The 250,657-nt window shown below is 45.9% G+C and overlaps 2 protein-coding genes across 3 annotated transcripts; one reads left to right on the forward strand and one right to left on the reverse strand.

Moving 5' to 3' along the window:
* The first annotated feature begins 25,770 nt into the window (after positions 1 to 25,770).
* CWC15 (CWC15 spliceosome associated protein) lies at positions 25,771 to 36,414 on the forward strand. Its single transcript, XM_088463990.1, is given in 8 exon segments — positions 25,771 to 25,920; positions 26,216 to 26,394; positions 27,083 to 27,195; positions 27,787 to 27,869; positions 30,048 to 30,099; positions 30,102 to 30,154; positions 35,264 to 35,382; positions 36,062 to 36,414. Coding segments are annotated over 7 exon segments (681 nt in total). The 5' UTR covers positions 25,771 to 25,920; positions 26,216 to 26,263; the 3' UTR covers positions 36,192 to 36,414.
* Positions 36,415 to 86,511: 50,097 nt separating this feature from the next.
* Positions 86,512 to 243,557, reverse strand: AMOTL1 (angiomotin like 1). Of its 2 annotated transcripts, XM_088463994.1 has the most exons (15): positions 243,450 to 243,557; positions 208,130 to 208,180; positions 198,643 to 198,678; positions 145,485 to 145,634; positions 143,023 to 143,917; positions 136,542 to 136,833; positions 116,892 to 117,036; positions 111,270 to 111,359; positions 103,254 to 103,399; positions 100,153 to 100,302; positions 96,595 to 96,785; positions 95,860 to 95,982; positions 94,183 to 94,421; positions 92,348 to 92,620; positions 86,512 to 92,225 (listed from the first exon to the last, which is right to left on the reverse strand). In XM_088463994.1, the coding sequence occupies exons 1-15, from the start codon at positions 243,526 to 243,528 to the stop codon at positions 92,116 to 92,118; spliced, it is 2,970 nt and encodes a 989-aa protein (XP_088320120.1). In that variant the 5' UTR covers positions 243,529 to 243,557; the 3' UTR covers positions 86,512 to 92,115. The 2 variants fall into 2 exon arrangements, with proteins under 2 accessions (XP_088320120.1, XP_088320121.1); XM_088463995.1 differs by lacking the exons at positions 198,643 to 198,678; positions 208,130 to 208,180; positions 243,450 to 243,557 and adding an exon at positions 172,262 to 172,363.
* Positions 243,558 to 250,657: the final 7,100 nt, after the last annotated feature.

Here is a 250,657-nt window from a genome sequence, read left to right on the forward strand (position 1 = left end):
ACCAGAGCATTAGTAGACTCCGGGCACTAGAGTGTGTCTGGAGTCAACTGCGCATGCGCAGAACGCCGGGAAAATGGCCATGGCGTCCATTTTCTGGTGTTCTGAGCAGCACTGACACCCGCCGCGGGACCACGGACAGGTAAGTTTAAAATAATATGGGTGCAGGGTGTGCGGTGCAGGCCCCCCTGGACCCGGGGGCCCGTGTGCCCTGCACGCACTGCACCCATTATAGATATGCCACTGCCCCCAATAGTATTGGGGGCACTTGAGGGTTGTAGTCGAGAACTACTGTGTTACAGTAAAGCGCTAGACACCCCCTTCCCTCCACTGGAGACAGCTGAAGACCCTCCCACATCTTTAGGACAATGTTCTATCAGAATATGGTACAGGTCAAGAAGCTGAGAAAGCAGCGATCTGTGTTACTGTGACCAGACATGTAAACCTGTGGCATAAACATTTGATGTGCTCAAGCACCGATACTTGCCTACTGCCAGATTGCCTGGTGGACTCTATGATGATGCGATTCTTGGAGAATTGCATCAACTTGACCCAACTCTGTCTTCACGGACCAAAGATTTGTGGCATTATGGCACAAATGGGTGGGGCCTGATGATGAGAAGCACCTCACCACACCCCTCACAGCGAGCAGCTGTACCTCCCCTCCCCCTCAGTGAAGTTGAAAATGTTAAAGTTGGCAACAGGGTCAGATTAAAATTTGTGGGGTCCCCGGATCAACTAACTATACAATTTTCAAATGATATACTGGTGATGTTTGTTAATAAGTATAATGCGTAAACGCTCCCGGAACCACAAATGTTTTGAAGACACTGTAGTGCCCCCCCCCAGTCACATTATGCCAAACAGAAACCCCAGTTCACATATGCCATAGTTCCCCCAAACTGGCGATGTAGCTATGTGTGGGGTCCTCTGGTACCTTTCTGTAATGCAAGTTGTCGCTTACAGTGTCTGTTACAGAGGCAGCTCCTTCCTAACATGGCAACTAGAGGGAAATCAGGGCAAAACTGAATGCAAATCAGGTTTTGTGACGGAAGAAGTTCCGGCAGTATAATCTTTGTTTTCTGCTTGTGACTTGTCATTCCACACTTTGGATTCAGAGGTGCACGATAACTGCATGCTACTCCAATATTCACGCAGGCGACCGACGTTGGTAGTACTGTGCTTATGTCCATGTCGAACTGTGTCCTGATGGTTACCGCAGGGAGACGCAGAATTTGTATGCAAGAGACTTGGACTTCAGTGGACACTCCGGGAGTGGTGGTTCAGTAGACACGGGCGCAGACAAAAGCCACCATGGTCAGACGGTGAAATGGTGGCGTCAAGATGCATTTTCTGCTGACCATTGTATATTGCAGAGCTCAAATTCATTTTGAAGTGCAGAGCTCAATTACAGGTGACCAAAGTACAATGCAGAGCCCAAATTCTGATAACCACTGTGCAGTTCAGGGCTTAGATTCTGGTGACCACAGAAATATGTAATGTTCATATTCTGGCGACGGCAGAGCAACAGGTGAGAGGGGACCTCCAAAACCCCACACCCCCATTGCAGGACACGGCGACCTGCGGGTGGGACAGTGCCGGAAAAGCAACAAATCTCAAGAGAAGGTGGCTCTACGGGCAGGTGAAGGCATAAAGAAAAGTAACTATGGTAACTACACTGTCATTCAGTAGTGGGATTCGCTGGAATCAGACAACAGACTGAGGAAAGCTGCTCTAAGGCAGAGCGTTAGAACACCACAATGCTGCCTGTGAGGGGGAGGTTCCACAGCCTGTCTGCACTGGCACCGCAATGGGGATGCTTACTGGATTTGACTGTTGTTCCTTGTAATCTAACACTGGTCAATTCTCTCCCGATAGGCGCCACTTTAAAATTTCTTCAGCAGGGGGAGCGATCCCCGCACCTTCCCCCCTAGCTATGCCACTAGGTGATTACAGTACAATGCATAGCTCATACTCTGATAACTACAGTACAAAGCATAGCCCATACTCTGATAACTAACTACAGTACAAAGCATAGCTCATACTCTGATAACTACAGTACAAAGCATAGCCCATACTCTGATAACTACAGTACAAAGCATAGCTCATACTCTGATAACTACAGTACAAAGCATAGCCCATACTCTGATAACTAACTACAGTACAAAGCATAGCTCATACTCTGATAACTACAGTACAAAGCATAGCCCATACTCTGATAACTACAGTACAAAGCATAGCTCATACTCTGATAACTACAGTACAAAGCATAGCCCATACTCTGATAACTACAGTACAAAGCATAGCTCATACTCTGATAACTACAGTACAAAGCATAGCCCATACTCTGATAACTACAGTACAAAGCATAGCTCATACTCTGTTAACTACAGTACAAAGCATAGCTCATACTCTGATAACTACAGTACAAAGCATAGCTCATACTCTGATAACTACAGTACAAAGCATACTCCATATTATGATAACTACAGTACAAAGCATAGCTCATACTCTGATAACTACAGTACAATGCATAGCTCATATTCTGATAACTACAGTACAATGCATAGCCCATACTCTGATAACTACAGTACAATGCATAGCTCATACTCTGATAACTACAGTACAATGCATAGCTCATACTCTGGAAACTACAGTACAAAGCATAGCCCATACTCTGATAACTACAGGACAATGCAGAGCCCATATTCTGATAACTACAGGACAATGCAATGAATGCGCAGTCCATACTCTGATAACTACAGTACAAAGCATAGCCCATACTCTGATAACTACAGTACAAAGCATAGCCCATACTCTGATAACTACAGTACAAAGCATAGCTCATATTCTGATAACTACAGTACAAAGCATAGCCCATACTCTGATAACTACAGTACAATGCATAGCTCATACTCTGATAACTACAGTACAAAGCATAGTCCATATTATGATAACTACAGTGCAATGCATAGCCCATACTCTGATAACTACAGTACCAAGCATAGCTCATACTCTGATAACTACAGTACAATGCATAGCTCATATTCTGATAACTACAGTACAATGCATAGTCCATATTCTGATAACTACAGTACAATGCATAGCCCATACTCTGATAACAACTGTACAATGCATAGCCCATACTCTGATAACTACAGTACAATGCATAGTCCATACTATGATAACTACAGTACAATGCATAGCCCATACTCTGATAACTACAGTACCAAGCATAGCTCATACTCTGATAACTACAGTACAATGCATAGCTCATATTCTGATAACTACAGTACAATGCATAGCTCATACTCTGATAACTACAGTACAATGCATAGCTCATATTCTGATAACTACAGTACAATGCATAGCCCATTCTCTGATGACTACAGTACAATGCATAGTCCATATTCTGATAACTACAGTACAATGCATAGCCCATACTCTGATAACTACAGTACAATGCATAGCTCATACTCTGATAACTACAGTGCAAAGCATAGTCCATATTATGATAACTACAGTACAATGCATAGCTCATACTCTGATAACTACAGTACAAAGCATAGCCCATATTATGATAACTACAGTACAATGCATAGCTCATACTCTGATAACTACAGTACCAAGCATAGCTCATACTCTGATAACTACAGTACAATGCATAGCTCATATTCTGATAACTACAGTACAATGCATAGTCCATATTCTGATAACTACAGTACAATGCATAGCCCATACTCTGATAACAACTGTACAATGCATAGCCCATACTCTGATAACTACAGTACCAAGCATAGCCCATACTCTGATAACTACAGTACAATGCATAGCCCATATTCTGATAACTACAGTACAATGCATAGCTCATACTCTGATAACTACAGTGCAAAGCATAGTCCATACTATGATAACTACAGTACAATGCATAGCCCATACTCTGATAACTACAGTACCAAGCATAGCTCATACTCTGATAACTACAGTACAATGCATAGCTCATATTCTGATAACTACAGTACAATGCATAGCTCATACTCTGATAACTACAGTACAATGCATAGCTCATATTCTGATAACTACAGTACAATGCATAGCCCATTCTCTGATGACTACAGTACAATGCATAGTCCATATTCTGATAACTACAGTACAATGCATAGCCCATACTCTGATAACTACAGTACAATGCATAGCTCATACTCTGATAACTACAGTGCAAAGCATAGTCCATATTATGATAACTACAGTACAATGCATAGCTCATACTCTGATAACTACAGTACAAAGCATAGCCCATACTCTGATAACTACAGTACAATGCATAGCTCATATTCTGATAACTACAGTACAATGCATAGCTCATACTCTGATAACTACAGTACAATGCATAGCTCATATTCTGATAACTACAGTACAATGCATAGCCCATTCTCTGATAACTACAGTACAAAGCATAGCCCATACTTGATAACTACAGGACAATGCAGAGCACATATTCTGATAACTACAGGACAATGCAATGAATGCACAGTCCATACTCTGATAACTACAGGACAATGCATAGCCCATACTCTGATAACTACAGTACAATGCATAGTCCATATTCTGATAACTACAGTACAATGCATAGCTCATACTCTGATAACTACAGTACAAAGCATAGCCCATACTCTGATAACTACAGTACAAAGCATAGCTCATACTCTGATAACTACAGTACAAAGCATAGCTCATACTCTGATAACTACAGTACAAAGCATACTCCATATTATGATAACTACAGTACAAAGCATAGCTCATACTCTGATAACTACAGTACAATGCATAGCTCATATTCTGATAACTACAGTACAATGCATAGCTCATACTCTGATAACTACAGTACAATGCATAGCTCATACTCTGATAACTACAGTACAAAGCATAGCCCATACTCTGATAACTACAGGACAATGCAGAGCCCATATTCTGATAACTACAGGACAATGCAATGAATGCGCAGTCCATACTCTGATAACTACAGTACAAAGCATAGCCCATACTCTGATAACTACAGTACAAAGCATAGCCCATACTCTGATAACTACAGTACAAAGCATAGCTCATATTCTGATAACTACAGTACAAAGCATAGCCCATACTCTGATAACTACAGTACAATGCATAGCTCATACTCTGATAACTACAGTACAAAGCATAGTCCATATTATGATAACTACAGTGCAATGCATAGCCCATACTCTGATAACTACAGTACCAAGCATAGCTCATACTCTGATAACTACAGTACAATGCATAGCTCATATTCTGATAACTACAGTACAATGCATAGTCCATATTCTGATAACTACAGTACAATGCATAGCCCATACTCTGATAACAACTGTACAATGCATAGCCCATACTCTGATAACTACAGTACAATGCATAGTCCATACTATGATAACTACAGTACAATGCATAGCCCATACTCTGATAACTACAGTACCAAGCATAGCTCATACTCTGATAACTACAGTACAATGCATAGCTCATATTCTGATAACTACAGTACAATGCATAGCTCATACTCTGATAACTACAGTACAATGCATAGCTCATATTCTGATAACTACAGTACAATGCATAGCCCATTCTCTGATGACTACAGTACAATGCATAGTCCATATTCTGATAACTACAGTACAATGCATAGCCCATACTCTGATAACTACAGTACAATGCATAGCTCATACTCTGATAACTACAGTGCAAAGCATAGTCCATATTATGATAACTACAGTACAATGCATAGCTCATACTCTGATAACTACAGTACAAAGCATAGCCCATATTATGATAACTACAGTACAATGCATAGCTCATACTCTGATAACTACAGTACCAAGCATAGCTCATACTCTGATAACTACAGTACAATGCATAGCTCATATTCTGATAACTACAGTACAATGCATAGTCCATATTCTGATAACTACAGTACAATGCATAGCCCATACTCTGATAACAACTGTACAATGCATAGCCCATACTCTGATAACTACAGTACCAAGCATAGCCCATACTCTGATAACTACAGTACAATGCATAGCCCATATTCTGATAACTACAGTACAATGCATAGCTCATACTCTGATAACTACAGTGCAAAGCATAGTCCATACTATGATAACTACAGTACAATGCATAGCCCATACTCTGATAACTACAGTACCAAGCATAGCTCATACTCTGATAACTACAGTACAATGCATAGCTCATATTCTGATAACTACAGTACAATGCATAGCTCATACTCTGATAACTACAGTACAATGCATAGCTCATATTCTGATAACTACAGTACAATGCATAGCCCATTCTCTGATGACTACAGTACAATGCATAGTCCATATTCTGATAACTACAGTACAATGCATAGCCCATACTCTGATAACTACAGTACAATGCATAGCTCATACTCTGATAACTACAGTGCAAAGCATAGTCCATATTATGATAACTACAGTACAATGCATAGCTCATACTCTGATAACTACAGTACAAAGCATAGCCCATACTCTGATAACTACAGTACAATGCATAGCTCATATTCTGATAACTACAGTACAATGCATAGCTCATACTCTGATAACTACAGTACAATGCATAGCTCATATTCTGATAACTACAGTACAATGCATAGCCCATTCTCTGATAACTACAGTACAAAGCATAGCCCATACTTGATAACTACAGGACAATGCAGAGCACATATTCTGATAACTACAGGACAATGCAATGAATGCACAGTCCATACTCTGATAACTACAGGACAATGCATAGCCCATACTCTGATAACTACAGTACAATGCATAGTCCATATTCTGATAACTACAGTACAATGCATAGCTCATACTCTGATAACTACAGTACAAAGCATAGCCCATACTCTGATAACTACAGTACAAAGCATAGCTCATACTCTGATAACTACAGTACAAAGCATAGCTCATACTCTGATAACTACAGTACAAAGCATACTCCATATTATGATAACTACAGTACAAAGCATAGCTCATACTCTGATAACTACAGTACAATGCATAGCTCATATTCTGATAACTACAGTACAATGCATAGCTCATACTCTGATAACTACAGTACAATGCATAGCTCATACTCTGATAACTACAGTACAAAGCATAGCCCATACTCTGATAACTACAGGACAATGCAGAGCCCATATTCTGATAACTACAGGACAATGCAATGAATGCGCAGTCCATACTCTGATAACTACAGTACAAAGCATAGCCCATACTCTGATAACTACAGTACAAAGCATAGCCCATACTCTGATAACTACAGTACAAAGCATAGCTCATATTCTGATAACTACAGTACAAAGCATAGCCCATACTCTGATAACTACAGTACAATGCATAGCTCATACTCTGATAACTACAGTACAAAGCATAGTCCATATTATGATAACTACAGTGCAATGCATAGCCCATACTCTGATAACTACAGTACCAAGCATAGCTCATACTCTGATAACTACAGTACAATGCATAGCTCATATTCTGATAACTACAGTACAATGCATAGTCCATATTCTGATAACTACAGTACAATGCATAGCCCATACTCTGATAACAACTGTACAATGCATAGCCCATACTCTGATAACTACAGTACCAAGCATAGCCCATACTCTGATAACTACAGTACAATGCATAGCCCATATTCTGATAACTACAGTACAATGCATAGCCCATACTCTGATAACTACAGTACAATGCATAGTCTATACTATGATAACTACAGTACAATGCATAGCCCATACTCTGATAACTACAGTACCAAGCATAGCTCATACTCTGATAACTACAGTACAATGCATAGCTCATATTCTGATAACTACAGTACAATGCATAGCCCATTCTCTGATGACTACAGTACAATGCATAGTCCATATTCTGATAACTACAGTACAATGCATAGCCCATACTCTGATAACTACAGTACAATGCATAGCTCATACTCTGATAACTACAGTGCAAAGCATAGTCCATATTATGATAACTACAGTACAATGCATAGCCCATACTCTGATAACTACAGTACCAAGCATAGCTCATACTCTGATAACTACAGTACAAAGCATAGCCCATACTCTGATAACTACAGTACAATGCATAGCTCATATTCTGATAACTACAGTACAATGCATAGCTCATACTCTGATAACTACAGTACAATGCATAGCTCATATTCTGATAACTACAGTACAATGCATAGCCCATTCTCTGATAACTACAGTACAAAGCATAGCCCATACTTGATAACTACAGGACAATGCAGAGCACATATTCTGATAACTACAGGACAATGCAATGAATGCACAGTCCATACTCTGATAACTACAGGACAATGCATAGCCCATACTCTGATAACTACAGTACAATGCATAGTCCATATTCTGATAACTACAGTACAATGCATAGCTCATACTCTGATAACTACAGTACAATGCATAGCTCATACTCTGATAACTACAGTGCAAAGCATAGTCCATATTATGATAACTACAGTACAATGCATAGCCCATACTCTGATAACTACAGTACCAAGCATAGCTCATACTCTGATAACTACAGTACAAAGCATAGCCCATACTCTGATAACTACAGTACAATGCATAGCTCATATTCTGATAACTACAGTACAATGCATAGCTCATACTCTGATAACTACAGTACAATGCATAGCTCATATTCTGATAACTACAGTACAATGCATAGCCCATTCTCTGATAACTACAGTACAAAGCATAGCCCATACTCTGATAACTACAGGACAATGCAGAGCACATATTCTGATAACTACAGGACAATGCAATGAATGCACAGTCCATACTCTGATAACTACAGGACAATGCATAGCCCATACTCTGATAACTACAGTACAATGCATAGTCCATATTCTGATAACTACAGTACAATGCATAGCTCATACTCTGATAACTACAGTACAAAGCATAGCCCATACTCTGATAACTACAGTACAATGCATAGTCCATATTCTGATAACTACAGTACAATGCATGGCTCATACTCTGATAACTACAGTACAAAGCATAGCTCATACTCTGATAACTACAGTACAATGCATGGCTCATACTCTGATAACTACAGTACAAAGTATAGCCCATACTCTGATAACTACAGTACAATGCATAGCTCATACTCTGATAACTACAGTACAAAGCATAGCCCATACTCTGATAACTACAGTACAAAGCATAGTCCATATGCTGATAACTACAGGACAATGCAGAGCACATAGGGGCCTATTCATCATCGGAGGCCATATGGCCCCCGATTATTAAGGAATGATCTCGCTGCAAGAGATACTTAAGTATCCAACTCGCAGCGGGGGGAACTTGACACTGCAGCATTTCGTCATTGCTCCGGTGTGGGGACAGCTGCTCTGAAAAGCAGCTGTCCCCTCGGTTAGTATCGCAGCTTCGGAGGTATTAGGGATCTAATTTAGGGGCATTTATATTCATTATCAGGTTTTAGACCTTATAATTTCTTCACAATGCTTATCACAGCAATACGAAACAGGGGCTCCAATAATAGTACGCTAATGGGATCACTTCACTTCTCCTTCGGGACCCCGCCTCACTACTGCGCATGTGCTGTCTGCAGACAACACATGTGCGAGTGCCCCGTGCAAATTTGCCAATTAAGCAACGTCTGCTTTTGCGTTGATAAGTGGGGACCACAGCAGATGTGCATACTGTATATCCAGGTGGTACTTAATATTTGCGAGTATCCCTAAAAAAATTGGTATTTTGGGGGGATATCCAGCAAATATTTGGTGATAATAAATATGCTCCTTAAAGTTACATTTGCACCCAAAATGTGTAGAAAATGCATCAATGAAGTGTATATTATTTACCTGCTTATGTTCCGCCAAATGCATCTCAGCACAACAGCCGCAGCAGCATATACAGCAGGCGTACGCCTGGCGTACAAAGTGCCCATATGTACCACAACAGCCGCAGCAGCATATACAGCAGGCGTACGCCTGGCATACAATGTGCCCATATGTACCACAACAGCATAAAGACAGCATGGAAATGGGGCTTATCAGAATCAGCTCTAAATGCTAAAGTTAAATGACCCTATGTGCAGAGCCGGATTAAGGTCTGTGGGGGCCCCTGGGCAACAAACTTGTGGGGACCCCTATATACCACCGTTTCTTGTCACCCTAGGAACATTTTTTTTCTTTTTATTCACCTTAATGTCCCCAGTAGTAAGGCCCCTCTTGCAATGCCCACTGTAGTTACGCCCCTTATGCAATGTCCCCAGTAGCAGTGCCCCTTATGCAGTGCCCCCAGTAATGGTCCCCCCTATGCAGTGCCCACTTTAGTAATACGTCTTATGCAGTGCCCCCAGTAGTGGTCCCCCTATACAGTGCCCCCAGTAGTGCCCCCAGACCCAGTAGTGGTCCCCCCCCTATGCAGTGACCCTTATATAGTGCCCCCAGTAGTAGTCCCCCCTATACAGTGCCCCCAGTAATTGTCTCTATGCATTGACCCTAGTAGCGCCCCCCCAGTGTCCGCATGAAGGGCCACCCCCCCCCGATACAGTGACCCCTGTAGCGGCCCACACTATGCAGTGCCCCTTACACACACACACAAAAATAAAACTACCGCCGCTGCCCGCTCCGAGTCCCGGCTCTTCTCCTGCACTATGGGAGAGATGTCAGCATCACGACGTCTCTCCCATCATCACCCGCTGCGGGGGGAGCCGGAAGGCGGAAGCTCATGAGTGAGCTCCAGCCGGCTCCCTCCGTTGACACAGCAGCCAATGAGAGTCTGTACTCTCATCAGCTGCTGTAATAAGCACACAGCTGCCGGCGGCTGTGTGTTTATAACTGTGTAGTGTGGCCGCGCTCACTGCGGTGTACACTACACTAGCGACGGGGACACTAGCGGCGGATGTGTGTTTGTCACTGTGTAGTGTGGCCGCGCTCACTGCGGTCTACACTACACTAGCGACGGGGACACTAGCGGCGGATGCAGATAGCGGACCCCGGTGCAAACCACCGGCTGCACCGCTGCTACTGGGGGCCCCTACGTGTGTGGGGCAGGCTTGCCTACCCTCCCGATTTGGCCGGGAGCCTCCCGATTTTCGGGTGCCGCTCCTGGCCCCCCGGAAAGGCAGGTAAGCCTCCCGGACGTTTGCGACCCTCCCAACCTCCTCCCTGAAAAAAACGGACACCCCCGCAGCGGGGGGCCCAGTGACGCGATTCGCGCAGAATCGCGTCATCGTGGCCCCGCCCCCTGCTTCACAATGCTGAAAATAGCAGCATTGTGAAGAGGGGGCGGAGTCACGATGATGCGATCGTGCATCCCCGCCCCCGTCCACGCCCCCAGTGTACCATCAAATGGCCGCCCCCACCCCCGGCTCCGCCCCCAATGGCCGGCCCCGCCCCCTGCTATTAGCCGACAATCAGCTCCCTCCCGGAAGGCAAGTATGGTGTGGGGGCCCAGGGACAACCACCCCTGTCGTACCCCCCCTTAATCCGGCTCTGCCTATATGTACACAATATAACAGTGTACTAAAATGTCATATACACAAGTGTCATATGCCCCCACCCCCACCCCCTCGGGACCCAGGACCTCATTCAGAGTCGGTCGTTGCGGCCACACGGTCGTACCCCACCGATGTTCGCTAAACTGCGCATGCGTAAAGTTTGCAATGTGCGTGCGCAAACTAGCTGTTACAATCAGAAATTTCTCTCTCCTTGAACACAGCCAGGTCATTAGTTTGAGTGACAGGATGAGGCGTTTGTGGGTGGTAACAGGGGAAGGTGCTTGAAAACGGGGGAGTGGAGATCCGAATGCAGGCGTGCCTAATTATACGAACGGCGTTTTATGAGAGTGCATAAGTAACTAAGTAGTGTCATAGCACACGTGACATGGGAGGTTTGTACACTGACTTGATCGTAGAGCTTAAGAGAGGGTATGGTCAACCTTAAGCTCTACGACCAGCTCCGATGGTTCCCGATGCTCGCGATTAATCGTTTTATCCCAGGAGATGACGTGTGTTGTGATCGAGAAGGGGGCGTGCTTTAGTCTTACGGCCGCTTCTTACACTCGGTCGTTCAGCTAACGATCTCATCTTAGGACCGCAACTTGTGATCGCTTAATTTGCATATCCAGCCCCTTTCCTCTACGACCGCGCGGCCGCAACGACCGACTCTGAATGAGGTCCCCAGTCACACTGTCGACAATTATCAAGTTGACAATCATAATGTCAATATCACACTGTCGACACTAAAATATCGCCGTGATTTGACATGTCAACAGGCACCATCTCGACATCCTCAGAACGTTGACATTCTCAGAATGCTGATGGTCATGGTTAGGCACAACCGTGAGGGTTAGGGTTAGACACTAGGGGGGAAGTTAGGGTTAGGTATTAGGGTTAGGGGTAGGCAGAAAATACTAATCGAAATCGCCCTTCATCAGAGGTCCGCTAGGACCTGGAAGCTGCGCCGGAGCCGCTGCAGACGTCGGGACCTGGTAAGTGACCGCTGGGCCACAAGGGGCATTAGGTCAATATTCTATCATGTCGACGTGTTGTCCGTGTATATATGCTGCATGCCGACATTTCGATCATGTCGACCTAACATACCACACCCACCCACCCCTCCTAAATTTGCGATTTAGCTGATTTTAGCAGCAGATAGAGGCCAATAACTCTCTCCCACTCCCCGGCATCCCAATTGCTGCTGGCCCAAAACTATCATTTTAATCAGTAACATACAAAAAGTATATTTCTGGCCTATTCAGCGATTAATCTCGTCTTTGATTCAGTTTCCTTGTACGTGTATGAGAAGTGGGTGCGCTTATTTACTTGTCCACACTGTACTTGTCACAACACGACAGTATGTACAAAGGAACTATATGAAAGTAGAAATACAAGTACACAGAGATACCTGGGTATGTGATAAAAGGAAAATATATTACAGACAAACAATAATATTTATACACAGTTACTGTACATTCCAACCAATCTGGGTTTGTATTACTTGTATACTGGGAATAACTGGGAATAAGATTGAAACATTACTTATTTTATAAATATGGTTTGAAGACATCTTCTTCCCTTCGGGTGCCGTTTGGACAGCTGTGAGCGGCTGGGGGAATGGCCGCACCATCTTTGGGGCCTCCCTATAAAGAGGTTTGCCCCACTGTCCTCTCAGCAACCCTGATTCTACATTATATATATATATAAAATAAAGACATCCTTTAGTATATAACAGCATGATTTTACCTTTTGAAGTATTTATGTTCAAACCATGGATGTGGCCTAAAGCTGGGTACACATTCGGCGATGTGTACCCAGCACAATATAGAGCTGTATTCATTTAGCAACGAAAACTGACGTCGCTAAATGAATATTTTCGTCAATATTTTCGGCAAAAAACAGGCGAAAACGCAACTGGCGAAAAAAAAACTGGAGAAAAGTTTTCTCCATCCCAGACTAGGTGAAAAAAAAAAGCAAAATCCCTATGTTTGGCTAAAAATGTGGGGATTTCTTTAACAACTACGCATAAGTAATGGTGTTACGCATGAATTACAGCCAGACACAGGTTCTGGTGCCAAGTGGGCCCCAGTATGGGTGTAATTTATTGTAAAAAAAAATAATGCAAAACTACTGCATTCATACATGCCGACTTTCTGTCACGTTGGCGCTGCAGGGGGCGTGGCGGCAGCAATGGTGGATGGTGCTGGGGCGTGGCGGAGCAATTGCCTCATCGCGGACCTGCCCCTATACCATGCTGAGATTCCCGGCATTGTAAAGCAGTGGGCGGGGCTACAATTATGCGATTCAGCACAACTCACGTCATCGCCCCCAACCTCCTACCCAGACCACCCACTTTCACTTGTTAAGTGGGCGGCTGCCGGGAGGAGGTATTTTTTTACTGTGGCGGCCGGACCCCAGAGACTTACCCTCTCTTGCGGGCGACCGGGAGCACCACTCGATTTTCGGGTGCCATCTGGCCATTGTGGGAGAGTCGGCAATTATACTGTATTTCTGCCCAAATGCAGAACTGTACCCAGTGGGTGCAGCGCCCAGTGTCCGCCAAGCATGTGTGTCTCATACAATTACAGATATTTTAACCATTTGTTTGTTTTCAAAGGTAGCGGGTTCGGATTTCTGAAATCCGAATCCCCCCGAGCCCCCCCGATCCGAGGCCGATCCGAGTCAGGCTCGACTTTTCCCGCCTGACTCGGATCTGAAATCGAGGCAAAACGTCATCATCCCGCCTTCCGAGTCTCGCGGGTTTTGGATCCTATATAAGGTACCCGCGTCGACAGTGAAGAGGGAGGGTGGGAGTTAGGGCTGGCTAGGCTGTGTAGTGTAGTGTAGTGTAGTGCAGAGTAGTGTTGTGCTGTGCTGTGCTGCTGTTGTCCACTACTTCAAAGTCCATAGGGGCTGGCTGTGTTGTGCTGTGCTGCTGTTGTTAATAGGGGCTGTGTCCACTACTTCAAAGTCCATAGGGGCTGGCTGGACTGTGTTGTGCAGTCAGTTCTCCATAGGGGCTGTGTCCACTCCAAAGTCCTGTGCAGTGTCCCAGTCCTAAAGGGGTGCTGTAGTGTTGTCCAGGGGGTGCTCTGTCCATCAGGGGTGCTCCCCCCAAGTGCTAAAAAAATAATATTTTTTGTGTGTTTGTGAATTGTGTGCGCAGTAGCCGCACGTGCATCAACAAAGTAGTGCCAAGCGTGCGCCTGTGTCATAAGTAAAGGGCCGGCTGGCTTGACCGTTAAAGGGTGCTGTAACCCCCAAAGTACACTCCAAACCCAAAAAAAAAATATTTTCTGTGTTTGTGAATTGTGTGGGCTGTAGCTGCACTTGCATCCTCAAAGCAGCAGCGACAAGCGTGCATCTGTCTGTTAAAGGGTGGTGACACCCTCAAAGTGTGCTACACAAACAATAAAAATATTCTTCTTCTTTTTTCTGTCTTTGTGAATTGTGTGGGCTGTAGCCGCACTTGCATCCTCAAAGCAGCAGCGACAAGCGTGCGTCTGTCTGTTAAAGGATTACATCGGTCACAGCATCCAAGTAGGCATGTCAGACAGTCCGTACCTGTACTGGCAGGAAAAAGAAGCAAATTGGAGGTCCCTGTACAAACTGGCTCTATTTTACCTGAGTTGCCCCCCCTCCAGTGTGTACCACGAAAGAGTGTTTAGTGCAGCCGGGAACCTTGTCAGCGAAAGGCGTAGGAGGATGTACACAACACTGAAGAGGGTGAGGAATCGGTGGATGAGGAGGATGAGGACGACATCTTGCCTCCGTAGAGCCAGTTTGTGCAGGGACAGATTAATTGCCAGCTTGTTTTGTGGGGGCCCAAACGAACCAATCATTTCAGCCACAGTCATGTGGCAGACCCTGGCGCTGAAATGTTTGGTTTGTTAAAGTGTGCATGTCCTGTTTATACAACATAAGGGTGGGTGGGAGGGCCCAAGGACAATTCCATCTTGCACCTCTTTTTTTTCTTTGCATTATGTATAGTTTGGGGCCTAGTTTTTCAAACTGCCATCCTGTCTGCCACTGCAGTGTCACTCCTAGATGGGCCACGTGTTTGTGCCGCCCACTCGTGTCGCTTAGCATAGTCATCCAGCTACCTCGGTGCAACCTTTTGGACATAAAAACACTATTGTGAGGTGTGAGGTGTTCAGAATAGACTGGAAATGAGTGGAAATTAAGGTTATTGAGGTTAATAATAGCATAGGAGCAGAAAAACCCACAAATTCTGTGATTTTAGCTGTTTTTATGCTTTTTTTCAAAAAAATACAGATCCAAAACAGAAAAACCCAGAACCCAAAACACGGAAGGGTGGTTTTGACAAAACCAATTCAGATCCAAAACACGAAGAAAGATCCAGATCCAAAACCAAAACACGAAAAGTGGCCGGTGCACACCCCTATTTCAAACGCACTTTCTCTATTAGGGCATCAATAAAATGTCCAAAACCTCTGAAATCAGTGAGTGATGGAGCATGGCAATTTTGTGCCCTGTGTGGGCCCCGTTCCCTGAACACGACTTTATGATTTCATGCCGAAGGGTGGGACCACCATCATCAGTAAGTACAGTATGCAGTCATTAGGATGCTCTGGGCATCTGTACAGGCTGCAGGGTGCGTGCCCACAGCAGAGTTAGAAGCTGCAGGGTGCTTTTTCAGCAACTCTACCATCCCCAGGCCCCTGCAACAGCAAACTCCTAGTTATGGACGTGAATTTAGCTCTTCGTCTCGTATAAGATGTTTTTAAAAATACGTGAGGGTTAGGGTAAGTGCCAATCAGTGCGAGCAGTGCATATGCCAAACAATCACAAGTGGAGTAATAGCGCTAGTGGCTGTCGTCCCCATCATTAGAACAGCCGCTGGCTAGCTGCAAATGATACGGCTTTCTCATACCTATATGTACAGTATCTGTGTTCTGTTCTGCGCGTGTTCCCAATTACGTAATCACGCCCTTGTTAGAACGCTCCATGCTAGATACACTACATAGACTGGTGGTCTAGAACCTGAAATGCTTAAACAATAATAATAATTAAAAAAAATCCACTGATTTTTATTCATTGAATATCAAATTACTGAGCACTGTGGATGAATGTTTCCACCACAGCAATCCTATTATATACTCAATTTATAAATCAGTTTAAACAAAAATCATGCTGGGCTTTTTATGAATTCAGTGGGTCTATGTGTCAGAGTAGTGCTTTTTCCGAGTGGCACAGGGAGCGAGTGGAGTGACTGCCAGTGAGGAGCAGCAGAGGTAGACCGACGAGAGCGAGAAAAATGAGGTGGGCAGCTGAGTTGAGGTTAGACTGGAAACAGGAATTAGGAAGGAGAGAGAGGAGCAGATTACAGCAATGGAAGTGGGAAATGATGAGGGCAGGAATAAGAGTATTACTAGCATCTAAGGTAAGGAAGGGCACGAATCTGGAAATATTGTAAATGGACAGCAGGATTGGAAAGGCGACTGTATGTGGAAGAGGTGGAGGGCATAGACACTTCAACGGACTTGGGGAATGGAAGAAAGCAAGACATAGTCCAAAGAGGCCTTGGCTGGGGGAAAGATGAGTTCAGTTCTATAATTATTAAATTTCAGGAAGCGTTGTGCTACCCAGGAGAGGAGCTTCACAAGATGCCACTCTAAAGCCGGGTACACATTAGACGACATGCAAACAATTTGATGTCGCTCTTGATTTCCCTGGAACTCCCGGACCAACGTTATTGTGCGTACACACTGAATGATACATATCATTCGTCGTTCGTAGCGTACACACAGCACAATTTGCTCCTAGTCATTAGCGACATATTCGCAAATTGAGCTGCATGTACAGATAACAGAGGACGTCGCTAGCAAGCCTCGGGAGAGCGCATCGCTAGCGATATAGGCAATGATTCAGAGGCGCTCGCTATATGCGAGCGCTCGCTCTGAATCAGGGCGGGCCGTTTCTTTTTTTCCCAGCCTCCAGGCCGCTCGCTAAGCTGTGGGTGACCACCCACAGCTTTAGCGGGCGGCCTGGCGATGGTCGCGATTATCGCGAAAATCGGGCTTGCGACGAGACTCTTGTGGTAGGGTCTCGTCCACCGCAAGCCCCAGTGAGCTTCCTGCTCTAATAGAGCAGGAAGTTCTCTACTGACATCACTTGTGATGTCAATAGGGCCGCCCACAAACGGCAGGCGTTCCTACAGGAACGCCTCCGTTTGTCCAGCCACCCCCCTTGGACGCCTACAAAACGGGGTGAGCTGTCAATCACAATCGACAGCCGCACCATCTTGTAGGGAGTCCAGTGAGTGAAAATTCACTCGCTACGGGGCTCGTGCGCACTGTCCGGCCATCGATGCGCTCGCAAGCGGGTCTGAATCAGGCCCATAGTGCATACACACTGAACAATTTAAAGATGTGTGTGAAACATAACCGACTAAGCCACGCCCTTTTATGGTTTTGGGGGATTTTTTTATTGTAACATTTCGCCAATTTGTACGTGCGATGATATATTTTGCCATGGACTCTGAAGCAAAATGGACCGTTTCCAGGGGGTATGGCATGCTGGGCCCCTATAGATAAAAGATAATGCTCCACCTCACCGTCTCCCAGCCTCCCGCAAATCAGCTGCTGCCGGCAGCTGTCATGGAAAGCAGAGAAAAGAGGCATTGCTTTCGAGGTGCAAACCCGGTGCTGATTGGCTGGGAGTTGCGAGCCTGGAATCGATGTGTTGGAGAAAGTAGGTGAGAGAATAGCGCCCCCTACGGCAGCAGCCTCACGTGTTGTGCTGCCCGCACACCCTCCCTCATTATGTAATAGCTACGTCACGCAGCCAGGCGGCCAATCAAGAGCCAAACTGGGCAGAAAATAAACAGTGTCCGCACATGGCTAGGGCTCCGGGATCAGGGGAGCCGAATAGGGGGGGGGGGTGAGCGGGTACAGATTACCGGGGCCCGGGCTTCCTGAGGGGCCTGGCGCCGCTCCCCCTCCCTCACAGCAGCCCAGCACACAGCGTGTGCTGAGCTGCAGTGGAGACTGCTCATGGCTGTTGAGCAGCAACCACAGCAGTCTCCTATGCCTGTGGGGGGGAGCGATCACACTGATCGCGCCCCCCCTGGCTTTGAGCAGGGCTGAGGGGGACCAGAGCGCCCCCCTCCCCAGCGCAAATATTTTTATTTTTTTTCGGGAAGGGGGCGTGGCCACGCCTTCCGCAATTAGGCCACGCCTCCTATTACCCGGGCCCACCGTGGTTCTCAGCGGGCTTGTCCAGGATCAGTATGATATCCTGCCGTACGTCAGCCATGTGAGATGAAATCTGTCACAAAAGAATCACATTAATATCTTAGTCTTTGAGATATTCAAATTCAAAAAGTGTTCCAGACAAAGGGACTAAGCAAATCATATATATATAAGATTTTCCTTATACTACCAATAATTATCATTTTTAAATCTGAGCTGCACAGCCCTTTAAGATACAGGACCTGATTCACTACAGATCGCTATTCTGCTTATACGCACGTAACGCAGTTGCTAATATCAGCGGTGACATGTAAATGATTGCATTCACATTGCGATCGCAGCCTGACATAAGGATGCCCACTTCCCCTTACTCACATCCGTATGCTTGACCAACATAGAGAAACAATCAGTAACATCGAGTAACATCGGACCCATACGCATAGTTAATGAAGCCCAGACCTCACTCAGGAATTGCTAACTTCAGCGCACGCTATGAGTCCTCAGGCGGCATCTGGTTTCGCAGTGAATAATTTATGCATGCCTCTGCAACGAAGTTAAAACGCACTTCCTGTCAATCACTCTGCCATGGGTCTGCGTATCCTCTGTGGTCGCAGTCCCAATCGCAGTGGCTAGTTCGCGCACGGGCATTGTGATCCATACGCATGCGCAGTATGCAACAATCGACCGATTGCGTGCGTATAAGCAACTGTGTTCCTTGCTGAATCAGGCCCTCAGTGATTACTGACCTATAAATACTTGATGTGATTAATTATTATGCATTTTCCAGAGTAAGCCCTCTAAGAACATGAATGAGAAGGAACTGTGCTTTTTCTTTCTTTTTTTCAATTACTGATATATTTCTTTAAACAAAGTCTGAGAATTGCCAGTGAATTAATTAATCAATCTTAGAACAAGGTTAACAAAATCTCTGCATTGTACCATATGAACGCCTCTTGGTAATGTCACAACCTTGCAAGCAAGATAAACCGCTGCTTGATTTACATGCGGGCTTCCCAGGAAAGGAGTAAAATCTTTGTCTGGGCATCACGCCAACTGTACAAGCTCATTACCCAGACTCATATTTTTGTCACAATGTAATATTTTCAGAGGAGTTGGTTCCGAGGCATACTAAGGAGGCAATCAGAGGAGTTGGTTCCGAGGCATACTAAGGAGGCAATCAGAGGAGTTGGTTCCGAGACATGCTAAGGAGGCAATCAGAAGAGTTGGTTCCGAGGCATGCTAAGGAGTCAATCAGATGAGTTGGTTCCGAGGCATGCTAAGGAGTCAATCAGAGGAGTTGGTTCCGAGGCATGCTAAGGAGTCAATCAGAGGAGTTGGTTCCGAGGCATGCTAAGGAGGCAATCAGAGGAGTTGGTTCCGAGGCATGCTAAGGAGTCAATCAGAGGAGTTGGTTCCGAGGCATGCTAAGGAGTCAATCAGAGGAGTTGGTTCCGAGGCATGCTAAGGAGGCAATCAGAGGAGTTGGTTCCGAGGCATGCTAAGGAGGCAATGTAAGCGCAATGGACTGTTAACTACCGCAATAACAAAAAATCAACAGGATGATAATACGAAGGCCATTCTGCTGCAATTTTGCCGTTCTGGGCCAGGGCCGGTGATTTTCAAGAATCCAGGCCAATGTATATACATGGCTCCCATTACCCCATGTAAAGGGCATGATTCTGACTGGAGGCATGTGCACTTGCACCCGCCCCATGCTGGGTCCAAAAGGACCGTTTGAAACAGGCACGTCATCCCCATCTGCATGCTGTGATTAAATAAGGAATTCATCTACATGCCCAAAGATGGAACAGTTCAGTGTGATCACAATGTCACCACCCAGAACTGCCCCATTTCACGGAAAGTGTGGTCCGTCGATGGACGAATTAATCCATACGGACTAGCAATCTTCCTTCGTGTGTGTATGCCTGCTCCGCAATATGCAACTGTGGGCCTGATTCAGAGCCGCTCGTAAGCGGCCACTCGTTCGCTCCAAGCGATGTTCGCACATCTGCGCATGCGTATGGGTTGTAATGCGCATGCGCCAACCAGTCAGTGCGGTTGGAAATCGTGTGCTCGCATAATAACGAGTGCCTGCTAATTTGAGTGACAGGATGAGGCGTTTGTGGGTGGTAACAGGGGAAGGTGCTTGAAAACGGGGAGTGGAGATCCGAACGCAGGCATGCCAAACGGTCAAAACGGGCGTTTTAAGGGTGTGCATAATTAACAAAGCAGCGTCATCGACCACGTCACTTGGTTGTCTTTTAGCCTGAACTGCTCGCATGATTGCGGTAGGAAAATGCTACCACAAGAATAGCAAGCAGTTCAGATGCCTTTCGATGTACTCGATTAATCTAATAAATAGCGGAGATGACGTATGATGCGAGCGGCCAGGGGGCGTCTTTACAAAATAGCGAGCGCATGTTTCGATCGCTCGTTCAGACATAGAGGCGTCAACAGACCGCAAAGGGCGAGCGCTCTATTTAAATATCCGGCCCCTTTTTCAGAACGACCGTCCGCAAATAGCGTCCGGCTCTGAATCAGGCCCTGTGTGCGACTGAGAATCGGGCCCTCAATCGGAAAGAAATAAACTTCACGATCACATTTGAAACCCCGCCCACTTCTGTGTAAGCCCCACCATATTAAGGTTTGCTAATCAGGGCAGTCCACCCAATTCAGGACATTGGGAAGTGTGTAGGCAGAGATTGTGCAACGTGCAAATGCTTTGTTTTTCTTAGTGTTAAAATGATTCCGTAGATTAGGGACTGGCAAAATACAGCCTGCCAGCAATTGGGCCTATTGCCTCTAATCCCTCCAAAAACTGTATGGGAGCGAGCCGCTGTCTGGTGGCCGTCTGTCAGTCTTCTTATTTTTGTGTAGTATTTGTTTCCCTGACATGACTGTGCTTCTTCTGTCTGGCTCATCTTTCTTTATATTCTATGTTTGGATGATTGTCAATGCGTTCCTACTACCTCTCTCCACCCTGATTGCCTCATTACCTGTCATAGGGCTGGTGCAAGTTTCGACGGTGTGACCAATGGTTGGACGCACCAATCAGTATTTCAGAAGTTACGGACGCTGACAATGGGTCATACGTGCCTACTCTCCCGGAAGGTGCGGGAGGCTTCCAAAAATTCGGGCAGTCCCCTACACACCTGGTAGAGTGCTAGGATATCCCGCATCCCGGCCCGTTCCTTGTGAAGTGAGCAGGATGTGGAGATAATACCACTGGGAATCCGTATGGAGTTGGTGGAGCTAAAATGGTACTGTCTGCAGTCCCCAGCACCTCATCACTGTCTTCAGCCCCTCAGCACAGCCCTCAACCCCTCATCACCTCAGCCCTTATTAGGACCGGACTGCCCATCTGGCACTTCTGGTAAATGCCAGAAGGGTCAATGGCCAGTCCGGCGTCAAACCCCCGATCGAGCAGCTCCACCTCCTGGCGCTCTGCTCGGCCTGGGATACGGAAAGACGGGGGCGTTCTGCAATGCCAGGCCCCCATGACACGCAACACGCCCTCGAGGGGAGGCCACGCCCCTAATCACCTCAGCACTCATCACTGTATTCAGCCTGTCAGCTCAGTCCTCATTACTGTATTCAGGCCCTTGGCACTGTCCTCAGCCCCTCATTACAGTCTTCAACCCCTAAGCACAGTCCTCAGCATAGCCACCAGCCCCTCATCCCTCATCACACCATCCTCATTCTCAGACCCTCAGCCTGACTCAGTGTTAGTGACTCACTGTGCACGGACAACATGCAGCTACGTAATTTACGATGTCACACCGCCACTTTGCCGTCTGTAGGGTCACGCCCGGCCCGGGCTGTGTCTAAGGTACCTGGAAGAGCCAAGTGCTGCATGGGCCCTCTACAAGGGTCCTGACTGCGCCCATTATGGGGTGGCGCCCCTGTGCGGCTGCTAAATGGTCTTCGAGCTGGCCAAAACATAGCATCTTAAATTTTGATCCAAACTCTGGTTAAACACTCTCTGGGCCTGATTCAAAGCCGGACGCTATTTGCGGACGGTCGTTCTGAAAAAGGGGCCGGATATTTAAATTAAGCGCTCGCTCTTTGCGGTCTGTTGACGCCTTTATGTCTGAACGAGCGAACGAAACATGCGCTCGCTATTTTGTAAAGACGCCCCCTGGCCGCTCGCATCATACGTCATCTCCACTATTTTTTTGATTAATCGAGTACATCGAAAGGCGTATGAACTGCTCGCTATTCTTGTGGTAGCATTTTCCTACCGCAATCATGCGAGCAGTTCAGGCTAAAAGACAACCAAGTGACGTGGTCAATGACGCTGCTTTGTTAATTATGCACTCCCATTAAACGCCTGTTTTCACCTTTTCGCACGCCTGCGTTCGGATCTCCACTCCCCGTTTTCAAGCACCTTCCCCTGTTACCACCCACAAACGCCTCATCCTGTCACTCAAATTACCAGGCATTCGCTATTTTGTGAGCATACGATTTCCGACCGCACTGACTGGTTGGCGCATGCGCATTACAATACCAATCTAGTAAAGCAAGATCAAATATAAGTGTAATATAAATGGAACAAAAACCTTACGAATTTGCCTCTTAAAGTAAAGCAGGGGAGATATTTGCTATTTCAAAGTACTATTGAATTTAAACCACATGCAGACAACAGGGAATGTTTATCAACTTAATGCAATGTTGAATTTAGAACAAGAGAGACAATAGCGTATGTTTGTTAGGACTACATCCTTAGGTATATTATACTTTGTCCTGTTGTATAAACTGTATATGTATAGTGCGTATGATGCAGACAGTAGCTGTAGGAGTGTTTAGGGGCTGCGGTTTTGCTAAATCACAGATTTTCTGTGATTTTTGATGCAAGATGCAAAGTGACAATTTCTGCAACATTGCAGAAAAGCCCACATTAAAAAAAAAAAAAAAAAAAAAAAAGCATCTTAATAATCCTTTTAGTGTTATATTTAGATGGGATAATACTGCCATCTATTGCCTAAAGTTTGTATTGCATCAGTCTGCATTCTGGTTGGAGCAAATATTTATGGCAATGTTCAGACATTTTTCAAACCTGTCTGGAGATTGAAGACACTGACAGCAAAATAACAAACACCATAAATATGGGGGTTTCATCCCAGCATCTCTCTTTTCCATTACCTGAGGCCCGAAGCGCAATTCACTAATATTCGGTCATCCTGTAACGTGAGTCACCAAAGCAGTAAGTCACCCACTGGCTCCTGACTTCGGGTAACGTGCTACCCATTGGCTACATCATGGGGGGTGTCATAATGAGGCTAGGCTTGTCCAAACATTGACATATGATATAATAATAAAATAATGACACTGACAAACTTGATGGAGAGCCTTGTTTTATCCCCAGTGTCCCTGGATGAGTCCCTTTATCTACCTGTGTCATTTCCGTGTGCATTGACATATAAACATACGGGCAGCACAGACGGTGTAATGGTTAGCATTACTGCCTCACAGCACTGAGGTCATAGGTTCGATTCCCACCATGACCCTGCCTGTGTGGAGCTTGTTTATTCTACCTGTGAGATCCGTCCATGCATCTGTTTCTTCATGCATGCTCCTTGTTCCATGCCTAAAAGCACTGGAAGAGAAATGGCGCAGAGTCCCGGTCTCGGCTCCTTATGTAGGTGCCAAACAAACACCCTTCTGAATTAAGGATTGGTATGCTGATCGTTCAGGATCCCGACAGGGCGGTAAGTACCCTAACCCTCCCCCTCTCCCCCCCTAACCCTCCCTTTGTGGTGCCTAACCCTAACCTCCTCACGGTGGTCCCTAACCCACCCTTCCCGGAACCCTGAACCTAACCCTCACCGGGGGGTGCTAACCCTAACCCCCCTCCCCGTAGCCTAACCCTCCAGATGAGGTTAGCAGAAAAGAGCTCCAAGGGCCAGACGAAATGATTCCGGGGGGCCTTATACAGCCACCGGGCCTGAGGTTCCCCATCCCTGGAATATACAATTACAGGGGTTTAATTATGCACGCCCCTGTAATGGCGTTCTTCAAACGCACAGGCACGCCTGCATTTGCCCGGCCACCCCCAAACCATACCTCCCAACTTTTGTACTCTTCGAAGAGGGACACTTCGCGTGCCTCCGTTGCGCGCACTGGAAAAGGGGGTGGGGCTTCACTGGAAGGGGAGTGGCCCCTCAGAAATGGGGCGGAGCCTCGTGGTAACCCCGTTTGTGTCTATATAGGGGGTGTGCCCAGCACTCTCCGAGATGCTGAGCAACCCCCAGCCTCGGCATCTGTTCTCCTTCTGCACACCCGTGGCTCTGCGGCGGTATGTGCTCTCCCCAACTTCCCCCCACCGCGGGACACTGCGGCCAGCGGGTGGGACAGCCCCAGAAAAACGGGACTGTCCCGCTGAATGCGGGACAGTTAGGAGGTATGCCCAAATGGTCACTTCCTGTCAATCAATGTGTAATGGAACTGGGTGCTTACTGCGTTCGTTTCCCTATCGTGGTGATCGGTATGCGCACACACACTGCGATGCATATGCATGCATAGAATGCAAACATCGGTCGGCTGCGTACGAATGCAGCCTTGCGAACCGACCTGAATGAAGCCCTTTGTCCGATAGTTTTAAAACTGCAATATTATTAAATGCTAAAGCAGGTGGGGTGGTTTGGTTGTGAACACCTTTCTCAACTGATCCCAGACACGGCTCCTGCAGTTTGTAGGATTGTAATATTAGGGGAGCAGGTCAATTTGTTGTAATGTCAATTTAGAGGCTAAAATAAAACATGACACTACTGTATTATACCATGCATGTATATATTTCTCATAGTAAATTTAGTCATACCTACCATTTTCACTCTTTAACATATCATGATGGTTATATAAAAAAAAAAAATACACGCCCCTGCTTTCATCACTCTGGGGGCGTGAGTATCTTTTATGTACATCTAGTAGTGGGAAAACCACTGGCAACTGCCCATATCAAAGATGGCGACGTGATATCTCCCTGCTCGTGACGCGTTTTGCCCATCGCCGGAAGTGCCCCGTAGAAAAAGCCGTCTGGCTGTGTAAGACGCAGGCGGTGTGACTCCGGTTCTGAGGACGCGGTTTCCCGGGTTGGAGGGGCAGGAGCCCTCGGGGTATGTACCCATAGGGGCCATTACTGCTGAGGGCCAGTGTGTCAGGGGTCGCTGTGTGTCAGGGTCTCCTCTGGGTGGCGCTGCTGCGCGTTATGTCTGATGCATCACTTTCTATATCCCAGGTAGGGGATCTAGGTGTCTCTGTGGGGCCACCTCCCTGGTATGTTGTGCAGGGACTTGTAGTTCACCAATAGCTGAGGGTCTAGAGGTTAGCCATGTCTGCTGTATTAATATTACTTTTACTGCATGTTTTATTTTATGGTGATCCGTAAACTCAGTCTACCTGTCTGTACAGTGTGTGACGTCTGTACGCCCAGCAGCTGTCGTCGCTGCTGCTTAGAGGATGACCACCGCGGCCAGGCCCACGTTCGAGCCCGCCAGAGGCGGCCGAGGGAAAGGAGAAGGGGACCTCAGCCAGCTGTCCAAGCAGTACTCCAGCAGGGATCTCCCATCACATACAAAGATCAAATACAGGTAACGTGTGAAGTTCTGCCTCTCTCTCTCATACGTGTGGGCTACAGGAGGGTATCGCCCAGGGTCTGCAATGATCTGTTGCACCCAGGCGTAGAGTTACCAGGTCACCCAGAACATGTGGTGGTGCCATTATTTCACATTCCATCTGCACCCCTGCAGTCATTACAAAGGACGGGAACTGATTGCAGTGGAGGCTCTCAGGAGACTTGTATCACAGCTGACTGGCCGACCGTGTAATCCTGGCCAAGGACACATTTGCCTTTTCCTGGTTATAGATGTGGCTCATCTGGATTAAGTGTATTCTTGATCTAAAATTGGCAGCTTTACATGACTCTCCCTGGATTTATGACCTGGGGACCCAGAATTTACCTTTTCGTCCAGTGCGACTGCTGTCCATGTCCTGGGTATTGCGGGGGACATTAGGGTACGTGCGAAATCCACATTGTAGGCTCATGGCCGAGGGACATGAGGCTTGAGGGTGAAAGTGGACTCTGTTCATGGATGTTTTGGGTTCGCTTCAAATCAAGACCTCATAACGTTTAGTTAGAGCTGCAGTGGGTTAGTGATCCTTTAAGAAATGAGGAATTGCAATTTCCTTATATATGGAGGGTGGGGGAAACAATGTCTCAGACCAATCCCAGTCATGGCCTGTTTCATCTGTGCGGCTGGTGATGTTATGTGATTGCAGGCAAACCACCCAGGATGCCCCAGAGGAGGTGAGAAGCCGGGACTTCAGGAGGGAGCTGGAAGAGAGAGAACGTGTCACTGTCAGAGAGAAAACCAGAGACAGACCTCCAAGAGGTAGGAACTTGATTCCCGTGTCACTAGTAACTGACGGTTGCTACAATAAAGTATTTGCAGAGACCGTGCTTTCTTTCTGCTGACACTTGGGATCCAAGGGACATATCTTACTACCTCTGATGATACAATGCAGGCGTGCCTGGGTGCTTCAACGCCGTTTAAGAGGCGTGCATAATTAACAGGCAGCATCATAGTACGCATCAATTACCTTTTTTTAACACGGATTTCCTCGCAATGCTTGCGGTAGGGTAAAGCTACCTTAAGGACTGTGTTCACATCCGATGGTGCTCGATGTACCAATGTTTTAATACACTTCCTGGAGATGACGTGTTGCTGGTGGGCGGCTCTGCCTTTGCGATTGAGCGTACGCATGCACAAAGTGGCCAAGACAATGGTGGGCGTGCTTATGCCTTGGCGAGCGATCGCTTCCCGTGGCGTCACTTTGACAAATTTGCATACGCATCTAGTGAGCGTACGCAGATGGCGAACAGGTCTGAATCAGGCCCTTAGTCTGGCAGGGGAAGCAAGTGCTTTATAAATCAGTATACAGCGCCTCTCATTTTGTCCTGATCATATTTGTTTCCCTATTAGAACACACATCATCCGTGTCCAAGAAGCCTCGACTAGACCAGATTCCAGCAGCAAATCTTGATGCCGATGATCCACTCACCGATGTATGTTATTTATGTTTCTTTCTTTTCATTTACTAACTTTACTCAATGGTGCAACTCTATAACCGTAGCTTAGTAGCCTTTACATACAGGAAGAAAATGTCTGGTCGGTTTGATGGAGGTTTGCACCTGATGAGGCTGATTCTGAGTTGGGAGCAAAGTAAAACCAAAAAAGTAACTTTGCACCTGGACAAATACGTTTATTTTGTCTGTGGGGTAAATACTGGCTGCTTTTGCATGTAGCCCACAAATGCTGGACAGCTTTATTTTTTCACTGCAAATTAGATTGGAGTTTAGACACTCCCATCCCAAAAACCCCTGCGGCACGGGGTAAAGCTATTCAATTAAACCTTTTTCCCGTTGCCGAAAAATTGGCGTAAACTACGGAATCAATGCGGTTTTCCCTGCGCGCGAACTTGGATTGAGTTTTTTTTTTTTCTCTGTGGAATTTGCTTCCCACCTCCATGAGCTGCGAGGTTTAGTTTGATTGCGAGGGCTTGCGCGCAGGGTAATCCCTGCTAATTGAATTGCTCCGGCGTGGCAATTAGCTGCGGGGTAAACCTTGTGGCTAATTGAATACCCTCCTTCTTTTTAGAGGCCCGGATACTGCAGGCTACACAGAATATATTTTTTATACAGCTCTACAGATACTGGCCCCACTTGCAGGCTCTCTTTAATCCGTTCAGGTTGACTGTTCCCGACTGAACTTTTATACAGGAGGAGGGATATGTGCCCTCCAGCCTGACACCGCCCCTGCACTGTGATGGACAACTACCCGCCGCCCCAATGCCACATCCCCTGCTCGGCACTCTCCCCTGCCCCAATGCCGTGTCCCCTGTCCGGCACCTGCCCCAATGCCGCGTCCCCCGCCCCAATGCGCTGTCCCGTCACCTGGAACCTGGAACCTTCGGTAACATGTCCTTATTGCCGGCGGACACGGAGCCTCCAATGTGAAGAACGTGACGTCAGCGCAGCTTGGCGTCGCATCCAGCATTCCTGTCAACAAGGACACATTGAGGGTGACCGGGAATGCGGAGCATTTGGGGCGGGGGGAAGTGCCGGGCGATGCGCCCGCAGAAAACAGCCTGAGGAGAACACTGCAGTCTTTTCTTCAGTCCGCATGTCTCATAATTCAAGTCACAATTCTCCCACGCAAGACACAGCTGAGTTTACAGGACAAAGTGCAACATTTTTGCTTGTTAAAGAAACAACACAAAGATTGTGTGTATAACAATTATAATAATAATATAATCCAATATTTATTGCACAGTTTTGGGCCTCATCACTGAACGTACTGTATCAGATCATTACAGATGTAACTTTTATGTGTTCCCACTTCCTATAAGAAAATGTTGAGTGGCCCTTTAGTTATCTGCTATGGGGATGACCTTATACAAAGCAATGGCAGCTGACTGATATTGTTGCTGCAACAAACTCTTCCATGTGAATTTATTAAAACACACAAACATATAAATCTAGATTTATATGTTTGTGTGTTTTAATAAATTCACCTGATCTTTTCAATATTACACTATTGTGCTTATCTCTCTTTTTACATATTGGGAACTCCCTGGTACATCGTCCCAAGAGAGAACAGGATAGGAAAGTAGCCTATTCATTTTTCATTTTTCGTATTGATTGGCTTAGTTTAGTGCCACATGGTGGTCACACATGTTATTACTATTGTCACTTATTTTTGTTTAGGGATTTAAGGTACCCTAGTGTCTCCACTGTTGGCAGCTTTACTTTTGATGCGCTGAGGTGTTGTATTAAACAAATTTTGATCACCTATCCAAACTCTTCCATGTGCCCAGGTGTCCTATACGACAGCCAGACCTACGTCACATAGATATGAGTAAAGGAGAATGTTTTTAGCATATAATAATGCTGTATATTTAATCCTATTTTAACGTCTTGCTGAAGATGAGGCTCTTGGTTAGTCAGTACGCCGTTATGGCTAGTGGTTAGAGGACACTTGTGAAATGACAGTACTCCAGGGAGGGTCATGTGATAGTGAGGTGTGTGACCTCTATGTAGGGAGGCCCTTGGCTAGTCCGCAGGCCTCTATGGCTAGAGGTTAGAGGACACACGTGTCACATGACGGCACCCCAGGGATGGTCATGTGACAGGGAATCGTGCTGGAGGGGAAGATAATGTGGTTTCTTTGGTTTTCCCCCTTAGGAAGATGAAGAGGTCAACTCAGATGATGACAGCGATGATGACACTGCCGCCCTGCTGCAGAGCTGGAGAAAATCAAGAAAGAGCGGGCAGAGGAGCAGGCCCGGAAGGTGAGGAATAGAATCCCCCTTCTGTGTTCCTACAGAACTAGATGCTCCTCGCCCCACCGAACAAAAAGTTTATTCCATAATAAGTCCTTATCAGAATAACATGTACACTATATGACAAAAGTATTTGGCCACACCTGTTAATTATTGAATTGAGGTGTTTCAATCAGACCCATTGCCACAGGTGTATAAAATCAATTACCCACCTAGCCATGCAGTCTCCATTTGCAAACTTGCAAACATTTGTGATACAATTTGGGTTGTTCTGAAGAGCTCAGTGACTTCGAGCGTGGTGCTGTGATAGGGGGGGGAGCGTGGTGCTGTGATAGGGGGGGGAGCGTGGTGCTGTGATAGGGGGGGGAGCGTGGTGCTGTGATAGGGGGGGGAGCGTGGTGCTGTGATAGGGGGGGGGAGCGTGGTGCTGTGATAGGGGGGGGGGGAGTGTGGTGCTGTGATAGGGGGGGGGGAGCGTGGTGCTGTGATGGGGGGGGGAGCGTGGTGCTGTGATAGGGGGGGGGGGGAGCGTGGTGCTGTGATAGGGGGGGGGGGAGCGTGGTGCTGTGATGGGGGGGAGCGTGGTGCTGTGATGGGGGGAGCGTGGTGCTGTGATGGGGGGAGCGTGGTGCTGTGATGGGGGGGCAGCGTGGTGCTGTGATGGGGGGGAGCGTGGTGCTGTGATGGGGGGGGAGCGTGGTGCTGTGATGGGGGGGGAGCGTGGTGCTGTGATAGGGGGGGGAGCGTGGTGCTGTGATAGGGGGAGGGAGCGTGGTGCTGTGATAGGGGGGGGAGCGTGGTGCTGGGATGGGGGGGAGCGTGGTGCTGGGATGGGGGGGAGCGTGGTGCTGGGATAGGATGCCACCTTTGCAATAAGACGGTTCGTGAAATTTCATCCTTGCTTTGGATATTCCACGGTCAACTGTACAGTAAGTGATATTAGCAAGTGTAAGCATTTAGGATCAACATCAACTCAGCCAGGAAGCGGAAGACCACGTAAAATCACAGAGCGGGGTCAACGACTGCTAAGGTGCATGGTGCGTAAATGTCGCCAATGTTCTGCTGATTCCATAGCTGAAGAGTTCAAAACTTCCACTGGCATTAATGTAAGCACAAAAACTGTGCGGCGGGAGCTTAATGGAATGGGTTTCCATGGCCGAGCAGCTACATGCAGCCTCACATCACCAAGTCCAACGCCAAGCGTCGGATGGAGTGGTGTAAAGCACACTGGCACTGGACTGTGGAGCAGTGGCAATGTGTTCTGTGGAGTGATGAATCATGCTTCTCTGTTTGGCAGTCAGATGGGCGAGTCTGGTTTTGGCGGATGCCGGGAGAACGTTACCTGCCTGACTGCCTTGTGCCAACTGTGAAGTTTGGTGGAGGAGGGATAATGGTATGGGGCTGTTTGTCAGGGTTTGGGCTAGGCTCCTTATCTCCAGTGAAGGGCAATCTTAATGCTTCAGCATACCAAGACATTTTGGACAATGCTATGCTTCCAACTTAGTGGCAACAGTTTGGGGGGAAGGCCCTTTTCTTTTCCAACATGACTCTGCCCCAGTGTACAAAGCAAGGACTATAAAGACCTGGTTTGAGCAGTTCGGTGTGGAAGAACTTGAATGGCCCTCACAGAGTCCTGACCTCAACCCCATTCAGCACCTTTGGGATGAACTGGAATGGAGATTGTGAGCCAGGACTTATCGTCCAATATCGGTGCCTCACCTCATAAAGGCTCTACTGAAAGAATGGGAGCAAATTCCCACAGAAACGCTCCCAAAATATTGTGGAAAACTTTCCAAGAAGAGTGGAAGCTGTTATAGCTGCAAAAGGGGGACCAACTCCATATTAAAGTATATGTACTCTGAATACAATATCATTACAGTCCCTATTGGTGTAATGGTCAGTCGTCCGAATACTTTTGTCCACATAGTGCATCTGTTTATTACCATAAGTCTAATATACAGGATTATATTATGTCCCTGAATGCAGCTTGTTGGGTTTCCTCCCAGTGTATGACATTAGCATAGAGTTTCCTGTATACGGTTTTGGCAAATGGTATTTAGTAGGAACTAGTGACATCACTGCGGCACAGACGGCTGCGTCCTCCATGTGCAGGTGACCGGTGCATTTTATATGGAAAATACTACCTACATATGTAACATTACTGTATTTGTATTGTCAGTAACACTGCAGGGGGGGGGGGGGGCTCGGAGAGATAGCCGTGTTTCAGGGGGATGAATCTTCCCTGTGCAGGATATGCCTCATGAACTACCTCTTGTATTACAAATGTAGGTACAATTTAAATGATCTAAAAACCTGTCGTATTATGTATTCTGTCCCGTGAGTGTGTATGTGTGTGTATGTATATATAGCGTTCCCGCTAGGCTGTTTTAGCGGGGCGCGGCGCCCTGCCCTCCTTCTGGAGGGCAAAAAGCACCCTGCCCTCCAGGAGGAGGGCAAAAAGCGCCCTGCCCTCACAGCCTGCAGGAGCCGTTCTCACCCGCGGGACGCAGTGTCCCGCGGGTGGACAAACATGCGGTGACCCGGTCACCGCCGGAGAATAGACGCCGGGCGCATGCGCCCGGCATCTATTCTCCCTTTCTGCAGCGCTTGGGGGCTGCCCGGCATGTCCGTAAGCGCCGGGCACGCCCCCAAGTATGACGAAAAGGGGATGCTTCTTATAGACACGCCCCCTTTTCATAACCACGTCCCCTATTCGGGCACGCGCGACTAAGGGAACACATATATATATATATATATACACTCACTCACTCACTCACTCTCTGGATTGGTGTGGTTTGGTTAATAGCTTTGTGTGAGTGTGTAAGAGCGTGTAGTGCATTTGTGTCAGACTGGAACATGGCGTTTATGGATGTTAGAGGACGCATAGTTAACAAAGCTCCTCGGGCTCTCGCTGCATTATGTATTGGGCGACTGCAGAGACCGTGTAACTGATCATTTCCTTCCCTTTTGACTAATCTTGGTGTTTGGGTTTCGTTGCTGCACCAAGTGACAAATATATATTTTATCTCCTGCTCACACTTGTTAGGAATGAATGGCGAGATGAAGGCAAACGCTGCTTGGATAGACAATGACTGTCTGTAACGTCCTGCGTCTTTTTGTTTCCTTGTTCCTGCCCAGCTCTGATAACTGCGCTTCGGACATATCCTTATATGTGGGAATAGTTGGCTGTATTCTTACAATAAATATATCGGAGTGCAGGGAGAGAGGTGCTCCTGACGTTTGTGAAACTCATCCATCACATCCTGTAACCTCGCAGTAAATTCATGTTCATATAAAGCCGGTGCAATTATAGTCTTTCTCTAAGAATTTCCTTTCCTGCAACATATGGAAGGTAGAGAAAAGGTTCTGTGTTATTGACTACAGAGGAAAGCACAGTCTCCCCTGAGGGGACCCCATCTAACCGTCCCACGATGGTGGGGTGGTGGGTGGTGTGTACTGAACACTTTTTGTTTAATAAGAGTATTCCTATGTCTTGAAAGAACTCTGGTTTAAAATAATTAATCATCCGGCTGGTGAAAACCATGAAATATTCTACACTGTGTAGCCACTGGGGGGTGCTGTGTCACTGGAATATTCGGTCACTGCATCTCCCCATTTGATATAATATAATATATATATATATATATATATATATATATATATTACACACACATAATCAAAAGGAAAAAAGCACTCACCACTTGTTGTACAAAAAGTATAAATCCACTGGTTTAATCCATAATACGCAGTCTGTCGATGTTTCGGTCCCTAAGGACATTTATCAAGACTCACCACCCAAGACAGTACAGCAACCAAGAAACAATAGCACCCATATACCTGAGCCTGCTTATATAGTCCCGACACCTGGGAATGTACAACACCTGTGCCTCGTAAGCGTAAAACCAGAAGTAGCCTTAAAAAATAGCAAAAAATACTGCAGTATGCCCATACAGGCTAGGAGACATGGTTTCTTTAATCCCTCACTCACCTCAACAGGTGCACATCGCATGTGTATAAACGAATGTGACAACATCAAAAAAACTGCAGTGTTCATGGACAAACAGGAAATAGCATGCGTTCCAAGCCGTGGAACGCATGTAGACCGGAAGTGCATAGTCACATGGTCAGCAGCGCGTCAGTGAGAGCAAGTGAATCTATAATGAACCCAGCTATAACAAACACTGTGCGTTCCACACGATGGAACGCACAGGGACAGAGGCAGCACACTAATGACATGACAGAATACCTTGCTAGATAACCCTGGTAGCTAATCGGGGCTTGCGCTCCAAAATACAAAGAAAAAATGTCACCATGGCAACAGAGGTAAATAGCCAGATATCACTGCATATCAGCAAGAACTTGTAACGTTTAAACGGAAAAAGTTAGCTACGGTCAATAATCATTATGCGAACCACCAAGTTTATAGGTGGTTACGCAGTGATTCTAATCCTCGTAGATCATTTGTACAAGCAAGATAGACCCCCAACACGTTTTGATACTTCTTCCTCACAATCTAATTCCGAAAACGAATCGAGTTTATATAAACCACCAAGCGGGGTTACTTTTTTAGGGAGAGGCCACAGAGATTCCGACACGCCTCTGCTCGATCTAGATCGAGGTACCCCACGAGGCGAGGGGGTGTGCACAAGAAAGCGAGGAAGGGGGCGCAGGAGGAACCTAGTACCGATATATAATCTTTCAAGTAGACCGCTGACTGTGGCTGAAAATTAATTTTTGTCTTTGGGATTGTCATTTGTGCCCACGGTGAGACATAATCATTTTGATTGGCCCATAGATCATTATAAATTTGGACGTAAACTCCGGTTACGTGAGTTTTTTGCTAATAAGGGTGTGACTGCACAGTCTGTCTTTAAAGCACCTAGTGTCTTTGATCCCCAAACCTCTAACCCGAGTATTAAAACATTTTTTTGCGATTGGTTGAACAAGATATGGGATCTCTCATATAATATATTTATTATACTCTCTCTCGAGACAGAGAGACGCAGAGAGAGAGAGAGAGAGAGTCAGACACACACGCTAGACGGGCTGTAATCTGTGCACGTGTTTGTCAGATACAAGATAGGCTCTAATATAGTATATATATGTGTTTGATAAAAGGAACTTGAGCAGAAAGCTGAAGAGGAGAGAATTCGAATGGAGAATATTTTAAGTGGTAATCCCCTGCTGAACCTGACCGGTCCTGTACAGCCTCTAGCAAGTTTTAAAGTGAAACGAAGGTATGTTTATATGTGCGTGTGTATTTTTAAAATAGTGTGTGGTTATATAGAGAGATCTATAGATCTAGGGGCATATTTATGTATTTATGATAACCTGCGGCAAGCCCCCAAATATTAAGGTTTTTTTTGTTTTTGTTTTTTTTTATTGCCGCATGTTGCGGCAATAAGGATTAGTCTTCCACTCAGATGTATCAATTTTAATCGCCGGCACAAAGGTTTGCGTAAGAGCCGTCCCGGCGACCAGGAAGAAGTAAGGAGATCGCATGTGCAATTACTTTATTTCTACCAATGGACACTGGGCACAGGTGCGGTGCAGAACCTGCCCCGATGCTCTGTTATATGTCATTGACCACAGACGGACGTTTAGTATGTTATCTGTTAAATGGTAGTTTTACTTCAAATACATTTAAAATGGATAATATTTTGGCTTACAGATGTGAAGGGACGTACCCTTTCATTTCTTTCATCTCCAATATTCTAGTCAGCACGTGGCTACACTTAGGTGGCCTCCGCAGAGGATAGATTGTGACCAGTAAGGTTCCTCTTTACAGAAAGGCGCAAAACTACCACTTGTCCGCTGACTATACGGCTCAGTGTAATTAGATGTGTGCGCGCAGGATGACTGGATCTCTTACACTGCTGCCGATGCACCTGCCGACTTCTCTCTCTCTGCTTTCAGGTGGGATGACGACGTGGTGTTTAAGAACTGCGCCAAAGGGGTCGATGAGATGAAGAAGGACAAGAGGTTTGTGAACGACACGCTGCGGTCCGAGTTCCACAAGAAGTTTATGGAGAAATACATCAAGTAGTACAGTTTTATGTGCTCCGCTGGGAAGACTGGGATTTTTTTTTTAACTCCCCAATCGTGGACATTATTTCGCTCTAGAACTGCATTTGAAGTGCGATGAGCTCTCCGGCAGCCAATGAAATGCTCACAATTTTGTGTAAACCCCGCCCCCCCCTTCCTTCCATCCCACCCCCAGGCCCTGCATGTTATAAGGATCTATGTGAATAAACATTCATTGTTTTCTAGTTCTTGCTTGTTCTTACTTTATAGATCTATAAACACTATACCTTCTACTTGCGTTGTAATAATCTACCACTGCCTCCGGGCTTCCCTTACAGTGCAGGATTTCAGGCAATCAGCGAGTCCTTTATTAGGGATGTGTTCCCATGGCATTCGGTTAAACTCTGTCACTCTTTAGTCCTCGGCAGCGTGGTGAGGGTCGCTTCCATGAGCCACCCACCAATACTGACACGTAGACCACGGAGGGTAGTGACTCCAACGGCACAATTTGCTAAAGGGCAGGTTTTGCCAAATCACCGACTTTCTTCTTCAGGCCATAGGGCTCCACAGGGTGACCTTGGGGTGTAAGTGGTGGTGGAGGACCGGGCACCACGCAGTTAAAGCTTTCGGCTCCCAGGATGCACTGGTCCAACCCCCTATACCCCGCCACCGAACCAGAAGCATCTCCGTTTCGTCGGTGCCCGGACAGAGTCTGGTCACCATTACGCAGGTGGGCTGCTTAGGCAGCCCAAACAGCTTTCTTTTTATGATTTAATTTATAGTTTATAAGCTTGAGCGCGCAGCAGCAGACTGTCCACAGGACGTCTGTGCTGCCGCTCCATCACCCTTCAGTCAGGGATTTTGGCGGCCATCCCGGGGTCTCGCTAGCCAGCCCCGCGGACGGATCCAGACTGCAACCCGGACGCAAGGGGACAGGTAAGGCGGGTCATTGCTAGCGGTGACCCGCGAATTGGCAGTCATACCTCCGGTCTCAGGGTGCCATTCCTCTGAGGTCTCGCTTGCCTGAGCTGCTATCCTCCGACCACACCCCCTCAGAGGTCTCCGGCAGCCATTTTCTCCAGGCTCAGCCACAGCTCTCGGAAATGCAAGGTCCGGTCCATCTTCAGACCTCTCCCTGGAGTCAGTGTATGTAGCACTATAGCCTACCACAAACTTAGTCTGTGTAGTTGATTGTAGTGCCATTCTGCAGTTATGTTATTTCTGCGTTGTATGTGACTTTATGCTAGCACTGCCTGTCTGTTAATCTCTCTATACTGTCAGCATATATCTTTCCCTTTTTTTTTTTTTTTCTGACTTGACCCTAACATACAGGTATATTCAGGGTTTCTACTTCAGGGTCCATAGGGGGTCCACAGGGTTGACCTTGGGGGTATAGCTTGGATCTGGATCCATGGCACCATACAGTTAAAGCTTTAGCTCCCAGCATGCACTTGGGTCCATCCTCCTCTATACCCCGCCCCCGAGCCACAGGCACCTCAGTTTAGTTTGGTGCCCGGCCGAAGTCGGTCACCTGTTGCAGGGGGGCTGCAGGAGCAGCCCCTAAAGCTTTCTTTTAATTTAAAGAAGAAGATTTTATTTTCTTACTTTTTACACTTTTTTTAACTAAGCGGCAGCAGCAGACTGTCTGTCAGACGTCCGCGCTGCCGCATGTTCTTCCCGCTGGCGCCGCGACGCCAGTACAGATCTGGGGATCGCGGCGGGACCCCAGAGTCTGTACTAGCCGGGCTCTTGGGACTCCTTTGACTGCTGCCGGACATATGGGATTCAGGTAAGCCGCGAGTCAACGTTTTTTTGGCGGCCCGCGGATACTTTAAAAATGCAGTCAGATGCCTCCTGGTCTCTGGGGACAGACCGGAGGCTCTAGCGGTGGCGGAGGGCTCCCCCTCCATTGAGGCATACCCCGTGTGAACACTAGACCACCAGGGTAGTAAGCTGGAAGCGGGACCAGTAACCCTGGGGTTAATAGCTAGCCGGGGGAGACGGCTTTCCCTGTATTATGGCTCTTCCCCTCAGCTCAGCGCGCCTTTCTGCTCGGTGTCTGGCATTGCTGAGCTGCTCCTATCTTCGGCCACTCCTCTGAGGTCTCCGGCGGCCATTTTCTCCAGTGGCACAACGCAGATCTCTCAGGCTGTACATGTGGACTGGTCCCCCTGTGTACCTCTCCCCTGTTGTAGGACAGTGTACACAGCGCTATAGCCCTCCCAGACACTGAATCTGGGTGGTTGAGTTTAGCGGAAGGTGCAGTGAGTATATCTTTCTGCATTGTATGTGACTTTTGCTAGTGCTGCCTGTCTGTGATTTATTTCTACTTGCTGTCAGCTTATACCTATCCCTTTCCTCCTACGGCCCTAAGGTGTGTGGGGGAGGGTTTTTCTACGGACCTCACTTGTATAAAACAATTATTGGTGAGGTCAGTCACATACAGTTGTGTGCCACACAGTGCCATATTGTGAACTGTTGTATTGCACACTTGAGAGTGCGCAGGTGTTAATACCATACTTCTTCCTGTGATAAGTAATTCCTGTGTATTTACTGTATCATGTCTGAGGAGGTAGAGCACTCTGGGACCCCTGTGTTGGTTTCCTGCAGACGCTGTTCTGCAGGATTTAATAGGGAGGATCTATCTCAGGATGGTCTGTGCGGGCGGTGCCGGCTGGTACCTGGCCTTACTAAAACCCCTATGTCACAGGACCCTCCATGGGCGGTGTTTTCACAGGTGCTGGTGTTGATTGCTGACCGTTTATCGGTCCTGACAGTCCCTCCTAGGGCGTTGCCCCAGCACACCATCACCCATTCCCCGAATATTCCGCAAATACTGCAGTCTCCACCCGGGTCCCAGACTGTAGGTCCCTATACGGGTATGCCTGTGTACGTACAGCCCACCCAGGTGACGCAACAGTCTGTTGTGCCTTTTCAGAGTTTCCCTCAGGCGACTATTCCTCTCTGGGTGGAGGTACTCTCTAGCTCGGTACAGAGCCTTGCGGCCACATCTTCGGCTTTTCAGTCGATGTTACAAAGTGATATGCCGCAGAAGGCGTCCAAGCGTCATGTCGTTAGTACATTGACGGCGCAATTGTCGGACTCTGAGGTGTCCTCAGACGATGGTGAGATTTTTGAGGACTCTGACTCTGAGGCTACAGGTCAGGAGGTGGAAACTATGTCCTCCATTAATGTGTCGGCATTAGTTAAGGCGGTGCGAGCCATCCTTCATATAGAGGAGGATGCCCCGGCGCCTAAGCCTAAGTATCCTAACTTTAAAAAGGTTAAGGTTACTTCAAGTGTTTTTCCTCTGTCTGATCAATTGGCGGATCATATGGCGGTAGCTTGGCAGCTGCCTAGTAAGAAATTCCAACCACAGAAAAGGTTGGTTTCTAACTACCCTTTTCCTGATGATTATTGCAGGAAATGGGAAACCCCACCTGCGGTGGATTCCCATGTCACCCGCTTAATTAAAAGTGCTACGCTGCCTTTACTGTCTATTTCTTCTTTGAAAGATCCCACAGACAGGAAAGTGGAGACTGCATTGAAATCCATTTACTCTCTCTCAGGGGCAGTGGCTCGCCCGTCCATGGCCATCTCATGGGTGGCTAAGGCCATCGAGAGCTGGGCCAACGCTTTGGAAGATACTTTTCCCGAAGATGCTCTGGAGATGCAGAGAGCGCTGGTAGGACAGATGAGAGATGCTGCTTCCTATATTGGGGAGGCATCGTTTGATACCAGTCTGCTGACCTCTAGGGTTTCGGCTACAGCGGTGTCTGCTCACCGGTCCTTGTGGCTGAGGTCTTGGAGGGCTGATGCTGACTCTAAAAAGGGCCTGGAGGCTTTGCCTTTTAATGGAGAATTGCTATTTGGTCCTGACTTGGACAAGATAGTAGATACTCTGGCTAAATCCAAGTCAGCCTTCCTCCCTTCGGCTTCTACGCCGGCTAAAGTGAGGAGCTCTGCCTTTCGGTCCTTTCGGGTTCAAGGTAAGGCCAAGGGTCAGTCCTTTCTGAGGCAGTCGGCAACCAAGGTCGCTCCTAAGCCTAAAAAGCGAGCATGGAGTGCCAGGCGCCCTTCTTCCAAGCAGGAAGATAAACCTGCTGCCTGATGGGACGGGCCTCCCTCTGGGGGACCCCAGAGTGGGAGGCCTACTTCTTAAATTTGCCCAGTGTTGGCACACTACCACCACGAATGCCTGGGTTCGAGAAGTAGTCTCCAAGGGGTACGCCCTATCCTTTCGGCTCAGGCCGCCCCACCAGTTTTTTTGCACGAGTCCTTCTCTGGACGAGACCAAGGCTTCGCAGATTCAGGAAGCTATAGAGTCCTTGCTGCAAGCAGGGGTCATTGTTCCCGTTCCACAGTTACAACGTGGGACGGGGTACTACTCTGCTCTGTTCCTGGTACAGAAACCCAATGGTTCTCATCGCCCTATCTTCAATTTGAAGTCTCTGAACAAATATCTGAGTTCCCAAGTTCAGGATGGAAACCCTGCATTCCATCATTCTGGCGATGGAACCCGGGGATTACATGGTCTCCCTGGATATCCAAGACTCCTACCTCCATGTGCCTATAGCACCTGTACACCAGCGGTATCTCAGGTTTGCTATACTGCAAAGTCACTACCAGTTTCGGGCGTTGCCCTTTGGCCTGTCTACGGCTCCGAGGGTATTCAACAAGGTGATGGAAATCATGGCCGCCCACCTTCGGAACCAGGGTATACGACTGTTGCCGTATCTGCACGATCTTCTTCTGCTAGCAGGCTCCCCGGAGGTGGTACTTCTCCATCTCCATCTGACCATTGCTTGTCTAAAAGCACACGGGTGGTTAATAAATTGGAAGAAGTCCCCTCTGATCCCATCACAAAGGATGGTCCATTTGGGAGCTCTCCTGGATTCTCGTCAACAGCGGATCTTCTTGACTCCAGAAAAGGTTCCCTCCCTACAACTGCATATACACAGTTGCCTGGGCAGTCGCAGAGTGTCGGTACACTCGGCCATGAGAGTTCTAGGGTCCATGGTGTCGGCATTCGACATGGTGGAATTTGCTCAATTTCATTCGAGGCCCCTGCAGGGGAACGGATTACCTCACCGGTTCCGGACTCAGTGGCTGGTGTTGTCTCCGGTGGTGAGCCTGTCCCTGAATTGGTGGCTTCAGATAGATCATCTCATCGAGGGTCGCCCCTTTTGGATCCCGGACTGGGTTCTGCTCACGACAGATGCCAGTCTCCGGGGTTGGGGAGCAGTGACCGGATCGTTGTCTCTTCAGGGCCGGTGGTCTGCGGAAGAAGCAGCTCTTCCCATAAACGTGTTAGAGCTGCGGGCAGTGTACCGGGCTCTACTGTCGTCAGGCACCGTTCTTCACGGAAGAGCAGTTCAGGTGCAATCAGACAACGCCACCACGGTGGCGTACATAAATCACCAGGGAGGAACTCGCAGTCGGGCTACGATGTTAGAGGTGTCTCAGATCCTGGCTTGGGTGGAGTGCCCCCTTCCAGCAATCTCGGCAGTCTTCATCCCGGGAGTCCTCAATTGGGAGGCAGACTTCCTCAGCTGTCACAACGTGCATTCCGGGGAATGGTCGCTTCACTCAGAGGTGTTTCAACTTCTCGTGGACAAATGGGGACTGCCGGTGTTGGACCTGATGGCCTCCTGTCACAATTACAAGTTACCCGTGTACGGCTCAAGGACAAGGGACGCAGGCGCAAGTCTGGTGGACGCGCTGTCGGTGAAATGGACCTGTTCCCTCCGATCTCCCTGCTACCTCGGGTACTCAGAAAAATCAAACAGGACGGGGGCACGTTTCTGCTGGTGGCTACAGTGTGGCCCAGACGTCCTTGGTACTCCGATCTCAGGAGCTGGTCCGTAGACGCTTTGTTACATCTGCCTCAGTGCCAGGAACCGGCTGTCTCAGGGGCCCTGCCTTTACCAGATCTGGGTCGGCTGTCTTTGACGGCGGGGCTCTTGAGACAGCCGTCTTAAGGTCCCGCGGCTTTCCAAGCTCTGTCATCAGTACCATGCTGAGGGCGCATAAGCCTGCCTCTGCAGGGATTTACCACAGAGTGTGGCACACTTACTTTCAGTGGTGTGAGTCCAGAAACTTTGATCCTCAGGTGTTCAGGGTTTCTAGGATTTTGGCATTTTTGCAGTCAGGTCTTGACCTGGGCTTACGTCTTGCTTCCCTGAAGGTTCATGTATTGGCTCTGTCTGTGTGGTTCCAACGTATAATCGCTACACTGCCTGACGTTCACACCTTTTTCCAAGGTGTTCTTAGAATCCAGCCTCCCTTTGTGCTTCCAGTGGCTCCGTGGGACTTGGCGGTGATTCTTCTTCCTGCAGGGACCTCCCTTTTGAGCCTCTTGAGTCAGTTGACCTCAAGTGGTTAACACTTAAGACTGTGTTTCTCCTGGCAATTGCTTCGGCCAGGAGGGTATCTGAGTTGGGGGCACTTTCCTGTAGTCCACCCTTCTTAATTTTTCACCAGGACAGAGCTGTACTTCGCACTCGTCCTGAGTTTTTGCCTAAAGTAGTCTCTAAGTTCCACATCAATCAGGAACTTGTGGTACCAGCTTTTCGATCTCCTGATCTTACAGCTGGTGAGGCTTCGTTGGACGTGCTCTCAGAGTTTATGTGGATCGGACTGCTTCTGTAAGAAAGTCCGATTCTTTGTTTGTCCTCTTTGGTTTTCATAAGAGGGGTTGGCCTGCCAACAAACAAACGTTAGCCCGTTGGCTTTGTTCTGTGATTAGGGAGGCTTATAAACAGGAACGTTTACCTGTTCCAGCCTCTGTTGAGGCTCATTCCACTCGGTCTGTGGATCCTTCTTGGGCTGCTAGACGTGGTGCCTCCGCTGTTCAGCTGTGCAAGGCAGCCACTTGGTCTTCCATTAAGACGTTTTTGAGGTTTTATGCGTTTGACACCTTTGCCTCTCAGGATGCATCCTTCGGGCGCAGGATTCTCCTTTCTGCACAGGAGCGTCCCCGCCCTTAGTTGAACTGCTTTGGGACATCCCCAGGGTCAACCCTGTGGACCCCCTATGGACCCTGAAGTAGAAAACGAGATATGGTAAGAACTTACCTTTGTTATCTCTGTTTCTACGAAGTCCATAGGGTCCACAGGGCGCCCGGCCTGATGCACCTGGCTTCATATGGGCTGTGTCGCTGGTCACCGGTTTTCCGTCTCCCATTTCTGTGAGTATGGTTTCTTGTCTGTTCCCGTCTTCCTTCTCTCTGTTCAGTCTCCTCCTTCGGCCTGGGCTGCTTACCAACTGAGGTGCCTGTGGCTCGGGGGCGGGGTATAGAGGAGGATGGACCCAAGTGCATCCTGGGAGCTAAAGCTTTAACTGTATGGTGCCCATGGATCCAGATCCAAGCTATACCCCCAAGGTCAACCCTGTGGACCCTATGGACTTCGTAGAAATAGAGATAACAAAGGTAAGTTCTTACCATATGTCTTGTTTTTTCCTGTGCCTCACATCTATAAAACTAAGTATTTGTGAAGCTTTTCACATACAGTTGGTTACTGCACCGTGCCGTATTTATGCTGTGTGCTCCTGCAGCTTGCCCAAGCATAAGACAGGACCAGTATATTGCAGTCCTACTAGTATCCTACAGAACGTGATTGAAATCCCAACAGCGGCTGCCCGACAGGATGAAAATCCTGACAGGCAGGTAAGCATGCTAACCTTCCATGTCCCCCCTCCCCAACCCTCCCTTAGTGGTGCCTAACCCTAAGCCCCCCCCGCCCCACCCCAGTGCCTAACCCTAACCTCCCCCCGGGGGTTGCCTAACCCCCCCATTACCGCTCCCTAACATTCCTGTGGTGGTGCCTGACCCCCCCCCAAAAAAAAAAAAAACTAACATCAACCCCGCTACCTGCCCTAAACCTAACTCCCCCCCCCCCCCCCCCTCCACCCCCTCCCGGCTAACAGGACGGGCGCTCCAGACTTACCTTGTTTGGGCACGTGTTGTCCTGGATTCGGCATTGGTGTTTCTACGCCTATCAGCATTCTGCTGTTGAGATTGTGACCAGCGGCGTTGCAGCCGCCAGTCACATAACTACAACCCGTATCCTACCTACACAGTGGTTGCATTATACCCAGTGCCATATTGTGTGCTATACTACTCTGCAGCTATGTCTAGCAAAGGCAAGAGTAGCAAGCAAGCATCTGCACACATACTGCTATAATGCAAATGATGTGCTGCAGGCTTAAGTGAGGAGGTATTGATTCAAGATGGGTTATGTATAAGTGTTATACTCCACCAGGCCCATCAGACACCCCAGCGCCTGTAAAAGAGCCCCCTGGGCTTCCTTTTCTCAGGTGCTGGCTACTATTGCGGACCGCCTAGGATTCCCCCTATGGGGTTACCACAGCAGGCGATGTAGGTACCTACTGTTTTCCCTCCATGGCTAGACGTACTCTCCAACTCGGTGGCTACAGCTACTGCCTTTCAAACTATGTTGCAAGGTGAGAAGGCCCTACCCAGTAAGCCTTTTAAGCGTCCTGTGTTATCACAGTCCACACAACTCTCAGGTTCTGAAGTATCTGAGGAGGCAGAAGATGCTGATCTCAACACTGACTCCCCTCTGGAGGAGGATGAGAGTCTGTCAAAAATTAATATTCCTTCCTGGGTGTGAGCCGTCAAATCCATCTTACTAATAGAAGATGACGAGCCAGCCCCTAAATCCAAGCACCCTCTGTTTAAATGACAGAAGGTGGCTTCAGCAGAATTCCCTCTATCAGATCAACTAGCTGAAAACATGGATGCAGCCTGGTAAGAATTTTAAGCCACAAAAACATCTGACCTCCTGTTACCCATTTCCTGTGGCTCATTGTTCAAAATGGGAACCACCCCACTCCCCCCCGCGGTGGATTCACATGTTATACATTTAATTAAAAGCGCTACGTTGCCTATACCTACAGTAACCTCTTTGAAGGATCCTACAAATAGAAAGGTGGACTCTAGCCTGATATCGATATATTCTCTTTTAGGGGCTGTTGCCCATCCGACCATGGGTGGCTAAAGCTATAGAGAGCTGGGCTGACGCATTTGAAGACTTTTTCCCTCAGATGGTTTTAGGGATCAGATGTCTTTTGTTGCTTACATTCGAGATGCAGTTTCCTATATTGGAGAAGCGACATTGGATGCCAGTCTCCTAACCTCCAGAGTCTCGGCCGCGGCTGTGTCTGCCCACCGTACCCTGTGGCTACGCTCATGGAAGGCTGATATGGATTCCAAGAAAGGCCTAGAAGGGTTACCCTACAATGGGGAGATCTTGTTTGGCCCAGACCTTGACAAGATTGTAACCACGTTGGCAGCATCAAAAACTGCATTTCTGCCTTCAGCAACTACTACTACAAGGCTTCAGACTACGTCCTTTAACTTCTTTCATCCTCAGGGAAACCCTAAAGGGCAGTCCTTTCCTAGGCAGTCTGCCTCCACTAGAGCCGCCTAACCCAGGACCAAGCAGATCTGGAACACCAGACGCCCTTCTTCAAAACCTGAGGATAAACCCTCAGCCTGATGGACGGGCATCCCCCTGGGGGATCCCAGAGTGGGAGGCCGACTTCTTCAGTTCGCCCGGTGCTGGTGTCAAACCACCACGGATGCTTGGGTAAGAGAAGTGGTCTCTCACGGGTACGCCCTCTCATTTCTCAGACGGCTTCCCAACCAGTTTTTCTACATAGGCCCTCCTTCAGACCCGAACAAGGCCTTACAAATCCAGAAAGCCATACAGTCCTTGCTGCAAGTAGGTGTAATTGCACCAGTCCTGCTACCTCAGCGAGGGATTGGTTATTATTCTACTCTCTTTCTGGTTCAGAAGCCGAATGGGTCTCATCGGCCTAGCCTCAACCTCAAATCCCTGAACAAATTCCTCAGGGTACCCAGGTTCAGGATGGAAACCCTATGCTCCATCCTAGCTATGGAGCCTGGGGGACTTTATTGTATCTCTGGATATTCAGGATGCGTGCCTACATGTTCCTATAGCGCCCTCTCATCAGCGATGATAGGGCGCTCCGGCTTGCTATACTACAGCAACACTTCCAATTTCAGGCTCTGCCCTTTGGACTATACACAGCCCCACGGGTGTTTACCAAAATTATGGCTATCTTGGCCCACTTGTGTGGTCAGGGTGTCCGACTGCTACCATATCTGGACGACCTCCTGCTCTTAGCAAGTTCCCCAGAGGTGCTTCACCGCCATCTGCAGCTAACCATTGCTTTCACGCACAAGCACCGATGGTTAATCAACTGGAAATAGTCCTCCCTAAATCCCTCACAGAGTGATTCATCTGGGAGCCCTGCTGGGTTCTCAGGATCAGAGAATCTTTCTGACATCAGAAAAGATCTCCACACTTCGACTACGAGTGCGCAGATGTCTCCACAGTCGACGAGTGTTGATTCACTCAGCAGTGCAGATTCTGGGATCCATGGTGTCCACCTTCAATATGGTGGAATATGCTCAGTTCCATTCCAGGCCTTTGCAAAGGCTGATCCTCTCCAGGTAGAACGTGTTACCCCATCGGATCAAAACTCAGACAATGGTGCTCTCTCCAGAGGTGCATCTGTCTCTATCTTGGTGGCTACAGACATCTCATCTAACCAAGGGTCGCCCCTTTTGGTTCCTGGACTGGGTAATCCTAACAATGGACGCCAGTCTCCGGGGCTGGGGCGCAATGACCGGTCCGCACTTCTTTCAGGGCCATTGGACATCGGTCGAATCAACCTTGCCAATTAACATATTGGAACTTCGAGCTGTCTATAGGGCCCTCAAACTGGCCTAGCACATACTTCACGGAAAACCTGTACAGGTTCAGTCCAACAAAGCCACAACAGTGGCTTACATCAATCATCAAGGAGGCACACTTTAAGTTGGGCAGCAATGACAGAAGTGTCACACATTCTGACATGGGCTGAGGGTCACCTCCCGTCCATCTCTGCGGTATTCATTCCGGGAGTTCTCAATTTGGGAAGCAGACTTCCTCAGCCGTCATGACGCGCATCCTGGGGAATGGTCTCTTCACCACAAGGTGTTTCAACTCCTAGTGAGCAGATGGGGCCTCCCAGAGGTGGACCTCATGGCCTCCCGACACAATCACAAACTGCCGGTGTACATGTCCAGAACAAGAGATGCCGAAGAAACCTTCGTAGACGCATTGTCAGTGAAGTGGACCTTCCAGTTTGCGTACCTGTTTCCTCCAGTCTCCCTTCTTCCTCGAGTTCTTTGGAAGTTCAAAGAAGACTGAGGTACTGTCCTGCTGGTGGCTCCATCTTGGCCCAGACTTCACTGGTACTCAGATCTCTCCATCGACACTCCGTTCCTGCTGCCTCAACGTCTGGACCTGTTGTCTCAAGGTCCTTGCCTTTACCTGGACCTGGGTCGTCTGTCTTTGATGGCGTGGCTCTTCACTAAAAATGCATGTCTCAGCTCTATCCATTTGGTTCCAGCGTAGACTTGCTTCACTACCGGATGTCCACACATTCCTCCCGGATGTCCTCCGGATTCAACCTTCCTTTGTCCCTCAAGTGGCTCCATGGGATTTGTTAGTAGTTCTTCGTGCCCTCCTGGGTCCTCCATTTGAACCCCTGGATTCTGTGGAATTCGAGTGGCTCACAGCGAAGACTCTTACTCTTCTGGCAGACGCTATAGCAAGAAGAAAGTCAGATTTAGAGGTGCTCTCCTGTTGCTCCCCATTCCTAATATTTTACCAGGACAGGGCTGTGCTTCGAACTCTCCCTGGTTTCCTTCCAAAAGTTGTTACTAGTTTCCACATTAATGAGGAAATTGTAGTCCCGGCCTTTCAATCACCAGACCTCTTGGCAGGTGAGGCCTCCTTGGATCTTGTCCGTGCCCTCAGGATATGTGGATCGTACCAGTTCCTTTCGGAAATCAGACTCCTTATTTGTGATCTATGGATTTCACAAGAAGGGATGGCCAGCCAACAATCAAGCACTGGCTAGATGGCTTCGCATGACTGTCACAGGCTTAAACGCAAGCAGGCCTTACTGTATCGGCAACTGTTACTGCTCATTCTACTCGTTCTGTGGGTCCTTCGTGGGCAGCTTGCCATGGCACCTCAGCTAAACAGCTTTGTAAGGCGGCCACGTAGTCCTCTGTCCATACCTTTCTGAGGTTCTATACCTTTGATACATTTGTCTCTCCAGGATGCGTCATTTGGGCGCCAGATTCTCCTCTCAGCGCAGGAGCGTCCCCACCCTTAAATGACTGCTTTGGGACATCCCCAAGGTCTCCCTGTGGAGCCCTATGGACCCTGAAGAAGAAACTGTTATGGTAAAACTTACCTTTTGTTAACTGTCTTTCTTCAAAATCCATAGGGTCCACAGGGCACTCGCCCTGATGCACCTGGCTTCATATGGGCTATGTTTCTGGTCACTCTCTGTGAGAGTGTGATTCTTGTGTGTACTAGTCTTCCTCCTCTCTTCTCCGGCCTTCGGCTTGTCACGAACTGAGGTGCCTCTGGCTCGGGGGCTGGGTATAGGGGGTTGGACCAGTGCATCCTGGGAGCTCAAAGTTTTAACTGCGTGGTGCCCAGTCCTCAACCACCACCTACACCCCATGGTCTCCCTGTGGACCCTATGGACTTTGAAGAAAAATAGTTAACAATGGTAAGTTTTACCATAACTAATTTTGAGTGTTTTTCTCTTCTACTTAGTAAACCATTGATTTTACTAATGGCAAAACTTCCTCTTTTTCACTCTTGAATATGAATGACTGTGTATATAGAAGTGGTGAGTAATCACTAGGATAGGGAGTTAGCTCTTCACTTATTTATTTCATGCTGTGATATGTCATTAGGCACACCTACTCGCTGGGCGACTGGGCCATACACGTAAAAAAAACCTAATAGTCACAGATTCAGATGTATGGTGGACAAGTCAAACATCTGGGACCGCAATGGGTGCAATGTTTACTGCCCAATGCTGGCTTCATGAACATGTCTACGTAGTCATTGGCCAACAACATTTCTCCTTCATACATTAGGGCACAGGTTCTCAAACTCTGTCCTCAGGACCCCAAACAGTGCATGTTTTATAGGTCTCACAGAATCACAAGTGAAACAATTAGCTCCACCTGTGGATCTTTTAAAATGTCAGTGAGAAATTAATATATGTACCTGTGCACCTGCTGGGTGAACTGGAAAACATGAACTGTGTGGGGTCCTGAGGACCGAGTTTGAGAAGCACTGCACTAGGGGATACTGGAGCTAACACTGGGGTGTAGACGTGGTTGAGTAGAACCTGGCACTTTAATCTGAAAGTGTGACTGGCTCCTCCACCTCTATGCCCCATCAGCCCCAGTTTTAAAAATGTGCACAGTGGGGCTGTTTCCAGCCCTTATTAGTATTTTATTTATTTTAAATTATTAATTTTATTTTCGTCTTTCTTTTTTCACAGGCAGACTGCTTTCTGCGGCAGCCTGCCTGCTAAGTGGTAGCCCTTGGGAAGGGCACCTCCACGGCTACTGCAACCTATGTCCGGTGCCCTGAGAGGGGGACCCTACATAGACACCTGTCTCTGTGAAGCCTACCAAGCTGGAAACTGCTTGTTTCCGGGTTCCTCACAGGCCCCCCCAGCAATCCCGGCCCAGCAGTAAGGCTCAGAAAAGCAGCATGTAAGTATTACCACCACTCCTGATTAGCAGACCAGCAGGCGTTTCCTCTGCAGTTAGAGGAGGACACCAGGGTTCCAGTTGCCGTCATCCAGACCCCAAGCCAGCAGATAAACCTGTGGCATGACTGGCTCCCGTCCCACCTGGGGGATTCCAAGCTGCGTGCCCGTCTTCTAAAGTTTACAGAAGCTTGGATCCACACTTGTTCCGACTCGATTCTGAATCTTGTGTCTTAGGTTTACAAAATAGAATTTGCTTTTCCTCCTCATTTTTTCACCACAGGTCTCCCAGTCGATCCCGTGAAACAAATAGTTCTCCCACAGGCAATCGACAGGTTACTGGACTCAGAAGTCCTGGTTCCAGTTCCGCCTTACCAGAGGACTCAGGAATTCTATTCCAACATTTGTGGTTCCAAAGCTGGATGGGTCGGTCATCCCCATTTTGAACCTAAAATCCTTGAATCTCTACCTTTTGTTTCACAGATTCAAGATGGAATCCCTTCACTCTTCATTGCAGGGTTGGATGTGGCAGAGTACATGGTATCCCTGGACATCAAGGATGCGTATTTAGACATCCCCATCTGGAAACCTCACCAGGCATTCCTTTGGTTTGCGGTCAAGGACTCTCATCAGTTTCAGGCCTTGCCATTTGGCCTATCATCAGCCCCCAGGGTCTTCATCAAAGTGATGGCGGCGATGATTGCCCATCTTCGCTCTCGGGGAGTGAACATTGTCCCGTACTTGGACGATCTACTCATCAAGGCCTGGTTGGAGGAGAGTCTGTTGAACCATGTGTCTCTGTCATCAGATCCCCGTACAACACAGCTGTAATTGTACATTTCCAGAAGTCACATGGCAATGCGAGTGGCCAGCCGTATACTCATGTTGAGGCCATCTCCGCAATCTTCATGCTAGGGGTGGACAACTGGAAAGCGGATAACCTCAGGATCTTTAGGATAGTCAGGATCTTCATCCAGAATGGGCTCTATATCCCAAAGTCTTACTATGTTTGGTCCGCTGATGGGGCAAACCGCAGATAGACTTCATGGCTTCCAGAACAAGGTGATCCCTACTATGCTCAGAGCACGTAAGCTAGTTACGTCCACTCATTACCATAGAATATGGAGGTCCTATGTGTCCTGGTGCGAAGGAAGTGGTTCCTCCACATCCTCTTTCACTTACCGCACCTTCTCTTCCTGCAAAGAGGTTTGGATGGTGGACTTAGTTTGGGCTTGCTGAAAGTACAAGTCTCGGCTTTATCTGTGTTCTTTCACCATCATCTGACCCTCCTCCCAGTAGTTCAGACTTTTCAGCAGGGGGTGCTTCGAGTCCAACCTCCCTTTGTTCCACCTACTTCCCCCTGGGATCTCAACCTTTGTCCTATCCTTTCTTCACTCCACACTTTTTCAACCCTTAGACAAGGTAAAATTGAAGTTTCTCACTTGGAAACTGGTCATTTTGTTGGCGTTGGCTTCAGCCAGACGTGTGTCCGAGCTGGGTGCTCTGTCTTGTCACTCCCTCTATCTTGTTTTTCACACCGACAGGGCAGATCTGGTCTCTGCTTTCCACATAAATCAAAACGATTGTTGTTCCGGCTTTGTTGGACTCTTCTGGAGTTTCACACTCTTTAGATGTGGTACGGGTTCTCTGTGTTTATGTGGCCTGTACGGAGGGAATCCATAAATCGGACGCTCTTTGTCCTTTTATGATGCGGCTAGGGAAAGAGGCTTTGCGACGTCCCCAGTGTTGTAAGCTCCAGTGTCCCCTAGTGGATGAAGCAGAAAACAGGATTTGGTACTTACCAGTAAATCTGTTTCTCAGATTCCACAGGGGACACTGGACGCCCGCACAGCGCTGATTACCTGTTTTTCTGGGGGGGTTTTCCTGACAATTTTCTGTGCCAGTTCTGTTGCAGTTTGTTTGTCGTTGTTGTGTGACTGCCTATGTTGTATGCAGTCTCTTGTTCGGTTCCGCAGGTCTGCTGTTCCTTGCAACTGTTCTCCTTATCTCCTTATCCTTCCTCTTTTGTCTGTCTTCTTCCTTCTCAGGCTCGATTTTCTTAACTGGGGCATGGGGGGGGGGGGGGGGGGCAGTCACACTTTCTGATTAGTTAAAGTGCCAGGCTCTACTCAACCACCTCTATACCCCAGTTTTGTAAGCTCCAATGTCCCCTGTCGAATCTGAGAAACAGATTTACCGGTAAGTACCAAAATCCTGTTTCTTCATCCAGTCCAATCAGATTTAGGTGGAACCTGCAATCTGGGCCTGATTCATTTACGGATCACCATTGCGATCACAGCTGCGATTACACACGCAGACCCGCTGCGAAAACATGCTAATGACTGCAATCACAAAGCTAGCATAGAGACGCCCACTACCGCTTTCGCGAATCCGTAATACCTTGCAAGCCTGCGTATACATCGGGATCATCGAGTAACATCGGCCCCTTACTCACAATTACACCAGGTCTGACCTTATTCAGAAATTTCTAACCTCGTCGCAGGCAGTGAGAGCTCAAGCTGCGTATGCCATTGACTAATTCATGCACGCCCCTGTAACAGCGTTCAAACGCACCGGCTAGCCTGCATTTCGCCGACCCAGAAGCGTAAACACCCCAAACGCTCCCTTCCTGTCAATCACTCTGTGTGGTCTCTGCGATCGCAGCGATGCCTTAGCGCAGGGCGATGCATGCTCAGTACGCATCAATCGGCCGTCTGCATACTTAATCGTAATAGCGATCCATAATGAATCAGTCCCCTCTGTCCTTTCATCTGGTCAGTTCATCTTCTGTCACTTTTTCACAAGCTGTGGTTGAAAACGAGCGACCTGTTTAAAGGGGCAGCGCTAGCTGGTGCATGATTAATGCTATAGAAGCGAGTGTGTACATTGGCATAATTTCTATAAGGATACAACAGTTAATTGTGATGCCGCACTGCAGATTGACACATCTGTCAGTATAAGCCTCCTTCATTCTATTCTGGTTGCAAGGAAAACGCCAAAGGAGAAGGACAGATCAGATTGTGGGTTAATGTGATCTCCGTGTACCTGCATTGCTATGCGCACAGGATGGGATAGAAAAAGTATCGTTTTTCTTTACTACAATAAAAATAAACATTTTGCTATGTTATAAAATGATGATCGGTATACTCTTTTGATCTAATTATTTTTATCTGAGAAATGTTGTCGCAGGGCTGTGTTCCTACCCTATGGGGGTGTAATGTGCAAGGCCTGTAATAATATTTGCCTTGGCCACGCTATCTCCTGGTATGATGGATGAGCGAGGAATGAAGCCGGGAAGCTGTAGGAAATAAAATATATTGTTTTCTTTGTCACTCCATCATGGATACTGTATGTGCTAAAATGGACAATGTAACATCATATATCACCTGTGTCGCTTTTCCCGAAATTGCTATTCACTAAACATAAGAGGCACTGGATCATTGCATAGGTATCAGGAGAGATAGCAGGAGGTTCCTGATGCTGAGAGGGCCCTACTTATAAGTTAGAATACACAATTTTTGTTTTTGTATTTTTTTTTTCAAAAGAAAGTGACAGACAACATTTTATTGTATTACTATTATTATTTTTAAATTCATTTTTTTTTTTTATCTAACACACATGTTACCACTTACTGTGCATTGTCACATGACCCACTGTGTGGGCAGCCATCTTTTCTGAGAGCTCCACTCAAAAGCTTCCTGCATTCCCATATTAGTGAGGCATGTCAGCAACAGGCGCACAATATCTGTATGATCCACGCAATTCAAACATCAAAGCGCTCCGAGTGTACAAATAATATTTACAGAAACGTCAATGGATAGTCCACTGATATGTAGTATAGTGACACAAGGGCAGAGGCTGTGCAGTCACTTTCAGCAATCTAAGGGTCTTAACCAAGTGAAGGAGGGATGCCGGTATCAGATCCTTGGTGGTAACTGCTGTGGGCCTCCAGAGAACCAGGCTTTATACAGCGTCCTAATTGAGAACCTGCTCATAATGTGAGAGCCGCATTGTGTCTGTATGGAACAGCAATAGGGGCTGGTGGTGGTATAGACTGACAACACAAGAGAAATGCTGGTGCTTACATGTCCTGTGGCCTGACTCAGAGATGGCTGGTAATGCAGCCGTGGTCACAGCCACTCTGGCAATAATGGTTACAGGAATGTGCAAATCCTCATCTCAGCCTTCCCTTTGTGTGGGACGGTGAGATGGAATGTGCGAGCAGAGACACGGCCACATTCAGGCTGCGTGGTCTGTGCATTTGTGGTGGAGATTGTAAACACACCAACATTGACGCAACATCGGTCACACCATCGACATTTGCAGTAGCCTAGGATCTACTCTAGCTACTCTCCTCAAATCTGACTAAACATGGCCTCTGAGGCTGTGGATGTGCTGTGGGGAATGCAGCAGCGTTCCCAGACACGCCAGTGACACTCCCCTAATGCCCATGAAACGGCCCCTATTCGCAATAACTTTAGGTCACTTCCTAGTCTCCATCCTGTTACACCAGGGCCAAAACTAGGATTTCTGTCACCCGGGGCTAGACAGTATTTGGGCCCCCCTAAAAAAAAAACAACAACATAAAGGACAAAAAGGATGTGTGGTGTGTGACACAGTAATGCCCCTTACAATGCATTATGCCACACAGTAATTCCCCTTGCAACACATTATGCCACAGTAATGCCCTTACTACACATTATGTCACAGTAATGTCCCTTACTACACACTGTCACAGTAATGTCCTTTACAACACATGCCACAGTAATGCCCCTTACAATGCATTATGGCACAGTAATGCCCTTTACAATGCATTATGCCACACAGTAATTCCCCTTGCAACACAGTATGCCACAGTAATGTCATTTACAACACATTATGCCAAAGTAATGCCCCTTATACATTATGTCACAGTAATGCCCCTTACTACACATTGTCACAGTAATGCCCCTTACACATGTCACAGTAATGCCCCTTACTACACATTATGTCACAGTAATGCCCCTTACACATTGTCACAGTAATGCCCCTTACACATTATGTCACAGTAAAGCCCCTTACACATTATGTCACAGTAATGCCCCTTACACATTGTCACAGTAATGCCCCTTACACATTGTCACAGTAATGTCCCTTACACATTATGTCACAGTAATGTCCCTTACACATTGTCACAGTAATGCCCCTTACTACACATTGTCACAGTAATGCCCCTTACACATTATGTCACAGTAATGCCCCTTACTACACATTGTCACAGTAATGCCCCTTACTACACATTATGTCACAGTAATGCCCCTTACAACACATTATGTTACAGTAAGGCCCCTACTACACATTATGTCACAGTAATGACCCTTACTACACGTTATGTAACAGTAATGTCCCTTACACATTATGTCACAGTAGTGCCCCTTACACATCGTCAAAGTAATGCTCCTTACACATTATGTCACAGTAATGCCCCTTACTACACATTGTCACAGTATGCCCCTTACTACACATTGTCACAGTAATGCCCCTTACTACACATTGTCACAGTAATGCCCCTTACACATGTCACAGTAATGCCCCTTACTACACATTATGTCACAGTAATGCCCTTACTACACATTATGTCACAGTAATGCCCCTTACTACACATTGTCACAGTAATGCCCCTTACTACACATTGTCACAGTAATGCCCCTTACACATTATGTCAGAGTAATGCCCTTTACTACACATTATGTCACAGTAATGCCCTTACTACACATTATGTCACAGTAATGTCCCTTACTACACACTGTCACAGTAATGTCCTTTACAACACATGCCACAGTAATGCCCCTTACAATGCATTATGGCACAGTAATGCCCTTTACAATGCATTATGCCACACAGTAATTCCCCTTGCAACACAGTATGCCACAGTAATGTCATTTACAACACATTATGCCAAAGTAATGCCCCTTATACATTATGTCACAGTAATGCCCCTTACTACACATTGTCACAGTAATGCCCCTTACACATGTCACAGTAATGCCCCTTACTACACATTATGTCACAGTAATGCCCCTTACACATTGTCACAGTAATGCCCCTTACACATTATGTCACAGTAATGCCCCTTACACATTGTCACAGTAATGCCCCTTACACATTGTCACAGTAATGTCCCTTACACATTATGTCACAGTAATGTCCCTTACACATTGTCACAGTAATGCCCCTTACTACACATTGTCACAGTAATGCCCCTTACACATTATGTCACAGTAATGCCCCTTACTACACATTGTCACAGTAATACCCCTTACTACACATTATGTCACAGTAATGCCCCTTACAACACATTATGTTACAGTAAGGCCCCTACTACACATTATGTCACAGTAATGACCCTTACTACACGTTATGTAACAGTAATGTCCCTTACACATTATGTCACAGTAGTGCCCCTTACACATCGTCAAAGTAATGCCCCTTACACATTATGTCACAGTAATGCCCCTTACACATTATGGGCCTGATTCAGAGCCGTTCGCTATTTGCGGTCGTTCGTTCAAAAACAAGGGGTGGCTATTCAAATGATCAGTTCGCAAATTGCAGTCTGTTCACACCTCTAATTCTGAATGAGCGAGCAAAACATACGCTCGTTTATTTGTTAAAAACGCCCCCTGGCCGCACGCACCATACGTCATGTCCGCTATTTATTAGATTAATCGAGTACATCGACCAGCGTATGAACTGCTCGCTATTCTTGTGGTTGGTTTTTGCTACCACAATCTTGCGAGCAGTTCTGGCTATAAAATAACCCAGTGACGTGGTCAATGACGCTGCTGTATTAATTATGCACACCCATAAAACGCCCGTTTTGACCTTTAAGCACGCCTGCGTTCGGATCTCCACTCCCCATTTTCAAGCACCTTCCCCTGTTACCACCCACATACGCCTCATTCTGTCACTCAAAATAGCAGGCATTCGCTATATTGCGAGCACATGAATTTCGGCCGCACTGACTTGTTCGCGCATGCGTATAACGATCCGTACGCATGCGCAGATGTGCGAACATCGCTCGGAACGAGCGTACTGCCGCTAGCGAGTGGCTCTGAATGAGGGCCAATGTCACAATAATGCCCCTTACTACACATTGTCACAGTATGCCCCTTACTACACATTGTCACAGTAATGCCCCTTACTACACATTGTCACAGTAATGCCCCTTACACATGTCACAGTAATGCCACTTACACATTGTCACACTAATGCTCCTTACACATTATGTCACAGTAATGTCCCTTACACATTGTCACAGTAATGTTCCTTACACATTGTCACAGTAATGCCCCTTACACATGTCACAGTAATTCCCCTTACTACACATTGTCACAGTAATGCCCCTTACACCTTATGTCACAGTAATGCCCCTTACTACACATTGTCACAGTAATGCCCCTTACTACACATTATGTCACAGTAATGCCCTTACTACACATTATGTCACAGTAATGCCGCTTACTACACATTGTCACAGTAATGCTCTTACTACACATTATGTCACAGTAATGCCCCTTACTACACATTATGTCACAGTAATGCCCCTTACTACACATTGTCACAGTAATGCCCTATACTACACATTATGTCATTATGTCACAGTAATGCCCTTACTACACATTATGTCACAGTAATGTCCCTTACTACACACTGTCACAGTAATGTCCTTTACAACACATGCCACAGTAATGCCCATTACAATGCATTATGGCACAGTACTGCCCCTTACAATGCATTATGCCACACAGTATTGCCCCTTACACATGGTGTCACAATAATGCCCCTTACTACACATTATGTCACAGTAATGTCCCTTACAATGCATTATGCCATGCAGTAATTCCCCTTGCAAAATATTATGCCACAGTAATGTCATTTACAACACATTATGCCACAGTAATGCCCCTTACTAGACATTGTGTTACAGTAATGCCCCTTACACATTATGTCACAGTAATGCCCCTTACTACACATTGTCACAGAAATGCCCCTTTCTACACATTGTCATTATGTCACAGTAATGCCCTTGCTACACATTATGTCACAGTAATGCCCCTTACTACACATTGTCACAGTAATGCCCTTACTACACATTATGTCACATTAATGCCCCTTACTACACACACTCACAGTATTGCCCCTTACACATTTTGTCACAGTAATGCCCCTTACTACACATTATGTCACAGTAATGCCCCTTACTACACATTATGTCACAGTAATGTCCCTTACACATTATGTCACAGTAATGCCCCTTACACATTTTGTCACCGTAATGCCCCTTACACATTGTCACAGTAATGCCCCTTACTACACATTATGTCACAGTAATGCCCCTTACACATTGTCACAGTAATGTCCCTTACACATTGTCACACTAATGCCCCTTACACATTGTGTCACAGTAATGTCCCTTACACATTGTCACAGTAATGCCCCTTACACATTATGTCACAGTAATGCCCCTTACTACACATTGTCACAATGCCCCTTACACCTTATGTCACAGTAATGCCCCTTACTACACATTATGTCACAGTAATGCCCTTACTACACATTATGTCACAGTAATGCCGCTTACTACATTGTCACAGTAATGCCGCTTACTACATTGTCACAGTAATGCCCTTACTACACATTATGTCACAGTAATGCCCCTTACTGCACATTATGTCACAGTAATGCCCCTTACTACACATTGTCACAGTATTGCCCTTACTACATATTATGTCACAGTAATGCCCTTTACTACACATTATGTCATTATGTCACAGTAATGTCCCTTACTACACACTGTCACAGTAATGTACTTTACAACACATGCCACAGTAATGCCCATTACAATGCATTATGCCACACAGTATTGCCCCTTACACATGATGTCACAGCAATGCCCCTTACTACACATTATGTCACAGTAATGTCCCTTACAATGCATTATGCCAAGCAGTAATTCCCCTTGCAACACATTATGCCACAGTAATGTCATTTACAACACATTATGCCACAGTAATGCCCCTTACTAGACATTATGTCACAGTAATGCCCCTTACTACACATTGTCACAGTAATGCCCCTTACACATGTCACAGTAATGCCCCTTACTACACATTGTCACAGAAATGCTCCTTTCTACACATTGTCATTATGTCACAGTAATGCCCTTGCTACACATTATGTCACAGTAATGCCCCTTACTACACATTGTCACAGTAATGCCCTTACTACACATTATGTCACAGTAATGCCCTTACTACACATTATGTCACAGTAATTCCCCTTACTACACATTAAGTCACATGAATGCCCCTTACTACACATTATGTCACAGTATTGCCCTTTACACATTATGTCACAGTAATGCCCCTTACTACACATTATGTCACAGTAATGTCCCTTACACATGATGTCACAGTAATGCCCCTTACTACACATTGTCACAGTAAGGCCCCTTACTACACATTATGTCACAGTAATGCCCCTTACTACACATTATGTCACAGTAATGTCCCTTACAAATGATGTCACAGTAATGCCCCTTACACATTATGTAACAGTAATGCCCTTACTACACATTGTCAAATGCCCCTTACTACACATTATGTTACAGTAATGCCCCTTACTACACAATATGTCTCAGTAATGCCCCTTACTACACATTATGTCAAATGCCCCTTAATACACATTATGTCACAGTAATGCCCCTTACTACACATTATGTTAAATGCCCCTTACTACACATTATGACACAGTAATGCCCCTTACTACACATTATGTCACAGTAATGCCCCCCAGTGACAGCAGCCCTCTCCCAGAACTGACAGATGGAACACTATTAAAATCAGACTTTCACATTAAAATGGGCTCTCCCTGTAAGCCAGCTCCCTCATTTTTCTTGCTGGGGTCACATGGTGAATTAGCTCAGACGGTGCGGGATGGGACGGAGTTATTATTATTATTATTATTATCCTTTATTTATATGGCGCCACAAGTGTTCCGCAGCGCCTTACATAGTACATAGAACTAATAAGTGAACAAGAAACAAGTAACTTACAGTACATTACAGTGCAGGACAAGGACACAACTTATATACATTGCTGAAATAGTGATTAAAGCACTCACAATAAGCTGCCGGGAGTTGGCGGTCCCGTGATAGGTGCCCTAATGGGGAGTAGAGAGTAGAAGAAAATGTAAAGAGAAGCACATGAGGGAAGAGGTCCCTGCTCATGAGAGCTTACATTCTAAGGGGAGGGGCAGACAGACAGGCGTGACACAGAAGGGGAAGATAGGAAGGAAAGAGCACCAGGGATCGGTCAGCACCCCTGTCATTCTAACGTGGTGCCAGTGTCAAACCAATTAGAGCTCGGTGACCGGCAGCCGATGCTGATTGGCTGCCGGTCCGCAAGCTCTGATTGGCTTGAGACCGATGTTGGTAATACTTAATTATAAATATAATATCAAACAATATTGTATGTAAGAGAGGAATTACCTCCAGTCACAGGCAGATGGCGGTGGTGTTCCTTCATATAGCATGCATTAAGTATAGACTTAGCATGAATGTACAGCACACCTATCAAACAGCAGAGTCATATTGTGCATTAAGATTCACAGTATAAAAATACCAAAATAATCTTATTTAGGCTGTTAAGTGATATACGTCAATGATAGCATCCCAATGCATGAATCATTAGTATATCCTGATTTTTTTCAGTACTCTTGTTTGGTCTATTGCAAGGATAGGGAACCTCCTGCCCGAGGCCGTATAAGGCCCTTGGAATCATTTGGTCTGGCCCTCTGAGCTATTTTCTCCTAGCCTCATCTGGCTAGCGGGGTGCCTAGAATGGCACACTGCAGCCAGAATCTATACAGCAGTGCCGCCTGGGGCATCCGTAGGATGCTTCAGATGGTCACACCACTACCCTTACAGCTCCCCAGAACATCCTCAGGATGCTCCGGGCATTGCTGTAATCACTGGTGATTGTGGCCCTGCCACCGTATGATGTCAAACGGAGGGGGCGTGGCCTGCAACGGTCTGCGAATAATGTTTTATATATCAAAATGGCTCTCGGCCCCTGGTCTATTGCTTAGTAGTTAGCATAGGAAAAAGGAAAAAACAACTTCTAGCAACAAGATTACGATGTTATATCATGCAGTCTAATATCCAATATCTTTCTTGTACTGATAGTTGATATTATCTTAGGTGTGGACATGCATATAATAAAATCTATTCTGTCGAATAATAATAATTTATGACTGCTATTTGATAGGTGTACTGTACATTCATGATAAGTCTATACTTAATACATGGTATAGGAAGGAACACCACCGCCATCTGCCTGTGACTGGAGGTAATTCCTCCCTTACATACAATAAATATTGTTTGATATTATAATTAAGGATTACCAATAAACATATTCTCCCAATTTAACTGTTATTGAAGGTTGACTCTCTAAACAGAATTTTTATTAGAACATTATATTATCTTCTTATTTTTTAATGAGTATATTAATAATAATGATGTTTTAATATGATCATCACTTCAAACATAATTTTCAATTAAGGCGTGCCCCTAAAGGGAGTCTTATTTACTTTCCTGTGAAATAAATCCTATAATCACTGTAATATTACCTGTGCAGCGTTACTCACACTTGGTATATATACAGTCAGGTGCATAAATATTGGGACATTGACAGAATTTTCATATATTCGCCTCTATTCACCACCACAATGGCTTTGAAATGTAACAAACAAGATGTGCTTTAACTGCAGACTTTCAGATTTAATTTGAGGGTAATTACATCCAAATCAGGTGAATGCTGTAGGAATTACAACGGTTTCTATATGTGCCTCCCACTTTTTAAGGAGCCAAAAGTAATGGGACTATCAACTCAAAAGCTATTTCATGGACAGGTGTGGGCTATTCCCTCGTCATTTCATTATCAATTAAGCAGGAAAAAGGTCTGGAGTTGATTCTAGGTGTGACATTTGCATTTGGAATCAGTTGCTGTCGACTATCAATATGAGATCCAAAGAGCTGTCACTATCAGTGAAGCAAGCCATCATTAGGCTGAAAAATCAAAACAAACCCATCAGAGAGATAGCTAAAACATTAGGTGTGGCCAAATCAACTGTTTGGAACATTCTTAAAAAGAAAGAACGCACCAGAGAGCTCAGCAACACCAAAATACCCGGAAGACCACGGAAAACAACTGTGGTGGATGACAGAAGAATTATTTCCCTGGTGAAGAAAAACCCCTTCACAACAGTTGGCCAAATCAAGAACGCTTTCCAGGAGGTAGGTGTTTATGTGTCAAAGTCAACAATCAAGAGAAGACTTCACAAGAGTGAATATAGAGGGTTCACCACAAGATGTAAACCATTGGTGAGCCACAAAAACAGGAAGACCAGATTAGAGTTTGCCAAACAACATCTAAAAAAGCCATTACAGTTCTGGAACAACATCCTATGGACAGATGAGACAAAGATCAACTTGTACCAGAGTGATGGGAAGAGAAGAGTATGGAGAAGGAAAGGAACTGCTCATGATCCAAAACATACCACGTCATCAGTGAAGCTTGGTGGTGGTAGTGTCATGGCGTGGACATGTATGGCTGCCAATGGAACTGGTTCCCTTGTATTTATTGATGATGTGACTACTGACAAAAGCAGCAGAATGAATTCTGAAGTGTTTCGGGCAATTTTATATGCTCATATTCAGTCAAATGCTTCAGAACTCATTGGACGGCTTCACAGTGCAGATGGACAATGACCCGAAGCATACTGCAAAAGCAACCAAAGAGTTTTTTAAGGCTAAAAAGTGGAATGTTATGCAATGGCCAAGTCAATCCCCTGACCTGAATCCGAATGAGCATGCATTTCACTTGATGAAGACAAAACTGAAGGGAAAATGCCCCAAGAACAAGCAGGAACTGAAGACATTTGCAGTAGAGGCCTGGCAGAGCATCACCAGGGATGAAACCCAGCGTCTGGTGATGTCTATGCGTTCCAGACTTCAGGCTGTAATTGCCTGCAAAGGATTTGCAACAAAGTATTAAAAAGTGAAAGTTAGACTTAGGATTGTATAGTTTGTCCCATTGCTTTGGCCCCTTAAAAAGTGGGAGGCACATATAGAAACCGTTGTAATTCCTACACCGTTCACCTGATTTGGATGTAATTACCCTCAAATTAAATCTGAAACTCTGCAGTTAAAGCACATCTTGTTTGTTTCATTTAAAAGCCATTGTGGTGGTGAATAGAGGCCAAAATATGAAAAATCTGTCAATGTCCCAATATTTTTGCACCTGACTAAATATATATATATATATATATATATATAAATAAAAGATAATAACTACCCACCTCCAAAATACACACTCCATTCATTCCTCATTACCTGAGTAGGAGAGTGGTAACTTCACAAGTATCTAACTAACGTGAACTGTAAGTCCTGAGTCACCAAATGTCCGAAGGAACTTAGGGCCTGATTCAGAGCCGGACGCTATTTGCGCTCGCTCGTCCAGAAAAAGGGGCTGGCTATTTAAATTAACCGTTCGCTCTTTGCGGTCTGTTCACGCCTCTATGTCTGAACGAGCGAAAAAAACATGCGAACGTAATTTAAAAAAAAACGCCCCCGGGCCGCTCGCATCATACGTCATGTCCGCTATTTATTAGATTAATTGAGTACATCGGACGGCGTATGAACTGCTCGCTATTCTTGTGGTTGGTTTTTCCTACCACAATCATGCGAGCAGTTCTGACTATAAAACAACCAAGTGACGTGGTCGATGACGCTGCTTTCTTAATTATGCACACCCTTAAAACGCCCGTTTTGACCTTTAGGCACGCCTGCGTTCGGATCTCCACTCCCCGTTTTCAAGCACCTTCCCCTGTTACCACCCACAAACGTCTCACTCTGTCACTCAAAATAGCAGGCATTCGCTATTTAGCGAACACACGATTTTCGGCCGCACTGACTGGTTCGCACATGCATATTACAATCCGTACGCATGCGCAGTTGGGCGAACATCGCTCGGAACGAACGAGCGGCCGCTTACGAGCGGCTCTGAATCAGGCCCTTAGGGCCATATCTTCGCTGGAGAAATGTTTTTGGGCCATTCGCCCAAATTTGCCGCTTTTCGCTTGTTTGCACTCTCCCGTTTATCCGGCAATCCTATGGTAAAAGGAGTGACAACAGAGTCGCCCGATCATTCTTGTGTTGAAGACCGACAAAAAGTGCAGGGGCAAAAGGGGAAATCAGCCTGTACCCCCCAAAAAAAGATAAACTAAGATAGGGGAATACTATAGAAGTCTGTTAGTGAACATAACCAAAGCGTTTCGGATCCTTAAATTGTGTCAAATAGCTGTTATATGCATTTTTCTATAACAGTGAAATTATGATAGAATGCAATATTTTTGGGGCAAAATAAAATGGGTCCAAGTATATTTTTGAGTCATTTTAGAGCACTTTAAAAAAAATTATAAAAATCCACCTGGTGCAGCCACCTGCAATGCTTAAAACACCTGCCCCATCCATACAGACCCCCAAATACCTTACCCACTACTTTAAACCCATTTTCCAACACTTTTGTATTTTTTCACCCGCAAAAAAATTCAATTATTGGACAAATTAAGCTAATTAGAACATTTTTGCCTAATTGGCCATTAAAGGGGTGTCAAAGGGGTCCTGCACCGAGTCCCTACATTTACATCTAAAAATAGGGGTTTTGCACAACTTTTCCTCCTCTGAGATGGTGAAATCTTTTCTATGGAGAATGTAAAAAGCCACAGCTAATAGGTTAGCACTGGTGAAAACTTTTCACACAACTGTGGCTTATCGCAGCTAATTGGATATGGCCCTAAAGGTGCGTATCCAGTATCCACAAGGCGATAGAGGAACGACAGTACAATTACAACATTGTAATCGTACAGTCGTTCCTCATCCTGTATAGTGCCTACACTGAATGATATGTCGTTCAGTGCAGGCATCCTCCCTCATCCCCGAACATGCACAGATTGACCAGCATGTTCAGTCGATGATTGATTTTGAAAACGACCAGTGGAAGCGCGCATCGCTGGTTGTTTCCGACATTATAGTGCACGATTTGTGAACAATTAATGAGCGACTGAACGATAACGATGTCGTTATCGTTCAATCGCTCATTTTAATCCTAGTGGATATGCACCTTTAATGTTATAATAGAGACCACTGTATTTTAGCCAATGTTACTGGAATGTCAATACTATTAGTAGTAATCTAGTATTTTATTATTCATTCACGCCATGTACAAACGAAGCCTTTCTGTGTATATATCCCAGGTCATGCCAGGAGTGATGAGCCCCAGCCTGCTCCTCGCGTGGTGTTCATATTTCTTAGTCCTTCATCTGTCACCCAGGAAGTCCTGGATTCCACAAGGGTCATCAGCTGCCCTGTCTGTATCCTGCTTATCGGCCCTGCAGGCAGGGTGGAAGCTGTGTGTGTGACATTCCTCAGCCGTAAATGGCAGTACCGAAGGAACGGCTGGGCATGGGAGAATGTGGGATTGTTGCAGGAGTGGCTGCCACTACATCACTCCATCAGAATGTTCCTCAAGGCTTCCAATTATTTACTGATGGTTCATTTCAACAGCAAGGAAGGTCACCATGATATAGAAATGATATAGATTAGGGATTCAATCGGGAAACCGGCTGACGTAAGCCCGACAGCCGGCTTCCCGATTGCTTTATCCCGGCGAGGGTTAAATTAAATTTTTCCGACGCCGGGAGACCGGCACCCGGCATCCCGATCAAAGGGATGCCGGGCGCTGCGAGCGGACAGCCGTGGGGGGGGAGGGTTAGGTTTAGGGCACCCGGGGGGGACTTAGGGTTAGGCACCCCCCCGGGAGGGTTAGGCTAGGGGAAGGGGGGGTTATGGTTAGGCACCCCCCGGGGGACTTAGGTTTAGGCAGCATCTGTCGGACTGACGCTGCCGGGAATTGAACTGCCGGCCATGCGTCAGCCGGTATTTCATACCGAATGCATAGATTATTATCTGTCATTTGAGGTTAATAATAATCATCACTATACACTTTGGAGTAAAGATTGTAATCTCATTCGAGCAGGGCCCTCACCCCTTAAAAGTTTTTAGACTCTACTCCTGACTGACAGGAAAGGGAAAGTCACATGTCTCCACGGATGCCAGCTGTTAAGTGCCCTCAGCATAAGTCATGAACCTCACACCTACGCCTGCTATGTGTCCGCCATGCAGGATAGCTGGGGTGTAAGGTAGACAAGATGTGATTCATGATAAGCTTGTATATAAATGTGATTCATAAGGTGAATATCATACAGCTATTGACATGAATTTACCTCAGCTCTGGCAGTAAAGGGGAGTATCCCACCAGTGGACGTAATATACAGGACCCACAGCATGGTCCATTTCATTCTGCAATAAATACATTCAGGGCCTGATTCAGAGCCAGACTGTCTGACCAGAGCGCTCGCTCTGAATCAGGGCCCTCCTACCTAAAGATGAAGCGGCCTCTTGGACGCTCGCATAGCTGTGGGTTACCACCCACAGCTATAGCGAGCGTCCATGATGATGGTCGCGACCATCGGGCTTGCGACGAGACCCTGCGGTAGGGTCTCGCTGCCGCAAGCCCTGGAATGATTTTGGCTCTATCAGAGCCAAAATCACTCCCACTGACATAACTACTGATGTCAGTGGGGCCGGACTCAGATGGTAAGCGTTCCCATGGGAACGCCTCCGACTGGCAGCCAGGCCCCCAGATTCCCCGTCGCTCGCCGGGTCTCGCACATGCGCACGACGGAGCTCCCTCTGTCGTGCGCATGCACACCTAGGCACCATCGACCCGCTTGCGAGCGTCCAGCGCTCGCGAGCGGGTCAGAATCAGGCCCTCAGTGTGTAATACGAGGTGTGGCTATTAAATAACAAGACCGATGCTATAATTTATGTTTATTTATATTAAATACATTTTAACTCCGTTCCCCTTCTATGTACTCCCCTCCTGCATCCACACACATCGCTACATTCTTATTTTCCATTGGTCAAAGCCGGGCTGTAGGTCATTATCTGTCAGCTGTCTCGACAGCTCCATCGTTTTCTAATTTACCTCAGTAACTGAAGCAAAATGGATTCCCTTCAGTACAGATTTGACTTTAGGGAAAAGAAAGAAGTCACACGGTGCTAGGTCTGACGAGTATGGAGGGTATTCTAGCACTGCGATTTGTTTCTCGACCAAAAACGGCTTCACAGAGAGAGCTGTGTGTGCTGGTGCGTTGTCTGATGGAGGATGAAACCATTTTTCCACAACTCTGGCCTCTTTCTGATTCTTTCCTGCAAAGTTGCTAGAACATTTTTGTAGCAAATGTTGATTCGCTGTTGCACCTTCTGATACCCAGTCTTCCAAAATAACACCCTTGATATCAAAGAAAACAATTAACATGGCTTTGAATTTGGATTTGCTTTGACGTGCTTTCTTCATTCTTGGTGATGATGCTGTTTTCCAGTGCATGGACTGGGGTTTTGTCTCAGAATCGTACTGGAAGATCCATGTTTCATCATAGGTAATAACTTTGGGCCTGATTCAGAGTTGGGAGTAGAGAGAGATATCTCTCTCAACTGATCATGCAGATTTAAAATGTGCAGAGAGATTTAGATTTGGGAGGGAGGTGTCCAAACTGACATCTAAATTGTAGAGTAATAATAAAGCTGTGCAGTATTTGTGGGCTACATGTAAAAGCAGCCAGATATTGCCCATAGCAACCAATCAGATTCTAGCTATTATCTTGTAGAAGGTTCTAGTTAAATGTTAAGTACGATCTGATTGGTTGCTATAGGCATCATCTCAGAAGCATGTTTCTTAGAATCAGCCCATAACCAGGCACGCTGAGAGCCGCACCAGGACCGGGTGAAAGGGGGCGTGGCCTAATCGCAGGAGGCGATAAAAAAAGTTTTGCTGCACGCTCGGGAGGGGGCGCTGTGAGACCAGTGTGATCGCTCCCCCCCCACAATCACAGGAGACTGCTGCGGCTGCTGCCCAGCAGCTGCGAGCAATCTTCCACTGCAGCCCAGCACACAGCAGCGTGTGCTGGGCAGCTGTGAGGTAAGTGGGAGGGGTAGTGGTGCAGGACCCGGGCCCCTGTCTGGCCCCTCCAGCAAGCTTGGACCTGGGTAATTAGTACCCGCTCCCCCCCTCTCGGCACCCCTGCCCATAAGTGCCCCAAGACACCGCGTAGCTTGAATTGACTGATGTTGTCCAAGCTCTATTCCTAGATTGTAAATTCAGCAAAATAGCAATTCCCGAATATATGGGCAGATGTATGAAGCTCTGGGAAGTGATAAAGTGGAGAGTGATAAACCAGCAGCCACTCAGCTCCCAACTGTCATGTCACAGGCTGTGTTTGAAAAATGACAGTTGGGAGCTGATTGGCTGGTCGTTTATCACTCTCCACTTTATCACTTCCCAGAGTTCATACATCTGCCCTACAGTGTGATAGGTCATCCTGTGGAATGGAGAAGCATTAGCGGAACTCACAGATGGTATCACCAGAACTTTGCACCTCTGCAAAACCACAAGCATCTGACAAGCGTCTGTTCCTACTTATTTCCCCTATTTATTCTTCCATTGCAATAATCTGAGTGGTTTTAAAGCAGCAATCCCACATAGCCGGTTTCTCATTAAGTAAGTACCTTTCAAGCACGCATCTGTTATTTTACTTAGCCATCCTCCTACAAATCATTTTCCCCTTTTCAAAATCTCTCTGGAGGGGAAAGAAGTGTGGATGCCAGTCACACTCGCAAATTTTCAGCTCAAACACATTTTTGTATTTGAGCTGAAAAGCTTCTGTCATCATGTTTTGGCAGAAGGAAATTACAGTGCACCAGCTAACTGAGCTCAGAGGGTCATTCCAAAGCATCTCTACTGGCTACGTCTTGTTCCATGTGACTGTGGTTGCCACGGTACCCACATGACACTGTGGAGACTGTGCATAACTATAAATCAGTAACAGCAGTCTTATGACACAAGCCAAGGAAAAAAAATGTATTAATATTTTGCTTTATATAAGCTGCCACAGTAATTTATGTTTTTTTTTTAAATAATTGATTAGGAAGGTTGCTATTTTTTTGTTTTGTCATGAATGGCTTTTGTTAGAATTTTGTACCCTACTAATAACTTGTTATTATGTTCATGTGATTTTGAAATGTCTGATTCTAGTAGAGAGTATGGAGGCAGCAGATGTCCCGTCCTAGGCAACTGTTTTGCAAACCATGTTTTGATATTTTGCCTTCCCCACACTATTTTAAGTACTGCTGGAAGTGTCAGATGAAATGCAGCATACCGAAGCCTCCGGACCTTTCTGCCTGTCACCCGATATACATTAATTACATATTTGTGATAGGGAGCAGGTGCTGTCTGCTAACAATCTCCTCCTCATACAATGAAGTTATGCTCATTGTGTTCATAACTCTCCTGTATTACTCCACTTCAAAGCTGATCCAGGAATTAAGTGATGAACTCATCCAGGATAATTGACTCTACAGAAGGTGCAATCCGGCATCACCCTTTGCTGCAGCTGACGGGTGAGATGTGCTAAATTCTTTTGCAGGACGGGGAGTTTAATTCTCTATGTAATCGGCTAATCTCAGTATCTGGGTTTGTTGTAAGCCAGAGTCCAAGGTGGCAGAAGTGCAAGGGTGCCACTGCCAGTATGTCACTTAAGTTACATCTGACAGATTAGAAGTCAATATGGGCAGCATAGTGGCATAGTGGTTAGCATTACTGCCTCACATCACTGAGGTCATGAGTTTAATTCATGAAGGCCCATGTTCTCCTCATGTTTGTGTGGGTTTCCTGGCACACTCCAAGAACACACAGGTCATACTTGCCGACTTCTGGGAGTTCCCTGGAGAGGACTGGCCAGGTGGCGGGCTGGGGTCAGTGCACTGCAAATTGCACTATTGCTGTGCCACGTCCATGACGTCCCCAATTTGTGTAGCTGGGGGCGGGACCGCGATGACATGATTCCTAGCAAATCGCACCAATCATGCCTCGTCCACTGTGGCCAGTAAGCGCTGGGAGCTGCTGGGTTGAGGGAGAATTGCTCACTTTTCCGGGATTTGGGAGACTCTGCCCCTAATTCAGGAATCTCCCGAAAGTATGTAGTAGGTTAATTGGATTCTGACAGAAATAACCCTAGTGTGTGTGTGTGTGTGCGCCTGTATGTTAAAGAATTTACACTGTAAAGTCCAATAGGGCAGGGGCTGATATGAATGACATATATTCCTTCTGTACAGGGCTGTGTAAATCAGTGGCACTATACAAATAAATGATAATAATAATACAGTATATATTGTGGAATTACAACTAATAACATCAGAATAATGTTTAGCATCCTTATAAAAAAAAAGGATAATAATTCAATTTAATAATATAATTAATATATATTATTTTTTTTATAAGGATGCTAAACCTTACTCTGATGTTTGTGTAAATTGACATATTTGTCTTTATTCTTTGCTATATGCACATTTAATAAATAGAAATTGTATTGATTATAATAGGTTTGTGCGATTATTCACCAATATAGCACTGTGCAATTTATTTTCTATATATTGTGGGATATAGCGAATATGTCGACGGACGGGATGCCGGCCGGCAAAATGCAGACGCTACTATACCGAAGGAGATCAGGATACCGGCGTTGGCATCCCGACCACCAGAATCCCGAACAAAGGATCTGGGGCAAGTATGCACATTAGCCTGGGGAAGGGAGGGTAAAGGTGTGTACACACCTACACATATATCTGTTCAATCTTTCTGGTGGGAAGGAAAATCTGGTCTGTTTTCCAGTGTCTGGTAACAAATTTTTATTGTTATTTGCTCCCATACATTACCAGATTTTCCATCCCACCAGACGGATTGGACAGATATATCTATAGGTGTGTACGCAGGTTTAGGGACCCCCGGGGGAAATTAGGGTTAGGCACTCCCCCGGGAGCGTTAGGCAGCGGTGAGGGGGGGTTAGGGTTAGAGGGAGATGGGACAGGGAGAGGGTTAGGTTACTTACCGCCTCTGGGCCGTAATTAATTAGCGGCGAAAACGCCAATATTTTTGCCAAAAACTGGAGCTAACTTTTCTCCATCCCAGACCAGGCGGAAAAAAATGCAAAATCCCTATTTTTGGCTAAAAATTTGAGGATTTCTTTCAGAACCCTTTGGACCCCCTCCCCCCCCCCCTAATAATAAATAATCCCAAAAAAATTTTGTAAGTTGCGCACTTTGGCGAAAAATGGTTTTACTGTATTGGGTCTGATTTTTCACGGGGCGGAATGGATGTGTGAAGTGTTTTAAACATCGCACGTGGTCGCAGCAGGCATCGTTTTTTTAAGTTTTTTAAAAATGCATTTTTACGATACGAAAATATACTTGCACCCATTTTAATGTACCCTCAATTTACGTGGAACAGTAATTTCCTGGAAAAAAAAATTGCCTTGTATCATTTTCAACGTTTTTTGTTTCTTTTTCCCCAAAATTGCGCTGTCGTTTTTCGCCAAAGTACGCAGCTTACAAATTTTTTGGGATAATTTATTATTAGGGGGGGGGGGGTGTCCAAAGGGTTCTGAAAGAAATCCCCACATTTTTAGCCGAAAATAGGGATTTTGCATTTTTCTTTCACCCGGTCTGGGATGGAGAAAACTTATCTCCAGTTTTTGGCAAAGAAAATCGCCGTTTTTTGGCGAAAAACGTCTGTTTTCGCCAATGGTGAAAATACAGGCAGTTTTCGCCGCTAATTAAATACAGCCCTCTGTCGTGATTCTGCACCTTCAGGCTTCCAGCATCGGAACCGGCAGCTAGTCAGCCCGCGATATTTCATACCCAACCCTATATTGTAGCTGGGTTCTCCTCCTGCCAGCACAGAAAAAGTGAAGTGAACAGAAAAAGTGTGTCACTATTGGGTGCACTAGATAAAAACATACTTTTTAATTCAAACATCTAAAATTCAATTAACTCCATATAATGTACCAACAAGGTTTTTTTTTTTTTTTTAAATATAGAAAAAAGTGTGAAAAGAAATATAAAATTCTAAATATTAAAATATAACACAGAACTGTGGGTCTCATTCAGGCCCGTTCGCGATCGCAGGACGCTCGCAAGCGGGTCGATGGTACCCAAATGCGCATGCGCACGACGGAGGCTGCTCCCTCGTGCGCATGCGCGAGATCCGGCGAGCGATGGGGAAGCCGTCGCTCGGGGTCTCGCACCAAAGGGGGCATGCTGTCGATGGTGAGTGACAGCACACCCCCTTTGGTGGGCGTGCTGGGGCGTGGCTGCCCAGATGGAGGCATTCCCATGGGAACGCCTACCGTCTGGGTCCGGCCCCACTGACATCACTAGTCACTAGTGATGTCAGTGGGAGTGATTTGGGCTCTGATAGAGCCAAAATCACTCCAGGGCTTGCGGCAGCGAGACCCTACCGCAGGGTCTCGTCGCAAGCCCGATGGTCGCGATGGTCTTGACCATCGCGACCATCATCATGGACGCTCGCATAAGCTGTGGGTGGTAACCCACAGCTATGCGAGCGTCCAGGAGGATGCACCAGAAAAAAAAAAAAAAACACCCTGATTCAGAGCGTCCGGCTCTGAATCAGGCCCTGTGTGTCTTTAAATTGTCTTCTTCACAATTCAAAAATATAATTTAGTCTGCCCTTCATCCTTTATATATGTGGGGTACGTATTTAGTGTTTGTTCATATGTCCTTTTAAATTAAACACAGATATGAGATTCAAAATATGTTCTCTATTGATCTCTTAAATATTATGGAAATTACTTAAAGATAGGATTTCCCCTCCTCAGTTTAAATGATTCAATATTGTTTTATTAGGGACAGTCGGTTCTCCTATCTTTGGAGATCAATGTGTGAAGTGAACAAACACTGTTAGTCCCTGTGACTATGAGAAATCCATGGTGTGGTTAGAGTGGTCATACTGTACATAGCAAATATATAAAAAGATATTAATTGTCACTGTCCAAGTATATAAATATATCCTCAGTGATTGTTGTTTTAGACAGTAATTCTGCTGTCTACTCTGAAATAGACCCTTACTGTTATTACTCTAGTTTAAACATAAAGAGTTGCATTTTGTTTATGACAATTTGCCCACCAGTGGGGTCATGAGTATGTATATATAGAATGGGATTGAAATACCAGCGGCTATTTAGCGGATGCCCGACAGGATGAAAATCCCGACTGGGGAAGGTAAGTACCCTAATCCTCCCCTGTCCCCCTCCTAACCCTCCCTTAGTGGTGCCTAACCCTAACCTGCCCCCTAATGCCTAACCCTCACCTCCCCCCGGGGGTGCCTAACCCTAACCCCCTCTTACCGCTCCCTAAACCTAACCCTCCCAGAGGGGTGACTAACCCTAGTCTCACCCTGGGGGTGCCTAACCCTCCCCCCTAGGAGTGCCTAACCCTAATCTCCCCCCCCAAACCTGACCCCGCTAGACTCCCTAATTCTAACCCCCCCCCCCCCCACGGCTAACGCTAAGGGTGCACCGGATTAACCTTCGTACGGGCTGGCGTCCTTGGCGTTCCAGCGTCGGGATTAAGATAGGCGTTGGTATTTCGGGATGTCAGGATTGAGACCAGCGGCCTGTTTTGTGAGTACCACAGACTATATCACTGTGTGGTCCACAGGGAGCTGGTACTTGTGCTGCGTCACACATTGTTAAGAAAAGAGCCACTGCGGCACTGAAAGGGTTAAAGGCTGGGAAAGGTGTATTTTCGATACAGGTATTTTTGACACAATGTTGTGTGTCATTGTAATATGGATCCATGAGCCTGATTCAGAGGTATACGCTATAGCATTCGCAGCTGCGATCGTGCTCTGTGCCTGCGACAATATGGCAATGCCCGCTATCAGACTCCCAGCTTGAGATAGCGTTGCGTCAGACTGCACAAATGTTGCTACAACCACTTCCCCTATCTGCGCTGTGTGCAGATCCTCCAGGGTGGAGAACACAACATCGGACGCATGTTGACTCCTCAAGTAAGTCCCGGGCTGCACCGATACCGGGTCTGCTTTCCCTCTAAAAATGGCCTCTGAGACTGGTTGCGCAATTGGGAGCACAGCTGCTATTGGAACTCCCATAACATGCCCACGGACTGGATTCCTTATGCGAACAACCTCCCCCGACTCCATCCAGGAACGCCCATGAATCGCAGTGGTCTGCTCAGGACCTTACGATCAAGGCGACATTACGAATACCGTGTAACTCTACAGCTCACGCTTGCGCTATGAGACTTGTTTTTCTCATGTGCAGTGTCAAAAAAATTGTTCAACTGTGTGACCATGGGCCTAACGCCCAAGCCTGAGTCACGTCCCATGTTAAAGAAGCATTTGGTTTGAGGCTAGGTAGGGGTGACATTAAGAAAACATATATCTGTAGCTTGATGTGCGCCAGGGGGTATCCTGTGTGTCTGTGTGCGGCATTTCCAGTGGAAAGTAAGTTGTTGTCATGAATTGCAGATTACTGTTTACATCCAATGTTGATGTCTGCATTAATCATGCACTAAGCCTTGGAGAGAGAAAAAGTACCAGTCAATCAGCTCCTAACTGCCATTTTACAGGCTGTGTTTGAAAAATTACAGTTAGGAGCTGATTGAATGGTACTTTATTTCCATACACAATGGGGGGTATACAATTTTCCGCAGGGTTTAAAATCCCTGCGGCACTGGAAAAGGCTATTAAATTAAATAGCCTTTTTCCCACGCTGAAAAATCGGGACTCGCGCAGAAACACACTGATTTCGCGTAAACTGCAGAATCAATGTTTTTTTTTTCCCCGCGCGTGAGCCCGATTTGGTGTTGTTTTTCCACGGACTCTACCTCGCACCTCCATGAGCTGCGAGGTTCAGTCCAACGGCGGGGACTCACGCATGGGGTAATCCCCAATGACTGAATAGCTCCGGCTCGGCAATTAGCCATCCCCCTTTATCTCTCTCCAAGACTTAGTACATCTGACCCAATGTAATATGTAATGCCCCAGCACCATCGTCCTGCCTCTTGGCCTGCTGTGACTTACAGATAGGAGCTAAGGGCCTGATTCAGATTTGGGAATAGAGTAAGATAGAGCCAGTAACTGTACATCTTGGTAATACCGTGCTGCACTGCAGGTGGGGGCAGATGTATGTAGCCCACAAATACTGCACAGATTTATTATTACTCTACAATTTAGATGTCAGTTTGGACACCTCCCTCCCAAATCTAAATCTCTCTGCACATTGTAAATCCGCCCCACCTGCAGTGCAGCATGGTCTCACCAAGATGATCGGTTGAGAGAGATATCTCTATTCCCAAGTCTGAATCAGGCCCTAAGTCTTGGAGAGAGATAAAGTGGACGGAGATAAAGCACCAACCAATCAGCTCCTAAATGTAACTTTACAGGCTGTATTTGAATAATGTCAGTTAGGAGCTGATTGGTTGGTACTTTATATCCATCCACTTTGTCTCTTTTCAAGGCTTAGTACATAGACCCCTTAGTGTCGTATTTGAATTCTGCAGGACATGGGGCATCCAATTATTGTTACTGCTATATTCCATTGATTTCTACGGGTGGCATACGGTTGAGTTTCTGGTCATATAGCTTGGCAGCCATGGGGATTTCTATTCATAGACAAACCATTCAATGACACTCTAATGTACAAATAACAGATGGCACGCTTTTGATGGCGGAGCACCCTCTGAACTCAAACTAGATTCACGAAAAATATGTCTGCCACTTTGCTCGTCTCCGGGTCGTCCTTCCGGTGAACAGGCCTAACAACAACATGCTTTTTTTTAACCAAATTATTAACATCCCTCTCATTTTGGGTAAAGGGAGAGTGGTATGGGGGCAGTTGGCTTGTATGGTCATGTGTGTGGCCAGCGTTAGGATGGCAGAGAACAGGGTGAAACTAAACCAGTGTTTACATTAATCCTGGAAACTGTACAAAGTATCAAACAGAAGCAGCCTAAATCCCACCGCGTTCCCAGCATGCCACTGACGGTCCCCCTGTCCCACAATTCTAATCAATAACCCACATGTACTGGCTAAAGTCCATATGTAACAGGAATACATCCTGCATTCTCAGCAGCGGTTACTCTCTTTAATGTTGGGATTACTTCAAGAGGAAATAAAATCGGTTTATGTCTTCAATGAAACATTTTTTTTTCACACTGGTTGCACTTTGCTCTAACTTGTCCATGCTGATGAATGGGACTTTTGTGATTACTTATAATGATACCTGTCTGTGCTTACTTGAAAGGGGAGATTAATTTTCAAGTCTAATTCTCTGCCAACAAAATGTCAGCATTGGCCCAACTTGCAGTGTTTAGAGTTTAATCTCTCCACTAATAGAGAATATATTGTATTATTATACTTTCTTTAGATGTGAGAACATCTCTGGTTGGGCATAAACTTAATCAGGATCTGCTCACTGCATTGAGTCGAGTGTTGCCATATGTCTGCGAACATCCACCCCACAGACACTGACACTAAAGGACCACTCCGGTTAGCCGAGAGTGTTGTTTAATTGACATTTGTATATGGTTTCTGAAAATGGGTGAGAGCTATCTGCTTGCAGCTTTCTATTGGTTTGAGGGATATATTTACATACATCAACCAAATGCTGTGGTAACTAATATTTTATACTGCAGTAGTATAAAACGTAATCCGTATGTAATGCCGGCAGATCAAATACCGCAGCAGCAGCCCGGCGGGTCGATATCTGGAGATAAGTACCCTAACCCTCCCCTCTCCCCCCCTAACCCTCCCTTAAGGGTGCCTAACCCTAACCTCCCCCCAGTGCCTAACCCTAACCTCCCCCCATGGGTGCCTACCCCTAATTTCCCCCCCATGGGTGCCTAAACCTAACCCCCACACCCTAAACCTAACCCTCCCAGGGGGGTGCCTACCCCTAACTTCCCCTAGCCTAACCTTCCCTTGGGGGGGGGGGGGGGTGCCTAACCCTAAGCCCCCCGGGGGTCCCTAAACCCAACCCCCCCATCCCCGGGCTAAGTGTATACTTACCCGGCAGAGATGACGATAGGCCCGGCGTTCCGGCGTCGGGATTAACATAGGCGTTGGTATCATAACTACATCCCGTATAAAACAAGTTAACACTATAATTTAAGATGCCTACACACACAGCGATGTGCTCACGATCCGTCCTGAGGCGCGATTTCCCCTGAACTCTCCCCAGGCAGCTCCCCGGCAGTCGTGGTCACGATTTAAAGTAAAAAATGTCCAATCTGATTTAAGATCTATCGTGCATCCAGTGCATCGTGTCCCAGATTGGCACATCTGCCCTACAGCACGGCAGATCTGAAGATGCGATGTGCGACCAGTGGGGACGCGCATCGGCATCGTGATCGTGAGTAGAAACTCACGATTTGGGCATAATGTACACGATTTGTCATCACGATTCATCGAAATCGGGAAAATTGTGTAAAAAATCGTTGTGTGTGTGTGTAGGCACCTTAACACTAGAATTGTCAGCAGTATGTTTTTATTTATTTATTATTAATTAACAGTTTCTTATATAGCGCAACATATTCCGCACTTTACAATTTGAAACATTAATAGAACAAAACTGGGTAATAACAGACAGATATATAGGTAGGAAGGCCCTGCTCGCAAGCTTACAATCTATAGGGAAATAGGCATTGATACACAAGGATACAGTAGGTGCTTTATATTGAATTTTCGTCCAGCCAGAATGCAGAGTTTCTTGGTGGGCTGCATGACCCAGTCACACAGGAATGTCGGCCAAATATCAGGGGGATGTGAAAGAAAGACAATGAGCCGTATTCAATTTGGGAGCGAAAAGTCCAGCACATCGCTGATTTTCTGGGGGTAAAGTATCGGGCGCGTGCCCACTTATAATATTCTAGGGACCCCCCTAAAGATGTCCAGATATGGGGGTTCAGTCTGGGTACCCCCGTTTAGCCCTGCAGAATGTGTTCTGCATTTTTAAATAGCCGTGGCAGGTGTTTTTTCCCGACATTGCAGAAGTGATGTAGAAGAGCACTTAGGTTTTTTTTTTCGTTTTTAAAATTGGTCCCATCAAATTTGGGGTACATGAAAATGGGTACTAGCATATTTTTAAGTCCCTAAACTAATTTTTTAAAAATTCAGCAAAAATGCATCTGCCGCTACTCTGCGCAATGAAGAAAACACCTGCCGCATATAAGGGAAACCCTGTGGATTTAGGCCCTCATTCAGAGCCGCTCGCTAGCGGCAGTACGCTCGTTCCGAGCGATGTTCGCACATCTGCGCATACGTACGGTTTTTAGTACGCATGCGCGAACCAGTCAGTGCGGCCGAAAATCGTTTGTACGCTATATAGCGAGTGCCTGCTTTTTTGAGTGACAGAATGAGGCGCATGTGGGTGGTAACAGGGGAAGGTGCTTGAAAACGGGGGAGTGGAATTCGAATGCAGGCGTGCTTAAAGGTCAAAACGGGCGTTTTAAGAGAGTGCATAATTAATACAGCAGCGTCATTGACCACGTCACTTGGTTTTTTTTAACTCAGAACTGCTCGCAAAATAGCGGTTGAAAACACCAACCACAAGAATAGCGAGCAGTTCATACGCTGTACGATGTACTCGATTAATCTAATAAATAGCGGACATGACGTATGGTGCGTGCGGCCAGGGGGCGTTTTTATCAAATAAACGAGCGTATGTTTTGCTCGCTCGTTCAGACTTAGAGGTGTGAACAGACTGCAATTTGCGAACGGATCATTTGAATAGCCACCCCTTGTTTTTGAACGAACGACCGCAAATAGCGAACGGCTCTGAATCAGGCCCTTAATTTGTATATTTTAGAAGTGGTTTTTAGTTTTTGCTTTTCTTTTTCACCCCAAAAACAAAGGTTTTTTTAGGCGGTGTCCCGATTTTTTTTTTTTTACTTTTTTTTGCACATTTCGTTTTAAGGGGGCATTCCCAAGGGTGAAGGCTATTTTTTTAAGCCTGCACCCCTAAACTCCAAATATGCACTTTTTTTCACCTGCTAAAGGTAATTGAAATATGATCCCTGTTTTTTTAAAAATACTTTTCGCACGGGAATTTTTGGGAAATATGCCTGGGACCCCCTTAAAGATGTCCAGGCATGGGGAATCACTATGGGTACCCCCATTTTTGCCTGCTGAAAGGAAGTCAGGGTTTGTAATAGCTGCGGCAGGTGCATTTTTGCCGCTATGAAGAAGTGGTGAAGAATAGCACTTAGATTTTTTTTTGGGGGGGAAATAACTATTCCTATCAAATTTGGGGTACATGAAAATGGGGGTAAGCATTTTTTTAAGTCCCTAAAGTAATTTTTTAAATTCTGCAAAAATGCACCTGCCGCTTGTCCCTGCAATGAAGAAAACACCTGCCGCATACATGGGGCCCCGACCTGAATTAATTTAGATAGTTTTGCACTTTGTTCCCCTATTTATTTATTTTTTACCCCCAAAATTAAACATATTTTTTTTTGGGGTGTCCGATTATTTTGAAACTTTTTTTGACGCAGATTTTTTTGTAAATGACACTCCCAGGGGTGCAGACTTTTTTGTAAGCCTGCACCCCTAAACCCCAATTCTGCACTTTTTTTCACCAGCAAAAAGCTGGTGAAAACTTATCCCCGTTTTTTTATCACTGACTTTTCGCACCGGCAAAAAGTCAATGTAATTGAATTCGGGGATAATTCAAATAGGCGAAAATGACGTCATCGGCGATAAATTATCGCCCATTCCGACATTTCGCCTCAAATTGAATACGGCCAAATGTGTGAGGTTATGTGTGGACTGTGAATTAGATATGGAAGCTATGAAGGTTATGTGGGCTGTTCTGGAATCTGATAAGCTTGCCTGAAGAGGTGAGTTTTCAGGGAACGCTTGAAGGTTTGGGGACTGGAGGAAAGTCTTATTGTGCGTGGTAGGGCATTACACAGGGTGGGTGTAGCCCGATAAAAGTCCTGTAACCGCGAAAGGAAGCAAGTAATGCGTGGGGATGAGAGACACAGATCTTGTGCTGAACGGAGTGGTTGGGAGATATTTTGAGATGAGTGAAGAGATGTATGTTGGTGTGGTTTGGTTAATAGCCTTATGTGCAAGCAGTGGCGTAACTAGGGGGGGTCGGGCAGGGTGCGTGCCCTGGGCGCTGTGGGACCGGCGGCGCGGGGGGCGCCGCCGGCCACGGTCCGGCCCACCCTAGTTATCCACCAGTGTAGCGCCGACCACAGTGAGTGCGGTCAGCGCTACACATTTACACAGGACCGGCGCAAGGCTTCCAGCGCCGGTCCTGTGCTGCACACCTGAGCCCGTTCCCTCCCCCTGAGCGCTTGCCCAATAGCGCCAGGAGGCGGGCTCAGGCTGTGCATAACACACGCATCGCCGCCAGCGCTGGCGGCGATGTGTGTGTTAAACAGCAGCCAATGAAAATCAGATAGACTCTCATTGACTGCTGCAGCACCCACTGCAAGAGCCGGACTTCCGTCCGGCTCCTGCAGTGGGTAATGGGACAGACGTCATGACATCATGACGTCTCTCCCATTATGCTGAGCGCGCCAGCCCGGGAGGACTGGCGGGCGGCGGCGGGATCAGTGTCGCGGTCCGGAGCAGCAGCGCGGATTCAGGTAAGTATATTTTTTATATATTTTTTTAAAACCTACCTGCACTAATGGGGGCACAATGGGGGAGGGGGGTGGCTACTACTGGGGGGACCTCTACTGGGGGTGGGGACACAACTGGGGGGGTGGCTGCTACTGGGAGCACCATTATTGGGAAGATCTCTACTGGGGGGGGCTATCACTGGGGGCACCATTATTGGGAAGACCTCTACTGGGGGGGTATTACTGGGGGCACCATTATTGGGAGGACCTCTACTGGGGGGGGGCTATTACTGGGGGCACTTAATCGAGAGGGGGAACCTCAAATGGGGACCACTACTTGGGGGACGGACTACTACTTGGGGCATTATAAAAGGGGCCTACTACTAGGGGCACTGCACTGGGGAGACCACAACTGGGGGCAATAATAGGAAGGACCACTACAAGGGGCACTGGATAGGGGGGATCACTACTGGGGGCCTGCATCAGGGGGACCACTACTGGGGGCACTGCATGGGAGAGGGGGGGACTACTGCTGGGGGCACTATATAAGGGGCTTACTGCTAGGGGCACTGCTCTGGGGGGACCACTACAGGGGGCACTAGATAGGGGGGGAATCACTACTGGGTGCCTGCATAAGGGAGACCACTACTGGGAAAACTGCATGGGTGGGGACTACTGCTGGGGGCACTATATAAAGGGCACTGCATAGGGGGGGACTACTACTGGGGGCACTATATAAAGGGCACTGCATAAGGGGATACCACTACTGGGCGCACTGCATTGTGGGGACTGCTACTGGGGGCACTGCATAAAGGGGAACACTACATGGGGCACTGCATTTGGGGGAACTACTACTGGGGGCACTGAATAAGGGGAACTAATTGGGGGCTGTATAAGGGGGACCACTACTGGGGATACTGTATAAGGGACACTACTATGGGCCTGCATAAGAGGGACCACAACTGCATACTGGGGGTACTGTATAAGGGGTACTACTGGGGTTAAGGTGCATATGGATAGGAATGTTCAGCGTGAAAATAAAGGGGTGTGTCATGTTGACACGCCACATTTTTAAGTGACCACACCCATTTTTTTTCCGCGCACGCCTAAGGCGTGCGCTCATATCGGGGTATTGGGGGGGGGCTCCCTTTTCAAATTTGCGCTGGGCTCCAAATACCCTAGTTACGCCACTGTGTGCAAGTAAAAGTATTTTGTATTAAATATGGTAGAAAACCAGCAGCCAATGGAAGGACTGACAGAGCGGAGCAGCAGACAATGAACGTTTGGCAAGGAAGATAAGCCTCGCAGCTGCATTCATAATGTATTGTAATGGCGAAAGCCTGTTTTTGGGACGACCAGTAAGGAGGCTATTGCAATAGTCAATTCGGGAAATAAGAGTGCATGGATTAGAGTTTTTGCAGTGACTTGTGTGACAGGAGAGGAAATAGAGTAGGAGGATGAGAAGAGTGTAGATACTTCATCTTCGTTTGTTGGGTCAAATGAAGAGAATGTGCCACAGGGTTCAGGTACGGAATTCAGCAGATCACTAGGTGAGGAAGAGCGCACCATTTCATTTTGGGTCTTATCAATCTTGGCCTTGAAATAGGAAGCAAAATCCTGTGCACAGATAGTAGCAGGTGGCTTGGGTGAGGCAGGGGTAAGAAGCAGTTTAAATGTATTAAAAAGTCGCTTGGGGTTAGAGGCTTGATCAGAGATTAGAGATTGGAAATGTTTGTTTGGCAGCGTCCAGAGCATTACGGTAAGAGCTATATATATGTGAGGAAGTCACTTGGAGTACGAGAGTTTTGTAGATGCCTTGTTAATTTAGAATGGCACGGTTGACGTCTGTGGGCCGTTTTCAATTAGATGCGAAAAGCCGAGATCCGCTAAAACATATCGCCGATTGCATCTTTTCGCGTGGCAGAAACTTATCTCCATATTCAATTTCACCCGCTTTTCACGTACGCGGAAAATCAATGCAATGTAATAGGCAAAAAAGATTTGCCTCCGAATAGCAAGAGGAAAGAAGTGCAACATTTTTATTTTGGGGTGCAAAGGTGGGAAAGCACTCAGAACCCTTGGGACAATCCCCCAAAGGACAACTGTTTAAAAAAATTGCAGGAAAAAATTTATGAACACCCCAAAAAATACTTTAATTTTGGGGCAAAAGAGCACAAACTGGGGGGACAACTTCAAAAACTAGCGAAATAAGGTTCTGGGGGTGCACTAAGAAGGGGCCAAGTGTTTTTGGGATTGCAGGTGCTTTTATGACGGAATTTCACTTTTATTAAAACTTCACTTTAGAGACATTAAAAGATGCTTGTACCCCTTTTCAGGTACCCCAAATTTGCCAGGACTACTTATTTTCACAAAAAAAAACAGCTTTATGCCATTCTTCACCACTTGTGCAAAGACGCTAATTAGAGGCTATTGTACCAACTTAAGTGCCCCAAACAGTTTTATTAGGACTATGGACACTTCTGCATTGATCTCCAATGTTAGTGCATCTATTTGGGGGGGGTTCAAGCTGATTTCCCCGATTCCGACACCACTTTCCGCCTGTTTTGATTTCGCGAGTCGCCGTTTTCACGTCTTTTGGACAAGTACGATAAGTTTCCGCATACAAAAGACGCGATGTAGGCGAAAAGTCCGTCAGGCGGAACTTTATCGCGGATGCAAAACTAATTGAATACGGCCCTACGTGGAGTGTGATGGGTAGCTGTGGACGGAAACTAGAAGGGATACATAGGTTTGGTTCTTATTAACGTTGTCAACAGACACTGCTGACACAATAGTAATGCTATTTACAGTATGTTAACCATGTCGGCATTATATCTTGAAGCATGTTCGCAAAGCATCACGTTTAAAGTTTTAATGTCAACATGGTTGACATACTGTAAATATAATTTCTACCACGTAGGCATTGTCCCGCCGACATGATGATGTCAACATTTTGACTCTCGATCACGGATATGTTGACTATTTAACTACCTCCCAACTAGAGCACCTGGCGGAAACCCACTCCCCACAGGGAGGACATATGTATATTCTGGGGAGCATGAACAGACCATTGTGCCAGGGCCGGCCCTGCATTGTGCATATAATTTTTGGGCGATACCTGCGAGTCGTATATGAGGTTGGGGCTACAGAGCTCTGCAACAAAGGGGTAAAGCCAGATGGCAGGTAATAAGAATTACCTAGTGCAGAGAATCCAAAACTCCGCCATTACAGTCCAGGTTTTAAGGATATCCATGCTTGTATGCAGATGGTTAAATCAAATTGACTGAGGTACTAAATAAGTCACCCTTGCTCAAGCATGGATATCCTTAAAAGGTGCACTGTAATGGTGCAGTTCGGGAACCTCTGGCCTAGTGTGCATAGCTTAGCAGCATGTTAATACATACACATAGACCGCTGGCGCTGTCCCACATATTATGTTGTTAACTCAGGCCAGAACGGAGACGATGGTGGTTTTAAACTAACCTCGACTATGCAGGTGATGGCCTTGCGTGTTGCTCACAGACTATCCAAAACTGGTGGCGGATAACAAGCCTCTGCTGAACAGGCGTCTACCAGGGAGGTGATGAGTGTATATATTAATTCACCTAGATCTTGGACACATTGGAGGTTAGGACTAAATGGTACCCAGACGGGAACACTGAGCATTGAGTCCTCAATTTTAGACACCCCAGATGTTTTTCTATGTGCTCCCCATTCCCCTCTCACCCTTTAGGGTTACCATCCTCCCATGTCGTCTGTTCAGTGATGCTTCTTCTTTGATGAAGCTTCTGGCCTCCCGGGTACGGCGGTGCCAGCTGGCTGCAGCTCAGACTCTAAACCTCCCTTGTGTTGTTGTGTACACTTCCTCTTATCTTTCACACTGACAGATGCCCTAATCCCAATGCCCGGACTGGCACTTGAGGCACATTGGTCTGCCAAGCATCTTTCATGAGTATCCAATCTCCAGCATCTCTACCTAACACAAAATAGATAGAAGTATAACAGAACGTGTGATTCTGCTACTTTCCTGAAACTTTATCTCTGGGGGCAGAGAGGCACAGAGCATTAATATGGTGAGGCACTAAGATACCATACTTGCTATTCTCTTTGTAGCAGCTGCCTCCTATCCTATCCCCACTATCCTATGTGCTTCCCTTGAGTATTGAGCGTTCTTCTTACTTAACCAGTTGTTTTACATGCACTATTGAGAAGACTCTGGGGTTCCCCCCATTGGTTCTGTTTAGTAGGGTCTTCTACAGCCAGAACGTCAGCAATCACATTTGAGACTGTTTCATAGCTGGAGAGCTCTGACACAGCACAGGGCAAATAGGGGCCCGCACGGTGATATTATTAACTAGCTGTTGCCCGCGGCTTTGCCCACGATGAAATTGCTTCTGTCAAAAAATTTTTTATTTGAGGTGTTCTAGTTGTATTGCCTTGCATAGGGGCCCTGTGGCGGAAGTGGCCCCTTGTGACCAGCAGCGCCTTCACCCAACACTCACACCAATAGGACTCAAAGTGCTTTACATTTGTCTTTACAGCACAAAATATGAAACAAGCTTAAAAAGGGACATTAGTGAAATGCTGGGTGAACAGGAAAGTCTTAAGTCTATTTTTGAAGGGCTCTAGAGTGGAGGCCTCTTGAACTGTGTGGGGAAGTGAATTCCATAGAGTCAGAGCCACAAAGCTGAAAGATCAACCCCCCAAATGAATTCCGGGAGATACTAGGTACTGTTTATAGTCCTTTGTCAACGGATTGCAGTGAACGAGTGGGACAGTAAGGGATCAGAAGCCCTGGTTATGTAGGGCTTTGAAAGTCAGTAAGCCAATCATGAAAATAATTCGCCATCTGACAGGCAGCCAGGGAAGGGAGTAGAGAATGGGTGTTATGTGGCTGGAACGGGGCTGGTTGGTTAATAGCCTGGCAGCTGCATTTTGTACCATCTGCAAGCGGTGCAATTCTTTTGCTGGGAGACCAAGGTAGAGGGCACTGCAGTAGTCTATGTGTGATGATTTAAATGCGTGTATGACTTTAGTCAGATCTTCTGAGGGAAGTAAGTGCTTGATTCTGGCTATATTCCTCAGATGAAACATTGAGGATTTGATCGTGGCTGATACCTGATGTTTAAGTGTCAGATGCCACTATCCAGAACACCACCAAGATTCCACACATGTTCAGTGTTTTGTAGTTCTGAACCCCCAATCATTAGTCCTGTTGGTTGGCTATGCTGTAGCCTTGTCCTGTAACCTATCATAAGGACCTCTGTTTTATCAGGGTTCAGTCACAGCCAACTGGCACTCATCCTCTCCTGGAGCCCCGTGTGCTCCTGTTTCTCACTTACAAACACATAGCAATCTTGGTGCATAAAACAACTGACGCATTTCACCGCTCTTCTTTGAAGTTTCATCAGAGAGGTATAATACATATCATTAATAAATAACAATACCTTTTTATGCTAGTTACTGTATATGTTATAGTAGTGTTTAGCAACTGAGAATTATTAGCACAGTCTTTTTGCTTACAATCCCCGCCATTGCATCTACACGCCCTGGACAGGCTTCATTATACAGCCTATGTGTAAATGCCCCATTATCACCCCGTTACAACCCTTCAGTCCCAAGTTCTGATGTGACTGACTTGTACGCAACTCTAAATTTCCTATAAATGTATGTACACGGCACCGTGCGCAAAACAGACTTGCGTTCAAATTTGAATCAGCCCCTCTGTGAGGGCGCTAGTTTGGAGTGAATTACTAGGCTGCTTCCTTATAGAGAGTCATTTGCCTCTATCAATGCAACATTCGCTTTGGTGATGTTATGCGCCTACATTTCCGGAAATGCGCATGGGTGTGTAGAGAAAAACCGTGCTCTGGCCAATGGGGGAAGCTCGGCAGTGTAAGCGTGTTCCTTTCTTCAGAAATGGTCTCCAATGTCTGGAGCCATCGGGGGCCTTGTAACTTATCCACTTAAAGTTGATTCTCAAATATATCAAACACAGACATTTTCTTTAAATAAGTATTTATTTTTTACAAAAAGACTTTCATTATAAAAAATATATTTCAAAGAGGTTTAGGGAAGACAAGGGGGGTGTGCAGAATAATACATAAAAGCCCAAAAGCCATCAATGCTATGAAATCTTTAAACAGAAGCAAACACTGGTCACCATAGCACAGCGAGCACTACTTCCCTCTCAGCGACAGGTGGCGGAATATGATTGCAAATCACAATAAGGAATATTTGCACCGACACTTCGCAATAGGCGTGTTGCATATATCTTACATACTTTGATGATGAATGACCATGTTGTCTGCAAGCTCTTTGAAAATTCATATTGAAATAGAGTATGTGACTGCACCAAAGAAACCCCCGCAGGGTCGCTGCTCGGGAGCACTGTGAAACCTTAGGCCCAATAATATTAAATCATTACAACTTGAGCGGAAGGCGGTAGCCTACGTTGATGACTCCCAATAAGGATGGAACAGTCCTTAGGTGCAGATTCAGTTCCAGCACTAGCACGTTCCAGACTATCAAGCGTGTTGGTCACTATTTAAGTTTACTACCATGTAAAATACATTTCCATAGGTCTGTTTTCCTGTACCGATTATGAAAACGTTTACCTTAAGGATTATTAAAGGGCCGTCAAATGAATCAATCTCTCTCTTGCATCGGTGACTCAAATTTCACGTTCCGAGAGCGATACTTTCAAGTGCCAAAAGCTAACTGCTGTAACGACGGGTGGATCTGTAAGAAGCCCTGTAAATACCTAAAGAGTTATGATTATGAAAACTGCAGCCTTCAATATGGTGGCGCTGTTTCACCGATGGAATGCGCAGAAACGCTGCATCCGTACATAAATAACAGGGAAACTGAAGATAGTTTTAAGTGATTCTATACAACAGGCAAATAAGACACAAATGTAATCAGGATGTCCTGGAACCTTATATACATAAGAATGTATGATCACTGACAAATAACACATGTATTCAAGTCTGACTGTATGAGAAACAGATGCTGCATCAGCAGTTTCACTCACAAAGGAACGTTAGTAAATACGACAGGAACAGGGGAAAAAAAAACAAAACATATAAACCAGTCACGTGACTTGGGTGTATTTTCTGTTGCCTAGCAACACAGACATCACACATCTTAGTACCCTCCTGTCTTCTTAATCTTACAACCACGTTATACTGCGCTGGAAAAATAGATGGAAGTAAAAAGAAAATTAAATGCTGCTTCCAAAGCAAAGACAATTGCTGTAACCTAAATAAAAGCTAACGGGCTGATGCAGGGGCGGACGTACTGCTGGTGTCAGACATCGTGGAGCGTTATTTTTTTTGCCACTGCGCACTTTCCGTGCAAGTTCCGATGGTGGCATCTATTGGCGCACCAATCAGAAGTAAAGCATCTATGGATGCTGACGGTGGGCGTCTCAGTCCTCGCACATTCGGACGTACACCAGGGAAGCTTTGTAGTGGCATCTGCATAGTCGCAGACACAGCGACCGCCAATAGATGCAGCTGCGGGCGGTTCTGCGTCCATCCCTGAGTTAGCCCCAATGTGTGTACACGTATTTCTTTATTGCATTAGTTGTTTGTAAATAGTGTCCAAATCTTTTTGGATGCGGGCGAGTAGAGCACCTTCTTTTTCTCTATGTCCCTCTTCTGTCATCTGCTTTTGAATGGGAGTATCCGCCTCTAACTTGTTCACATGCCTAACAATGGACCAGAGGGGAGATGGATTATGTAGCCTCCGGGCCAGTGCCCCCTGGTGGTAGCGTTTGGAGCTCATTGGGCTCGATTCAGTTCCACGCAAATTGAATAGCGCCGGGAAGGAGCTCCCGGAGCTATTCAATTCTGCGTGCGGTTAGTTCGGTGAATGCCCGTTCTCCCGCCCCTTGCGCCTTAAACAGGGTGTTTAGCCGCGAGAATGGACATTTTCTGACAAAACTTCCCGGTGTGATGCTGTTTCCGCCGCGCTAAGGGCAGAAAACAGCATCGTGCCTGTACTTTTGTCGGATTTCTGCTCGTATCCCTTTCACCGGACCTTTCACCGGCAAGTAAAGCTCTGATATCGAGAAGATTGACTGCAACTGAGAAAATACACAGAGCTATACAACTGTCTTTACCAGCCCTTCTGTATGTTCTGTAGAGGAAGGCGCTATCATTGATGTATTTGTGTTTCATACCTATTCATAATAGCAATAGAGATTACCCATCCGCTACTGCATTTAAATGGCACCTCCAAGTAGTCTTCTTGCCCACTAAATGTATTTCATCCTCTCTGTAATTTACTTCATGTAAACTGTTAGTTGGCTCTGACTACTTCCTCTTTCCTTTCCCTGCTGCATGTCAGTATGGTAGGAATCACTGCTGCATGTCAGTATGGCAGGAATCCCTTCTGCATGTCAGTGTGGCAGGAATCCCTGCTGCATGTCAGTATGGCAGGAATACCTGCTGCATGAGAGTATGGCAGGAATCACTGCTGCATGTAAGTGTGGCAGGAATCACTGCTGCATGTCAGTATGGCAGGAATCCCTGCTGCATGTCAGTATGACAGGAATCACTGCTGCATGTAAGCGTGGCAGGAATCCCTGCTGCATGTCAGTGTGGCAGGAATCCCTGCTGCATGTCAGTATGACGGGAATCTCTGCTGCATGTCAGTATGACGGGAATCCCTGCTGCATGTCAGTATGGCAGGAATCCCTGCTGCATGTCAGTATGGCAGGAATCACTGCTGCATGTCAGTATGGCAGGAATACCTGCTGCATGAGAGTATGGCAGGAATCACTGCTGCATGTAAGTGTGGCAGGAATCTCTGCTGCATGTAAGTGTGGCAGGAATCACTGCTGCATCTCAGTGTGGCAGGAATTCCTGCTGCATGTCAGTATGACAGGAATCTCTGCTGAGTGTCAGTATGACGGGAATCTCTGCTGCATGTAAGTGTGGCAGGAATCCCTGCTGCATCTCAGTGTGGCAGGAATCCCTGCTGCATGTCAGTATGGCAGGAATCCCTGCTGCAAATGTCAGTATGGCAGGAATCCCTGCTGCGTGTCAGTATGACGGGAATCACTGCTGCGTGTCAGTATGGCAGGAATCACTGCTGCATGTCAGTATGGCAGGAATCCCTGCTGCATGTCAGTATGGCAGGAATCACTGCTGCATGTCAGTATGGCAGGAATACCTGCTGCATGAGAGTATGGCAGGAATCACTGCTGCATGTAAGTGTGGCAGGAATCACTGCTGCATGTAAGTGTGGCAGGAATCACTGCTGCATGTCAGTATGGCAGGAATCCCTGCTGCATGTCAGTATGACAGGAATCACTGCTGCATGTAAGTGTGGCAGGAATCCCTGCTGCATGTCAGTATGGCAGGAATCCCTGCTGCATGTCAGTATGACAGGAATCACTGCTGCATGTAAGTGTGGCAGGAATCCCTGCTGCATGTCAGTATGACGGGGATCTCTGCTGCATGTAAGTGTGGCAGGAATCACTGCTGCATCTCAGTGTGGCAGGAATTCCTGCTGCATGTCAGTAGGACAGGAATCTCTGCTGAGTGTCAGTATGACGGGAATCTCTGCTGCATGTAAGTGTGGCAGGAATCCCTGCTGCATCTCAGTGTGGCAGGAATCCCTGCTGCATGTCAGTATGGCAGGAATCCCTGCTGCAAATGTCAGTATGGCAGGAATCCCTGCTGCGTGTCAGTATGACGGGAATCACTGCTGCATGTCAGTATGGCAGGAATCACTGCTGCATGTCAGTATGGCAGGAATCCCTGCTGCATGTCAGTATGGCAGGAATCCCTGCTGCATGTCAGTATGGCAGGAATCCCTGCTGCAAATGTCAGTATGTTAGGAAACCCTGCTGCATGTCAGTATGACAGGAATCACTGCTGCATGTCAGTATGACAGGAATCTCTGCTGCAAACGTCAGTATGACAGGAATCTCTGCTGCAGATGTTAATATGGCAGGAATCTCTGCTGCAGATGTTAGTATGGCAGGAACCTCCATGCTTGTCAATATCACAGACATCTGAAGCATTTCCATACTGCCAGAACTTTCCTCTAACCAGACTGCAGCAATATGCGCAACTAATGGAGTAGGTATTAAGATCCAAATAATAACCAAATGCACAAAATTTCCATAGGTGGCACAGGACTCACGCACGGGGCATCAGCATATAACGTTAAGTGGGTGACTGAAAGACAGGGGACTGGCACAATTGTTAATGGGTCTTTTTCTTCCCATGGGCGCAGACAGAGGGCAGACACAAACACTGCAGCATATATAATATTATATTCTAAACCCATTCAGGCTTTTGGATGGTTGGAAGTACTTCTAAATAGAATACTATGGCGGTATCCTGGAACTGCCCGTTATACATGGCAGTCTATTATGTTCATATTCAGATCAGTGATGTCCTGTTAGCCATGCACCGAGCAGGACTCCTTTCAAATGAATGACAGCAGTTTTTATGGACTCCCGTCATTGAATTAATATGAGTACACACTTCTCTCCACTTGGCGAATCCTGTTACATACATACTACATGTATGTAACACGTCTCTATATAAAAATAACTGCAAACTTCCACCTTGTTTCATCGCTGTGGAAAATAGGACTCAGAGACTAGGGGGGATTTACTAGAGTGAGAGTTTTTAAAAGTGGAGCTGTTGCCCATAGCGACCAATCAAATTCTACTTAACATTTAACTAGCACCTTCTAGAAGATAATAGCTAGAATCTGGTTGCTATGGGCAACATCTCCACTTCTAAAAACACAAACCAAACATCCAGTATAATTCTATCTACATCCAGTTCCTGGCAACGCAGCATTCCGCAATAGTAGCGCCAACTCTATCTGCATTCTGAGCCGCCAACCGATAAGCTCATTCACATGTATGTAACTATATATGTATGTAATGCAGTCCTAAGTATCCATGAATCCTGATGATGTTTCACTTTTTCATCCATTTTAAAATGAACTTTGTAACCCAACGCAGACATATTTTCAGCAACCTCACCAACCAGAACGGCAGCTTCACCAAAACCCAGCTAACTTCTGTTTTTACCACGTTAAAACATGTATCTCATTGCAATGTCTTGTAGTCATTATGCAAATCGGATATACCTGTTGCCTTTCCTTTTTTTTTTACTTTTTTTTTATCTTGTTATATAATTTAAATTGGCCAACTTTTTCTATAGAAAAAAAAAAAAGTAAAATATGTGCATATTACGTCATAAATAATGTTATATTGGCCGCAAACGTTAAGACTTACAGATCATGGTCATTCATCACAAATCTGAAATGCTTCTCTCGGTGGTGGGTCGGGAATAAAAATAAAAAATGCCATGCGGATTTGCCTATTCAGCCGAACAATAAAGTAAAAATAATTCTGTGCTTAACTACTGCCCATCAGCAACTTTTCAATACGCATCAACAAAGCAATTCGTACAGTTGTTCAAGGCCATCAGTATTCTGTCCCCTCATCATCAAATGCAAAAATAAAATGAAGGAGACAACCATCTTGGCCTTTTATTTCTCCCTGTTGTAAATGTCTTATCTTCTTTAACAACACTGGTCTTCGAATGCCTAATCCATGTGGTCTACAAGCCATGGGAAAGAGATTATCCAAGTACCCAAGTACGACTTTTTATATAAGTACTTCCATTGTATTATCAGGTTCTGATAGGTCAGTCTTGTGCGTCGTGGTGCTGACTCTACCTTTAGACTCTAGCGTCTTGCCAAGGACAGGGGAATGATCTGCAAGGCAAAATAAACTAGTGAGATATACAGAAACAAGTGGCCGGATGGACTTAAAGTGAAGGTGACATAGCTGAAGCAACCTATCATACTAAGAAAAGAAAGACGTCCAATACATCTACCTGACTTGTCCTTGGTAGTGGTGCTGTGACGTAAAAGTGGACTGCTGGACGGAGTCATATTTATCCGCCCGCGACCAGGTAAGGAAGAGCAGGTTGGCCAGAAGAGATTGGAGCTCTTGTCTGTTTGGGTGCTGTTGTCTTTGCTCCCGGTCTTGGCATGCGATGCCGTCACGGGTTGAGTTGCAGAAGGGGGCGGGGGCAGCAAGAAGGTAGGCGGTGGAAGCAGCAAAGATGCTATGGGGCTTTCACGATTGTCTTTGCCCTGGGGCAGTCCTGCAAGAGTGCAAGCCGGTAAGCATTGGTAAACAAGTTTATTGCACACAGAACAACCTCAAGATGTTGATGACGCAAACCAGAAGCACCTTGCAACCCAAAAACCTGACAGTGTCTATAGCTCATGGGATCAGATTCACAGGGAAAGATTATTTTATTTCTGGCTCTGGCATTCAAAATTTATATTTCATTTCAGGACTTTCCTTTGACTTTATACTGGAAAATTTTACATTTTTGTAATAAGTGCACTTAAATAACAATTCAGATTGAGTCCCTAGGTCCTGGGTATTGTTACACAACTAGAGCGACCACTTTTATGTAAAGCCAAGTTCATCAGCTGCTTCTCTCAAATATAAGGACACCACATTAATGTATTTATACATTCAATATAAGTATAGGATCTATTTGCCATTTTTAGGCATCACCTTCTGGACAGGGGGTCATGTGGTTCCTCTGCTGTTACTGTATTATAGACATTTTGACCCTTCTAAAAAGGAGAAGTTGCCTATAGCAACCAGGTTCTAGCTATTATTTTATAGAATGTAGTGATAAATTATAGCTAAAAGCTGATTGGCCGTCTCTTCCATTGGGCTTTTAGGGCAGCTGCCCAAGGGTCCGAAGCTTCAAAGGGCCCTTCAGTCCCCTGCAGCCGCGACCAATTGGTAAATGTTGTTGTTTTCTTTTTAAAGGACTGTGTCCGATCCGCAGGGCCTCCCCCAGTGAAGAGCGACCCTCCCTTCCCCAGTTACGCATGGTACACAGCCGAGTAGGGCGCCTCGGCTGCGACCATGCGGGCCGCGGGTAGACTGTCGCTGTGACACAGCTGCGCCGCACGTGTAGCGCTGACCGTGTGTGACTACTGGTTGTGGGCCACTACAAGGGGGGGAACTACTACTAGGAACACTGCATTGGGGGACCACTACTGGGGGCACTGCAATGGGAGGGGACCTCCACTGGGGCCACTACAAGGGGGGACTACTACTAGGGGCACTACAAGGGGAGGGGATTAATACTAGGGGCACTACATAGGAGGGGACTACCACTGGCGGCACTGCATCGGGGGACCACTACTGGGGGCTCTATATAAAGGGCAAAGCCTGGGGTTACTGCATAGGGGGAGGGGGACTACCACTAGGGGCACTGCATCGGGGGACCACTACTGGGGGCTCTATATAAAGGACAATACTGGGGGTACTGCATAGGGGGGGACTACAACTGGGGCCACTATTTAAAGGGCACTGCATAAGGGGTACCATTATTGGGGGCACTGCATAGGGGGGATTACTACTGGGGGCACTATATAAGGGGTTACTACTGGGGGCACAATGGGTGGGTAGGGGCCCCAGTGCATTGTTTTGCCCAGAGCCCACACTGCTGTTAAGACAGCCCTGGTAATAGCGTCCCCCTGTGTATAACTAACATAAAAATATTAGTCTATTTGCTTACTAGGCAGGATCTTCCATACATAGCACCTGTCATACATAGCACCTGTCATACATAGCACCTGTCATACATAGCACCTGTCATACATAGCAGCATCTATAAAACATTTGTTATCCCACCTATACTCCCTTTACAGGGTTTTTCCTCCATCTTCTCCTTTGCAGCCTGATTGTTGGTCAGAGATGTCTGCCGTGAATGAGTACCGGAGCCAACAGCAGCCACTGCGGATATGGCGGGCACGGAGCAGGCAGGCCTCAGGCTGGAGCCGTCGTTCTTTCCCTGATCTTTTCGAGAGCGTTGATGAAGAACCTTTATCGTGGCGTCCTGCTCAATGATTTTAGCATGGAGATTTTTTATCCTGTTGGTATAAATTGTTGTTTTTAAAAAGGTATTCCGCCTGAATTTATAGCAAATCATTTCACGGCACTAAAACATACCCAACTCCACCCAATACCAGAAACATCTCCCTGTTCCATCATTGCCCTGATATAGTTACCTGAATACCAACTGCAGCCTAGTCCTACAGGTAGATTCAGAATTCCATTGGGGAAAATATGACTAGGAGGGAGCAGTCTGAAGACTGACATCTAGGAGGGTGGAGTCTGAGGGGATGACATCTAGGAGGGTGGAGTCTGTGGGGATGACATCTAGGAGGGTGGAGTCTGGGGGGGATGACATCTAGGAGGGTGGAGTCTGGGGGATGACATCTAGGAGGGTGGATGACATCTAGGAGGGTGGAGTCTGGGGGGGATGACATCTAGGAGGGTGGAGTCTGAGGGCTGGAACAATAGTGCCTAGAACACATAATGGTGGTTCTGGACTGTGTCCTGAGAAGGTTCTGATATCCTTCCATATAGGGACGTACACATACACACCGTAAACTTGCCTTATTCCACACTATGTATCACTAACAGACTCCTTATTGAATCTGCCAACCACGGAGCAGAATGTTAAAGGAAGTTCATTTTGGGTTGCGAGGATCCAACCTTGCAACCCATTCTGATCTTGGTGACAACCAGCAGAGCACGATGCGGGAATGCCTATTGTGAAAAACTGTCTGAAAGGGGATCTCAGAACACCTATAACATATCCAATCTCTGTTCCCAGGAAGGGAAACAGACGGTCTCCCAATACAGAAGAATCTGGTTTGGCCTGGTGCCCATCATTCGGACTGTTTTTCAGATTTGGATAACTGAAGTGGTGCCCAAGTCTGTCTACCTCTCTGCTGACTTTGGGGGAAGGAGGGCTGTCCTCCAAAGCTCTGACCTCTCACGCTTGCTGAGGGGTGAAACAAACGTTACCTGGAACGTAACCCTGAGAGCTATAGATGGCTTTGCAGTTTTATCACTTTGCCTGCAGTGATTTACAGAAAAACCGACTCCCCGGTCCGACCTATTTGTAGTGCGTTATGTCTAATTACAGACTACTGGTGCACTTACTCTTGAACAATGCTTCCTAGCTAATGTCTTTTGCATTGATTTTAAAAACTGAGGGTTTTCTGAGAATGAAGAGTTAATCTCAAAGGGTATATGGCTTTTTTCCCAACCTAAACATCTATGTAACTCTGCGTTCTTTTCAGCAACCAGACTATACAGTGGGTAGAAGAACATTTCTTCATATTACAGTACACACGGTTCCAGCTTAAATTGCTAGATGGGTTCTCTACAGTAAAAGCGGTGATGATGCAAAACTCTATCCAGGGAAGGTGGTGTTGGTAAATACCATCAATTACATTTGTAGTACCTACTTTAAACCCCAGAGAAAATAGATTTGGCAAGTTTTGTTACATGACTTACGTATACTCCATGTCCTGGAACTTTCGATTAGCCTGTGTGATCTCCTCTTCATCATGCCACAAGCAGCTCTCCAGTGAGTTGTCATTGTGACTTCCATGCCTCGAGTGGTTCATGACTGTGTCCCTATAGTGACAAACACAATATCCATCACCGCTCAGCCCCTTCCCTTCACTTTATACCAGAGTGTATGACAATGATTTTATTATGCAATCCACTGAAAGGACATTCACTTGTAACACTTATGTCACCTATATCACTTGCCAGTAGATCATGCTGCACAGCTAGTGTATTGCGAGAGGATTATCACATGCAATAAGACTGGCAGGAGACCTCTGGGAGAAGGTACGGGGATTATGAGGAAGAGAAGGGAAACAATGGTAACTCTACTGAGTGGTGATCCCTGAAATCAGACTAGCTAACACCATTATAGAAACTAGGCAAAGTCATATCAGAATAATCATTGTAAAACATTAACTTCTCATATTTACTTTAGATTGCCCATGTATGTCTATGAGCATATCCGACAGATATAGTTGGATCAGTCAGTGTGTATCCAGCTTTATTTAAAATACATGGCTCAAACAGCAATGATTTGCTCTAACCCACACCAACCTGATGTCAGCTTTCAGCAGTTTAGTGTAGTCAAACTAATGAATGCCAACATCTGATTGGCTGGCATGGATCACATGATAGGTGTTCCAACTGCACCATTTTTTTATGAAGAAGTGATCTTACGTCTGGGCCACGGCTGTGGTAACAGCGTCCATGGTGAAGTGCCTCATGGCGCTCTCCTCTAAGTACTTCTGTTCCCATTTGGTCGTATCTGCTTCCAGAGCCAGGATGGTCTCCTCCTTTTTCCGCAGCATGTCCATCAGTGCGGGCGCGCTGTACTCCGCATTGTTAGAACCATGACAGTTTGTCTGTCGCTGCATGAGGACAAATTAGATCCATTTAAGGAAGAACGAGTGGAAATTGCATTGTACAATAAATATCTCCTGTGTATATAACATTGAAAAATAACATCTGTCACAGCACAATGAAGAGAAGATATGAATCCATGTCGCTATGGAAACTATATAACAACGCAATGACTTATTTCCGGCTGCTCAGTATAACACGGCTACAGCCTAAGGTACAAAAATGGCTGTAAAACAATGCTCTACAACGTCATTTGGTAAGCCGAACCACGATTCATAAAAAGGCAGCCTATCAGACTGACTACGTGCCTCAAGCCACAATGAAGTCACTGGTTAAGAGGCTGCCTTTCCACACATATTGGCTTAATGCACAAAATGGCTGCCTTCGCTGTGAGGTAACCTCCACCCTAATTCCAGTGCTACTACATGCATAATAAAGGGTGCACACAGGTCCCTCTAATATTCCCAAATAAATATGGTTGCTGCTAGCGACTAGCTTTAGAGAGGAGAAAGATAAAGAATAGATCAGTTCACTGATGCTGCAAAATAAGCTTAAATTACTAAGAAAAAAAAAAATAGCGAGCTTTCGCACATCCGCAAAACTGTACGCATCATGAGATGTGTACGCCTCCATATCGGCATCATATGCGCCTTCGTTTACAACAGGGATGGGGAACCTCAGGCCCGGGGGCCGTATAAGGCCCGCGGAATCATTTGGTCTGGGCCTCGGAGCCTTTTTCTCCTAGCCTCATCTGGCTAGCAGGGTGCCTAGAATGACACCCTGCAGCCAGAATCTATGCACCAGTGCCGCCTGGAGCGTCCTTAGGACGCTTCAGACGGTCACACCGCTGCCCTTACAGCTCCCCAGAGCATCCTGAGGAGGCTCCGGGCATTGCTGTAATCACCGGCGATTGTGGCCCCTTCCCCGTGTGATGTCACACGGAGGGGGCGTGACCTGCACCAGGCCGGCGAATAATGTTCTATATATCAAAATGGCCCTCGACAGAAAAAAGGTTCTCCACCCCTGGTTTACAACAAGTCGCCATAATCAGTGTGTGCTGAGCTTGGACCTGCCCCGTAACAGGTGCAAAAGATCCACCTCCTAACAGGTGAACACGCCCCCTACTTTGCCACGGTGAGAATGCGACTTCCCAGCCCTGTCCCGGCTCTAAGGTTTGATATGTGCAAAGTGTGTGAGGATCTGTATATGCGCATATGTGTGGGTTGGATTTCTGAGCATGCACCGTTAGTAAACACGCCGGATATGCTAGACAAACTGCGTAGTGCTTACTTTGCATCAGCCTCGCAATGATCCTGAGAAATCCCTATTTGATGATTTAAGCACGGTAATATTGTGTTACGTGTTCCCATACACAAAGGGCTTCTTTTCCTCATTTCATTCTACATTATTAAACCTCAAGATGCATGAATCAGCTTAGCCAAAAAGATCTTCAGAGCGAGAGAACAAATTATACGGTCACATTGACACTAATTCGGTTCATTTCTGACAAACCGAGAAGCAACATCTATGTCACAAATGAAATAATGATCCCACATGACATCCATTCACCCCATAAACCTGCCGCCCCTCGTCCTCATGTCTTCATTTAAGTCTGGTGTTGCCTATTCCAATCTGACTGGAGGACCCCACAGGGCTATAGTGGAAAGAGCAGGGGGCTATAGTGGAGAAAGCAGAGGGCTATAGTGGAGAGATCAGGGGGCTATAGTGGAGAGAGCAGGGGGCTATAGTGGAGAGAGCAGGGGGCTATAGTGGAAAGAGCAGGGGGCAATAGTGGGGAGAGCAGGGGCCAATAGTGGTGAGAGCAGGGGGCTATAGAGGAGAGAGCAGGGGGCTATAGTGGAGAGAGCAGGGGGCTATAGAGGATAGAGCAGGGGGCTATAGAGGAGAGAGCAGGGGGCTATAGAGGAGAGAGCAGGGGGCTATAGTGGAGAGAGCAGGGGGCTATACTAGAAAGAGCAGGGGGCAATAGTGGGGAGAGCAGGGGCCAATAGTGGTGAGAGCAGGGGGCTATAGAGGAGAGAGCAGGGGGCTATAGAGGAGAGAGCAGGGGGCTATAGATTAGAGAGCAGGGGCTATAGAGGGAAATAGACTTTCTGCCTCCTGTAGGGAAGAACATAACCCACAACAAAGGGAACAAGTGTTGGGACCAGGCTGCCAACAGCTCCGGAAACCCCTCCTGATAATTCCACTTTCCTAAGTGACAAATCTGATGTCTGGGCAGAATGTTTCAGGTGTCACGGTAAACAAGAGAAAGCACAGAGCAGCCGGAGCCCAATGCCAGTCACCAGTACTTTGTGTCCTGTTGGTCTGGACAGGAAGGAGATCAGAAACAGAAAGCATTGGTGCTGTGGATTACTGCTGCTGTTACAGTAACCATCATGGTACAGTAGCCGTAATCATGGCGCTTCCTCCTACTGGTTACTAAGGCAGCTGCCATGTCCAGGGCTAACAACACCGATCTGTAGGTGGTAAGTTACAAGACACTTGGTCCCAAGGCATGTTACACACTGTTACAGGGGTCATATTGCATATCGGCATTGGATTCATACTGTATAGGGCTTATGGCGTAAGTAAAAGAGATAACATGTAAAAACAATATGGTAACTCTGGGCAGGAAGTTATATCATAGAGTAGTATGAGGTCATATGTCATAGGACGGAACAGGAAGACGGCACTTTCAAGGACAAATAAACTGAATTCCTCTGTCCTCCAGATAATACTCAACAGCTCCATCTACCTGTCAGTCATCCTATCAGTCCTGTGCCACCCATCCAGGGTGATGCTGCCACTAGGCTACACTTGCCACAAGGATAAAGCTGAAGGATGACATGTGAAATCTATCTCATTTGGGCAGATTTAGCGAAATGTACTTTACCCTAACCTCTACTGGCAGCACCATAACAAGAAAACACTATAATAAATACATGCTTCCAGGGGGCCCGTTACCATAGGGACTGACTCAATAGCTAGGTAAGTAGCCCCCCCCCCCTACAAATAGCTTTAATATATTGGTCCGCATGAGACCTCCTGCAGCTTTAAGTTTCTTGTTTCCTTCTGGGCCTTTTTAACCTTGTATTTACTCAGGCAGATTTGTTTAGTTTCCTTGTCCCGGACTACGGCACCGAATAAAGGTGTAGGAAGGCACGTAAAGCCGATAAATCTCAAGGCACACAACCTCTTTAATAAATGATAAGAGTGGGTCACGGAGGGCTATGCTTTTCATTTAAGACCCCGGAGAATGTTTTGATGACTGGTCAGTAATGAGTCATTATGTTACAACAGTTTGATGAACTTGCTTTGTCTTCTGAGAACGTACTGTAAAGTCACATAGCACCACATGCAGCCACCACTTACCTGCTGCATTCTCAGGGCCTCCAGCTCCCTCTCTAGTCTGGTGCGCAGTCGCCGTTCCAGCTGCTCTCTCTTCTCGCCGGCCGCCTGGAGCTGGGTCAGGGCCTGTTGCAGCTTCTCCACCTCCTCCACATAAACCTGCTTCTTACGTAGCTAGGAGAGGAAAGACAAGCAGTCAGCCGAAGCTGTCACACAGCAGAGACAGGAACGAACAGATTACAGAGTGACCTCCGCTACCTGTATATAAGAATAACACTGATGGAAGACATTTAAATACCAACTTTAGCGTACACATACCGAGCATCCTGGGAAGAAAGAATTCTGGTAGAAGGTAAAATGTTGCAAACACATGGTCAAGACCATCGCGACCATCAGGCTTGCGACGAGACCCTGCGGTAGGGTCTCGCTGCCGCAAGCCCTGGAGTGCTTTTGGCTCTATCAGAGCCAAAAGCACTCCAACTGACATCACTAGTGATGTCAGTGGGGCCGGACCCAGACGGTAGGCGTTCCCATGGGAACGCCTCCGTCTGGGCAGCCACGCCCACCAAAGGGGGCGTGCTGTCAATCACCATCGACAGCACGCCCCCTTTGGTGCGAGACCCTTAACGACGGCTTGGCCGTCATTATTCGGGTCTCGTGCATGCGCACGACGGAGCCGCCTCCGTCGTGCGCATGCGCACTTGGGCACCATCGACCCGCTTGCGAGCGCTCAGCGCTCGCGAGCGGGTCAGAATCAGGCCCTCTGTCTCTTAACACTGCTTAGTAAATAGACCCCTTAGTGACACCAGAAAGACCTGGCTGTTCTGCTATGGATATGTGCCCTGGTATCCTGGAAGTCGGCGCTGTAACTTTCTGTGCCCCCTTGCACCCGCTAATATAAGCCAGTGCGACTAGTGTCAGGATGAGTTTGGATTGGCTAGCCCTCCTTATCTCTCATTGGATGAGCCTCTGGCTTTCCTGTGCCAGAACACGGAAGAACCGATCAAGGCTCCAGCGGAGGTAACTTCTCCTAGAATGGATCCAGCGACCTTCTCCAAGTGGACTCCAGCAGAGATGGACCCTTCTCCTCCATGGGCTCCAGCGACAACTGCCAGGTAAGTCTGACTTCTTCCTGGGGGCTATTCAGTGCAGCGCTGGGTACACAGGCGCAAAATTACATCCCAAAGTGCGTATTTTGATTTGCACATATTTTAAAATAAAATCTCAAACTACACTGTAAGTATGTGGCACATCTTTGTAAAGCCTTCGCCAACCTACAGAAAGACACGTTTTTGCTGCTAGTGAGAACAAATTAACTACTACTATTTTTCACGCTCTAGCCAATCAGAAGCAGGATGTTTTAATTGGCTTTTTACTTATTGACCCCCTTCCTTAATTCTTGTTGCTGGTCCAGTAGGAAAAAGTATTTTTGTTCTATCAAGGTTTTTTTTTTAATTTTATTTTTGGCTACTGGATTACTTCAGGGCAGGAGGAAGGAGGAAGGAGGCAGGAGGAAGGAGGCAAGAGGAAGGAGGCAGGAGGAAGAAGATTCCTTAGGGAGTTAGGCGATAATACAGGGGATGTCAAATAAAATAATACAACAATCGCTGTCTGTTTTGCATGTACTTTTTTAGGTACTTTTGTGGAACTTCCTGTGACTACTTCCATCAGCTCCCGTCTCCCAGGGCATGCCTGCACTTGTAGTTCCAAAAGCTGAAGAATTCTATAGCAGATAATGACTGCCATAGCTCACTGGGGCATCCACAAACATAATTAATGATTATCTGATCTTAAACCAATAACCTGACAAACAGCGCTCCAAAAACATTGTTTTGTGTGACCGATTCCCCTAGGGAGTATCGCCCCTGTGCTGACTAGACTAGAGTGCTATCACATAATTAAAGTAGAATAGTGCATCAGAATTGTTTTCACGGCACCCCGAAGCCAAAAATCTGTTATTGAGGAATTCTGAAAAAAATGTAGTGAAGTAATACAGTGAAGTAAATTGTGCTCCCCTGTCATCCTTAGGTCTGGTTATATAATGGTGGACAGGTATGCGCTTCTGTTTGTGCACATATTTACATTACATTGACCATAAAGAATTTGATTTGGTGCTGGACCACCAACCTGAGGCACCCCTGCAAGTGTCCCGAGGCACCCCAGGGTGCTGCGGTGCACAGTTTAGGAACCACTGCCATAGCAACCAATCAGATTCTAGTTATTATCTTCTAGAATGTGCTAGTTAAATGTTAAGTAGACTGTGATTGGTTGCTATGGGCAACATATCCATTTCTAAAAACTCTCACTTTAGTAAATATACCCCCTAATTCTGTGCACATTGCCCTTCTATATAGCAGTGGCATCCCCAGGGGGCAGACAGTAGTCATGCACCTTGCACCGCGGAGACCATCCAGGGACAGCGATGCAAAACCAAGCCGTCTTGTGTCACACAGCGAGCGGGTTTTGCAAATCACAGCAATGCATTTTGGAAAATATTTGCAAACTGTCAAAATAATATATTAGTCACATAAATGTCATGTGAAAACTATCAAGACACATCAGGCGAATGAAGTTGCACTTAAGCTCATGACAAAAAAACATAAATGAAAACAAACAAGGCCAAAACACAAACCAAAAGAAAAACCCCACTACTCTGACTAATGGTATAAAACCGCATCTATGAAAAGTAGCATTCTTGTGTTTAGTTTAAGTAACCCTCTGTGCTCTACACCAAATTTGCAAGGCTAACAAGTCCACATACATCCTCTTAGAGCAGGCGTGGGCAACCCTGACTACTCCAACTTTCGATGAACTACACGTACCAGAATGCTCTACTAGCGGAAGGCCCTTTAAAATGGACAAGGATTCATTTCAACTTGGCTAAAGATATGCCTGCCAATTCCCAAACAATGGAGGCAACAATTTTGTGAACTGAACATTCACCAGCATGCACCCTATCAGCTCCCTAGGAACACGCTGATGTCACTGGTTCTTAGCGCACTCACGGGATGCACTGTCATGAATATTGTCTCAGCACACAAAATGGCCTCCTCCACATGGGCAGAGTGACTTAGAGCCGCTTTACTGAATACTTGTGGGGGAATTAAAGCTTGTCCCAAGCTCACCTCTTCTTCCAGTTTGACTACTTTGGCCTGGGCGTTATTCAAAGCCTGGTCTAAGATTTCAATGTGCCTCCTCTGATCTTCATTGGTTGTACGGAGAGCTGACAGTTCCCGCTCCAGCCCCTCCATCTCCTTCAAGTGCTCTTTGTCTGGAAATTGGGATAAAATAGAGAACAGAACTGTTACTATCAGGATCCTTCCATGGAATCTGGGCCTGAGGCCAGCTCACCTCTGGCGTCAACCTGAGGAAAAATAACAAACAATGAAAGCGGCAGATGTGTAGGTGACTACAGGGCCCCTGTGTTTCCATGACCGTCGTCTGGTGAACATCAGCAGTAACCAGCACTTAGCCGGACTCCTGGGGAGTTCCACGCAGCTTTGTAAAGTGTTATTGAAAAGCGTTATCCAAGTTACACTCCCACTGAGAACCCATCAGGGGTAAAGGAAGTAAGGAATGATTCACAGGCGAAGAGGGACCGACAGGAGTTTAGCGCTGATATTGCCCGGATCTCTCACTCAGAGCAGAGAAAAAGGACTAAACCAACTGGGAAAGAAATGCAGATAAGATGTGGGAATTGATTTGCTGGAAAGGATGTAACAGTGGTGTCAAACTTGCGGCTCTCCAGCTGCAGTGGAACTACACATGCCAGCATGCACTGCCAGTTTTGCTAAAACTGTGGCAGGGCATGCTGGGATATGTAGTCCCACAGCAGCTGGATGGCCACGAGTCTGACAGTCCATTGTACACTAAAGTACAGGTGTATCCTGGGAGAAAAAGTACAAGTGGCAATTGTGGTTACGAAATTCGTGTCATCATGACCCTGCTGCGCAATGCCACGATTCACTACAACACGCGACGGGGGTTTGACAACACGGTTTTCGGCAAATCACTTTATTACAGACCCACCCCCAATGTGTGATGTCATTGTGCAGTGGGGGGATGGGCATAATGATGGGCATGACATCATCACATCCCATGTACTTGCCACTTGGTCCCCCTCCCTCTGGGATCTATTCACTTGTTATTCTCTGTAATTTCTATGAATATATGTATATGTCTATAGGTACAGACGCCTCCGCATACAGCTATCTGTTTTTTACACCATATGGCGCGAATTACATTCTGTGCACTTTTGCATCTTAGGTTGCATATCGGGGCAAATGTAATAACCTGCGACCGGCAGGCATCGGCAGGATCCCGGTGATTCTGCCCGATGATTTAAAGGGGCAATTATTTTAAAAGGCAAAACCAAGTTTAAATGGTTGCCACTTTAAAACATTGGGCAGATGCGCTAGGATCTTGCCAATGCACCGCCGCGTCTTTGTGATAAAATATGCAAAAGCCGCAGAACGAGTCTTGTGTTAAAAGATGCCCACTGCAGGCTTCTGTGATCTTATCCCTGTGTCCAAAGATGCAGCATCAGATCCACTACGGAAATATTGTTGCATCTTTCGGGGCACTGTGACCGATGTTGAAGAACCAGATCAGCGCATGAATCATGCGATTCCGATCTGAAAACACCGGAAACGTATATGCCACAATCAAAGCATTGTACAACTCTGAACCAGGCCGTTAGTTCGCTGATAGGGCCTGATTCTGAGGTGAACGAAATGGCCATTACGTGCGAAGATGGAGCGATTGTTTACCATTGCGCATTAGCCGCACTGCGCAGGTGCAGCAATCGCATTGCGATTACAGACGCACACAGGAATCCATCGCACAGTGAGTGACAGATTGACAGCATTTGGGGGTGGTAACGGGGTGTGGTCAGAAAAACGCAGGCGTGTCTGACCGTTTAAACGCCATTACATGGGCGTGCATAAATGAGAGCCCTCTGCCTGGCAGGAGAGCTGCCGAGTCTGCAGCAAGTCAGACCTGCCGCAAGGGCAAGATGGCCGCTCGATATGCGTTGATGTTACCTATATTTACGCAGGTAAGCGACGTCGTATGCACATGAGAAGGCAGAGGTGTGCGTCCTTATGCTCGGGTGATCTTTGGAACCATTAGCTTATTTTCGCAGCAGCGTTGCTTACGAAATCGCAGCTGCGATCGAATTAGCGCCCATCCCTGAATCAGGCCCTAGGTACATAGGAATAGTGTTTTGGGGCGTTAAACAAGGCTATTTGTACCATTTGAGGATAGGTGAATGTGGACACATCTGTAATTGGAACATGACCATGTTCTGCACATCTCTAGACAGGGTAGTAAGCGACTGGTAGCCTCCCACAGAAGGCAGCCATGACGACACAGCACTAAGCAGCATTCCGGCTATAGAAAAGACTGGCCCCTTGATCCCATATTCAAATGAACCAAAACACAGGGAAAGTATTTTGGCTGAACATTAGAGAACTAGTTATTGCCTGAACTCGGTTTTGTCAACTCTAATTACATCCTGACATTTCATATTGTTCCCCAGTCCCTTCTGTCCGGTCAACACTGTGAAATCTGAAGTAATTAACTGAGCTGGCGACGACTCCATTGTGATCAGACTAAATTTCAATCAAGGCGCTAATGAAAAACCGTTCCTGCTCATTCTGTGGTGTTACAGACTAGAAAGACTCTGTCCGACATGAAGGACGGCCAGCGCTGGCTCATCTGTTGTCAGTCGGCGGGGGAACGTCTGCGGCGAGTGGGTTCTACACAAAAGAAGCAACGCTTGTTTTCAGCATCCAGTAATAACATCCAGGGACAGAAAAGATTGGTATATATTAGATATCTGTGTCGTCTTTAACAGGGAGCAAATGAGAAGGGATGATTGCAATGCCCAATAGTGATCCTATCAATATCAACAGCATTGCAGACACAGGATGTGAGAGGGACATTTGTCCTGAGAGATTAATGTCCAGATATCTCCAAATCTGGCTAGGGGGTCCTCGGGCTGAAAGACAGGATTGTGTGGGCACTTTAGGATTGCGCCCAATTGGATAGTTCGTTCAGTGGGCAGGGAGGGAAGTGTGAAATATTCCAAGAACATCATTTTTCACACTCCTACCAACCACATTTTATTGGCTGTACTTCCGGAAAAAAAGGATCCTTAGTGCGATCAAATAGGATCCTAGCCGTAAGTTAGTGAAAGTGAAAACTTTAGGCTACATTGGTATGTAGCTTAAAGTTTTAACTTTTACTAACTTACTGCTAGTATCCTATCCGACAAACCTCCATCTGCCACTTTTATTAAGAAAATCATTATTGTGATGGATTGTGCATTTAAAGGACGGGATGTAATTAGTATACTGGCAGTCGGAATGCCGGAGGTCACAATCCCGGCGCTGGAATCCCGTCAGCAGTCGGCCTCCCAGCTCCACAATCCCTACCATCGGCATCCCAATGGTAAGTATGGTTAGTGGCAATAGCATTACTGCCTCACAGCACTGAGGTCGTGGGTGTGATTCCCACTATGGCCCTAGAGTTTGTATGTTCTCCCTGTGCTTGCGTGGGTTTCCTCCGGGTGCTCCAGTTTCCACCCACGCTCCAAAAATATACTGGTAGGTTAATTGGCTCCCCTAGTGTGTATGTGTGTGAGCATGTGGTAGGGAATATAGATTGTAAGCTCCGCTCGGGGCAGGGACTGATGGGAATAGCCAAATATTTTCTCGAATGTGCTGCAGAATATGTGTGCGCTATATAAATAACTGGTAATAATAAATAGTAAGTATTAGGGTAGGGGTTAGGCCCTAGGGGGAGGGTCAAGCTGCTGATAGTCAAGATTTCCATTAGCAAAAAACGGACTATGAGCCTGATTCAGAGATGGGCGCAAATCCCGACGCGATCTGCAGCGAACTTGGAAAAATATGCTAACGACTTAGCTGATTGTCTTCTGCGTTTGACCGCATTTCTCCCGTTGCTGCATCCCGCCCCCAGTCAGTTACACTCCCTTCTCCTACCTGTGGGAGTACCCACCTTTATACCTACCTCTTCTTCTGTTGCATTGCTGTCTCCAACACACCTTCATGTGCCAGTGCGAAAGACTGGGATAACCCCATAGAACTATGTTACGTCCTGGGAGTAACAACAACTACTACCTACTGATGGACATATCTTGTTCTAAAGGGGAATGTTATAGGTGTGGATCAGAAATAGGTGGTTCCAGGGATCTTATTCTAATTATCCTGACGTCAGCCCTCGCAGCTGCCTCCTTTTCCCTGAAAATAATCATGACCCTACCACTGATGCATGTGGCACTCGCTCACCATAGTAAATAGGTACCTACCTGTCACATACATTTTCTTTCCCCAGACAGCACACAGTATATAAATATATATATATATATACCTATATGTACAGATTTGACCTTAACAGATGTGAACACACTGAATAATTTGGTATTTTGTGGTACAGTACTAAGCAGAGAGTGAAACTTTCATTGTCATCAGGGGGGTATTTATCAAAGCTTGATGAGAGATAAAATTGTAAGAGAAAAAGTATTAACCAATCAGCTCCTAAATGTCATTTTTCAAAAACAGCTTGTAAAATGTAAGTTAGAAGCTGATTGGTTAGTGCTTTATCTCTCACAAGTTTATCTCTCTCCAGTTTTTGATAAATCCCCCCCTTAGTCTGTGTCCAAATTCCAAGCCTTTATCCACATTTACTATACTCATTGAAAGTCACCAATTATGAGTCACAGTAGTATTCTGACATTACTGGATATTGTGCAGCATTTCAGGAGGCGGTGAAGCAGTCATATGACCTTCATGCCTATATTCTCTCTTTAAGACCATGTGACCTACACTCATTTCATTACAGAGCTCACTAATTCAATCTGTTGCATTCTTCAACCGCTCATGGAATTTCTGAGACATGGACGTCAAATAAAGTGCTTCTCAAACTCGGTCCTCAGGATCCCACCCAGCAGGTGCACAGGTGTATTCATTACTCACTGACACATTTTAGAAGAACCACAGGTGGAGCTAATTATATCACTTGTGAATCTGTGAGGGGACCTGGAAAACATGCACTGTGGGGTCCTGAGGATAGTGGGCCTGATTCAGACCCGCTCGCAAGCACACAGCGCTTGCAAGCTGGTCGATGGTTCCCCACTGTGCATGCACACGCCGGAGCCGGCTCTGGCGTGCGCATGCGCGAGACCCGGCCAGCGGCGGGCGCTCCGCCGCTACGGGTCTCGCACCAAAGCGGGACAGTTGTCGATTGTGATTGACAGTTTGTCCCGTTTTTGAGGCGTGCAGGGGGGGTGGCTGGCCAAACGGAGGCGTTCCCGAAGGAACGACTGCCGTTTGGGAGGCGGCCCCACTGACATCACAAGTGATGTAAGTGGGTGAGCTTCCGGCTCTATTAGAGCCAGAAGCTCACTGGGGCGGGAACAAGACCCTACCACAAGGGTCTCATCGCAAGCCCCGATGGTCGCGATGGTAAAAGCTGTGGGTGGTCACCCACAGCTTAGCGAGTGGCCAGGAGGCCGTCTTTAAAAAAAAACAGGGACGCCCTGATGCAGAGTGAGCGCTCTCAAAAAGCGTCCGTCTCTGAATCAGGCCCAGAGTTTGAGAACCTGTGCTCTAGATGATAGAGATCCCATAAACAGATAGGGACATATTTGTTGGTACCCTTACAGCTCATTGAAACAATGCTTCATTCCTCCTGAAAAGTGATGAAATTAAATGCTATTGTCTTAGTAGGTCATAGAATAAAGCAAATAAATGTCCCTAAAACTCATGTAGCAGTGAAAGTTGGGAGGTATGCTTCATTCCATCTGCAAAGTGATGAGATAAAAGCCAATGTCTCGGGTATACCTGCATGCTTTTGGTATGACATAGACTAAAGCAAAGAAACTTTGAAATGAGATCAATTATTGCTTATTCTCCAAAAGATTAATCTAAAATGGCCTGGACAGATTTGTTGGCGCCCCTTAAAAGATAAAAGATAATTAATCACTGGATTATAGTAATATTTCAATCTAAGTGCTTTCTTAAATTAGCATCACACATGTCTTCAATCTTCTAACCAGTCATTCAGTCTATTTAAATGTAAATTTAAAAGAGTAGTCACTCTGTTGTCTGGTATCATTGTGTGCAACACACTGAGGGCTTTATTCAGAGGCGGCCGTACGGTCTACGACCGCACGGCCGCCTCGATGTTTGTCCAGTGCGCATGAGGGAGCCGGCTCCTTCGTGCGCATGCGTGAGACCCGCTACGACCGACAGCGCCGGTCGTAGCGGGTCACTTTCCAAAGGGGGCGAGCTGTCGATGTTGATTGACAGCTCGCCCCGTTTGGAAGGCGGACCGGGGGGTGGCAGCCCAAACGGAGGCGTTCCCATGGGAACGCCTGCCGTTTGGGGGAGGCCCCACTGACATCACTAGTGATGTCAGTGGAGAGCTTCCGGCTCTGACAGAGCCAGAAGCTCTCCGGGGCTTACGACAAGTGAGACCCTACCCTAGGGTCTCGTCGTAAGCCCCGATGGTCGCGATGGTCTATGACCATCGCGACCATCACCCTAGCGGTCGTTAGAGCTGTGGGTGTAAACCCACAGCCTAACGACCGAAACAGAGGCGGCCGGTCAGGATGCAAGCGGCCGGCCAGTTTCTGAGCGACCGCTTGCATCCTCCGACCGCCTCTGAATGAGGGCCTGAGCGTGGTCCAGAGAAAGCAAAGGAGAGAGCCATCAGAAAAGACAATGATAGACAAGCATGTTAAAGGAGGTTCCGGATGAAAGGTCAACAGTAAAAAATATTGTGTCGTCATGTTAAAGGAGGTTCCGGATGAAAGGTCAACAGTAAAAAAGGTCAACACACAAAAAAGGTTGACGTGGGATTACGTTAACAGGTGCAAAAGGGCGACATGGGAATGGTTGACACAAAAATGGTTGACACGTTGCTTTCTTAGGGTTAGGCACTTACCGGAGGGTTAGGGGGCAGTTAGGGTTAGGAACTTACCCCAACGGTTAGAGTTAGGCATTAGGAGGGATGGTTAGGGTTAGGCACTGGGTACACACTGACAGATATATTGGCCGATCAATTGATCAGCCAATACATCTGGTGCCCGTCGGCCAGTGTGCGCCAGCGAAATGTCTGTGGACGACATTGTTCACAGACATATCGTGTCGGCTGTGCTGCACAGCCGATGGACAGATATATCTGCAGACATATCTGTCCATCGCCCGATCGCCCGTACACATGCAGTGCCAGCCGCTGGAACCCGCGGCTGCCTGGAAGATGATGGTCACCAAGAGGAGGGTTAAGGTGAAGATTGACAAGGCCACAAGAGGAAAATTGACTCCAGATAGTGAGAATGGTAGAAAAAGAGCCAAAGGAAACTAAAATGTTAAAGCGTATTTAGAATATTTATAATTAAAACTCTATAGCGGTATTCAAACATTTTTTTCAGACACTACAAAACATTGTAGTGCAATTTAATTAGGGAATACTGAATGTTTTAAAGTTATCCCTGCTGGGCCCTCGCACTTTTATCAGTCACTCGTCCGAGCCGTTACCGCGCAGCCATCAGCAAAGCGACAGCTCCTAATTGTGAACATGTAAAACTTCGATCCCTAGTGAAACGTCTGCAAGTGGCAATCCTCAGCATTGGGAATAAGTGTTTTGGATTGTAGTGTATTTCATTGTAGAGCTTGAGATAATGTTTCATTTATCGCACCCACCAGGGTACATTTGTGAATATAAACAAGCTCCAGGAAGAAGAAAGAAAATAATGACTTTTATTTTTCCTTTTATCTGACAGCTCCCCGTCTTCAGTAGTCGGCTTCTCCCTTCCACTTAGGTGACCAGATGCACTCCGGTTGCTGTGGCACTACAAGTCGCAGCATGCCCTGCCAGTTTTGGCCAGGGCTTCCTAAGAAATGTAGAACCACAGCTGAGGCTGAGCCACACTCTGCCCAAGCCCGAGTTACACTCCACTTTTAAACGAGCATGAAAGGGCAAAGAGATCCCCTCCCCAGTTTTCAAACAATTGTTATACTTCCTCTGCGTTCACTGCAGATCTACACAACAGCTTTTAAGAGAAAGTCTCCATTGAAAGTCTTATCAGTAAATCTAAAAATAACACGACTCACTTTTCAATGCATAGTGCCCCTCTTCCGATGTGTCCTCGTGGCCATTATACTCCCAGTTGGCCAGCTGCCTGTTGGCTGTTTCGAGCCGATCTGCACAAAGACAGGAAACAAGTCTGTAAGATCAGGGCCTGGAAAGTAGATTCCCCAGTGTAAAAGGGACACATGAGAGAGGGACGCAGCACCGAGCTGTCACTTTGGATGTAACATAAGCTTCACTATCGGCCATTGGTTTATGGGCTGTAATGTGAGGGAGGTTAGTGCTAAGCAAAGATGTAACGGAAGCATCACAGAACATAACATATGTGGCTATAACCACTACAAGGACTACAACACCTAACCGTGTGTTTGTTTGATACGGGGGCTGATCGAAAAGTAATGAGACTGATTTTTTCATTCAGAATCAGAAGACTCCACAGGATCTGAACATTTTTCTTTTTCAAAGCAGCGTCCTCCACATTCAAAACATTTATTGCAGCGTTTCAACAACGATTCAGAGACGTGCAGTAGACGGATTTGTGACATCACTTGTAGTGTTACAGCTGCGGCATTTTTCACTTCATCTTCTGTTGAGAACTTTCCGCGCAGTTGTTTTTTTTCAGGGTTGGGAATTCCCAGAAATCACAGGGCGCTAAGGGCCTGATTCAGAGCCGCTCGTAAGTGGCCTCTCGTTCACTCCGAGCAAAGTTTGCCCAACTGCGCATGCGTACGGATCGTTATACGCATGCGCGAACCAGTCAGTGCAGTCGAAATTCATGTGCTCGCAAAATAGCGAATGCCTGATAATTTGAGTGACAGAAAGAGGCGTATGTGGGTGGTAACAGGGGAAGGTGCTTGAAAACGGGGAGTGGAGATCCGATCGCAGGCGTGCTTAAAGGTCAAAACGGGCGTTTTATGGGTGTGCATAATTAATACAGCAGCGTCATTGACCACGTCACTGGGTTATTTAATAGCCAGAACTGCTCGCAAAATTGTGGTAGCAAAAACCAACCACAAGAATAGCGAGCAGCTCATACCCTGGTCGATGTACTCGATTAATCTAATAAATAGCGGACATGACGTAGGATGCGAGCGGCCAGGGGGCGTAGTTTCCCAAAAAACGACCTAGAGGTGTGAACAGACCGCAAAGAGCGAACGGTTCATTTGAATAGCCACCCCTATTTTCTGGACGAGCGAGCGCTAATTGCGTCCGGCTCTGAATCAGGCCCTAAGTCCGGGCTATATGGAGGCTGTTCCAGTGCTGTCCCATTCATTTCAGTCAGTGTTGCAAATGCAACAGCAGCAACATGTGGTCGGGCATTGTCTTGGAGCAAAAAACCCTTCAGCAAATGTGGCCATTACTTCCTCATGGCTCCACGCTAATGGGTTTTTTTCCAGGACATTTGCATAGTAGTCACCATTAATTGTCTGTCCACGGGGTACCCAGTGCTGTAGGATCATATCAAGCGCATCAAAGAACAGCAGAAGCATGACTTTACACGCCAAAGGAATCACACAGAAATTTTTGGGCAGAGGCGAATTCGCATGTTTTCCTACACTGGGCTGTTGTTTGGATTCCGGATCATAATGACGAATCCAGGAATCGTCACACGTCACAATCGATGTCAGGAAATCGGGTATCCTCTCCGACATTCAAACGGTGTTCTTGAACGATTCAACTCGTCGGCTAATCTGCTCTTCTGTGAGATTTCTGGGTACCCACCTGGCACACACACAATGGATTGTCAGTTCCTTTCTCACAATATGCTGAATCCGTTCGTATAAGATTCCAAGTGAAGCTGAAAGTTCGTGTACAGTTACCTTCTGTCATTGTGTAACATCTCCGCAGCTTTGGCAATGCTGACATCTGTAACCGCGGATTAATGGTCTCCCAGAACGTGCGTCGTCAGTCACTCGCGTATTACCCTCTTTCAAGTGCTTCCACCAATGAAATACTACACCACTGATAAATGTTTCTCCACCGTATGCTTGCCGTAACATCTCATGAGTTTAATTTCCGCTTATACCAAGTTTAATGGAAAAATGAAATCTCTGACGTAATCTCGCAGACACGTCTTCCTCATCTGCCATGAAGACATGTGTGAAGAGCTTCCTACTCGCTGTGACCAAACAAAGAAGACTACGGCAGTCCAACCGCAGGTACAGACACATCGATGTATGAGCTTCACAATAACCAGCATAGCGTTGCCACGTCTACCTATGGGACGGAAAAACAGAGGCAGCCTCATTACTTATCAGTCAGCCCTCGTATATTAATACAATTCACGTTCCTCCTGCTTCAGATCAATATGAGAACTAAAGATGATTGATGTAATGGTTTGATCACAGGGATGTTTTTTATCCTGTGCTTGCCAGGCTTCCTGTCCTGTTGTTAGGCCTGGTTGCTGTTTGATCCGTCAGGAATGAGGCTATACATGTGCTCTGCCTGTTCCGGATTCAGGACAAGAGATTTGATCCCTCCCAGGCCAAGCGATAAATTTACACTCTGGGTGCCGGGGGCCAACAGTTTTCCCTTTCTGACCAATATACTGTGCGTGCCAACATAGTGAATCTCATTTACCAAATGCGCTGATTCCTCGTTGAACGTAGGCCTGTTTGCAGAACATTATCATTGCGTGTTTTCACACCGCGCATGCTCCAAAACGAAACATATGCAATAATCGCTGATCCTAAGAGAACTACGCATTTCACATCTACATAAAGAAGGAAAACTGGGCGCTAACAGGGATTTCTCACCTAAGCAAAGTTCAATGAGGCGTTTTTACGGTATGCAGTCGGGAAGCCGGCAGACCTAATCCCAACAGCCGGCTTCTCGACTGCTTAATCCCGGCGAGGGTTAAATGACAGGCGTCTAAATCTAGATGCCTGTCATTTTACCGACGCCGGGAGACCGGCGCACGGCATCCCGATAGAAGGGATGCCGAGCGCGGATAGCCGCGCGGGGGGAGGGTTAAGTTTACGGTTCCCGAGGGGGGGGGGATCTAGGATTAGGCACCCCCTGGGAGGTTAGGGTTAGGCTATGGGGAGGGAGGGTTAGGGTTAGGCACCCCCGGGGGGATTTAGGATTAGGCGGCGGAGAAGGGGGGTTAGGTTTAGGCACTTAGAGGGGGGATTAGGGTTAGGCACTGGGGGGGGGAGGGCTGGCACCCTTAAGGGAGGGTCAGGGGGTTGAATAGGTTAGTGAATACTTACCTGGGGACGATCAGGATTTTTCATCCTTGTCGGGCTGCCGCAGTCGGGATTTCAACCGCCGGGCATGGGTCCGGCGGTAAATCATACAGATTCCGTTTTTACACGACTGCAAGGCTATGCAGAAAACACACTGGTTTGGTGGCGTAACTTCCACACCTACTATCGGGTATGTGCAAATCCGCACTAATGATAATTAGTAGCAATCCAAGAGTACACATAGTGTCAGTCGCAGCTGAAGATGTGTACAGCTCTCTGCATATAGAAGAATACAGGCATTTTTTCCATGCACAGTTCTTTGGAAATACAGTCAATTTACTTCCAACCCGGCATCAGACACTTTGGGGGCAGAAGCATCTCTTTTGACGGACACAAATAGCGAGCGTTAGCACGCAGGATCTGTGTTGCATCTGTCTTTCCGGCAGGGACTGGGTGGTGAGAATGTGATCTCACGCAACTGTTCTGCCTTGTGAGAGTGTAGCTAGAGCTTAGTGCTACGCTGAGTCATGCCAATAGAGAAGAGAGGTGCGTATCTTCCGGTACTGGGCGGCTCCCGGAAGATGATCTTCTAGCAGCTGCCAGTCTCAGATGGATTTCCCGGCCCCCTCCTGCATCCTCAGCTCATCCCCCAGCGTGTGCAGATCACTGCTGGTCACAGTGATCGGCCAACCCAGCGGCACACCCCACCCATCGGCTGCAGAGGAGCGCCCAAAACATACCAAAGGCTCTGCCCCCCAAATGTACCTTTATACGCGATTTACAATAATCAATATTAATAATTGGACTGCTTTCATGATCTTTTTGATGATGGCGATCTCGCATTGATCAAGTATATCGATACAGGAGTGCCGAGTAGGGATGGCCAAGTTATAGAATGACTAAATAGTTTAAAAGTGTTTAAAGAAGGGATGGTCATCGACCATCGATGTGACTGATGACAAGTGCTTTTGGCATTGATGGTTCACCGATGTTGAGAAAAAAAAACCATTGGGGCTGGTCCAATGGCCGACATCTGCGCATGCACAGTACTCAACCATCAATGGTTTTCTACAGATGATTTTAAACCGGTACAGCCTTCGTTGTCCATCAATGGTTTAAAGTTCAAGTTCATGCACAGTATGCCATAAAAAAAATAATAATAATTTATGGTATACTGCGTTTAAAAAAGGAAAATAAAAAGAGTAAATAGATGTTCTTGACCTTATTTAATCATAAAAAAAACATTCAAGATTTTACACTGCAGTTTGGTTTTGCACTTCGTAAATTAGGCCAAGTGGGTACAAATATCTGTGTGTGTTCAGCAAGCTTAAAGATTAAGGGCCTGAATCACAGATGTATGCTAACCCGATGTTTAGCGCCCATCTCTGATGTTTTGGGATCTGCGCATGCAGAAGGGGTCCTGCAATCTCGCTCGCAGCCCCCCCCCCAAACTCCAGCATGATTGACATGCTGCGTAGTTTGGAGGACAGAGGGGGGGCGCGGCTGACCAACGTTCCTGGAAACTGGGGGCGTGTGGCCTCCTTTTTCTCAGAGGGTCTGCGATGGCGGACGCAGATTTCCCGGCCTCGCAAGTGACCAGGATCTGTTCAGGCTGCGGTAAGCTTCCGTCAAAGGAACAACCATCACGATGGTTGCGAGGGTGATCCCAGGCTGCGACCACGGTTGCAGCGGTTATCGCAGATGCAGCAAGGAAGTGTCTGTTCCCTACAAACACCTCCTGCTGCGATAGCATTTTAGATGGACGCACAGCCACTTGCGTGCCGGTCTGCAATTCCAGCCATCTCTGAATCAGGCCCTATGTACAAAGGACCTGACTCAGACCCGCGTGCAAATGGCGATGTTTATGCAGATTGGTCGACTGTTAGCCATTGAGCATCCGCGAAAGCCAAACTGTACACGTGCAGCGATTTATTAGAGATTACGCTCGCACAGAGGAGTCACTCACAAAGTGAGTGACATGTAGTCAGCGTTTGGGGGAGGTAATGAGGGGTGGTTAGGCAAACGTAGGTGTGTTGGGACCGTTTAAACTCCATTTCACGGGCGTGCATAAATTAGCCTTTGTGATCTTCTCTGCAGCATGAGAGCTCTCAGCGGGTCAGGAGAGACGCGGTGTTTGAGACAGGTCAGACTTACTCGGAAGCTGCGTCGATGTTCCCCCTATTGCACATCGTCGGGCGGATATGAGAAGGCAGCAGTGGGCGTCCCTAGGCTTGGGTAAGCTTTTGGATACATTAGCATATTTTTTCGCTATTGCGATCTGTGAGAGATCGCCGCTGCGATGACATTTGCGTGCAGATCTAAATCAGGTCCACAGAGTGGAGATGAAATAAATAACGGTGACATATTTGTCACGTATGCGCAATTTACAGCAATTCTGCCTGCTGCAATGACACCGGTAACCGTAACAATGCTAAAGGTGGACAGGCTGTTAGTCACCTCTTAAATCCAGGTTGAAGCCATGCAGTCTACGGATTTCTCCCTCCAGCTTATTCTTCATGGCCTTGTCCAACGTTTCCCTCTTTGTAGAGGTCTTCACCAGGCTCTCGTAAGCTTCCGAAATCTTCTGAATTTCAGATTCAAACTAAGAAAGTGAACACAACAACTTTGGTCAATGGAAAGTCCAAATGTCCCAGGAACTGATCTTTAAGAATCATTAATGTACTTGCAAAACTCCAAACACACGTACATAAATACGGTTTCACGCTGAGACAAATTTTTTTTAAATGGAGCAAAAAGATGTGTAATTCACCTAGGTGCTAAGGATTAATGTAGATATCACTTCAAACTGGATAATGTTGAAGTAAATTGGTACATTTATTAAAATGATTGACAAATTAGCTCCCTATGGAGCATAAAAGTACATAAATACAAATATAAACACAGGTATATTGTACATAATTAGCGCTATAAGAGCAACATAAATAACATAAAATAGCTCCAAACGGAGCAACTTCGTCCCGGTCTGAGGGAGCGAATGTCTCTTTGGGTAAATTAGTGGGGAGTCTCTGGATTGAACCCCACCAGACACTCACTTGCATCAATCTCCAGGTTGAATGTACTGCACACAGGTAGGCCAAAGTGTTTTGAGCTTACCATGGCTCTTCTATAAGGCTGTCTGCTATGCTATATATGTTGCTCTTATTGAGCTAATATAAAGAATACACTTCCACAATTGATTATGACTGGTAACATCAGTATGAAGCATCAATAATGTAACTAAAGGGCCTCTGTAATGTCACTAGTTCCTCTGAGCATGTGAGGTCATTAGTTCCTCAGAGACTCATGATGTTACTAGTTCCTCAGCAATTTAGTGATTAACCTAATTCCTACGCAATGTCAGTAGTTCTTCAGTAACTCAGTGATGTCATTAGTTCCTCTGAGTCTCAGTGATGTCAGCAGTTCCTCAGTGCCTCTGTGATATCACTAGTTCCTCCGAGAATCAGTGATGTCACTATTTCCTCCAAGCCTCTGTGATGTCATTAGTTCCTCAGAGACGTATGATATCACTAGTTCCTCTGCGTCTCTGTGATGTCCCTAACTCCTATGTCAATAGTTCCTCAGCACTTCAATGATGTCATTAGTTCCTCAGAGTTTCAGTGATGTCACCAGTTGCTCAGATTACGGGTGATGTCACTGGTTTCTCAGACTCAGTGATGTCAACAAATCCTCACATCATCAGTACTGTCATTTCTTCCCAGCGAATTGATAGGCTACTTTCATTTGAATAATGGTTCAGATTAGGGATGTGCAGGCTCGGATAGGTTCGAGTTTTTGTCCAGGAATGATGATGATTGTCCATGCAAGATGACGTTTAGCCTCTTTCTGAGTTCCGTTTTTTTGGAAGTAAAAATCCGAACTCGGCGTGCAAACTCGAACCTATCCGAGCCTGCACATCCCTAGTTCAGATCACAAAATGGTTGCCTCCACCCTTTGTATGAGACAGGTACACTTTAAAGACAGGGATAATAAATTGGGTAACCTAGTCTATTCACAGCTCCAGTACCACTAAACAGCAGAAGAGAAGATAAACTAAACATCTGTGTGACAACTCTGTTAACACCCCGGCAATGTAGCGTAATTGCGAGATTATATAGGTACTAGGACAGACCTTCAGATAACATCATTCCAGTTTACGATTTCATTAGATTCTCTAGACATAAAGCGTACATTACTGGCACAGATGGGCTCAGTAAAACACACAGCAGAGAGCCCGGTCCCAGGCTCCAGTGACAGGGGTAGTAATCATTTACACACCAGGGGGACAGAAAATCAATAGGAGACTAAGCTTACAGAGGAAGACGTTAACCCTTTATAATATGTACTGAACGCCAAGGAGGGAATCACTTACTAATGAAGGGCAAATCCTACATTTAGGATAGCGTAAGGACGATGTAAGTCATGGAAAGATCGCAATGACAATGACAGAATACCTGCACTGACTCACATTCCAGCTGTACAGATACAACAACAGCAATTCTATAGGAAATGAACAGAGGAAGAGTGTTAGCTCTACAAATAACAGAAACTACGTCATTCCGTACGAGTCAAACCCCTCTCGCCTGGCTCCAAATACACTCTTCTAATTGGTTAGGTCTCCGCCACGTTACCTTGTGTTGTAAAAATGTGCCAGGAAACTCACACCTGATAGAACCGCCCCGATAGTAATGCAGACTTCGGGGATAGAGAATTCAACATTAAGTGGAAATCACTGGCCATAGAGTAGTCAGGACGGAAAGTTCTATTGGCCAACGGCCACAACAGCTAGCTGAGGGGTAGCATTGGGCAGAGTCTCATGATTCGTTCTGCACGCCAAGCAAATGGCCAGACCTATGTTCTGCCTACAATTGGAACTGGCATTTGAGACAAACCTGTGATAGGTCTTAAAAGGCCAAAAACCGCACAATGCTGCCTCTTTTTTTTATGAATGTCCTATGAGGGAAAACAAATCTGTTTTTGGCCTGACTGAGACAATGCATGTATCCACATACAGCTGTAGTGGCTCCAGTTGCATCAATCCCTTGCACTATCCTTTCAAACTCATCTGTCTCCCCCCTCATAAGTCCAGAGGAGTGCGGCAGGCCAGGTGGAGGCCCGGGAATGTTACCCCACCCATCTAAGTGAATGTTTTATCTGGAAAGACGATAAGAAATCATGGTGGTGCTTCAAATAGGCTGTGTTACTGCTGCATGCAGCGGACATGGGGACATTCAGCAAGGAACGCGGTTGCTTATACGCACGCAATCGGTCGATTGTTGCGTACTGCGCATGCATCGCAGTGCGCAAACTAGCCATTGCGACCGGGACTGCGATTGCAGAGGATACGCAGACCCATGGCCGAGTGATCGACAGGAAGTGCCGTTTTTGGGGGTGGTGACGGTGAAGGGGGGTCGCTCAAACGCAGGCGCGCCAGTGCGTTTCAACGCTGTTGCAGGGGTGTGCATAAATTAGCCACTGCGATACCGTACGCAGCCTGAGGCCTCATAGCGTGCGCTGAAGTTAGCAATTCCTGAGTAAGGTCTGGGCTTCATTAACTGTACGATGTTACCGATGTTTCTCTATGTTGGCCAAGTATAAGGATGTGAGTAAGGGGAAAGGGGCGTCCTTATGTCAGGCTGTGATTGCGAACATTTACATATCCCCGCTGATTTCAGCAACTGCGTTGTGTGCGTATAAACAGAATAGCGATCCAGCGAGGCCAAAATATCTGTGTCAACCGACGCAGACTCTGACCTCATTCCTCCCAGAAAATGGAGGCGACGCCCCCCCTCCTCCACCCCGTTTCCGGTAAAACTGGTCAGCCACTCCCCCGCTCCACCCCCCAAATGCCGCAGCATGTCAATCATGGAGAATCTGTGAGCGAGATCCTAGGAGTCGTTTTGCACAATGCGCAGACCCCAAAATATCTGAGATGTTCGCTAACCATCGGGTTTGCGCACATTTCTCAATCAGGTCCATAGTTTATCTTCAACAGAAAGGGGAACGTTTATGGAGTTGAGTCAATGGTTCAAAAGAGAGGTCACAAAGAGTGCGGCGTCATCTCTGTAATATATAACTTTTACGCAGTCATGTGTTTTCAACTTCGTGGAGAAAACTTTTCATAAATCAGACTCAGCAAAAGGAGAATTAGATCGGAGAGGAGGAAACATTTCTATTTCTAGGCAGACTGGGATTTAACCAGTCTAAGAAACTCCTGCGGCACTGCAATGGTTAACGCTTGGTCGCTATAGCAACGGAATGTAATATGACTTTGGGCAGAATTCCTGTGGTTTCCTGAATCCTGCAAGGTAAACGCTGCAGACCAATAACATCATTTCCATCCAGCAAAAAAAGAGTTTCCCTTTCATCTCGGAGACACAAACAGCCTGGCACGTGAGTGCATCCACACGGCTTAGAGGGCAGAATGGCGCTGAGTGCGGCTTTTGTCTGCTGCGGCATGTGAGGGGAGGCTGGGCAAAGCTAGAACGTGTTCATATTTCTCAGCAGCTCGGCAATTTCCTTTCTAAACTCCCTCTGTTCATTGATGGGTCCCAGTGCCAGCCCCGCTCACACCGCCCACTTTGTAAGCCCGGCCAACATGTTCATTATCTTCAAAGAGGATACGGCCGCCAAGCAGACACAAGGAAATATTACATTTCCTTGTTTATAGAACACTACACAAAACTGCACCCTAGCAGTTACAATTCCACCTACATATATAGCATATATACCAAGAGGGCCAATAAGTACCAGTAATAGCTGTCTCTTGGTTGTGCCCTCACCGGCTCTCCTCTCCAACGCATCCACCATCCCTCTATATAGATGTTCATATCTGTAGCATGGAAGGATTAGGCGGATACACAATAGGAGTACGTCTATCTCCTCCAGTCATCTCCTCTTCATTGCCAATAATGGCACCAAACCTTTGGGTTCAGCAAGTGCTGATTATGTGTGTATTAACAATGGTTATATAGCTTCTATCCCAGGTTATGCAATATATGTACTATAGGTATTTTGCATTTTTTTGTTCTTGTTTTGTTTGCACTGTTTCTGTTTATGTACTACGTAAGGCGCTGCAGACCCCTTGGGGCGCCAAGTACATAAAGGCTAATAGTAGCACTGAAGGAGAAGACCTTTGTGGGCTTCTGTTCTACAGCCACCTATGCTATACAGATGACTACTGTGCCTGCCCATAAATCCAGGCAGAAGGTGGCGCTCATCTTCCATACACACGGAGAGGCCTATGTGGTCTGGAAGTCATCTAGAACGTATTTGGCCAGTTTGAGGTTTAGAGACTCTGGCCCTCATTCAGAGCCGTACGCTCTGAGCAGAGCGCACGCTCTGAATGAGGGCCGGCCTCCATGAAAATGGAGCGTCCTTCTGGACGCTCGTATAGCTGTGGGTCACCACCCACAGGCTATACGAGCATGCATTTTGATGGCCGCGATGGTCGAGACCATCGCGACCATCGAAATTGCGAGCCGGAGCCTGCGGTTGAGGTTTTCAACCGCAAGCTCCGGAGTGATTTTGGCTCTACTTTCCTTCGCTCGTCGCGTCTGGCGCATGCGCACGACGGAGCTCCCTCCGTCGTGCGCATGCTCAGTCCAGAACATCGACCCACTTGCGAGCGGACAGCCGCTCGCGAGTGGGTCTGAATCAGGCCCTCTATCTAGTATGGTGTTACTATCGTCACCTGCAGATGTAGGAAGGCTTCATTAGAAGGTTTATATTACGCTGGTGCCTGAAGAGAAGCAAAAGGTGACGCCTATGTCGCCATGGTTAGGCGCATGTAATACAACCTTGTAGATTCCCTATAGATTTAGGGCTTACATCAGAGTTGGGGCCGCCATACCCAACTTAGGTAGATTATGGGCGAGTTGTATGGATCTGAGTAGCAGTGTGACTGAGTGGGTGTTACTGGGCATATACAGGATCAGCATGCTGCGGGCGTGCTGATGGCATTGCAGGCTATTCGGAGGTGAGCGTAGGCAGACTTCAGTCGGATCTCGCGCACCAAGGATGAGGCTGGTGTAAATGTGCGCTGATGGCGATCACAAATGCTTTTATTGGGTGCCGGCGTGGTCGTAAAGATGCTTCAGGCTAACGACAGACGGTAATTCACATTTCTTTCCGAACGCATAAAGCAAACGGAGTTGCAACCGATTTACGTGCGACTCTAAAGTCGAGGACTTTCCCTACAGTCCCATTAGAAGTACAATCAACAGTCTCTAATGCTGTCAAAACAGAATAACAATTTTCAAACATAACTATCTAAAACTAAATCTCAAAATTGGATCCATCCGGCCATTTATGCTCTATTTAGACGTCCCAGCTGGAAGAGACATTCTATGTCCACGTGGTTCTCACCTCAACAGCTGATTCCCGGTGTGAGATTTCTCTCTCCGGCTCCTATACAAAGCTAGGACATGTTTTACAGAAAGGCACGGCCAGATAACCAAGCAAGAGATCGGTGCATGCTACCATTAACCACTTGCCTGGCGTGGTCGCCAGGATGGGCTTTCCCTGACATGGTCTCATCTGATGGGACCAGTCAGAAATATCCATGACTATCGATGTTTCAATGCATTGTAGTCAATGTTTTAAGAAATCGATATAATATTGCATACACACAGGACGATTTTCCTGAACGATATGAACGACAACGTAAACCGTTCATATTGTTCATTTTTAAGCAGTGAACGACCAACGATGTGCGTTCCCGCATGAACGATAACGTTAGACGACCATACATGCAAGCCAACTTGGACGATTTTGTCAAGATTTGCCAAGAGATGACTTCACTGACATATCTATCATTTATTTATTTTTATTACCAGTTATTTATATAGCGCACACATATTCCGCAGCGCTTTACAGAGAATATCTTACCATTCACATCTGCCCCTTCCCCAGTGGAGCTTACAATCTATGGCCCTCATTCAGAGCCGTACGCTCTGAGCAGAGCGCACGCTCTGAATGAGGGCCGGGCTCCATTTTCATGGAGCGTCCTCCTGGACGCTCGTATAGCTGTGGGTCACCACCCACAGGCTATACGAGCGTGCATTGTGATGGTCGCGATGGTCGAGACCATCGCGACCATCGAATTTGCGAGCCGGAGCCTGCGGTTGAGTTTCTCAACCGCAAGCTCCGGAGTGATTTTGGCTCTATCAGAGACAAAATCACTCCCACTGACATCACTAGTGATGTCAGTGGGCCGGCTTCTGACGGGAGGCGTTCCCGTGGGAACGCCCCCGTCAGGGAGGCACGCCCCCGGCACGCCCACCAAAGGGGGCGTGCTGTCAATCAACATTGACAGCACGCCCCCTTTGATCGGACACAACGAGCGAAGGACTTTCCTTCGCTCGTCGCGTCTGGCGCATGCGCACGACGGAGCTCCCTCCGTCGTGCGCATGCTCAGTCCATAACATCGACCCACTTGCGAGCGGACAGCCGCTCGCGAGTGGGTCTGAATCAGGCCCTATATTCCGTACCACTTACTCACAAACATACACACTGGGGTCAATTTTGTTGATATAACCTACCAGTATATTTTTGGAGTGTGGGAGGAAACGGAGTACCCGGAGGAAACCCATGCAAGAACAGGGAGAATATACAAACTCCACACAGTTAGGGGCGTGGTGGGAATTGAACCCATGACCTCCGTGCTGTGAGGCAGTAACGCTAACCATTACACCGTCTGTGCTGCCCATCTAGATATCATAGATATCTATCAGTGTGTACACCCACAATCGCTTGCCCTGCACTACAGAGGGTAGGAGGGAAATCCGATCAGCAATATCTTTGGTTGTGCAGGTTGTACCGTGTGTATGCAGCATTACTGTTAGGTGTTTTAAAAAAAAAATGTTGGATACATTTTAAATAGATGTTCTTGACTTAGGGCCAATTGCGATCTCTGCTGCATAATCGCACACAATGAAACTGCGAAAATATGCTAATGCCTGACACCGCTCAGCCAGCATAGAGACGCCCACTGCTGCTTTCTCACTTCCGTAATACCTCGCAGTTCTGCGCATACATCGGTAACATTGAAGCACATCAGCCCATCACGCACAATTACAGCAGGGCTGACCCGCCTCAGAAATTGCAGGTCTCGTCGCACGCAGGGAGTACTCAGGCTGCGTAGGCAATCGCAACGGCTAATTTATGCACGCCCATGCAAAGGCGTTCAGACGGACAGGCACACCTGCGTTACTCCAACCAATCCCCCGTCACCACCCCCAAACGCGCCTGGCCTGTCACTCCCTTCTGCGATGGATTCCTATCTGCAAGCGTAATCGCAGTGCGATTACAGCGCACATGCGCACTACTGAACAATCGGCCGATCTGCCTACGTAGTCGCAATTGCGTGCGCTGCTGAATCAGGCCCTTAATTCAATCGTACAAAAAATAAATACAATTCTGAGCAGATTATTGGAAAAATATTAGCCGCGTTAAGTGGTTAAACGCAGCCATAAACTCAGTAAGGGCGTGTTCCTGTAACCCAATTAGATATGGATACATCCGCAGATAACGCCATGGAGGAGGTGTGTCTTTTGCCAGTGCTGTCGGGTTGGTGCAAGGCTGCGCAATGATGAGAATGACTAACAGATTCGCCGTCTAGTCGCCCCTATCTGTCTGATTGCGTATCAACCTCTCTGACTGATAGCACCTAATTCATTAGCTTTGTGGATATATTATATCAAGTTCCGGCCGGCTATTCTCATTACTTAGCTGACATTTCGAATTCTGCTAAATGAAGATTCATATTTGGCTATTAAAGGAGAAAACAACAGATGTTTGCGTTTAATTCATTGTTGTTTGTACTTTGTATCTGTATAGAATGACATTTTATTTGGAACATGTGACAAGTGACTATAAAATTTATCAATAAACGTCCACTGTGTACAAGTATGGCAATGTGACGTTAGTATGCTGTGCGATCGCATCATTGCAACCCTGAAACACCCAATTTCAGGCAAAGGCGAATCTGACGCACTGAGAATAGGATGGACAATACGCAGAACTGCACAAAATCCCATCTGTGCATGTGCTGTATGCAGAAACCACCAACGGATATCCGTCCAATTATTATTATTATTATTTATTACCAGTTATTTATATAGCGCACACATATTCCACAGCACTTTTACAGAGACTATTAGGCCATTCACATCAGTCCCTGCCCCAGTGCAGCTTACACTCTATGGACCTTATTCAGAGTTGGTTGCGAGCGCTGAGCGCTCGCAACCGACTCGATGTTGGTCCATAGGGCATGCGCACGACGGAGACTGCACCGTCGTGCGCATGCGCGAGCCCCCGCTGACGACGGATCACCCGTCGTTAGCGGGCTCGAAGGAGACGGAGCGAGCTGTCGATGTTGATTGACAGCTCGCTCCGTTTGCTGGGCGGGCAGGGGGCGTGCCCGACCAAACGGAAGCGTTCCTTTCAGAACGTTTGCCGTTTTGTGGGCGTCCCCACTGACATCATCAGTGATGTCAGTGGGGAGCTTCCTGCTCAAACAGAGCAGGAAGCTCCCTGGGGCTTAAGGTTGACGAAACCCTACCCTAGGGTCTCGTCGTAAGCCCCGATGGTCGCGATGGTCTAAGACCATCGCGACCATCTCCCTTAGCGGTCGTTAGAGCTGTGGGTGTTAACCCACAGCCTAACGACCGACATGGAGGCGGCCGTTCAGGATGCAAGCGGCCACCCTGTTTCCGAGCGACCGCTTGCATCCTACGACCGCCTCTGAATGAGGCCCTATATTCCCTACCACATGTGTCAAAGTCAAATAATTGGAAACGATCGCTTTACAATTATTATCTGACGATATAGTCGTCTATGGTCTGATGACGTGTTACTTGGACACTACTTTGCATCGGTGCAATTCAATGTGCACAAATGCGAATTCACAACACACATACACTGACGCACATAACGCACACACACATATATATATATATATATATACATATATACACACAGACGCTCATATACGTATTCACACATACACAGACGCTCATTCACATACATACAAATAGACGCTCATATGTATATTCACATACATACACAGACGCACATTTGCATTTCAATACACAGACGCACATATGCGAACGCATACATATAAAATGGTTCCCACACATTATAGTTAATAACCAGAGTTATTAAAGGTATTGTTAGCCAATAATGATGATGTAAGATGCACTTAAAAGAGATCTAAGGTTCAGCATATAGTGGACATGTCATGTTTGGTATCATACTAAATCCCTATTTATTTGCAGACATCCGTTTCTATCGGCAAAGAAGTTGCATCATGCGTCCGCTAGTTATGGATGATAGGGAGTTATTATGCAGTATTGTAGCCAGTTTTAACCAGTTCTTCGGCAGAAAGGTACACAATGTGACTGTTGGAAGACTGAGCCATACCCCTCATGACGGAATGGGTATGAAATACCGCCGGCCGCATGGCAGCCCGACAGGAGCAGAGTGCGACGCAGCGGAAACCCGACAGCGCTGGAAATCCCGATCGTGGATAGGTAAGTATCCACTAACCTAACCTCCCTAACCCTAACCCTCCTTAGGGGTGCCTAACCCTAACTTCCCCCCAAGTGCCTAACCCTAATCCCGCCTCTAAGTGCCTAACACTAACCACCCCCTTCCCCGCTGCCTAAACCTAAGTCCCCCGGGGGGTGCCTAACCCTAAGTCCCCCCCGGGAGCCCTAAACCTAACCCTCCCCCCCCGCGGCTGTCCACATCTAGACGCCCGGCATTTCACCCTTGCCGGGATAAGACAGTCGGGAAGCCGGCTGCCGGTATATAGGCAGTCGGCTTCCCGATTGCTTCCCCTCATGACACCGTATGAACTGACCAATGACCAGATTGACCAGAAGCAAGAACCAATGATAACCTGTCAATTTGTCCCTTTGTTAACTCTGAATCCTGTAAGGTATATAGGCTTGTGCCCTGACCTCAGTGTACAGACATCTTCTTTGCGACCACAGACTTCAGGACTGATGACTGTATACTGGGACCAGTGCGCACGCGTATGTATCGGCTGTACTATTTTATTGATTTTTACTCTAATTGTTAAAGTTACATCGTGTTGCCCCTTTTTACATAAATAACTTTTGTGCTTTGGAACCACACGATTAGACTGGAAAGCAATTCTTTCTAAAGCGACTTGCACCGCAAATTAGGGACTAAACGGCATTCATACATGCTTACACACACATACACACAAGGGTTAATTTTTTTGTTGGGAGCCAATTAGCCTACCTGTATATTTTTGGAGTGTGGGAGGAAACCGGAGCACCCGGGGTAAACCCACACAAACACAGGGAGAATATACAAACTCCACACAGTTAGGGGAGTGGTGGGACTCGACCTCACAACCTCAGTGCTGTGAGGCAGTAACACTAGCCATTACGCCGTCTGTGCTGCCCAATTCAGAATCAGCACCCGACCAGCGACGTCACTGAGGCACTTTGTGATAGGCTGGATTCTCAGTGATTTGCCGATTTCACTAAACTGCATTCTGATTGGCTCATAGCCGCAGTCTCTGTATGAGAGCAGACAGACATTTGAGCTCATTTAGAGCCGCTCGCAAGTGGCCGCTCGCTCGTACGCGACCGATGGTTAGCGACCGCGCATGCTTCGCTCTGCGCGTGCGCAAACTACTCTGAGCGATCGCAATCCGCTAGCTCAGCAAAGACAGCCTAGTGTAATGAGTGACAGGAGAGGCCGTTTGTGGGTGGTAACAGGGGCAGGACACTAATAACGGGGGAGTGGAGGTGTGAACGGAGGCGTGCCTGAGTGTAGCAACGCCGTTTCAGAGGCGTGCATAATTATCAGCCAGCGTCATAGAACACTTCACCTGCCTAATTTTTACACAACAATCCTCGCAATGCTTGAGGTAAGGTAAGGCAACCACAAGCGCTGCGACCCTTCCGATGATCCTCGATGTACCAATGTTTTAATACACTTCCTGGAGATGACGTGCGCTAGTGGGCATCTCTACATACGCTAATGGGCATCTAAAAACACAAAGTGATCGCTCGCCAACACAAAGTGGGCGTGCTTATGCCTTTCCGAGTGGGCGCCTGCCATGCTGTCACTTAGGCCAATTTGCATACGCTGGGTACGAGCGATCGAATCTAGCGAATGGCTCTGAATAAGGTCCATTGTGCATTATGTGTCCATCATGGAATTTTCCAATAGAAATGACAGGCGTAATAGCGGTTCAACCAACAAAATGACTGCCCCTAACTGTACAGGTGATCTGGAACCGTAAAATACATAAACATATACAAGAAACAACAAGAACAAAAAAAACTATTAAGGTGCATACACACACAATGATTTTTTTTTTACGATTATCGTTTACGATTATCGTTTATCGTTCAATCGATTAACGATTATCGTTCATGCGCGTTCACATTTGTAGTTCAGTCAGACTGACCAACCGAACGATTTTCATTAAGGGAATATGCAAAAATCGTTTGTATTTAAAAAAAAAATCGTTCATTACACTTGATAAAATGAACGAAAATCGTTTACTAAAACCGTTCATTTACAAAATCGTTGTGTGTGTATGCAGCTTTAAGGACAAGTGGAGGTGTTGGAATAGCAATCAATCTGCTTCTTGCTATTATTTGATAGAATGTACTAGATGTATCATAGCTATAATCTGATTGGTTGCTATGGAAACACCTCAACTTGTCCTTTTTTAGAAGGTTCGATAAAATAATTTGGCAAGTTAGAATTGTCCTAATGCGTAAACTGTGTGATGTTATCTTGAGCTGCGATACATGTACATGACTCAGAGACTATACACATCTCTGTTTTCCGGTTTCTGGTGCAATTATCTTATCATTCTATGTAAGTCACTGACAATTCCAGTGCAATGAGAGCCATACTGGTGGAGTGCCAAACAAAACAGAGGCCCTGCTGCTCTATCTGGGGTTCTGTGCATTACACGTCCCGCTTACACTTCACAGGACAACCGTGATGATTACAGGGAATTTACACGTGTTCATGCCTGCTACACACAGAAAACCAGCCCCTGAAGCAACGAGTAGCAGATGTTGCCTGTCTTCGTGCTGAAAATAAACACTGTATAAAAGCTTATTCCAAGAAAGAAACAAAAACAGTATTTACACACTAGTAGTAATAACAGCCCGTTCACTCTCCTTACTGTCCTCTGTACTTTCAGCCAAGAGACCCAGGGTGGGATGTCACAAGCATTGCATTTTGAATGCGATACAAGCCACCGCTTACTGCAGGGGTCTTCAACCTTTAAGGCAGTGTGGGCCACATTAAAAAAATCAACGAAGCCGAGGGCCACTATGCTATACTATGCAGTGGCCCCAGTAGTGGTCCCCCTATGCAGTGGCCCCAGTAGTGGTCCCCATTATGCAGTGCCCCCAGTAGTAGTCCTCCCCTGCTGTGCCCCTAGTAGTAGTCCCCCCTATGCAGTGCCCCCAGTAGTAGTCCCCCTTATGCAGTGCCCCCAGTAGTAGTCCCCCCTATGCAGTACCCCCAGTAGTGGTCCCCCTTATGCAGGTCCCCAGTAGTGATGCCCCCTATGCAGTGCCCCCAGTAGTGGTCCCCCTTATGCAGGCTCCCCAGTAGTGATGCCCCCTATGCAGTGCCCCTTATACAGTGCCCCCAGTAGAGGTTCCCCTTATGCAGGCCCCCAGTAAAGATGCCCCCTGTAGTGCCCCTTATACAGTGCCCCCTGTAGTGGTCCTCCTTATTCAGTGCCCCCAGTAGTAGTTCCCCCTATGCAGTGCCCCCAGTAGTAGTCCCCCCTATGTAGTGCCCCCAGTAGTAGTCCCCCCTATGCAGTGCCCTTTATATAGTGCCCTCAGTAGTAGTCCCCCCCCCTCTATACAGTGCCCCCAGTAGTGGTCCCACGGTGCAGTGCCCCAGTAGTGGAAATCCCCAGTAGTGGTCCCCCCAGCAGTGCCCCAAGTAGTATCGCCCCCCCCCCCAGTTCAGTGCCCCCAGCAGTAGTCCGTCCCCCTGTCCCCCAGCAGTGCAGCAGACAAACACACACGTAAAGAAAAAAAGACAAAACACTTACCTGAATCCCCGCTCTCGCGCCATCCTCTCCTCCGTCCTCCCGGGTCGACCCGCTCTGAATTATGGGAGAGACGTCATGACATCTCTCCCTTGCGGTAGGGTCTCGTTGCCACAAGCCCCAGAGGACTTCCTGCTCTAAAAGAGCAGGAAGTCCACTTACTGACATCACGAGTGATGTCAGTAGGTCCGCCCACAAATGGCAGGCGTTCCTGCAGGAACGCCTCCGTTTGCCCAGCCACCCCCTCTCTCCGCCTTCCAAACGGGGCGAGCTGTCGATCAACATCGACAGCTCGCCCCTTTCGGATGCGAGCGCCGGAGCGAGTGCTTTTTGCGCTCACTCCGGGGCTCGCACGCCGCGCGTCCGCACTGCCTAACAATCGACCCGCTTGCGAGCCTGCCTGTACAATAAAGGCCTTGGTGAAATACAGAGATGGTTGCCTAAAAGATAAAATAAGGTGTTGAGTGAAAGTTTAATCTAAAATAATAATGAAAAAAAAAAAAGAAAATTCCAAAGGCAAAAACAAACATTTTTTTTTTTTATTAAAATGAAAATGAATTAGTGACATCACCAAACTGACTGTGCTGCCAACATTGTCTATGGGCTTTACACCATAAATGACTGGGAATTTCCAAAAAGCTATTTTATCGTATTTTATCTTTGCAATACTCAATTTCCTAACAGATAAATGAATACACATAATACATGCCACTAGTAGTCAAAAGTTCATAATCGCTCACATTGGAAGCCATACCCTGGCAGAGACTCTGCACCTAGCATGGGGCTGGTGTAAATTTTGGTGGTGCGACCGATGGCAGCGTATAAAGAGGTCGCCAAGCGGTATTACAGCGCCTGAAGACGTTCAAAGTGGGTGACTCAGTCCTTACACACTCAGACGCAGGGCTGTACACCAGGGAAGGGCTTGCAGCGGTATTTGCATAAAGTCACAAAAGCAATACCGGCAAAACACACGGTCGCCGCAGCCCCATTGGACTTCTGGCCCGGAGCCCTTGGGCAAATGCCCCTCGTCCCCTGCTGCAGCGTACTACAGTGCAATCAGCTCGTACAGCAAATGCGCACAATATGCAAATGTCATGCACTCCGCGAGAATGTAAGATATATTTTGATATGAAATGCAAACTGTTACGCGCGGCCAAATTAAAGTTTTTGCCCCCCTGCAGTTCTCATTCCAGGCTCCAAAAGCCTTCTGAAAGGGTCCTACAAGGGGCCCGATGTCCAGTCATAGCAGAACGCCTGATCACATATTTATATTACATGCCTGAAACTTTTAGAAAACATACATACTTTTACTCAAAACACTTTTGTGTTACAAGGACTGGTGTTAGTGTCTACCTAAAGCTCAACATGTCCAACCCCATCCACCCTCCTCAAAGAGCCATCACCGGCCCTAAGATCTCTCTTCGTCAGTCGCCCAATCAGTCTACTGAGCCACGCTTGCTGCTCTTGTCTTCCTATTAGACCGTAAGCTCACTCAGGCGTGGGACCCTATATTTTATGGCTGCATTATTCCCTCAGCCATCGTGCAAGCTTCCCGATATCACTAAGTAACGCCCCCTCTTGGCCACAAATGGAAACGCGTAACACTCTGAATGTAGATGTAGATGCCTTGGTCCTCCCCAAGAAAGTACTAACTCTCTGTTATACAACAGTAACAGAATGTACCAACCTGTACTAATTGCCAGCACCCAGCTTTATGCGGAGCCGATTTATTAGGTGAACAGTTCAGAGACTTCATTACCAATGGCACCAATTTAACAACAATACATAATCCCTTTAGCATTCACTAATGTCAGATTACTGCTGTTCGTCACTACATGGCTCTCGCCATCTTTAGATGGCGACAGCGATGCAGTCCCTATTGCCGGCAATGGCCACCCGGCAGCAGCCTTTCCGTCTTCAGCGACACCTTCCAAGGCACTGCCGGGTCCCCGTTGGGTTAAACAGTCACGCAGATGCGCAGACTGACCGCCGCGCATGCTCATGCAATAGAATCCCGTCGCTGGTAATGTTAGGCTGTCAGCATCTGAGCGGAGGACCCCGGCGGCGAGGGAGGACGTCACCGGAGGGGAGAGTAATGATGAATACCAGTGGCATATTAGTTAGTATCACTGTGATACTAAACAAAATATGCTGCTAGCATTTAGCTTTGTTAATAAATGGGGCCCCAAGTATTTAAACTAGCCGGGGCAGGGGGGGGGGACCGATAAAATACATTCGATAAAACATATAAATAGGTAGACTGAAGGTTACAAGTGCGGAACCCCAGGGATCTGAATTTGGGCCAATCTAATACTAGTCACACTGTGAATGCACAAAATGATCTAAGATGAGCAGATGCTTTGAATGACCAGCCAAGAAACTAAGGGTCTGAATCAGAGATGTACGCTAATGACGCCGACGCCGCACCTTTGTAAGCAACTGCTGTGAGCAAATATGCAAATGTTGCAGCCGCCAAGGCATGTACTGATACGCACACCTGCAAATCCAAGCACCTGCGTACAAAACACGCCACATCGGTCGCAGAACCTTTGATCATCAAACTTCTGAGTAGGCCAATGGTGGTGCAGAATGGCCGCGTGTACGGAGTCGCTGGAGCCATTTTTTTTTGTGTACGGGTTGGCAGGCATAGGATGTGACACTTCTCCGAAATGGTTGCGACACGCCTGCGTTTTTAGCCGACACTCCCCTTCACCTCCCACAAACGGTCCCTGACGGTCAATCACACTGTGAGTAAATAGTCTCTGCAAGCGAATGCGGTAATGTACCTCGAAGCATGCACAGTGCCACTTAGACACATGCGCAGCTTACCGATAATCGCTCGACTCCGTCTATATCAGCATAACGTACAACTTTTATAAACGCCATGCATTCATAGTATCTTAGATGCCACTGGCTCAACTACTCAGCAGAATAGCGACAGGGAACATCCTTGTTGTGTCCCCCATGACAGATTGATATTCGAGCCTTTTTAACCCATGGTCTTTATGTAATGGTGCATACACACGGTCAGATTTTTCTTCAGATCTGAATGATAACGATTTTAAAAATCGTTCAATCGTTCATATCTGAAAGAAAAATATGACATGTGGGCAACGATGAACGATGCGCGTTCCCGTTTGTCAGATAACGATATCTGACATCTGATGTGTTTGTAGTCAGATTTGGACGATTTCATTCATTTTAATACAGGCTGAAATCGTTCAATTGTTTGCAAATCGTTCATCTGACATATCTATCCATGTATGCACCATTAGAATCTGATGTAAAGTGTTCAGATAGTGGGGAAAAAACAATATAAACTCACTGTATGGGGTGCTGGGACACCACGTGCTGCCTCATGTAAATAAAATAGGATAAGGCGCTGTCAGGAGTGGTTTGTCCAAGCAGCTGCTCAGAAGGAGATAGTTAGTCTTCTAGATAATTAAGATAAAAGGTAACTAAAGCAGCGCTAAAGTAAAAAACATGTTAATAATTTAAATCAGATGAAACACATTGAAACAATGATGAACATCAGCATATAAAATATTCAATAATAGACATATATGTCACAGATAAAAGAGCTCTTGGAATAGAGAGACACCGTTTGCAGGCACAGTCTAGTCGGCACCGGACACGTATAAAGTATGTTGGAAATTCAGTGTAGAAATAGATAAATATGTTACCGGTTCTTCTGGTAATCCAGCATATATTTCATTTGGTTAGTCTAGAGTAGGGATGTGCAGGCTAGTATAGGTTCGAATCTGCACGCCGAGTTCGGATTTTTCCCTCCAAAAATCGGGTCTCAGAAAGAGGCAAAACGTCATCTTTCATGGACAAACATCATTTTCCATGGTCTTTTGTCCAGGAATGATGATGTTTGTCAATGAAAGATGACGTTTTGCCTCTTTCTGAGACCCAATTTTTGGAGGGAAAAATCCGAACTCAGCATGCAGATTCGAACCTATCCGAGCCTGCACATCCCTAGTCTAGAGTAAGCCCCAGATCTCTAGGGGTTACCATTGATTGCCAACCACCACAGCTGAAGTATTCTAAAGGTGTACTAGGTATCCCAGGATGTCTCTGCGTCTCAGTGTAGTCCTTGGTGACGTCCTTCTCAGACACTGATACTGGGAGATGGCAATGTTGGACCAAGACTCACTGGGTGAGACCACAGATCCCGATTAGTGAGAGCCCTCTTAGTTTCAGACTGTAACCGGTAGCCACAACAGAAAAATTCCAATATGTCAACGGTGCTGTAGTGGATAAAGTGCTGATGCCTGAATAGGGGTGTCACACCAACGCGTTTCCCTGACGGATTGGCAGCTTTTTCGAGTTTGCTCTCGCTAATCGGGATCTCCGGTCTCACCCAGTGAGTCTTGGTCCAACATTGCCTGGGACTATGCGGGAGGTAGGCAGCACTTTCCACAACAAAGTCCCTAACTGTAATCTGGCTGATGGAGCAGGATAAAGTGGTCCAGAAATCCCATAAAAGCTCAACTGGATTTCAGTCAGGAGATATAGAAGGCCGTGACCTATGGATAACATCAGGGTCGTGCTCATAGAGCCATGAGGACACCACACACCCTCTGTGGATGGGGCGCTGTCATCCTGGAAGACACCCCTCCCATTATTAAAGAAATACTGCAACATGGGGTCACAATGATGTTGAAGTATCATCAAGTAGTGGTTACCGTTGACCTTGGCTTGCAAGGGAATGAATGCACCCAAATCGCACCAGGAAACCGCCCTTAATGGATCGCTTAACTGCACAGTAAACAGAGCGGTTGAGTTCTTTAACCGCATTGTAAAGCACATGGTGAAGGACGATTCATCTGAACATATCGTCTTCCTTCACTGCTTGGATGTCCATTGCGTATGGTCATTGCACTACTGAACTCGTCAACGTGCATTGCCAGGTGTGGCGATGAGTTTATGCACTGCAAACGGACGATGAGATCTTGCGCTGCATTGTTCTCGTCTCACCGTTGTGGTTAAACTCATGTCACAGGCCGAAATTTGCAATCAGCTGATCTGCTATTCCTCGCCTTTTGTATGCAATTCCAATTAATGCTCAGATATCATGATCCAGGAGTATTTGCTTCCACCCACTGTTGTCCTTTAATAATGGTGTCGTATTTTCTCTGAGCTCAAGGCGGACATCACCACAGACAACGTTGCTTGTGAAACATTAACAAGTTGGGTTGTCCACTGGTCACTGAAGCTCCTGCCAAAGGCCGCTAAACTGACACACCTCTTGAAAAGTCACTAAAGTCCTGTAGTCATGCTAGTCATAATTATAGGTAACCAAGACAGTAAAGCATTTTACACATGTAGATGACCATGTCAGACATCCACGTGGAAATTCTTGCATTCAACATGTCAGGTAATGTTAATTTACCTAGATAGTCCCTCTGTTTTTGATCACTACCTGCAGGTTCCTAAGGAAAGTAATAAAATCCTCTCCCAGTCAATATTTTCTTAAAACCTGACATAAGCAAACAGTTTCAGTTGTGCCAAAGGCTTTTCAAACCTATAAAGATAACCACAAGGATCAGAGCCATGTATTCTTCATAAAGATCTTTACTGACTGCAAAAGGCATAACTTCAAAAGAATACAGTATCGCATCATATGCTCCGAAGTATAAACCCGTGTCTGACAGCCATACTTGATTCCCCACCAGAGCAATTTTGAAAAGGAGATAATGATTTGTAGGTGGACAGGTAAGGAAAATGACTACCAGATGCATGCTTAAAAAGGTACTTAGCTTGTTATTAAAGAAAAAAAGAAACCAATATATAGGATTGCTGCTTTCATTTTTTTTGTTCAGATTTATTTGCAATAATCCATGACAGCCGACAAATGTCTGCATTACACAGTTACTAGCACTATTTATTTTATATAATGATGACAGGTTTCTACCCAGCTGTCATCAACGGAAATACCCTTATTGCAGTTCAGTCAGTATCATGTCCTGTAGTTTCCCGCAAAGCTCTGGCACTCTGGCCATATAGATACCGTATGGAGAACGTACCTTTTGGATCCTGTCTGCTTTCTCATAGCAACTCTCCAGGTGCTGCCTCAAGACACTGTTTTCGTGGGTCAGCATTTCCACCATCTGTTGAGCCCGCTCCACGATGGTAAAGGCTTCCGGCGGGAGCTGCTGGCTGGGAGACGGGGACGGAGATGGTGCGGGGTGGGAAGTCATACCCATCGGAAACAGCGGCAGGGAAGCTGAGTGCAAAGAGCCACTGATGGAGGACGCTTGAGAGGACATAGGACTGTGGTGCTGCAACGGTATGGAATGGAAGGGGATCTGCTGCCGGCTGCAAGATAGAAGATGTATACCGAGAATATTACTATGCCGCGGGTTCTCAGAATCCGGCGGGTGTCAGAAAAGTATATTTAGACAATGCTGGAATGAACAGATTTAGTTTGTACTGTGACGCATACACACACGCAGCATGCAATCTGTCCCTGCAATTAATTCTCTGCTCTGAGGATGTTCCTGTTACATATATTGTTCAGATCGCATCTAAAAAGTAAAAATAACTGAATAAAGAACAATAGGCAAACTTACAAATTTGCCCCTATTTACTTAGGGTCAGTTGCTTAAAGTTCCCGCTTTACTGGTCAGGGGGATAGTAAAAATCAACACTAATGACATCAGAATATTATTAATACCTGGGGGTAAATTTACAAAAGTGAGAGTTTTTAGAAGTGGAGATGTTGCCCATAGCAACCAATCAGATTCTAACTATTATCTTCTAGAAGGTGCTAGTTAAATGTTAAGTAGAATCTGATTGGTTGCTATGAGCAACATCTCCATTTCTAAAAACTCTCACTTTAGTAAAGATAACCCCTGGCGTCAGGATATTTGCACTGCCTTTGATCCTGTACGGTTGATTCTCTTCATTTTTTAATCACATTTTAGTTATCCACATCTGCCCAAATAAAAGCTCGCGCTCTGGAGTTTTTTAATTTCTTTTAATCAGTTGTTGCATTACATATCTTTTAATTAGTTATAACATAAATCTAGCTCCTTTATTGCATGCACATGAAAGGCACTGGCTTAATCCATTCAGTAAGACATTAATGTGACAGTAAGGAATTATTCATATAGTTATTTTATTTTAAAAGCATTCCACTGTAAACGCCATGTATTTAATATTGTGCAATACATGGCTGGACAGTCTGTGGCTTTCCGGCTGTTAAAGAACTACAAATACCAGCATAATGTGATTTGTGTTTTCAAGAAAAGCTGGAGCGCCACAAGGTGACTACCCCTGATATAATAATACATTTAAAACAAGATGATAAAAATAAATGATACATCAACAAGTAAAATGTATCTTAATGAAGTCACTGCCGATAGAGGCGGAAACTGTGGGTAGAAACATATTAAGCTTTATAGCACATGCAGAGGACAAGGAAGACTCACCATGTTATTAAAGGAACACCATCTTTTTGTAAAGTTTGGTCCCTGCAGGACTATTTATTTATTTTTTTAATCATAGGATCTGCGGGACTAGATATAATGTGCATATTCATCCGCTTTGAAGGTCCCGGCTCTGCTCTGTTTAGACTGTAAGCCCCATGGAGGCTGGGACTGATGTAAATTATTACATTTTGATGGTATATAAACAAAAATGAATACTAACAATAGCTAATGTTACACAATCAGGAAATACATCTTTTTATTTCTTCTGTTTTTGTAGTATTGCATATAGGATAATAGTGACCTGTAATCAACATTGCATTGGAATGATTACTGTGTGCTGACAGCCACTGTGTCTCTACAAGAGCCCAGGACAGCTGCAAGTCTCCCCTGCTAATGTCTCACGTGCTATTCAGACAAAAGGTTTTTACTACAGAGTCTCTAAACTACAGTCATTTGGTGATTAGTAATAATCCAACCAATTGTTTTGCACCACAGTGACAATGAACAAGCCACTGAACCTGAGGGAAATACAACTACGGAGAAAACAGCTGCAGTTCTAGTTATGCCCATGTACTATGCAATCCAAACATTTGGCCCATTTGCTGGATAACTGGGGACAAATAGAACCTACATGCATGGGACCTAATTGCAAAGGTTACCGGACCAAGAGCACATGCTACAGTCTGAATGTACTAATGGGGTTTAACAGCTGAAGTGATCTAAATACAAGGAACTCGATTTGTGCAGTGTATCGTCAGCAGTTTTCAATTCCAAACCGCGGTGGCGGTTTCAAAACACCAGCATGTTAGGCAAAACCACCAAACAAACCGCCTTTAGTAAATCTTTACCTAGGACAAGCCTGGCCAACCTGTGGTTCTCCACCTGTTGTGAAACTAACAAGTCCAAGCATGTCCTGCCACAGTATAACATTTCCTAATAGCAAAACTGTGGCAGAGAATGCTGGGACTTGTAGTTTCACAACAGCTGGAGAGCAAAAGGTTGGCCAGGCCTGATTAGGTGATCATAGTTTGATTGTATGGAATAAATGCACTTTACAATTTATTTCTTTAGAAAGGAAATTGCATGTTTTGTTAAGGTTCCATTGTTTTCTGGTGTCTTGTGTAGTTTCTTCTTTCAGCAGGTAGGTGTCAGTATATTGAGAGGTGTCTCTGAATATACTTGGTCAATAGCTAAATGCTCTCCAAAGGGCCGTATTCAATCAGAAGCGAAAATCCAAGATCACCAAAAAAAAGGTATCGCCGATTGCGACTTTTCGCCTGTCGGAAACTTCTCTCCGTATTCAATTCCATCCTCTTTTTGTGTACGCAGAAGGTCAATGCAATGTAATAGGCAAAAAAAGATTTGCCTCTGAATAGCAGGAAAAAAGTTCAACATTTTTATTTTGGGGTGCAAAGGTGGGGAAACCACTCAGAACCCTTGGAACAGCCCCCCCAAATGACAACTGTGTCAAAAAATTCCAGGAAAAAACTTAACACCCCAAAAAAGTACTTTGAATTTGGGGGTGAAAAAGTGGGGGGACAACTTCGCAAACTAGTGAAATAAGGTTCTGGGGGTGCACTAAGAAGGGGTCAAGTGTTTATGGGATTGCAGGTGCTTTTATGAGTGAGTAATTTCACTTTTATTAAAACTAAACTTTAGAGACATTAAAAGATTCTTGCACCCATTTTCAGGTACCCCAAATTTGCCAGCACTACTTATTTTCTCCAAAACATACAGCTTTATGCCATTCTTCACCACTTGTGCAAAGACGCTAATTAGAGGCAATTGTGCGAACTTAAGTACCCCAAACAGTTTCATTAGGGCTAATCGGGCACTACTACATTCATCCCCAATGTTTCTGCATCTTTTTGGGGGGGTTCAGGCTGATTTCCATGATTCTGACACCACTTTTCACCTGTTCTGACTTTGCGTGTCACGCCTTTCACGTCTTGTGGAATTGTATAGGGCGAATAGCGGGTACGCACGCGATAAGTTTCCACTGCTAACAGACGATGTAGGTGAAAAGTCCGGCATGCAAAACTTTATCGCGTATGTGAAGCTAATTGAATACGGCCCATAGTCTGCAACACATACAGTGGCCTCAGAAAAAAATTAATAAAGACCAATTAAGTTGATACAGCTGAGCAGCATGGGCGAGGAGCTTATAAACATGGGACAAAAGTCGTTTATGGAAGATATAAATTACATATATAGTGATAGAACAAGTTGCAGAACAGCTTCCAAAGGACCAGATATGGTTTAGTTTCTCTACTTTGTGGAACTCATTAATAGTCAAGTAAATCTAAACAGCAGTGTAATATAGCTACAGCTGGGGAGCATTCTAAGGGGGAAACCTTCTAAAGTGGATGAATGGAGGTATTATCCAATCAGCCTCTAGCTATCATTTATCTAGTACATTTCATAAAATGACAGATAGAAGCTAATTGGTTGCTAGGGGAACCACCACCACTTGTCCTCTATAGAGGGTTTGACACTTCTCCCCATAAGTCAAGATAAACGTCACGGTTATGTAAAGAACCAGCACGGTTCACCAACTGTTAATATTTACATCTGCCCATGAATGGGCTTGTAAATGATCTACATCGGCAGGGGGTGTACATCCGTGAGGGGCAGGTCTATCAAACCTTCTAAAAAGGACCATAGCAACCAGTCAGACACCCTAAAAAAACAAACCGGGCTGGACCGTTTGACAGTCCCCCCGAACAATAAAGCACTACTATCCTATATTTTACATTAGACCTGTTCTTAACATTGGTGGTTCCCACATGTTGACTAACCAACAGAATGGGCCAATGCAAAGTATAGTACTTCTCGGGGGACTGGCAACCCTTCCAGTCTGGGTTTTTTTTCTACAGATCTTTGGTAAATAATGGGATTTTTCCCTCCAGTACACTGCAGCAATATCAACAAAAATACTTGAATCCTACATAATAATAGAAATTCAGAGGTATAGGTTACATACATTTGCAAATATATGAATAAGCGCCGAGCCGACGTCAAGGCTCCTCTATACTGGCGTCCCTAACATTATGGGGCTCACGTCTGAGGTGCAGGGAACCCCAAAAGAATCCCTGCACCTCGGACGTGAACCCCATAGTTCATATATTTGCAAATGTATGTAACCAATACCTCTGAATTTCTATTATGTAGGATTCAAGTATTTTTGTTGATATTGCTGCAGTGTGCTGGAGGGAATATCCCTTTTTTTCTGTAGTTCAGTGTAAACCCCGTCCTTTACAAGCACCTGTGCAATGTCATTAAGCTGATGTGAGCGACCACCATACTTTTTGACTAAGTAAATAATTAAATATATTTTTTAAACTACACTGTGTTTTTATTTATTAGTGTGTTTTTTTTCTTAAACTTTGTGTCTGTGTGTTTATTTACATTTTACTTTGGCGAAATACATGGCAAGCTGGCACTTATGGTTCTCCAAGTACCAGCTGGCCACGGCAGCAATATTTGCTATGCTGGGACTTGTAATTCTCCAAACCAGTGGTTCCCAAACTGTGCGCCTAGGCACCCTGGGGTGCCTCGGGACACTTGCAGGGGTGCCTCAGGTTGTTGGTCCAGCACCATGTAACGTAAATATGTGGACAAGCAGAAGCGCAAACCTGTCCAGCACCACATAACTGAGACTAAGGATGACAGGCCAGCACAATTTACTTCACTTTACTACATTTGTTTCTGAATTTCTCAATGACAAATTTTTGGCTTAGGGGTGCTGTGAAAAGATTACTTATACTCTAGGGCTCCGTGATTTCGAAAAGTTTGGGAACCACTGCTCCAAACACAAATGGTTTTAAATCTATTTTTACCAATTTATTCACTCCATACCCACTATCCTGGGATATGGAGAACAGCCCTGGTTCTAGCTGGTTTTACCTTGGAGGTGGGGGTTCCGCACACATGCCCCTATAGAAATTAACCTTGATGCCAAAAGATCTGGGGCTGGCTTGGAACCATGGTGGGGGGACCCCACCCTGATTATATCCTATAATCAGGGTGGACTCCAAGTCGGTTTTCCACCTAACCTTGGGATAACAAGCACTGGACTGCCCTACAGCCGCACACACACATTGCGTTCTTTGTTTTTGATTTTTTTAACATGCAGAAGTTTACAAACGTTTTTCGGCATCCAATCGAAAAACCATTTGAGCCACAGCATAAAAATAGTCTAGTTGCTGCTTTTCCTATGTATATATTAATGCAATCACAACAGTTTGGTTCATTTATGCAAAGTAAAGACCATTGTTGCAATTTATGTTTATAATGCAATAATTGACATGCCAGAACTAAGTATTATATAATTCACTAACACCCAATAGTAAGAGCCAGGGCATGAACTGAAATTAATGCCCATCAACATACATGAAGCCCAGGAGGAAGCCTAGCTCAGGCATATCTACGATAGCCATTACTTTCTCAGAATAACTCCAATTATATAATCCCAAAGGTAGAACTCCCACGATCTTGGCTGATCTCAGTTGGATGGATGAACAAGTTCCCTGCGATTCTTCTCATATCATTCTCTAAGTGCAGGGCTGCAGTACAGAGCATGAGAAAGGGGCCGCCCCGTTCCTCACTCTTATGGGAAAAGTCACAAAGTTATCTCAGAAAATATGTAACCATGAACGGTGACAGCTAGGGAATGAACAAGGGACATATTCACTTTACGTCAACCCAACCGTCGACAATTACCGCATCATTATCTTGAGCACCCAAGATTTCACCACTGAAGGTCTTACTTTGCCCAAATAAATTTAACCCAAACCTCAGTGTAATGTGGAACTGTAAAATAGAATGAAACATTCATTATACAACTATTCTAGCTCATATGCTCAAGTCCTTCTACCTGTACGTGTTATAACAGGTGGATTAGGGTTTGTCCAAAAGTAGACTATCCCTTTAAGGAGACTACAACACAATATTGCAGTTGAGTACAGCAAACACCTGTCATTTTTGCCCAAAGTATGCTTCATCAGTGCACATGAACACAATACTGGCCCTAAGTCACTACATCTAGCAGCAATACAACGGAAAGCATCATTACCTGGTTACGTTATATTCCGGGGGAGGCTGGTGTCGGAGAACAGATACCTCAGTCCTGGTTGCCTGAGGGGCAGGATAAGGTTTCATCATTTCATGCACCATTAGATGTTGCTGCTCGTTGTAAAAGTGTCCTTGTTCCTGGATTTTATTCACAGGAGTTGGACCCTGTTTGACCTTGTGGGGATAGTCTGGTGGGGGCCCTCTTGGTTCCAGTTCTTTTCCCAAGGATGGAGCTGGAGAGGGGCCCCCGTGTTTTAGTCCTTTAATGCTGCCTGAGGTAGAGGAGTGCTGTTTAACTCCGTTCCTCTCAAGTGATAACATTATCCTCTCACTCATAGAGCGAACGTGACCTTGCTTGAGTTCTTTAAGTGCTTCATCTTGGTGAGCCTGTCCGCTGTTGGCTCGGCTCAAAGTCGGCCGGCCTTCGGTTTTGGATTTGTGATTTGCTACAATACCAGCAACGTAATAACCTGGTCCCGGCTGGGCCCTGAAGAAATGGCACTGGGCCTTGGCTTCCTCGTAGGTTGGTAGCTCCTCATTATTTTGCTGGGGCTGAGGGGTCCTTAGAGTTTTCTCCATCACAATGTTGTCCACCTGATGTTCTTGCCCCTGTGGTTCTTGACGGGCTGACTGGTTGACCATTTGTGGGTCTTCTTGAGTGAGGTTTTCAGTAAATGAAGGAGAATTTGCGGCGATACTGGTGGTTGGTCCCGCGCTCCCTGTGGCCTGCTGCTGAATGGCCAGGAGGTTCATGTTCTCCTTGGGATTGCCATATCTCAGCTGCTCCTGGATCAATCGCTGGAGCACGGTTCCTGTTGCAACATCTTCAGAACCTCGCATTTCCACCTCCGATATCCTGAGATAATCCAGAGGTAGGAAGATGGACCTTTGTTCTTCTGATAAATAAGAAAGTCAACAAACGGATTACTGCCACAGAAGACTGATGACAAATATGTGCAATTTACAGACAATATACAAGTCTAAGAACACGCCTAGCTGGATAATATCAACATTACACAAGTATAATTCAAAAAGTACTCATTCAAGAGCTAACCATGAAGGAAAAATAAGCATCATCAGTTCAATAAATAGAGGGATCTAATGTGTTTTTCCCCTAAAACATGGCACACTTAAAGCATAGGGTCTATTTTTCATGTAGAACTCTTTATGCAGCTTAAACTGTTGGTTAGATGCACCGTTTAGTGGGGTGTATCTAACTTTGCCTAATCTGACATAAACTGATAGAATACTCACTTGAGGGGTCGGGAACTGTATAAAGCTATGCACGCATATTTACCCCCCAAGGGGTCTTCAACCTGAAGTCAGTGATTGAATTCCAAGTAGAAAATAGCTTTTACTACTAAATAATGCAGGAATGGGTTGCCATCACTAATTCTCTACACACAGCGGTGGCAGCCATTTTCTCAGCTGAGCAAATGTTCACGAGTGCAGCCAATCAGCTCATTAAGAGTCAGTGATGTCATTGAGCACGTCAGGTCAAAATATTCATGAGGCAACGATTCCTAGTGAACGTATAGGTTGCACTCTCATGACTACTGGTTCAACCAACAACATGGCTGCTTTTATTACGTACAGGTGAAAGTGCGTATTAAAGTTTGGGTTATTGTGCTGGTGTACAAGATGGCAGGGAATGCAGCATTAACACTGAGAAAGTAAAACTCTGAGGGAATTGCAGATACTGAGAACCTTCCCCCAAAAAACTAGACAGCTTCACGATGGAGGAGTCTGAAGCGGGCAGCTAAACACCAGCATGAGAAGAGCTGCTGTATCATCAAAATGGCATTTATTATTATTATAAATGACATTCAGATTCATAAGGGCTTATGGGCCTGAGCGAGACCCGGCTAGCGACGGGGAAGCAGTCGCTCCGGGTCTCGCACCAAAGGGGGCATGCTGTCGATGTTGATTGACAGCACGCCCCCTTTGGTGGGCGTGCCGGGGGCGTGGCTGCCAGACGGAGGCGTTCCCATGGGAACGCCTACCGTCTGGGTCCGGCCCCACTGACATCACTAGTGGGGCCGGACTAGTGATGTCAGTGGGAGTTGTTTTGGCTCTGATAGAGCCAAAATCACTCCAGGGCTTGCGGTCACCGAGATCCTACCGCAGGGTCTCGTCGCAAGCCCGATGGTCGCAATGGTCTTGACCATCCCGACCATCTTTTTGGCCGCTCGCATATGCTGTGGGTGGTCACCCACAGCTATGCGAGCGGCCAGGAGGCCGCTCCAAGTTTAGGTAGGAGGGCCCTGATTCAGAGCGAGCGCTCTGGTCAGAGCGTCCGGCTCTGAATCATGCCCTATGTCTCTGTGCTAATGAGCCATTTCAATTATCATTTTGGGTGGAAACCCCCTTTCTAGAAGATACAGTACCTGAAAGCGTAGTTCTTCAATGCAATATAGCCAGACATTTGTAATGGAAAGCAGATAAAGTTTATACAGTACATACCGCCGGCGTGTTCTCCGGAAGCACTACCCGGATCTGCTAATGCTGGAGACGGGTCATTGCTGTCAGCGTGCAGAGAGCAGTCCTGGTACAGGTAGCCTGTATCCTCACACTGTACGGGGACACACAGGCTGTAGTAGGCCGACAGGACACCTAAAACAAGGACAACGTATTAGTTATGCCTGAACTACTGTCTATGCAATGACGCTACATGGTTTAGGTCCCCCTCATACTGCTTCTATATTGCACGCTCTCATTTTTGGGGAGGAAATCAGCAAGGTGGAATAGAAATTGGCACAGAAAAAAAAAAAAAGTGGCGAAACAGATTAGGAAAAGAGAAGTCTGCTCAGCAACCCCCTGACCCTGTGTTTCCTGAGCTCACAGAAAATACAGTCCCTGCACTAGAGGGATGATACCTTGGATCTCCAGAATCTTTGCGGTCAGTAAAACAGAAATCCCACACGGAAGGCTATTTATTTATTTTTATTTTTTTTATTAAATAGCAAGTTAAGTACATTTTAAGCATATTTTTTTAACCTTCCTTCCTACAAATCATAATCTTTTTCTCAAAATTTCTCTGGACGGCAGACAACTATGGCTGCCAGACACCAAGACAGGTTCACAGGCAACAGCACATCATGTGATGGTAGATGAAGGAGGAGGGGGAGAATGCCAAAGTGAAGAGCTCAGAGGGGCATTTACGAGGTCACAGAGCTCACTACATTGCGTGCTGTGTGACTGTTCATAACACACTGTAAAATTACAAATCTGTAATAGCAGTCTAGAAAAAAAACACACCACAAACCAGGGATAAATTGCCATCAAGCTGCTTCTAATAGGGTGCCAAATATCATTTGTATATATATATATATATATATATATATATATATATATATATATAAAAGACCTAATTTTGTCATGAGATTATTGTAATAATTGCATTATAACCTAAAAAAATTACTTTTCCTGGTGCATGGTACAGTATATGCTAGATCAGTGGTTCTCCACATGCCCATGGGTACTCAAAACATTTTCTGTGGCTAGGGCGAGACATCCAAGTGATAATTAGCTACTTAGGGATCTCTAGCCCCATACAGCATCACAGTAGGACCCTGATAACAAAATGATAAAGTCTATCCCTGTATTATGCTGTCTACAGACTTAAAAGGCGAAATAGCTGACCAGCTGTCGCACTGACCGAGCGGACGGTTTAGTAAGCTACACACACTCACCAATCGGCTGCTCGATATGACATCACAACTGGGTCTGTACAGTTGTGATGTCTTCGTCCGTGGACCCTGCAGCCAGTGTATGGGCGGTCAGCCGGTCCCCCGAACACATGCAGTTGTACCGATATATATATGCAAGATATATTGGAGTTGGTGTGCTGCAGGTCCGACCTATATTTCTGTAAACAGTTCCGTTCACATACACACCTGCCGATCCGCTACCAGTATATCGTTCATCATTCGAGCGAATAACATTGTATGCTTAAGACAACATGTGTGGGGTATTGTTTTATTGGAGATATGTGAGAAATATATATGTGCAACTTATTCTATTCTTGTCCTATTTTGCTAAAATCTTGTTTATAGCACTAAGATAAATGGATTCTAATAAGTTACATGTCGTGCCAGCAGGGTTGAAGAAGTTATATAAACTCAATGAATTGTACACAGGCTTTTCTTAGTACAAATGAAAGTAGGGCAACTATAAGAGTCCAGAGTATAATAACGCTGAGGGTTTACTGTGACCATTTGTGGCTTTTCTAGTCTCTCCCACCCCTCAGGGCATGCTGAGAATTGTAGTCCAAGTGCCCACATTGGGTGATCGGTTGCCTATTCCCGTGCTACTATCTGGATGTGAGTGAGTTTGGACTCTCAGCCGCGTGAGATTTTTTTTGTTTTCTCATTTAAAACCACTATACGTCCATTTGGAAACGAAGCTTATAAAAGACGCATACAGTTCGGCTGATCAGCGCAGTCTGCAGGAGGCTCCAGCTTTTCATCCTGCAATGGAATCTCTGCGAAGAGAATGCTGGGATGCGAAACTGTGCAAAAAAATGTTAGACACCTACTTCTGTGGGACAAAAGGTACGCCAATGATTTATTAACAGTTACAGTATATACACAGAGGCCGCAGTGTTTTACAGAGACTGCTTAATCTTTCACATCAGTCCCGCTCCAGTGGAGCTTACAATCTATATACCCTACCACACAGACACACACACTAGGGTTAATTTACGCAGAAGCCAATGAGCAGGTTTTTGGGGTGTTGGAAGAAACCATGAAACGCAAATAGGGTCGTAGTTGAAATCACCTCCATGACCCCAGTGTTATGAGCCAGCAATACTAACCACTGTGTCCAAATTCTGCTCCAAATGCATGATTTGGACATTAAACAAATGATAACAGACATTAAACAAGAAATACTACCATTTTACATCATAAAGTTACCACTAGGGTCATTGATCCAGTGGAGTCGCAAAGGTATGTGGAATTAACCAGTTATTAGTGTACTACATGTCCCAGCATTCCCTGAGGTTGTTCAATCCTACTATAATAATATTTTACTTCAGGCAGCTCTCGCCTATATAAAGTATTAAAATGGGCAAAGCACACAGATCTCTGAAATATGATTGGAAATTAAGGATGGGAGGAAGCTCTTCTATACAAAATATACGACTTTTCTTTTTATATAGTTAAGTCTCAAAAATTCAGACTGATCCTCCAGCCAGGGTCCGGGCCGGCATTTAGCTGCTGCTGGTTTTGTCATCACACAAAACGTCATCTGCTGTCGTGTAAAATGAACTCTTTACTGAGTTATGGTGCTGTTTAGATGGAAGATGATGAATCTATTATCGTAGAAGAACATAAGAGCAATCAAACCAACATGCACTTTATCACCCCAATTACATTCAGACAAAGAACATCTCCGCTATATGCCTGAATGATAAATTACAACTCTAACAAATTGAAGTTGGTGTGAGACGCATCTGCAAATTTTGAAAAGCAAATCAAGGTCAGCTTTGAAGTTATTAAAGGTGATAGCTGCCACAAAATAGGTTATGTTAATACTCTTTGCAGGGGCCAGGGATATCCTTAGCTCCTACATTGCTCTGGACACTGCCAAAGAAATATACTTCCAATCTCTCATCTGTTTCCCTGGATCCATCTCCCCTCGGCTTCCTCTCTCGGCTGGAGACCCCCATGGCTTGGTCCTAGGTCGTTCTGCCCTTCTCTATCCATACAACTTCTCTTGGAAAACGAATAAGCCCTTTTGGGTTTCATTATCACCCCTGCACGGGATGCAACCGGGAAACCGACTGACGTGATCCAGACAGCCGGCTTCCCGACTGCTTTATCCCGGCGTGGGTTAAATGACAGGCGTCTATATCTAGTCGCCTGTAATTTTCCCGACGCCGGGAGACAGGCGCCTGGCATCCGATCGAAGGGATGGCGGGCGCCGTGAGCGGACAGCCGCGGGGGAGAGGGTTAGGTTTAGCGCACCCAGGGGGGACAGGGTTAGGCACCCCCCCCCGGGAGGGTTAGACTAGGGGGAGGGAGCGTTAGGCACCCCCGGGGGAGGACTTAGGGTTAGGCACCCCCTAGGGGGGCTTAGGTTTAGGCAGCGGGGAAGGGGTGGGGTTAGGCACTTACAGGGGAGATTAGGGTTAGGCACTTGGGGGGGGATTAGGGTTAGGCACCCCTAAGGAGGGTTAGGGTTAGGGGGGTTAGGTTAGTTATTACTTACCTGAGGACAATCAGGATTTCCAGCGGTGTCGGCCTTTCATACCGATTCCCCTCTGCACGGAGAACAGATCTTCCGCCATATTGTACCAAACTTTTATTGTCCTATATTCTTACCACTTTGTCTGTCTGTTAATACCCGGTCTCCTTATATTAGTGTGCTGGTTCCCATTTATAAAGGTCTGCGGAGAATGCTGGTGCTATATAAATGAATGCTTATAATACGTTCGCAGTGCCACTGAAATATCTGCCCGTCACTGTGTTTGTTTCTATAATTAAGGCCAATTACAGCTAAACCTCCCCATGTACCCGCCACGCTTTTAGTACTCCAGGTTTTTTTTCATTGTCTGTATCCCAAGGTCTTTGTGGTATAAGTCTGCCAGACTGTACGGTGCCAGTTCTGTGATATTAGCTTAAAATTCAAGATAAAGGGTGGCAAACTATTCTTTCGATACATTAGTGAAAGAGAAAAGAAACAAAGGGAGGAATAGAAAGACTGAAGGCTAGCGGGGGGCCATTATGGTCAGTGAGACCCAGAAACTGCACAATGCCTAAATCGCTGGTTTCAATTTATAATTCCTGTTGAAAATTTTGAAGGGGTCAAAGCAATATTCCAGGTGCTTACATAATGGGAAATGTAGTTAAAAAAGAGAAGATTCTGATGATTACACACCTGTTAGCCTCACACCAATAACCTGAACAACAACTAAACCTCTTGACCATGTCTGCCTGCATTTATGCATTGAATTGCAGCTGCATGACTGGCTAATTAGATATTTTCATGATCGATCAGGCGTACAGAATGGCTATATATATATATATATATATATATATATATATATATACGCACACACACGCATACACACACATATGCCCATGGAGCTTTTCGCACTTTGATAAATTGCAGTGTTGTAGTCAGGTGTGTAGACACTAATACCGGGTATACAAGGTAAGGCATGTCTTTTTGTGTGATAGTTTATCCATGGAATAAATCACCTCCTCCGCCAAATTAAGACAAAACCCACACACATGAATGGGCAGATTAGTATTCTAGTATTACTGTACCTGTATATTCTTCACAGCCAACAAATGCTGTGTTTCTATAATAATTTGCACTTGTACTTGGTATCTGAGGCTGTTATTTTAAAAAGTTAAAATTATAACTCATTCATAAGTTTCACTAGTAATCATTATAAGGGCTTCTGCATGAGCACTAGTGTAGGAAACTGTGTAACAGAGATGTTGTAACCCGTAGCAACCAGATGTTTCCCTTCATTCTCTAAACTGCAATGTAGCTATGGATTTGTAGTTTTCATTAATGTCTGCCATGATTTACACAGAAGCTTTAGTATTATTAAGAATAATTTCTAAGATTGTTTGTATCTGGTTATATTGCAGATTTTCAATAAAAATTAAATTTTGAAAAATAAAAAAAAAAGCATGCATATTTGCGGATGACTCTCTCTACAAAAAGCCACAGCACCACCTCAACATGCCCTTTTGGCCGTTAGGCACGCCTGCGTTCAGATCTCCACTCCCCCGTTTTCAAGCACCTTCCCCTGTTACCACCCACAAACGGTACATTCTGTCAATCAAATTAGCAGCCCCTCGTTGTTTTACGAGCGCACGATTTCCGACCGCAATGACTGGTTTGCGCATGCGCATTACGGCCCATACGCATGCGCAGTTGTGCGAACATCGCTCAGAGCGAACGAGCAGCCGCTTACGAGCGGCTCTGAATCAGGCTCACTATACGATGTGTACGATATATCGTTCCGATCCACGTCAGAATTATATTATATCACACGATATATCGTATAGTGTGTACCCAGCTTTAGGGACCTTCAACAGAGCATGTTTTCCAGTCCTCCTCACATAATCACAAGTGAAATAATTAGCTCCACCTGTGGATTTTTTAAAATGTGTCAGGGAAAAGGGCGGTAACTAGGGGGTGTGCGAGTGGTGCCACAGCACAGAGCTCTGTGGGCAGCACCGTCGCTGCGACCCTGCAGCCACTATCGCAGCGACAATGTGGCCCAGAGTGTACATAGGACATTCCAGGCAGTACTGCACTTCCCGGTGATAGCTGCGTCCCTCACCATCTGCGTGATGTCATGACATCTTAGCGTTCCCGCTAGGATGCGGGCAGGGTGCAGACTCTCAGCCAGGGCATCCTATGCGCGTGCCGCAGGCGCACGCGCTCCCAAAAAAGGGGGCGTCATTGTGATATGCCCCCAATTCGTCATACTTGGGGGCGTACCCAGCACTTCCGGAGGTGCTGAGCCTCCCCCAAGCTCTCCCCTCACGGTGAATAGATGTCTACTCACCCGGCGGTGATTGGTCAGCGCAATTTTCCCCACCCGCGGGACAGTTACATGGCAGGCTGTTTTAGCGGGAACACTATCATCATGCGCTAAGGGAGTGGGGCCTGCGCATTGAGTAATGAATACACCTGTGCACCTGCTAGGTGACCTGTTTGGGATCCTGGGGACCAAGGGCCTGATTCAGAGCCGGACACTATTTGCGAACGGTCGTTCAGAAAAAGGGGCCGGCTATTTAAATTGAGCGCTCGCTCTTTGTGGTCTGTTGACGCCTCTATGTCTGAGCGAGTGAACGAAATGTGCGCTCGCTATTTTGTAAAAACGCCCCCTGGCCGCTCGCATCCTACGTCATCTCCGCTATTTATTTGATTAATCGAGTACATCGAAAGGCGTCTGAACTGCTCGCAGTGCTTGTGGTTGGATTTTCCTACCGCAATCATGCGAACAGTTCAGGCTAAGAAACAACCAAGTGACGTGGTCGATGACGCTGCTTTGTTAATTATGCACACCCTTAAAACGCCCGTTTTAACCGTTTGGCACGCCTGCGTTCGGATCTCCACTCCCCGTTTTCAAGCACCTTCCCCTGTTACCACCCACAAACGCCTCATTCTGTCACTCAAATTAGCAGGCATTCGCTATTTTGCGAGCACACAATTTCCGACCGCAATGACTGGTTCGCGCATGCGTATTACAACCCATACGCATGCGCAGTTGTGCGAACATCGCTCGGAGCGAACGAGCGGCCGCTTACGAGCGGCTCTGAATCAGGCCCCAAGTTTGAGAACCAATCCACTAGATAGTAGGAACATCATTGAGGCATGAGGCATGTAGGCACCATGCTTCAGTGAAGCCACCAGTTAATTTTAAGATTCAGCCAATAAAATAATTGCTTCCACTGTTATAAGGGATAAGTCCAATTCAATAGAAAAACAATGCAAATAGTCTGTACAATTATTGTGGGGAAGAGAGTACATTGAAAAGTTTCAGTGAACGGTTATAGAAAAGCAACATGACAATAAACCCTTCCAATACAGGGAAAGCTGAATATGTGCACCTTTTAGTAAATGACCTCAAGGGACACAGATTTAAATTCCATGATGTACCAATCAATTAACACTAACGGACCAGCGGGCCGGCTAGCAGCCTTAAATCATTGCTGTGCTACATTATCACTGTGTATTCTGGTTGGGATAACAATTTCCACTGACACTTCCTGCACTGCAGGACTTCTCAGGCAAAAGTGAAATCTGAGCCATTAACATTTCACCGGGCTAAACATAAACATGTTCCATTCATCTCTCCTTTCCTGCAGGTATCACTTCTGCTGAGCCGTGATAACGCGCATCGCCAAGTATAAAGCTGGGAGCCCAGGACATTACACTGCGCTGGCTCAACGCTTCCAGCAACTCCCAGGATACTAAAAATAAACTTGGATAAATATTTTCTCATGATCCGCAGACATTTCTTAAGGTCAGCGCCAACTGATGTAAAGATATGTTTAAGCAGAGGACTAGGGGCCCGTTCCGGAGCTGCGCACTGTTACGATGTTGGACGTAGTTGTGCTAATTATTTTTTACTGCACATGCGTTTAAGTCGCGCGGCGCATTCTTCACGATTGCGTTTGTACAGAGTCGCAGACGCACGCACGCAGGAGCGTATTAGCCGTTCCTGTGCGGTTGACTGGGAGGTGGCTATTCAGACACAGGGAGATGGTCCGGCTTATAGGTGTGTTTTGGAAGTGTTGCGGGCGCTCATTTACGGAGCTCATTTCCCCGTAGTAATAGGTCCCTAACCCATGGGCGGCGCTAGGCTTCTCTGCGCCCAGCGTCGTCATGTGCTGCACTGTTGCGCCCCTCCTCTCCCCCACTCCCTCCTCCTGAGCATTTACCCAATACCGCCAGCGGGTGGGCGGGCTTTTCCGGGGCCGGCCAATGGTGAGTGTCTCTGTTCAGGCAGGGATGCGCCCTTCATGCTATGGTGTGCCTTGAGTCACTGCCCTAACCTTAAGTACAGATTAGGTTACATGAGTGTGCTTATCCCACCTGCAAAATTTAGATTTCGTATTACAGGATTAGATTGCTTGAATGGTATAAATTTTCGAAATAGCAATCACATTGTTGCCACGCATAGAAGTGCTGGAGACCGGGTTCTTTCCCTGTACGTTCTATGGGATACACTTTGCAGCTTGCAGTTGCACTTCTATGGGAAAGCGCATTCTAGGCAAACTGTGACCGACATGATGAAACTAACAGTTCCCATGTCCCCTTGCTCCTATAATTATAAGACACGAGGTTGGGAAAAAAAGTTTAAATTTGGTAGGAGGGTGGGCTCCTAGTGCCGCAGAAGGTTTAAGCTGACATTGTCACTGCTTCCACCATCAGCTTTTTTTCTGCAAACCTTCAAAAAGTGGACGGAGATTGATTACCATTTGCCGGACCTAGGTGGTTGTCTAGGGTGCCAATGATTAGGGCCAAATAAAGCATTGCATCCGCAATGTGGTACATACCGCCTCTCATCGGGTGCATACCGAGGTTGACTATCGCAGTGCGTACCTAGAAATGCGACTTACATTGCAAAGGACAGCTCTCCCAATAAGAGCTGTCCTTTTAGATGCCCCTGGATAGAGGGACTTCCGTGGTTAACACCCAGGAGTCCATCTGGCGCCCCTCTGCGCATGTGCAGAAGGCCGCGGGGGGAGATGGGATGGATCCGATTGGATCCCTTTCAGGGGGAGCGTCCCGAAAAGAAGCCCATAGGCTTCTATTAGGTAACGCCACCTGAACACCCCCCGCCACCGGGGACGAAGCACAGGCTTGCATCTCATTCCTGGAAAATGCGGTAAAACCCCCGAATACTGCATTTTCAAGGGTTTTACTGCATTTTTCACTTCAGTACATCCCGCCCTAAATGAGAGGACAAAAATGTAGATATTGCCCATAGCAACTGTCCCGATTTCAGCAGGACAGTCCCGTTTCACAAGCACTGTCCCGCTGTACCACAAGTGGGCCCCAGTTGGGGAGGACACTCTCACACCACTGCTCTGCATAGATGACCAGCGATTACTATTTATCTATAATTTGTCGAGTCTGGATGAGGCTGGGGGGCTGTCCAGGAGCTCCCGAAGCGCTGGGTAAGCCCCCAGTATGACGAAAACGGGGAGTGTGGCTGACGTGTGCGGCATTTCCCATGAGGCCACGCCCCCTTGTTGATAGGCCACGCAGACATCCCTATTCACCTTCTTCACAAGTTGGGAGGTACTAAAACATACCTCCCAACTTTTGAAGAAGGCGAATAGGGATGTAATAGACTGTATTAGAAAAATGATAGCCAGAATCTGATTGGCTGATATGGGTAACACCCCCACTTGTCATGCAGGTTAAGCAGCCGACAGCAGCTCCTGCGCCTACAAATCAGTGTTACATTGGAATTGTGGTGGGTTTGTTATGATGTCACAACCACGTGCCACACTCCTAGTTTGAGACAAGGATTTTGCCCCCATCTCTCTCTGGCACCATAACACACTAGTGGCGGATCCAGGAGAGGAGCCATCATGGCGATTGCCCCCCCCCCCCTAATTAATAAATCCTCATTTCGGGTTTTGCAACCTCCCTCCTCTCCTCCCCAGGACCATGGACATTTCAACAAGTAATAAAGCATTTTCGCCCCCATTTATCATCGATATTAAACACCAGCGCAATTTTTCGTTTAGTATCACCGTTATACAAATGACAGGTCCTCCGCTGGGCTGCTGGCAGCCTAACGCTGCCAGTGCCGGGGCTCCAGTGTTATACGCATGCGCGCCGGTCCATCTGCGCAGGTGCATGACGCGGGTACCCGGCAGTACCTGGCAGGCTTCGCTGAAGCTGGAAATGCACCGCCGGGTCTCCACTGTCGTCACGAGCGCTAAAGGGGTTATGCATCGTTGATAAATGGGGACATTTGTGCCCAGATACTTTTGCACTTTTAGGGGGCAATTCAATTGTTAGCATCTGAGGAGGCAAGCAGGAAAGTGCAAAAGGTCTGTGGTTTGGGTGCTCTAACCAGGATTTAGATGGGTTTAGCCACTTTACGTGGCTAAACCTGGTCTAATTTGGTGCAAAAATTAATGGGCATCCAAAAAAACAATTGAATTTTCAACATTGGGCGCCTTAAAAAAACAATTGAATCGCCCCCTGTAAGCGAGCCTTGGTAATTTGGTGTTCTGTGTTGAGTTATCCCTACCATTTCACATGATGGTGATTTCTATGTTTCCACAGAGCTACATATGACATTTTCAGCTACAGATACAGATTGAGAGAGCTGTTCTTTGCGATATTCTTGGTACATGCCGCGGTAATTAACCGCGGTATGTACGCGAAGTCGGGGGGGATGTACCGCATCGGCGATGTCGCCGATGATACATCTCCCCCTAAATCTGAGTACACACTTCTCGATGTATTGTTCATTCAATTTACAAATGATCTATCACAAGTGCATCTGTGCCCACAGACACATCAGCTGTGCCCACAGACACATCAGGTCGGCCCTGCAGCACAGCCAATGCCGATATATCTGAAAGACATATTCGTACATCTGCCTGTGTGTACGGGCAACTCACCGACCGCCCGTACACTGGCTGCAGGGCCTGCCGACACTGACTTAACAACTGGCCGGGCACATTTAAATGCCCGGCCCGGTTGTGATATCAGGCCAGACATACTGAGCGGCCGTTTGGTAAGTGTGTGTAGCTTACAAATCGGATGCTTGGACACCGGATCGGGTCGTTTAAGTGTGTGCCCAGCAAAACGCTGTGAGCCCCATTTCATTAAAAACTATTGTATCTAGTTTTGATGTGGATGTTATTACACGCCATTTAGATATCATTAGTACATTTTCGTTATTGCTGATTACCTAGGGCACGTGCTTAAAAAAAGTAATTATATTAAAGTATCATTTAATCTCATGTTGTGAATATTGTAATTTTCTTATAACGATGCTCCTATATGGCTTAAAGCTCATTAAGTGTACATTATTTTTTACAATAAAAAAAGGTAATGTGAAAACAAAAAAAGCCTTTTTAAAAAAATATATAAATAATAATAAATAAAAAGTTGTAAATGTCACATTAAAAGCCTAATATAATCAACGCAAACACAAAACACCTCATTCATGTGACACACGTGATGAGCGCAGCTCAAACGCCTCAGTTTTGTTCAGTGATGGGCAACTGGCGGCCCTCCATGCCCTCACCTACAGCCTCAGCTAATTACTGCTTTGTAGTCAGGTTTATAGCTTGTAATACTTGATTAAAAGGCCTGCTGATATGTTATTACAGACACGCGTCTTATCACTGACTACATGCATTCATTCATTTATTTAAATTACTATTGAGATTAAGAGTAATTTGTGAACTTCAAAGCTTAGAGGGATCACCCAGGTCTGTCCCCAGAGTGTATCAGGTTGCCTAGCACTATCCTAGGAAGTCTGCCCCTCACAGGTCAAGCTGAGTAATTGCTGCCCGCTCTCAGACTAGGGGGAGGTGTATCAAGCTTAGGCGAGAGATAAAGTGGCCCAAAACGACCAATCAGCTTCTGTCATTTATCTAGCACAGTCTTTGAAATTACAGTTAGAAGCTGATTGGTTGCTTTGGGCAACCACTCTACTTTCTCGCTCTCCAAGGGCAGCACAGGTGGTGTAATGGTTAGCATTACTGCCTCACAGCACTGAGGTCGTGGTTTCAATTCCCACCACGGCCCTAACTGTGTGGAGTTTGTATATTCTCCCTGTGCTTGCGAGGGTTTCCTCCGGGTACTCTGGTTTCCTCCCACACTCCAAAAATATACTGGTAGGTTAATTGGCTCCCAACACAAATTAACCCTAGTGTGTAAGTGCGTGTACATGTGGTAGGGAATATAGATTGTAAGCTCCACTGGGGCAGGGACTGATGTGAATGGTCATATATTCTCTGTAAAGTGCTGAGGAATATATGTGCGCTATATAAATAACTGGTAATTAATAAATAATAAAATACATATGTGTAAAAATGAGATATTTATGTAAAAAAAAGTTTTACTATGTGGAGAAGATGTTTCCATAGCAACCAGAATCTAATTCTGAGGCTTCGAGTCCAGATACAACATGAAGTCAAACATGGCTGATTAGTCAGTATCATACTATCTTTTCTTTACCACAGTTGTCATAAATGTACCCAGTTTATTTAATACAACGATAAAGTGCACAATTGTGCTGCAACCCATAACAACCAATCAAATCCTAGATGTCTTTTTTTTAGTGGTTTAGAAAATGAAAGCAAGCATCTGATTGGTCGAGATAGATTCCTTCGTATATGCATGCCCAAAGACATTTTATTATTGAGAACCTTTCACATTGCCTTTATGATTGTCTATCACGTAGTGCAGGGTGCTTTGGGTCCGATTCAGCTGCGTTAGCACGTACCCGGCCGATGCAAAATATGCTAATGAATACAACCGCAGTACTATACAGTGTTCGCAAATACGCGCTATAGCGCGCATTTTACTCGGAAATGGACACAGGGGACTCACTTTTTCAAAAGGGGTGGGTCCCCAGGGACAAGCTCCACCAGGATTGGCTAGTTGTAAATTGATTGACAGCTCCCTGGCCCAGCAGCAGGGAGTCCCTATTGCTGATGAGCGGGGTTGACGAGCGGAGGCTGGTTACCCCAGGGAGGAGCAGAACGCGGGCAGCAGAAAGTAGTCTGCAGCCGTTGCCGCGTCCGCGCTGCCCCCTGGCTATTCCCCTAGCTGCAAGAAGCCCTCAGAGGTTCTGCGGCTGAGCTGGAGCAAAGCCAAGGTGGTGCTCTTCTCTTCAGGGGATTTCACCAAGCGGGCGGCCGAGGTACGGCCCTTGTCCCCGGGCAGGCAGCAGCAGAGCGTGAACGCGGTGCCGGGGAAGAGGAGAGCGGGGAGTGTGGCGGAGTGGAAGCCGGGGAGCTGGAGCAGGAGAACCTGCTGCAGGCCGCTGAGGTGAGAAAGGGGAGGGAGCTGCCAGTGGTGGGACCAGGGCTCCACGGTCCCCTCCGTATCCCCGGCCGGTCTTTGAATTGAATCACTCGCAAACGGAGCAGTAAATCAGAGGCGGAAGCGTCACGGGCTGTGATCATGGAGTCCGGGACTGCAGGAGGACAGTGCCCGGGAGGAACCAATACCCAGGTGACTGAGACCGTGTGCTGCCTAAATAAACTTGCATCCGCACCAGCTGTGTGGGGGTGCTGCGGAGGCTAACGGCTAACACTCTGCAATTAATCAATGTGGCATGCGCGCAGGGGGATCCGGAGGGTAGTCCCTCAGGACTGATAGTGTTCATAATCAGTTAGCGCCTTATCTCTTTCCTAACCCCCAGCACTTGCCTGCCCCTAAGCCCCTCCTTACCCTAGAACTGCCTGCTCCTAACCCATTTCTTAACTCCCAGTACTGCCCAGCTGCTATATACCCTTATCCCCGTCCTTCCCCAGCACTGCATGCCGCTAATACTCTCCTTGCCCCCTAGTACTGCCCCATCTGCTATCTACCCTTATCCCCTCCCTACTTCCAGTACTGCGTGCCCCTAACCCCTTCCTTACTCCCTAGTACTGCCCCAGCAATCTACCCTTATCCCCATCACTACATGCCCTTAAACCCCTCCTTGCCCCCTAGTACTGCGCCAGCTGCTTATCCTCCCTACTTCCAGTGCTGCATGCCCCTAACCCCCTCTTTGCCCCCTAGTACTGCCCCAGCTATCTACACTTATCCCCACCCTATCCCCAGCACGGCGTGCCCCTAACTCCCTCTTTGCCCCCCAGTACTGATCCAACTGCTATCTACACTTAACCCCCTTCCTACCCCAACTGCAACATGCTCTTACCCGCCTCTACCCCCTCCCTGCACCAACTTCTCCCTGCCCTTACACCCCTTTACTCAAACTGTTACTTGTGCCCAACACTGTTCCAACTGCTGCCTGCCCTCACCCCCCTCCCTACCCACAGCATTGTCTACCCTTAACCCCCTCTACCCCCAGCTCTATCCCAACTGCTTCCTACACTTAACCTCCTCTACCCCAACTGATACCTGCCCCCAGTACTGTTCCAACTGCTGCCTGCCCTCACCCCCTCTCTGCCCACAGCACTGCACCTGTTGACCATGTAAGATCAAGGCAATGTAATTATAAGCTTTATCCGCACTGTAATCTGAGTGACTTCCCATGATCTATGTGCATGGCATGTGGGGTGGTCTGATGCTCAAAAGCATAATAATATGAGATGGGACCCAGAAACTCTGGAGTAGGACCCCAATTGGTTAAAGTGAGGGGTCCCTGGGACCCACAATTTTTTTAGCTGAGCGCGATCACTGACTATACCTAGACGCCCACCACTGTATAAAGCCGTTCACTTCCCATGATGAACTTCCGCAAGCCAACGAAAACATCGGTAACATCGAGTAACATCGGAACCATTCGCACAGTTGTGGTTGACCTGACCCTGCCGCACAAGCTGCTAAACTTCCGGTCACCAACTAGACCTCTGCCAGCGTATGCAATCGCAGGGACTTAATTATGCACGCCCCTGTAACGGCGTTTAAACGCACAAGCACGCCTGCGTTCCGCCGACCACGCACACTCTCCACCCCCGAATGGTCACTTCATGTCACTCAATATGTGATGAGAGTGCGTGCTCTCTGCGGTCGCTTCTCGATCGCGGCGGCCGGTTTGCACACGCTCACTGTGATGCATACGCATGCAAAGAATGCAAACATCGACTGCGCAAACGCAGCCGTGCGGTCCAGCCTGAATAAGGCCCTTTATGCGTTTAGGAAACAAAAACAGAAAAACCTTCAGGGTTCCTGGGTGCCCCCAATCGCCTGGAAGACTCCATGCAATACAGCGCAGTCTCTGTGCGCTATGCTGCGCTGTAGGCCGACATTCCCCCTCACCTCACGTAAGCACATCCACTCTGGCTGTTAGGGAATCAGGAAACATGAATGCCTGGCAGTCAGGAGTTAATTAAACAAAGCCCTGGAATACAGCGGTAATGTGAGCCCCTCATACATAGAAAGTGCCATGTGTTTTACATTCACGGCTCTCCAAAAAGACTTTAGTAGGACACCCATCAAGTCAGATACTCTGAAACATGCAGAAAATGAGCAATAAGGCAGAATCGGATACCCTATGATCAGCAACCTCCCAAACAATCTATGCTGGGAAATGTCGTCTGGCCAATGAAAATCATCATCAATTATACTAAGGCCCTGACTTATCATAAATCACATTTATAGAGACTGCAGGACAGAACTACTACTGTCAGGTTCTATTCAGTGCCAAGAGGAACATTTGTGACATGTACACTATATATATATATATATCTATATCCTTGTGTACTTTACAGACTCATTGCAGAGAGAACCCAATGAAAGTTTTAAATGGCACTTGTGTACTTTACGTACACAAGTACCGAAAGTTGTCCCCACCTAAAGAAGAAAGTTGGCCCCTCGCAAGCTCGCCACAAGGTTATATTCCCCCTCTGTGCCCACTTGGATGGTAGGGAATGACGCTGGAAACTGGGAATGACGCTGGACACTGGCTGATGACATCAGGGTTCTCTCCGTGAAGGGGATTTAAACATTATCATGACTGATAATAATAATACACAAGTACCGAAAGTTGTCCCCACCTAAAGAAGAAATTTGGCCCCTCGCAGGCTCGCCACAAGGCTATATTCCCCCTCTGTGCCCACTTGGATGGTAGGGAATGACGCTGGACACTGGGAATGACACTGGACACTGGCTGATGATGTCAGGGCCCTCTCCGTGAAGGGGATTTAAACATTAAATATATATATATATATATATATATACAGTCAGGTGCATAAATATTGGGACATTGACAGAATTTTCATATTTTGGCCTCTATTCACCACCACAATGGCTTTGAAATGAAACATACAAGATGTGTTTTAACTGCAGACTTTCAGATTTAATTTGAGGGTAATTACATCCAAATCTGGTGAACGGTGTAGGAATTACAACGGTTTCTATATGTGCCTCCCACTTTTTAAGGGGCCAAAAGTAATCCGACTATAAACTCAAAAGCTATTTCATGGACAGGTGTGGGCTATTCCCTCATTATTTCATTATCAATTAAGCAGGTAAAAGGTCTGGAGTTGATTCTAGGTGTGACATTTGCATTTGGAATCAGTTGCTGTCGACTCTCAATATGAGATCCAAAGAGCTGTCGCTATCAATGAAGCAAGCCATCATTAGGCTGAAAAATCAAAACAAACCCATCAGAGAGATAGCAAATACATTAGGTGTGGCCAAATCAACTGTTTGGAACATTCTTAAAAAGAAAGAACGCACCAGAGAGCTCAGCAACACCAAAAGACCCGGAAGACCACGGAAAACAACTGTGGTGGATGACGGAAGAATTATTTCCCTGGTGAAGAAAAAACCCCTTCACAACAGTTGGCCAAATCAAGAACACTCTCCAGGAGGTAGGTGTATATTGTCAAAGTCAACAATCAAGAGAAGACTTCACAAGAGTGAATATAGAGGGTTCACCACAAGATGTAAACCATTGGTAAGCCACAAAAACAGGAAGACCAGATTAGAGTTTGCCAAACAACATCCAAAAAAGCCGTTACAGTTCTGGAACAACATCCTATGGATAGATGAGACAAAGATCAACTTGTACCCGAGTGATGGGAAGAGAAGAGTATGGAGAAGGAAAGGAACTGCTCATGATCCAAAACATACCACCTCATCAGTGAAGCATGTAGTGCCATGGCGTGGGCATGTATGGCTGCCAATGGAACTGGTTCCCTTGTATTTATTGATGATGTGACTGCTGACAAAAGCAGCAGAATGAATTCTGAAGTGTTTCGGGCAATATTATATGCTCATATTCAGTCAAATGCTTCAGAACTCATTGGACGGCGCTTCACAGTGGAGATGGACAATGACCCGAAGCATACTGCAAAAACAACCAAAGAGTTTTTTTAAGGCTAAAAAGTGGAATGTTATGCAATGGCCAAGTCAATCCCCTTACCTGAATCCGATTGAGCATGCATTTCACTTGATGAAGACAAAATTGAAGGGAAGATGCCCCAAGAACAAGCAGGAACTGAAGACATTTGCAGTAGAGGCCTGGCAGAGCATCACCAGGGATGAAACCCAGCGTCTGGTGATGTCTATGCGTTCCAGACTTCAGGCTGTAATTGCCTGCAAAGGATTTGTAACAAAGTATTAAAAAGTGAAAGTTAGATTTAGGATTGTTTAGTTTGTCCCATTACTTTTGGCCCCTTAAAAAGTGGGAGGCACATATAGAAACCGTTGTAATTCCTACACCATTCACCTGATTTGGATGTAATTACCCTCCAATTAAATCTGAAAGTCTGCAGGTAAAACACATCTTGTTTGTTTCATTTCAAAGCCATTGTGGTGGTGAATAGAGGCCGAAATATGAAAGTTCTGTCAATGTCCCAATATTTATGCACCTGACTGTAAATATATATATATATATATATATATATATATATATATATTTATTTACTATGATATAATGTCCTGGGCCATAATGTATTTTCCATAAGATAATAAAGTCCCTCTTGAGTGCCTCCTTTCTACATATGCTGCATATATATATATATATATGTGTGTATATATATATATATATATATATATATATAAATATATTCATTATATTTCTATAGATCCACCCCCAGTTCCTGAACCTACTTTTCTAGAAAAATAGCCCTGTGTATATATATATATATATATAATAATGAAAAAATATAATAATTTGACTCTCCATAATCTTTCTGTGGAACTGATTACACCCCGTGAACCCCCTATGTGCAGTTATAGTATACGTGTCGCACACAGTGAAGGCGGACATTCTGTTGATGGTATACAATCTACATTGTATACAATCTACGTTGATAGGCTGAATTGTCATGAACATTGGTTCGGGCCACACAACATATCTGAATCTACACGCAGGACCTTTGCCATAATATTTGTACTGCCAAATCAATGCATCCAAGGTAACAGGGACACCTAGTGGCCAAATTAATGTGATAATTGCAACGTTAGTGGGCCATTAGCTGGAAACATAGCCCTGACATTCCAATAACATCCCTGTTTACAAATCACACAGGGCTCTGAAGGGATCAGTAACGCCCCTCCTGGGAGTTAGGACGGTACACAGACTGGCATCAGAATACACGTCTTCACTCTCCCTTAGAAAGACTGTTGACTTCATTGTCCTTAAGGAGAATATCTTTGATTGGTATTGTAAAATGTTTCCTAACACTGAAGTCATGTTCCTTCACTAAACCAAAGAACTTCATTATCATTTAAGGAGCTGTGAGCAGACCTGCAAATCACCACTTCCTTATATGTCCCTTCAGCTAACTGTGCATACAGAATCCACGTGTATTAATAGATACAGTCAAATCCACAAACAATATACAAAATATACACAGTTTGCAAACAAAAAACAGCAGCATGGGCAAGAGTCTCCCATCCCACCTCCAGGATGAGGGTCGGAATCACACCACCCTCCTAGATCCTTGAGTTTTACGTGTGACCCGTTTTGGCACAACTCCAAATTTTAACAAATGGTAGAAAAAAAGTAGAATATTATTAAACACGTAAATAAAGATTTCATGATGAGTCGAAGGTTAGGTACACACTGGAGCGATGTCGGGACGATTTGCTGTTTCGTAACGACATATCGCCGCCATCTCTCAGTGTGTACGCATGATTGCGCCCTCCTGTGGTCACTAGCAAAGGTGGCCAGGTTTGATGTCCTGTACATCAAACCAAGCGAGATCGCTAGCAGCCATGAGGTGCATTGTTAATGTATGATGTAACGGTGATCGTTCCGTCGTTCATTAAAGTCGTCCAGAGTGGGCGCACAATCACTTTTCACTGGCATTCGTTCCGTGTGTACTCAGCCTTAGATTCCTGGCTGGTGTTTCATAACAGTTTCTTCCCAATATAGAAAGTCAAAGGAAGAGATGTGCAATGAAGAGACAGTGAGGTGCTGTGATGAAAGACTGGGGTGCAGTGATAAAACAATGAGGTGCAGTGATGAAAGAGTTGGTTGCAGTGATAAAACAATGAGGGGCTGTGATGAAAGAGTTGGGTGCAGTGATGAAAGAGTTGGGTGCAGTGATAAAACAATGAGGTGCTGTGATGAAAGAGTTGGGTGCAGTGATGAAAGAGTTGGGTGCAGTGATAAAACAATGAGGTGCTGTGATGAAAGAGTGAGGTGCAGTGATGAAAGAGTTGGGTGCAGTGATAAAACAATGAGGTGCTGTGATGAAAGAGTTGGGTGCAGTGATAAAACAATGAGGTGCAGTGATGAAAGAGTTGGGTGCAGTGATAAAACAATGAGGTGCAGTGATGAAAGAGTTGGGTGCAGTGATAAAACAATGAGGTGCTGTGATGAAAGAGTTGGGTGCAGTGATGAAAGAGTTGGGTGCAGTGATAAAACAATGAGGTGCTGTGATGAAAGAGTTGGGTGCAGTGATAAAACAATGAGGTGCTGTGATGAAAGAGTTGGGTGCAGTGATGAAAGAGTTGGGTGCAGTGATAAAACAATGAGGTGCTGTGATGAAAGAGTTGGGTGCAGTGATGAAAGAGTTGGGTGCAGTGATAAAACAATGAGGTGCTGTGATGAAAGAGTTGGGTGCAGTGATGAAAGAGTTGGGTGCAGTGATGAAAGAGTTGGGTGCAGTGATGAAAGAGTTGGGTGCAGTGATAAAACAATGAGGTGCTGTGATGAAAGAGTTGGGTGCAGTGATGAAAGAGTTGGGTGCAGTGATAAAACAATGAGGTGCTGTGATGAAAGAGTTGGGTGCAGTGATGAAAGAGTTGGGTGCAGTGATAAAACAATGAGGTGCTGTGATGAAAGAGTTGGGTGCAGTGATGAAAGAGTTGGGTGCAGTGATAAAACAATGAGGTGCTGTGATGAGAGAGTGAGGTGCAGTGATGAAAGAGTTGGGTGCAGTGATGAAAGAGTGAGGTGCAGTGATGAAAGAGTGAGGTGCAGTGATGAAAGAGTGGGGTGCAGTGATGAAAGAGTGAGGTGCAGTGATGAGTGGGGTGCAGTGATGAAAGAATGAGGTGCAGTGATGAAAGAGTGGGGTGCAGTGATGAAAGAGTGAGGTGCAGTGATGAAAGTGAGGTGCTGTGATGAAAGAGTGAGGTGCAGTGATGAAAGTGAGGTGCTGTGATGAAAGAGTGAGGTGCAGTGATGAAAGAATTAGGTGCAGTGATGAAAGAGTGAGGTGCAGTGATGAAGAATGAGGTGCAGTGATGAAAGAGTGAGGTGCAGTGATAAAACAATGAGGTGCAGTGATGAAAGAGTGGGGTGCAGTGATGAAAGAGGTGCAGTAATGAAAGAATGAGGTGCAGTGATGAAAGAGTGAGGTGCAGTGATAAAACAATGAGGTGCAGTGATGAAATAGTGAGGTGCAGTGATGAAAGAATGAGGTGCAGTGATGAAAGAGTGGGGTGTAGTGCTGAAAGAATGAGGTGCAGTGATAAAAGAATGAGGTGCAGTGATAAAGAGTGAGGTGCTGTGATGAAAGAATGAGGTGCAGTGATGAAGCAGTGAGTACAGTGATAAAAGAGTGAGGTGCAGTGATGAAGTAGTGAGTGCAGTGATGAAAGAGTGAGGTAGTGATGAAGCAGTGAGTGCAGTGATAAAACAATGAGGTGCAGTGATGAAAGAGTGGTGCAGTGATAAAAGAATGAGGTGCAGTGATGAAAGAGTGAGGTGCAGTGATGAAAGAGTGAGGTGCAGTGATGAAAGAATGAGGTGCAGTGATGAAAGAATGAGGTGCAGTGATAAAACAATGAGGTGCAGTGATGAAAGAGTGGGGTGCAGTGATGAAAGAATGAGGTGCAGTGATGAAAGAATGAGGTACAGTGATGAAGCAGTGAGTGAAGTGATAAAACAATGAGGTGCAGTGATAAAAGAGTGAGGTGCTGTGATGAAAGAATGAGGTGCAGTGATGAAGCAGTGAGTACAGTGATAAAAGAGTGAGGTGCAGTGATGAAGTAGCGAGTGCAGTGATAAAAGAGTGAGGTGCTGTGATGAAAGAATGAGGTGCAGTGATGAAGCAGTGAGTACAGTGATAAAAGAGTGAGGTGCAGTGATGAAGTAGTGAGTTCAGTGATGAAAGAGTGAGGTAGTGATGAAGCAGTGAGTGCAGTGATAAAACAATGAGGTGCAGTGATGAAGCAGTGAGTGCAGTGATGAAAGAATGAGGTGCAGTGATGAAAGAGTGAGGTGCAGTGATGAAAGAGTGAGGTGTAGTGATGAAAGAATGAGGTGCAGTGATGAAAGAATGAGGTGCAGTGATGAAGCAGTGAGTGCAGTGATAAAACAATGAGGTGCAGTGATGAAAGAGTGAGGTGCAGTGATAAAAGAGTGAGGTGCAGTGATGAAAGAATGAGGTGCAGTGATGAAGCAGTGAGTGCAGTGATAAAAGAGTGAGGTGCAGTGATGAAGTAGTGAGTGCAGTGATGAAGAAGTGAGTGCAGTGATGAAAGAGTGAGGTGCAGTGATGAAAGAATGAGGTGCAGTGATGAAAGATATTAGATGCAGTGATAAAAGAGTGAGGTGCAGTGATGAAAGAATTAGATGCAGTGATAAAAGAGTGAGGTGCTGTGTTCAATGTCAAGTGCAACCAAGGTCACTGGTGCTGTGTGATGAAAGTCACCTCTGTGTCAGCACTCAGCATTTCTGACCTTCTTGCTGCTGATCCCCTGCCTTGAGGAGCACAGTAGACTGTTACCTATAACCAGGTGAATCCCCACTAGACCATTGCACTGTACTACACTACTAGAAACCGTGACTTGCAGCTTCAGTCTTGCTGCACCTCATCAATGCAATATACAGACACTGGCACAAATCAGAATCCATCTGCTGTTCACAGAACAGAACATATAGACATCTCATCTATAACCATAGTATTGCCGCACAAACCACAAATACAAGGGATCTTATTATGAGATTGTGGGTGCAGAAACGCAAATGACCCCTCGCATGTCCCTCATCCTAACCAAACACCCAGAGCTGTCGTCGTATTGCCATAAATACAGCCGGACATGTCGAGCCATACATCCAGCCTGCAGGTAGTTGCTTTAATCTTACTAGAGCTCATCAGTGCAAACCATGGAAAAAGACAGCGTAGGACTCGTTACCCTTCCCACACCGACCATGCTGCCTACTTGCGATTATAAGAAGGAAAAATGTTTTGACTCAAAAAAAATAACTTGAAATGAGAGATAACAATGCACAAAGGATGGGCACACAGGAAGCAGCAATTAGTCATGCTACAATTAATCCAGATGCACTATCCAAGTCATCACAACAAATCCAGAATATACAGCAATCTACAGATCTGTTCTCCCTATGAATATTTGTCTTTTGGACATGTATAGACAAGCGATGCTGTCTATACATGCTTCCCATACATCCTTATACCGAGTATCTTACATCTGAGTCACAAGTAATAATGTCTCAATACATAAGCCCTCAGGGCACCATCTGCAGCCACAAAAATAGTCAGTGGGCGTTTCCATTTATGTACCTTTCTCTTTTTTGAAAATGATAAATGAAAAACACATGGGGTTCATTCTGAACAATCTATAGCACGCAATATCTTGTCATGGTGTGTCAGGTTATCGGGAGGGTGACGTCACCGGCTGGTAAAACTAAACACTATGCAGGGCCATAAGGGCAGGGGGCCTGATTAAAGTTGTACGCTTATGCCGTCGCTGTCTTGTGTCTGTGTACGCAGCTGCATTGCGAAAATATAATGTCGCAGCCGCCGGTAGATGTATTGAGACGCCCACCTGCGGCATTTACAAAGACCCAGCACCAGACGCAGATCATACGATTGTCGCAGTCCTGACTAAGCCTCTTCTCCCGCAGAATGGCCGTGGGAACTGAGATGCCTATGCCATATTTTGTGCATTCGAGATCACAGTTGCGATGCCCCTGAAACGGTTTCAGCACTCCCGCGCTCTTTGCCGCCACTCCGTTACCTCCACAAACGCTTCCTGACTGGCGATAACACTGCAAATATTAGCTGCGAGCAACTACAGTAATGTACATTGACGCGACTTAGACACGCGCATATTGACAATAATCGCTTAACTTTGAAAACATCTACATAGCGCACATCTTCCGATCAGGCCTAGGGTTCCTAAAATATCACACACTGGGCCTGATTCAGAGTCGTACAACTGCGCTTGCGTATGTGTCGTAATGTGCAAACCAGTCATTGCGGTCGGAAATCGTGCGCTCGCAAAACAGCGAGAGGCTGCTAACTGGATTGACAGAATGTACCATTTGTGGGTAGTAACAGGGGAAGGTGCTTGAAAACGGGGGAGTGGAGATCCGAACGCAGGCGTGCCTAACGGTCAAAAGGGCGTTTAATGGGAGTGCATAATTAGTAAAAGAGCGTCATCGACCACGTCACTTGGTTGTCTTTTAGCCTGAACTGCTCGCAGTGATAGCGGGAAGTAAATCCTACCACAAGCACTGCAAGCAGTTCAGATGCTGTTCGATGTTCCCGATTAATCTAATAAATACCGGAGATGACGTGTGTTGCGAACGGCAAAGGGGCGTCTTTACAAAATAGCAAGCGCATTTTTCGTTTGCCTGTTCAGACATAGAGGCGTCAACAAACCGCAAAGAGCGAGCGCTCAATTTAAATAGCCGGCCCCTTTTTTGGAAAGACCGTCCGCAAATAGCGTCCGGCTCTGAATCAGGCCCACTATTCCATACATGCTCATTTGTCCCTATTGCAGGCTACTCAGTGCAGAGTGACAACAACAAGGTGTTAATTTCTCACCCCCCCCTCTTCTCTTTCACATATCCTGTCCCTCCTTTTTCTCACCCCTTCTGTCCCTCTCTTTCTTCCTTCTGTCTATATTTATAACATAGATAATGAGCCCTACCTCACTACCTCTCTAACAATCAACAAGAAAGCACATCCCCTTATCATGGTTTAGTGGAACAGACTTGTGTATGGCGCGAGACACCATACAGCGCGACTGAGCCACTCCAAGCAGAGTAGCGCAACTTTTTTTTTTACATTTTGCATCTTATTCGCATCGCAGACGTAGCGAAACACCGCTGAGAGTGTACCAGAGACGCTGGGCTGATACTTTAGCCGCACAGGAATTTGTTTTAAATAAGTACAATGTTGCACAATAAAACTTGGCGTGATAAAAATCGGCGGCCGCTGCATCGCAGCACTTTGTACACAGATTCAGACCCCTTCGCACATTCCTTCGTACAAATGTCGCACCTGAAACTGGACAGTGCAATCTAGCAAAGTTAGTTTTCTCGCTTCCAGCTGTTTTATTTGCGCAAAAAAGTTGCAGCTTTTGAGAGGAAAAACTGTTTTGTACGGCTGAGTCGCCCAGAACCTCAGAGACGCGTGACTGAAGCCACACTGTATGAGGACACATCTGTGTAAGCAGCACATGGCTCTCCAGCTGTTGTGGAACCACAGATCCCAGAATTCCTCCATGCTGATGCTTGTAGTATTACATTGAATCCCAATAGTTTCCTACTTCTATAGAACAGTGTTTATGTTTAATTTGATGTTTTACTATGTTGAGGCAGAAAAAAAAAGTTTGTCATCATGAATGCTGCCATATTTCTGAGAATGTCTATCCCACGTTCCACGTAAACTGGATGAGTAAAAAAAAAAAAACTATGCTATGCCAGAACTGACAGCTCAGAGTTAATTGTGTGCACTTGTTTATGTATCCTATTCAAACATTACAGCAAGGTAATTTCACTTTTTGTAGTGTCAGTCTCTGTGAGAAATACTCATGGCAGCTCCAAGAAATGCATACCCTAAAAACTAATGCAGATCATTATATTTGGCCTATTTGGAAGGAGGTATTGCCTATAGCCACCAATCAGAGTCAAGCTTCTATTTTCCTAGTAAAACTTGGAAAATGAATGCAGATTTCTGATTGGTAGCTACCTGCAAAACAATCTTTTCTACACATATTATCTTTCCTTAATTGTCCCAACTATAGTCTCAGGGCAGGGCAGAGAGACGCCTTTGTCCCAGCGACAAATCTCATTATAAAGAGCATATGCGTGTCAATTAGTGATGATAATAGCATCTAAGGAGCGAAGGCATTCAGCGAGCAAGAATAAGGGGCTTGTCGCCCTATTCAGATGCAAAATTCTTGTTGTGGTGCATGCTATATGCAGCGTAGCAGTCAGTATAGTGTTTATTATTATTGTATTGTCCTGCTTTTAATTTACCGACTGGCAAATAGGCCTATGTAACTTATTTTTACCACTTGCCGGTACATTTTATGACAGTTGGCAAGCATGCATTTGCCCTTGTCCATAACACATGTACTACAAAGTCCTTCATCTTGCCGTAGCCCGTGAGCGAGATCAGGTTTCTGTGTGTAGAAAGCATTATTGGAACAATAGATTGGGAGACAGCGTTTCAGTGCACACAAAATAACGTTAATCGTCCTTTTCACGTTAAGGACACGGATGCAGCATGTGCTTACTTCTCCAGCCCGAACTAAATAAAGCTTCTGTCCGTCTGCAAATAGCAGGGGCCAGACATAGATTTAAAACGGTTAATTCTCCTTATATGTCCCTCCACATAAGACAGCTCACAACGTAGAATGCTAAATTGTTCCCACTGTTCCATAGTGACCAATTATTATAAATCTTTCCACAACCCATAACGGCAGGCCAGCAATACCGATGCATCTCCGCACTGATCTGCAATTCACATCAGGACCCATAGTCCAAATCTCTGCACCTCTATATAGCCAACTTCATGGATAATGTGAACCAAATATGGTAGCTGTGATAATCATTAATTGCCTAGAGCTCTGGTAAACGTGTTACTGGCTGGTGTGATGGATGGGGTGGGAGAAATCCACTGCACTGGGTCTATAAGAACTCCAAAATATGTAAAGGTAACAAAAAAAAAAAAAAAATTAGGAAGGTCAAAGCGGTTTATGAGAATTGCCACGCAGAACAGATAATAATACATTTACTGCAAAAAGTAAAAAAAATACATCTGAGTTAAATGTCACCATTATTTAAAAATTATTATTAATATGTATTTAACGTGACATGCATATTGCATGTGCATTTTGGGAATATTTTAAAATAAGAATATAAAATAATGATAATAATAATAGCAGTATAAAATAATAATAATAATAGTATAAAATAATAATAATCATAGTATAAAATAATAATAATCAGAGTATAAAATAATAATAGTATAAAATAATAATAATAATAATAATAGAAAATAATTATAATGATGATAATAATAGTAGTATAAAATAATAATAATAATAGTATAAAATAATAATAATATAAAATAATTATAATAATGATAATAATAGTAGTATAAAATAATAATATTATGTATACTGGAAGAATTGCCCCCTGCTCTCAGTGAGACTCTGTGCAGCACATGTGGCACCAGTGAGCAGACTCCAAATGCAAAGTCCAAGTGCCATGTTGGCAATGCATGTCATATATGCCCCAGCCTAGATGCCCCCAGCTACCCCAGCCCGTGCATCCTGGCACAGTGTCACGCTGCTTCTCGCCAGGCAGGATGGGACCAGCCTGCACACGAGTCCTAGCAGTCTGCAGCCTGCTCTTGCACACAAAGGGAGACCTTTACCTCTCAGACGTGTCCCAGGGAGAAAGTTTCCGTGCAGGGGCGGCAGGAGCCGGCCGGGGGGCTGTTCATGGTCCCCTCTTGCAGAGCAGGGAGGGCAGGACGGTCCCGGTCCCTAACAATCAGCCCCATTCACTGGAATGAGAGGAATGTGTGTGCAGCCCCGGGTCCTAGTGCCTGACGCTCAACTTAACGCCTGCCGCCCCAGGTCCTAGTGCCGTAGTGTTGTTTCTCATGCCGTGTGAAGTGCCCTATTATCAACCAATCATATTTCTACTAGCCATTTTATAGACTTTACTAAATAAATGATGGCTAGAAGCTGATTGGCTGTCACGATGAGCAACGGTGTTGTATCATTAAAACTTTTTCTATGGTGATTGAATATCGTTATTTTTATGGTGTGCTGGTCTGGTCCTCTGCGAGCTGGCTGCTTGGGACCTGTTTGATATCGGCTTTATCAGACCTGGCACCTATTTATTATTGAAGTGACTGTGTGCGTTCCTTATTTTTTCTATATATATATATATATATATATGTCAACATGTCCCATTTGTCACTGACGGATAATGTAATGTAAGCTTTTTTTTTCTATCGATCACTTCAATATTTAAAAATAATTATGTCAGAAATTCAGTAGTAAGACTAAAATCATTGAACTCAGGAGCTGATTCAGAGCCGCTTGCTAGATGCGATCGCTCGCACGATGTGTATACAAATTGCGTAGGCAGTGCAATCGCACAGCAATGCATTAGCACGCCCAGTATTTCTTAGAGAGTGATCACATAGTGTATGCAGACACCCACCAGCCTGTTTTAAGATGCCCACTTTTGCACATCATGTCCAGGAAGTATATGCAACCATCGGTACATCGGAATGCAACCATCGGTACATCGGATGCGATCGCAGCGCTTGAGGTTGACCATTCCTTGCTGCAAGCACTGGGAGCACTTCAGTGTAAAAACAAGCCAGGTGACATGTACTATGATGCTGTCTTATAATTATGCACACCTCTAATACGCCGTTGAGATGCTCAGGCACGCCTGCGTTTGCACCGCCACTCCCCCTTTTTAATGGCCAGCCCCTGTTACCACCTACAAATGGCTTCCCCTGTCACTCACTCTGCTGTGCTGTCTATGTGCAGCGAGCGAATGCATTGTGAACTTTCGCTAAGGTATGCTGATGCGCACAATGCATACACATCGGCAGCAGCAAGAGTATGCATCTTAGCGAGCGGGTCTGAATCTGGCCCTCAGTGTACGCCTGCCCATTATTATTCGTGCTGATCAGTATAATCAATGCCTGCTTACTACCGGAGTCCAGGTATCTCACGTTCTACCAATGCCAGCCTCGCAGGGTGCAGTCACCTATCACTGTAATAAATACCTGTCACCATGGGTGCTGGTGCTTAATACTATAACCAGTGTCTGCTCCCTGGCTTCATTATAATGCTCTCTTCTATATACAGTGTGTTCTGTCAGTTGAACAAACATGACTTCATCCTGACCCTATGGAACCAAATGTAAACGGACAGTACTGAGCAGTGGTGACAGAGGGATTCACTACTGTACGCAACTGCGTATGCAATAGTGATTACGCGTGCATTTCAATTGCGATAGTATGCTAATTCTTTGCGATCGCTTTTCCCTCGCAGCACTACACATGGATGCCCACTTTACTTACCACACATCCGTAATGTTTAGCAGGACTGCGAAACCATCGGTACAATCGAGTACCTCACGCACACTTGCACAAGCCCTGACCTGACTCAGAAATTGCTAACTTCCATGCACGCTATCAGGCCTCAGGCTGCGTTGGCCATCTCAGGGATAATTTATGCACGCCCCTGCAACGCCGTTGAAACAAACAGGCACGCCTGCATTCGCCCGACCACCCCCACCCCATTACCACCCACAAACGGCACTTCCTGTCAATCACTCTGCGATGGGTCTGCGTAGTCACTGTGGTCGCGTTCCCCCAATCGTGATGGCTAGTTTGCACACACGGACTGGGATGCATGCACATGCGCGGTATGCAACAATCGCCCGATTGCGTGTGTAATCGCAGTTTCGTATGGTAGTGAATCAGACCCCGGGAGCACAAATCTCTTGTAGCGCAGATAAGGGACAGCCTCTTATCCCCTGATTCCTCTAAGATGAAAACTCTTGAGTTAAAGCCATAACCAAGTAAGAATTCCTCACCGAGGGCCAATTCTGGAGCTGGATGCAAATGCGCTTGTGTAATGCAAAAGGTTTCACGCTGTCCATGAGCAAAACTTGAAGAGATATTTTCAGATCCACCTTTCTCACTGAACTTGTGGCCCCTTGCACTTTGAGAGGTGAATAAGGGGAGATCTTGCGCAGGCGGATAAACGTAAGGACATGGACACATACTTTAGCCAAAGCCTTTGAGATGTGTCAGTAAGGGTTACACGTAACTTTAAATACGTTACGTACAAAGTGGTAAGTCTGCACAAATGAATAATACAACTTGCAATCAGATCGTTGCACGTATATTTGCCCTTTATTTAAGGGTGCATTTATCATATGCTGTGACAGGCAGGCGAGCCAATAGATGCAGCCACAGTTGCATCATGTCCACATTTGAATCTGGTTCTCTATCTGTTAAGTGTATGGGCGGGTGGAGAAATTATTTTATTTGACAACTGTGGCAAGATCACGGTAAGGGTGTAGTCCCCTGGATATAACAGTTCCATTTGTAATGCCTTTTATCAGCCTCTCACAGGTGGTCTGGCAATCAAGGCTGCTAATCAGCTCGGAGTCCTGTCTACCAGATAGAAGCTAAAAACCTTCCCAGTGTTTTTGACACACAACACATGAAAAAGTAATCTTTTCGATGAATATATAAAACCCCATGTCTACTCCTGGTGGCGTCCATGAAATGCAGTCCAAATATTTGTATACATGATTTGTACCACATATCTTATTCCCTGAAACTTCGGGCTATGACCCATCCTGTAGACTTTGCTCAGATGATGATAGAACTTATTTCTCTAAATAATAGACCACAACTCCTCTGCTAGTGCAGGCATTGCCAAGCACAGGGTTACCTCATTTATGACTAACTACAGAGAGGAAGTCTGTCTGCCAGTTCTCCTGTGATTTGCTCTTTTACTTACAACTAAACTATTACCTCGGCTCCTACTGTCACACACTGCTTAAGTTACACAAAGGACATTTTCCTCCGTTCCTTGTTCCTGTGGTCCAGTGTATTTCTCAGGGAAGATCAAAGGACCACAAAACCCCCCAACTCACATTTTCAGATATGAACCGTGAAAGTAAAACACATTGGCCCTCATTCAGAGCCGCTCGCTAGCGGCCGTACGCTCGTTCCGAGCGATGTTTGCACATCTGCGCATGCGTACGGTTTTTAGTACGCATGCGCGAACCAGTCAGTGCGGCCGAAAATCGTTTGTACGCTATATAGCGAGTGCCTGCTATTTTGAGTGACAGAATGAGGCGTATGTGGGTGGTAACAGGGGAAGGTGTTTGAAAACGGGGGAGTGGAATTCGAACGCAGGCGTGCTTAAAGGTCAAAACGGGCGTTTTATGGGAGTGCATAATTAATCCAGCAGCGTCATTGACCACGTCACTTGGTTTTTTTTTTCAACTCAGAACTGCTCGCAAAATAGCGGTTGAAAAAACCAACCACAAGAATAGCGAGCAGTTCATACGCTGTACGATGTACTCGATTAATCTAATAAATAGCGGACATGACGTATGGTGCGAGCGGCCAGGGGGCGTTTTTATCAAATAAACGAGCGTATGTTTTGCTCGCTCGTTCAGACTTAGAGGTGTGAACAGACTGCAATTTGCGAACGGATCATTTGAATAGCCACCCCTTGTTTTTGAACGAACGACTGCAAATAGCGAACGGCTCTGAATCAGGCCCATAGTTCCAGATTTTCCTGACTCTCCGCTGCAGCTTAGATGAAAGTATTACTCTACTACAGACAGATGAAGCTCTTCAACCATTTATAGGACAGTGCCCTGATAGGATCAGACACAGGTCAAGCAGAAGAAAAAGCAGACACTTCAGCTGCTGTGACATCACTGGCCCTGCAAATGTATACATTTTATACAGGAAAGTAGATTTCTAGGCATATTGCAAACAAAGTGTAACAAAAACAAATGTAAGCACCTAAAACATACTTGCCTACTGTCACCAAAAAACAACCCGGTGGTTCCCGAAAATCGTGTGGCACTCTCAGCCGGCCACAAAAGTGGGCAAGACTACCGGCTGGCTGCCACCCTCCCGCAGCAGTCGACTTGAGGGCGGTCCGAGGGGGGTGATGACGTGATTCACTCTGAATCGCATCATCTTGGCCCCGCCCCCTGCTTCACAATGCCGGTAATCTCAGGGGGCATGATGACAAGATTGCGCGCTCACACACCCAATGCCAGGTCTCATCACAGTCACGCCCTGTTCTATGCCGCGCCACGCCCTTGCCACCAGAATGTCGGCAACTATGATCTAAAAGTGATACATGCACCTTCAATTTAAGACATAAATAAGGGTATTATTTACTAATTAACGAGTTTTAGACTCGATAATTCTAATTTCCTATTGCCGCAATACGTGGCTATAAGAAATGATAGATCGCCCAGGTGTACTATTATTTATCATAAGCAGGGACAGGGGCTCCTACCTGCGATTTGTAAGAAGGGAAGTGAGCGCAAAAGCAATCATTTAACTTCTCCGTCGGGAGCCGGCGCAGTTTTGTACATGCACGGTCTGCTGACCACACATGTGCGACGGCCAGTACCACAGACATGCCTACTCTCCCGGGATGGGTGGGAGTCTCCAGAAAATCGGGTGTTGCTCCCGGCCCCTTCCCCCCCGAAAAAGTAGGCAAATCTCCCGGCCGCTGCCACCCCCTTGTATCCCCCTGCATCGCGTCAGACCCCCCACGCATCCTCATACATACACCCCCTGCAGCAGAGGAGGTCAGTGACGTGACTAGCGCTGAATTGCGTCTGCATGGCCCCGTTCCCTGCTTCACAATGCTGTTAATCTTGACATTGTGAAGAGGGGGCGGGGCCACAATGTCAAGATCGTGCGGTCTTGCCCCCTGCTCCGCCCCAATACTGCATCATCACAGCACTCCGCCCCCTTCTGCAGCACCATGCCCCCAACCCCCCCCCATGCCATAGAAGCCTGGCTACGCTCTCCCGGGAAAAAGCAGCTGAATGTCAGTAAGTATGCACTACCAGGGAAAGTAGCCCATAGACTGCAGCGGCGTTAGCTGCCATGGAAACGACGGAATACTTTGGATTACATAGCTTTGTAAATCTGACAGATTCTATGGGGGCTACAGCTACTGTCAGAAATGGAGGGACGGCGGCAGATTTGGACATATCGGCTGTGGGCCCGCCTTCATACATTTGGGGGGGTGATGATTTTGGAGAGTTTTAACATGGGTGTAAGAGTACGTGAGGGGTGCCAGACAGAAACCTGGTGCAAATGCTATTGATGGAGACCCACATGCATCTTTGACACTTTGATTATGTCCACTATTGCAACTTGTTAGTGAATGCATTTTACGCCTGCAAATTCTTGCCCAATTACTTTGAATCCCTGTATCTGCCCCTTTGGTGCTTTTTATTTACTTCTTCATTAAAAACAGTTCTTGTGGCCGGTGAGCTTGCTATGAAATGCTCCGATCTTCACACTGGCTCACATTGGGATTATGCTGATCCTGTACATTTCTACATTATGCAAAGTTTGTCATTCGTAGTAAGTTCTGCCTAGTCAGGAGAAAGGTACCAGTCCAAGAGGCTGTATAGTTCCCATCCAGTTACACAGCTATTTGCCCCTCCTGCCTTCCCTATAACAGCAGGCCTGGGATTCATTTTTCTGTGCCCCCATTGCTGTTTTGTTGCCCCCTGATTATTGCCAAGGACAATTGTCCAACCTTCACCATGTCCCATCCATACAAAATTATATTTTATTTACATACTTCCCCACTGTCACAGGCAGGACAGGCCCACAGTCCCAATTTTAAGGGACTGTTTCTTCATCATCATAGTCAGGACTTTAGTAACAAAAGGGCAGGGGGACAGCCTATTATTGTTATTATTTTTGATTTATGTGGCACCACAAGGGTTCTGTGGCACCAGCCATTGGCAAAGTACATACAGGATTACATGAGATCCAGAAACTCTAGACATGCATGGCATGCCCCAAAGTGTCTCAGCCATAGGGATGGCTATCGAAGGGGTCACCATGGAAGATGCCATTGGTGCTTTGCATTGATGGCATGATAACATCAACGGGAAACCATTAATGGTTTCGACCATCGATGGGCATTCCCACTGTGGGCGGCTGGCCAATCAGGGAAGGGAGTGTAGGATTAAAGGTCATGATGGGGCGGCGCTACGGTGAGCCAATCAGAGAAGGGGACGGTACTGAGCATCTCAACAGGGAGTGGGACCTGAAAAAAAAAATCACTGCATATCCTGAATCAGAATGCAGATATGTCCACATACGCCAAGTAGCCCCGTTTTGAGCGCCATGGCAAAGACAGAGTACCAATATGAGCGGCCATGCCTTGCCTCCCGCCACGCAATGTTCTGCTTGATCTGTGACTTTACACTAGCTTCATGCCAATTCCTGTGCGACAAGTGTCCCTGGTACACTGTGAGCGACTTTCTATGCGGATACAATGCCAAATGTAGGAAAAAGTACGAGCCGCTACCCGTGGAAGAGCATCTAAGTCGTGCCGAGCACATTGCACCATATGGTGCAAAAACGCTAGGTGAATGAGGACACATCTGTAGGGCGGAGATACGCAAAAATGCATACATTTGCATCTGTGCGTGGCCGTATGCTAAAACTCGCTATTTGTGTCCATGGAAAGAGATCGTTGGACTTAGAATCAGACCCTACATTTTCATAAATGAAGCATGAAGCATTATTCAGTCATCTTCTATTGAGTGGTCAATATCATCAGGTTATGCAGCTTGGTTGTGGTAGTGGTTAGCATTACTGCCTCACAGCCCTGAGGTCATGAGTTCAACTCCTGAGCAAGGCAATATCTGTGTGGAGTTTGTATAATCTCCACATGTTTGCATGTGTTTTCTATGGGTGCTGGTTCCTCCGATACTCCAAAAGCATACTGGTAGGATAATTGGCTTCTGACAATAAAAAATAAATAAATGAACCCCAGTGTGTATGTGTGTGCCCATGTGATAGGGAAGACAGAGTGTAAGCTCCACTGGGGCAGGGACTGATGTGAATGACTAAATATTCTCTGTAAAGTGCTGTATTTTATGTGTGCACTATATAACTAACTATAAGGGGTATATTTACTAAAGTAAGAGTTTTTCGAAGTGGAGGTGTTGCCCATAGCAGCCAATCAGTTTCTACGTAGCATTTAACTAGAACCTACTAGAATATAATAGCTAGAATCTGATTGGTTGCTATGGGCAACATCATCCACGTCTAAAAACTCTCACTTTAGTAAATATACCCCTAAATGTCACAGAGCTGTCCAGGAAATATTTTCTTGATAAATTGCATTGATAAGTTATTTTTTATCCCAGTGAATAAAAGAAAAAATCATATGGATAAATAGTGTTCTTGGTGGGTTACTCGGCCATTCTGCTGACTGTCGCCTTTCTCCATTTCATGCAGACTACACTGTATGTGCACTTTAAAATACAAATATGGGGCCTGATTCAGACCCACTCGCGAGCGGCTGTCCGCTCGCAAGTGGGTCGATGTTCTGGACTGAGCATGCGCACGACGGAGGGAGCTCCGTCGTGCGCATGCGCCAGACGCGACGAGCGAAGGAAAGTTCTTCGCTCGTTGTGTCCGATCAAAGGGGGCGTGCTGTCAATGTTGATTGACAGCACGCCCCCTTTGGTAGGCGTGCCGGGGGCGTGCCTCCCTGACGGGGGCGTTCCCACGGGAACGCCTCCCGTCAAAAGCCGGCCCACTGACATCACTAGTGATGTCAGTGGGAGTGATTTTGGCTCTGATAGAGCCAAAATCACTCCGGAGCTTGCGGTTGAAAACCTCAACCGCAGGCTCCGGCTCGCAATTTCGATGGTCGCGATCGTCTCGACCATCGCGGCCATCAAAATGCACGCTCGTATAGCCTGTGGGTGGTGACCCACAGCTATACGAGCGTCCAGAAGGACGCTCCATTTTCATGGAGGCCGGCCCTCATTCAGAGCGTGCGCTCTGCTCAGAGCGTACGGCTCTGAATGAGGGCCATGGTCATTTTCAAGCATTATTAGAACTAAGAACAAGGTAAAAATGTTGGTAATGTACCAATAAAATACACAGATATTAAGCAAAGGTTAATGCGTTTCCTGAGGTAGCTGTCTCATGTGGTCTCTTTATATGCCCTACCGCTGATCGCAGTTCAGATCTGCAGGCAAGTCCGCTCTGTATGCAGATACGGCGCATTTTATGAACTGTGCATGCGTCCGAGACGAGCACACACAATTCTGAGCAAATTCAGAGTTGTAGGCACCTCAGTTACATCTCTATTTGCAGCTTAGTGGGTGTACAGGACGGCAACTGGGCAGGCGGCGACTGCCCGCAGTATTAGTGCGCTGTGGGCGCGTAGACCGAACTGTGGACTATTCAGAGTGATTTCAGATGGATCTCTTGCACCATATATAATATTGGAAGGAGTGCGCTCTTGTGCTTTCTCCCTCCAGCATTCTGTAGGTGGAACAGAGCCGGTGGTCACTGGGACCCAGGGCACTCCAGTCAGGAGGAGTCTGACCTCTAACATGCACTAGTGCGCATGTGCAGCATCTCCACGTGTCTTTACTCCCCAGCGTCCATGAGGACAGTTTGGACTTCAGAGGCTCCCACCAGGATACATGCCAGTGTGGAAAGCCGTGCTCGGATCAAGTGTCTGATCCCAACATCGGCACAGCTGCAGGGACACATCCCTGGCCGGCGCTGTGATGCTGTTTCTGCTCCCAGCGCCTGGTAAAGTGTCCGTCAGGACTTGGCTCCGGGTGCCGGCTTACTATAGCCCGTCGCCTGGTAGCCTTGAGACAGCGTCGGGCGCTTTGGGAGATTGGCTCTGGCCGCGAACCGCAAGCAGTTAATAGGAGGCAGACGTGACGAGCCAATCACGGCTCGCCGCGTCATAGCCCCGCTCTCTCGCAGCATCTTGTATTAGATGACGCTCAGCGGGAAAGAGCAGTTTGACGGCGGAGGGGGAGGAGTGAAGACTTCCCGAAGAGAACATACGCGGCAACAGTTCCTGCGGCCGCGGAAGAGGCCAGAAGACGCCGTGAACAAGAGAGAAGACAGGAGGAGCCAGCTGGATGTGGAGAAGAGGCGGCGTCGCTTACCAGGACAGGTCAGCGGCAGAAGAAGGAAGTTGAGGACCGGAGAACTGCTGCAGTAGTGGGAATCAAAAGAGCTAACGAAGCTCCCCACTGCAGCCTCTCCCAACGTACTGGTAGGTGGCCTTGGGCCACCGGTATTAACCCCTCCTCTAGGCCCATGGGGCACATTCAGGCATTAGACCTGTGGGCAAATATGTGGGCACAAGGCACCCTACACTCTGGGCCTGATTGAGAGATTTACGCAGTAGCGGGCATTCGGCCCTATAGGGATTAATTGCCCCTATTAGGTGCAAGTGACCTGGGTATTAGACCCAGGTCACTAATTGAGTAAGTAGGCGGGCACTAGGCCCGTGCCATCAGCCAGGCCCTAGGCCTGTACCCATTCAGGAGGGCACTAGGCCCAATTCAGTAAGCCCCACTGTAGGCAGGCACAAAGGCCTGAGCCCTGTATAAAGTGGCCCTGGGCATTAGGCCCAGGCCACTAGCTGAGCCTCTACATTAGGCAGGCCCATAAGCCTGAGGCAACATGGAAAGGGGATTCTGGGCGGTAGGCCCAAGTCCCTCCTGTGCCCCGCAGTAGGCAGACACAATGCCTGAGCTGACCGGCCCATTGAGAGTGGTTCTGGGCAATAGGCCCAGACCACTGGTATATCAAGTAGGTAGCCCCATGTGTAAATGTACAAGAGAGGTGTGAATTGCTGTACGGCATTCACCCTCACTGGAACCCCCTGTGGAGAGCTGTAAGGCTCCCACTAAAATAACAGGTAATTTCCCAGTCACCAAGAAGAGGAGCTGGCCAGCTGTAGTTAGGCAGGTAACAAACATTTAAAGGGACAGCCCCGTGTTTTACTCTTGTGTGATTACCGTCTGTGATTGTTGTCCCGTGCAGGGCAAAAGTTTAGTGGTTATTTGTTATACATGCCGCACTACACACACTGTAAGTTGAGGGCGATGTTGTCATAGTATGTGTAGTAGCGTGACACAGGTTTAGGCCCTGCACGGCTGTGGTGTTTGGTTATCTCCTTACAGGGACCTGTAGGCGAGTGACCGGACGATGAGCAAGAGTGAACACGGTGAGCAATATCTGTACATACTCTCTCTCTCACTGTCTGTTTCTTTCTGTCAATCTTCCTTCTGGGCGGACAGTGGTCCTTGCACCCCGGTGCAAGGTCGGGTCTTCACCTGCTGCGCGAGTACCTATAGGTGAAAACTCGGGATCTGAGGCCAAAAGTGCCAGTGATGATCTTCACTTAAAATCCGAATCTTTTTGTAGTGGTCCTCGGTCCGGTAGGGTGTGTCGGTCACCGTGAGGATGGACGGTTCTCACATCATCTCCTTCCTCCTAGGTAGTTGTGTCTGTGTCCAGTTTGGAATTCCAGGACCATCTGTTCAACATATGGCCTGAAGGCGAGAGGGTGCAACGCGAGGTAAGGAACAGAAGTACACCTGCACGACAGCAGGCACCGCACCGCACCCCTCTTACACTAGTACCAATGGGCCCGACTTGCAGCAGCGAATATTGTAGGCGGCAGATGGCAGAAAGTGTGCACGTGCAGCAGCCACCCAGAAGTGGATAGAGAAACCCCCACTGGAGCCATCGCAGTAGGCACAGCAACTGCATACACATCTGCCATGCATCCACTTGAGTGACTCTATGGCCACGCAACATGTCTACCTGAACTGAGACGCTGGAGCCACACTATTAGCATATGGGATCGCAGTCGCAGTCATCGGCACCCTCATACATTGTCCACTACACACCTGCGTTTTTTTCCACCACTCCCTAAATGGTGCTTTCCTGTCAATCACCCTGTGTGGAGGTAAGCAATACATGCTGGATCGCAGATGGGTTTTAGCGGCATGCGCAGTTTACCGAAATTCGCTCATTCGCCAAAACATCGGCATAGTGTAGAACTCTGAATCAGACCCAATAACCGCAAGTAGCCTATGCGACCACGATACACAGAGGGACTTTGGGGCTATCATCCGCCGATGCATTCACCCGGCTCACACCCGGTTCACTACAACAATCAGCATTACTCTAAGCTCCAGGCTGCTATGTTCCACACAGATTGCCTACCGCTGTTACATCTGTGTGTCTTATGGTACTGGTTCTTCTGCCAGATGTGACAGTACACACTGCTATTACTATCTGCTGTCACCCTACACTCTGGGCCTGATTGAGAGATTTACGCTAATGAAATCACAACTGCATACTCTCACGGATGATCGCAGTTGCTAAAATATGCTAATGCCCTCCAAAGCACCGCCGAGCACAGGGACGCCCACTGCTGCCTTCTCATATCCGTGCGACGACGTGCAACAGTGCAAACATTGATACTATCGATGCAAATCGGGCAGTAACGCAGCATGTATGTCATGTCTGACCAGCCTGCAGCTCGCATGACACGCGGAGGGCTCTCATACTCCTAAGGTGATCGCAATGTCTAATTTATGCACGCCCATGAAATAGCATTCAAACGGTTAAACATGCCTGTATTTTTCTAACTAGCCCCCCCCACACCACCCCCAAACGCTGACCACCTGTCACTCACATTGCAAGTGGTTCCTGTGTATGAGAGTAATCGCAATGCGATCGCTGCACATGCACAGTGCAACATTTGCGCATACACAATAGCAAACAATCACTCTCATTCTGAAAAATTATTGGAAAGGCGTCCATCTCTGAATTAGGTCCTCTGCTAATAGAGGAGGCTGGGGCATTTGTGCGCTGAGGATGACTACTTTCACAGGCGGATGGATGGGGTTGGGAGGCGGTGTGGCCAATTCTGACTGTAACAAGCCACATTTATTTCGGTATGCAGTCAGGAAGCTGACGGTCGAAATGCTGACCGCCGGCTTCCCAACTGTGCAGTCCCGACAGGGGACAAACGATAGGCGTTGAAATCCCGACACCTATCATTATCCCAACGTCGGGAGCCCAACGCCTGGCATACCGAACAAAGGTAAGCGGGCCAGCGGGCGTGGACAGCCGCAGGGGGGGAAGGGGGAGGGTTAGGTTAGGGGCTCTCATGGGGGACTTAGGGTTAGGCACCCCCCTGGGAGGGATAGAGTTAGGCTAGGGGAAGTGGGGGTTAGGGTTAGGCACCCCCGGGGGGGGAAGGTTAGGGTTAGGCACCCCTCCCGGGAGGGTTAGGTTCAGGCTGCGGGGACGGGGGAAGGGGGGGTTTAGGCACTTAGGGGGAGTTTGGGCTAGACACTAGGGGAGAGGTTAGGGTTAGGCACCCCTAGGGGAGGGTTAGGAGGTGGAGAGGGTTATGTTAGTTAGTGTACTTACCGATCAGGATTTTCGGTGGTGACGGTCTTCCGGCGTCGGGATTAAAACCACCGGACACTCATAACGATCCCTTTATTTACGGGAACATAATAAGGCTGCATACTTCTATGTATTGCAGAGCTTAGTACGACAGTTGTCACTTATTCCCCCAGTCAGACAAAATCGAGCGACCGGACGATCTGTCAATCAAAATCCACATTGCTCTTTTAATAGCTGTGAAAGTTACGGCCAGTTTACACTTTTCCAAGCAGACAAGTGTACGTATTATTCCATCCTGCTCAGGATTACAGGAATAAGGCAGAGAGCGGAAAGTAAAAAAGCAACCGCGTCTGGGCGCCACATCTGTTTTTCATATCTGGCTTCATGAACGTTGGTCTGTCTGTAATAATGTGACCTGTTTATTTTTTGACCTGCTCTGTGCAGGGAAGGGGCTGCCCACTGTACAGTGACTGGTTCTCTGCTGCTTATCCAGCCCAAGATTAGTCTACGAGAGAGAGAAACAGCTGCCTGAGCAGTATAAGAGCACTGGAGGACTGGGGAGGATTTTCATCCAAAAGCATTTTATGTCCCTTCCAAAATCACTTACACCTTTTTACGGTGCAGCTTGGCAGATGGAGGGCAAATGAGCAGCAGATTTAAAAAACGTACAGGGTAATAATAGTCCAGGACTGATCCGCTCACCTCTCATCTATTAGGTGTTAGCTGGTCTGATCTGGGCAGAAATAGAAGCAACCTCTTAGTATCAGATATGTGTGTGGCGGCCATTTTGTTCCTCATGCTGACTAAAAGATATGACATTTATATAATAATAGCTTACTAAAAAAGTATATACTGTAACTGCTTTGTTTTGCTATGAAACGCAACTGAGATTTTCCTCAGGTGGCGGCCAGGTACATATAGGGCTGTTTTATGTCTGGATGGGGTTGAAGGGCCGTGTACAAATGCCTCCCTCCCGCCTTGAAGCAAAAAATCTAGGGAGGTTGGTGCATGCGCAGGATGTTAGACTGTGTATGCGCAATAATCCGGCATTATATTAAGTCACTGGAATGGGTGCATTGTATGCAGTGTGGGCCCCCCAGGAACCAGGGGCCCATGTGCACCGCCAATGGATACATAATCTCAGCTTCCAAAAAATCCCTGCTCACCTTATGCTTTATAGGGAAGGTTATTTCAGAAGAACAAATGGGAAGTGCATATGGGCCCATTAGTCAAGGAGACCCCACGTTGCCCACCCTGAGCCCAAAACTGTGACAACCGTCGTCGGGGGTAGTAATGGGACTCTGAGTGCCCACTAGCTGGTCTGAGTCCCCGACCGCATCTGAAGCGCGAATAATGATGAACCTTGAAAGGAAATATGGGGCTGACTCTGGCACAGTGACCCAGTCTTGGCCATCTTCTGCCATGGCGCCAGTGATATACTTCCGTCAGGCGGAACCTTAAAACTGATCCATAAATTCTTGTGGTCTCTGTCCCGGCATGAGAATAACGGTAAATAGTCCGATACCAGGCTATACTATACTATACTGACAAATTGCAGCAATTAGAGTTGTCAGTTCCCGGGGAACATTTGTGAAGGGTCTTAAAGAGACCCCTATGGCTTAAATGAATTATGAGAGTGTTGGGATATCAGGACTGTCTTTATTGCATGCAGCGTTTTATTAGTTTTTTACACTTTTTTTAATTCAACATATGTGCCCAGAAGGGATATAGTTGACATCCTGGCTGTCGGAATGCTGGCGATCAGGTTGCCGGCGATCAGAATTCCGACACCAGTGAGAATCCCGGCGTCACCATTCCGACGGTAAGTAGTAGGGTTAGGGAGTGGGTTAGGGTTAGGCACTAGGGGGAGGTTTCGGTTTAGGCACCAGGGGGGTGAAGGTTACGATTAGGCTGCGGAGGGGGGTTAGGTTTAGGCTGCTGGGTGGAGGTGAAGATTTAGGTATAGGCTACGGGTGGTTGGGTTAGGTTTAGGCTGTGGGGGGAGGGTTGGGTTTAGGTTGCGGGGAGGGAATATTAGATTTATGGGTAGTGGTAGGCAGTGTCGGACTGGTGCATGAAGGTCCCACAGGGGGAATGCAGTGATAGGGGCCCATACTTAGGGGTGTGTCCAGCCTCCAGAAAGATTTGGGTAACCATTAGAGCAGGGGTTCCCAACCACGGTCCTCAAGGCACACTAACAGTCCAGGTTTTAGGGATAGCCATACTTGAGCACAAGTGACTTAATTAGTACCTCAGTTATTTTGATTTAACCATCTGTGCACAATCATGGATATCACTAAAACCAGGACTGTTAGTGTGCCTTGAGGACCGAGGTTGGTAATCACTGCATTAGAGAGTTTATGATCTGGGCCTCTGTAAAAATATACAGTATATATAGTAAATACTGCTAGTGCATGCATGATAATGTACTAGATAAATACCAGCAATGCATTGTAGAAAATATAATCCTGTGCAGTATAATGTAACATATGTATAATGTATAATTCAAGTGCAGAGTTTGGAACCTGATGCTTAGAGGAGGGGGTGTGCCCCCAGACAGTGGGGCCCACCGGGGGATTCCCCTGTACCCCTGTTGGCCAGCCCGACCCTGGTGGTAGGTTTAGGATACTAGTATCCTAAATCTGTCGGAAGCCAGCGTTGGAATTCTGACAACCAGGATCCCGACATCCCGTACACAACGCTGCCAGAAATGGGTGAGAACCTGCTCTCCACCAGCTGAGATTAAAAAAAAAAAAAAACCCTTTGGCAGATTGGAAAGTAAAAGTAAAAATATTAGAAAGTGAAAAAAAGTTAATGAAAAGTGAATTTAAAAAGTTATTAAATAGTTATATTCTTTTTTGCCATGTGTGTGTTTTTATTTTATTATATTCTCTTATAAATGCCTTTTATAGGTCATATGTGTTCAAACGAAAAAAGCCTATGGTGTATTGGTTGCCATATACTAGTATTTAATTTAGATAAATCTATTAATTGTTGCAAAACAGTTTGTTTCAAACGGTGATAATAGTATCAGTTTTTAGAGGTGATATTGACACTTAATATAGATGTAATTTAGTAAGCAACAAATTAAATCAGTGTGTTGCCCATATTAACATAATCATCCAATGGTGTCTATCTGGTGGTGCAGCAATAAACACACTAACGTATATACAGTATCTGATTAAAATGCTGGTTTAGTGCCTGATAAATATAGTGCTGGTTCAAACAAATCAGCTGAATGTCTGGTTGGAAGTGTGTGTGTTGTATTTCTTATAGGGATTTATGTTTTATGTAGTCACATTGATATTGGGGCTCATTGCTGCCTGATAAATATAAACAGTATTAAATAAAATCCCTATTAATGAAGTATCACGGCTTTCACATATGTATACGCGATAACTGCAGGGGGTATTGTCTGTCAATGTATATTGGTGATATTAAATCTGTGTATTACCCAGATCTCCCTCTGCCTGAATACAGTCTCACTCTATGTTGATACTACTCAGTGGTAGATAGGCTCCAAAAATGAATGACTCGTGTCACGGGTATATTTTACCGAGTGGTTAAGGGTGATCCTGTGTGCTTCCAAACAGGACACGCTGTATGCTTCCAGCAAGACACGCTGTCTAGTGATACAATGCTGATGTGAATCGTCTATTAGATTGCCGCTGGGGTCTTGCGGCTCTGTTAAATATTCAGGCACCTTATAATATTACTTTAATTCTGTGTGTTACCCATGTGGTAACATAATCATACAACTTGTATCTGTCTGTTAGATGAGCAATAGTCACACTTGCATCTCTATTTGATTAAGATGCTGACTTGGTATCTAATGAAAATAGTGCTGATTTAAACAAATCAGCTATGTGTCTGACTGGACATGCGTTTGCAGAATTTTGAATTTTTCTCTGGAGTCAGCTCATAATCTAGCTGTGGCTATCACAGTTTTACAATATTCTAGCACGAACATTATAATATAAATAATATATATGAAAACAATATTAAACACAATTTATATCCTATTTTCTCTATCATATTAAGTCGATGGCATCTTTTAGCCTAAGTAGGGACCTGGATAGCAGAAAAGATCGTTGGAATGAAAAGATGACAACTATTTTTGGAGAGACTTTAGAAGAAAATACCCCCCAAAAAACCAAATGGACAGAGGATCTTATAACACTCAAAGATCTTCTATACAAACAAACTAAAACCATATGGAATAAAATTTCCTTTGAAAACTATCTCAAACAAAACTTAGTACCAAGAGGCCTAAGGCCAAAAACTTTCCCTGCCTTTGAAATAGGTGATGATTTGAAAAAAGAATGGGAAGCATCACTTTTAAAATGCTCAAAAGAACTAATGGGAATACTTATCAAACACGATGCACAGAAATTAGAAGAAATAGCCAAAGAAATAAAGAAGACCAGTGAGAATTTGAAAGAATATAAAAATTTGGAAGTTTTACAGAAAATGTATGACAAATATAAAAAGAGATGATTTTGAGAGAATGGTGAAGGAAAGGAAACAACAAAAATTCACGAGAGAGAAAAATGACTTTATCAACAATAGAATTTTCAGACGGAATAATAGAAGAAGGAAACAAGAAAAACCAGTTCAGTCCAACTACACTACAACAGAAATGGAATCCTCAGAAAGTGAAATGTCCGAACCCAGTTCAAGCAATAAATGGACAAGACATTTTTTAGGGTCAGGCCAGGATCCAACAGACGGCCCTGTAAAAAAGATCAGAAGGAGAACTAAAAAACCTCAAAAAAAGAGAAATGAGAGAATGGGAAACACGATCGCGAATTAAACACAAAGTGTACAGGAAATAATCGATACGGACAGATTGCAAATTATCAACTTATCAGATAGAATTTTGAACACCTCAGAGATAAATGTCCTCTCTAGAGGACTTACTTTCTCTCCTACCAAGGATATGAATAGATTTGATATTGAGAAGGATCTACAACTCTTTGTAAGAAAACTCCTCTTAAAGAAGTTCTTTAGCCAAAAATCCACTCATAATGACTTGGATGATAATATGGAAATTTTGGAACAACAAGCCTTACAAGATCTAGAGGATTTAGAGGAAGAATCCAATAATAATCAAATGACTAGAGAATATGTTCCCTTCAAAATGAAAAGGAAATCTAAATTCACTTCAGCCCTAAACATCTGTCCCCAAATACAAGTTTTTCAAAATGTAGTCTCCAAAGATCTAGAATGATGTCATGAAAATAAAAATTAAATCTAAAAGAACAAATAATACTCGCCCTGAAGGAAATACAAACCTGGAAGGAAATTATCATCAAACCATCAGATAAGGGGGCAATATTATATCTTGAAGAGATATACAAACAATTAAATGATGAAGAATGCTATAAGCGTCTGATTTTTAATCCAACAGTGAATTTCAAAAAAGAATTCCATCAAATAATCAAAAAAACTTTGGATAAAGGAATCATTAATCAAGATGAATACAATTGTTTATGGGCTGAAAATCCCAAAATTCCTACTTAGTATGCTCTACCAAAAATACATAACAACAAAACATGCCCACCAGGAAGACCTATAGTTTCCGGTATGGGAAGCTGAATTGAAAACGCTAGTCGTTACGTAGACGCACATCTACGAGAATTTGTGTTACAATTACCTTCCTATATTAGAGATACAACCAATGTTCTTAATAAAATACAAAACATGACAGTATCTAAAGAGACCTGGGTATGTACATGCGACATCGAATCGCTCTATACCAGTATCCATCACAATATTGGAATAGAAGCAGTGAAGTACTTTCTAAGCATGAAATGAGAAAATTATCATAACGTATTCTTATGTGAACTGTTGGAATTTATCCTAACTAAAAATTACTTCATCTTTAATGAGAGTTTCTTCTTGCAGACCCGAGGTACAGTTATGGGAACTATGTGCGCCCCGACCAGCACTAACCTGTACCTCGGGTGGTGGGAGAGAGAACATATTTTTAACAAACAACTAGAAAGATATACCAAACATGTAAACGCATGGTATAGATATATTGACGATGTCTTGATAATCTGGGAAGGGCCACAGGAAAAGCTTTTTGAATTTATAGAGACATTGAACAATAATTCCCTCAATATTTAATTAACTATGGACATGAGTAAAAAACTAATGACTTTCCTGGATCTTCAAATAATGATAACTGATTCAGGAGAGATAACTACTGCCCTATTTTGAAAGCAAACTGCTATGGATAGTATACTACATTTTGATAGCTCTCACTATCCAGCCACAAGAAAAGGAATCCCAAGGGGCGAAATGCTTAGAATGAAAAGGAATTGCTCAGAACAAGAAACATTCAATATTAGAGCAAAGGAACTAGGAGAATGCCTCCAACAACGAGGATATAGTTAAAAGATCTTTAAAAAGGCCTATATAAACACTAACAATAGGGATAGGAGAGACCTTTTGATTCCAACGATAAAACAAAATATTCCGGACAAAACCAGATTCATAGGCACTTTCTGCAATCAATGGAAAGATATACGCCACATTTTAGAAAAACACTGGGATGTTCTCCTATCAGATAAAGATTTAGCAAGGGAAGCATTAAGCAGTCAAGAAGAAAATCACCCAGCATTAAGGACAAATTAGTACACAGCCATTACTTAGGAACACATGGACCATCAAGAGACAAACTAAATGGATGTTATCCATGTGGACACTGCAAAGCATGCACATATATTAAGAAAACAAAAGTACTTGTAGATAGATATGGGCAGAAAAATAACATCAAAGGCTACATTAATTGTGATACTACAGGGGTGATCTACTGCCTCGAATGTAGCTGCCAGAAAAAATACATCGGCATGACAAGCAGAAAATTGAAACAAAGACTTCTTGAGTACATAGGAAACATTAGAAATGCCAATAAGGATCAAGCGAAGTTTAAACACATTCGGTATGGGATCCCGGCTGCTGCATGACTGGCTGTTCGATTCCCGGCTGCGGCAGCCCGACAAAACAGCAGAGCCCGGCAGCGGAAGCCCGACAGCGCTGGAAATCCCGATCGTCCCTAAGGTAAGTATAAACTAACCTAACCAACCCCCCTAACCCTAACCCTCCTTAGGGGTGCCTAACCCTAACCTCCCCCCTCTAAGTGCCTAACCCGCTGCCTAAACCTAAGTCCCCCGGGGGGTGCCTAACCCTAAGTCCTCCCCAGGGGTGCCTAACCCTAACCCTCCCTCCCCCTAGCCTAACCTTAACCCTCTCAGGGGGGTGCCTAACCCTAATTCCCCCCCGGGTGCCTTAAACCTAACCCTCCCCCCGCGGCTGTCCGCTCGCGGCGCCCGGCATCCCTTTGATTGAGATGCCGGGGGCCTGTCTCCCGGCATCGGGAAAATGACAGGCATCTAGGTTTTAGACATTTAACCCTAGGCGGGATAGAGGATTCGGGAAGCCGGCAGTCGGGATTGCGGCCGCCGGCTTCCTAAATGTATCCCATTCAAACAACTTACGAGTGTGGCAAGACATTTCTCAAAAAATCATGAATGTAATCCAAATGATCTCAAAACCTATGGAATCGAAAAGATACAATTAGGAATAAGAGGGGGGGACCTAATGAGAGAACTGATGAGGAGGGAAACTAAAATGATCTTTCTCATGAACACAGTCATCCCAAATGGTATGAATGAAAATAACAACTACACAGCATTGTTGGAATAATTAAATGAGGCTGGACCCAGTAAAGATACAAGAAAATCTTGACAAAATTTTTTTTCAGATTCATACAATATCAATACTCACTCTCCATTGGATTTTAGGAACAATATAACTATCATGATACACGATGAAACATCCATAATACATTTTTCTACCTCAGGGTCCTTAGGGATCCACAGGGATACCTTGGGGTATAGGTCTTGGCTCCACAGCCATGGGCACCACAGAGTTAAAGATGTCCTCCCAGGATGCACTGGGCCCCCTCCTATACCCCGCCCCCAGGCCAAGGCACCTCAGTTTTCAGTAGGTGCCCGGCCGGGAAGCTGGGTCATCGCAGAGGGGGGCTGTGTAACAGCCCCTGAAGATCTTCAAGAGCGGTAGCATAGGACTGTCCAGCGGACGTCCATGCTACCGCTCCGACACCCCCGCCGGCGCCGACCACCGGTAGTGATCCGGGGAGCTCGGCGGGCTCTTGGGGGTTCCTGCTAGCGGAACCTCCGGGGGCCTGGGACTGTGGCCGGACCTACGGGGGGCAGCAGGTAAGCAGTGGGCGTCTGCGGTAGGCGCCCGCTGAATCACAGTCCGGCGTCCCCAGGGCTGGGGGCTCCCTGGGGATGGCAGTATAGTGGAGCCAGGCGGATGCCTGCGCTCTCCACTAGACCACCAGGGATACGGGGCTGGAGCGTTGCGGAACACGCTCCAGCATCCCGGGGGGTTAATGGCCTGCCAGGGGAGGATGCCTTCCCTGTAGCGCACAGGAGGCTCCTCCCCATCACTGCTGTCGGCGCCTTACATTAAGGTTTTGGCGGGCTGAGGCAGTGATCCTCCTCAGACCCGCCTCCCTTTATCCTCCGGCGGCCATTTTATGTGACAGACGCTGTGGTGACAGGGTGCGGAGCCTGGGGTGCCCCTTACATACCTCTCCTCCAGTAAAGGTCAGCGTATGTAGCGCTATCACTGCCAGGCTGTAAGTTTGTGTAAGTGATAGTGCACTTAGTGCAGCGTTTCTGCATTGTATGTGACTTTATGCTAGCGCTGTGTGTGTGTGTGTGTGTGTGTGTGTGATCTTTTCTCCTGTCAGCCATTTTAGCTATCCCTATTTCTTCCTCTTGACCAGCCCTCTCAGTGCCAGTACTGTCAGGGTAGGAATTTACCTCACAGTTTATGATTTATTTCTATGAGAGGAGAGTCACATACCACTATGTCCAGTGAGGACTCTGTTAGAGGAGCACCTCTCCTATTTTCCTGCTCCAGATGTAAAGCAGGTGTGGGGGAGGGGGCGGTACTCCAGGATGGGTTATGTGCTGCATGTTTGGCTGTCCCTGGTAACTCTGCTGTACCCAGCACCTCTCAGGAACCACCTTGGGCTTGTTTTGCACAAGCCCTGACTGTTCTTGTAAATAGGCTTGCAGCCCCTCCTACGTTTCCACAATTGGGGTTTGCACAGCAGGCGGTAGTCCCGCCTCCTGTTCTGGGAGTTCCGGGACCGATAGTAATGCAGTGCCCCCCGCAACAGGTCCTTAATCAGGCTGACCCAGGTTTGTCTGATTCTGGGGTGCGGAGCACACAGCAGGATCAATCCAGACCTGCTAAAAGACCGTTATTGTCATATCCATCCGCTCAGGATGATGAGGATGACGGGTCGTCTGATGAGGGCGAAATTCTAGATTTGTCGGACACTGACACTCCTCAAGCAGAGGCTAAGTCTAGTATTTACATTCCAGGCCTCATACGGGCAGTCCGTGCGGCCATGGTAATTATTGACGACAACTTACCTGCAGCGCCTACTCATGCTTATTTTAAAGAGGTTAAAGGAGCTGCAGCAGTTTTCCCCCTATCTGGTCAGCTAGTTGATCACATGGAGGAGGCCTGGAAATCTCCAGGAAAAAGATTTCAACCTCACAAGCGTCTGGCACATACTTATCCCTTTGCGGAAGATTATTTCACCAAATGGGAGTCTCCTCCTCAGGTGGATTCTCACGTTACGCGCTTAGTAAAGAGCGCAACTTTGCCTATGCCGTCTATGTCTTCTCTGACGGATACTACAGACCGTAAGGTGGAGGTGTGTCTTAAGTACATCTATTCCCTTGCTGGAGGAGCATCTAGACCAGCTATGGCTGTCTGCTGGGTGGCCCAGGCTATGGAAAGGTGGGTGGACGCTTTGGAGACATCATTCGCTTCTGAGGGTACCAGCGAACAGGTTATGTTAGTGGGTAACCTTCGGGATTCCACTACGTACATTAACGAAGCAGCTTTGGATTTGAGCCTGCTTACTTCTAGGATTTGTGTGGCGGCTGTGGCCGCTCGACGCTCCTTGTGGTTACGTTCGTGGAGGGCGGACGCTGAATCCAAGAAAGGCTTGGAATGCCTACCCTACAATGGACAGGTCCTGTTTGGACCAGCCTTGGACAAAATAGTAGACACGTTGGCGGCTGCCAAATCTGCGTGTCTACCCTCAGCCCCGACTCCGTCTGGGTCTAAAAATCCGTCCTTTCGGCCCTATCGCCCTCTGGGAAAACCTAGGGTTCAGTCCTTTCCGAGACCTTCAGGTCCCAAAAAGACCACTAAGACCAAGAAGCAAGCTTGGAGTACCAGACGTCCAGCTGCCAAGCCGGACAACAAACCCTCAGCCTGACGGGTTGGGCCTCCCCTTGGGGGATCCCAGGGTGGGAGGCCGATTTCTGCAATACGCCCAGTGTTGGTTCAAAACCACCACAGACACTTGGGTACGGGAGGTGGTATCTCAAGGATATGCCCTCTCCTTTCGCAGAAGGCCTCCTCATCAGTCCTTCAGATCCAACGAAGGCTCTAGCGATCCAAGAGTCGGTGCGTTCTATGCTTCAAATGGGAGTAATAGAACCTGTTCCGTTATCCCTGAGAGGGACCGGATATTACTCCAACCTTTTTCTGGTTCAAAAACCAAATGGATCATACCGACCTATACTCAACCTCAAGTCCCTGAACAAGTTTTTAAGGGTCCCTCGGTTCCGGATGGAGACTCTGCGTTCTATTGTTTTAGCTATGCAGCCTGGGGATTTTATGGTGTCCCTGGATATTCAGGATGCTTACCTGCATATCCCCATTGCCAGGGTTCATCAGCGCTACCTCAGATTTACAGTGTTGGACCTCCATTACCATTTTCAGGCCCTACCGTTTGGCCTTTCCACGGCTCCTCAGGTGTTCACAAAAGTAATGGCGACCATGGCGGCACACCTGCGGTTGAAGGGAGTTCGCCTGTTACCTTACTTGGACGACCTTCTGTTGTTGGCAGGGTCGTCACAAGTCCTTTGCAGCCATCTACAACTGACAATATCGGTATTGCAGGCTCACGGCTGGATAGTGAACTGGAAGAAGTCCTCTCTAATTCCTTCTCAGAGAATGGTCCATCTCGGGGCATTGTTGGACTCTCAGCAACAGAGGATCTTTTTGACGGAGGAAAAGATAGCCCTGTTGCAGTCCAAGATACGCAATGTTCTAAGCAGTCACCGAGTGTCTCTTCTCTCGGCGATGAAGTTACTGGGATCCATGGTGTCAACGTTCGACATGGTGGAGTATGCCCAGTTCCACTCCAGGACTCTACAAATGTTGATCCTGTCCAGATGGGACAGAAATCCCCGTCGAATAAAGACGCAGATGATCAGGCTCACTCCGGAAGTGTGCCTGTCTTTGACGTGGTGGTTACAAAAGTCTAATCTCAGCAGGGGACGTCCGTTTTGGATTTCTGATTGGGTCCTTCTAACAACGGATGCTTGCCTTCGGGGCTGGGGCGCTGTGACAGGCCCACATGTCTTCCAGGGCCGGTGGACGTCGGAGGAATCGAACCTGCCAATCAATATATTGGAATTTCGAGCAGTGTTCAGGGCGCTGCAACATGCAAGACCGTTCCTGCTAGGGAAACCTGTGCAGGTTCAGTCAGACAACGCCACCACGGTGGCTTACCTAAATCGTCAGGGAGGAACTTGAAGCCAAGCGGCTCTAAAGGAGGTGTCCCGCATTCTGACTTGGGCAGAAGGCAATCTGCCAGCCATTTCAGCCATCTTCATTCCGGGTGTGCTGAATTGGGAGGCGGACTTCCTCAGCCGCCACGATGTACACCCGGGGGAATGGTCTCTTCACCAGGAGGTGTTCCAACTCCTGGTGGACAAGTGGGGTCTTCCCGAAATAGACCTCATGGCCTCCAGACACAACCGCAAGCTGTGGGCGTACGGATCCCGAACAAGAGACATGGGAGCTCTCCTGGTGGACGCTCTGTCGGCACGGTGGAACTTCCAATTCGCGTACCTGTTTCCTCCATTCTCCCTGCTGCTTCGAGTAATTCGAAAGTTCAGGCAGGAAGGAGGCAAGATCCTGCTGGTGGCCCCGGCGTGGCCCAGAAGGAGTTGGTACTCGGATCTCCAGTGTCTATCCATCGACACTCCTTGGCTGTTACCTCAGAGGCCGGACCTATTGTCTCAGGGTCCTTGTCTCTACCCGGACCTGAGTCGGCTATCTTTGACAGCGTGGCTCTTGAGGCTTCCCTCTTGAGGTCCAAGGGTTTCTCTAGAGCGGTGGTAAATACCATGTTACATGCTCGTAAGCCGGCTTCAGCTAGAATTTACCACAGGGTGTGGCATACCTATTTTGAGTGGTGTCGCCCTAAAGCGTACGATCCTCACGAGTTTAGAATATCGAGAGTGTTGGCTTTCCTTCAGGCAGGCTTGGATTTAGGTCTACGCCTTGCTTCACTGAAGGTGCATGTTTCTGCCCTGTCGGTTTTGTTTCAACTAAGGATTGCCACGCGGCCTGATATCCGTACCTTTATGCAGGGTGTCCTTCGCATCCAGCCTCCCTATGTCCATCCGGTAGCTCCATGGGATCTGGCTGTGGTCCTGAAGGCGCTACAGGATCCTCCATTTGAACCTCTGGGTTCTGTGGATCTGAAATGGCTTACGGCAAAAACAGTGTTCCTTCTGGCTATTGCTTCAGCCAGAAGGGTGTCGGATTTGGGGGCTCTTTCGTGTCGTCCCCCATTTCAAATTTTTCATTCGGACAGGGCGGTACTTCGTACCCGTCCCGAATTCCTTCCTAAAGTAGTGTCTAGTTTCCACATTAACGAGGAAATTGTGGTCCCAGCCTTTAAGTCATCTGATCTCTCAGCTGGTGAGGCTTCTTTGGATGTGGTACGGGCTCTGCGGATTTACATGGACCGTACCAGTTCTTTGAGAAAATCGGACTCTTTGTTCGTCCTATATGGATTTCATAGGAGGGGTTGGCCTGCCAATAAACAGACTTTGGCACGCTGGATCTGCATGGCGATCTCTGAGGCATACACTCACGAGGGACTCCCAGTGCCACCCTCTGTGAAAGCTCATTCTACAAGATCTGTGGGACCTTCGTGGGCAGCTCGACGTGGCGCCTCAGCTCTTCAGCTTTGTAAGGCGGCCACGTGGTCCTCTGTCCATACTTTCGTCAAGCATTACGCCTTTGCCACATTTGCTTCTCAGGATGCTTCCTTCGGGCGGCGGATTCTCCTCTCAGCACAGGAGCGTCCCCTCCCTTGAAAGATACTGCTTTGGGACATCTCCAAGGTATCCCTGTGAATCCCTAAGGCCCTGAGGTAGAAAACAGGAGATATGGTAAGAACTTACCTTTGTTATCTCCGTTTCTACGAAGTCCTTATGGTCCACAGGGCGCCCGCCCTGACGCCCTGTGCTTCTGTAGGGGGGTGTTCTGGTCACCAGTTTCTGTCTCCCTTTTCTATGAGAATGTGAATCTTGTGTGTTCCAGACTTTCTTCTTCCTTTTTCCTCTCTCCCGGCCTATGGCTTGATACTAAAACTGAGGTGCCTTGGCCTGGGGGCGGGGTATAGGAGGGGGCCCAGTGCATCCTGGAAGGACATCTTTAACTCTGTGGTGCCCATGGCTGTGGAGCCAAGACCTATACCCCAAGGTATCCCTGTGGACCCTAAGGACTTCGTAGAAACGGAGATAACAAAGGTAAGTTCTTACCATATCTCCTGTTATTATGAACTAGTTAAAAATGTAAATAACTTTTAAAAATATAGATTCACTATTACTTACCTTCAAAATATTTATCCTTGAATTCACCATCAACATCTAATATGTGGAGACAAGAAATACATTTACATTAAAATTTAAATTTTTTAACTATTACGAATGAATTAAGCAAAATCCACCTTAATTTTTAACGTATCAACCACACCATGCAATTAATTGATAGATCCAAACAACAGGCATAGTAGTGAATAAATCTTTCTTTGCATTTGCTCCTTAATAATTATTTTTGATATTTATATAGACGTTTAGGAGAAATGGGATAATCTACAATCATCTCACACAGTGACATATTGACAGGTTAGGATAATAGTTGACTATTAGGATAACACTTCACTCACTTTATTTAATCACCTTTTATCAATTTTTTGGACACTATTATTTTTTTCTTTTTTTTTACTTTTTAGTTAATATTAGTTATTAGTTAATAATTATTACTATATCACCATGGATCTGAGATGATCCTCTTAACACATTCACATAATAATGTATAGATTCATATTAGTACTTTTGCACAGATCCATGATTATTATTTGACATATTTCACAAGACACTATTGATACTAATATATCTCATCTTCTTTTTCTTATTTAGCTACACACTAGATACACTCTAATTTATTATCCATTGCTGAAATATATAGGACATAACATATAGAATATTTTTGATGTTTATAGAATAATATATCACCAATATTTCACTATTCATTTATTTTTATTTTTACACACCAATTAGTATATATGGGTAGAAGAATTTATCACAATAAATCACAATTAGAACAAGTAATGTACTATTAATATAGATCCCACTAAATAAATATTAAATATGAATATTTCATATACTATCATAACTATACCTATATACAATAACACTATAACAACACTAGTTATAACATCAATAAAAATAATTCTATAGCTTAACTAATAAAAAAATGAGTCATCGTTTAATTTGATATCTATCATTATAATAATATACCTCTGACAATTATATATTTCAGACTTTATATACCAACAATTATCATAAATAATTCCACAGTCTAATAAATAAACAATTAATCATTGTTCTGTTCTGGGTTATTTGTGGACCCGGGGTGGTAGCAGGAGCGATCACAGAAGCAGATTTGAAAATAAAACTAGGATTTTTAATAAGTGCTTGAGTAGACATATAATGTGGCAGTAAATAAAAGTCCAGGAATATATAAATGTGCACAAGAGTTCTGTGGTGGGAGCAAAAGGGTTAATGTCCAAGTAAAAACAATTAGAGCTGTCCAGGTGTGCAGGTAGTGAAACTGAAAATAATCAAGCCAGGTTTGCAGGTAGTGAACTGAAAATAATCAAGCCAGGTTTGCAGGTAGTGAACTGAAGCGCAGGATGTCAGCAGGCTCAGGCACTCAGGTATGGGCAAGGGTGATGGAGGAAGTGGGGTAGTCCAGTGGGAGCTAGGAGCTGACAGGCAGACTGGCAGACAGCGAATTCACAGGAACAGGAAAGCACAGAGAACTCCCTCTCAGCTAGGCTGAGATATACGTTGCACTGGCAAAGAAGGAAGGCACTGACCCTTCCTAAATACCCCATGCCGTGCTGTTACTGGCCGGAGGGAACATGTGACTCACCAGGATTGGCCAGCCGCATCACATGGCCAGAAGGCAAGATGGCGGCGCCCATGCCAAATGGAACGGAGACGCCGCCAGGCCTCACCAGCGCAGAGTGACAACAGGGCCGCACAACAACGCGCGCAGCCAAATCCCCCCGCCAGACACCTTCTCCGCCACCAGACAGCCCGCGCCACAACGACCTCACAGGTAACACCCCTTTTGGGGTGGCCTCAGGATACTCACCAGGCTTCTCCGGATGGGCAGAATGGAATCTCCTGATGAGCGTGGGAGCGTGGACATCACGAGCATCGGTCCAGCAACGTTCCTCTGGACCGTAACCTTTCCAGTCCAACAAATACTGAAGATGACCTCTGCGCAGACGAGAGTCCAAGATCTGGGCGACTTCAAACTCAACTCCTCTCTCCGTCTGGACTCGAGGAGAAGCAGGTAGAGCATTATGGAACTTATTCAGGACTAGGGGCTTTAATAAGGAAACATGGAAGGAATTGGGAATTTTTAGGTATGGGGTAACTGTAAACGGTAGGCCACTGGATTAATGACTTCTGTTATGGTGAAGGGACCGATGAAGCGGGGTGCGAATTTCATAGACGGAACTCTTAGACGAAGGTTCCGAGTAGACAACCAGACCTGGTTTCCTACTTGAATGCGTGGAACTATTCTACGCTTTCTATCGGCCTGGGTCTTATAGCGAGAGGATGCCTTCAACAAATCAGACCGTACTTGAGTCCAGATGGCAGCAAAATTCCGCACCGTGTCCTCCACGGCCAGAACATCGAAAACAGGCAGGCTTCGAAATTCGGGAACACGTGGATGAAGGCCATATACAGCCTGAAATGGCGTTTGGTTAGTTGACGAGTGGTAGGAAGCATTATGTGCAAACTCAGCCCACGGCAGCAAGGCAGCCCAATTGTCCTGGGAAGATGACATAAAAATTCTTAAGAAAGTCTCTAGATCTTGATTAACTCTCTCGGTGGAGCCGTTGCTTTGCGGATGGTAGGCCGTGGAAAAGTTTAACTTCACTTGAAGAACAGAACACAAAGCCCTCCAGAATTTTGCAGTAAACTGCACACCACGGTCAGAGACAATTTCAGCAGGAAGGCCATGTAGACGAAATATGTGTTGGACAAACAACTGTGCCAGGTCAGGGGCAGAAGGTAACTTCTTCAACGGTATATAGTGGACCATCTTAGAAAATCGGTCTATTACAACCCAGATAGTGTTGAAACCTTGAGAGACTGGCAGGTCTGTGACAAAATCCATGGAGAGATGCGTCCATGGACGTGATGGAGTAGATAATGGAAGCAATTCCCCAGCTGGAGCTTGTCGTGATGATTTATGCTGGGCACAGGAGGAGCAGGAAGAGATGAACTCCATTATATCTGCCTTCATAGAAGGCCACCAATAGTGTCTTTTCAGGAACTCCAAGGTCTTCCGAGTGCCTGAGTGCCCTGCGAAGCGAGAGGAATGTGCCCAAGTGAGAAGCTGCTTCCTTAATTCCGGGGCCACAAATGATTTTCCCGTAGGAGGCTGAACTTGTAATGCGGCGAAAACTCTTGATTCCAAGACAGGGATATTGCTTTGATTTTCAGATTGATCATCACAGAGGAGAGATCTCGATAGGGCATCAGCCTTCTGATTAAGTGCTCCAGACCGGAAGGTCAGGGTGAACTGAAATCTGGCAAAGAATATTGCCCAGCGGGCCAAACGAGGACTCACACATTGGAGGTTTTTGAGAAATAGGAGATTTCTATGGTCCGTAAATACAGTAAATGGAAACTTGGCGCCTTCTAGCAAATATCTCCATTCCTTCAAAGCCAACTTTACAGCTAGTAGTTCTTGCTCACCTATGGCGTAGTTCCTTTCGGCAGGTGAGAATTTTTTAGAAAAGAACCCACACGGTTGTCCTCATAACGTTGAGACAAGACTCCTCCCACAGCTTCAGATGATGCGTCCACTTCCAACAAAAAAGGCCTGTCCAGATCTGGTTGTCAAAGAACTGGTGCTGAGATAAAGGCCTGTTTTAGAAGATGAAAGGCAGACTCTGCCTCAGGTGACCATTGGGCAGGATTAGCACCTTTGCGGGTCAAGGCTGTAATTGGAGCCAGCAGTGTAGAAAATCCCTTAATGAAGCGTCTATAATAATTGGCGAAGCCCAACAATCTCTGGATGGCCTTCAGTGTCTGAGGTCGGGTCCAATCCAGAATTGCTTGTACCTTCTTGGGGTCCATTTCTAAACTGGAGCCAGATATTACCAGATATTACATAGCCGAGAAAAGGTACACTGGGCACTCCAAAGACGCACTTCTCCAGTTTGCAGTAAAGGTGGTTTTCTCTCAAACGGGTCATAACTTCTTTAACATGTTCTTGATGTTTAGCCACAGAGGGTGAAAAAATCAGTATGTCATCCAGATAGACAACAACCGAAACATATAACAGATCCCGGAAAATCTCATTAACGAAACTTTGAAAGACAGCAGGGGCGTTACACAATCCAAAAGGCATTACTAAATACTCGAAATGTCCATCTCTGGTATTAAAAGCGGTCTTCCATTCATCGCCAGCTTGGATACGAATGAGGTTGTAAGCCCCTCTCAGATCTAATTTAGAAAAAATGACAGAGCCCTTGACCCTATCAAACATCTCAGTAATCAGGGGAAGAGGGTATCGATTATTTACAGTAATGTCATTAAGGCCTCGATAATCGATACATGGTCTTAGACCACCATCCTTCTTGCCAACGAAGAAAAACCTAGCTCCGGCAGGTGAAGTAGAGGGGCGAATGAACCCCTTTGCCAGGTTGTCCCGGATGTACTCGGTCATGGCTTGAGTCTCAGGCAAGGACAGTGGATAGGTACGACCACGAGGTGGTATTTTATCAGGTATCAATTCAATTGGACAGTCCCATTCCCTATGAGGGGGTAAGATATTTGCTTGTTGCTCAGAGAACACGTCGGCGAACATCTGATATTCCTTGGGAATGGCAGAAGAAACTAATGGTACTGTCTTTCTCACAGGTCGAATTTTTGGAAGACAGGATTTCTGACAGTCCATACCCCATGACAGAATCTGCATAGAACTCCAATCAATCCTGGGATTATGTTGACGTAACCAGGGTAGACCAAGAACCACTTCTTGAGAGGCCTCTGATATCACCAGGAATTTTAAGGACTCAGAATGAAGTGCTCCAATTCGGACCAATACTGGTTGAGTCTCTTTGGTGACTATCCTGTTAGTTAGAGGGCGTCCGTCTATAGAGGTCAGAGAGATGGCATGGTTGAGAGACAAACAGGGAATCTGAAATTTATCTATGAAACTAGAAGTTATGAAATTTCCGGCTGCTCCCGAGCCAAGTAGAGCAGTAGCAAAGACAGGTTTGGGTTTAAGATCAAAGGCTAGGGTAATTGTGAAATCTTAAATTTTTGGAGACGGGTTCATAACTCCTAACTTGATGTCTCCAGGGTCAGTTAGGATTTGGCATTTCCCGGTTTACGGGGGCAGGAGATCAGCAGGTGACCGGACTCTCCGAAGTACAGACAGAGGTTCATTTGCATTCTTCTCTGACGTTCTTCTTTGGAGAGGTGTGTATGATTCACCTGCATAGGCTCCTCTTCAGTAGGAGAAGGAATGGGTCGGGTAGAAATGGAGGGGTAAATGACCTTTGCCGGTCAGTTCTGTTTTTTTCAGCCTGACGTTCCCTGAAGCGTAGGTCAACTTTGATACACAACTAAATCATGTCGTTCAGATTAGTAGGAAGCTCTTGAGTGACTAGATCATCCTTTAGTCGGTCTGACAACCCATGCCAGAAGGCCGAGGTGAGGGCTTCCTCATTCCATTTGAGCTTTGATGCTAAAATTTGAAATTGCACGGCATATTGACTGACAGGACGGACCCCTTGTCTCAGTGTCATGATGTTTGATGATGCTGATACAGTACGCCCAGGTTCATCGAAAATCCTCCTGAAGGATGACACAAAGCCTGCGTAATTATCCAGCAGCGGATCTGAGCGCTCCCAGAGTGGGGAAGCCCATTCCAAGGCCTGGCCGGATAACAGAGAGACTATATAAGCCACTTTAGTTCTTGCAGTTAGAAAGTTGTCAGGCTGCAGGGTAAAATGTATGTCACACTGATTTAGGAATCCTCGGCAGAGTTTAGGATTGCCGTCAAATTTACTTGGTAAAGGAAGATGTAAGCGTGGAGATGATCTACCTCCTGTATTCCCAGATGCTGATGCGGATGTAGATGCTGGTACTTCAGGAGTAGAAAAGGAAGTTTGCAAACTATCCTGTCGCTTGGACATCTCTTGCAGAAATTGAGCCATCTGATGCTGCATGTTTTCCAGATTTTCTAAATGACCAGAAATGCACTGGAACAAATCCACTCCTGACTCTTGATCCGTGGCCGGCTCCATGGGGCCAGTGCAAACTGTTATGTTCTGGGTTATTTGTGGACCCGGGGTGGTAGCAGGAGTGATCACAGAAGCAGATTTGAAAATAAAACTAGGATTTTTAATAAGTGCTTGAGTAGACATATAATGTGGCAGTAAATAAAAGTCCAGGAATATATAAATGTGCACAAGAGTTCTGTGGTGGGAGCAAAAGGGTTAATGTCCAAGTAAAAACAATTAGAGCTGTCCAGGTGTGCAGGTAGTGAAACTGAAAATAATCAAGCCAGGTTTGCAGGTAGTGAACTGAAAATAATCAAGCCAGGTTTGCAGGTAGTGAACTGAAGCGCAGGATGTCAGCAAGCTCAGGCACTCAGGTATGGGCAAGGGTGATGGAGGAAGCGGGGTATTCCAGTGGGAGCTAGGAGCTGACAGGCAGACTGGCAGACAGCGAATTCACAGGAACAGGAAAGCACAGAGAACTCCCTCTCAGCTAGGCTGAGATACACGTTGCACTGGCAAAGAAGGAAGGCACTGACCCTTCCTAAATACCCCATGCCGTGCTGTTACTGGCCGGAGGGAACATGTGACTCACCAGGATTGGCCAGCCGCATCACATGGCCAGAAGGCAAGATGGCGGCGCCCATGCCAAACGGAACGGAGACGCCGCCAGGCCTCACCAGCGCAGAGTGACAACAGGGCCGCACAACAATGCGCGCAGCCAAATCCCCCCGCCAGACACCTGCTCCGCCACCAGACAGCCCGCGCCACAACGACCTCACAGGTAACACCCGCCTAGCGCCATGCTGAAATACCCTGGCCGTGACAATCATCATTTAATAGGATACAGTGCAATAATAGAGCTTTGATTAGGATACAAATTTCTGATCATTTATAACAACAAAAGATAATTACTGGATTCTTTGTAAGAATTAATAAAATATTAGACACTTGAGAAAATTTTTTGATATCCCTTTATGTCAATTATCTCCATCTTTATTGAAATAAATACACATACCAATGGAAACAATGAATCCAGACACACCCCTTTGTCTGACGCAGACAAGGGTATTTAAACCGGATCTGATGCAACAATCGGCTTAGCTTGATGAAGCCATAGGGCGAAATGCGCATTGGGACTAAAGTTGCCATGTGTGTGTGAAAACAAATGAAAATGCCTAATATGTCGTAAAGTTGTATAGTGCCTGAATATTTAACAGAACCGCAATACATCAGCAGCAATTCAATAGAACACTTAAACCAGCGCTGTATCACCGGACAGTGTGTCTTGCTGGAAGCTGACAGGATTACTCCTAATTACTCGGCCAAACATACCCGTGACACGGGCTACTTACTGTAGGAGCTTGTCTATCACTGCATAGTACTAGTATTGAGTGAGACCAATCTCAGGCAAAGGGAGATTTGGTTAATGCATAGATTTAATATTATTAATATAAATTGGCAGATAATACTCTATACATAAACCGTTTGTATATATATGAGAAAAGCCGCAACGCACAACAGGGATACCATTTAAACACTGTCTACAGTCTACATTTATTGGGCAGCAATGAGCCCCTAAACAAATGTGACTATATAAAAGACAGATACCTATAAGAAATTAAATATACGCATGTCCAGTCAGACACATAGCTGATTTGTTTAAATCAGCACTATTTTCATTAGATACCAAGTCAGCATCTTAATCAAATAGAGATGCGTGACTATTGCTCATCTAATAGACAGATACAATTTGTATGATTATGTTACCACATGGGTAACACACAGAATTAATGTAATATTATAAGGTGCCTGAATATTTAACAGAGCCGCAAGACCCCAACGGCAATCTAATAGACGATTCACATCAGCATTGTATCACTAGACAGCGTGTCTTGCTGGAAGCATACAGCGTGTCCTGTTTGGAAGCACACAGGATCACCCTTAACCACTCGGTAAAATATACCCGTGACACGAGTCATTCATTTTTGGAGCCTATCTACCACCAGGGCCGTAGCTAGGGTAATGCGTCCGGTGCCATCGCACAGGGCACCACAGGTTAGGGGGCGCTGTTTGGGCCTGTCAACTTTCTGTCTATTATCATTCTCACTTGTAGCTTCCTCTTATTTCATCCCCAGCATCTCCTGGCCTCCCCTATCTCTTCCCTGGCCCTTCCCCATGAGGCCATTCCCCTTTTATGGGTGCATTATGTCCCTTTGAAAAATGAGGGGGACGCCAATGCTCTTGTCGGCACAGGGCACCAAAAAGTCTGGTTACGGCTCTGTCTACCACTGAATAGTATCAACATAGAGTGAGACTTTATTCAGGAGGAGGGAGATCTGGGTAATACACAGATTTAATATCATCAATATACATTGACAGACAATACCTCCTGCAGTTATCGTGTATACATATGTGAAAGCCGCAATGCTTCATTAATAGGGATTTTATTTAATACTGTTTATATTTATCGGGCAGCAATAAGCCCCAATATCAATGTGACTACATAAAACATAATTCCCTATAAGAAATACAACACACACACTTCCAACCAGACATTCAGCTGATTTGTTTGAACCAGCACTATATTTATCAGGCACTAAACCAGCATTTTAATCAGATATATATAGGTTAGTGTGTTTATTGCTCTTCCACCAGAGAGACACCATTGGATGATTATGTTAATATGGGCAACACACTGATTTAATTTGTTGCTTACTAGATTACATCTATATTAAGTGTCAATATCACCTCTAAAAACTGATACTATTATCACTGTCTGAAACAAACTGTTTTGTAACAAGCAACAGATTTATCTAACTAAATACAGTACAAGTGTATGGTAACGAATGGTTTATTAGATTACATCAATATTACGTATCAATACTACCTTTAACCACTGATACTATTATCACCGTTTGAAACAAACTGCTTTGCAACAATTAATAGATTCTAACTAAATACTAGTATATGGCAACCAATACACCATAGGCTTTTTTCGTTTGAACATATATGACCTATAAAAGGCATTTATAAGAGAATATAATAAAATAAAAACACACACATGGCAAAAAAGAATATAACTACTTAATAACTTTTTAAATTCACTTTTCATTAACTTTTTTTTCACTTTCTAATATCTTTACTTTTTATATTTCGCCAGCAAATATTCCCAACATTTTCAATGTTTTTTATTATATTAAAAATAAAGGTTAGATTTCAATTATATAGGATAACAAATAACTGTAACACTACTACTGTGATATATATCCTAGAGTGCACCGGGATAACTCATCCTTCTTCTTCTTGCTTTTTTGAAACTATGTTTAATGAGTTTGGTAGCACCATATCCCTAAATAAATATCTCACCAACAAATCTAGATAAGATATTTATGGAATAATTTGAGAACCATTTGTCTATTTAAGGGACAGGTATATTATCACTATTTCTGTGCAGAATTTAGAATTTTTCTCTGGAGTCGGAACTTGTGACTTACCTGGCTGCTCTGTCCAAAACTCTGGTGCCATGATGTTTGAATTGCTACTTCCTGTAATATAAAGAGAAAAAGGAGCATAAATTATCAAATTCCCTTATTAATGAATGTGTCTCAGACAGAGTAGGGGCCAGGGCCGTAGCTGGGGTAGTGTGGCTGGTGCCATGGCACAGGGCACCACAGGTCAGGGGGCGCTGTTTGGGCCTGTCAAATTTCTGTTTATTATCATTCTTGCCTGTAGCTTCCTCTTATTTCATCCCCAGCATCTCCTGGCCTCTCCTATCTCTTCCCTGGCCCTTTTTTGGGTGCATTATGTCCCTTTGAAAAATGAGGGGACGCCATATGTCTTTCTGGCATAGGGCACCAAAAAGTCTAGTTACGGCTCTGGTAGGGCTGACAGCAGCCCAACAAATAACTAGCAACATATCTCACAATTAAATTAAAGAACCTGAAAACGCAAGCCACTGAGTAAACTCTGATTTTGTGTATGTGTGTGGGCGTTGTGTCTTCTTTTCTGCTTTGTGCCTTTTTAGTTATTAGGATTGTGTCTTTGTGTGCCTGACTAGCAGCTGATGATGGCTTCTGCTCCTAATGCATATTGAATAACCTAACATCTCTTATCACTGCTATTCAAGGATAATGGATGCCAAGATAGCTAATCCAATAAGCAGCTGTCCCGGCACAGGCTAACATTTATTCCTTTGTCGCTGATTGTAGCGATGAAGGATAACACGGTTCACACAGCGATAGCGATTTCCATCAGAATATGACGTTGGCCATCAGAAACAAGCTCCAAAAAGCTACAATTTACAGAGCTTGTTATAATGGAACAGGCCATAGGAATGTCAGTTTTCAGTGATACAGGTTGAGTCTCCCATATCCAAATATTCCGAAATACGGAATATTCCGAAATACGGAATATTCCGAAATACAGATTTTTTTTGGCTTGACTGAGATAATGAAACCTTTGATTTTTGATGGTCCAATGTACACAAAGTTTGTCTAAGGCACAAATTATTAAAAATATTGTATAAAATGTCCTGACTGACTAACACATCAATGCCCGACCCATAGGCAAATGCAGGGGGGGTTTCCGTCTGCCTGGAAACCCCCCTCCCCAACACACACATGACCACATTAGAAATAGTAATATTATGCTAGTGTTGCATGTTCTTCTCAGTATCACAAATGAAATAATTAGCACCACCTGTGGATCTTTTAACATGTATCAGACAGTAATAAATAACCTGTGCACCAACTAGTAGATCTGGAAAACACGCACTATTAGGGATGCACTGCTATACAGCCCAATTTGTACATATATGTCCAGGGCAGTGCTAGGTTCTTATGCTGCTCCTCCAGGCTCCCGGACTTGCGCCAATAGTCTGGAATGGTGCCCACATCTAAAATAAAAACATCTAGCTCAGGCAGGATGGCCCTACTACCGCATTTAATGGCTTATTGTGATCACTGTTCCTGTATATGCTGGAATTAGGATACACAATACACTTTGTATGACGCATAATAAAACTGGTTGAGTATTAATTCTGCTCTCTTCGTGGACTGGTCACATTCGCCACTGCAACCCAAACCCCTGGACCTAGAAACATGTAATCCGGGAAGTATATGCCATCCATGACGTAGATGCCCACTAAGAAGGGATTTTTCGGAATTCGACTCCTAAGGGGATGAAAAGAGCTAAAATGTTTCCTACCCCTGTGCCATGTCCTGATTAAATAACTCAGTGATTAATCTTTTTTTACCTTGAGGCACACTACACAAGATTTTAAAATTGCCAAGGCACGCCATCCAGCGATGCAGCGTGCGTAACCAATGAAAAAACATACCCATTGGCTCCCACATAAAAATAATGCATACACATTGGCCTCCACAGGAATAAAACACACTACATTGTCCTCCACAGGAATAAAACACACTACATTGTCCTCCACAGGAATAAAACACACTAAATTGTCCTCCACAGGAATAAAACACACTACATTGGCCTTCACAGGAATAAAACACACTACATTGTCCTCCACAGGAATAGAATGCATGACATTGTCCTCCACAGGAATAAAACACACTACATTGTCCTCCACAGGAATAAAACACACTACGATGGCCTCCACAGGAATGAAACATACTACATTGGCCTCCACAGGAATGAAACACACTACATTGGCCTTCACAGGAATAAAACACACTACATTGTCCTCCACAGGAATACAACACACTACATTGGCCTCCACAGGAATAAAACGCATGACATTGGTCTCCACAGGAATAAAACACACCACATTGGCCTCCACAGGAATAAAACACACTACATTGGCCTCCACAGGAATAAAACACACTACATTGGCCTCCTCAGGAATAAAACACACTACGATGGCCTCCACAGGAATAAAACACACTACATTGGCCTCCACAGGAATAAAACACACTACATTGGCCTCCTCAGGAATAAAACACACTACATTGGCCTCCACAGGAATAAAACACACTACGTTGGCCTCCACAGGAATAAAATACACTACATTGGCCTCCACATTAATACAACACACTACATTGGCCTCCACAGGAATAAAACACACTACATTGGCCTCCACAGGAATAAAACACACTACATTGGTCTCCTCAGGAATAAAACACACCACATTGGCCTACACAGGACTAAAACACACTACATTGGCCTCCTCAGGAATATAACACACTACACTGGCCTCCACAGGAATAAAACACACTACTTTGGTCTCTTCCGGAATAAAACACTACATTGGCCTCCTCAGGAATAAAACACACTACATTGGCCTCCTCAGGTATTTAATTCGAAGCGAAAAGCCGAGATCCACGAAAAAGTATCGCCGATTGCAACTTTTCACCAGGCGGAAACTTATATCCGTATTCAATTGCAAACACTTTTCGCGTACGCGAAAACACAATGCAATGTAATAGGCGAAAAATATTTGCCTCTGAATAGGTGGAGAAAAGACGTGCAAAATCGGTATTCAGGGGTGCAAAGGTGGGGAAACCACTCACCACCCTTGGGACAGCCCCCCAAAGGATAACTGCATAAAACACCTAAAAAAAGTGAGGAACAACCCAAAAAAGCACTTTGAAAATGGGGCGAAAAAGTGAAAAATGGGTGAATAAACTTAAAAAGTAGCAAAATAGACTTTTGGGAGGGTCTGCAAGTATGGGTGAGGTGTTTTTTGTTTGCAGGTGTTTGATGAAGGTGCATTTTTTACGTTCATTATAACTTAACTTAAGCAATTTTTAAATATGCTTGCACCCATTTTTCAAGTACCCCAAATTTGACAGGACTACTTATCTACACCAAAAAAAACTGCTTAATGCTATTCTTCACCACTTGTGCAAAGACGCTAATTAGAAGAAATTGACACACCATAAGTACCCCAAATAGCTTTATTAGGGCTATTCGGGGGCATGTACTGTACATTGATCCCCAATGTTAGTGCATCTTTTAAGGGGTGTCAGGCTGATTTCCCCAATTCTCTCAGCACTTTTCGCCTGTTTTTCATTCGCCGGGTTGCATTTTCGCATCTTATGGAATTGAATAGGGCGAATCACGGGGACGCGCACCATAAGTTTCCACTGCTAAAATACGCGATGTAGACGAAAAGTCCAGCATGTGAAAAAGTATCGCGGGTGCGAAACTAACTGAATACGGCGCTAAGTGTGCTGCGGCACAGTGGTTGAAAAACACTGAACTAACTGATCAACGCCTTGCTAAACTCCCTGGACCTAGAAACATGAAATTCGAGGCGTATATTCCTGCCATGACGTTAGCACCCACCATGCAGGGATTTTTCTAAATTCTACCCCTTAAGTGAAAAGTGGTCAAATGTTACCTCTCGACGGAGATGATTGGGTGACAAGTGCTGTGCTGTGGGACTGTAAGCTCATTGTAAGGGTTGAGTGGTGGCTTCAGAGGTGGGGTTGCAGCACCACAGTCCAATATTCAAATAGGGGAGCCCCACCAACTGCCAGTTATGTTTGGCAGCATTTGGGGTGACAGTTGGTGTGGCTCCCATATTTGAATATTAGACTGCGCTGCAACCCCACCTCTGGAGTCGCTACACCTTTACAACAGAGGCATAAAATAAACTAAGCATATAAGTTAATATAGTATGAAGGAGATTAAAATATATCTTAGGTCTACCCGAAAGAGACCGGGTACATCAGCTAGTAAGATATATATAGGGATGCTGAGACATCTCATGGGGCCTGGTACTAGAAAGTGGGCGTGGCCAGGCACGGGGATATGGGCCCTTAGAGGGGGTCTTGCACAGCACCCATCCAGGTACTAACAACTGGTCTATTCCCCCTAGACAAGCTTAGGCCCAGGTAATTAGTAACCCCCGCACCCTTCTCATGCTCCTGGTTATATGAGACATAACTTAGGGTCAAGCACAGTATTTTTGGAGAAAAAAAAAATGCAAATAGCACACTAAAAAGCACATTTTATAATAATATAATAATATTTTACTGTGCTGCCATATTTTGCTTTTCCCATCATTAAAGGTCCCTTTAAGAGAGAGAGCTTCAGAATAAAACAATTATTATAAAATGAAACACATTGCATTGTTGAATAATACACTATTTAATTTTACATAATATATTTCAAATTGTACTTTGATGTCAGTTTCCTATTAAGTTGGCGATTGTCCACCCCCTCGTCAGTAAGGAAGGATGAGTGTTCCAGATATTTCTTCTACTTTTTTCACTGGTTGCCTGGCAACGGCTGCACAACGTAAATCCAGCAATAGTATCACATTACTTTATCACATACTATGCAGTCTCAGTGTGGCTTGGAAGAAAAGGTAAGTACTGTACTAGTTGCATACCTCCCAACTGTCCCGCATTTAGTGGGACAGTCCCGTTTTTCTGGGACTGTCCTGCCCGCGGGCCGCAGTGTCCCTGCGGTTTTGGGGGAAGTTGGGGGAAGCATACACGCTGCTCTGCTATGCAGAGCAGCGTGTATGCAGAGGTAGAATAGACGCAGTGCGCATGCGCACAGCATCTATTGAAAGTAGGAGGGTCGCACGGGGGCTGCCCAGCATCTCGGAGATGCTGGGCACGCCCCATTAGTTATGTAAACGGGGGGCGTGTCATCTGGCCACACCCCTTTTTGGACACGCTCGCGCAGGTCCCGACTCCCTCCCAGCAAATGTTGAGAGGTATGTAGTTGTTACCAAACAAAACTAAAAAAACAGACAAACTATGGCCCCCATTTACCAACGAAGGCAAATACCAACAGAATTTTTCGTTTAGTTTCAAGACCATCGCGACCAACGGGCTTGCGACGAGACCCTTGTGGTATGCGGGTCTCGTGCATGCGCACGACGGAGCCGGCTCCCTTGTGCGCATGCACAATTGGCCAATATCGACCCGCTTGCGAGCGCTCAGCGCTCACAAGCGGGTCTGAATCAGGCCCTCAATCCCATAGTGTAGTATGTAGAGCCTCTTAGCCCATAAATAAGGTACCAAATTACTGCATACATGTAATACAGGAAAATAGGCTTATCTGATACATTTTCCAATCTTCTAAATCCGGGTACTGTATTTAAAAACGCTGGTTACTGAGAGTACAATCTACAATAAACATATAAATGCATTTCCATAAAACAATATGAATCTTTATTCAAATAGTGCAGGAGCTCCAATTAAAATATACTCAGAATAGAAAAAAACAATATGAGATTAACTGAATCCACTTCCACGGCCGGACGATTCTCTAAAATTGCTTTCCCTTAATGCCAAAATAATCACTGTATTATAGAATGGATTTACAGTCATGGAAAAAGTTAAAGGGGGCGTACTGTCACTCACCAACGACAGCACGCCCCCTTTGGTGCGAGACCCATAGCGACGGCTTGGCCGTCGCTATTCGGGTCTTGCGCATGCGCACTAGGGCAACATCGTCCTGCTTGCGAGCGTTCAGCGCTTGCGAGCGGGTCTGAATCAGGACCTATGGCCCTGATTCAGAGCCGAACGCTCTGACAGAGCGCTCGCTCTGAATCAGGGCCGTCCTACCTATTATTGGAGCGGCCTCCTGGCAGCTCACATTGATGTGGGTGACCACCCACAGATATAGCGAGTGGCCAAAAAGATGGTCGCGATGGTCAAGACCATCGCGACCATCGGGGTTGCGACGAGACCCTTGTGGTAGGGTCTCGTCTGCCGCAAGCCCTGGAGTGCTTTTGGCTCTATCAGAGCCGAAAGCACTCCCACTGACATCACTTGTGATGTCAGTAGGGCCGGCCCCAGATGGTAGGCGTTCCCATGGGAACGCCTCCGTCTGGCCAGCCACGCCCCCGGCACGCCCACCAAAGAGGGTGTGCTGTCACTCACCATCGACAGCACGCCCCTTTGTAGCAAGACCCATAGTGACGGCTTGCCCGTCGCTATCCGGGTCTCGCGCGTGCGCATCACGGAGCCGGGTCCGTTGTGCGCATGCGCACTGGCCCAACATCGACCCGCTTGCGAGCGCTCACGAGCGGGTCTGAATCAGGCCCTAAGCATGTTAGGAGGTTTTTTTGCTTTTGGAGACGTATCTTTCGCATCTAGTATAGTTCAGGTACATGCTGAAGATAATGGCTTGATGGGGCTCGGCGATCATGGGGGCGGGGCTTAGTGCCGGTCGGTCGGCGCATGTGTCGGCACTTGTCACGGTATTTTTTACGAAAATACCGTGATAAGTGTGCGGAGGGCAGCGGTGTAACTAGGGTATTTGGAGCCCAGGGCAAATTTGAAAAGGGAGCCCCCCCCATGTGCGCGGGAAAAAATGGGCGTGGTCACTTAAAAATGGGGCGTGTCAACATGACACACCCCTTTATTTCTTAACCCCAGTAGTACCCCTTATACAGTACCCCCAGTATGCAGTTGTGGTCCCTCTCATGCAGGCCCATAGCAGTGCCCCTTATACAGTATCCCCAGTAGTGGCCCCTCTTATACAGCCCCCAAATAGTTCCCCTTACTCAGTACCCCCAGTAGTGGCCCCCCCAAATGCAGTGCCCCACGTAGTGTTCCCCCTTATGCAGTGCCCCCAGTAGCAGTCCCCACAATGCAGTGCGCCCAGTAGCGGTATCCCCTTATGCAGTGCCCTTTATATGGTGCCCCCAGTAGTAGTCCCCCCCTATGCAGTGCCCTTTTATATAGTGCCCCCAGCAGTAGTTCCCCCCATGCAGTTTTCCCAGTAGTGATCCCCTTATGCAGGCACCCTGTAGTGATCCCCCCTATCTAGTGCCCCCTGTAGTGGTCCCCGCAGTGCCCCTAGCAGTAAGCCCTTTATATAGTGCCCCCAGCAGTAGTGTCCCCCCCTCCCATGCAGTGCCCCCAGTAGTGGTCCCCCTGATGCAGGCTCCCAGTAGTGACCCCCCCCTATCCAGTGGTCCCTGTAGTGGCCCTTCCTATTATTGCCCCCAGTAGTGGTCCCCCGAGTGCAGTGCCTCTAGTAATAGGCCCCTTTTAGAATGCCCCCAGTGGTAGTACCCCCCCCAAGTAGTAGTCCCCAGTAGAGTAGCCCCCCCCAGTAGAGGTCCTCCCAATGGCACCCCCAGTAGTAGCCACACCTCCCCCAGTAGAGGTCCCCCCAGTAGTAGCCAACCACTCCCCCGTTGTGCAGATAGGTTAAAAAATAAATAAATATATATAAAAATATACTTACCTGATTCCACGCTGCTCCTGCTCCTGTCCGCGATGCCGCTCCCACCCGCCAGTCCGCCCGGGCTGGCGTGCTCAGCATTATGGGACTGACGTCATGACGTCAGTCCCATTACCCACTGCAGGAGCCGGACGGAAGTCCGGCTCTTGCAGTGGGTGCTGCAGCAGTCAATGAGAGTCTATCTGACTCTCATTGGCTGCTGTTTAACACACGCATCGCCGCCAGCGCTGGCGGCGATGCGTGTGTTATGCACAGCCTGAGCCCGCCTTCTAGCGCTATTGGGCAAGCGCTCAGGGGGAGGGAACGGGCTCAGGCGTGCAGCACAGGACCGGCGCTGGAAGCCTAGCGCCGGTCCTGTGCAAATGTGTAGCGCTGACAGCACTCATTGCGGTCAGCGCTACACTGGCTATCTAGGGCGGGCGGGCCGGTACCGTGGCCGGCGGCGCCCCCCCACACCGCTGGTCCAACGGCGCCCAGGGCACGAACCCCGCTCGCCCTGCCCTAGTTACGCCACTGGCGGAGGGGATTCGCAGGGACAGAACTTTATTGCAAGCTCTGTCCCTGCAAGGGATTTGTAGTAAATCCCTGTGATATTGCCTGAATTCGCGATGCGGATTCAGTCGGTAATATCACACTACAATCTGCATGACAAAAGCGGATTGTAGGAAATAGAGCCCATGGAGCTAAGCATGATGTACTTTACTGAAGTCGAAACCAGCTTGCGTCTTTTCTTTTTTGGTATATGCACTTAGGGCCTGATTCAGCAAGGATCGCAACTGTGATTACGCATGCAATTGGATGATTGTCATGATCTGCACATGCGTATGCATCGCAGTGCGTGAACACTCCACTGCGATCGCAGTAACTATGCAGACCAATCGCAGAGTGATTGACAAGAAGTACCGTTTGGAGGTGGTGACGGGAAAGTGGTCAGCGAAACACAGGCGTGCCAGTGTGTTTGAACGCCATTACAGGGGCGTGCATACTCACTACGCGCGATGTGGTTAGCAATTCCTGAGTAAAGTCAGACCTTGTGCAAGTGTGCGTGAGGCTGCGATGGTACTCGATGTTACCGATGGTTTCACCGTCTTGCTAAGTATTATGGATGTGTGTAAGGTAAAGTGGGCTTCCTTATGTTGCGCTGCAACGGCATAGCAATCGCAGTGGATTAGTATACTATCACAATGAGGCTGCGTGCGTATTCGCTATTGCATTCACAGTTGCGATATTTGCTGAATCAGGCCCATAGGCCGTACTTCCCTAAGTTCTGAAATGTCTTACACTTGGTTTGCTCTTTGATCACACTTCAAAAGGTGTTATGTTCTTTAGAGAAACTGTAGAACGGTTTTTGAGATAAACTGCTGTGGACAAAGGGGGTCATTCAGACCCGCTCGTGAGCGGCAGTATGTTCGCAAGCGGGTCGATGTCTCCCACTGCGCATGCGCACGATGGAGGGAGCTCCGTCGTGCGCATGCGCGAGACCCGGAGAGCGACGGGCTCTCCATCGCTCAGGGTCTCGCACCAAAGGGGGCGTGCTGTCGATGTTGATTGACAGCACGCCCCCTTTGGTGGGCGTGCCGGGGGCGTGCCTGCCAGACGGAGGCGTTCCCATGGGAACGCCTACCATCTCAAGCCGGCCCCACTGACATCACTAGTGATGTCAGTGGGAGTGATTTTGGCTCTGATAGAGCCAAAATCACTCCAGGGCTTGCGGCAGCGAGACCCTACCGCAGGGTCTCCGTCGCAAGCCCGATGGTCGCGATGGTCAAGACCATTGCGACCATCATCATGGACGCTCGCTATAGCTGTGGGTGGTAACCCACAGCTATGCGAGCGTCCATGAGAACGCTCCAAAAAAAGGTAGGAGGGCCCTGATTCAGAGCGAGCGCTCTGGTCAGAGCGTTCAGCTCTGAATCAGGCCCAAAGTTTCCACCCACAATTTTTGTTATCCTTTAGCCTGCATCTTGCTCTCTAGTGTATGATTTGCTCGTTCACTGACACTATTTTGTTCCGGAATATAGGCAATGGTCATTTAATGCTCTATTCTGTATTTTCTTAAGAATAGTTCCACCTCTCTGTTATTTTCTACCATTATCAGATCTGAGGATCTTGAGTCTGTAACCTGTATGATTTTCTACAATTCTCATAATCCGCAATCTTTTTCACCACTTCAGATATCTCTCTGATGAAGTATACGTGTCATCCTTGTGAAGTCATCTATAAACTTGTATCTGTATTCACTCACAGACTTTTCTTTCATTTTATCACAAACAGCTGAATGTACTATTTCAAGTGGTTTTGTAGCTCTGTTTGTTGATTTTGGAAATGGCTGACAACTTTGTTTCCCTCTAACATATATGGGTTTTTCTGTGTTAGTCACTAACATTCCTGTGACCATCCAGCTCTGTAGCTTCTGAACACTGTCATATCCAAGGTGACCAAATCTTCTATGCCAGAGTTCCAGTGACTGAGATGTTATCATTGCGTAACAGTGCTATGTGTCAAGGACGTACAATTGCTGACATCTTGTGCCACAAGCTATGAAAGTCTATCTTCCGTTTCTCACAATGCACTTTCCTTTGGCAGAGTAAACTCTGGCCTCTCTGTTCTAGGACACTGATCTCATATAGTAGCTAATTAGGAGACTACTGTATACCACCATGACACTCTAGACAGTAAAAACAAGATGGCCCCTGCACATGCTTAGTAGTGATCATGGGACAGGGCATATAGCTTCGCTGGAGGGACAGAAAGTTGGAGTCCATGCAGTAGACTCTTTCAAAACGAAATATAATGTACATCCAATATACATCCAGCCCTGTGTCAGCCACTCTATGGGCCTGATTCAGACCCGCTCGCGAGCTCACAGCGCTTGCAAGCAGGTCGATGGTCCCCCACTGCGCATGTGCACGCCGGAGCCGGCTCTGGCGTGCGCATGTGAGAGCCCCGGAGCGATAGAGAAATTCTCCCGCTCCGGGACTCACTACAAAAGGGGCGGCTGTCGATGGGGAGGGGGGTGGCTACACTGAAGGAACGCCTGCCGTTTGTGGACGGCCCTGCTGACATCGCTTGTGATGTCAGTAGGTGGACTTCCTGCTCTATTATAGCAAGAAGTCCACTGGGGCTTGCGGCCACGAGACCCTACCACAAAGGTCTCGTCGCAAACCCGATGGTCGCGATGGTCTTGACCATCGCGACCATCACCTGGCCGCTCGCATAAGCTGTGGGTGGTCACCCACAGCTATGCGAGCGGCCAGGAGGCCATCTTTTAAAAAAAAAGGGATGCCCTGATTCAGAGCGAGCGCTCTCAAAGAGCGTCCGGCTCTGAATCAGGCCCTATGTTTGTTATATCAAATAATGTCTACATTCCTTAATATATTCCTTAATAAAATGGTCTAATTGTGCTACCAATCATTTATTTTATTTATTAACAGTTACTTGAACTTTGCTACTAGTGAAATATAAAACAGTTTGAAAAATTGTTTAGCATACACGGAAGTAGCCACCATCAGTGGCAAACGCAGGATTTCCAGAGGGGGGTTTCCAAATGCTTAATTTTAGAGTGAGTGTGGCCTGTCAATGAAGAGGGTAGAATTAGTACTTAACCAGCTTTAAAAAGCATCATACAAAGTGTATTGTGTGTAATAATTCAAGCATATATAGGACCAGTGATCACAGTAAGCCGTTAGATGCGTCAGTAGGCCATCCTGCCTGAGGTGAACGTATTTATTTTAGATGTGGGCACCATTCCAGACTATTGGAGCAAGTCCGGAAGCCTGGAGGAGCAGCAGAAGAACCTAGCACTGCCCTGGACATATATGTACATATTGGGCTCTATAGCAGTGCATCTCTAACAGTGCATGTTTTCCAGTTCTCCTAGTTGGTGCACAGGTTATTTATTACTGGCTGATACATGTTAAAAGATCCACAGGTGGTGCTAATTATTTCATTTGTGATACTGAGAAGAACATGCACCACTAGTAACAATCTATTATATTATTATTTCTATTGTGGTTATGGTGTGGGTTGGTAGGGGGGTTTCCAGGCAGATGGAAACCCCCCCTGCGTTTGCCTATGACCATTAACGTGCGCAAAAGGCCGTCTGCCGGGTCATGGACTACCCCAGCCCTCACCCCCTTCCCCCCCACTGGAACATAGTGTACACACCTGGGAGGCCAGATGTGTCTAGGTGAGTAGTGTTTATCCCAGGGGGAGGAGGGAGGACAGGCTAGTCCATGACCCGGCGTAGGGGGAAGTGCCAAAGCGGCAACCTCTGTGTCGGCTTCTGCGCACACCTTTGGTAGCCACCAGGGCACCACTTATATACATTCATCCCAAAACTCCTACAGTCTGTATGTAGGATTCGCAAGGATTAAGTGATGATAAACAGGAGCATTGTGCCGTGGAAGGAAAGTTCAGACTCCACCTGTCCTGTTAGGACAATATTGTTTTTCAAGTATATATTTGGCACCGTGCTGCCTATTGTGTCTGGTGATTATAAGACAATGCGCTGAGCCTGTGGCTTCTCTATATTTCCATCCGGCGGTGGTTGTATACAGTACACACAAGACACAACTGTTCCAGCAGCAGTTTGTGGCCACACCGATGAGTTCTCCCTTCGTCGCCTGAGGTCACAGCCAGTTATTTGTTCACGGCTGCAGATTGTTTAAGCTACAAAAACATTAGCTGTAAGATATGAAGCTCAGATGAGTCAGTGCAAGCACTCCGATGACTCAACGGTTTAACATCTCTAGACAGTAACGATAAACCAAAGAAATCTACCACTGCATCTTACCTACTCCACTGTTCATGTCAAAAGTCAGCATGTCGACGCTGGTGTTACGTTGACACTGTTAGAATTATTATTATTACATTTTATTTATAGGGCGCCACAAGTGGTCCGCAGCGCCGTACATACAGTAAAGGGTACACAGAACATTACATTACAATACAGTAACCAAAATATAAACAGAACACAAGTAACAATTAGCAACACAATTCTCCATACACAGTACAGCTCTGAAGGTGAAGGCTGTCATAGAAGTGCTAGAGAAGAAGGTTGTGAGACAGTGGGGAGGAAGGCCCTGCTCCTAGGAGCTTACAATCTAGGGGAGAGGGGAGACAGACAGATGACATGAGGCATGAGTGTGTAGAGAGGGACCTGAGTGCAGGAAGTAAGCAAGGTAGAGATGGCTGAGGCGGGAGGGACAGAGACCTGGTAACATGGTTATGTGGTGGAAGGGTATGCTTTGGTGAACAGGTGGGTTTTCAGTGCACTTTTGAAGCTCTGCAAGGTCGGAAAGAGCCTGATCGAGCGAGGAAGCTCATTCCAGTGGAGGGGGGCTGCACTGGCAAAATCTTGGACACGAGCATGAGATGAAGTAACCGGGGTGGATGAGAGGTAACAGTCATTGGCAGACCGGAGTGACCGGGAGGGAGTGTGTAAGGAGAGAAGGTTAGAGATGTAGGGAGCAGTAGAGTTAGAGAGGGCCTTGTATGTGAAGGTGAGGAGTTTGAAGAGGATTCTGTAGGGGAGTGGGAGCCAGTGAAGGTTTTGGCAGAGGGGAGCAGCAGAAGTGGAATGGCGGGAGAGGAAGATAAGTCTAGCTGCAGCATTGAGGACAGACTGGAGAGGGCAAGATGGCAATGTGGGAGGCCAGTAAGGAGAAGGTTGCAGTAGTCAAGCTGAGAAATGATTAATGAATGAATAATCAGTTTGGTAGCATTCTGGGAGAGGAAAGGCCTAATGCGAGCGATGTTGCGTAGCTGGAACCGACAGGATTGTGCCAGAGGTTGAATGTGGGGGGTGAAGGAGAGTGTGGAGTCAAGGGTGACACCCAAACAGCGAAGTTGGGGGACAGGGGAGATAATGGTGTTGTCAACAGTGATAGCGAGATTGGTTGGAATTGAGACTCTATTAGGGGGAAAGATGATGAGTTCGGTTTTGTCCATGTTGAGCTTCAGAGGGCGCTCGGACATCCAGGAAGAGATTGCAGAGAGGCAGCTGGATACCTGAGAGGACAGAAGGAGAGAGCTCAGGAGAGGACAGGTATGGTTGCGTGTCATTGGCATAGAGGTGGTATTGGAGGCCAAAGGAGCTGATGAGTTCTCCTACTGTAGAGGTGTACAGGGAGAAGAGCAGAGGGCCCGGGACAGAACCCTGCGGGACACCAATGGGAAGGGTGGAAGGGGGGGGAGGTGGAGCCAGAGGTAGACACAGAGAAGGAGCAGTTGGTGAGGTAAGAGGTGAACCAGGCATGGATGGTGTTAGAGATGCCAAAGGCCTGAAGGGTGCGGAGGAGGAGAGTATGATCCACGGTGTCGAATGCTGCATAGAGGTCCAGGAGGATGAGCAGAGAGAAGTGGCCCCTGGATTTGGCTGCAAGCAGGTCATTGGTGACTTTGGCCAGGGCAGTTTCGGTGGGATGAAGTGGGCGAAAGCCAGATTGAAGAGGATCAAGGATTGAGTTGTCAGAGAGATAGCTGGTGATGCGGCTGTAGACAAGCCGCTCAAGTAGTTTGGAGGCAAAAGGGAGAAGAGAAATGGGGCGTTAATTGGTGGGTGAGGACGGGTCGAGGTTGGGTTTTTTAAGAATAGGTGTGACAAGAGCATGTTTGAAGGAGGAGGGAAAGATGCCTGTGGAGAGAGATAGGTTGAAAAGGTGAGCAAGGTGGGAGCAGGCAGTGGAGCAGAGGGAGCGTAGAAGGCAAGAAGGGAGGGGGTCAATGGGGCAGGTGGAAGGGGGAGAGGACAAGATGAGGGAGTGGACCTCATCGCCCGTGGTGGGGCTGAAGGAGCACAAGGTGGGGTGGCCAGGAGGTATGGATGGTGGGGAGAATGTCGACAATACTGTTTTTCCTGCCATTCTGTCCCTAATACTACCCCTAACAGCAACCCTAACGGTAACCCTAACCCTCATGAAAAGGTCAACATTATGACATTGTCGACATTTCAACCATGTCAACATAATCAGTGTCAACCGTCTGCTGCCGACAGCATGAACGGTGACATCCTGGCTGCATACTGGTGGCAAGGCTTCCAGTTACCAAGGCAACATACAGTAGGAGCTAGCAGGCAGGGAGATACGGGGGACGGGGACGGGACACTTTTGGGGGCAGGCTAATCGTATCATTGTGGCCTTGATGATGCAATTAGTTCTGGGGACTCCCCAAAATGTAGAGTTTCCTGGACTTTCTTGGAGAGTAGGATACATTTCACCCTCTGTATTTTGCATGTGTAAAAAAAAAAAGTTGTGGGTTTTTTTCAGAGTTTTTGGCCATCTGTAAATCCGATAGTTTGAAACCTGCCAAGAAAATCTTGTAAAAAGCAGCGGTATAAAAACTTTTGGAGATACCCTGGAGAAACTGCCTTTAACTCTCAAATTAATTAAACATTCAAGCATTAAAAAAGAAAAAACTATCAACAGTGGCTAGTACTAGAGATGAGAGGGTTCGGTTCCCAGAAAACCGAACCCACCAGAATTTAGCATATCCGAGTCGGTTCCAAGCAGGCTCGGAGGTTCCCGCCTTGATCGGATCTCGAAACCGAGGCAAAACGATAGAGTCTGAAATCTCGCGGTTCGCAAGCTTTCGTCTCTATGATTAATGTAGTAAATAAGGGACCACGCAACGGATGCCATTTCCACTCCGGCTGTGGAGACTGAACAGGGAGGGTGGGTAGTGTAGGGCTGGGAGAGGTGCTGGTTCTATCTGCTGTGTCCTGGGCTGGTGCTGATCCATTCTGGTCTCTGGTCACGGTGCTGTCACTATCACTGTGCTGTCTCCTGATCCATTCCGGTCTCTGGTCACGGTGCTGTCACTGTCACTGTGCTGTCTGCTGATCCATTCTGTTTCTCTGGTCACGGTGCTGTCACTATCACTGTGCTGTCTGCTGATCCATCTGGGCTGTCTGCTGTGTCCTGGGCTTGTGCTGTGTCCATCTCTGGGCCCAAGTTCTGGACTCCAAAAGAAAAAAAGTAAAAAAAAAAAATTGTGTGTGCTCGTGGGTGTTAGGCTTAACCGCAGTAGCGCACAAGAGCCAGCCAGCAACGCAAACTGCAACAACCTTGTGCTGCCCAACTATAGTCGTGCTCCAAAAAAACCCAAAGTGTCTTATATTTTTTGCTTCTGTGTGTGCGTGCATGTTAGGCTTAACCGCAGTAGCGCACAAGAGCCAGCCAGCAACGCAAGTTGCAACATTGTGCTGCCCGACTCCAGTCATTCTCCAAAAAAAATAAATCAATAAAAGTGTCTTATATTTTTTTCTTCTGTGTCTGCGTGCGGGTTAGGCTTAACTGCAGTAGCGCACAAGAGCCAGCCAGCAACGCAAGTTGCAACCTTGTCCTGCCCGACTCCAGTCGTGATCAATCGGTGCTCTGGGCCCAAGTTCTTCTGGAGCTGACAAAAAATAAAAATCATCATTTGTCTTTTTGAATTTTGTAACTGCACCTTAGCTACACTATTGGTGATTGCGACACTGCTTAAAGACTGCAGAAAATATGGAGGGCTGTCACATGACAGGAGAGCAAGGAGAGCAAGGCCAAGAACCACATGTTGTAGCTGCCGCCAGCAGTGCAAGGCCGTCAACTTCCGCGTCCTCTCTGAAGGCCCATGCCCCAGGGTTTAAGTCACGCCATCGATATGGTAAAGCAAGTTTTACTGAAGTAAACGAAACAAAGATTGATCTCCGCACAGAAATATCATATTCTCACATGTTTATATGATGATTACCACTATTTTCACAAATGATGTCCAAAAAAATATATTTTGGATTCCTAAATCGCTCTTATTGGTGGTGCTCCCCAGAGCCAAAAATACAGCTATGTCACAAAAAAAGAAGAAAAAGTAGGCTCTCTTTGTGGGGCACTCTTATGTTTTATATATAGATTTAAAATCTAACTTTTATTATAGTTATTAAAATAATTCCCAATTTTTCGTATGTAACAAACAACACAAAACAAAACAACATATATCCAAACGAGAAACCTTGATGAAAATGGCTATAGTACCATATACTTAGTCATGAAAAAACTAAATCAAGATTTCAAATTTTATCCAATGATATAGCGACAGGACATGTTTTCAGGAATCTATTGCTATTCAAAACCCTGAATTCCGGTCTCATCACTTGATATAATTCAATACCATATAGGTGTGTTTATAGCACCTTATGGAAAAGGGGGCGAAAATTTTGTTGAAAAAATAATAATAATGCTCAGGTATCAAACCCTATATTGGGTATATTGGGTAAATGGTTGCAATATTACATATAGCTTAGTGCAGTTGTAAGGTGTATCTCACGTATTCCGTTGTTCCTACATCAGATGTAGTGCGTGGGCATCTATAAATATATTGGAACTGGTGGTGTTACTAACATATGGTGTGTCAGATCAATATCCACTAATTACTCCAGAAATCACATCCACCATGTTTATTACCATAATCAAGATCACAGATTGTGTTTTTCCATCTGCACATATATCCACACATAACACCAATATTCACATTTTATGATCAGCGGTGTGTAGCTAATATAAGAGAGTAATCATTAGGCTCTCTCACAATCTCATAAGAACACCAAATGCTGTATCCTAAATGCAGGCCACCTACTAAACATAGAGGTCTGAGTGGTGAAATATAAGCAATTGACAGACACGGAGGTCTGAGTGGTGAGATACAGTGTTACCCTTTAGATGAGATGAGCAGTCATGGTCGGCCTGTGCACCAGCCTGACCATCATCCTTAAAGTCCTTGGACGCGCGTTTCGCCTGTGGTGGGCTTGTTCACCATCGTAACACAGACCAGCTGCACTCACCTTTTGTGCATATCGCCGACAGGGCATTCCGAACACGTGAGTACAGAGAGTCCTCATTCATTGGTCCGTTTAATCACGTGATCTCCTGTCCTCGATCACGTGTGTCGGGCCAGCCATAGATCATTAGGTATCCCCTGTCAGTGATCTTGCTACGTATTAGGCTGAACGGAATCCCTGTGCTTTGTACAATTAACTCCCTCATTGCTGTTATTGTGATCAGCCCCATAGGAAGCAGCTTGTGCAATGATTAACTCCCTTATTGCTGGTATATCTCGACTAGCGCTGTGGATATAGAGGTCCTCACATTTATTGTCACAATCCCCTCACTGTCATTAGAATAAATCTCAGTCTTGGATTGACCACTGGGACAAATTTCTTGCACTTCACTATCTCAGCTTCTCTACAACCCTTTTTTCACTATGTAAGTAGCAGTGACAGGAAAAAAGGAATTCCTGTCTCTGCAATGCTATGCAACAGAGCTTGAAACCAGCCAGTACTGCCACATATTGCTACTTCATTTATATTTTTTCCTTTTTCATCTCACGTTATGCATAATTCCAAAGCACATTTATCATCAATGTTTCAGATATATGATGGATGTCTTGAAAGAGTGCCTCTATGGTGAGACTTTAACTTCAGTATGGATTGACTATAGATAATGCCATTCTACAATCCATACATTCCTAAGGGTACTCTCATTATAGATTTTCAGGAAGGACTCCTGCAATGATATTATCAGGAGTGCTTCTGCTGATACAATGTAACAGCAGATACTCAGTGCACTTATTCACACCCTTTAATTACATTACGCGACATGCTCACATGTCATTCAATATATGATATAATGACATGCAGCAGCTGTCGTGTATGTCAAAATTGGAGTGCATATATACTCTCCTTTTTTCCGTTCTTTACTCATTGTTACTCTTCTCTCTCCTACCCTATTTCTTTTATCTCTTTACTTAATCTCCTACATTTGTTCCTGCAAATATGACTCAACAAAGCAGGACTTGATCCTTAGGATTCGCATTCCATGGAGAAACTTTTTAAATTAACTCATATCATCTCAGATGGTCAAATCCTACAATATACATACTTATTAGGTAGATACATTTAGGGTTGTACCCAGTATTCCCTTTAGGATTTTACCTATATAGAATAAATTGGAGATTACCCATCCCATTCAAAGATCACACATCCATTATTGTGGATTACCTGAACAACGATGTTTGGTTAATGTTAATAACTGATCTTAAGCATCTTTTTTCGATCTGTAATAATTTCATATGTCGATACAATAAGAATAAGAATATAAAACTTTGGATCATATTTGTATTATTGCTGATTTAGAGGGCCAGGTTTATCTTGGTTCATTCACACTGGATTTGATTGTTGGAGTCTATTTGAACTCAAAATTTACCTTTACCAATTATGTCTATACTTTTCAGTTTACCTTATTTTATTTTACTTTATATTTTTAACAATGTCCATCCCTCCCCCCAACTGGATAACTATATAATGAGATTAATCGCTCCTATGTTAGACAAAGTTACCTATATGTTGTGACCTGTTTCTAACTTCTAGGTTGGTGACAGGTGTATAATAAATATACACTACCCGTCCAAAATCTCTCTCCCACAGCGCTAGTCGAGATATACCAGCAATAAGGGAGTTAATCATTGCACAAGCTGCTTCCTATGGGGCTGATCACAATAACAGCAATGAGGGAGTTAATTGTACAAAGCACAGGGATTCCGTTCAGCCTAATACGTAGCAAGATCACTGACAGGGGATACCTAATGATCTATGGCTGGCCCGACACACGTGATCGAGGACAGGAGATCACGTGATTAAACGGACCAATGAATGAGGACTCTCTGTACTCACGTGTTCGGAATGCCCTGTCGGCGATATGCACAAAAGGTGAGTGCAGCTGGTCTGTGTTACGATGGTGAACAAGCCCACCACGGGCGAAACGCGCGTCCAAGGACTTTAAGGATGATGGTCAGGCTGGTGCACAGGCCGACCATGACTGCTCATCTCATCTAAAGGGTAACACTGTATCTCACCACTCAGACCTCCGTGTCTGTCAATTGCTTATATTTCACCACTCAGACCTCTATGTTTAGTAGGTGGCCTGCATTTAGGATACAGCATTTGGTGTTCTTATGAGATTGTGAGAGAGCCTAATGATTACTCTCTTATATTAGCTACACACCGCTGATCATAAAATGTGAATATTGGTGTTATGTGTGGATATATGTGCAGATGGAAAAACACAATCTGTGATCTTGATTATGGTAATAAACATGGTGGATGTGATTTCTGGAGTAATTAGTGGATATTGATCTGACACACCATATGTTAGTAACACCACCAGTTCCAATATATTTATAGATGCCCACGCACTACATCTGATGTAGGAACAACGGAATACGTGAGATACACCTTACAACTGCACTAAGCTATATGTAATATTGCAACCATTTACCCAATATACCCAATATAGGGTTTGATACCTGAGCATTATTATTATTTTTTCAACAAAATTTTCGCCCCCTTTTCCATAAGGTGCTATAAACACACCTATATGGTATTGAATTATATCAAGTGATGAGACCGGAATTCAGGGTTTTGAATAGCAATAGATTCCTGAAAACATGTCCTGTCGCTATATCATTGGATAAAATTTGAAATCTTGATTTAGTTTTTTCATGACTAAGTATATGGTATTATAGCCATTTTCATCAAGGTTTCTCATTTCGATATATGTTGTTTTGTTTTGTGTTGTTTGTTACATACGAAAAATTGGGAATTATTTTAATAACAATAATAAAAGTTAGATTTTAAATCTATATATAAAACATAAGAGTGCCCCACAAAGAGAGCCTACTTTTTCTGAAGTTTTACTGAAGTTAAGAAAAAAAAAAATGAAAGGATATTGCCTTTAGATAAACAAAAAATTGGCAAAATGCTATTCACCACACGAAGTGGCAAGGAAAGGATAAGGCCTTGGCCTTTCTTTATGAAGACTGCTGATAGCCCTTCTGCTTATAGTAGTAGTAGTGGTGGTCCAATTAAAAATTTTAAAGTTAAGACAGCTCCGGGAAACCAACTGTGTGCCCTGAGAAATCGAAATCACAAATCCCCGAGGAGAGTGCAAGTGTGTCCGCGGTTTCCATGTATGAGCCAGACCTAAATACTAGTGTACTGGAGGATCCTCCAAGTTCCAACATTGTGTGCCCCCTGTAAATGTGGGGAAGGGCAGTCAACATCTTGCACACGTAGTCATTGAGGATGCTTCTGTGGAATTGCACATGGAGGAGGAGGATATTTTGGTAGTTGAAGGCGCTAAGGATGAGGATGTTGATGATAAAGATGTTGGTGATGAGGATGTTGATGCCGAGGATCAGGGCCGTAGCTAGGGTGGTGCAGTTGATGCCTCCGCAGAGAGCGCAACATTGCTGAGGGCGGAACACCGACAGCCCACCATTTCTCTCTATTGTTGTCTCATCTAGTACCGGGCGGCCGCTGCTGCGTGTCCGCGCGCGCCCAGCACAGAAAAGGCAGGGCAGATAGACGCTGCCTCCCCGCCTCCTCATGACATAAAGCCTCCGGCTCCGTCATCCACAGTATTAGGGCCGCCGGGCAGGAGAGATGCAGACGTGATGATGTCATGACGTCTCCCCGCCCAAGACTCCCAGAGGACAGAGGAGCTGCTGGCTGCTGTCCTGTGTGCTGGGGGTGGCTGGCAAGGAAAGGCGCGGAGTGTGGACACAGTAGACAGCACACAGCAGGGTTGGAAACCAGATGATACAGGACAAGAGCTGCTACTGCCAGGTGCGTTCTGACTGTGACTGGCAGTGGCACTGGCAGTATTAAAAGTAATGGCCAGCCCAGCACAGCAGCCTCCCCATTACAACTCGTGTGCTGAATTTATTAAATAAATAAATGTATATAATATATATATATATATATACACACACATATGTGTATATATGTGTGTGTAGCATATACATATGTATATATATATATACACATATCTATGCAGTATGTGTATATATATATGTGTGTGTATATATATATATATATATATATAATATATATATATATGTGTGTGTGTGTGCATATATATATGTATATATATATATAAAAATTTGTGCAATGGCCGGCACTCCCTTGCTGCAAGCAAACAGACGCGTCCGTTGCCCTCTCGTGTGTCCAACCTCGATGGGCACACCAATGAAATGTAGCGGAATGAGACGGCACTCCGATGACTCAGATTTTGTTATATAGGAAGTTGGGGGTGGGGGGCCACCAATGAACTTTCTCGCACAGGGCCCCAAAATGTCTAGCTACGGCTCTGTCGAGGATGTCCTTTATGTAAGTAAGGCAACAGCTGTTGCCCATGGTTTGAAAAAGCCAAAGCCCATTGTTGTAATGCCGGGACAAAAGATATCTCACATGTGGAATTATTTCCATCCCGATCCGGACAACAGTTGTCAAGCCATATGTGCCTGTTGTCATGCAAGAGTGAGTAGAGGGAGGGACCTAAAGCACCTCCTTGTTACGTCACTTGGAGCACATTCATCAAATATCAAAGTGTATGTCGCCAAGTTCGAAAACTCAAAACGTAACAAGTCCAGTGTCACCTACCTGCTCCCTCTCTGTGGGATCCAAACGCCTTCGATCTCCAACACCAACAACTGCATCATCACCTACATCCTCATTCGTGATCGGAAGTAATTTAGAAAAACAATTGACTATTAAACAGTTCTTTGATAGAGGAAGTAAGTATAACAGCTGTCACCCAGTTTCACAGCGGATCACTGACGCCATGACAGCTGTGCTAGTATTAGATGGTGAAATAATAAAAAATGTGAATGATAGTGTGGAAGAAGTGCAAAGGGAGGATGAGGGGGAAATTTGTGTCCTATCTGATGCTAATGTGAATGTTGATGATAAGGATGTGGTTTGTGTAAATCAGCCACCAGTGGCAGCAGTTCTTGCTAATGATAAAAAGAAAGCCTGAAACGCAACGTCTTGGGTGTGGAATTATTTGAATCTAAATTCTGACAACAGTTGTGAAGGCATCTGTTCCATTTGTAAAGCCAAAGTAAGCAGAGGAAGGGACGTTAACCATCTAGACACCTCCTCCCTGTTACGTCATTTGTAGCAAGCATAGGCAAATGCAGGGGGGGTTTCCATCTGCCTGGAAACCCCCCTACCCAGCCCACACCATAACCACAATAGAAATAATAATATAATAGATTGTTACTAGTGCTGCATGTTCTTCTCAGTATCACAAATGAAATAATTAGCACCACCTGTGGATCTTTTAACATGTATCAGCCAGTAATAAATAACCTGTGCACCAACTAGGAGATCTGTAAAACATGCACTGTTAGAGATGCACTGCTATAGAGCCCAATATGTACATATATGTCCAGGGTAGTGCTAGGTTCTTCTGCTGCTCCTCCAGGCTTCCGGACTTGCTCCAATAGTCTGGAATGGTGCCCACATCTAAAATAAATACGTTCCCCTCAGGCAGGATGGCCTACTGACGCAACTAATGGCTTACTGTGATCACTGGTCCTATATATGCTGGAATTATTACACACAATACACTTTGTATGACGCTTTTTAAAGCTGGTTAAGTACTAATTCTGCCCTCTTCATTGACAGGCCACACTCACTCTAAATTTAAGCATTTGGAAACCCCCCATGGAAATCCTGCGTTTGCCACTGGCAAGTTCATGCAATTTGTTTAACAAAATTATAATTTGTAAATTAATAACAAGCAGTCCAGTATCAGCTACCAGCAGTTTGGACCATAACATGCAATCTCCACCACCAACACCCTCATCATCAACCTCCTCAATAATTGAAGGTAGTCCTTCCAAAAAATGTTTTGTGGGGCTCAAACAAACCAAGGAGTTCAGCCACGAAAGTGTCAGTCCTAGTGGCTAAAGTGCTTGTCTTGTTAAACTGTGCATGTACTTTTTAATATCCCACATAAGAGTGGGTGGGTGGGACAATTCCATCTTGCACCTCTTTCCTTTACATTTGGCACAATTTGGGGCATTGCTGACTGACATTATTATAGTTTATTAAACTGCCATCCTGTCTGCCACTGCTGTGTTGTAATGTTTCATAGATGTCTGATATTTTTTTAAACTGCCGTGCGTTTGTGCCGCTGCTCTGTTGCTTACTTTAGCCAGCCAGCTCGCTGCAGCCTTTGGCCTGTATTGGTGAAAAATAGTGAAATCAATATTGTGAGCTGTGAGATGGTTAAAAATGCATGGACATGTCTGAAAATGATTGTTATTAAGGTTAATAATACTGTAGGAACAAAAACAGGCCCAAATTATGTGGTTTTAGCTGTTTTATGATTTTGTAAGAAAAAATCCAGATCCAAAACCAAAACACGAAAACAAAACATAGAGGGAAAAAATCCAAAACCAGATTCAGATCCAAAACCAGGGGAGATCCAGATTCAAAACCAAAACACGGGGGTAGGCGCACATCTCTAGCTAGTGCCCATCACAGCTGTAGCCCCCAACACGTGACGTCATGGAAATGGAGCCAGGCCTCTGCCAGAACCAGGAACCCGAGCTCCCTGCAGCTCCTAAGGACACGTAGGGTGGCTCTCTGTCAGATCTGCTGGCTGCAGGATGCCGTTCCAGGCACCCTACAAGCCTAATACAGGTTCCACGAACCCTGGGCGGCGGCACTGCTCACACACTCCTAGTTACTCCCCTGGTGCCCATATTTTTTTATGACATGTTTCCAGCAAGCCTTAGACAATAAAAATGACTGCTTGGACACATTGATGTTTATTGAATTCCAAGTGCCAGCATGCGCTGGTAGCTCAGTGATGCTGGAACAGTTACACAGTAGTATTTATTTTTGATTTCCTAGAGCAATTTGCAAGCACCTCCTTTTTGCAGGCGGATTTTGCCATTGTTAGCAGTGCACTTGCTCCAAGGCCTCAACCATTAGTGACTGCTGGCAATTCAGAGCAGCACACATCAGTCTCATCTCCACGTGAGGCTGATTACTGTGGGTGTAACTGGGCGGCCATGGGGCGTTTCTAACTTCCTACGTATGACTTAAGGCCCCCATACACGATGTGATATGCACCTTGTGATTCGACAGCCGACATATCGGGCGGTCCCCACACACGGAGCGATTGGGTGGCCGACTGCGCCAATATGCCGGTACCCCCCTCCCACACAGTGCTGCATGGGATCGTACATCGCATCCCCAGATCAAGTGAACATGCAGTAAGATCTGGAGTGTTTGGAGAGGGTATGATCATGGGCATATAGGCAGAAGTCAGGGGTGTTTCTAGAGAGGAGGTGCAGTCTCCGTCACGGGCCACCTCCTCTCCGTCCGGCGGGCGGCTGCGCACTGAGCGGTGCGCGGCCATCGCCGCACTTTTAGACTCTTGGCACTAGAGTGTGCCCAGAGACTATAGCGTATGCGCAGGTCATCGGGAAAATGGAGGTAGTGGCCATTTTCTCTGTACTACGCATGGTCAAACGACGGGAAAATATCCGCGGCGCAGACACCGGAGCCGACGTGGGACTCCGTAGAGGAAAGTTTTATGGGTGCAGGGTGTGCGGTGCGGGCCCCTCCTGGACCCATTATAAATACGCCCCTGGCAGAAGTACGTGCTATGCTGAGTCCAGCGCAAGCCGTGTGATCAGTCTACTGATGAATAGAGTTACATACCCATTGATTGTGAAGCCCCTGGCAGTACATTTAGATTAGGGGTGAGCGGGTTCGGATTTCTGAAATCCGAACCCCCCCGAGCCCCCCCGATCCGAGTCCGATCCGAGTCAGGCTCGACTTTTCCCGCCTGACTCGGATCTGACATCGAGGCAAAACGTCATCATCCCGCCTTCCGAGTCTCGCGGGTTTTGGATCCTATATAAGGTACCCGCGTCGGCGCCATTTTCTCACTCGGCTGTGGACAGTGAAGAGGGAGGGTGGGAGTTAGTGCTGTGTAGTGTAGTGTAGTGTAGTGCTGCTGTTGTCCACTACTTCAAAGTCCATAGGGGCTGGCTGTGTTGTGCTGTGCTGCTGTTGTTAATAGGGGCTGTGTCCACTACTTCAAAGTCCATAGGGGCTGGCTGGACTGTGTTGTGCAGTCAGTTCCAAAGTCCTGTGCAGTGTCCCAGTCCTAAAGGGGTGCTGTAGTGTTGTCCAGGGGGTGCTCTGTCCATCAGGGGTGCTCCCCCCAAGTGCTAAAAAAATAATATATTTTCTGTGTTTGTGAATTGTGTGCGCAGTAGCCGCACGTGCATCAACAAAGTAGTGCCAAGCGTGCGCTTGTGTCATAAGTAAAGGGCCGGCTGGCTTGACCGTTAAGGGTGCTGTAACCCCCGAAAGTACACTCCAGTCCAAACCAAAAAAAAAATTATTTTCTGTGTTTGTGAATTGTGTGCGCAGTAGCCGCACGTGCATCAACAAAGTAGTGCCAAGCGTGCGCCTGTGTCATAAGTAAAGGGCCGGCTGGCTTGACCGTTAAGGGTGCTGTAACCCCCGAAAGTACACTCCAGTCCAAACCTAAAAAAAATTTATTTTCTGTGTTTGTGAATTGTGTGCGCAGTAGCCGCACGTGCATCAACAAAGTAGTGCCAAGCGTGCGCCTGTGTCATAAGTAAAGGGCCGGCTGGCTTGACCGTTAAAGGGTGCTGTAACCCCCGAAAGTACACTCCAGTCCAAACCAAAAAAAAATTATTTTCTGTGTTTGTGAATTGTGTGCGCAGTAGCCGCACGTGCATCAACAAAGTAGTGCCAAGCGTGCGCCTGTGTCATAAGTAAAGGGCCGGCTGGCTTGACCGTTAAGGGTGCTGTAACCTCCGAAAGTACACTCCAGTCCAAACCTAAAAAAAAATTATTTTCTGTGTTTGTGAATTGTGTGCGCAGTAGCCGCACGTGCATCAACAAAGTAGTGCCAAGAGTGCCCCTGTGTCATAAGTAAAGGGCCGGCTGGCTTGACCGTTAAAGGGTGCTGTAACCCCCGAAAGTACACTCCAGTCCAAACCAAAAAAAAATTATTTTCTGTGTTTGTGAATTGTGTGCGCAGTAGCCGCACGTGCATCAACAAAGTAGTGCCAAGCGTGCGCCTGTGTCATAAGTAAAGGGCCGGCTGGCTTGACCGTTAAAGGGTGCTGTAACCCCTGAAAGTACACTCCAGTCCAAACCAAAAAAAAATTATTTTCTGTGTTTGTGAATTGTGTGCGCAGTAGCCGCACGTGCATCAACAAAGTAGTGTCAAGCGTTCGCCTGTGTCATAAGTAAAGGGCCGGCTGGCTTGACCGTTAAGGGTGCTGTAACCCCCGAAAGTACACTCCAGTCCAAACCAAAAAAAAAATTATTTTCTGTGTTTGTGAATTGTGTGCGCAGTAGCCGCACGTGCATCAACAAAGTAGTGCCAAGCGTGCGCCTGTGTCATAAGTAAAGGGCCGGCTGGCTTGACCGTTAAGGGTGCTGTAACCCCCGAAAGTACACTCCAGTCCAAACCAAAAAAAAAATTATTTTCTGTGTTTGTGAATTGTGTGCGCAGTAGCCGCACGTGCATCAACAAAGTAGTGCCAAGCGTGCGCCTGTGTCATAAGTAAAGGGCCGGCTGGCTTGACCGTTAAGGGTGCTGTAACCCCCGAAAGTACACTCCAGTCCAAACCTAAAAAAAAATTATTTTCTGTGTTTGTGAATTGTGTGCGCAGTAGCCGCACGTGCATCAACAAAGTAGTGCCAAGAGTGCGCCTGTGTCATAAGTAAAGGGCCGGCTGGCTTGACCGTTAAAGGGTGCTGTAACCCCCGAAAGTACACTCCAGTCCAAACCAAAAAAAAATTATTTTCTGTGTTTGTGAATTGTGTGCGCAGTAGCCGCACGTGCATCAACAAAGTAGTGCCAAGCGTGCGCCTGTGTCATAAGTAAAGGGCCGGCTGGCTTGACCGTTAAAGGGTGCTGTAACCCCCGAAAGTACACTCCAGTCCAAACCAAAAAAAAATTATTTTCTGTGTTTGTGAATTGTGTGCGCAGTAGCCGCACGTGCATCAACAAAGTAGTGCCAAGCGTGCGCCTGTGTCATAAGTAAAGGGCCGGCTGGCTTGACCGTTAAAGGGTGCTGTAACCCTTGAAAGTACACTCCAGTCCAAACCAAAAAAAAATTATTTTCTGTGTTTGTGAATTGTGTGCGCAGTAGCCGCACGTGCATCAACAAAGTAGTGCCAAGCGTGCGCCTGTGTCATAAGTAAAGGGCCGGCTGGCTTGACCGTTAAGGGTGCTGTAACTCCCGAAAGTACACTCCAGTCCAAACCAAAAAAAAAATTATTTTCTGTGTTTGTGAATTGTGTGCGCAGTAGCCGCACGTGCATCAACAAAGTAGTGCCAAGCGTGCGCCTGTGTCATAAGTAAAGGGCCGGCTGGCTTGACCGTTAAGGGTGCTGTAACCCCCGAAAGTACACTCCAGTCCAAACCAAAAAAAAAATTATTTTCTGTGTTTGTGAATTGTGTGCGCAGTAGCCGCACGTGCATCAACAAAGTAGTGCCAAGCGTGCGCCTGTGTCATAAGTAAAGGGCCGGCTGGCTTGACCGTTAAAGGGTGCTGTAACCCCTGAAAGTACACTCCAGTCCAAACCAAAAAAAAATTATTTTCTGTGTTTGTGAATTGTGTGCGCAGTAGCCGCACGTGCATCAACAAAGTAGTGCCAAGCGTGCGCCTGTGTCATAAGTAAAGGGCCGGCTGGCTTGACCGTTAAGGGTGCTGTAACTCCCGAAAGTACACTCCAGTCCAAACCAAAAAAAAAATTATTTTCTGTGTTTGTGAATTGTGTGCGCAGTAGCCGCACGTGCATCAACAAAGTAGTGCCAAGCGTGCGCCTGTGTCATAAGTAAAGGGCCGGCTGGCTTGACCGTTAAGGGTGCTGTAACCCCCGAAAGTACACTCCAGTCCAAACCAAAAAAAAAATTATTTTCTGTGTTTGTGAATTGTGTGCGCAGTAGCCGCACGTGCATCAACAAAGTAGTGCCAAGCGTGCGCCTGTGTCATAAGTAAAGGGCCGGCTGGCTTGACCGTTAAGGGTGCTGTAACCCCCGAAAGTACACTCCAGTCCAAACCTAAAAAAAAATTATTTTCTGTGTTTGTGAATTGTGTGCGCAGTAGCCGCACGTGCATCAACAAAGTAGTGCCAAGCGTGCGCCTGTGTCATAAGTAAAGGGCCGGCTGGCTTGACCGTTAAAGGGTGCTGTAACCCCCGAAAGTACACTCCAGTCCAAACCAAAAAAAAATTATTTTCTGTGTTTGTGAATTGTGTGCGCAGTAGCCGCACGTGCATCAACAAAGTAGTGCCAAGCGTGCGCCTGTGTCATAAGTAAAGGGCCGGCTGGCTTGACCGTTAAAGGGTGCTGTAACCCCCAAAGTACACTCCAGTCCAAACCAAAAAAAAATTATTTTCTGTGTTTGTGAATTGTGTGCGCAGTAGCCGCACGTGCATCAACAAAGTAGTGCCAAGAGTGCGCCTGTGTCATAAGTAAAGGGCCGGCTGGCTTGACCGTTAAAGGGTGCTGTAACCCACAAAGTACACTCCAGTCCGAACCAAAAAAAAATGTATTTTCTGTGTTTAGCCGCACGTATATATCAAATCGATATAACATAAATGGAGGACCAAACTTTCTCCGATAAAAATAAAATAGAGAAAGATCAAGAACCACTTCCTCCTAGTGCTGAAGCTGCTGCCACTAGTCATGACATAGACGATAACATGCCATCAACGTCGTCTGCCAAGGCCGATGCCCAATGTCATAGTAGAGGGCACATACAATCCCAAATGGCAAAGTTCAGGAAAATGACCTTGAAAAAGACATTTAAATCAGCTGAAGAGAAACGTAAACTTGCCAATATGCCATTTACGACACGGAGTGGCAAGGAACGGCTAAGGTCGATCCCTAGTATGTTCATGACTAGTGGTTCAGCTTCACATGACGATGGAAGCACTCCTCCCACTAAAAAAATCAAAAGAGTTAAGCTGGCAAAAGCACAGCGAAGAACTGTGCTTTCTAAGAAGATATCACAAATCCCCAAAGAGAGTCCAAGTGTGGTGGTGGTTGCGATGCCTGACCTTCCCAGCACTGGACGGGAAGAGGTGGCTCTTTCCACCATTTGCACGCCCCCTGCAAGTGCTGAAAGGAGCACCCACAGTCCACTTGCTGATATGCAAATTGAAGATGTCACTGTTGAAGTACAACAGGATGAGGATACTGGTGTAGCTGGCGCTGAGGAGGAAGTTGGCGAGGAGGATTCTGATGGTGATGTGGTTTGTTTAAATCAGGCTCCGGGGGAGACAGTTGTTGTCCGTGGGATGAAAAAGCCCATCACGGTCATGCCTGGGCAGAAGACCAAACATTCCACCTCTTTGGTCTGGCAATATTTCTATCCAAATCCGGACAACAACTGTCTTGCCATATGTACCATATGTAAAGGTGAAATAAGTAGGGGTAGGGACGTCAACCACCTAGGAACATCCTCCCTTATACGGCACCTGCAGCGCGTTCATAAAAAGTTACTGTCAAGTTCAGAAACTTTGGCTCAGACCGTAAGCAGTCCAGGGACACCTAAATCCCGTTGTCCTGTTGTATCCAAGCGCCTGCAAACCACACCGTCAACTCCCTCCTCGTCAATTTCCTCCTTAGTCAGGATCGGAAGTAGTCCTGCAGGCCATATCACTGGCATGACTGACTCTCCTATCCGGGATTCCTCCGGAGGATCCTGCATTGCTACGCCTACTGCTGCCGCTGCTGCTGTTGCTGCTGCTGCTGGGAGTCGTTCATCATCCCAGAGAGGAAGTAGGAACACCACTACTTTTACTAAACAATTGACCCTCCAACAGTCCTTAGCGAGGAGGATGAAGTACGACAGCAGTCATCCTGAAGCAAAACGTATAACTGAGGCCTTGACTGCTATGTTGGTGTTAGACGTGCGTCCGGTATCCGCCATTAGTGCAGTGGGATTTAGACAATTGATGGAGGTAGTGTGTCCCCGGTTCCAAATCCCGTCTAGATTCCACTTCACTAGGCAGGCGATACCGAGACTGTACAGAAACGTCAGAAAAAGTGTCCTCAGTGTCCTGAAAAATGCCGTTGTACACAATGTCCACTTAACCACGGACATGTGGACAAGTGGAACAGGGCAGACTAAGGACTATATGACTGTGACAGCCCACTGGGTAGATGTATCACCTTACGCAGCAACAGCAGCAGCGTCACCAGTAGCAGCATCTCAGAAACGCCAGCTCGTTACAAGGCAGGCTACGCTGTGTATCACCGGTTTCAGTAAGAGGCACACCGCCGACAACCTCTTAGAGAAACTGAGGGAAATCATCGCCCAGTGGCTTACCCCACTTAGACTCTCCTGGGGATTTGTGATATCTGACAACGCCACCAATATTGTGCGGGCATTACATCTGGGCAAATTCCAGCACGTCCCATGTTTTGCTCACACAATAAACTTGGTGGTGCAGAATTTTCTGAAAAGCGACAGGGGCGTGCAGGAGACGCTTTGGGTGGCCCGAAAAATTTCTGGCCACTTTCGCCATTCAGCGACTGCGTGCCGAAGACTGGAGCGCCAGCAAACACTCTTGAACCTGCCCCGCCATCACCTGAAGCAAGAGGTTGTGACGCGGTGGAACTCAACCCTCTATATGCTTCAGAGGATGGAGGAGCAGCAAAAGGCCATACAAGCCTATACATCCACCTATGACATAGGCAAAGGAGGGGGTATGCACCTGACTCAAGCGCAGTGGAGAATGATTTCCGTGTTGTGCAAGGTTCTTCAGCCCTTCGAACTTGCCACACGTGAAGTCAGTTCAGACACTGCCAGCTTGAGTCAGGTCATTCCCCTCATCAGGCTTTTGCAGAAGCAGCTGGAGAAAGTGAAGGAGGAGCTAAGACGGAGCGATTCCGCTCGGCATGTGGGACTTGTGGATGAAGCCCTTCATTCGCTTTGCCAGGATTCCAGGGTGGTCAATCTGTTGAAATCAGACCACTACATTTTGGCCACCGTGCTCGATCCTAGGTTTAAAGCCTATGTGGTGTCTCTCTTTCCGGCCGACACAAGCCTGCAGAGGTGCAAAGACCTGCTGGTGAACACACTGTCAGCTGAAGCGGAACGTGACACGTCAACGGCTCCTTCTTCATTTTCTCCCGCAACTGGGGCTGCCAGGAAAAAACTTAGGTATCCTAAGCAACCCGCTGGCGGTGATGCAGGGCAGGCAGGACCAAGTTTGGACATCTGGTCCGGACTGAAGGACCTGGCAACAATTTCTGACATGTCTACTGTCACTGCATATGATACTGTCACCATTGACAGAATGGTGGAGGATTACATCGGTGACAGCATCCAAGTAGGCATGTCAGACAGTCCATACCTGTACTGGCAGGAAAAAGAGGCAATTTGGAGGCCCCTGTACAAACTGGCTCTATTTTACCTGAGTTGCCCCCCCTCCAGTGTGTACTCCGAAAGAGTGTTTAGTGCAGCCGGGAACCTTGTCAGCGAAAGGCGTAGGAGGTTGCTTCCACAGAATGTGGAGAAGATGATGTTCATCAAAATGAATTATCAGCTCTTCCAGGGAGACCAGCCTCCAGAAGGTACAGAGGGACCTGTGGTGGTGGATTCAAGTGGGGACGAGTTAATACTTTGTGAGGATGAGGATGTACACACTGAAGAGGGTGAGGAATCGGTGGATGAGGAGGATGAGGATGACATCTTGCCTCCGTAGAGCCAGTTTGTGCAGGGACACATTAATTGCCAGCTTGTTTTGTGGGGGCCCAAACGAACCAATCATTTCAGCCACAGTTGTGTGGCAGACCCTGGCGCTGAAATGATTGATTTGTTAAAGTGTGCATGTCCTGTTTATACAACATAAGGGTGGGTGGGAGGGCCCAAGGACAATTCCATCTTGCACCTCTTTTTTTCTTTGCATTATGTACAGTTTGGGGCCTAGTTTTTCTAACTGCCATCCTGCCTGCCACTGCAGTGTCACTCCTAGATGGGTCACGTGTTTGTGCCGCCCACTCGTGTCGCTTAGCATAGTCATCCAGCTACCTCGGTGCAACCTTTTGGACATAAAAACACTATTGTGAGGTGTGAGGTGTTCAGAATAGACTGGAAATGAGTGGAAATTAAGGTTATTGAGGTTAATAATAGCATAGGAGCAGAAAAACCTACAAATTCTGTGATTTTAGCTGTTTTTATGCTTTTTTTCAAAAAAATACAGATCCAAAACACAAAACCCAGAACCCAAAACACGGAAGGGTGGTTTTGGCAAAACCAATCCAGATCCAAAACACGAAGAAAGATCCAGATCCAAAACCAAAACACAAAACACGAAAAGTGGCCGGTGCACACCCCTAATTTAGATATACTATAATCTGCTCATTTATATAGTAATATACATACATCGGTTTCTGATACAAAAGTTGCACACTGATGATAATGTTTCACGGTAGTATTTAAAGTAAAAGGCCGATGTCTCCAATGTTCCTAGTTCTGATGTAAATGACAAGAACTATTTTTACCTTGTGTAAGCAGTGATTGATGTTCCACCAAACACCAGAGGGGAGACCGGAGGCGATGCCTAGTCTGTGAATGAAAACCTCGGGCACTTCACTTACCCCTCAGCAAAGTCACCTCCCCAGCATTTATATATAGCACAGCTCATTAGGAAGAGAGATAAGAAGGAGGCAGAGGAGATGGAGTTTTGTTTGTCTGGATTGCATATATAACACTTTTGCATATGTGGCTGTTTAAAAAGCATATAAATACATGTACAGAATTATAACAGCTAATATACAAATTGATGTTGTGTTATAGATCACAATGAATGCAAAATATTCATACTTTGGGCGGAATGCATGAAGCAGCGCATTTTGCATGTGATGCATTCCGCCACTGATCGTAAGCATAGCAGTGTTTGAATAACGCCCCAATGCTCGTAAATCGCGGCTAAAATTTCAAAGGACAGTTCTCTCGATCAAAGCGATCCTTTGCGATATAAGGACTTCCGGATTTATCACCATGGAGTCCTTCTGTGCATTCGCGGCTGCCGGGCAGCGCATACGTGAGCCGCAGGGGACCGCGGGAAGAATGCAATTGGATCCCTCTCATGGAATTATGTGGAAATAAGCCGCCTAGGCTTCTATTAGGCAATGCCATCTATAGATAGTGCTGACTATCGGGTGCAAGCTCAGGAAAGTTTTGCTTTTCAGAGCTTGGTGCATATGGGGAATGTGGTCAAAGCTCCAAAAACTGCATTTTTGGAGGTGTGACCGCATTTTTGTTTTTGATGCATCCCTCCCTTTGACATAACTCAGGTACTTTGTTGTGTGCAGCATATCTGTTATTCTTGGGTTGGGGGATGCCGGCTGTCAAAACACAGACAGCGGCATCCCGATGCTGAGAACTCCGATATGGGCTAGCTAACCCTCCCCCCTTCACCCCCTAACCATCCCTTCCTGCTTCCTAACCCTAGCCCTCCCTATCCCGCACCCAAACCCTCCCGGTTAGTGCCTAAACCTAACCCTCCCCCTGGTGGTGCCTAGCCCTAACCCCCCCTGTCTGCAGCCTAACCCTAATCTCCCCTCTCCTGCAGCCTAACCCTAACCCCCTCATTGTGCCTAAACCTAACCCTCCTCCCCCGTGTCTAATAGGTAACCCGGCCCGCTATACTTAGGTTCGGGATGCCGGCTGTCGGGATTCCGGGCATTGGTATCTCAACTGATGTCTGGATTCCGGCGCCGGTGTTCTGGCCGCGGAACGGGATTCTGGCGCCGGGATTTAGACCGCTGGCATCCCGTGTGGAGGTAAGTTGACTACATCCCGTGATTCTTTTACCACCCTTATTGGATATTGATACCATATCAATTAACAGTCTGCTGGCATATTGTAACAGGGTAAGAGGCAGCTAGTCCTCAGGACAGGGTAGTGGAGGGACACAGATTGACAGGGTTTATTGGGTGCATTGCTTTCTACTGTACGTGAGAATTGGCGCTATACTCCTGTCCCTCAAAAACAAATTATTTGTCAATGGGAAGCTCTCTGTCTTCTCATCACTTCTAATCTACAGTATACTAATCAGGGACGGCTCCAGGCACGCTCCGAGCGTGTGACCGCACAAGGGCGCCAGGGTCCGGGCATAAAAGATCCCCGCTCTCCTACCACCCGCTGCCGTTATTATTAAGCTCAGGGGGAGGGCGCAGTGAAGGAACAACTTGGAGTGAAAGCACAGGACAACGCTGGGTGTCGCGGCACCTAGCACCGGCACTGATACTAATTTAAATATAAACTGCTAGAAATTATTGTAAAATAAGTTGATCATGCTTCACCCAAAATGAAAGCAAGATATTAAGATATATAGGGAGAGATCTATCAAGCCAATCAGACTGTAGCTATCATTTTATAGACTGCACTAGATCACTAATAGCTTGAAGCTGATTGGTTGCTATGGGTAACTCCTAAACTTGTACTCTTTAGAAGTTATGAAACATCTCTTCCATAATGTCTTATGAACAGTCAATACCTAAAAATAGCAGACACAAATAGTTTTATATTAATTTTATATACCTTTATGATTGTAAAAAAGTATTTATTGTATGTCATAATAAGTTTTCAATTATCGAAGATCCTATTTGGGGGTGGATCATTTTTAATCCTGATTTCTCATTTCTTAGCTGATAGTGGCACTGTTGCTATTATTCTCTATGTCAAATGGTTTGGTGGTGGAGCTTATATGCCAAGTGTAGACCATACCTTGTCTTGATCCCATGCGGTGAGCCATTGTCATCTCGGCTAATCTACCTATTTCATCCTGCAGCCATTTCTCGTCCATGGCTCCACACCGGCCTGGTCAGTGTTGCAGCACCTGAACGAATAAAGAAAATGAACAACTTATCAGGATGTCAGTCTGGGCCTCCGTTGTTAAGTACAGGTGCAGCGCAAAATCCACTCTGCAACGTGATTTCTACAGCTGTGTCTACATTTCCGCCATAGCAAATAGGCAGGCGGAGCTCATCAGTTTGCACTGGGCAGTGGGAGACATTGGGTGGCTGGGGAGGGCATGCATCCAGAAAATAGAGGAGGCGCAATGCTGAACCTAATTTTGTGGAGTCTTTTTTTCCCAGAACTAAAATGATTGAAAGGATAATGGACAGCTCTGAGCTTGTGGAGATTGGGTCTCATCTTATAGTTTTAATGGGATGCAACTAGTGTCTTCAAGTTTCCCTTTGGTGGTGAAACGCGTTTCTAAATACACACTAGTGCTGCACTTTGGGCAACAAGCCAAAAAGCAATTTTGCACACTGTAAATTGACTTTCAACTTATACAGATCTATTTATCAATAGATGTTCAAACGGCGCATAACTCGGCGTTAGAAAATCTCTGTTATCACTGCACATTGATGAATAGACCCATATGAGATGAAAGTCCATTAGCAGTGTGCTCGACTTCCCGGCGATAGTGACCGGCGGCGATAAGAGAACACTTACCACTTCACCAGCCAGTAATAGTGGTGCTGCGTATGTGTGACTCAAATTTGTTGTGGAACTGCAAGCCCCGGACTTGGACTTTGCATTCCAGTTTCAAGAACAAAGAGCCATATTTACAAAGAGTGAGCTTTTGTGGGGCACTGCTTCTTGGCGAGTTGGAGCTGAAAATTTAAATAGGCACTCACATTCTGTATAAAGCACACCGGGCCTTACACTGAATGTTAGTGTCGTGTTAAATTTTCATTTCCAACCCGTCGAGAAGTAGCTGCTTATAAATGCCACTAATACGTAAAATATAGCCCAAAAGGTTATAAAACAGATGAAAAAAAACTAGAAGAAGCACATGAAATATAAGAAAAGCCCTATCTCCAGCTATAAACAGCTGTTGTAGCCAGAAGTAGGGTTATTCACTAGCTAATAATTATGGTAGACCCATAAATCTGGCCCACAGTCTTTGATACTCATACATAAGGCAATTTAATTGTATTTTATTAGATAAACATGCACTAGAATTTGCATTGCACTTGTCCTACGTAATAAATCAATCAGAGTATGGTAATCCAGAACAGTCAGTGAATATTACAGATTTGCTGTTTGTTATATGGAGTATATACCTGAAGGGTGCTGTGTATGTTTTTTGCACCAGAGACTGCTCTCAGGGTAATACAGAATGTATAGCCACAGATAAGAATGTATAGCCACAGATAACAATACAACATTCAGAGCTCAGTTTTCCTCTACAAAGAACAAATCAAATTAATGAACTTTCCTTACTGCTAAACAGAGGCACAAGTACTGTAGATTTGTTTCCAATAGGTTAAGAAGCTGTAAACATTAAACTGTCCACAGCCTCATCCATCCTCTAATGCCTAATGTTCCATTTACAGTCAATACTGAAATTCTCTGGAGATCCACAGTGTTAGAAATGATGTGTGTACAGGTGTTACAGTTTGCAGTGTTAGAAATGATGTGTGTACAGGTGTTACAGTTTGCAGTGTTAGAAATGATGTGTGTACAGGTGTTACAGTTTGCAGTGTTAGAAATGATGTGTGTACAGGTGTTACAGTTTGCAGTGTTAGAAATGATGTGTGTACAGGTGTTACAGTTTGCAGTGTTAGAAATGATGTGTGTACAGGTGTTACAGTTTGCAGTGTTAGAAATGATGTGTGTACAAGTGTTACAGTTTGCAGTGTTAGAAATTCTGTGTGTACAGGTGTTACAGTTTGCAGAGTTAGAAATGATGTGTGTACAGGTGCAGTAATTTGCAGTGTTAGAAATGATGTGTATACAGGTGTTACAGTTTGCAGTGTTAGAAATGATGTGTGTACAGGTGTTACAGTTTGCAGTGTTAGAAATGATGTGTGTACAGGTGTTGCAGTTTGCAGTGTTAGAAATGATGTGTGTACAGGTGTTGCAGTTTGCAGTGTTAGAAATGATGTGTGTACAGGTGTTACAGTTTGCAGTGTTAGAAATGATGTGTGTACAGGTGTTACAGTTTGCAGTGTTAGAAATGATGTGTGTACAGGTGTTACAGTTTGCAGTGTTAGAAATGATGTGTGTACAGGTGTTACAGTTTGCAGTGTTAGAAATGATGTGTGTACAGGTGTTACAGTTTGCAGTGTTAGAAATGATGTGTGTACAGGTGTTACAGTTTGCAGTGTTAGAAATGATGTGTGTACAGGTGTTACAGTTTGCAGTGTTAGAAATGATGTGTGTACAGGTGTTACAGTTTGCAGTGTTAGAAATGATGTGTGTACAGGTGTTACAGTTTGCAGTGTTAGAAATGATGTGTGTACAGGTGTTACAGATTGCAGTGTTAGAAATGATGTGTGTACAGGTGTTACAGTTTGCAGTGTTAGAAATGATGTGTGTACAGGTGTTACAGTTTGCAGTGTTAGAAATGATGTGTGTACAGGTGCAGTAATTTGCAGTGTTAGAAATGATGTGTATACAGGTGTTACAGTCTGCAGTGTTAGAAATGATGTGTGTACAGGTGTTACAGTTTGCAGTGTTAGAAATGATGTGTGTGCAGGTGTTACAGTTTGCAGTGTTAGAAATGATGTGTGTACAGGTGTTACAGTTTGCAGTGTTAGAAATGAGGTGTGTACAGGTGTTACAGTTTGCAGTGTTAGAAATGATGTGTGTACAGGTGTTACAGTTTGCAGTGTTAGAAATGATGTGTGTACAGGTGTTACAGTTTGCAGTGTTAGAAATGATGTGTGTACAGGTGTTACAGTTTGCAGTGTTAGAAATGATGTGTGTACAGGTGTTACAGTTTGCAGTGTTAGAAATGATGTGTGTACAGGTGTTACAGTTTGCAGTGTTAGAAATGATGTGTGTACAGGTGTTACAGTTTGCAGTGTTAGAAATGATGTGTATACAGGTGTTACAGTTTGCAGTGTTAGAAATGATGTGTGTACAGGTGTTACAGTTTGCAGAGTTAGAAATGATGTGTGTACAGGTGTTACAGTTTGCAGTGTTAGAAATGATGTGTATACAGGTGCAGTAATTTGCAGTGTTAGAAATGATGTGTATACTGGTGTTACAGTTTGCAGTGTTAGAAATGATGTGTGTACAGGTGTTACAGTTTGCAGTGTTAGAAATGATGTGTGTACAGGTGTTACAGTTTGCAGTGTTAGAAATGATGTGTGTACAGGTGTTACAGTTTGCAGTGTTAGAAATGATGTGTGTACAGGTGTTACAGTTTGCAGTGTTAGAAATGATGTGTGTACAGGTGTTACAGTTTGCAGTGTTAGAAATGATGTGTGTACATGTGTTACAGTTTGCAGTGTTAGAAATGATGTGTGTACAGGTGTTACAGTTTGCAGTGTTAGAAATGATGTGTGTACAGGTGTTACAGTTTGCAGAGTTAGAAATGATGTGTGTACAGGTGTTACAGTTTGCAGTGTTAGAAATGATGTGTATACAGGTGCAGTAAATTGCAGTGTTAGAAATGATGTGTATACTGGTGTTACAGTTTGCAGTGTTAGAAATGATGTGTGTACAGGTGTTACAGTTTGCAGTGTTAGAAATGATGTGTGTACAGGTGTTACAGTTTGCAGTGTTAGAAATGATGTGTGTACAGGTGTTACAGTTTGCAGTGTTAGAAATGATGTGTGTACAGGTGTTACAGTTTGCAGTGTTAGAAATGATGTGTGTACAGGTGTTACAGTTTGCAGTGTTAGAAATGATGTGTGTACAGGTGTTACAGTTTGCAGTGTTAGAAATGATGTGTGTACAGGTGTTACAGTTTGCAGTGTTAGAAATGATGTGTGTACAGGTGTTACAGTTTGCAGTGTTAGAAATGATGTGTGTACAGGTGTTACAGTTTGCAGTGTTAGAAATGATGTGTGTACAGGTGTTACAGTTTGCAGTGTTAGAAATGATGTGTGTACAGGTGTTACAGTTTGCAGTGTTAGAAATGATGTGTGTACAGGTGTTACAGTTTGCAGTGTTAGAAATGATGTGTATACAGGTGTTACAGTTTGCAGTGTTAGAAATGATGTGTGTACAGGTGTTACAGTTTGCAGAGTTAGAAATGATGTGTGTACAGGTGTTACAGTTTGCAGTGTTAGAAATGATGTGTATACAGGTGCAGTAATTTGCAGTGTTAGAAATGATGTGTATACTGGTGTTACAGTTTGCAGTGTTAGAAATGATGTGTGTACAGGTGTTACAGTTTGCAGTGTTAGAAATGATGTGTGTACAGGTGTTACAGTTTGCAGTGTTAGAAATGATGTGTGTACAGGTGTTACAGTTTGCAGTGTTAGAAATGATGTGTGTACAGGTGTTACAGTTTGCAGTGTTAGAAATGATGTGTGTACAGGTGTTACAGTTTGCAGTGTTAGAAATGATGTGTATACAGGTGTTACAGTTTGCAGTGTTAGAAATGATGTGTGTACAGGTGTTACAGTTTGCAGAGTTAGAAATGATGTGTGTACAGGTGTTACAGTTTGCAGTGTTAGAAATGATGTGTATACAGGTGCAGTAATTTGCAGTGTTAGAAATGATGTGTATACTGGTGTTACAGTTTGCAGTGTTAGAAATGATGTGTGTACAGGTGTTACAGTTTGCAGTGTTAGAAATGATGTGTGTACAGGTGTTACAGTTTGCAGTGTTAGAAATGATGTGTGTACAGGTGTTACAGTTTGCAGTGTTAGAAATGATGTGTGTACAGGTGTTACAGTTTGCAGTGTTAGAAATGATGTGTGTACAGGTGTTACAGTTTGCAGTGTTAGAAATGATGTGTATACAGGTGTTACAGTTTGCAGTGTTAGAAATGATGTGTGTACAGGTGTTACAGTTTGCAGAGTTAGAAATGATGTGTGTACAGGTGTTACAGTTTGCAGTGTTAGAAATGATGTGTATACAGGTGCAGTAATTTGCAGTGTTCGAAATGATGTGTATACTGGTGTTACAGTTTGCAGTGTTCGAAATGATGTGTGTACAGGTGTTACAGTTTGCAGTGTTAGAAATGATGTGTGTACAGGTGTTACAGTTTGCAGTGTTAGAAATGATGTGTGTACAGGTGTTACAGTTTGCAGTGTTAGAAATGATGTGTGTACAGGTGTTACAGTTTGCAGTGTTAGAAATGATGTGTGTACAGGTGTTACAGTTTGCAGTGTTAGAAATGATGTGTGTACAGGTGTTACAGTTTGCAGTGTTAGAAATGATGTGTGTACAGGTGTTACAGTTTGCAGTGTTAGAAATGATGTGTGTACAGGTGTTACAGTTTGCAGTGTTAGAAATGATGTGTGTACAGGTGTTACAGTTTACAGTGTTAGAAATGATGTGTGTACAGGTGTTACAGTTTGCAGTGTTAGAAATGATGTGTGTACAGGTGTTACAGTTTGCAGTGTTAGAAATGATATGTGTACAGGTGTTACAGTTTGCAGTGTTAGAAATGATGTGTGTACAGGTGTTGCAGTTTGCAGTGTTAGAAATGATGTGTATACAGGTGTTACAATTTGCAGTGTTAGAAATGATGTGTGTACAGGTGTTACAGTTTGCAGTGTTAGAAATGATGTGTGTACAGGTGTTGCAGTTTGCAGTGTTAGAAATGATGTGTATACAGGTGTTACAGTTTGCAGTGTTAGAAATGATGTGTGTACAGGTGTTACAGTTTGCAGTGTTAGAAATGATGTGTGTACAGGTGTTACAGTTTGCAGTGTTAGAAATGATGTGTGTACAGGTGTTGCAGTTTGCAGTGTTAGAAATGATGTGTATACAGGTGTTACAGTTTGCAGTGTTAGAAATGATGTGTGTACAGGTGTTACAGTTTGCAGTGTTAGAAATGATGTGTGTACAGGTGTTACAGTTTGCAGTGTTAGAAATGATGTGTGTACAGGTGTTACAGTTTGCAGTGTTAGAAATGATGTGTGTACAGGTGTTACAGTTTGCAGTGTTAGAAATGATGTGTGTACAGGTGTTACAGTTTGCAGTGTTAGAAATGATGTGTGTACAGGTGTTACAGTTTGCAGTGTTAGAAATGATGTGTATACAGGTGTTGCAGTTTGCAGTGTTAGAAATGATGTGTATACAGGTGTTACAGTTTGCAGTGTTAGAAATGATGTGTGTACAGGTGTTACAGTTTGCAGTGTTAGAAATGATGTGTGTACAGGTGTTACAGTTTGCAGTGTTAGAAATGATGTGTGTACAGGTGTTACAGTTTGCAGTGTTAGAAATGATGTGTGTACAGGTGTTACAGTTTGCAGTGTTAGAAATGATGTGTGTACAGGTGTTACAGTTTGCAGTGTTAGAAATGATGTGTGTACAGGTGTTACAGTTTGCAGTGTTAGAAATGATGTGTGTACAGGTGTTACAGTTTGCAGTGTTAGAAATGATGTGTGTACAGGTGTTACAGTTTACAGTGTTAGAAATGATGTGTGTACAGGTGTTACAGTTTGCAGTGTTAGAAATGATGTGTGTACATGTGTTACAGTTTGCAGTGTTAGAAATGATGTGTGTACAGGTGTTACAGTTTGCAGTGTTAGAAATGATGTGTGTACAGGTGTTGCAGTTTGCAGTGTTAGAAATGATGTGTATACAGGTGTTACAGTTTGCAGTGTTAGAAATGATGTGTGTACAGGTGTTACAGTTTGCAGTGTTAGAAATGATGTGTGTACAGGTGTTACAGTTTGCAGTGTTAGAAATGATGTGTGTACAGGTGTTGCAGTTTGCAGTGTTAGAAATGATGTGTATACAGGTGTTACAGTTTGCAGTGTTAGAAATGATGTGTGTACAGGTGTTACAGTTTGCAGTGTTAGAAATGATGTGTGTACAGGTGTTACAGTTTGCAGTGTTAGAAATGATGTGTGTACAGGTGTTACAGTTTGCAGTGTTAGAAATGATGTGTGTACAGGTGTTACAGTTTGCAGTGTTAGAAATGATGTGTATACAGGTGTTACAGTTTGCAGTGTTAGAAATGATGTGTGTACAGGTGTTACAGTTTGCAGTGTTAGAAATGATGTGTG

Source organism: Taudactylus pleione, unplaced genomic scaffold (assembly GCF_031769625.1).
Source record: "Taudactylus pleione unplaced genomic scaffold, aTauple2 ptg001547l, whole genome shotgun sequence".
NCBI classification, from domain to species: Eukaryota; Metazoa; Chordata; class Amphibia; order Anura; family Myobatrachidae; genus Taudactylus; species Taudactylus pleione.

Bases quoted from the DNA above. Each gene is read 5' to 3' on its own strand.
- AMOTL1 (XM_088463994.1), bottom strand. From the start codon at position 243,528: ATGGACGAGAAATGGCTGCAGGATGAAATAGGTAGATTAGCCGAGATG. The intron at 103,400-111,269 runs GTGAGTCGTGTT...CCCAATTTCCAG, and splicing joins GGGGCACTATGCATTGAAAA to ACAAAGAGCACTTGAAGGAG. The intron at 92,226-92,347 runs GTAGATGTATTG...TTTGCCTTGCAG, and splicing joins CACTACCAAGGACAAGTCAG to ATCATTCCCCTGTCCTTGGC.